Source organism: Molothrus ater, chromosome Z (assembly GCF_012460135.2).
Source record: "Molothrus ater isolate BHLD 08-10-18 breed brown headed cowbird chromosome Z, BPBGC_Mater_1.1, whole genome shotgun sequence".
Classification (NCBI taxonomy): Eukaryota; Metazoa; Chordata; class Aves; order Passeriformes; family Icteridae; genus Molothrus; species Molothrus ater.
The window spans coordinates 2,614,957-2,898,145 of NC_050511.2; the positions used below are offsets into that span (position 1 = coordinate 2,614,957).

The window sequence follows — 283,189 nt, forward strand, 5'->3', positions numbered from 1 at the left end:
CACACATATGGACATTTCCAGAGGGCACCACATCAAAAAACAGCAGGCACAGTAGGATGTTCCTTGGGGAGTTTGGGGAGCATCTGCATTCACCCAGCCAGGTCTCAAGCAGTGGGATCTGGGTGATGTTTTCTGCCATGTGAGCTTTTTTCCCCCCCAGGGCAGACTTTGCTCCCTGGTTGAATTCCTACAACTCTGCCAAGAGCCGAGATCTGTGGTTACAGCTGCCAGCGCAAAAGACCTTCCAGATAATGAATTCCGCAGCAAGGAAGCTGTGCTAACTATATAAAGCTGACTCAGGATAATCATACCCTACATGGCCTGAATATCAGCTCTGTTTCAGAGCAACTGCCATTCATTTCAATTTTTTTTTTTCCCTTTAATAAGGATTGCTGTTTTGTCTTTTTCTGTGGCTGAGAAGGGGTTTCCCGGAGGCAGTAAGGGCCAGTGTTCCTGTCAATGAGCCCTTCCCAGGCATTCACATCTCTACAGGTACCAACAAGAAAATCTGTTCATAAATCATTGCTTCTGGAGCCCTGTCTCTCTCTCTCGGGTGCAAAGCAGCAGGACACGTCCTTAGGAGGAAAAAGGGAGGTGTTTGAGCCATGAGGACCTTCCTCCTGGCCCAGCCTGGAGAGGACATTCCCTCTGCCATAAGCTGGTTTTAAACAAGAACTTTGCAAGAATAGGGATCAAAGGGGTCAAGAGTGGGCTCAACCCACCAAGCCCACCCATCCCACCAGTTCCTGGGTTGAGGATGATGCTTCTGCTTCTGCTGGGACCGTGCCTGGATGTGCCAGGCCACAAGGCAGGACTGTCCCACTGCTCAGTCCCTCACTGCTCATGGGCAAAGGAGGCCCAGCAAAGCCTGGTGATGCTGAGACAGGAGTCAGAAGCATCTTAGAAATGCTGTCTATTGCTCAGAGGTATTTGAAAGCTCCTAACCCACTAAAGCCCTTCCAGGGAAGTTCTGGATTTCTGTTTCCCACAGCAGGCACCACCAAAGAGACATGACCTTATATCACGGCTGTCTGTGAAAGCTCACAAATAATAGCCCAGACTAATTCATTTTAGAAATCTTTATGGTAACTGATGGTTCTGGAGCAGAGCAAGTTGCTTAAATGAGCCCAGTAATCAACCTCATCAGGGATCAGCTACTCACTGAGAGGAATAATAATAGCAGCCTTTGATGGCTGTGTTCTCTCTCCTCATGGCAGACTGGTGTGCCCAGCCCTTAGCAAGGAGCTGGGAGCTCACAGGAGGAGCAGAACAGGCCTTAGGAGGGCTGCAGGTGATTGCTAGGGTCTGATTGCATCCCTAGGACCCTGCTGGGATAGAGTTCAGATTCCCTGGATACACAGGGGGTCCCATGAGTGGAGTCTGGTGCATCTGGGTTTGCTGTTCTTGCGCAGTGTCATTGCAGTTCTCCAGTAGGTGTTTGAAGCAAAATAAGGGTCAGGCTTTTGATCTCCCTGCATTCCCTCCCACCCAAGTTTAACCAGCACTGCGGAAAAAAAAAAATCCTCTCCTGTCAAGAAGTTTGACCCCTTTTCAGACAAATGTGTGCTGCTGTGAAATAGGAGTTTGTCCCTGTCCAGTGCTGCAGTCCCAGCATTTCCAGCCGGCTCCAGTCACCCCCTACTTGGTACAGGGTGGGGGGAAAGATGGTTTTAGAGCATCAATTTAACCCCTGCCATCCCCTGGGCAAGCCCACTGTGCTGGTACTTGCTTCCATGGGCAGGTTGGACAGGGTTGGAAGCAAACCCTGTTCTAGTGGAAGGTGCCCCTGCCCATGGCAGGGAGTGGGAACAAAATCTTTGAAGTCCCTTCCAGCCCAAACCATTCAGCGTGCCCATGAGGATTCTATGGTTCCATGATTCTTCTACGATTCCAGCCCTGAGGAGCAGTGAGGCAGCTCCTGACCCACACACCATCCCTCCCTGGGGGAAGGAGGAAAGATAAATTCTTACCTTGCGTGTGAAATGTGCTCACATCTGGGGGGAATCACAGGTGGCAAGTGGCAAGAAACATGGGCTGAGGCACAGCTGAAGCAGGAATTAATATCTTCAGGGTGACCAAACCACTGTGCAGGTGGGAGATGGGTTTGTAGGTACCTGGGGTCATCAAGGCCTCCTGCCATCCCTGGACAGGCTTATTCAGCACCAAAGCTCCAGGCAAAGCTGCCAGGAGCTGAAAAGGGCCAAGGAGAGTTTGCTGATAGAGGGTCAGCACCCACACTGACTCCAGGAAGGCAACCTTGGCAAAGCATGAAAGAACTCTGCTTTTTTCCACTTCAAACAAGCCCCTCCTTAGTGCAAAGCTCAGCTCCACCCTGGCTCTGGGGAATCCCTCCGTTGCTACAACAGCTGCTGCAGAAGTAATAAGGCAAGAGTGGAGTTTTTCCAGAGGCTGGATTTGCGTTAAACTGCTAGATTCAACACTTTCTTGGACAAGTGGAGATCTAGGGAGGAGAAAAGCCAAAATTTTCCTAGTCCTGTGCCTTTTGCAGGGCTTAGTCAATCTTTTCCTGGAGGCCAAGCAGCCCAAGGCTGGTAAGTCGGGCAGATAAAAAGCTCCTGCTCTCACCAACAACCTCTACCTTCTTTTTTTCTCACTTTATTTCCTAACTGGTAGCATTTTAATGCACATTCCTTCATCCTAAAACAACAAGGTAAATAAGAAGCAAGAGCAAAGGACAAGATTGGTAGCACTCAGTGTGAGTCTTCCAAACCTGGCTGTCCCATTGTATTTGTGTTCTCCACCATTTTGGGACTCTGATGAAGTTCTGTGTTTGCCAAATTTAGGCTTACCAAAGCACTGGGGTGCTGCCAGTGAAAACAAGCATAAACAAGGAGTACTTAGCAGTGTTTCATGATGAAGGACTAGTTGCCTCTTGGTGCAGGACACAGAAAATTATTTGCAAATCTCTTTGAAATTGTTGCTAAGCATTTTTGGTATCATCCTATCCCTGCATGAGCCCTAGGCTCATGAAGGGGCAATGACTGAGAGATGTGAAGTATCTTATATTCTGTGTGTAGAAAATATCTTATAATCTTCCTTGCCCCTTCCTTATGTCTAGAGGCCAATTCTAAAGTAGAAAAGAGCTAAAATGAAAAAAAAAAGAAAAAAGAAAAAAAAGAAATTTATTAATGGGGTTGTACAGCTCTGAGTTGCAGCCTGTGGGCCAGCTGCAGATTTAGGCACCACAAAACATTGGATAACACTGGATAAGAGCTCAGTTTCTCAACCCTGGGCAGCTGCAGTGAGAGCAGATGCTGGCAGTGAATAAAGATGTTGCATTTTGGTCCGTGCTGCAGTGCAGTGGTGGGCAAAGCCCCTCTCTCTCCCCAGGCAGGCTCTGTGCTCAGCAGGGCTGTTATCAGATTGTGGCAGCTCCTTTGCTGCTCCAGCTCCAAAACAAACCCGATTGCCATCTGCAGCACCTCTCTCAGCGGCGTCACCCTTCTGAAGGACATCAGCAGGATCTCAGTGAGAAACTGAGATTTTCCCCAGCTGGACCAGCGGGTCACTTTTAACCTGTTTTCTGTTTTCTGAGCTTCTAAAAGCTTCCTGTAACAAGAGCTTCGTGTGGTGTGAACATGCTTCATCCCTTATGCAGCTTTTGATGGATGCTGGGGGAGCTGGCAATTCCCTTCAGCTACGGGAACCAAATCTCCGTGATCAGCAGCCACTTGTCTCCAAGGCTTATTAAAGTCTAATCACACAGTCCAAGCTGGGCACTGGCCTCAGCTTTTCAGGAGGAGCAGCTGAATCAAGAGTGGGCAGGAGCAGAGAGTGGCACCATTTGTTGCAGGAGGAAATAAGAGCACGGGAGGACCTACAGAACGGATTTTGCAGGATGCAAAATTGGCTGTATGACCCATTGGATTCTACAATGGGTAGCAAAAAGGATTGAAAACACCCTCAAATGTACCTGTATTAGTTTGAAGGGTTTGGGTGGGGTTTTTTTCCTTCCAGTCGGTTTCTCCTTCCTTAGTTATTAAACTGGAGACCCAGGCAGAAGGGAATCCTCCAACAAGAGAGAGGGTGGGACAATCTGTTGATACCTCTGCAGGACTTGCTAGAAATACCTTACAGGCACTGTGTGATGTGTTTCAAGGAGAAATCTCTCTTTAACAGGCAATTTCCTGAAATTCTAGAAAGCCTTTTGGTACCTGATGACCAAACTGGTGCCACAGGCCATCACACACAGCGATGTGCCCAGTGCGGAGAGCCTCACCTCACCTCTGCCATGGGGCCCAGCCACCAGCAGCCTCTGCAAACCAGACGGGCAGAGCATTCTGTACCCCAGCAGTGCTTCTCCTGCACACCAAAGACACAAGCAGCGGATGGAGAATTGATTCCAACCCAAAGAAACCAGAAATGAGCAATAAGTAAAGACCAAGCGACCGCCCTGGCAGGTGGCTTCTGTGTGGCACAGGTGTATAGTTAGCAATGCGGTTTGTTTTATTAGTTATAAATAAAGTACAAAAAGTCCACCAAAAGTGAATCTAAGCATTTACACAATTTCTAATGTCTTTCCATTTCTTCAATGCACTATTGCTTTAATATTAATAATAAATATTTTTCTAGCTTTCTTCTATAAAATAGTCTATGTAGCAAAATGTTGCACAGCACAACAGAACAGCAGTAGGAATACAAAAATGTGGGTGATCCTTTCACCTGCCTGGGTCATTAAAGGAGAGGGGGTTTTGTTTACTCGCTCCTTGTTTTGCTTATCCCTCTTACAGTGACTTTGGGGGGGAGGACAAACAACCCCCCAGTCCCCACACAGCTCAAAATCACAGCTCCAGGCTACAGGGGAGGAGTGTTACAGAGCAGCAAGGTAAAAAACACAGACAGGTTTAAAACCTGGGGTAAGGCAAAGTCAACAAAGCAGCGCAGCACCCTGAAGGGACAGAGAGAAAAGAATTAAGGTACTGTGATTTTGTGCCTTTCTAACCCAACTGAGAATTTCATCCAAAGCCTTTTTGTGGGGAGGATGGCTACTGACTGAGCACATGCATCAAACCCCACTTCTGCCTGTACACAGCTAAATGTCTGCACTAACCGAGCATGGTTATGGCTTAAAGCTTAAAATGTTATCAGAGGTTCTCTAACCTTCTGGCAAAGCTGGAACTCGTGATACTTCAGGAGCCTTTGGGGAAAGGGCAATGCATTGCAAGAGCAGCGCAGCCGCAGCAGGATGGGGATGCTTGGCCATGTCACTTTGGGGCTGACCCTCTCCTTGGGGGCAGGAGGGCTCTGGGGCAGGTCCCAGCTCTACACTGGATTAAAAAGCTCCAAATTGAGGCTCCCTCCTGTACAGGAGGGGTGAAGCAAACTGGTCAAGATCAGAGTTAAGTGCTTCTGCCCCATGCATGTGTCAGAGCTGGGTTACAGCCAGTGCCCATGGCAGGCACTGCAAGGAGATGGCGAATGGATCCCGTGTCCTCCCCAACCACTCTCAGCTAGACGTGGTGTCACAGGGTCACAGAATTGTTTGGGCTGGAAGGGACCCTGAAGCTCATCTCATTCCACTCCCTGCCATGGGCAGGGACAGCTTCCACTATCCCAGGTTGCTCCAAGTCCCATCCAACCTGGGCATGGACACATCCAGGTATGGGGCAGCCACAACTTCTCTGGGAAACCTGTGCCAGTGCATTCCTAGCCTCTGAGTAAAGAAGTCAACCCCTAAAAACTGCATTGAATCCCTCAGTTCTGTTGCCTCCAAGCTCAGGCTCACCCTATTGCCTCCTTCACCCCAGCTGGGTGCACACACAGAGGGTGAAAAGAGCCAAACCAAGCACTGATAGATGCCAAAAATTACAGAGCCACCAAACCTGGCCTTCCTTCCTGGGCTTTTGACACAATCTTGCACTAAAGGCATGCATTGCCCCTTGCAGTGGGGGCCTGCTGGGTGTTATTGCAGGGTCACACAAGCAGCAGCAGCAGCAGCAGCAGCAGCAGCATCACCAGAGGCATCAGGGACAGGGCAGTACCAAGAAACAACCAAAACGTTTTGGTTTATGCAGAGCGTCATTAACCGCCTTCAATGCGCAAGGACACAAGTGAAAGGATCACCAGAGTTTGATTATGAGTGCAAATAATATTCATATATATGTGCTAAACACAGTCACTATATTGCAGTTTTCCACTATGTCACAGCATACAGAATCAAAGGTTTGCATTTTTATGGAATGTATCCAAGGTAACAGCACCACAGTAATACAGTTTGTAATCACACACCCTGATTTTTTTCTCTTTTTTTTTTTTTTTACTGTTTTTGACAAGATAAGCATTACCCCCCACATCCCCCGTTTAATTTTATTTTAAGTACCGATGCATGCAAAGCATTCCATTCCCAGAAACAATGCAAAAATGAGGTAATAGGAGTAATAAAAAAAATTAGTAGTAATTTCTAAATAAATAAATTATAATTAAAAATGCAAAAAACAACTATAAAAATAATTAAATTAGAACCCACAATATCTACAAGTTAGTCATAAATTATGATTGTTAAATATAAGGCATTTAAACTCACAAAACCCTGTAAACTATTGATGTTTTGTTTCTAGATTTTTTTGTTATTGTTGACGTTTGTTTTGTTTTGTTTTGTTTTGTTTTTAAACTCACAATCCTAACTCGCAACCTACTTGTACAAATTATTTAAACGCAAAGGAACCTGACACACTGATACAACTCCAGACACTGTAAATTCGCACACACCTTGGGATCAGTCACTCACACGAGACCATGGGAGTTTGGTGCTTTTCTTCATCAAAGGTTTGCTTGTTTTTTTTGTTTGGTTGGTTTTGGTTTTTTTTTTTCAGTTTGATCAATTTTTTTTATTTTTTTTTAAAAACTGTGCTTGTTTATTAGGCAAATAGTTACACTTTCTCATAGGCTTTAAAATAAAACACAGGGTCCAGAAGTGTTCCTCATTCCCTCCCCACCCAGTGGGGGTATCAATCCCCCTGTTGCTCTCCCTGCTTCTCCCCCACAGGTCACACCTGGGCAGACCAAACCTGCGCAGAGTATTTTACCACCAAAACCTTGCTTTGCTTGTCATGGTATTAGTGTTATTAGTATTATTTGTAATGCTGCTTCAGTGCTGGTGGAGCAAGACCCATAGGTATCCATGGGCCACTCCTTGACCCATGGACATCAGGGCTGGGACCACCACATTCCTCAAGAAGCTGTCACTTGAGCTGGGTGGCAAATGTGCCATAAAGTCATGGAATGGCTTGGGTTGGGAGGGACCTCAAAGCTCATCTTGTTCCAAACCCCCTACCATGGGCAGGGACACCTTCCACTTGGCCAGGTCACTCCAGACACCATCCTGCCTGGCCTTTAGCACTTCCAGGGTTCTCTGGACAACCTGTGCCAGGGCCTCCCCACCCTCACAGCCAAGAACTTCTGCCTTATGTCTTCCCTATGTGTCACCATTTGTCCCCTTCCACTCCCTCCCACCTGCTTTGGCGCACAATGAGAGAGGCTCCTGCACCCTCACATGGGGCTTCCCTTCTTCTCTCTCCTCTCTCACTGAGGGAAAAAAAGAAATCTCTGTGGTCCTCTGAGGCTGGTGTTTTCCAGTTACAGCTCATGAGAATCTTGCAGCTTCTCAGATCAGAGTTTATGACTGAATATACTTGGGAGAGCATTTCTCTCCATTGAAACATATGCTCAGGGGAGACAGAAATCATTCCCACCACACCAGCGTTTTCAATAGATTATGTTTCTAATTCCCCTGCTGCCTCTCTGCAGCTCCTTTCTCCCTTAGTATGAAAGAAAAAAAAAAAAAAAAAAAAAAGAAAACAAGAAAACTACAGGTTTTGGTTATGAATGTCGGTTTTCCCGAGGGTTTTCCGCCCGATCCCTGCGGTTGGCGTACTGAGGTCTTTTTTTTATTTTTTTAGGGGGAGCATGGATCGCAACAGCTCACTCCTTTGGGTATTACCTCTTAATTCTGTTTTGAGTGTTAATGTGATTAAGTTTCATTTTAACAGCCACTGATTACTCCGTGTGGGTACGGCCTGAAACATGCACACAAGCCCGCCAGGGCGCGGGCGCGCGCGCGCTTTGGGGCGGGTCACGGCTCCCAAAAGTGGCAGCCCCACCTCCACCCTGCCTTCCCCTCCCACGACCTAGGGTACATGGTCTCAGCAGTGTCTTGTGATCATCGAGTTTTCTTCTGTCCCCTCATCAAGAGATGCTTTGGCAGTGGGAGGAGAGTCAACGTTTTGCGCCTCTCGGCGCCTCTCCGGCGTTGTCACGCCCCAAAGAACAGCGGAAGGCGCCGGCTCCCGTAACCATCACTTTGGAGCAGTGCTGGCAAAGCCAACACTCCACACAGCTCACAGAAGAAAGCATCACGGACAATTGCAATCATGTAGACAGAACTTCCTTGGATTTTGATATGACAAGCTACTTTGTTAAAATACAGAAAGCAAAGAAACAGCATCTACTCAAATACTGTGCCGCTACAGAAAGTGTCCAGCACCAGCAGACAAGCAGGAACGAAGCTTTTCCCTATTGCTTCGTTCATTTTATCCCCAATTTTTATTTTTATTAAGCTTCTCTAAATTTGCAACACACTGTAAATGCAAGGGAAAGAAGCACACGCGGCTGAGGCAAAGAGCACAAACCCTTCTGACTGTAAACAGGATTTTGCTTTTTCTCCTCTTTCCCCCACCCCAAGGACGGGGATGTTTGACCTCTTTATTCCCCCTCTGCAATGTATTAATCAGGCACCAAAATAAGGAATCTATGAAAAAATATTTGGTGCAAATTAGGTAACAGCAACATGTCCACCACAAGATGAGTAGGGCATCAAACACAACATTTCTTAAGCTAACATGCTCCAGCTGCCATCCATAGAAATAGCTAAAGGACCCCTAACATGTTTCTACATATTTGAGAGGTATATATACAATCCCCATGAAAAGCAGGATTGACAGGCCGGACTAACCACAACTAGTTCCTTCATATTCAACACTAAAATCTTCTGCAGCACGGGGTCTCTGAGCTCCGGGAATGCCAGCTCCCTTTCACTGGGCCTGTATCCTGCGTATATGTGCAACATCTCCTACTGCTAGATATTGTAACACCTCCTCCTTCTCCTCACTACCGTGCCTGCAGACTTCCCCTCTCAATCAAATGGCTCAGAAGGCAAAAAATTTCGCTGCAAGGGTTTATGGCCATATGACCTGGTAAGGAAAATGGTGTGTCCAGCCAGTCTTTTCAGCTGTCGGAGCCGAGCTGTGTTTCAATGTCCACCCTGCAGATCGGGCACTTCTTGCTGGTGGCCAGCCACTGGTCCACGCACACTTGGTGAAAGAGATGCATACAGGGCAACCGCCTGCAGAGAGAAAAACACCACTGGTTTTTAGGGGTTAGGATGGAGGAGGTCCAAGGAAGCAAAAAGAGATGAAAAACAGCGTCTGGGGCTGCTTGGAACATGGGAAACTCTGCTGTAGTGACACCATTGCCACCAAGGTCCTGCAGCCTTTCCCAGCCATGCCAGTTCACACAGGGCAGTGGGCTGGAGACAGTGTCCTCCTTGGCCTATTAGAAACCCCCACACCATCCTGAATTGAGTTGTTCCAGTTATTAATTGTGCAGGCTGCTAAATTTTAACTGTTCAGGAGCAAGGTTATCCTCCAAAGCCTCTTAGCTCTTCATGGTTGTGTCACATAAGCAGTCAGGTGGGCCCACACCGTTCCTGCATGGGTGTCCCCAGGGAACCTGGTCATGTTTCACCTACATCATCTCTGCCATCATCATGTGTCACCCTTGTGATACAGGGGAACCTCGAATCACAGGAACCAACAGCAGAAGGATCAGGGCTTTTCTTGTCAATTTAAGGATGAGAAGCAGACCTGGGTACTTCTCACTTGCAGTCCCTTCAGCCATGACAGTTCAGTCCCTTGCAATTTCTTGTCCCCATCCTCTGTCACAAGCAGAGATTTGACCCAGTGAGCAGCCTGGGATGTCTGTCAGAGACAACTGGAGTTCTGTTGGCTGGGGATGGTTCTCTGTGACCATGTGGGCAAAGTAATCCGACTTATTCTACAATAAAGCAGCTGCGTCTTGGACACAAGCCCAACTCTCCTGGACTTCACACCAACACTGCTTTTTATCTTACTTTGGTCATCTGTCAGGCTCAGGTGTTGATGACCCCAGGCTCCAGATGGTTGTCAGAGATCAGTTTAACCTACCCTTCTCTGACACTTTGCCACCTGGCCAGCTGGCACGGCCTGGAAGCAGATGATCCAAAACCAGAGAACACTATAAAAACCCTGCTGCTGCAGGGCTCTTCCTGTCTACAGGCCATACCAATGTCCTTCTACAAAGCATTGGGTTCCTGGACCCCACAACAGCCCAGGTGAGTTTCTCAGGACAAGAACAGAGACATTAATCCAAATAAACACAACTCAGATGGCACTGAGAAGCAGAGGAGGGGATGGAAGGCTCTCACCTGACATCCTCTCCATCTTCAAGCATGGACAGACAGATTGTGCATTTCTCGTCGGTATCTGACTCCTCGCCATCGTCTTGCTCAGCTTTGCCTTCCTGTGGTCTTCTCTGCAGCAAAATTAAAGACATTTGGTTAGGCCTTGCCCTTCTAATGCTCTCCCAAGCCTGGGCAGTTGCAGGAAGATAAATAATGAGATCTCCATCTATCAGCCAGATCCTCCAGCTCGGGGAAGCCATCCCAGCCAAAACAGCCAGCGAGATGAGTGTGCCACCAACATGCTGCAGGCTGGCATGTCTCCTCCTGAGGCTGGTGGCAGTGAGGAGCAGCCTGTCCTCTGCTGCCCTAATACAGCCCCCTACCACTTCCTTGCAGAGGGGATGGCCCCATGGTCTCCTCTGCTGGAGGCTTCTCCTTGGGGAGACCCCAAACCTCATGGTGCCACCACTGCCAGGAAGGGCAACCACTGTGCCGCACGCCAGCTTGGCCACTGGCCCAGTCCCATGCTGCACCACAGGGCCATGCTTATCCTGTCAGCTGCCCCTTTTGCTCTTCCCCCACACATCCATTCCTATTCATATCCTTTTCCTGAGCTCACTGGAGATGCGATGAGAGACAAGTGCAGCAGGAGTTACCTCACTTCCAACCTGGGCAATGCGACATCCCTACCCTCCAGCCAGGAGTGACTGACACCAGAAACCACTACCCAGACAAGCATTCTTCCCAATTTCTACTGAGCACAACCCAAAAATGTGCCCATTTCCTCATGGGTGGGGAGGTCAGCTCTGACAGAGGAGACACCCCTGGTGAAGCCAGGGGAGAAGAAGGCTCCCTGGGACACGGAGCCCTCATGGCGGGCGCGGGGCAGTGCCGCTGGCATGCAGAACGGGGCGGGTTTGCATGCACCAAGCCCCCTTGGTGGTGTGCACTTTCTTACCAGGTGCAGACAGGGGGGAAATTGCACCCGCTGGGTGGGAGAAGGTTGAGACCCTTTTGAAAATTTGGCCCGCAGCTTCCTAGCCTAGAAGTGAGAAACAGGCAGCTGAGCTACGCCACCGCTCCCACCCCCGGGAGCCCCGCGAGAAATTAAAGCACCCCTGCTGCAGTGGGATTGTGGCCCACCAAAGTCCTTCCTGCTGCCTGCTCCGTGCCCACAGCCCCTGGCTGAGTGAGAGGGGCTGGCAGCCGCGCTGTGTTCTGGAGCACTCACCTTCTTGTACTTGTGGGGGAAGGTGAATCTCTCAATGGTGTTCTGGACGGCGCCCCGGCTCACGCTGCCCAGCCTGTCCTCCAGCTGCAGCAGCTCCTGTGGCACAGGAACATCAGGAAAGTGCCATCCCCACTGCTCCCAAAGCACCAGGTGCCACCACACAGCCATACCTGCTGGCAACTGAGGCTCCCTCCTGTCCTCTCCTCAGTGGGAATGGCCATCAACCCCAGATCAGCCATGCTGTAATGATGGATCTGATCCCTGGCACTTGGGGTAATAACTAAGAGCTCGAGGCAAAGAGCTGGATATCCAAAATTTCACAAATTAGGATGGGATCTGAGCTTCATCTGACAGGCTGGGAAACAAAACCCCATAGATCTGGAGCATTTTGTTCACAAATGACAGGAGCCAGAGCCAACCCAAGCCAGACCCAGGCACCTTGGAGTAAACCATCTTTAACCAAACTTAACCCCATCACTTCCCAGCTATTACTAAAACTGATGAAAGACTCAACGCAACTGCCACACCACAAAGAACAGTCTTACAGCTTTATAGCAGAGCTTGCATAAATTCACAGCACTTTGAAAATGAATAATTCCAGTCCCCAGATACGTACTTCATAGCTCTCCCGCACAGCGGATGTGTGCCTGCTTGGGTTCAGTCCCTGAAGAGCAAGCAGCTGAAGCTGAGGGTAAGGGTAATTTCTGATTTCATGAACAACCTGAAAAAAGTGAGGGAGAAAAATAAAGCCACCTGTATACTTGCCTACAGAAAACCCTTGTGTGCCCTGATGTAAATCTAATGCTTTAAAAATTCAAATTGAAAGAGTAGATTGACATTTTCACCAATTTAAGCCTTTTGATAACAAAAAAAATGAGGTTTTATCAAAAACATTTCCTAGAAATGATACCTAAGAATGTGCACTCCTTCAAAGTAAACTAATAATTCCTGTATCATCCATAGAATTGTAGTTCCAAACCCCCAATATGGATTAGATTACAGTGAAATTTTGTTTCATTTAAGTGGGTGGATTTCTGTTCATCCAAGCTTTGATTGTTTTTTTTTTAAGGCTTGCTTTAGTACACAGGTGTCAGGGTCTGACACAGCACAAGGGAAAAGCACCCTCATGGTATTTCTGGGGATGTTTTAAGGATTAGCAGTGGGTGGCATGACTTAGCTCCAAATACAGCACCCTGCTAGGAGAAGGGGTGGAAAATTACCCCAGTCAGCCTGTCTTCTCATCAATCCCACCTCCACCTGTGCAAGAGGTCATGAAAACCTTTACAGGTGGCATCAAAGCTGACGTAGAGAGCAACGACTTGATGAGGGATGGCCCTGAGGGCTGACACCAGCAAAGGCAGTCACCCACTGCCAATCCTTCAGCACACAAAAAGTCCTGGGAGACCACAGTTCCTTCCAGTGTTAATTATATTACTAATATTAACTGCTGAGTCTCTCACATCATGCCCATGTTTTGCAGACCAGCTTGTGAACGTGATGCTGCAAGCAATGGACTGAATCCTTCCAGAACAGCTGAAGCTTTTCTTTTCTTTCCCTAATCCAGTGCAGTGATGCAACATTATCCTTTCAGACACTCCCTCCCACGGCCGGAGATAAGTGGGATTTGAAGGAGACAGGTGATAGAAAGATAGCAGCCTTTATTTTGACTGCTTTCTGGCAGACAATGCATAAAACATTTCTCAGTAAGAGCATTTCACTTACCACCTGGGTTGAGGATGTGCTTCTGGGGAAGTGGTGCACCCGAGGAGTGGCCAGGTAATGCTGATAGGGCTGGGGCACCGGCCGGACCTGGAACTGGGCGTGGGTCAGCCCCGCGTCCACGCTGAGGTCCCTGTGGGCACCAGGAGGGACACATGGCTCTGAGTGCCTGGCTGTGCTCAGGGACTGCAGCACCAGACCCCACTGACAGGGAAACCTCCCTGCTGAGCTCTGGGCTGCTCCTCAGCCTGGGGAGATGGTATGGCTTGGCTTGGCTTGGCTTTGTTTTGCTTGGCTTGGCTTGGCTTGGCAGGGAGCTTCCTCCGGTTTGGGGAATCACCCACCAGGTCACCATGAAGGAGTGAGGGGTTGTTTCTGTGCCCTCCCTGTGGGCACCAGGAGGGACACATGGCTCTGAGTGCCTGGCTGTGCTCAGGGACTGCAGCACCAGACCCCACTGACAGGGAAACCTCCCTGCTGAGCTCTGGGCTGCTCCTCAGCCTGGGGAGATGGTATGGCTTGGATTGGCAGGGATTCCTCTGCTTTGGGGAGTCACCCACCAGGCCACCATGAAGGAGTGAGGGGTTGCTCCTCTGCCAGGTAGCATTTGAGTTATTTGGGGTCAAGAGCTGTGCAGATGCACCCTGCTAATTTCAGAGCAAGAGCATTTTGGTGGCTCAAAAGGATACCCAGGCTCAGCAACTCAACCTGGTCAGACCAGGATCTTCCAGCGCTGCAAACTATTACAGTTTGCCTTGAATGTTTTGCAGGAATATAGTTAATTACTCAAGGGACTCAAAAAATGGTAGCTTTTAGAAGCTTCTGCTAGCTTTTAGAAGCTAGATGGACACTGTCTGTGGGCTTTTTTAATGTGCCTGTGCTCTCCTTAGAGGCTTCCCAGCCCAGATCATGGCAGGACTTGGGGAGTTAAAGGACACTAAGCCTTGCCTGAATCCAGCCTCAGGGTAGGGGGGCTTTAAGGTGTGAGGGTGGGCAGGCCCTGGCCTGGGGTGCCCAGAGCAGCTGTGGCTTCCCCTGGATCCCTGGAAGTGTCCAAGGCCAGGCTGGATGGGGCTTGGAGCAACCTGGGATAGTGGAAGGTGTCCCTGCCCATGGCAGGGGGTGGAACAAGATAATCTTTGAGGTCCTGTCCAACCCAAACCATTCTGGAATTCTATGATTCTATGAACTCCAGAACTGTGATTTTTGCAAAAAATATTTTAAGGTTTTAAGAAACGGAAATCAAAAGCCCCTGGATGAGGCAGCTGGAGGAAAGGATGAAACAAAACAAGAGGGCAAACACCAACGGAGCAAGACATCCCTGGTGGCCCTGCTTGCTGAACACAGCCTGGCCCAGGTGAGCAGAGGTGGAGCTCAGCTTGGTGAATCTGAGCACTGTTATCCTCCACAAAGCTAACCCAGCTCAATCCCTGGACTTGTCATAACCAAGATGCCATCAAACATCACAGCCCTGCTCAATCCAACACACAGAGACAAACTACAACCCCACCACTACCACACCATGTGGAGGGAGTGGGAGGGGGCCTATGCAGCATCTCCAGCTCTAATCCACTTAGCTGGTCCCCATTCTCTCCACCCTGAGAGTCACTTGTAAAATGAGTGCTTTGAACATCATTCACTTTATCATCATTACAAATCCCTTGCTCTAATAACAATTGTCTTCACATTTCCCAAAGAAAAGCTAATTAAAGGGTGGCTTCCTATTTCAGCCTCCAACTTACCCTCCCCTTCACAGAGGACAGCATCAGTGGGTACCACACCTTCTTGGGAGCACCCCAGATGTGTCCTCCAGCAGCTATGAAACTGCTTGCCCCCACCAGAAGATGGGGACCTGAAGGGACAGTAGATGCAGAAATCCTTCATCCAGAACCGCCTGTGCACCAGGCAGCAGCACCAGTGCTCTAGAACTCCCTAGCACCCCCACCAGGCTGGATGCAATGACCCTCATGGGTCCATTCCAACTCAGAATATTCTATAGTTCTATGATTCTAAGTTGAGGCTGGGAGAGGGACTACCTTTGCTGGTCCTGTGTTAGCCATGTGCTGGACAGGGAACACCTGGCAGAGGATGAAACACAGCAGGCAACTGGCAGGAACACAACCAGGGGAAGAATCCACAGGTCTTGGCACTTTCCAGCTCCTGTGTCCCAATTTTGGATATTTATCCAATTGCTTAAGGTTGTTCCCAGGTTGATGGAGGGCTCAATTGGAAATCAAGAGGCTTTGGATCCATTCTCAGCCCTGCCACCTTCTTGATGCATGACCTTGATCCACTTTCTCTCTGCCTTCCCATGTTCCCTGTTCCATGTTCTATGAAATAGATGTGGTAATTTATGGAGTGCTTTGAGATCAAGGACTGAAAACAACTCTCAAAGGTGAATGGTCATTATTAAATTGCACAAGTAACAGCAGTAACAGGACTGCTGAACTGTTTGTGCATCTAGAGACTTAAAACCAGATCTTGAGGTTCCTGAGGTGGTGCTTTGGGTCTACAGATGTGTCCAAATAAGAACAGAGCACAGAACAGTGTTTTCCCAGGGTTTGGGGCTGAAGAAGCAGAGCACACTTGCTGAAGGAGAATGGAGCTAACCATCACTTTCTAGCCCATGTTACAGGAACAAGTGTACAGCATCTTGGTGCTCAGGTGCAAGGTTCAAGAGCTGTGATGCTTGTGGTAAATGGGCTGCCAACAAACAGCCAAGGAGTGAAGGATAAAACACCAGATAAAACAGGTAGGATGGTCATCACTGCATGTGTGTGCAGAAGATGATTTAAGGAACCAAATGGGAGTTTGTTTATTCTTCACCAGAAGATTTCAGTTGGGGTTGGGCTGAGACAGCCTCAGATCTTACCTCCATCCCCACTTCCACATCCTGTGGCAGTGCCTACGACCTACAGCCTCTGAGAAAACCCTGCTGCTGCTGCTGCTCATCCAGGGGTAACACATTAGAGGGGAGCTTTTGTATTTGTCACTGGGCAAAACTCTTCATGTGCCCCAAGGGAAAGTGAGTCACCCAAACATATGCTCCCTGTGTATGGTTCCTGTCACCCTGACTCCTTGGGTTTTACAAGGCTATGGAGCAACAGAGGGGAGGAAAGGAGGCAGGGGGAAGGCACTTAGTGATGCTTTATCAGATACTTCTAATGATCATAATTAAGAACTCTGAGCTGAAAGAGAGGCAGAAAGAATTGCTCTATCCAGATGGTACATGAACTGCTTTGCAAACCAATCCAAAAAATGTCATCCTGACCACATTCAGCCCACAGGAGAGCCAATAATGGGAACTCCTGAGAAGAAAATTGCAGAAGGATGTGGTCATATTTTAGATTGTGTATTATGCACTGAAGGGGGGAAAAAAGCAACAACCTTGGGTTAAAAGGACTTTTCATTTGCAGAGTGGAGTGCTCAGATGTTAGGAAATGCCATCATTAAGACTTCCTATGCCATTTTATTCCAGTCCTCTTGTGCAAACACATTGCAATTGTCTTTAATTACAAGTTCACATGCTATTTTTTCCATTCAGTGCACAGAATGGACTTTGCTCAGCTTACAAGCAGCTACTCAGAAGGATGTTTTTATTTTCTCATTCTTTTGACCAGGTTACCATACTTTATTAACTGTTCAAGGGCTCTCAACCTGCTCTGAAAATGAAATGAAAATTCCTTGCAAAGGTTTTCCAGGGCATTAAACAGTACAGTTGGAGAATGATGAACAAATCTCCATTCATACCACGCTGCATGGCAGGGTAGCATGGTGTTCCCTAATTTGGACCACAGAAAATACGATGGCCACTGGGATATGAGTGCCTGAAGGACAGCAAAGGGTCTCGTTCAGGCTGACAGTGGTCTACAGGAAAGAAACACTCTCTGTGCCCTACAGCACAAAGAGCAAGTTGGAAGAATTAATGCTTGGCTTCACTATTAATCTGTAGGTGAAAAGTTATGAGCAACAACAATGGAGTGTGCCTAAAGGGTGGGCAATGGAGCTGGGGAAGGGAATGGAGCACAAGTCTGATGACGAGCAACTCAGGGAGCTGGGAAGGGGCTGAGCCTGGAGAAAAGGAGGCCCAGGGGGGGCCTTGTGGCTCTGCACAGCTCCTGACAGGAGGGGACAGCCAGGGGGGAACAGGATGTGCTCCCAGGGTACCAGGGACAAGAGGAGAGGGAACAGCCTCAGGTTCTGCCAGGGGAAGTTTAGATTGCCTACTAGAGAAAATTTCTTCATCCAAGGAGCTGTCCAGCCCTGGCAGAGTTGCCCAGGGCAATGCTGGAGTCCCCACTCCTGGAAGGATTTAAAAGCTGTGTTGATGTGGCACTTGAGGACATGGGTAACTGGTGGACTTGGCTGTGCTGGGGAATGATTGCTCTTCACAGCCTTAGAAAGCTTTTCCACCCTAAATGATCCAATGATTTTTTTATATAGGAGGCTTTCACACCCCCACAGACCTGTCAGAGAGGAGTTTTCCCATTGCACACTCCCCACACCATAACCACTGAGCTGGCTCATTAGCTTTCACCAACTCCGCGATCCCTGGTGGCATTCCCCAAAACCCACAGCCTTCCCAGGACTTTTTAAACACCTCACTGGATGCAGCAGTGAAATGGGGATCACTCACCAGTCCGTGCCCTCTGCCAGATACCTGGGCTGGGGGCCCATGGGTTGTGGAGTCTGCAGTTGGTGGCTGAAGTCGAAGCTGGGGTGTAGGCGGTGAGGCTGGACAGACATGCGCTCTTGGGCCCGCCTGCGGGGGGAGAGCAGCAACAGGCAGGGTCAGACACACCTGGGCACTGCAATTCCTGTCAGGAACCCACGGGCAGCCCCCAAAGGCTGGCCTTGTGGGCAGGTGTCCAAAGCCAAGCACTCCAGGCAGGTGTAAGTGGAAGGGGAACCGAGGGCTGTTGTTCCCTCACAGCCATCACGCAGCAATCCACTCTCAGGCCCTGTGGCACCCAGATATGCTCAGTTTGCAGGAGATGCTATTTGCTGGCAACGTGCAGAGAAGGAGGGGAAGCCAAACAGCTTCTCAGCAACTTTGTGCAGTTTGCACTATTTCCTTTTCTGCTGCAGTCAGCCCCATAAACAACACATAAAGTAAAACATGCCCCTGCTCCAGCTGTGATCCATCATCATAAAGAAGCTGCAGGTTGTCTCGTCTCCTGTGCAGTCCATAAACTCCTGGGGAACCTCATTCATAACTAGATTACTCACGAATGACTGAAAGCAGAATTTACTCTCACTGGCCTTTGCCAACATTTCTTTGGATGATGGACAGGCCAGGCTGGGTTCCAGGTCCTTCTCCCTCTGCTCTGCTGCCATTGCAGTCAGGGTAAAGAAAGTGCTAGAAAATACAGCAAGGTTTTTCTAGGGATTTGAGTCTCATGATTATTGCTTATTTGAACTGCTCAGGGGAAGTGCGTGTGCTGCTGGATCAGTGTCCACATTTGGCAAGAGACAAGGAGGATGCACAAGCAGGATTTGCATTACAGACAGGCTCCTACCCTTTACTTGCTGACCAGTGGAACCATCACAAAGAAAATCTTCAGGAAAAAACTAGGGCAAATGGAGCAGGGGACCGCCAGGTAAATAACTTTTAATGCAGGTTCAGTTCAGAGGCTTCACTCTCAAAGGCATAACCCAAATTCCCATTACTGGGACCTCCTGCCCCACACCTGTAAGGGTTCTGACATCCTGCTCCACTGCAGCTTTCAGAGACAAGCACTGGGACTGGGCAAGAGGTCCCTGCCTTCTTCCACACTACAGCCCACTTGCAAATACAACACTGACAGCATTTACCAAAGCAGGTTCTGCATGGAATTGTGCTCTGTGGTTTTATTTGAATTCAGCTTATGACTAAGAGATAAACACTTGTATCATCAGTTTCTCAGCCTGGAACATACTCACTACCCAATTATTAGCTAATCATTAAATCCACCTAAAATCCAGTTTATGCATAACAAAACAATGATGAGAAGAACACACAATTTTCAGACAGAAAGGACATGGAAAGAAAGGGATTTCAATCCATAGCATTCTTTCCAAATGAAGCATCATTGCAAAGTCTCATCCTCTGATTCTTGATCCATGGGTACAACCCACAAATAGCTCCCTTATGTTTCTAAAAAAAATCACTCGTCTCTCAAGAAACACAATCAAGACAAGGCCAGGCATCCATTTCCATCTCTGCTGAGTTACAGCAATTCTCTCTGCCTTTGTCAGCTCAGTGTAGAGTTAGGATGCTCTCTGTGACAGAGTGTGCTGCAGGTCAGTGGCATCATTCTCTCACAGAGACAGAAAGCCTATCCAACTCTGAGCAGCACGACCTCCATGTGTATGACCTGATGAGTCAGGTGGGCATGCATGTGTTTGAAACAGCAGCTGTGAGGATGCAGCTCACCCACGGAGAGACTGGAAAGGCCCCCGGCAACACCACCATGATTCTCCTAGATGTGACAATAATGGGACACACCAGATGGGCACAGCAGGGATCCCCACAGGAAGAGCACACCTTCAGGTGCAGCCTGCCCTTCAGGTGGATGCATTTTCAGTGCACACAGGTGAGCTGGAGACGAAAACCCAACCCCGCCAGCGCGGCTGCGGCTCTGCAGGCGACGCGCGCTCGGCGTGGCTTCTCCACATCCTCGGGGATGCCCTTACCTGGGATGGGGCATGAGCCGGCGGTGCTGCGCCTCGAGGAGCTGCTGCTGGAGGAGGTATTGCTGGTGAAGCGCCTGAGGTAGGAAGGAGGGCCCGGCCACGTCCTGGAAGGGCAGGGCGGGCACGGGCGGCAGGGGCTGGTGCAGGGCGCCGCTGTGCTGGTGCGCGGGGGCCATGTGGGGAGCCAGCCCCGGCTGCGGCTGCACCGCGTGAGGCAGGGCAAAGTCGGCCGAGAGCTGAGGCTGGGGACCCAGGTGGAAGTGCCGGCAGGAGGTAGCATGGGGATGCTGAGACCTTTGAAAGGGAGCACCTGGAAGAGAAGAGCACACGGCGGTCACTGATGTATTTTCGGAAAAAATCTCTTCGCCGGAATTTTTTCTCCTGAAAAGCTTCAGCTTTTTTCCTTCAGGAGCTTCTCCATGTTTTGCTCCTCTGGAATGTGATTTGGAGAATTGCTTGCCCAACGTGTGAATTGTTTTTAATTAATAGCCAATCACAGCTGTATCAGGCTCTCTGAGTCAGCCACAGGTTTTTTATTATCATTCTTTGCTAGCCTTCTGATGTCTCCTTTCTCTTTCTTTAGAATAGTTTTAGTATATCATTGTCTTTTAATGTAATATAATGTCATAAAATAATAAATCAACCTTCTGGGAACTTGTGAATCAATTCTCATGTCCCGCCTCATCCTGAGACCCACCACAACAACACCACAACAATTAAAAACCACACACAGTGGTCACGGGGGCCAGCGGTGGGCAGGGCAGAGCACCACCCAGGGAAAGGGTTGGGCAAACGGCTGTCACTCTCCACTTGCAAAAGGTTTGCAAAAAAATACAAGTAGAAGGGAACAAGTAAAAGCTGATTACAAGAAAAAGTGCTAGTTTTGACTAATGGTGTTTCTTATCCAAGAAAATGCTGGAGCCAAAACGTAGGTTTGGGTTCAAAGTCCTGTTTCAGCTCCAAGTTGAAGTGTATACTGATGAAAACTGCTTTGAGCTTGTTTTGTCTTCCCTGTCTTAAACAGAAAAAGAAAATAAGTCTTAATAGAGCCTTTGGAGATAGAACAGGGAGTGATGGTTTTAAACAAAAAGAGAGGAGATTCAGCCTAGACAGGAGGAAGACATTTTTTGTGCTGAAGGTGCTGAGGCCCTAGCACAGATTGCCCAAAAAAGACATGGATGCATCCTCCTTGGAAGTGTTTGAGGCCAGCTTGGATGAGGTTTGGAGCAACTTTGTCTGGTCAGAGGTGTCCCTGCCCATGGCAGTGGGGTTGGACTAGATGACATTTAAAGGTCCTTTCCAACACAAACCATTCTGTGATATAGACTCAGACACTCTAGAAAAGGAAATAAGCAATAAAATCTGTTTTCTAAAATATTTGGCTATTGTATATTATCTCACAGAAGTTTTGAATGTTTTCCCTGAATTGCAGACTTTTCCTGCACGTTATTTCTTTGCCTCTCTAAAACTGTCTCATAGGCAAGGAAATAATCTCTGCTCTAAAAAACTGCCTCACACTGACTTCAGGACATGAGTGAGACAACTTCCTCCTCCGAGAGCAGGGATGGAGGCCCTGTGTGTTTGCTGAGATCCTTCAACAACCCGTCCTCATGGGCTGCAGGCAGGGAGAGAGCAGCTGCTGGTAACACAACATGGAATGCTATGAGACCAGCCATGAAACTGATGGGAATGAGGAAGAAATGAGGTGTGAAAGATATCCATAGTGGAGGCGTTTTGCAAAACATCTGGCACTGGCTTGCACCTTGCTCAAGATCCTCACTTGGACAGGCCCTTGGCCCAGTCTGGCCTGTTAATTCCTACATTCCTGGAGCATTTACAGGCACTATGCAAAACTTTTGGCTCTTTAACTGGGGAAAGAGTCAATTCAGAAATGAAGGATGGGACTATTAGAGATGGTTTTTTGCTGAGGACCAGCCCCAGGATGGGACGCCTGCTTTTTTACAGTGTTTTGAGCACCCTATCTTCTTCTTTCTGTTTTAATCTTTGTGAATGGTACAAAACATCCCAGAACAACAGCATCAAGAGACACTATTTCATCCCAAAGCACAAGCATGTGCATCATGCCTTCTTCACCCAAATCCCTCCTGCTCACATCTCCCTGGCAGGCAGAGCCAGTCCATCACAGCAGCTCAGGGAGTCCTGAGCAAGCCAGATGCCACCAGGAGAAACAACAGGAGAGGGCCTATCAGAAATGGATAGGTTTGCAAAACTGTGCATAATTACACACAGCATCTCTTAAATGCAAACTAATCCTCCACAGTGCCCCTCTGAGAGAGCGCAGGTTACACAATATGTGCCACCCACAGCAGTGCTTCTTGAGGTGATAATTTCCCCTGCTGTCAGTAACAGCATGATTCGACCACGATATTAATTAAAACCAGAGGTGGTGGGATCAGACCTGCTGCTCCTCAATAACAGAGCTGCAAACCCAGGCCAAAGAGCCACTTGTATACCTGTTTCCCTGCAAGTTGTATTTGCTGCTGATGGCCTGGCCCAAATTCACGACACAGAGGTAAAAGCTGCATAATGAATGGGGATCCTGCTCTTCCCCGGCCCATTGCTGAAGGGAATTGTGAGGAGAAGCCTCCTGGCTGCTGTGAGGAACTCGTGGTGAATTGCTCGGTCTCTGATGGCCATGTGCTCTCCCAGGCTGCAGCAGGTCACAGGTGAGGCATTGTGCAGGCCTGGAGACAAGGTGTGAGAGCAGGTGAAAGTGTCAAACCTTCTGCACACACCAACACTCCAACCTGTGCCACCACGCTGAGGTTCAGCTGAATTCCAGACAAAAATGTCTTAGGGCCATACCAGACAGTGAAACCCAGGGAGACTCCCCCACATTTCCTGGGACACATTCTCTAGCACATAAGTGAAGCAGAGAAAGCCTGTCTCTCATCTGCTGTGACTCTCTTGTCTCGCAATGCCTGGTGTAACCTCAGCCAGCGATTCCCAGCTTTTACTGAGTTGTGGGAACCCTTAACTCAGTTAAATGTCTGGAGGGCCTTGGATGCCAGAGCCGTGGTGAACTAGAGAGCACCAGGTGGGCAGATGAGCTGGTCATGGTTTTAATTTGGATTTTGCTTCTCATACACAGACAGTCCTTGAGAGGAACTCAGTCATGCCCTTTCCCTAGGTCCAGAACACACAGACCTTATCTGTGGTATGTGTTCAGGAAGATACACAGAGCTAACCTGTCTAAAAGCAAAAGCCTAACTCATTTTGTTTTTGTAGAGAGTCAATTAGCCTTATCTTTAGGAACTAATTAATTAAATAAAGCATTTTTCAGTATTTTTTGCTAGTGCCTACTGGTGCAGTGATGCATTTCTCTTCATAGGAATAACACCATCAAGATGTGACTGAGACCATATGATTAAATAAAACCCATCAATTTGTCTTAACATAACACATTACCCTATGTAGTAATTGTTCATTCTCTTCAACTAATCCAATTTCTGATGAGGATTTTTACAGCAAAGCAAAGGCTTTGGGGAATACTTCAGCAATCCTATGCTTATTAGCAGTTATCCAATTACACTGCTGGCATAACCAAGCCAGTCTGCAAAACAAAGAGCCCGTCCTCACTAAGCAGGGTGCTGGTGAGCCCCAGTGAGCCCTGGCAAACAAATAACAGCTCAAAAGAGAAGATTGCATTTTAAAGTTAGTTATTTTTGAATTTACCTTCTCCTGTTCATTGCATCTAGATGCAAAGGGCCCTGGTGGGGGTTGCTTTCCCAGCCCACATTTTGGTCTGGTGTACACAAGGTAAATGCAGTGTCACCCTGCAAACATGAGCTGAGCATCCTTGTCCAGGTAACTCACCACAATCAACACCAAAAGCAGGCACTCACCCCTTTGAATTCCACAGAGGTTCACACATTAGCAGTGTCAGGGAATCACAGGATTGTTAAGGTTGGAAGACTTCTCTAAGATCAGCGAGTTAATTAACCCAGAGTAATCGTGAACCCACATTCACATGACTATTGAACACTTCCAGAAGTGGGGACTCCACCACTTCCCGAATGCCTCCTCCAGAGCCAGACCACACTTTCTGTGAAGAAACTTTTCCAATATTCAACCTACACCTCTCCTGGAACAGCCTGATGCCATTTCCTCTCATCCTATCCCTTGTTCCCTGGGGGCAGAGCCCGACCCCCACCTGGCTGCCTCCTGCTTTCAGGGAGTTGTGGAGACCCAGAAGCTCTATTAGTGATTACTTTGCTAGCACAAAGTCTTCTCCCTCTTTTCCAAGCCACAAGTGTTGTCCTAGATCACATTTGCATTGACACAAACAAACATCAACATTGTTCATAAGATACTTCAAGAAAATTGAATTCACAGATTTAATCTGCTTTTTTGCCTGGATAGCAACGTCTGCCGCAGCAGAGACTAATCCATGACTAAAACCGAGTCCTGATACCACATTCCAACTTTTGTTTTCACTCCCCACTGCAAGGGCAGAGCTGACACTTTCATTAGCCAAGCTTTGGGGACACATCCACAGCAAAGACAATGAGGATGCAAAGTGTGCCTATCATGCTCCAGAGCCACTCACTGCATCCTCCAGGATCCTAGCTCCCCATCACCTGCCCTGCGGTGCCCTCATGAAGGCAATGTTGCTCTGGGATCAGCAAGGCAGAGACTTTCAGCTTAATGAGCTCAAGTTTTAGTCGTCATACCATAGAAGGATTCTCCTCCTCCATTGGGATACTTTGATCTTGCAGGAAGAGAGATTACCCAGTTCTTGGATGTTTTTATGGTTTACCCTCCATGTCCAAACACCTGCCTTCTCCAGCCCAGGAGACAATCACAAAATCCCAGAATTAAGGTTGGAAGGACCACTGGAGATCATCTAGTCCAATCCTCCTGCTCAGGCAGGACTGAACACATTACTCAGGATTTTGTCCAGCTCTTTAATATCTCTAGGGAAGATTTTCAGGGAAGTCCACAGAGGCAAAATAAAGTCCTCACCAGCCCTAGAGAGACTTTTGACCCAAGGCCAGCTGGAAACACCTTTTTCTGTGCCCAGCCTGCTGGCTGGGATGAGAGAACCAGCCCCTTCCATGAGGCTCACTGGCGTGCTCCCGGTGCCGTGAGTAATTCCAGCTGCTCCTGTCTGGAGCTGTGGAGAACTGATTTACCTGGGATCACTGTCAGGCTGCCCACCAGCCAAAAACCATTTTGTTGTCCTGATGGTGCTTCCTTGCATTTAAATGCTGTTGCTGTAGCAGATGATGACAGCCCAGAGCAACATCAGATCAGCAGCTCTGAGATGAGCGATGCATCACATCTGTGTCAGCAAAGCAGGTGATTATTTGCTCCAGTCTTGGGCAGTTTTTCTTTCACAGGTTGAGCCCAAAGGTCCTCAAAATGCCCCCAGATGCCCACACACCCACCTAAGCTCCCAGCCTGGACAGGCCTTGTTGCCTTATGCTCAGCTAAGCCACAGAGATAGCTAATGCCTGAATCTAGATAGTCCAGCTCTAAAAGGTGCTTTGCAAGCCTCAAAATTTGTGATAATACATGGAGTGAGACAGGATCTGCTGGAGAAATTAATCATGTCATTGGCAAGCCAGGCTATCTGCGGGGTGGGAAAGAGAGCTAGGTGGTTCTCTGGCATAACTGGGGACAAGTCTGACCCAAAAGAGGCTGGGGCATTTTGTGATGGTGTAGGGCCATGTGGCCAGGGATGCCTTTGAGTGACCACCAACAACATCTCCCTGCCTTGTGTAATGCTCTGCTTGTTGCTGCTACCAGTCCCCCTGAGCTTCTTTGATCACATCCTAAAGCCAAGTTCAGCACCAGGGATCAACAGGACCAGTACTTGGGTGATTCCTGCCACTGACAGACCATGGGTGTGGGTCAGTGGCTGCCCCAGCTGGCCTGGCTCTCCCCTGCTGCTGTGAAGCTGCAGCTTCACACTGTGATGCTGAAAACCTGCTATGGAGCTGGGTCTGTGTGACACCCCACTGCTCAGGGCCTCTACAGCCTGCAGTGCACCCCACAGATACTCAGGTCTGCAATCGCACAATCACAGAATGGTTTGGGCTGGAAGAGGTCTTTGAAGGTCATCTAGTTCCAATCCCCTGCCATGGGCAGGGACATCTTCCACTATCCCAGGTTGTTCCAAGCCCTGTCCAATCTGGCCTTGGGCACTGCCAGGAATGGGGCCCCCACAGCTTCTCTGTGCAACCCATGCCAGGGCCTCACCACCCTCACAGGAAAGAATTTTTCCTAATATCTAATCTAAAACTACTTTCTTTCAAGCCATTCCCACTTTTTCTGTCATACCTGGCTCTTGCCCTATCTCTCCTGTAGGTTCCCTTCAGGAACTGGAAGGGAATGAGGTCATTCCAAAGCCTTCTCATTCCCAGGCTGAACAATGCCAATTCTCTCGGCCTTTACTCATAGCAGAGGTGGTCCATCTCTATCTGATAATCTTGGTGGCTTTCTCTGGACTGGCTTCAACAAGTCCCTGTCCTTCCTATGCTGGGCACCCCAGAGCTGGAGGCAACTCTCATCTGAGTGTGGTGGGGAGACACTATCACCTCCTTGATGCCACAGCCTCACAGAATAATTTAGCACCATAGAAAATAATAATAATAATACAATAAGTATTATTGTAATAAGTAATACAATAATAGAATCGTTTGGGTTGGAAAAGCCCTCTCAGATCATAAAGTCCAACCCAGCCGTGCCAATCCCCCTGCTAAACCACATCCCCCACCTGCACTGCGCAGACAATCCTCCACCAGCCCACGGGGAGGGCTGCTGAACAACAATCTACAAAGCACCCAAAACACTTAGCTGGAAGCATCACAGCCTTCAGCCTCAGACTGAGGAAGGTACAAATTAGATTTTAGAAAGCCAGCAGATGATGCAGGCCTGTGGACAGCTAAACCTGCTTGGCTGCTCGCTGCCATTCCCACCCTTTGCTCTCGCAGGCGTCGAGCACGGCGGAAACCCACAGGGAAACTCAGCACATCCTCCTCACCACCTCTTTCTCACTTCCACTGCTGCTGCTTAGGTTTTTTTTTCCTTTTCTCCCTCTGTTCTACAGTTATATTTATTGTTTCCATACATTATCCAAGGCAGCACAGACATTTTTTCATTAACAGGAACACTCCCTTTGCACCCCTGGGTGAACCCTGCGAATTATAAATTTTGGCAGGTTGGTAAGTGATGTTGAGTCACAGAAATGCACTGGTCTGGTCCTAGGTGATTCTGCCACTGGGGATTCTCCTTTAGCATCAGTCAGGGTTTGACTTTAGGCACATGCATATTTATCCACCCACCAGTATTTCAGCCCAAAAGGCTCAAGGGATCCGTGTGCTCAGTCCAATACTGACCCATCTCTGAGATGCAAAGCCTCTGGGTAATCCCTGCAGCCAGACAGGGGATGCTACAGGCTTTTAGAAAACAAAAACCCAGAAAGCAGAACTATTTATTTCCACCTCCCCTCCTCAGGCAATAGCACTCTTGATGCAATCAGGCTCCTGGTAAGGGCCACAGGAGCTGGGATAGGTGTCTTGAGCAGACAGCTGCAGCCCAGGGAGCCTGGCCACCTTCGAGGGAAAAAAAAAATCTGTCTCATGCTGTTAAGCTGCCTGCAAAGCACATGAATATCTCCCCTGGGTAAGGCAACCTGGGCTGCTCATTGAGGCCTCTGTGGTCTGCATGTGGGGGCTGGGGGTGTCAGGGAGACTGGGGCTGGTTCACATCCAGGTCCCATCGTGGCAGAGGGAGATGGCAGCTCCTGGAGAGCCCTGGCTTCACTCACTGACAGGTTTTACAGCTGAGGACGAGCTGCCTGTTGTAATCAGCCAAGCTGGGGGATGGACCCTGCTTGTCTCAGCCACTTTGTCCTGATTAGACCCCCTGCAACCCCTCCTCCTGCACTGGGCAGTAGATAAGCCCCCTCAACAGGAGGCCTTGTGGTGCCTCTCTGAGCACCAGAAGAGCCTGCCAGGCTTTTACCATCCCAGGAGGCTGCAGCTCACTTCCCTGGATGTGCATTAAAATTCCCCTCGGAGCCAGCAACGCGGTGGGAAGTTTGCATGGGCCCCGACAGCATGCAGTGAGTAAAGGCCAAAATCATGGGAGCAGCCCCAGCTCCACGTGGCACATGGAGAAGGACACCACAGGGGACTCACACTGTGCCTACAAACAAGCTCCTAATTGCCTGGTGTCATCACACACATGTTAATGCCTTCAAATTGTTTGTGAATATACCCTTATGAAATGAGTGAAAATTCACTTACTAATGGGAAACATTAGGTGTGACAATCACAGAACAACTGAATGGCTTGGGTTGGAAGGGATCCTAAAGATCACCTAGTTGCAACCCCCCTGCCATGGAAAATAAAACATGAAATAGATGATCCCCCCAGACCAAATTAAAGGTATTCAGCTGCATAAAGGTTGAGTGGTCTGGCAGAGTGAGATGCTGTGCTGTCTCACTGCTGTTACAGGACAGCTGACTGCAGGGTGAGGATGAAGGAAGAGGAAAGAATTTAAGTGAAATCTATCAGGAAGGGAGGAATCTGTCTCACTTTCAGCACCTTTGCCAACAGCTTTCTTATTTCATCTAGTGAAACTGAGAATCACAGAATCCAATGAAGGTTGAAAAAGACCATCAGGATCATTGGGTCCAGGCATTAACCCAGCACCACACATAACCATTCCAAATGCCACATCCAGACACCTCTCAGACACTTCCAGAGATGGTGATAGAACCACCTCCCTGAGCAACTTATTCCAATGCCTGACCACTCCAGCAACAACAAAGAAAAATTCTAATATCCTGTCTGAACCTCCTCTGGCACCTTTTTCCTTGTCCTGTCCCTGTCCCCTGGGAGCACAGCCCGACCCCCCCAGCTGTCCCCTCCTGTCAGGAGCTATGCAGAGCCACAAGGGCCCCCCTGAGCCTCCTTTGCTCCAGGCTCAGCCCCTTCCCAGCTCCCTCAGCTGCTCCTTATATTACTTGTTCTTAGACACTTGACCAGCTTTGCTGCTCTGCTGGGGCAAGATGCAAGAAGCCAAAAGCCATGCTAAAAATAATGGGCTGCCAGCTCCAGGGTACAGCCTGCCAACCCACATGTCTAGCGCCAGGGAAGTGGTAAAGGACCCCCAGATCTGTGGCAGGGAGATGCAATAAATGGATAAAGACAATTTACATTTGCCTTATTTACTTGTTGAGGTTGTGCTGTGCCAGCAAGGAGTCAGGATGAAGGGCTGGTCTGTGGTGGCTGGTGAAGCATATTTGTGTTCTGGGTGGCAGCTTGAGGTTCTGGAGGTTTATCATCTGCCCAGAGTCTTTCACACCTGATGGAAAAATGCTTAAAAGGCATTCGGGGGAAAGGGGCTCAGATGGGCTCCCCAGTGCTGATTAATTCTTTGGTTGTCACAGCAGCCCTCTTTGCCTCTGTGCAGGCACAGCACAGCTGAGCTCTTCCCAAAAATCCTCAAAACCACAGAACCTCAGAGCCTGCACAGTGCCCCTGCCTGCTTGTACAACCCCCAGTCAACATCCTCTCGCATTAATGAAGCCTCTCATTAATTGCTGAGCGACACGACCTGGTGTGGCTCAGGGTCCCTAACACAGAGCACAGCATCCCCTCTCCTGCACCCCACACAGGGGAACCACGTGCAGCATCAATACACCAAAAAAAAGATGATGTGGGACCCCTACCAGGGCCTAGGTTCAGCATTCAACAAAATCAAAACCCAGCAAGTGGTGTGATTCTTAGGGCTGCTCAGCACAGGGCTCAGAGCTGGACTCTGTGATCCCTATGGGTCCCTTCCAACTCAGGATAATCAGTGATTTTGTGATTTACAGCTGGCAGTGACCAGCATTAATCAGCATATTTACACAAAATCATAGATAGTTAAGGGTTGGAAGGGACTTAAAGATCGTCTAGTTCCAACCCCCCCACCTCTATTTACACCAAGACTGAAGAGGTGCTGAGTGCTGGGGATGGGAACCAGCAAGAATGAGGGATGGGATACAGCCAGGCAGCCTGGACCCATCACAGGAGGGAGACAGCTGTTTATACAGCACTGGATGAGAGTTTTTTTCCTGCAACTCTTTCCCACTAGCTTCAGGGGGGGAAAAAAAGTTTTGTTGAAGCTGATGTTTCACAGCAACGTGTTGAATCCAGCAATATTTTCCAAGGAGGAAGGAGAAACACTTCAGCAGCGTTGCTATACTTAAAGCTGTCTTTTGCTTTTATACTTCTCACTGTGTTTTAATTATAGCCTTATTCTCAGTGTTGAATTCGAGGGTGTATTTGAGATTTTTGGATCATCACATTAAAAGAAAAAAAAAAAAAGAAGCCAAATTGCACAGGGAGAAAATGTTTTCTGGGATTTAGTGGTCCCAGTTTCATTCCTCCTCTCTCAGGCTCTGGAATGTCTGGAGGGATGGAATGATGTTTCAACGGCCTGGCATGGTGTTTCTCACCCAGCCCAGCAATTTCTCCCCAGGTTGCCCTGTTTCTCCTGGGTTTAGGCTCAGCCCTGCACATCTGCCAAGAGCAGGCCCTGGAGGAAATTTGGCTTTGGAGGTGTTGAAAAGCCCCTCTGAGAATGGTGTTTTAAATAATGCTTCTCCTTTCTGCTTGGTCTGAAGGTGCTGGAGAAGGAACAGCTGACAGGAATCACTTGATCACAACTCCCATGCTAAAAGCAGGAGCCACCACACTGCGGGTCTCATAGGCTTTTTTGGGCTGCAGGGCTCATGGCCAAGCAAAATTCCAGCAATTCCAAGGGCAGAGAAGGTTTGGCTGGTACCTGGTAACTTTAAGGCAACTCCTGGGGCTTTGCCCATCAGCCCAATTCTATGTGCTCAGCCACCCTTTCTCCCTCACCACCATTCCATCCTGCGTGCAACCCAAGCCTGTTCTGCACTGCTCTACACTGGAAAATGCAAAAAAAGTTTGAGTATTCCCAATTTGTGGGAAGATATCTGGGCTCAAAGGCTCCTCTCCAGGTTCTGGCCAGTTATCTCAAATTAAAAAATAAAAATGTTGAAAAGGAAGTGGAAGGGGTCTGGGTCCCCTTTGGTCAAGGGAGCAAATAAAGCTCAACTTTTGTGGTTTTATATTGCTGGCAGGGTGATACATCCATGTGAATGAATCCCCAACCTGGAAATGTGATAATTAACCAGGGGAAGGAATTCATCTCCTATTTAAAAGTAAGAAATAAAAAATCCTGGCGTGACAGCAGCCTATTACTTGGCTCTCCCTGCAATGGGGAAGCACTTGGAGCAATCCCTATCTCTGCCCTTGGGAATGCAAAAACGTGCTGACTTGTGCCTTCAACTTTGACAGGCAGTGATAGGCTGCAGCCAGTTGTTTGGAAAAGGAAATTCAATACTGGTATTTCCAATGTTTCCTTGCTTTCACAGTGTCCAAAGCCGTCCCCAGGCATTTGGAAGTGCTCAACACCTGCCTTAAAAACACTCTTAACTGCTCCTAATGACTGGCCAGGGAGGTTTGCAGCAGCTCCCTCCTACCAGTAATGATATACAGGACATCCAGAAACAGGCAAAAAGCCAAAGCCATGGGGGTAAAAATATCCAGCCAGACATTGCAAGGGCCTGGCAGGGTCTTGGGGGCTGCACTGCATTGTTCATGGAGCCTCTTAATTCTGTGACAGCCCCACCTAAAACCTTCCACCCAAACACTGGCAAACCTTAGGGGTCTGAACTCCTCATGGGGCTTTAACCCAGAGAGGGAGTCAGTGGGAAGAGCCAAAGCCCTCAGCTGACTGTGATCCGTGTTTAAGCAAAAGGTTTTGTGATCACCCCTGGTCTCACCCCTGCAGGTGCTGAGCACCAGCCCAGCACACACAGCAGGGGCTTGGGCAGGAGTAGAGTCCTGTGGTATGGCCGTGCCCCATGGGCACTCGGGACCCAGGGATCATCCACAGCCCTGGAAGCCACAGCACCCCAACCCTGTGCCAGCCTCGACATCCCCTCCCTCCACAGCAGCTTTTGGGTGAGGACCTGTGTGGTGGTCTTGGCCCTCTCCTCTCCCACACACGTTGTATCCCCCCAAAGGGGTTTCCAGTGAAGGCTTTCCATCCTGTTCTCCCACTATCAGCAAAGAGGGGAAAGATGCCTTTTTTTGGAAGGCATTATTTGCCTGACCTGCTTTAAACCTCCCCTCTAGGGACAGATTGGAACAGACTTTGAAACCTACCCTGGAAACACAGAGGAGGCTGCTCTGGGTGGGTTATTCTGCATCAATCCCCATCCGCCTCTGTTTTGCACGCATTAATTCCCCACCCACACACCCCTTGTTTCAAATGGGACTGTAATAACCAGCTGGGTTTTCCTGAAGGATTTATTTATCTTCATCTTAAGGCCAGGGGTGGGAGATTCCCATCCATCATGTCCACAGAGTGCAGGGTGAGTGGCAGTGGTTTGTGGGGAGGGGGGCAGGTTTGGGAAACGAGTGGAATGTCTCAGCATTTCTAGGAACAGCACATCAGTTTGGATGGGAGATGTTTGGCAGCCCAGCCTTTCTTTTTTCCTGGCTCTCTGGCAAATCAGCCCCTAAGCCAGAACATTTTGGCAGGGAGTCAGGACATGGGACACCCCCTTGCAAAGGGATTGGTTGACGATGGCATGTTGCAGGTCACCCTCTGGGCTTTATCTTAAATCCTGTAATCCCATATCAGGTAGGGGATTTACCAGCCTGCATGAAACCCTCAGAGTTCCAGCACGGTAAGCACCTGACACTCAGGGAAGACAGTCTAATGTGTAGTCCCCCTTGAGTTTTTACAGATGGCTCAGAAGCCACACCACAAAATGTCCCTCCTTACCCCAGAAGGCAGTGAAAGCTCAGCAGCTGGTTCCTCTTTCAAGTGACATTGCACAGAATACAGGAGCATCTCACAACTGCTAAGGTACAAAAAAAATGAGGATTATCTCTTAAGAGAGAGCAGACTGCTCCCAGGAGGTGGGTGTGCTGGGTGCAGTGCCAGAACAACGCTAGCAAATCCCCTGTGAACCACTCTTGAGTCACCATCCTGAGCCCAAGAGCTCAGCCCCACATCCAAAGCAGAGTGGGGGAATGGTTGCACCTGTGGAGCTCCTGCAAGTTCCCTGTCCCCACTGGACCTATTCATTTAATCAGCCTAAAGGATTTTGGAGTTCAGACCATCAGTGTGCTCTGGTTTGAGGCACCTGCTTGCGCCCAGGCCAGCATCTGAGCTCAGGGTCCGAGGCTGGTGTGGAGCTGTGAGAGGTACAGTGGATGCTGGCACAAGTCAGGGCAGCTCAGCAGTTGTCTGCACTGAACTGTCTTGAACTCAGGTTTGGGAAAACCCCGGCTACTGTGAGTCCTGCCATGCTGTGTCCTGGCAATTCCCCTTTTACACTCCATGAATAAGAAGTCTGTGGCTAAAAATCAAAGATCCTGGAAGCCTGTTCCCTATTAAATTTAATACCCTGAACTTTATAGGTACATGTCACTCCAGGAGAGACAGAGCTGTGTTTAAAGTACAAGGGAAACGTCAGTTCCTTGATGTGGAAATAGCTCTTCCTTTACATTTCTGCATGAGGTCCTGGCATGAGTTAGTGCTGCTAAGCCCTGCTGTAATAACATATAAAGGAAAACTCTAACCAAACAGCAAAAAAATGTATTTTATACAGCTAAATGTAAAGTCATCCATCTAAAAGAACCCGTACAGGTGCTATTTGCAGGTGTCAGGCTATCCGAGGGAAAGTGAATTTTGGTAATCAGCAAACCATAAGCTCCCAGAGCCCCAGCAGCATCTGAAGGCACAAATGTTTGCTATATAAAAAGCAGGAGGTGGGGTTCCTTGGGAGCAATAAGCGCCTCAGATTGATGCCAAAGCTGGGAAGGAGGCTTGGAGAGGAGCCCAAGCATCCACCGTGGAGGGAGGCACTGCAGGAGACCTGTGATTCCACATCAGAACCAGCAAAGGTAGAACCATGGCTGAGCAGAGCATAAAATGCTGCCACACGTGAGCTGGGCAGGATGAGGTTTGTCCTCATCAGGCAGGCAATGAGCCTGACAAAACCCAGAGGCCAGGTCTGGCCTGCAGCAGGCACAGCCTGGAAACCACGTGCCCACAGCCAAAATCCCTTCCTCAGCACTAGGGCTGGTTGGTTTCCTAAAGGGCGTCCCCCCACTTGCACAGGAATTAATTTAGGGATGTGGGATGGAGAAGGTGACAACAGCTGTCCCTTCCAGCATGGAAATCCACCCCCTGTGGGTATTTTCCCCTCCCTCTGAAGCCAGAAGAGACTGACTGCAAGGGATTTTCCACCACAATGGGAAGAGGAATCACATTCCTGCTTATTCCATCATAGAATCACAGAGTACCCTGAGCTGGAAGGGACCCACCAGGATCACCCAGCCCAGCTCCTGCCCTGCACAAACCCCCAACAATCCCACCTTGGGCATCCCTGAGATCATTGTCCAAACCCTCCTGGAGCTGTGGCAGCCTGGGGGCTGTGCCCATTCCCTGGGGAGCCTGGGTAGTGCCAGCACCCTCTGGGGGAAGAGCCTTTCCCTGATACCCAGCCTAAACCTCCCCTGACACAGCTCCAGCTGTCCCCCCAGGTGTTATCACAAATTGGTTTCTATTTATTCCATCAAGAACATCCCACAGGGCTGCACACAACCCCACAGGATGCTGCAGATACAGCTCCATGTCAGGGCCAGCATCTCAATTCCCTACAGCCAGCTTTGGATCTGTCCTCCCTGAGATAGTTAGGACTAAGTCAATGTTTCCACCATCAACCTCACTTTTGAGGGGCTCATAACTCTCAGCATTTGTGCTCTCACAGTACCAAAACTTGGCTGAGAAACACATAGCCCAGATGCAGTTTTATTTGATAATAAATAGCTTAAATCTCATAAGCTATTTTTCATTTTAGCTTAAATGTGTAAAATGGGAAAAGAAAAATGTGTGGGATTTTTTTTTCCTACCTTCCAATAATTTTGGAAAAGTAGATTATACTGAGTAATGGCAGGCTTTTTTTTTTCAGATGCAGACAGCCAACAATGCCATTTCTCAAATCTTTTGCCTTTTTTACATCCACTTTTTAATAGGATTGATCGCAGTGCCATCATTGCAGCCCCAGTGTTCTGGGGGTGTTTTGGATTATTCTATTTTTGGCACATTAAGCCTGAAGTCCTGTGAGAGTTAAAACACAGCAAAATTCCCCGAGCCTTTTAACCAATAACAGTAATATTTTGAGGATGCATTGCTGTTTTAACCGTGCCTCTGTGACCGCACTTTTCTCTGGAGTTCAGCAATTATTGCATCCCAGCACTCTCTGCCCAGCCCTTGGGTGAGCACTGGTTTTCATCAGCAGCCCGCCAGGATTTCAGCACTTTGGGATTTACTCCAGACTCAGGCTGTGCTCTACCTACTCCAGCTACTTCCCAGTGGCCAAAAGCCAAGGAAACGCCCCAAACCCCCAGCCTGAGGACTTGGCTGCCCTTCAAAAGTCCGCCTCAGCTGGAGCAGAGAGAAATAGTGATTTTGTTCATATGGTCAGCTCCAGTCAGAGGAGGTTCCCCAGTGGGACACTGGGCCACTGTCCAGATGGTGCCACTGCTGAGTGATTTGTTATCTGTGGGGCTGGGATTTTTTCACAGAAGGCTGTGGGGGGATTCAGGGAATGAGAAGGTTGCACTGGTATGGGGAGCTGGGCTGATAATGGGTGCAACACAGTCCAAGGAGGATTCTGCAGATTTCATAGAAATCCCAGAATGGTTGGGTTGGAAGGGACATTTAAAGTGACATCCTGTTCCAGCCCCACTGCCATGGATACCTTCCACTATCCCAGGTTGCTCCAAGCCCTGTCCAACCTGGCCTTGGGCAGTCTCAGGGGATGGGGCAGCCACAGCTGCTCTGGGAAACTTCTGCCAGGGCCTTCCCACCCTCACAGGGAAGAATCTCTTCCTAATATTCAGTGTAAATCTCTCTCCTTTTAGTTTCCAACCTTTCCCCCTTACCCTGTCACTATCTGCCAATGTAAAAAATCCTTTTCTCTCTTTAATATCAGCACCCTTCTGGGCACTGAGAGGCTGCAATGAGGTGTCCCCAGAGCCTTTTCCTCTCCATGCTGGATAACCCTTTCCTATCACCCCCTCAGACCCACATCCCCTTTTCCTGGGAAGGAGGGCTGAAGGCAACACAGCACAATTGGAAAGATTCCCACCAAATTCTCCATCTCAATGCCCAGCCTGCAACCCAGCAGCATGGACAGAGCATCCCCATGCACTGATCCCATGGCTCAGCCTCCCCAGATCCCAGCAAATCCAGTGCAATGTTGCCTCCAAAAGAGGGAATTTTGTGTCTGGAAGCGAGGCAGGCACCACCCCTTGTCCCAGCAGGACCCAGGCTGCTGTCAGCCCTGCGTGCACGTGGTCTCCAGGAGGAGCAGGATGGCTCCCATATGGTATGGATTCACAGAGGAGCAGGCTGACTCACTGCATGGGGGAGTGGTGGATGGAAAGAAAAACCCCCCAGTACACAGGTACGTTTTGGGACATCTGTCCTCAGAAATGCCAGCCATGAGCCACCTTACAAAGCTCCTAGGAGAAGAGGTCACCCATGTGAAACGACTCTGCCAGGACACAGCAGCCACACCCAAGGAAGAAGCATCAGCCTGCTGCACTTTTTGGGGGAAGTTTTTGATGCACAAAATGCAGCCCTGCATCCTCACAGCAGCCTAGAGACCTTAGAGTGCTTTTTACCAGAGCCTAAAGTGGCTCCAGGAGAGCTGGAGAGGGACTTTGGACAAGGGATGGAGGGACAGGACAGGGGGGAATGGTTTAAGCTGGAAGAAGGCAGATGTAGGGTAGATACGAGGGAGAATTTGCTGGCTGGGAGGGTGGGCAGGCCCTGGCCCAGGGTGCCCAGAGCAGCTGTGGCTGCCCCTGGATCCCTGAGACTGCCCAAGGCCAGGTTGGAAGGGGCTTGGAGCAGCCTGGGACAGTGGAAGGTGTCCCTGCCCAGGGCAGGGGGTTGGAACTGGCTGAGCTTTAAGGTCCCTACCATTCTGTGATGAGGTGTCCCCAGGGCCTTTTCCTCTCCTCTCCATGATGGACAACACCTTCTTATCATCCTCTCAGACCCACATTCCCCTTTCCTGGGAAGGAGGGGGGAAACCCAAACCATCCTGTGACTCTGTGATCCAAAGCTACCTCCAGCCACAGTGAGGCCTCCCCACCCCTCATTCACAGGAGACATAACCCAGATCCCACAGCTGGGTCTTTAGAGGAAACACCAGGCATGCTCCACGGTTGGGAAGCGTTTGCTCAACATCAGGCTCATGCCAGGAATGTCTGTGCAAATCCATGCAAGCTGGCTTCAGTCTCCCTGCAGGAAAAACACAGCGGTGGGTCTGCACTCCCTGTGCTTGCCATCAATGAATGCCTTTTATTTTTTATTTTAAAATTAAAGTCAATCGAGTAATTGAACTCATCTGAGGAAGCAGACCCAGCCACCTCAAACAGAAAAGCTGTTGCAGAGCCAAAAGACCTATTCATGCACACATTAAAGACACAGGAACTACCAACAAATCCAGGATGAACCAAGCTGGGTGACAAGGGAGACCCACACAAAGCAAAGCAGCAACCCCTGGTTTCATGAGGAATGAGCAGGTGAGGAGGAAAGGGACCCTATCAGCTAAGTCTGCTCCCTCCTCTGAGCTAAACACGACTTCCAGCTCTCCGTAAAATCAGATCAGGTAGAGCCAAACTGAGCATCACTGGCTGGGAAACGGGTCTGGGTCCAACATCCTCGCCCTGCACCAACCCCACGGCTGGGCACCTCATGGGATGGGAGCACTGGGCAGCAGGGGAAGCTGCTCAGAGAAAAACATTCTTCTCACCAGAAGACAAGCCAAACCAGGTCATCGCAACTCACCTTGAGGCAGGGTTGCAAATACAATGGCAGATGAGTGTTCTCCCTTTACCATTTCCTTCCAAAGAGCTGCATCCTCCCGCTGTGTGCCCTTCCAGGACCTGAGCTGACCTCCCACTATGATTTTTAGCATTCCTGACAGTGGTTTAGCTGAGCCTGCTCAGACAGAAACATTTTTCCTCTCTCACGTGGATGTTGTTTTTATTACCTTGGAAACCTCCACGCTGCCACTCAGCATAACCAGAAAGCACAGCAGGTACAGGGGGGCTGCACAGCCCTCTGCCCTGCTGGACCAGCAAAACCCCCTTGCTATATTCCATTAACAGCACCAGGTTGCCACCATTATCTTGTTTTCCAAAGCCAGCCTTGCTGTTGAGAAATGAAATTGACATTTAGAAAGAATTTGACTCTCAGGGCTGCAGGCAGTGCTCTTAACAGAGACGACAAAATAAGAGGGTTTTTGTTAAAGGGTTAAGAATAACCTGCAAATTGTTGTTTAAGGGGCTGGTTAAGTGCCCCATAAATACAAAGAGTGGCAATGACTGGAGCCCATGGGCGGGGAGGAAGGTGGGATGCTGTGGCATTTCTGCACCCTGGGCACCAGCCACTTTTTATTTTAACTGATGCATCCATTCCACAAGTTTTCAGGACTAATCACTACCCACCACATATCAGAGGATATTACTCTAATACCAGTGGGTTATTTCATGTTAGCAGGGTTTCTCAAATGGGCTTTTAGTGGGTTTAGTAGGTGTGAGGCTCAGCTGCTCCTCAAACTCCAGGTCTTGGCTCTCTGGAGTTTGTGGGAGACCCAATATAAGGCAGCAGAAACTGGATGGTGATGGAATGAATGAAGTGAGACCATCCATCCCTGACAGAGCCAAGGGATTTGCCATTAAATTAGAGCAATGCTATAAGGAGAAGGTTGGTGGCCTTGGGGAGAAGCCTGCAGCCCTGCTGAGCTCTTTCCACGAAGGCTGGACGCCCGGTTAAACTCATGTTTGACACTGCTTTTCCCAGATGAAATTCCTGGCCGGCACAGCTCCTGTACTGACAACTCTGATGTCAGATGAAGCCTCCAAAAGACCTTCAAAAGATTCTCAAACAGATGCAGGAGGGGTTGATGTACCTAGCAGAGAGATGTCCCTTGCTGTCCCCAGAGCTGGGGCTGGAGGCTGGCAGAGGGACAGCGCTCCCTTTCACAGCTGCTGATTAAACTGCCATGACAATGCTCGGCACAGGGCCAGATTAATTAGCACTAGCCACATGATCTACAAGTTCCTTTTGGCTTCGAGGGAAAAAAAAAAAATATCTAAGGATTTTCCAAACTCACTTTCACACACCTCCCCAGCTTGATGCTCTCCCTTGAATTTTCTATCCCTGAAGTTGTGTCTCTCTTCCACAGGGGTGTGTGCCATTTTTAGATGCTGTGAGCCTGGACGTGTGGCAGGAGGAACTCAGAGCCTGTGTGGCTCTTGGCCTTTCAGAGAGGATGGACTAATCTCTGGCTGATATTTAGCAGAGGCTTGCAGCACCACACGCAACCTCCAGCTTGATACTGTTGTGACCTTTCAGCTTCATTTGCGAGACCATCTGAAATTTGTTTGATTTCGGTTCCTCTGCAGGCTTTTCGTGCCATGGCAAACCACAGCACACACAAATTAGCTGTTTCTCTGCTTAAATGGCACAGAGGGAGGGTGGCAAAGTGCAGTGAGAACCAGGGCTGGTGACTGCACCCTGTTTTACAGAGAGGATGGGGATGGGGCAGGGGGCAGAGCTGTCCTGGCCAGCAGAACCAGTGGGTGGGTGGTGGATCCAGGGTCAGATTCCCTCTCTGCATGTGTCCCATGGAAAAATGTTTGTACAAGGGCAGGCTGCTGCCATGCTGTTCCCTTCCCACTCCCTCTTGCTGATGCTTTGAGGATCAAAGCCACTTTTCCCCCTTTGACCAGCCAAGGCCTCCCACAGGCCTGCAGAGCATTTTCTGTTCATCCCCTCATATTCAAGGGCAGTTAGGATGAGACTTTGAGTAAACTGGCCTGGTGGAAGGTGTCCCTGCCTGTGGCAGGGGCTGGAACTAGATAAGCTTTAAGTTCCATTCCAAAACCATTCCATGATTCCATGATTTTCAGATATCACCCTCCCAGGGTGACAATATGTGACAATATGACAATAAGTGTGTTACCACTGCTGGTAAGGTGACCCAAACACAAACAGGGATGTGCTTCTACCAGGAGCAGCCTAAATATCCTATTTTTGGCTTACATGCACTCTTTTTTTCCCAGCAGCAGGCAATTTTCTGCCCTGCAAACCATGGACACACACGACCAGGAGTGGGAAGATGCATCTGGAGGGCACTGGGTCAGCCCCACAGAGGTGGGCAGCACATTTACAGACTGTAAGATAGCTCAGCTTTTAACAGCTCGGCTTTTATCAGCTCAGCTTTTATCCATGTATCTCACCCCTGCTTCTTATGGAGAGATTTCCTTCCCAAAGGACCTATTACAGTGTCATGGCCCTAGATTTCCTGAGGCATTTAGGAAATAGTAATCTGATCTTTTGTAGAGTCATGGAATTGTTTAGGTTGGAAAAGACCTCTGAGATCACTGAGTCCAACCATTCCCCCAGCACTGCCAAGCCCACCACTAGACCATGTCCCCAAGTGCCACAGTCCCCAAGTATCCTTTTTTTGGACACTTTCAGGGATAGTGACTCCACCACTTCCCTGAGCAACCTTAAAAGAGAAGAATTTTTTTCCTAACATCCAAATAGAATACCAGGAATATTTTATCTGGCCCTGTGCCAGCCCAGAGCTTCCTTCCTCCTGGCCCCAGAGAGACACCTTCATCTGCTCCAGACTGAGGAGCCAAACAGCTGGAATGGCTCATTCTCCAGCTTTATTTTCTTCTGGCAAGGACCTTATGCTGAGAACCCTGCCTGTCCTGCTGCTCCAAGGGGGAAAGGGAAGAGAGGGGAACAGGCAATAAACCTGTGGTCACTGCAGACCTACTCATACCTGTTATCTTTGGCACTTGCAGAGCAGAAACTTGTCAGTGCTGGGGCCCAGCTGAAGCCCAAAGACAAAGGCAGAGGTTTGTGTGTCTTGAAAATCCCACAGGAGGAGAAGAAAACCTTCTCCAGCCAGCCTAGCTTGTGACCCAGATGCACAGATGTTCCCAGCTGTGGACAGCCTCCCCAAGGATCCCAGAGCAGATCCAGGTGTGTCATACCCAATGCATCTGCCTGCAGGCCCCATGGAGCAAGGCCTGCAGCCAGGCACCGAGGATGAGGGGTGACCACATCCCAAATCCACTCTGGCAAACATGGATTTTTAGAGGCGACAGCCCCAAGGCCAGATGGGGACCACAGGGAGCCAAACTGCAGTGAGGAAGGCGCCATGAGGTACCATCAGGTGCTGTGAGGTGCCATGAGGGGCCATGAGGTGCCATGAATGAGGTGCCATGAGGTGCCACGAGGTGCCATGAGGGGCCATGAGGTGCCATGAGGGGCCATGAGGGGCCATGAGGTGCCATGAGGGGCCATGAGGTGCCATGAGGTGCCACAATGTGCCTTGAGGGGCCGTGAGGGGACATGAGGAGCCATGAGGGGCCATGAGGGACCATGAGGTGCCATGAATGAGGTGCCATGAGGTGCCACGAGGTGCCATGAGGGGCCATGAGGTGCCATGGGGGGCCATGAGGTGCCATGAGGTGCCACAATGTGCCATGAGGGGCCATGAGGGGACATGAGGAGCCATGAGGGGCCATGAGGGGCCATGAGGTGCCATGAATGAGGTGCCATGAGATGCCACGAGGTGCCATAAGGGGCCATGAGGTGATGGGTGCATCAGGAGAGGCCCCAGGGATGAGGGCCTCAGGGTGACAGACCCTGAGCACCTCAAAGAGACCAGGAGGGGGAAGGTGATGGTTGTGAGGCTAGAAACACAGAATCATTTAGGTTGGAAAAGCCCTCTAAGGTCACTGAGGCCAACCATTCCCCAGCACTGCTAAGGCCACCACTGTCCCATGTCCCCAAAGTGCCACATCCATGCAGCTTTTAAACCCTCCAGGACTCCACCACTGCCCTGAGCAGCTGTGCCAGGGTTGGGCAAGCCTTTCCATGGAGGGATTTTCTCTGATGTCCACCCTGAGCCTGCCCTGGCCCAGCCTGAGGCCGTTCCCTCTGCTCCTGTCCCTGTTCCCTGGAGCACAGCCCGATCCCCCCGGCTGTCCCCTCCTGTCAGGAGCTGTGCAGAGCCACAAGGGCCCCCCTGAGCCTCCTTTGCTCCAGGCTCAGCCCCTGCCCAGCTCCCTCAGCCTCTCCTGGGGCTCCAGCCCCTGCCCAGCTCCGTTCCCTGCCCTGGACACGCTCCAGCCCCTCAATCCCTTTCTCATTGTGAGGGGACCATCCGAGTGGGGCCGAGAGCATCCCAAAATTTCCCACCAGTCCAGGACAAACAATGTGCACCACACTCCTCCCTGCAGCACACAAGATCCTACCAGGAACCTGTCCAGCTGCCAAGTGGAAAGAAAAATGCACTTTTTTTTCTCTCCCACATGTGACCTCTAGGCCTCAAGGATTTTTTACTAACTACCAAATTTAATTTACTTTGCTGTCTTCTCAGTGCTAAGGCTTTGCATTGCTGGGCCTGTATTGTTTCTGATGCAGCCTGCTGTTGTCCACAGAAATTTCAAATTAAATATCAGGCACACATTAAGGTCAGGCAGCTCAATTCCATTAGCAGGCAGCCAGGCTCAGCCTCTCTGTAATGAATGCTGCTCTCGCCTCCTAATGATAGCAGCAGAGGAACTGGGCAGTGCCAGCTTGTGGTGATTGGCACCCCACTGACACTGGGGACCACTAAATTGATTTTAAAATTCCATTCATCTTCTGCAAATTGTGGCTTAAGTCTTCCTGACCTGTGACAAATCTTCATGAGCTGCAATTTGAAAGATAGAGCCAAGAGGAAAAGGAGGAAAAAAATGCACAAAAAACCCTACAAAAAAATTCCCCAGAGCAAGAAATATATTTCAGCTGGGTTGTTCTGCCTCAGCTTCGAGCTCTCTCCCCCAGGTATGATTCTGCACTCACTTTGTGAGAGAGGTTCAAGGTTTTTTAACCCACTGCCCACCACAAAGAGGACTCAGAGGATCCAAGGATGCTACAAAAGCCTCCCTGATGCTGGACTCTGGGCATTGGAGGACTCATGATCAGCAGAGGTGTCCTCCCCATCACCGTCCTGACACCTTCCTGGCCCACTGCAGCACAGCCAAAACCACAGCTCACAGCTCCCTGCTCGTGCAGCTGAATGGGCTGGCTGCTCTCACCCTTGGGCAAAGGAGACCTACAAAGTTATCAGAAAATGGTTTTTCCTGCACCCTTTAGCACAACAAACTCCAACCCAAGGGTGCAGCCAGCTCATGTCTATACCAGAGTTTTGCGCCAGAGTTTACACCAGAATAGTCCAGGCTGAAACTTCCTCTAGATCCACATCTCAGAGGGTGCTGAGGCCCTGGCACAGGGTGGCTAACTCATCCCTGGAAGTATCCAAGGCCAGGTTGGATGGGGCTTGGAGCAGCCTGGGAGAGTGGAAGGTGTGTGAGCAGCACCAGGGTTTCAGAGATACTTCAAAAATTCTCTTGGGGTGAAGAAAAGGACACGGGGAAGAGGGTGAAACAGGACTTGGAGGCACTACCACAGCACAAGGAGTCTGGGTTTCAGGCTGTGAGTTGTCACATTGTTATTGCTGAGGCATTTGGGAGGTTTGTAATAGCTCTTTTACTCTGTAGAATTCACCCTTCCTAAAGAAAAACATTTATTCCCCTCAAATACAAATAACAGCTAAACACAGGCTGATGAGTTTAATAGTGCAGTTGTGCCTATTAAAGCGACTGCAAAACCAACATCAAGGCATTTCACATTAATTCCCTCTCAGTGACTCCAGATCTGATTCACTTTGACAAATCCCCTGCTATGAAGAAGTGGCCACAAATCCCCACAGCCCTCTCTCAGGTGGCATTGAAAAAAACATTGCTGTTGGACTCGAAAATTTTGTCAAGGTCTGTCAGGGAAAGAAAACCTGTTGATCAGAGCAGCCAGATAAGGAAGCTGTACAGGTAGTGCCAGCAGATGGGTTTTCCCCCAGATCAGTATTTTTAAGCAGATTTCATTAGAGGAGAAGGGGTGTGAATGTCTCTTCCCACTGCTGTAGTGAGTGACCTTGGGAAAGTGCCTCCCCTTGGATTTTAACCAAATAATGTTAAAGCTATTATTTAAAAAGTAAGATGTATTCATGTCTTTGACATTAAGAAAGAATTGAGGTTTTCATTTTTCATTCAAAAGTCTCAGCTTTGTCAGTTTTCTGTTTAATTTCCAAATCTGTTTCCTGAAGAAAGCAGAGACATCTGATCAAGCTTTTATGGCTAAATACAATCCTCCAGACATCTCCTGTAACACTTTTCCTCAAGAGTGACCACAGAAAGGAGGATATGAGACAGAAATCTGCTTTTCTCACCCACATTTACATTTACCCCTGAATTTTACATGCAAAGGAACAGAATCACCTGCATTTCCCTGTTCCCTGAATTTTACACCCAGTGGCCTGCAAGACAGTCACTGGCATATTGTGCAGGTGGAGAAATGAAGGTAAGAGATCCAAAGCTCTTGCTCAGCCTTAGGAATCTCCATTCCCAGAGATTCTGATGGGGATCTGCAGAGCTGGGGGTCAGCATGCTGTGCCCACACCCACCTGAACCCACACGAGGATGTTTGGGAAACCAGGAGCACTTTGGGAAGAGCTGGGTTCTGCTCCAGGTGCCGGGCACAGATATTTGGCCCTGGACCACACCCATGGTGGTTTGGGTCACAGAATCCCAAAAGGGTTTGGTTTGGAAGGGACATTTAAAGCTCATCCAGCTCCACCCCCTGCCATGGGCAGGGACACCTTCCACTGTCCCAGGCTGCTCCAAGCCCCATCCAGCCTGGCCTTGGGCACTGCCAGGGATCCAGGGGCAGCCACAGCTGCTCTGGGCACCCTGGGCCAGGGCCTGCCCACCCCCCTCAGAATAAAAAAATTTTCTTCCTGAAAATGTTCTTCCTACTCAACTCTTTATGGGACAGCTGGGACAGATCAAAAACCGTAATGAAAATAATCCTAGATTTTCCACTTATACTGTCAGTTCACAATGTAACTGGACCTTTAGAGAGCAGAAAAAGATTACAAGGGTTTTTTTCCCCCCCAGTGCTAACTGCTGAACCCAGGAGAAGACTTCTGCCTGGGTGGAAATAAAAGAGCACAAATAACACTAACCCATGTAATATCCACTGGATGGGGGTTCTGGCAGTTATCAAGCAGAGGAGAGAGGAGCAGCAATTACAAAGCAGTATTTCAGATTAAACCCAGCTCTGAGGGGAAAAAAAGTAACATCTGTTTGAGACACAAAACCTGTTGACACCTCAGAACTCCCAGTTATATACAAAAAGGAATTAAATTTGGGATCTGAACTTCTCAGTGATGTTAATTAAAGGCTGGCACCTCTAGAACATCAGATGAGCCACACACTGAATTTCTAAAATCTTTCTGGTGCTTTTGAGAGCGATGGACTACAAAGCATCTAACCCTTCCCCTCCCTTCAGAAAAAGCATTTTGAGCAAGCAAATCAATCTGAACCCCCAGTTAGGAGCTCTGGGCTGGTTCAGAAGCTGCCCAACATTTGGCAGGTCTGCAAACATCAAGCCCTTGAAGAGGTGTCTGCTGGCTGTCCCCAAGCCCTGAATACCATCACCCAGGAAGCTGGTGGACAAAATCCTAATTCCTGACTTTTTTGTACATTCAGAATGGGAGCAAACAGCCTCAGGTTGTGACAGGGGAGGTTTAAATTGGATGTTAAGAAAATATTTCTTCACTGAAGGAAGAAATTTTCAGGTCAGACTTTAGAATGGGCTGCACAAAGGGCAGTGTTGGAGTCCCCATCCCTGGAGGGGTTTGAAAGCCCTGTGGATGTGGCACTTGGGGACATGGGTCAGTGGTGGCCTTGGCAGTGCTGGGGGAATTGTTGGACTCCATGATCCTAGAGGATTTTCCCCAACTTTAAGGATTCTATGATTCAATGGTTTTGAAGTGGGCTCACCCCTACTTTTTACAGCAACAACAAAAGCTGTGCGGAGGGCAAACTTCCTCTGGGACCCTGAGCTCAGACGTGCTCCTGAATGCCCCATTTTCTCAAAGACAAGGGGTGGCTCATTCAGAAAGGTGCCCAGCCCTGCAGAGCAGCTCAGCAGGCTGGACCAAGGTCTCCTTTCCTCTCAATTTTGCAGGAACCAGCCAACAACCTCCTCCACGCCAGCCTGGAGGTGGAGACCCACAGTGCTCCTGACCATCACCAAGCTTCCCCAGACCAGTGTGGGATTTCTCTCTGTGTTGCTGTTTTTCCCTGACATTCTGGTCCATCACCTGCTGCCCTAAGAACTTCCTGAGCTTCTCTCTGTGTGTTACCCTGCCTCCTCCCCTATCACCCAGCACTTCCACAACAGAGCTCAGCTAAAATCTCCCCCGCAGATGAAAACTTCCCAGGAATTTTAAGCCCTGCTCTTTGCAGAGAGATACCTTTCTCCCCCAGGCAGGTTGTGTGCCCTGACAGACAGAAAAAGCAACTCCTACAGCTGATGGGCTGCACCCCACCCAACCCCAACTCAGATGTGGGGAGCACACCACTCACCACGGGTGTTGATAACAACAAATCACTTTTCATTGGCTTTTTGGTGCCTGAACCTTGGCAAACACTTCACATTTCCACCATGCTGTTGTGCTCTGGGCTCTCATCTCTTTAATTTCTTTCTTTCTTTCTTTCTTTCCTTTTTTTTTTTTCTTTTAATCTCGAAGTCTCATTATATTTGTTGGCTTTCCCAAAGCTGCAGCTCCCTGGCGTGATGCAAAGTGTGCACGTCATGGCATCACTAGAAAAGGGCTCGTTCTCTTTTGGGGGTGAAAAAACCCCAACAGCAAACAGGATCTGGGGTTGTTATGGACTGGAGAGGGGCACTCTGGCTCAGGGGCAGGGTGCCCCTCTGCACACCCACCTGCTCCATTAAACTTACCTCCATCAGGCTGCATTCAAAAAGGGCTCCCAGGGCATCTGCAGAGGTGGCAGCTCCAAGCAGGGGTTGTTGGGTGCCCTGGTGCATCTCTCCTGCCCTGCACCACCCTGCTGCCAGGCCCTGGCACCTCTCTGATGCCCTCTGCCCCTCGTGCTGGCCTGGATGTCACCTCTACCTGCAGGGAATGCTGCCAGCCAGTCGGGTTTCTGCAGAGCATCTCCATCCCTGTTTCCCATTTAAATTGCAGGGCATTAGGAAGGACCCCTTGCTGCTGCCCCACTCCCATCATGGGGCCAGAAAGCTGTGACCAGTTGTGCCATTGCAGCAAAAAGAGGAGAGGCACCAGTGCTCCCTGTTCTGTGAAAGAGCACCAGCCCTTCAGCACAGGGACTTCCTGCACAGCATCCATCAAAACCACCACCCCCACCAAAAGCAGTGTTTTCTGGAAGTGAAACTGGAAGAGGGATGTGAGCCGAGAGCCCACTTGGCACCACACCACGATGTTCCTTTCTCCTGGCCAAATAATGAACGTGGCTGCTCTTTAAAGCCAGTTATGAGAGAGATCTGCCCAGCTCTGTGCTCCCAACACCACTTATTACACCATCCATCACAGCCCAGAGGACAGGGCTTGCTCTTCAGCCTCCTCATCCCTTCAGCCTCCTCATCCTTCAGCCCACACGGAGCTCTCAGGGAGCTCTGGACACATGGAGAGCAGTTCCTTACCCTCGCCTACACCAACACCAGGCCAGTGCTGAAGCATCTCAATGTTTTCAGCAGGTTTGGGTCCCAGAGCCAGCACTAGCCATGAGGGAGATGTTGGTGCTTGGAGGAGGAATGTGAGGAATGAGCAACTCCTTGCATCCACAAGGGAAAGCACAGCAGGTACACATGGTGGGAAATGAGACAGGTAAAGGTGGAGAAGTCTAGTGAAGGTAATGCCAAGAGTGGTGCTGGCTAGGAGGAGGGCTAGTTTGGGTATCAGGGAAAGGCTCTTCCCCAGAGGGTGCTGGCACTGCCCAGGCTCCCCAGGGAATGGGCACGGCCCCGAGGCTGCCAGAGCTCCAGGAGCCTTTGGACAGCACTGCCAGGGATGCACAGGGTGGGATTGCTGGGGGTCTGTGCAGGGCCAGGGTGTGGATTTGATGATCCCATTTGATTTGTGGGTCCCTTCCAGCTCAGATGGATTCTCAGGCTACTCATGCAGCACACAACCAGGCTCAGAAGACATTTGCTGAGGAGCAGCAGAAGTTGAGTCTGCAGAGAGACAGAGGATGGGCCTGAGTCTGACAGTGCCAAGGCCAGCCCAGGGAGAACAGATCTCCCTCATGGCTCAGTTTCTCACAGGAAAAGGTCCAGTGAGAGATGCTGGGCTGTGGATAAGGAATCCCAGGACAAGGACACGGGTCCCACAAGGTCTGCATGATGCTTGAGTGTGCTGGTTTGGGCTGGGGTAGAGTTAATTTCCTACACAGTAGCTGTTACAGGGCTGTGTTTTGGGTTTTTGCTGAACATAGCGTTGATATCACAGAGATGTTTTTGTTATTGCTGAGCCGGGCTTGCACAGAGCCAAGGCCTTTGCTGCTTTTTGTGTGGCCACAGTGGTGAAGATAATATAAAGTGAGGGGAAGAAGGAGGAAGGGAGGGATGTTTGGAGTGGTGGTGTTTGTGTTCCCAAGCCACTGTCATGTGGGAGGAAGCCCTGCTCTCTGGAGATGGCTGAACACCTGCCTGGCTGTGGGAAGCACTGAATTAATTCTTTGGTTTTGCTTTCCTCATGTGCACACTTTTTGCTGTGCCTATTAAACTGCCTTTATCTCAATTCCCTCAGAAGTTTTCCAGCTTTTACCATTCTGATTCTCTCCCTGATCCTGCTGGTGGGGGATTGAGTGAGGGGCTGTGAGGGGCTGGATGGGGTTAAACCACAATGAACCACTGCAACATACCCCAAAAACTGCCCTGAGCTTCCCAGATATTAAGGTTTGGCCTGGATTTTCCTAAAGGGGCTAAAAATCACTCGTTGCAGGAAGAACAGAGAGAACACCAAGCAAACATACCCAGCATCCCAAACCCTCTCAGGAGGAACCGCTTCCTGTCCAAGGGAACATGCCTTCCTTCCCCCTGACACACACTCTATTTTTCTTATCCTGTGACTACCTCCTGGCAATATTTTCCTTTCCCAGGACACCCCTGCACCATCCAGAAGGAGCACCTGGGAAGCACCACAGCCATCTGTGGACCTGGCAGTGCATGACTCTCCCTGAAGGTGACCCAGGGCAAGATGACACATCCTGGCCCCCAAGGTGCCTCTGTGGTCTCCTGTGGCAGAGCACCCAGGATTTCCACTGGCAAGTTTGTAATCACACCTGCCAGACAGCTTTTCCTGCCCACAGCAAACAAGGCCATGGAGAAGGTGCTGTTTGCACCTGCAGGATGGCAGAGAATCACAGAATATCCTGAGTGGGATGGGAACCCACAAGGGTCATGGTGTTCATGTCTCTGCACAGACCCCCAACAATCCCACCCTGTGCATCCCTGGCTGTGCTGTCCAAACCCTCCTGGAGCTCTGGCAGCCTTGGGAATGTGCCCATTCCCTGGGGAGCCTGGGCAGTGCCCAGCACATTCTTGGGGAAGAGCCTTTCCCTGATATCCAGACCTCAGCCCTAACACAGCTCCAGCCATTCCATGGGTCCTGTCCCTGTCACCAGAGAGGAAATATCAGTACCTGCCCCTCCTCTCCCCCTCACAAGGATGTTGAAGACAGCAATGAGGTCTCCCCTCAGTCTCCTCCAGCTGAGCAGACCCAGTGCCCTCAGCTGCTCCTCACTCAGCTTCCCCTCAAGGCCCATCACCTCCCTGTGGCTTTCTTTGGTTGCTCTCTAACAGTTCAATGTCTTTTTTTATGCTGTGGCACCCAAAAGTGCCCTCAGCACTTGAGGTGAGGCTGCCCCACCCCAGAGCAGAGCAGCAGAGACCGAGCTGGGTGAGACCAGTGAGGAGCAGAGCAGTGGTGACACATCCTGGTCAGGATTTCCACTCTCACTGTCATTTTGGAAATGACCTCTGGCCCTTCCCCAGCCTGGAAACTCATCCTTGATGCCAATGGAGGTGAGGAGGAGGGAGGAGCAGGGGCTGACATGGCCTTCCTCATTTTGTGACCTCCCACGCCTTTGCAAGACTCATCTCAGGCATTATTAAAGCATTTTCTGTTGATTAGATAAATTTGATGGTTTCACAGTGCAAGAAAACAAAGGCAGTCTATTCCTGACCATTACATGCTTCCCAAAACACCTAACCCACCTCTAAGATACTTTAAAAATTATGTCAAAGTCAAACATTTGTGTATGAAAAACCCAATTTAAAAATCATGATGAATTGGTTTTATTCCCTCCATCCAGCTGGTGCTGTTTCATTTTTTGTCATAATATAGAATTTCACTTCTGGGGCTGTGGCCTATTTCATCTCCCTTCAAATGAACCATTTAAAAGCCTCTCCCCACCCTCTCATTTTGTTGAAAAACTCAAGGACAATATAAACCCAGAAAAATAAATTTTCAGCCAGTGAACTGGAAAATAATCATCATCATCAAAACCAGATATTCTTGTTTTCTAGTCCCTGGCAACTCAGTTCAATAGAACTGCCACCAGCTGAGCTGCTGGCCCACCACCCACTGCTCACCCATGCACTCCCCTGGTGCTGTGGGGACTGGACATTCCTTGCCTTGGGGCCCAATATCCATGCCACACTCCAATTTTCAGCTCACAGTTTGAAGGAAAAGCCTTGGAGGCAAGAGTGTGGCCACCACTGGTCAATATACTGCAGGAGGGAGGCAGGCAGAGCTGAGCAGCAGATTAAGGATAGAGATAGGTTTTGCTGCTGCAATCATTTAGACTGAAAAGACCTCTAAGATCATGTCCAAACACTCCCCAGCACTGCCAAGGCCACCACTGACCCATGTCCCCAAGTGCCACATCCACACAGCTTCTAAATCCCACCAGGGATGGGGGCTCCATCACTGCCCTGGGCAGCCTGTTCCTAAGCTTAATGACCCTTTCCATGAAAAAAATTCCCCAATATCCAACCTGAGCCTGCCCTGTCCCAGCCTGAGGCCGTTCCCTCTGCTCCTGTTACTGTTCCCTGGAGCACAGCCCGACCCCCCCGGCTGTCCCCTCCTGTCAGGAGCTGTGCAGAGCCACAAGGGCCCCCCTGAGCCTCCTTTGCTCCAGGCTCAGCCCCTGCCCAGCTCCCTCAGCCTCTCCTGGGGCTCCAGCCCCTTCCCAGCTCCGTTCCCTGCCCTGGACACGCTCCAGCCCCTCAGGGTCTCTCTTGTCCTGAGGGCCCAGAGCTGTCCCCAGCACTGGAGGTGCCTCAGCAGGGCCGGCACAGGGGACAGGACATGACACTGCCCTGGGGCTGTGTCACAGCCTGGCTGGCTCCCAGAGACCATCTGCTACAAATATTGAATCCCTACTTCCCATGAAGTAGCCAGACATAACCTGGTGATGGGAAATAGAGTGTAACTCTTCTATTTTCCTTTGCTTTTTTAAAATTGACTTTATCTCAACAACTTCTTTTCCATTTCATTTTCTCCCCCTGTCCTCCTGATGGAGAAGCTGGGTGGGCATCTGGTGTCCAGTCAGGATCATCCCACTGCAGTTTCCACAGGAATTTCCCACTCAGACCAAGGAGGGCTGAGCAAAAACAGCTCCCCAAATGCTTTTGGTGCACACTGGATAACATTTTCTCTGTTCAGGCTCCTGGAGATCTGCCTGTAGCCCTTTGATCTCAAAGGAGGCTGTGCACAAAGGGGAGAGTTTGGGGCTGCCAATGGGTTTTGCAGGGAAGGGGGCATTTTTTACAGGGTTGCATGCAATGAGGCGTTCATTATAAAAAAAGAAACAACTTTGTAACAACCCCAAGCCCGCTATCTCTGTGCAGGAAGCCTCCTCATTCCTTATCTCAGCCCCAGGAGATTTGTGGGATATCACAAATAACAGCTGGTTAAGATAAGGTCTCTCTCCCAACACGCTGCTTGCTCCCAGCATCTGTAAAGCCTCATCCTGATGGACCTGAATGGACCAGTGCCTGGAGCTGCTACATCTCATCCCTTTTCAGTCCAACCCTGCTCTTTTCTAGACGTTTTGAGCAAATACTGTGAGGGCTCTTCCCTGCATTTCCATGCCTTAGGCACCCATCTCCAAACCCTCCCAAACACCCTCACCTACCATCAGGGGAGCTCAGCCACCAAAGGCGCTCAGTTTTGGCACGGCAAAACTTAATCCACTCCCTGCCCCTTCCAGCTCCTAGCACAGAGGGAATCCCTTAATTTCAATGAGGAAAACCCCGCCAAGGAGGAGGGGAGCTGTCAGGATCCCCCCCATGCTGACACGAAACCAGCAAACAAGGTGTTTATAGCCCAGTGATTCATAATACTGCAGTTTGCAGGAAACGTAGTGCCATTCATGGTTAAGAAATTCTCTTGTTTTCTGCTAAATATATAAAATAATCACTCATTCCCTGAGCAGCAGATGCAAATTACACCTAGCATTAGCCTCGTATGCCAACTGCTATAATTCTGGTGCAGCATGAAGCTGTTTCCCAAGGCTTTAGAAGTCCCTTAATCTGCCTTCTGACGTCAAATGACAAATTTCTTGCCTGGGATCATTAACGGGATGACTAATGAAAGCTGATAAGTGAATTTATAAATGAAATTAAAGATATTAATATTAAAGGCCAGGCTACAAGGGAGAGAAGTGTGGATTTAGCAAACCAAAACAAGCAGCGTGGTAATCTGCATGAGATTTACAGCTCCTATCCTGACAGGCAAACGAGTGGTATTTTCCGCCTGGAGGTTGTGGAAGCTGCCAGGCTTGATGGACACTTCTCCTGAAGCATCACCACCCCCATTACCTTCAGACGCTGACTGAGATTTAAAAAGCTCCTGCTCAAGTTTAACTGCAAATGCCAAAGCAGGGATTAGTGCACCCCAATAGTCTTTGCAAAGATAGCTTCACCACCAAACCCTCCTGCAAACAAAATACCTTTACTCTGCTGCCAACTTTTTTTTTTTCTCTCTCTCTCTCTCTTTTAAGATAAAAACACACCTCAGACTAGATTCTCATCTTATTCACCCCAGTATAAATGCCAAGCAACTCCTTTAAAAGCTGAGGAGTTTTGAGTTTTTTTGGGTTCATGCACGTACAAACAAGTTCAGGCCTTGCCAGATGGGAATCCAACCCCACGTCCAGGCAGCTTCACCATGAACCCACAGCTCCTTCCAGACTCCAGCTGCTCCTCACTGAGGCTTGGGGCCCTCAGGAGAGTCTGCTCAAGTACCAGCTCCCACCAGCTGGTGATGGTCAGCCATGAATGGACCACACAAACCTCCTGCATTGCCCCAGGGCATGCAGGCAAACACAGGCACCTCCTCTGATATAAAACAAAAAAAAAAAAAAAAAAGAGAGAAGAAAGCTTCCTTTTGTCTGCAGATGCCCCGTTTTCAGCAGAGGCAGCATCAAAACTGGCTAGCTAGTTGGGCAAGTGGTCATGAGGGGTGACTCCTCATGCACCCACAGCCTCCAAAAATCCCAAGATCCTGTGGGAAGTATCAGTGCCTCCATCTGGCAGCGAGATTGAAAGAAGAGTCAGATGCCACCAGGAGAATGAGGAATCCTAGAGACATAGAGGAAGCACAGCTGGGGAGGGCACATTTGTTACAGGGATGTTTCCCAATCCCTTCCTTCACTGGAGGAACCCAGGGTGGGGAGCAGCTGCAGCAAGACAGATGTCCCAGGAATGGTTTTATTGAATGCCTTTTAGAGACACGTTCCAGCCTGGAAAAAAGGACAAGAGAATGTTTCCACAGCCACTCTTAGCTCCAGAGCTGGACATATGGTTTGGTAGGCTGTCCAGTTCCATCAGTCCTGCTCAAAAAAGTCCCAGAAGGTGCCCATGCCTGGTGCTCTCCTTGTTTGGGGACACATTTGCTCTTTGGACCATTTGGGAAAGGACATGGAGGGGTGGAGCATGGCAACAGCTCCACAGCACCGCTCAGGCCTTCCAGAGGGAGGAAAAAAGAGGAAAACCAGCACCAGCCAGTGGCTCTGACTGAGCTGAGGGTCACCCACACTTCGGGGTGTCACTTCCACACAGGGCAGCCACTGGGAGCAGCTGGGACCCCAGGGATGTGATAAGAGACACACAGATACCTGGATCCTTCACCCAAGTACCAAAATCCTCACCCAAACATTTCCCTGCAGGTGTGCCCTCACTTCACAGGCTCCCAGCCCACAGGGCTGCCCCTTACTCTCTCTTTGTCCCCACAACCTGCACCTTTGCTGCTTCCAGCACTTCTTTGCTGCTGACCCCACTGGGTGCAGTCCCTCAAGCCAATGAAGAGATTCTGTTCATTAAAGAGCCACAAGCCACACACACAGAGCTCTCCTGCAGGCACATTTTGCAGCCTTTAAAGGGAGGGAGAGAAAACAACAGAGGTTAAGGACACTTACCAAGAGGGATCCACGACAGCATGGGCCAACCAGCCCAATCCAGCTGGGGCTGGGAAATGCAAAGGACCATCAGGCAGGAAAATGTGTGAGAAAAGGTCCTGGGAGACTGCAAAACTGAGCAGAGGAGGAGCAGAAAGGGTTAAGAAAAGGTGGAGAGGAGGCATGGAGCAGACAAGGGTTTGCTTTCCCTCCATCCTGGCTGCTGCTGAGCTCTCCAGCACAGGAGCCCAGTCCTTGCCACCACCAGGACCTGTTGCAAGAGGCTAAGGAGTGATTGCACCTTTTTTTTTTTTTTTTTTGGTGAGAATTTAACCTTTCTCAAAAGACAGAGTTTTCTCACTAAGAAGGTGAGTAAGACAAGACCACACAAGGATTTAACTTGTGGATCTCCCATGGGGTCCTGTGCAGAGTTGCTTGGGAAACCACTTTGCCAATCCCAACTGCAGACCAACCCACTCCATCTACCCAAAATCAACCAAAAAAGGGAGAAAATTACCATTTTCCCCACTGGGTGTTGTCCCCCCTCTCACTGCCTCCCTGCAGGTCCCCGCCCTGCAGCCCCACATTCCCCTTCTGCTTCTCAAACCCCCACATCAGCTGAAACACCTGCTGACTGCAGACTTGTGAGTTTTGAGGACCAAGTTGGCCATAAGCAGCACCTTGAAGCTCTACATTATGTGAAACCCCTTAAGATTAAAGCCTCGTGCTATCACCCAGCTCCAGGAGCTGCAGGGTTATGCAGGAACACCCAAATTCCATGAGATGCCTGAGAGTCACAGCATTTGGCAATGCCATCACACCTCTTCCAATTGCCAAACCAACTCTGCTCCTGGGGGTTACAGATATTGAAGACAATTTAATACAGGAGAAGTTGCAAATCTTCCCTTGGATTTCTCACTCATTAATTTAAAGCCTCCCAAAACGAGCACTCCCAGGTTAAGGGTGGGAAGGGCTTTTCTCTGCTGACCTGCTGCAGCACCTGTCCCTTTTTGAACACCTCTGGAGAGAAGAATCTTCCAGTTTAGACATGAGGTGCCCCAGTGCATGGTTCGGAGTTAAACCAGCACATAAAGGGGTGGGATGTCCATGTCCTTGCTACCCCCAAAAGAGCTGTATTCCCCTGTCCTTCCACCTCTGCACCCCCAGTGGTTGTCACCATCGTCCCTCTGGTCAGGGGAGACGCATGAGCCAGTCTTGGATGTCCCAAGTGCCCCCCGAGGTACCTGGGGGGGTTCCTCCTACATCTTTTGGGGCAGTGCCTGCCCCAGCCATGCTCCATCCTCCCCTTTCAGCTACCAAGGAGCTGCCCAGGTTATGAGCAGGGTTTGAAGCTACAACAGAAACGAAACTCAAGACTTACTCTAGGAAAGTCCTTCCAGAAAGGTCACAGAGGAGGAGTCGGGGCGGCTCTGCGAGGACACCCACACTCTGCCCAGGGCACCCCGAGCAGCCTGGGCTGTGTCCCCACCGTGTCCCCAGCACTCCGTGCCCCTGCACCAGAGCAGCTCCGGGGATTTGTGGCAGACACACCCCCTCGAGCACCCCCGAGCTTCACAGCTTCTGCTGCTGCCTCCCTCGCGCACCAACTCACCGGTTCTTAAATAACACACTTCCACGGGGCCAGATCCGCACGCAGCAAGGTAAATCCAGATCAGCTCTCTCTTTAGGCTCTGCTGATAATTCCCAGCATGAGCAAAACGTGAGCACTACTCGTTTCTGTTTCCTCTCAAAAAGGATGGAAGCTGTGCCACCAGCCCAGACCCCGTGTGAGACCCATCAGCCCAGCTCCCCTTTGCCATCATTAAGCGCGCACAGATGGGTGTGAGACCTTTACACAACCCTTACAGAAATGAACCTCAGAGCCCCTTTTGTCCGTGTTTGGGATTATCCTTCTCCCTGTTACTGAAAGGAGTTATTTAAGGGAGGCCAGAGATACAGGTTGGTGCTGGAGAGACGTCTAGGCTTTACAGAAATCACTGCATGTGCCTCCACACCCACAGCAGCACCACCAGCACGTGACCCACCTTGGATTTCCTCAGCCCACCGACGCTAAAACAAAAACAAAAACCAAAAAAAAAAGCCAAACAAAAAAAAAAAAAAAAACCAAACAAAAAAATCATTTTCTTTGTACCAGGTGACTTTTTCAGGACTCAAACGTGGCTTTTCCAGGGTGTCAAAGGAATTAAGTCATTAAAATGTGGATGAGTTTGATGGATTATGAGCTATGAAAGCCTGGTGGTTACTGACTAATAAGGCTGGGAGGTGGAGGAGGGGGGGATGCTTCCTCTTGTAAGGATGTGTTTCTAACAAGACAGGTCAAAAATATGATGCGGATGATAAATTGCTTTAAAAGTTGCCATTAACCCAGCAGTTTTGTGCATTATTAGATTACCAAGGCATCCTCGGAGTGGGCTGAGCACGCAGCCCTGCTCTGTAGCAGGGCTAATTTGCAGAGTGAGACCTGGGGGGGGTTGTCACGCTCGCTGCAGTGAATCCCCACTCCCAACAAAGGGGCAGCTGCCGGCAGGTGTCCGTGGAGGGGATGGGTTTATCCGTGTTGGGGTTTGGGCTGGGGGGAGAGGAGAAGGGGGATTTTTTTATTTTTTTCCCCCCCACGCCATAACCCGAATCTCATTGTCTCACGTGGCGTGGGGTTGGTGGGAGGGGGAAGGGGGGTTGAATTTAAAAAAAAAAAAAAAAAAAAAGGAAACGAAACAAAATCAAAAAAATAAAAAAAACGGGGGGTGGGGGGGAGGGTGGGAGAGGGGGGAGAAAATAATAAAAAAAAAAATCACATTGGAAAATGATCAGCCCCAACAGGCATGCATGTCTCCCTTCATTCATGCAAGCGAGAAGCACAGCCTCCCTCCTCGGGATGTGTATGGGGACGTGTCAGGCACGGAGGAGCTCAGCGCTGGCCCGGGGCGAGGATGGAGCGAGAACAAAGGGCCACGGCATACACTACATCCAGGGGGGAGCAGGGGGCACCCCACCGGTGCTCATACAGAGGGGGACAGGATGGCCAAACAGTCACCGAGGTACACGGAAAAGGAAATATGGAGAAGGAAATCATAAATAAATGTTTATAGAGAAAACCAACCAAACTCAGGATAGAGCTAGGAGAGAGGTGGAAAGGCACAGCCTTGCGAAATGATGCGTCTCTGGGAGGGATGCTGGGGTAAAGGCAGGGCGGGCTGCAGGAGCCACTGGCTTTTGTTTTGCTTGCCAGCGGCTCCTCGTGAAATTTTAGCGGGTGGGAACCACCGACCTGCTGAATTTGTCTTCCTCTCATTAAAGACCAATCACCAATGCTGCGTCTCCCCCCCCGCTTCTGTGGAAATGTAATTAAAGACAAGATGCTCCCCCCGCCTCCCCTCCCAGCCCCGTCTCCTGGCTTTGGGAGCCCTGACTTCCCTCAGCTCCTCGTGGCATCCAAGCCAAAACGGGGAGGTTTTACGGGACCCCTTTGCAGACCTGGGAGAGGAGGTCAGCTGCAGGCACAAGGAGAGGTGACCACTATCATTATCATCGCTTTGCAGCCGCAGCAAAGCTGCTCGCTGACCGCAATTCATCCATTCCTCCATGCTTCCAATATTTTAAGGCTCCCCGTGACTTTTTCTCCCAACCCCATAGTTTGCCTTCTTTTTTTTTTTTTTTTTTGACCAAATCGAGTTTTTATTCAGAAGATGGTGGGCCTGGAGGCTTCGAGCAGGAAAAATGTAGTTACAACATTAGCAGCTGGGACGTTTTTACGAGCCCTGCCTTGCAGGGGTCTAGTGGAGATATTTATAGCGTGCCAGTCGCCCCGGGACCGAGGCACGGCAACTCCTCGCCTGGCAGATGGTGGGCAGGGCACTCGCAGAGATGTATACGTTTAAAATATACAGCTTAAAGATCGGAGGGGTTTTTTTTAATTTTTTTTTTTTTTTTAATATACAGGTTGGTTTACCTCTTGTTAATCAGGACTTTAGAAAAATAAACAATTCCCCCCCCATCCATACAGAGGGATCAGTCTGGTAAGGAAGGTGTAATGTTGTAACTAGAATGAATAAGCAGCAGACCCTTCATCAATTTCTTTTTTTGATTAATAATGAGGGATTTGACTTTTTTTTTTTTTGGCTGTTCTGCGGTAAAACCAGAATTCTGCATCAGCACAACAGCAATAGGGACTGTGCGCTGGGAAGTATGTACACACAGACTAATGCTGAGGGTAGATATGGGATAGGAAGTGGGGGGGAAAAAAAATGTATTTAAAAGCCCCCATATCTGTTCTAAGAGGGAGAAAAAAATCCACTCACTCAAACCTCACGATGAGGGGAAAGCAAGGAAAAAATCTAAACAGCAGGATACGACAATAAATGGGAAAACAGCAATAGAAAAAGCACACTAGGTTAATATAGGAAAACTAGTTTCTTTATTGAGAGATCGTATATTAGTATTAGTGGAATCGTGTGTAACAATGTCATCATGCACACAATACAAAAAGGCAAGGCCCACCATGCTATGGAAGGGCAACAGAACAAAAGCAGCGTACACTGAGCAGATGTATAGGCTACAGCACATTACATTTCAGCAGGGTATGTCTCTACAGAGAGATTTACATCAGAAACTAGGTAATGTAAAAAAATACAGACCATGCTTTAGTTTTAGTACAAGAAAAAAGGTGGAGATACACAACCAAAGGATATTCGGTACAGAAAAAATTACCCACAAAATAAGAACAGGAAGTAATTTAGCACAGCAGAAAAAAATGTTATCCCTGTTTAATGGAAAACCATTTTGCCAGTCGTCTCTTTCGGCAGCCCGGTTTGTTTGGTTTTTTGGGTTTTTTTTGGGTTTTTTTTTTTTTTTTTTGGAGGGTGGGGGGTGTCGCTGGGCGGGTTGTCGGGGGTGTGCCGGCGGGACGGGACACTTGTGGCTGCAGGGAGGGCCGGGGCTGGGGGCGATGCCCGCGGGGACAGCGGTGTCACCGCGGGGACAGGGATGCTGCGCCCCCGGACCACACGCACCCCGCCGCCCGACTCCCCGCCAGCCCGATCCTGGGAACCGCGGCCAATCGCCGCGCTTCCCCTCCCCAAATTTAATGGGTTTTTGGAAGGTTTTTCAAGCAGGGAGGTGGGACCAGATGACCCCACCGTGGTGCCCTCCAAGCTCAGCCGCCCCGGGATTGTGGGTTTGGCCGCAATTCGGGGGCGTTTGGCCCCGCCGCACCCCAAAGAGACTCTGCGACGACGACCACAGCAAAACGAATCCACTTAACAGGAATTTACAGTGCAAATGTAACTCAGCTACTACACAGGATGGAGGTACAAAAATGGCTGTTATCGGCTACAGCTACGCTGGGATGGCCTGGTGGCTACGGTGAGGGGTGGGGGTGGGGGAGAGGGTAAATTAAAAAATAAAATAAAATCCGTAAAAGAAGAACGGGAGGGAAGGGGGGGAGGGTGGAACAGATCTACCGCAGTCGGGAGGTGCGGGCGGTAGGGGGGTCCCGAAGCGTGGCGTGTGTGGGGCGGCAGGCGCCCCAGAGAGGGGGACGCCGCCGGGCTGGGTGAGGTGCGCTGAGGGGAACGCTGAGGGGCAGCCCCCCCTTCCTGCCGCCGGGGACCCGGGACGCGCCGCCCCCCCTCGCCGCCGCCAGCGGCCCCGGGACGCGAACGCGCGTTGCCGGGAGCGGTACCTCTGTTGCGCACGGAGCCGAAGACGGGCAGCACCAGGTATCCGACGTGCACCAGGACCATGCTGCGGCCTTTGTGCCCCCCGGACGCGCCGGCGACTGGCGGCGGCCGCGCTCGGCCGGCACACAAAGGGGCGCGCGGCCAATAGCAGCGCGGGGGCCGCCGCCGGGACACGCCCCCCCGCCCGCCGCCGGCCAATGGGCGCCGAGGGCGGGGCGACCCGCGCGCGAGGGAGGCGCGCACGCGCGCGCGGCAGCGGCAGCGAGGTCGCGTGCGCGCGCACCCGCGCCCGCCGGTCCGGCCGTGCTTCCATCCGTCCGTCTGTCCGTCCGTCCGTCCGTCCGTCCATCCATCCTTCCGTCTATCTGTCTGCCCGTCCGTCCGTCCGTCCGTCCGTCTGTCTGTCCTTCCGTCTGTCCGTCCAGCCATCCATCCTTCCGTCTGTGTCTCCGTCCGTCCGTCCGTCCGTCCGTCCAGCCCTCCTTCCATCTGTCTGTCCGTCTGTCCTTCTGTCTGTCTGTCCAGCCATCCTTCCTTCCGTCCGTCCGTCCGTCCATCCATCCATCCATCCGTCTGTCTGTTTGTCCATCCATCCATCCATCCATCCATCCATCCATCCATCCATCCATCCATCCACACAACCACACCCCTGTCACCTGCACACCCAGACACACACCACAGACACCCTCAGAGCCCCCACAGACACCCTCAGACGGGGACACGGACACGGCCACACCCTCCCACGGGGACACGGACACGGCCACACCCTCCCACGGGGACACGGACACGGCCACACTCCCGTGCTCCTGCTGTCCCCTGCTCACAGCCCCGAGCTCTCCCACCCCACACACGCGTGGGTCACAGTCTGGGGTGCACATCCCTCATCCTGGTACTCGGGAAACCCTCAGGAGCAGGGCCACCGAGGGCTTGTGGCTGTCCCCACCCCAGTGCCACCGTCCCCACGCCCATCCGTGTCCCATCCCTGCTCCCCGCGGTGACACAGTGGCCCATTGTGTTGACGCCCCAGTTGCTGACAGAATTTATCCGCTGGGGCATCCCTGACCTAAAACGGCTCTGGCCGAGCCCGGAGGGGCGCGGAGAGCGCTGGAAACCCCTGGGAGCACGGAGCCTCCCCCCTGCTGCTGCCCTTCAGCCCCCAAAAACCCCAAACAGCACACATCATCTCCATTCCAAACTGTTTTAATGGACTCGGAGCCCCCGTTGCGCAGGAGGGATTTCTGGCAAAGCGCAGCATCCAGGGAATATCATTTCACCCCGCTGCAAAGCGACTTTTCCATGGCTTTCCCACCCTGCCCAGGCTGGTTTTATATTTTATTTCATTCGCCCCCATTCCCCCCGCCCGCTGCGGCCGCCGTCCCGCCGTGGGGAGCCCCCTTAATCCCGGTTTAGCCTTATCCGTGCCGTGCATCTGGCAGGTTTAAGCGCCCGGCAGCCTCTGGACGCGGATGTGCCATGGATTTGTCCGCCCGGATTATGGAATCGGGTCTGTCGCTGGGCTCCGCTTGTGGGTTTGTTGTTTGTAGGGGGGAGGAGGGGAGGGTTGGTTTGGTTTTTTGGTGGGTTTTTTTTTTTTTTTTCTCCTCCCGATCTGAATAAAAACGTGAGCTTGGTAACCTGGATCTGCGTAACCCCTTCCTTGCCCGTCCCACAGCCCCAGGGCAGATGCTGGGAAGGATTAACTTGATCCGCAGGGAGAGCTGCGAGCTCTCCCTGGAGCCTTCTCCAGAGCTGCAGCCTCCAGCCCAGAGGGCCCTTTTGGGCACATTCGCACAGCTGCTGCTCTGAGCTGCCCAAAACCGGCAGCAGGACAAGTTCCAGGTGCCCGCTGCCTCCCGGTGCCCATCCCATCGCATCCCAGCTCGGATTTGCCCTCCTGCCTTTCCCCCCAGTGCCCTCGGGAGGCTGCTCTGGCTCATGGGGGCTCTTGGCAGGGAAGGGCTGGATTTTGTCCCCTCCGTCACCGTGCTGCTGTGGGCATTGCCCACCCCAGGGCTCTGCCAGCCCTGCCAGGCAGCAAATCGTGATGTCCCAACAGCGTTAATATTTCCAAGAAAAGAGCAAAATTTGCTGTTTCATTTTTTTCTGCCTAGAATCCCAGAATGGTTTGGGCTCGAAGACAAATCAAAGCTTGACTAAAACCATGAGCAGGGACACCTTCCACTGTCCCAGGTTTCTCCAAGCCCCATCCAAACTGGTCTTGGACACTTCCAGGAGCAGCCACAGCCTCTCTGGGCACCCTGTGCCAGGGCATCCCCACCTTCACCACAAAAAACTCCTTCCTTACATCCAATCCAATCTAATTTCCCATGTTTATACCGTAATGAAACCCTTCCTGAGCCCCGTCTGCGTGGCAGCATGGAAACACACCCACTCCCCACGCATCTCTGTCAGCAGCAATGGGCCACCCCTGGCCCCTGGCGCGATGCCGAGCTGGCTGTGTCACACACACCCGGCAAAGGGACATCTCTTTAATCGCTAAAAACCCCGCAGGGCGCCCCGCAGCCCAACCCACGCGTGGATCCCACAGGGAGGGACGCCCACCGTGCTTCCCTGGCCCGTCCCCACCCTGGGGGTTTATGGAACGCGCTGCCATCCCCTCCGCGGTGCCCTGGGACGCTGCTGGCCCCGGGCCGGGCTGCAGCCCCTCCAGCAGCCCCAGTTGCCTCGGGCAGCTGCTCCCGTGGTCCCCGCAGTTGTCCCGGGCATTTCACGGGGCTCAGCCCCCGCCGCTGTCGCTTTGCATCTTCCCCGCCCTTCCCGGACACCCGATCCTCCGCAGATGCCGAAGGCACAGGTTGATGTTAAAATTAGCCCCTGGATCCCTCCTGCCCATCCCCAGAGCAGATTTTGGGGTGCAGCACCCCCCGTTTGGGGCATCCTCCTGCCTTTGCCGCGGGCTCAAAATCCCGCTCCTCCTGGATGCTCCCTGGCCTGCGGGTGTCCGTGAGACACGGGTGTCCCCGCGGGTGGCTCTTCTGGGCATGCTGCAGGCACAGGGGGATGTCTCACCCCTCGGTACCATAGGGAAGGAGTCTCCCCTTACCCGGGAGGATATCCAGGAGTTAAAAGGTGATCCAGGGCCACACGTGGCGCATCAGCACCATCCTGGGGCAGGTCTGGGGGTGACCTTCACTCCCAGAGCTGCCAGATCTGCCCCCCACCCTCTGCCTGTTGCAGACGTCCTTCACGAAAAATCCTTTCTTTAGGATTTTTCCTCCTAAGAAGCTGAGAAGCCTCAAAAACAAAATATGAACGTTGATTATCTGCTGCTGCAGAATGCAACAAGTGAATCTTTGATTGGCCCATGTTAGTTGTTTCTAGTTAATGGCCAATCACAGCCCAGCTGGCTCGGGCAGAGAGTCCGAGCCACAAACCTTTGTTATCATTCTTTCTTATTCTATTCTTAGCCAGCCTTCTGAGGAAATCCTTTCTTCTATTCTTTTAGTATAGTTTTAATGTAATATATATCATAAAATAATAAATCAAACCTTCTAAAACATAAAGTCAAATCCTCATCTCTTCCCTCAACCTGAGACCCCTGTGAACACGGTCACACTCTGCCCACCCTAAAGCCCTCTGCAATTTCACCCTGATATGGAATATTTCACCAACATTTCACTGCAAAACCAGGCTGGGTGAAACCCTTTGGGGGTGTCAGGATGGTCTCAACTGGCTCAAAAAACAATGAGTCCGTTTTCTTCAAATTTAGGGGATTTTTTTGGCTGGCCTCAGGCAGGACAGTGGAACAGCCCCCAGGGAAGGGCTTTATGCAGCAGTTTTGAGGCCCGTGGTTTGCTCCAGAGGGACAACTCACGCCGCCCTGAGGCCTTTTTATGGAATCCCAGAATGGTTTGGGCTGGGGGCCCCGAGGGTCTCAAGCCCCAGGCTGGGGAGGCACAAAGCCTGTGGGGCTTGGGGGAACAGCACTGGAGAACCTCCAGGGAAACTGGGGCTGAGAACACCTGCAGTTAAGGTAACATGGATAGAGAAAGGGCAAAAAAGGAGGGGAAATCTCTACAGCAAATAGCATTGCTCCATGCCTGGGAGCAGCAGCAACCCAAACACAAGTGGGGACTCAGAAACTGGAAGGGCTTTATTTGAGAATTTTTACACTGACATTTTATCTCAGGTTATTTTGCTGCTTTATTTTCTTTCTCCCTGGATTTTTTCCTCTTCTGCTTCTTGCCTTGTTTCTTTAGCAAAAAAAAAAAAAAAAAAAAAAGAGAGAGAGAGGCAATCTAGAGGAAATCATTACGCATTTGATTAAAGTGTAATATCTCAGCATTTCAATTTTCCAATTTTATAAAGTAAGAGATAAAATAAGAAGATGGGTGAAAACCTCAGCTCCAAAGAGCAGCCATTTGGGAGCAGAGAAAGGGAGAGAAAGAAAAGACTTTGCAATTATTTTGCTGTAGCCTGTTTCAGATGCGTGGCCCAGGAGGTGCTTTTTCCCTTTTCCCTGAAATAAGGATTTTTGGGAGCTCACAGCACTCGAAGGAACCCAGCACACATCCAGAGCCCTCCCCAGCTCATTTCAGGAGGGAGCACAATTTATGGTGGCAGAGGGGACGAGTCCAGGGCAGGGAACGGTGCTGGGAAGGGGCTGGAGCCCCAGGAGAGGCTGAGGGAGCTGGGCAGGGGCTGAGCCTGGAGCAAAGGAGGCTCAGGGGGGCCCTTGTGGCTCTGCACAGCTCCTGACAGGAGGGGACAGCCGGGGGGGCCGGGCTGTGCTCCCAGGGAACAGGGACAGGAGCAGAGGGAACGGCCTCAGGCTGGGCCAGGGGAGGCTCAGGTTGGATATTGGGGAATTTTTTTCATGGAAAGGGTCATTAAGCTTGGGAACAGGCTGCACAAAGGGCAGCGTTGGAGCCCCCATCCCTGGTGGGGTTTAAAAGCCACATGGATGTGGCCCATGGGGACATGGGTCAGTGGTGGCCTTGGCTGTGCTGGGGGAATGGTTGGACTCAATGGTCTTAAAGGGCTTTTCCAACTAAAGCCATTCAATGAGTCTATGATGCCCCATTTGTATCTTAACATTTTCCTTAATTATTTTTCTTTGGGGAATTTCATTCTCCATCTGTATGGGGGTGGCAGATGGCAAAACAGAGCTGGGGATTTTCTGACTGGTGGTGGTTGTTGCAGAATGGGAGCTGGTGGAGGTTCACTGCATTGAGTCCAAAGTGGGACACTGGGGCTGATTGAACCCTTCCTTTCAATCAGAGTTTTAAGCTCACAATACTCATTACTCCCTGTGTGCCTCCATAAGGTGAGGGCAGTTTTGGGCTTTAGGATGTGTCACACCCCCCTGTTTCAAGCAGAATGGCCCCAAATTCACCCTTTCTCCTCCATGCTGCCCTTATTTTTGGGGAGCAGAGGTTTTGGTGTGTTTTCCCCCCAGTGTTCTCCCCATCCCAGTATCCCAGCAGCTTCCTGCAGCAGCAGCTTTGGGATGCAACCAGGAACTGAGAAGAAAGGAAGGCCCTCTCCTGGAAACATGCTCTGCTGCAAAATCCCACAAATTCTGCCACTAATCAAGGACATTGAACTATTTTATTTATGAGATCTGGTCCTTGGTTTCCAATACCCAAAAATAAGGCAAGGTCAGCAACCCCTGTCCACATTCCCAGATCCTGGGCTTAATATCTGGAGAAAAGACTCACTAGTGGTTAATTACTTCAAAATCACAGCTGGATAATTTAATTTCAGTATTCCATCCAGATGATTTTATTTCTTTTGCTCTTCCCAGGGCCCTTTTCCCTGCCTTGGGATGGATGCTGGCTGCATGGACAGGGTCTCACCAAGGTGACTGGGGCCAGCACCGTTAGGAAAATTTAAAAAAAAAAAAAAATTGTTTTTTTCACATCCAGAAGCCCTTTTGCCTGTTTTTGAGGGCACTTTCCCTGTTCTGGGGGATGCAGGGGAGGGTGAGCCAGCAGCCAGATCCCGTATCCTCTGGCTCTGGTGCCATCTAGTGCCTTGCCAGGGGCTGCTTCCAGCCAGGGCTTCCTGAGAGAAAATATCAGCGGCCAAACTGCGGTAAAAATCATTGTTATTGCAAAAAGGGTGCTGCTGAGAGCCCTCATCGCCACCCACCCACCCCTCCCCAGCCTTCCTGTGGGGTTGGGAGCAGGCTGAGCCCAGCCTGGAGCCCCAGGAATTAAAGGGATTTCTCCCTGAGGCACAGGGAAGGAGAGGATGCAGGGGTAAAGCTAATTTTGGAGCATTTTGGATAATTTTAAGGGCATTTTAGAGTTTTTCTACACCCTTGGACAAGCTGGGAATTCTGGTCCAGGGCAAGACCTGACACTGGCCATCAAAGGATGAGGGAATGCTGCATCACCCCTCCAAAAATTTGGCTGTAGTATGCAATCCTGCCGCTTGCTGGGAAAATAAAGCACTAAACAAGAATTTTTTTTGAGTGTCAGGGAGCTCAGCCCCTCACAGAAAGCTCACTCCCTGCATTGTGCCATGCCCAGGTGGGACTGCTTTAATTAAAAGCCCTAATTCCTCCTTTTGACAAGCAGATGGAGGAAAGAGGGATTGTCCAAGGAGTTAAGGATTCCTCAGCTGCAAGTGGGATGGGGTTTTTAATGGCCTCAGGCTTTGTTTACACAGCTTCCCAACCACAGAAAATGCTTGGGAACTGTGGAGGTCTCCTAGGTGGGCACCGGGGGCTCATTCTCCTTTTGCTGGAGGGGGGTTGAACTAAACAACATTTTAAACTTGCCAGGCCTCTTCTGAGACATGTTGTGAGGTTGTTTTTGAAATTATCCCCTTTTATTAGGATTTGCTCAATACAGCCCCTCTGTATTCTGGTCTTGGTGTGTTACCTAGAGAAGAGAATATTCCAGGGACACCTCAGAGCCCCTGCCAGGGCCTCCAGGGGCTCCAGCAGAGCTGCCCAGGGACTGGGGACAAGGCCTGCAGGGACAGCACCCAGGCAATGGCTTTAAATGGAGAGAAGGCAGGGTTGGATGGGATACTGGGGAGGAATTATTCCTTCTGAGGGTGGGCAGGCCCTGGCCCAGGGTGCCCAGAGCAGCTGTGGCTGCCCCTGGATCCCTGGCAGTGCCCAAGGCCAGGCTGGATGGGGCTTGGAGCACCCTGGGATAGCGGAAGATGTCCCTGCACATGGCAGGGAATTGGATTTAGATGGTCTTTAAGTTCCCATCCAACCCAAATAATTCTGTGATTCTGTGACACTGGGGCTCACTGGCACACAGCAATTCCAAGTTTGAAGCAGACACACAAGGATGTGGAAGAAACACAGCGGGAAAGGTTTGGGTGTTGCTGACCATGGGCCAGCCGGGGACAAAGCAGAAGCACAACTCAGCTGCAGATGGCATTTCATCAGAGGCACCAGTCAGGCTCCAGGAGCTGTGTTCAATTCACAGCACCTACAGCAATGGAAAATGAATTTGACAGAGCACTCTTGTTTGTTTTCCCAGCTCTGATGTGGCTGCCCTGGATTCACCCGAAGCTGCTGATGCAGCGAGTAAGTGTAGAAAATTATCTGAAATTAAACTTCCAGACAGCTTTCCCCCTGCCCACTCCAGCTTTGCCCCGAGACTGTCTGAAAGATGTTGCCTTCCCAGTGGCTGGCACTCAATTCTAATTTTAAACTGAATTGCAAACCCAGATGACTAACCAGATCCATGAGAAAACTTCCAAGGGGCATTTGTGAATCAGCAGTCGTCAGGACTCTCAGGATTGAATTTACTTTCCAAAAACTCAAGATATAGACTGTGGGGATCCATGGGCTGGATCCTTGTCTGCCCTTTAGCATCAGTAACAAGAGGATTTCACCTTATTTGCACCAAAGTTGTCAGTAAGTGCGGGGTTCGTGCATCCCAAGTTTGCATTTTGCAGGCACTCTGCTCCTTCCCTGTGCAGACAGAAGGGAAACTGCATCCCTGGGGTGCTCTGGAGAGAAAGCCACAGCAGCTGACATTCAGAGATGACAGCCCCAAAAAGGAGAGGCAAAACTGGCAGTGTTTCAGGCAAGGGAAGTGATGCCTTCAGCAAGGAGCACCATTTGCAGATTCTCCAGGGAACTGGGGGAGATTTTATTTTGTGTTTAGATTTTATTTTGTGTTTATCAGCATCTTGTTCAAAGCCACTTAGCACAACCCATTCAGTCTTCATTTCAAGGCGGGCAAACCAAACTTTCAGCCACAGAATTAGTCTGCATTGCAACTAATTCACTGGGGGAAACACAATACAAAAGCTAACCTGGTTCTGGGTAGTTTTCATCAGTTTTTGTGTTGCCCAAAAATAGCAATTCCCACAAAGTCAAGTGGCTCCTGTATAAGGAAATGCCAAGGGCCACAGGAGGAATTTCAAGCTTTCCATCCAGTGTACCCTGAAGCCTACACACTCTGGGCATCTCTTGGTGGTAGAGAAGAAAAAATTCAGCAGATATTTTATCTGTCCTCTTCCCACATCTGCACCAAACTCCAGGGCTCTGTTCTCCCTCAGCTGCTGATAAACACAAAATAAAATCTGAGATTGGTGCCCACCAGGCACCAATGACCACCAGGCCCAGATTTTGTATTTTCAGGCTCCACAAATGCCAAGAACTCAGTAAGGCTGAAAACCATTCTACCTTCATTATCCATATTGGTACTTAAAATACATGGATAAGTGGCCTTATTGATTTGCACTGGGAGCTTTCTCATGTGATAAATACACATAAAACACAGCAGAGGTACTGAATTATAATCATTATTATTTTTATTCCTATTCCCATTTCCATTTTGCCTGTGAGGGGGCAGGCAAGGCAGCAGGACTCCACGTTCAGCACAGTGCAGTTGTCCTTTACCATCCTCCTCTTTCCTTGTGGCTCCAAATTCCCCCATACAATTTTGTGGTTCTCTGAACACCTGGCCCCACCCCCCTGGCCAGAGAGGAGCTGCCCTGGAGCATCGGCCTCTGAGCCAGGCAGGGCCACTGAGCAGCAGAAGGTGTCTGGGGGGATGGCACAGGGGATGCAGTCAGAGGAATAATGGTGGGAAGGTTGCTCAGACACCTGAAGGACTCAGGCGTGTGGGGAGGTGGAGGCTGTGCTGAAATTGCATCCCTGGAGGGGATTCTGCAGGGCACAGTGAGCCCCACAACAGGGAGGGCAGGGAGCTGCTGCAGCCAGTGCAGAGGAGGCCACGGAGCTGCTGCCAGGGCTGGAGCCCCTCTGCTCTGGAGCCAGCCTGGCACAGCTGGGGCTGTTGAGCTGCACAAGAGAAGCTCCAGGGACACCTCAGAGCCCCTGCCAGGGCCTCCAGGGGCTCCAGCAGAGCTGCCCAGGGACTGGGGACAAGGCCTGCAGGGACAGCACCCAGGCAATGGCTCCCACTGCCAGAGGGCAGGCACAGATTTTGGGCTCTTGGCAATTAGGAATTGCTGGCTGGGAGGGTGGGCAGGCCCTGGCCCAGGGTGCCCAGAGCAGCTGTGGCTGCCCCTGGATCCCTGGCAGTGCCCAGGGCCAGGCTGGATGGGGCTTGGAGCACCCTGGGATAGCAGAAGATGTCCCTGCCCATGGCATAGGGGGTGCAATTGAAAGATCTTTAAGGTCCAACTTCCAACCTGAACCAAACTGTGCTGGGAATCTGTGATGGGCAGCAGCCACTTGTCACTGGTACCTGCACATCCCCTGGCACCAAGGCTACAGGGAGAAGTGTCAGTCCTGCCCTGGTCTGAGATAAAAGGAAGGTTTTGCAGCCAGGAAATCACTTCAACATTCTGGAAGTGCAAAATTAAATGTGTTACAGCAAGAAACAGTGCTGAATTTCAGCAACTGTAACCCAGAATTTACAAGTTTAATTTGTAGATGTGACAAACAGCAGCATATTTGATGGAAGTGGAAGGAAAAAAAACCCCAACAAATCAATATTGTTTAAATAATACACTCTATTTTATTTTGTCTTAAAATAGTTTAACCTTTATGCTACAGACTTGTTTCAAAAAACAGAAGGTCTCATCTTGCACCAAAAATATATATATTTATATATATATATATATAACACTCTGTTTTATTATTATTTCTCTCCGAAGACCATTAAATAGTAGATGGAAAATGAGAACTAAATAGTGAGTGTTGAGAAGAATCGAATTTTATTTTTAACTAGAGCCGCACATTTTAAACATTTATATTCTGAGCAGTGATTTGTCTTCACTACAGAAGATTCCAAGTTCACACTCCAGCAATTCAGGAAAACTGCTAAACCCTGAAGGGCTCGAGCCAATGCACACTGAGGTCGATGGGCAGCCCCACACCGACCCCAGTGGGTTCTGGTCCAGGCCCCAAGTGCATTGGTTCACAGCCATACAATGGCTAACTTTTCTCTTTCCCGCTGAGAAGAGCAAAAACCACCCAGGCACGTTTTTGCTCTTTAAAAAAAAAAAACAAAAAAAAAACAAAAAAACCAGAAGTTAAAAAAAAAAATAAAAAAAAAAAAAGGAAATAAAACCAAACTATTTCCTACCTATATCCAGTGATTGCTTTTTTCAGATCACTAGCCTTGAAATTTGTTAAGAGAAAATACATAGTGTTTTAAATAAAAGAAAACCTGCATCGGACTACCATACATGAGCTGTTTAAACAAACACAGTGCACAGTTGGAGGAAGTTTGGTTAGGAGGCAGTTGTTTTTATGTACACGTGGAAGTCACATCATATACAAACTGAAAAACAAGGAGAGACAGTTTGCATTTTTTCACGGAAGGGCTGCAGACGGGGTCCCTGCAGCTTTCTTCACAGCCACTCTTCAGGAGACTCTGTGAAACGGGAAGAAGCAGCCACAGGAGGCGGCTGTTCCAAAGTTACCTTTACAGCAGGAGTGTGAGCCCACAGCTGACGGAAAGACCAGAGAAAGGACGGGCAGAGCAGCACGGAGCCTCTCCCTGCTGCGGGGCCAACAGGATCCATCCATGCTCCCCTCCCTCCCTCCCTCCCTCCCTCAGGAAGGAAGGAATTGGTCACTAAAAAACACCACAGGTTTTTCTCGGGCCATGCAAGACACTTATGTTCAATGTTCTAGAAAGCTGGAAATGGGAATATCAATCCTTACCTAGCTGTTCTGTAAAGTGCAGCATGAGCTGTTCTGCTTATGGAAGAAACAGATGTTTGTTACTAAAGATACCCCCCTGCTGGGCTGTTTTGCCTTTATGTGACAACACAGGTAACTCTATTTTAATTTTTTATTTTGCCCACAGATAAAATTAGGGGAAACCAAATAAATTTTGAAAACCAGCCGACACAAAAGAAAAGCAGAACATCCCATGTCCTGACCACCCTTGTTCAGCTTTAAATAGTGAAAAATCTAATGGCAGAGCTGTACAAAATTCCCAAGAGAAACTTCTGGAATATGAAGGAATGTTTCAATTGCACAGTAGACATTTAAAATGAATAATATCATCTTGTTAAAGTCAAATCTTTGGTTTTTGCCTTGGGAAAGACTCAAAATGACAGATGAGGGACAGGAATTTCCATGTACACCACAGAAACTGCAGCCCGCTAAAGTGAGTTGTTCCACTGATTTTGGTAAATATTCTGGTAGAAAGTGTTTCCTGAATCTTGGAATTCCCAAATCTAGCAGGAGAGGCATGATTGAAAGCCAGGGAAATGGTGCAGATTACTAATTTAAAAAAAAAAAAGTTAAAAACCATAACCTTAGTTTCTGACCCTGATCCTGCAACATCTTTCAGGACAGAGTTTTAAGCACTTGAGTGGCCCCACAAATTCCAGGAACAGGTCCCAGCTGACCACCCTTTTGCCAGACTGGAGCTTTGGAATTTGCTTGGGATTTGTTTTTTGTTTTCTGAGATGGTGAATGACACAAACAAGCAGCAGTAGAGATGGGGACTGTGAGCAAAACGTTTAATTCCTCTTCTTCATCTACTCCAGGCAAAACTCAGATAGAGGTAATGATAATAAGCTATAATTAAAGAGGAGAGGGATGCTGGGTCTTTTTATTACTTTTTCCTGTGCTTTTGCAATGTTCAGCTGTTCCTAAGTCACTACTATTACTATTTTAGCCATTCCAAGCTGTGGGAATTGACCAGCGAAACACAGTAGTCAAGTGGACAGAAGACTCAGCACTGAAGAGTATAAACTATAAATTACATTGAAAATAAAAAAATGTTTTAATTAAATGTTCAGTGCATTTTTTATGGGCCATTTGCATTAAAGACAATCCCTCCTGCTGGTAACATAACCAAATCAGTCTGGGTAAAAATACTCCTGGCCCAAATTTTGGAAGTGTTGAATACCCCCCAGTTCCACTGAAATCAGTGAGGACACAGCATTTCTCAAAATCACTGATGCTCACACAGCAACACACTAACTTCTACTAACAAACTCAAGATACTGATAAATTAAAAAAGTCCTGGAGTCGGGAGGTGAGGAGCGTGGGAGGACGTAAGTTTGCACGCAGTTATTTCGTTAGGTATACACGCACACGTTAGTAACTGCAGATGTGTTTTAAATTTGGTGCTGTTAATTCTGGGCAGGAATCCTCCTCGGAGAAGGCAGAACCCTCTGAAGTGATACTGAAATCAGACTACATTCCTGTGTGGAGGCGGAGAAACGCCGTGGGTTTGGGTTTCTTGGTGCCAAGGACGGGGCCTCTGGAGGTGATGGTTTCACCGCTCTGTGCCAGGGAGGGCAGGAGGGGAGGGGGCAGAGCACAGTGACAACGGCCTTACAGGAGGTATTTGCGCCTGGTGTCCTCGTCCAGAGTCAGATCCACCACTTCTGGGGGCGAGGACCAGTTCTGCTGGGGAGCCACTGCTGTCCATGGCTGCGCGGGCTGGGCGCTGCCGAAGGGCGAGCCGCGCTTCCAGGAGGCCACGCTCTGGATCACCCCTCCCCTGGGATGCACACACCTGCAGCCAGGAGAGGGACACACACACACACACACACAGCGTCAGGGACACTGCTCAGCTCAGACACCACACCCCCTCCTCCAGTGTTCCATCGTCAGCTGGTGAGCGCTTCCCTCTCCAAACTGGATTCTCCGCTTTGTAGAGCCCGTGGCATCCCAAACACCCAGTGAAATTTAAATTTGGGGATTAAATTATTCCAAAGGAATGCTAGTGAGTGTAACGTGATCCTCCTTAAAAAACATGTGCATGGATCCCAAGGATCTTGAGGAAGCCTGCCCCACCATGTGTAGTACCATGCACAGTTTCCTGATGCAGCTTTACCCATTGGACTTTCTAAAAAGAGAAAAATCTGCAGCGAGGCTGCCGAAGAGAAAATTAAAAGCTATACTGCAATATTAAATCAAAGCCATATTAAAACAAGGAGGTAATGATACTTTCATTACAATAATTGCAAGAGAGATCTTGCTAATTATGTTATTACAGTCGTTATGCCTGACTTTTTTTTCCTTTTGGTCTTTTTAACTGAAAATTACAAACATGCTGGGAAATGCTCACTGACAACAGTTCAGCCCCACTTCAGCAAAACATTTCAGCTTTAAGTGACTGCAGCCAATGAGACTAAAAGGTGTATCTGAAGATAAGGCTCCAGTGCCCTGCTGAAGCATGATACACAGGTACCTTTCACATAGCATTTTTACCTATTATATCTATAATAGATACATGACAAATGAAGCTCAGGTTAAGAGCAATTAGAAAAAAATAAATGCACAGCGAAAGGTAGAATAATTTTGTGTATGATGAAGTGATGACAGGAATTTATTAGAGGCTTTAGGATGATCACTCAATTTCCAGCTGTAAATCCTGCACAGGCACTAATAAAACTTGATACCTAGGGCTCCAAAAATTGTTTTGCTCTTGTAAGCACTGGTAGTGGCTGCAGCTCCTCCTGGCTGCATGGATAAACACGAGGTGCTCTGGCTGCTGGGGCAGCCTTTTCCCATTTCTTTGTGAAGGCACGTGTATTTCAGGAACTCCAATTTCCTGCACTGATCAAATATCCCTGACATTTACGTTTTATTTATTCCAATTTAAGTCTGTGCTATTTATTCTCTCCAAAACTACTTAGGTTATGCTCAGCTCTCTTGGTTCTGGTTGGAGTTTTGTGAAATAGAATGAAAAATCTCATTCTCTGAGCTGTAACTTCTCTGAATATAAATGTCTCATTGCCTTCTCAGATACGCTGCTTAGGTTTAGATGTGATGTTCAGAATGGCTCTTTTATTACTTCTTCTGTCATAAAAACACATACTTAAAGTATGTATCTACAAGGAATCAGCAGTAAGACCCTGGAAAATGTATGGGATTTCTTTCTTTTAAAGCTTTCTTTTAAAGAGAAGTATTTTTAAGCTTAACTGGCAAGAAAAGCTTGTAGGCAGAGCAAATTAAATATGATGTTTGGTCTTAGGGACTGTGATGCACCATTCTGAGAACAGTCCTCAAGTGTTTAGGCAAAGCTAAGACTAACTTTTCTTCCTGAAGATTATGAAAACAAGCCATAAATTACCTCACAAAAAAAAAGATACCTCTGAAAAATAAAACTGTTTATCCTCAAACTAGTCACACAAGCAGCCAACAGCAAAACATTGAGTCAAACATGAGCCCAGAACACGCTTCCAATCTACAGCTAAGGGAAGATACCAAGTATAGGCAATAAAAAACCCAAAAAAGCTCCTAGGAAAAACTAGAGGAAAACTGGTTTGTATGCATGTATGATTTAAAAAAATTCTACTGGTGAAAAATTAAACAAAACTGAAAAATATGACTTGGTGTCCTAAGCAGATGCCAAGGAATATCCCAATGATGAGAAACAGCACCAATTCACTCAGAATCTGAAGAACTACAAACAATGGACAAACTCCAGGGTGTCACAACTCACACCAGACATGCAATTGAGAGCATGATAAAAACCAGGATCCAAACACCACACTAACTAAGCATGCAGAAATTACTGATCAAAAACCTAACTCTTGTCCAAACAACAAGCCCTGCCAGAGGCCCATCAATACTTCATAACTGCAAGCCTAGACCTGCAAGAGAAATAAAACTCTAAATAGGATTCAAACAACTGAAATGTGTGAGGGAGTATTCCAGGGAGGCAGTAAACACAGGTCTGCAGGAGATGGGTACAGGAACAAAGGAAAGCACAGGAGAGTGCTTTTAGGCTGATTTGCTGAAATCATTTCAGTTCTTATCTACTAAAACTCATTTTAAACAGCAACTCTGCATTTAGCTCATGCTTCCATTCCCACAGAGAGTGAGTATTATTGAGGCAGCAGCACGGAAAGCTTTCAAAGAGGGGGCAGAAGCACAAGGGTCCTGTGTGCAGTGCTGCACAGATTTACAGCAGCCAGTGCTGGAGGGTGGATCCACACCCCTCACCATCAGCACAAACACCCTCCCAGCCCTGGGTTCTGCTGCATAAACAGCCAGGAGAGCTGCTGCCTAAGGAATTACCATCCTCCAAAAGAGTTGGCCATGCAAGGACTAGGACTTTTTCCACTGTTCTAAAAGCTAAGACTAAATCCCCTTTCTGGACCTGAAAATTCCCTTTTTTTCACATCCAACAGCACTGGGCTGCACTCACATTATCCATGAAGTTTCCTGCCTGGGAAATTGGGTCCTGAACTTTTTCTTTCTTCCTTCCTCAAGAAATATGCAGTGAAAGGACAAGGAACTCTCTTCCATGTTCCTCACACCCTTTTCTGCCTCCAAGCACCCATGAGGCAGCAGAAAATTTTAGAAGCAGTTTGCCTGTGTACTGTTTTAACTTGGTTTTATTCCACCAAATTCACACTCCATACTATTAGAAAATGTCAGTTTTGCTTAACTGCTTCATAATATTTTAAGCCAAGGAAAGACCACAGACTAAAAATGATGAGTAACATAAAAAAATACCTACCAGGAAGAACAGCTGCACAGGTTTCTGACTGAGAGAGAACCTCTGGCACCCCTACCCCCATCTACCTTGACCTCTCTTGAATCTTGAAATAAACCTAAGATTCAAAATGATCTGATTTTTAACCTAAAAGGGATATCTTATGACATCAGCCATTGAAAAAATGATAGTATTTTTACCCCTAATAACTAATTAAATAAAGTGGAAGCTGTTAAAAAAACTTAATATTTTGAAAGGAAATAAGAACCCACATAAGATTTTCCCTTAATTATTTGCATATTTTTGTATCCTTAAAATCTGAATTTCTGATGTATGATGTATTAGTATCTCAATATTTGGTATTTTTATACTACGTATCTTTTAGCCAGTTATATCTTTTAGCAAGTTAATGTTTGATATTGAAACACAACTTTTTCTGAATAACTATCGAGTTGGTCACTTTTAAAGAAAAACACGTTCCAAAATCACCATGACCAGCAAAACAGAAAAGTGCAACATTTGCTGCCTTTTGGGCATCACTCATGGATGGGTAACTAGAGAAGTGAAGGTCAGTAGTTCTTTCTTTATTGATTTTGGTATCCCAGACATTCTGATAAAATTAAATCAATATTAGAGCAAGAAACAATAATTCATACCTGGCATGTTCCTGAACTCCAACAATCTCCACTTCGCTATCAGAAGAGGCAATGTTAATTTCTTCATTGGCCTGGGCATTTCCACAAGAGATTTTGTCACCTGGAAGGAAGCCTGGATCCAAACGATCTAGAGATGGGAAAAATGGGAATACAGACAGTGTTTAACAGCTTACATGACCCAGAAATCAGCTGGAAAAGGAGATTCCCAACCTAACAAAAAACCCAAGTTTTTAGATCAAATTTTTCAACTTACAATTCATCACCTGACACAGGAAAACTACTGGATTTAGCCAGTGTCAGCAGCTCTGGTGATGGTGCTGTCACACAAATGTGAACAAAGCCTGACTGTTGCAGGAAGAACAACCAGAATTTCCCAGCTGAAATGTTATGGCAATCAGAAAGACTCTTATGATAAGAGTCAGACTGTCCCTAAACCTTCTTGACATTGAGAAACAAAACAATCTAAGCAAACATAATGATCCTATAGCAAAAAAAAGCCAATAGGCTGGACGGAAACATCCACGCATCAAGGAGAATTGATTTAATTTCTTTAAATAAAAAACTAGGGGAAACTGGTCAGCAAAAAAACACAGCAAAGCCATCCATTTCTGGCAGTGCTGCTTCACACATCTGCTCTAACATTATTAAAAATACTTGAAAAGTGGTTTATTTATGTCCCATATGCAGCAGGGCTGTTTTTGCATTACAGTTCCTCAATGGCATCCAGTTTGTCAGTCAATCAAACCACAAACCCCCTCTAAATACAGCAAGTGTGGCACATTTTTGCTTTTTCTGCCAAGTGCTGCTAAGAAGGTTCTTCACCCCAATTAGAGAATGTGTTGAGTCATACAGGATACTACTTACATGGGAAACACAAAGCAGCCGAAATTATTATTTCTCCCACAGAAAATAGATTCCTTAAAAAATCAGTTAATTAAAAGATATGACTTCTACTCTTTTTTTTTTTTTCCCTCAGGAAAAAGAGAAAATTATTAATTCCACTGTCTCTCTTTATCATTAGCCTGAGGGATGCTGGGCAGCCTTGAAGTAGCTGATACTGCCTACTTCTAAAAAACCACTTGGTCAGCTGTACTACACAGAGAAAGAGTCATTTGTTGAGCAGGAAATTTGAGAGTACGTGAATATTTTATGTGTGTCTAGTTTGAGTGGACACCTCCTCAAAGATGAGAAGAGGAGGAGAAGCAATAATGAACCACAGGATTTCAAAGGTGTGTGAACAAGCAGAACTGATTATATCCCCAGGGACATTAAAAGGAAACAGAAGAAATTAAACTTGAAACAAGCGCCAGGGAAACTTTCTAATGACTGCTTTAAGCACGTGGGAAAGATGCAAGGAAATAGAATCACAGAATGGTTTGAGCTGAAAGGGGCCTTAAAGCTCACCCAGTGCCACCCCCCCTTGCCATGTGCAGGGACACCTCCCACTGTCCCAGGCTGCTCCAAGCCCCATCCAGCCTGGCCTGGGACACTGCCAGGGATCCAGGGGCAGCCACAGCTGCTCTGGGCACCCTGGGCCAGGGCCTGCCCACCCTCCCAGCCAGCAATTCCTAATTGCCAAGAGCCCAAAATCTGTGCCTGCCCTCTGGCAGTGGGAGCCATTGCCTGGGTGCTGTCCCTGCAGGCCTTGTCCCCAGTCCCTGTGCAGCTCTTGTGCAGGAGCAGAGACCATGCTGCATGTGCCATTTCTGGAAAGCCAAGACCCTTGGTCACTGGATCAGGGTTAGCAAGGGAAGGGAACACATGTCCTGCAGGTACCTGAAGGAGGAATTTCCACCTCACAGGACAAAAACATATTGGTCAGCTGAACTTAAAACAAATTAATAGCCCACAGATAGTCTCTTCCCAGCATTGCAGTTGAGCTGAACATTTATTGGCAAACATCACTGACTGCCAGAAAGCCCAAAAATGGGTCATGGGTACTTCTTTAAGTGGATGGGCAGACTGTGAAACATGAAATGAAAGTGCTCAGAGGCTTTAATTCACTTCCCAGGGGCTTCACATTGCCTGAGGGCAGGGTTGGATTGGACACTGGGGAGAAATTCTTCCCCATGAGGGTGGGCAGGCCCTGGCCCAGGTTTCCCAGATCAGCTGTGGCTGCCCCTGGATCTCTGGAAGCGTCCAAGGCCAGGCTGGATGGTGCTTGGAGCAGCCTGGGACAGTGGAATGTGTCCCAGCCTGTGGCAGGGGGTGGAATGGGATGGCCATGATATTCTATAATATAATAAAATAGCTATTAATATAATATCTATCATTTTACTGCCTTCATTATCTTGTCAGGGTAATGTGTGGCAAAGGAGCAAAGCAGACCAGCTCCTAAACAGCCCCAAAAAGTATCCCCAAAGGTATAAATTTGAGTCCTAAAAGAGCTTCCACATATTACCACAGCTTTAAGTTCAGACAACAAAAAGACAATTAGCAGTAGCAAAACCATGATTAGCAGAGTAAATACTGCAAGAGTAGCTGAGTATTAATCAGGATTATAGCACAGACAGACAGATTTACAGCCTCTGGCCATACAAATTTCATGCCCACACTGTTAATTTCTTTGCACAAACATTAGGATGACGCCCAAAGTGATGTTTTGTTTGCCCTACACCACCAGGGCTTGCAAAAGAGCCCCAAATATTTGCCCATGCACAAAGATGTGATAGTGTAATAAGATTTTTCACTTTGATAGAGCTGCTGATGTTGCTATTTTCCCATGGGAACACATTCTTTTAAGTCTGCTAAACAAGATGCTGGCTGAAGATTACACTTGTGAACCACATGCAAGATTTGAAAATTCTGCTTTCCCAATGTGCAACCCTAGACCTGGTAGGAAAAGGGCAGCACTGGCAAAGGTGCAGTCAGATGTGTACTGAGGCTGCAGGGTAAGGTGTATGCATGAGCAAACAGAGATTCATCCTTTCAGCTGCTGACATAGCCATAGAACCAGGACCAAATATATATCAACATTCCCAGGGATGAAGAAGTCTCTTGATGTTTCCAGTTTTCTTTTACCTGCAAGTCCCCTTGGATATACATGGAGGAAGGAAAAAAATTCCTACCTGCACTGCAGCATTTTAAGAGAAAAGTGGAAGAAAGCTTGGTAAGAAACATTACCTTTTATTTCCTTATATTCATTTGGTGTACTTATCCATTAGTGCTATGTAATACAGGTGATTTCAGCTGGTCTAATTGTTTAACAAATCCCTTAATAAAGAACTGGGATTTCAAGAGGTCAAATAGCTATCAGTCAGCTGCTGTCCTGCAAAAAATAGCAGTGAGCTTGGAAAACAAAGGCAAGCTTCAAAAAGGCCTGGAACAACATCCAGCCATGGACCACAGAGAAAATAATGCAGAGAGATTCTCATACTCAAATTGTGCACTTGGAGACTCCATAGTAATGGAGCATCTCTTTACCAAGCACCACCTAACTGTGTTTCTTTAAGCCTTAGAGACAGTGAAAAGCAGCTCAGAGCCTCCACAACACTCCCCATGTGGGTGCCCTGTAGCAGGAGACCTTAGGGAAACAGCACGAAACACAAACCTGCTGTGCTCCACCAGGCAAGACTTATGTGTCTAATGCAGCCTGAAATCCTAACATGGGAGTTAAGAAAAGGAGTGGAAGGGAAGTAAAACGTTGGTATAAAAAGCTGTGGGATGAAGCTGATAGAGAATGATCCCTGCGAACATCCAGAACACTGTCCAGTTTTCTAAGGGGTATTGGAAATGCAGATGGAATATGGGAAGAATTAACAATTGTATTTTAGAGATACAAAGAGACAAACAAACAAACAAAAAAAAATTAAAATAACCCCCATACACAGGCAATCCCAATCCTAAAAATGAGATTAGGACCAGTTGACTAGCTGGTGGCATGGGTTGTCATAATCAATCATTCAAGATTAGGTCACTTTCATTAAAAAAAAACTCCACCACTAAAATCCCAGATCTAAGCTCCCTGTATTAATTAGAAGGAAAAGAAGAAGAAGAAAAGTAGTTAAGAAAATTAATGTCAAAAATATATTGCAGGAATATTTGTCAATTTTTATTATTTGTATTTTGGAGTAAGTGTCAGACCTTTTTAATAAGCACCTGTCCTATTCTCTCACAAAATCCACACAGAGAGCTTTTACAGCTGTATAAACTATAAAAACATTGAAAGCAAGAAAGGGAGGCCCACCAACTGCAATGCAGGCAAAAATGTCAGAGAATTTAAACAAACCTGTATCAGCACTCATTTCATTCAGCAGCCCTCTGGTTCTCCAGGCAGATCCTGAGTCTTGATTTCCTAAAGAATTATTGTGCTCTTGAACTACTGCAGCCGCCAACAGATTGTCCACATTTACCACTTCTGGGTCTGAGTTTGTGTCTGATATATCATAGTGAGCCACCACAGGGGGTCCATCTGCAGGGGAGAAAAGCAACATGGGTTAGAAACCAGCACAGACTGAAAGACACCCCAAAAAGTACAAATAATTTTGTTTAAGGATTAATGCAACATTCTACATGAAGCTCTTGAAGTTACATAGTGGTAAATTATATGAATTATTAAACTTCAGTTAATGAACATAGCCTGAGATTACAGAGACATTTTGACCTTTGCATACACAGAAAACACAAGTGTCAGAAACACACGTTTATCAGAGTATCAGTTATTTGTGTACTGTCTTTTACATTAACACATAAACATCTCCATATCTGACAATGTTACATTTACAATCTTTAAAGGATAAAACCTCCAGTTTAAAAAAAAAAAAATCAATCACAGGACATTAAATTGGGCAGACAAGATATTTATCTAGAGAATTTTACAGAAGTCAAATGACAGCTTACATTATTATAGGGTTGATTGAATAAAACTAACTTTTTCATAAAACTGATCCAGTGACAATGAATTTAACATTAGGCAACTTTCTTTTCATAACATTCACCTGTCAAGAACAGGGAAATTTTTAAAAATTGCAATGTTTTTTGGTGGTGTTTGTCGGGGTTTTTTGTAAGATCAAGAATAACAAGAAACAAAATTATATTGTACAGTGATAAATATGCTTTTCATTCAACATGATTGTCATATGAATTTTTGGCACCATAATGAAGGAGAAAGAGGGAGATAAAACTGCTTACATGATTCTGTCCTTGAGGAATAACAAAAAGCTATTTTTGATCTATTTTGTTAGGACCAACTAAATTCTTTGTGATGCTTGAAAGTAACTTTTAACTGGAAAGCATGCTAGAAACAGAAGAGGCTCAGGAAAAAACCAGGCAAATTCAAGACAAAGATTGATGTGGAAGAAGAGAGAATGGGTAAATAATGCAATTCTGAGAGGGTGCGAGTGTTTTAGCTCAAACGCCTTGCCCCATCTGCAGCTCACTGACTCAACATGGATGAAGGTGGTTGGAGCTCCCCCTCCCCAGATGAGAGGATCAAAACTTTCTTTGGACCAAGGCTTCATCCACACAAATGAGCAAAATGGGCCAAAAGCACAAATGGGACAAAGCTCAGCATCTTTGCAGTTCTTTAACTCCAAGGAGGTTCTTGGAGTTCTGCAGCTGAGCATCTGCAGGACCTTTTGTTATGGGTGTGATACATGGAGGGTACAACTTGTATGGGATAATATAAAATAATCATAAACTCAGAATGTGTTCAGGAAGACAGGACTTTCAGAGTTACAAAATGACTAATGAAATATTTTGAAGTGATAAAGAATAAAATGAAAAGCCTTAGGAAAAACTGGTTTCTTTTCCGAGTTTTGAGTGGCTGTTGAAGACAGAAAGAACATGATGAATTAGAAGTTTCAAATTTACTTCTCTGAAAAGCTGTTCTTCTGAGGTTTTAGAGCAGATTTTGGTTTTAGGGTTTTTTTTGGAGGGGGGTGTTTTTTAGAAACTTACTGCCTGAAATAAAACTCAACTGACTATTTTCAGAAACCCCTACTTTGTGATTAGCAACACAGTTCATCAGAGAGTGACATTTTGCTTAAGTCGTACTAAAGATCAGTTTTGCAACAAGGTATGAAGAAATTCACAAAATATTTCAGACCTGCCTCCAAAACAACAATTCCATGAAACAATGTTACATTACAAACTTAAAACAGACCCAACAAAAATAAATGAGTAGTTAAATGCCAATGTATTAAAGACCAAACTGTTCGCAACATGAAACACTGATGATTATGACTGGAACAGAATTCCTGATAATTAACTGGAAGGCAATCTTTGTCTTTTTAAAAGGCAATTACAAAATAATGGAATACCGAGTTCAGAATTAAGCTGGCTGATGTTCAGTTAATTATTTGTGACAGCTGATGATTAAATTACATGCAGAAGTTAGGGCTGGACTGAATCATGGGAGGCATGTTTTCTTTCAGTCTTATCATCAGAGTTCAGCGTGAACATATATAATGTGAGCTGTAAAAATAAACAGTCGAGTGCAGAAGATACGAGGGTCAAGTACAATATTGACTATTTGACCATTTTTTCAACAGGTTATCTAAGATTTCAGGAGCTTGGGACTGTTCCTTCAGGCCTTTGTTTCTCTCGCTTCTGACTCAGACCTCCAAAAGCAGAAGCGAAATTTGATTTTTAGATAGACGTGTCCACACGAGTAAAATTGTATTTGGACAAAAGGCACCAATAGTCTCAAGTCAAAATTGTACCACTCCTACATGTATAATCATGCAAAAATGTATAATAAATGTATATACATGCAGAGTGATATTCTCATCACCTACCCATAGAAATAACTTGTGTGAAAGTCTTCATCAGTAGGAAATACAAGCATAAACTTGTTATCTGTAGCTCCACTCTTGTATCTTCCACACTTCCAAAGAGCACACCTTATAACTTAGCTTAAATTCAGTATACATCAAACAGACAAAAATATTTTCAGTATAATTTACACACTGTAATTATATTTGTCAGGGTAATAGCCACCAATTTAACAATCTGGAAAAAAGAACCCCAAACAAGGTGCCTATTTACAAAGCAAGCACAGCAGAGATCTATTTTTGCAGTTCTCAGCCTTGCCTTTCAGGATCAGATCTGGAAATTTGGAAAGGCCCCCAACACCAGGTTTATCCATACCTATCATCAGTAAATGACTAACAAAGCCAAGATAATGGCCACCAAACTGCAACAAATCCTCAGATTCCCCATATTTACAAAAAAATAAATAAGCATAAATGCTCACATGTGTTTAAAAAAAAAAAAATCAACAAAAACCAAACAAAACCAAACAATAAAGAAGTTGCAGGCAACAACAACTAGATGGAAGTTGCAGCAAAGGCATATTTAAAAAAAAAATCTTAAAAAAATCCTCTGTTCCCAAAAGCTGTTTCCTTTTCAGGGCTGCATGGAAGGGACAGGAGTGGTTAAATTTGGAAATAAATAATACTTCCCTAGCCAAGTATGTGATCATCCAGTGATGTGATGCAAAGTGAATGAATGGTACCAAGAAATAATGACAATTGACTTCAGCTAGGAAATAAAGTGAAAAAATGCTTTTAGGTTGAAAAGGTAAAAAGGATTAACTACAACCACAGGTAAAATTCACCATCTTTTCTTTATAATAGAGACACTACACATAATTACTGACCCTAACAGAATTTCAAAAGATTAAAAAACAGACATCAAGACAAAGCATGCCAGAATCAAAACTTAATGTAGAACAGTCAGGAGGTTCCCTGGTCAATAATTTAAAGTATCTGCTTTAGAAAAATTACATCTTTTGAGAACCCAAGGTAGCTGGAAGAAGTACATTTCCCTGGTGACAAGCACTAATTCATTTCTAAAGCAATAAATGCTTGAAAAAGGAAAGGCTGAAAGTTAATAAGTACCAGCAGCAAAATACAGCTGTTGACATTTAATGCTATAAGGGGGGAGGGAAAGCCTGCTTTCTTTTTCTCTTCCCCAAAGAATTCAGAGGCAGAGGTCATCACGGGGACAGCATTTCCAAGTGTCCAACTCTCCCTTAATTTACACAGCTCATCACAACTAATTCCACTCTGAACAACTGAATCAGAACTCCCATACACAAAAATCCAGGTCTACACAAACCAATTCTCATTTTAAACTTGCAACACAGAAAATTAAATCACTTCTCATCTGCTACCTGCTCCCTTGCTTTTCTTAGAGCCACATCTCAACACTGAGCAGCCTAACCCATGCTGTAAGGTCCACACTCCTATTATCCCTTACTTCATTATAATGGCAGCACAAGCAAAAAAAGGGGAACTCAAGCGTAAAATTTCAGCTGTAGGTTAAAGGCAGCCATTCCATAAGAAGCACTGTCCCTTTGCACTGCACGGGCTACTTGTCATTGCAAAGGAAACACAAGATATTAGCTGGCAGAACCTGAGTGGGGAATTAAGTCCTTGAAATTTGTGGAGACAGGCTGAGAGCTGCAGGTGTTTGGACTCCAGGGACACCTCAGAGCCCCTGCCAGGGCCTCCAGGGGCTCCAGCAGAGCTGCACAGGGACTGGGGACAAGGCCTGCAGGGACAGCACCCAGGCAATGGCTCCCACTGCCAGAGGGCAGGCACAGATTTTGGGCTCTTGGCAATTAGGAATTGCTGGCTGGGAGGGTGGGCAGGCCCTGGCCCAGGGTGCCCAGAGCAGCTGTGGCTGCCCCTGGATCCCTGGCAGTGTCCAAGAACAGGGCTTGGAGCCACCTGGGACAGGAAGGTCTCCCTGCCCATGGCAGGGGATGGAGTGGGATGAGCCTTAAGGTCTCTTTCCACCCAAATCATTCTATGATTACAAGTCATTATTTCTCTTCACCTTTCTTATATTTAGGCATGCTGAGCAGAGCTCATCACCTAACCTCCTTCCCACTGCAGCCAGAGAGAGAAAGTTCAGAGTCAGATAAGCTCAGCCTGGAAACTGCAGCTTGGAGCATCAAGAGCACAATCTCCCCTCATTTCCCAGCAAACAGAAAAAGCTTAGACACCACCTCAGCCCAAGCACCTCAATTTTACAGTGCTCAAGTTCCACAAGATGAATTCCAGCCTCGGGGATGGGACTTAAAATTTGCAATGCTTCCTCTATAAGTAGAGGAAAAACCACTGAATTCTCCAGAGGACCATCTCGATTAAAATAAATCCAAAATTAAACCCCGAATTTTGGTGGTCTGAGCTGCTCATTAGTGTCCCTGCAAGGAAGAGACACGGAGCCATATTTAGGTATGAATATCACCCCAAGTTTTAAGACACACAGACCAGTACAGTAATAAAAGCAACAATAATTACAGCACTTTGTTCTTACAAAAAGCTCTCCATTGGTGTATCCTGGAGAACTCCGAGGTGGTTATTAACCTCCTTTGTCCACGAGGGAAACTGAGGCAGGCAGCAGCCTGCAGCTTGCTCAAGGCTAAGGAGCAGAGGAGCTCAGCGTGGCTGAAAACGACATTCCCCTCCAATTACTGGGCTATTTTTAACTGCTGAATGTTTGAGGAGTTTAGAAGCAGTGCTTAGGAATGCTTTTGGGAAAGGTGCAAATGCTAAAAGGGCTGCACACAGAGCCCTGGGAGACACAGCCTCTGCCAGCCTCACCTCCACCTCCTGGCTGTGAGCACGGGCACTGATGGTCGCAGCCTCACTACTCTAACTGAATTCATTTCTGTGGAACAAATGAGAATACTGAGATGTTTTAAAGTAAATAAAGACCTAAGAATGCCCTCATTTACACTGGATGCTTAAATTTAACAGATAACTCCCATTTGCTTTCAGATTACACAAAACATAAAATGGACTTTATAACCTACATAATTTTTAAGGGCAGATGACCACAATCAAAATAATATACTGATACAAAAACTGCAGGGTGAAGTGACAGCCTTTTTGTTTCAGATAAGCAATACAAACCTGGTATTAATTAAAACATGATCCAAACCTGCCATTTCAAAAGTATGTGCAGCTCAAATGGCACAAACTACCTGAACCCTCAAACAATTCCCAAAGGGGAGTGGGAGCTGGAGATTTGTGCTTTCTTTTGTTGTTTAGCAACATGAAAGACTTCATTGCTATTTAGGTTTATTTATTTATTCCAGGTTACAGTAGTTACATGTCAAAATTTACAGGGTTAAGCAAATAATACATTGTAAGTACAATAAAAAACAATAGCAGTGTAACAACATTCTCTCTAAAATCATAAAGTGAACTTTATCAGTGAATCCACTTTCCTGACATTTCCTTTGTTTTACATAGTAAAGCTTTTCTGTTTGGTGTTTCTTTTAACCATAATAATAAAATAAAATCAAAACAACACGATCAAATTATTATCAGTTTTCAGACTGGATACTTTTTAATATATCACAAGAAAAGAAATCCCAAAAATTCAAGTCTTGCTAAATAACATTCATACTTTCAGGCTTTTTGATGACTGGATGGAAAATATCTTGGATTTAATTTAGCAAATTATGAATGAAGATAACAAAGTATTTTTCACTGTGCGTTAAGCAAAGGCACATGGAATATGGCTATGGACTGAGAATACCGGGAAGTGGAATTCACTTTGTATCTCACTACAGGAGTTGTCTTCTGTGATGCTGCCTAACAATGCAATAATTATGGTAGCAGGTATATCAACCAGATCTCTTCCCCAGTTTTACTTGGAGAAGTGTCTCAGGAGGGTTTTGGAAATCGTTAGTCACATCCTTACATAGCCATTGGTAGTTAAAGAAAGTAAACAATTCCCTGTGTTAACACAACTTCCATTAGGAAAAGGCAGATAACATGCACCCCTGCAGAATATATCATATTTTCCCCAGCACAAACTGCACCTTTCCATGGAAGGACTGGCACAGCCTCTGATGGTCCAGACTAATCCCCTGCTCCATCGCTCTGCGCTTGAAACCCCTGCTAACTTAACAAGCCTATTTTCCCATGTGCCTTCATTTTGCTGACCTAACACCAAGAGACTAATGAAATTTGTGAGAAATACCAACTTCTGGCTTCGTCTCTCGCAAGGTACTGTCCATCTCTATCAATCAGCCTGATTATTTTGGCTTCTACAGTACAAATCACACAGTGCATTTGTTCTAACACGTGTAACTGCAGTGGTCACAGTGCAGACCCTCATTATTTCAAAAACATCTACTCAACTGGCCTGAATTACACACCCCCATCAGGCAAAGGCTCCCCTCAAGGTCAGCTGGAGGATTCTCTGGACAAAAAAAAATGCAGAATGAGTTCAATTTTTAATGAGATTAAATGCCAGCCCCATTAAAACCAGTAGAAATTTTCTACTACAATCAATGGGGCTAAAGTTTAATTTCTTAATGCCCCTAAAATATTATTTATAAATTTATCCACATACAGTATGTGGATACAGAAAGAGACAAAATACATTAAAAGAGAAAACATTGATAATAAATATGTTCCAATTTGTAACGTAACTGTCAAATATAATCCCCTTTCATTGAAGTTAAAATTGGTTTTTCAGTCCTTACCCCAGCAGCTCAGATAAAATAACCCAACAATCCTGCACAAACACTAAAAGACATTGAGCTTAAAAAAATAAATGTGTATTTCTGCCTGAATTGTTTTGTCCTAGTACTGTTAAAAATGACAATGAAAGTTTTAGATTTTGACTCTTTTTTCCCTGCACTGTTATATTTGCAATAGAAAATCTGAAAAAAAGTTTCATTGCCTTGAGTTTGTTTAATGTTGTATGTAAATTTTTTACCTAAATAAAACCTGACCATTTAGATATTTATCCTTACAGACCTTCTTCACCCCACTGAAAGGAGCATGAATGCCTTGGGAAGAATCTGCAGGCAAGCCTGCAAAAACACTGCACACTGAAGCCCCTGGACTTCCAGGAACTCCTAAAAAGGGACTGATCCTAGAAGGAAGTCCTTTTACTGCAATGTCATTTTGACATTTAGTGAAATTTAAACTGAGCCTTTATATAAAGGCTTACTTCTTGTGCACTTGCACAAAAAACATAAAACCAAAACCACTGTGTTTCACCTGCTGCTAAACTCCAACTCTGGGGTTGTAAAGGTGCTCCATTGCGCCCAGGCTGGAACAGCTGCCACATTAAAAACACATAATTCAATATTTTAAGTGGTAATATAGCAGCTGAACCAGAGCAGCTGTGGCTGCCCCACCCCTGTCAGTGTCCAGTGCCAGGTTGGACAGGGCTTGGAGCAGCCTGGGATAGAGGAAGGTGTCCCTGCCCATGGCAGGAGGTGGGGGTGGATGAGCTTTGAGGTCCCTTCCAACCCAAACCATTCCATGATTCGGTGAACAGGCCAGTTGGGTTTAAACTGGCACAACCATCCCTGGAATTACACCAGTCTACACCAGCTCACCTGACTCGATGCATCTGACCTTTCCAAACCATAAGTAAAATTCCTTAAAGGAACTAAAATGTTTCTTCACACCATTCTGAAGTACAAATCCTGGGGCAATTAGAGAAACTCTAAATTATCTGTGGTTCTCCATGTCTGTGCAAAACTCCTACTGATTTCTACTAGTTAAATGTGGTGGTTTTGAAGTAGTTTGATGAGATGTGAGCATAAACACACATTCAAAGTGTAACTCAGGGTTGAAAAGTGGATGAGCTTTCTTCCAATAGTCCTAAAGTAGTCTTAGATAAGTCAGACTGTTTCCATGAGATACAGAATGGGTAAGATAAAAATTTATGTTAAAATTTCATCTGAAGAAATTTTAACTCCCTGAGGGTTTCTAGTCGAAGCCCTTTGAAAATAAGAGCTTATAATGGAAATTGTGACAAACTCAACTGCAGCCATGTCATAAAAATATAGAGAAAATATTCCCAGGAGGCAAAAAATATAAAATCTGAAACTATGTGTTGGGAACCTGTTTTCTCAAAGAGATGCCAAAGACTGTCACACACAGGTAAAACACAGATTTATCACTAGTATTGGTATCTGGAGGTTGGTTCCTCCTGGATTCGGAATACAGAGCAAGAAGAGAATTGCTCCTGTTTATGGGCAAATCCTTCACCAGGCAGGTTATGCTACACCTGAACTACAGAAAGGTGGGGTTCCTCTCTCAGCTTCAGGGCAAACACACTTCCCCACGTGGAAAACCAGCTCATGGAGCAGTGGAAAACCAGCTCATGGAGCAGTACCCAGCTGTGCACACTTTTCAAAGGAGAGGGTTTGTGATAAAGCTGAAGATTTGGGTCTGGTCGTGAGCCAAGTGGAAAGAGTGAGGAAAGGAAATATTATTTATCATTTACAAAACAATTTACAGCCACTGATCTTGCAGAAGTGTTTTTAGCCTTCAAATAGGTAGCTTTTGTGGGGAAATGAAGTTGAAGTTTTATCTAATAGGAACTATTCCCCCAGTCTTCTGGAAGCCTTGAGATAATTTTATCCTAGAAAGAGTACAGCTTTAAAGTTTGTATGTTCAACTTCTGTCATCCTCTGCTTGTTCTTTTATGTTCACAGCTGTTTGCATTGAAAATAACAGTTAGCAGTGATGGAAAAAAGAAAATGTTTAAATTTTTGCCTCCAGTAACCAAACACAAATTTTTGTCTATTCATACACTGAATTATTTCAATTTTTTTTCTTTTTTTTTTTCTTTTTTAAGAACAACCTGACTAAAACATTGAAAATTTGCAGAAATTTCACTGGCTACATATGTAATTAAGTTATTATCCATTTATGAGATACATATGTAAAGGTGTTTCAGTCTGAGACATAAATAAGTTCAACTGAACTCCTTACACAATTTGTTCTGAAATACCTAATTGTTCCATTTATACTATTTTACAAAAAATACTATGGGCATGCTTACAGACATACACATTAAAATAAACCAGTCACTGCAAAAAGCTGCTTCTGCATGCACGGGAAGATTTGTAAAGTTGTCATGCTTTAGAATATTCTGCTCTTATTATCATCATAAAGAGATTTTTTTATATATATATATATAATTATATATTATATATATATATATCATCTATGAACACCAGATGGATCTACTTTGGTGAGGGCTGTTTTATCAGCAAACACTCTTCCCTGAAGAATCTTTTTAAACAGATGAGGATAAGCTTTTAAATTGCAATCAAACACAGAACAACTTGTTTAACTTTCACCTGAAATGCACACAATTTCAGACAAGGGAGTTTTCTAACAAGTTCATATCAAAATCTTTGTATCAAAATTATGCATGAAGGTGATCTGAAAAGACTTTATCCCAGTACTTAAAAATTATCTCCTGCATAGTCTTTCAAACAGATACTCTGAAAATAACACAGGTCTCTAACCTAATTTTTTTAATGAAAGCATCATATACTTTTAAAAAAAAGTCAATCTAGGGCAAGAAAAATGTTAAAATACCAGCGTAGATATTATACTGATAACAAAAAGTATTTCTTGAGTTCCTGTTACAGGCTTGATTCAAACTGTCACATAAATTGATGGAAAAACTCCCATTGACTTCAGGGAGGGTAAAAAAAGCCTGACCTACAGAAGATACTGTGGTTACTCCCAACAGGAGGAAAAGAAAGTAAACTAAAATAATTAGGGAAAAAGTGACTGTGGTTTAAAAAGCAGAGTAACTGAGCTAAAGGACACCTAAGCGTTTTCTTTACTTAAACTGTGGGCTTTCATTTTCCATTGTAAAAATTTTTATTTCATTTTCATTAGAAACTTCTATCAAGTTCTACCTGATTAAAAATATAAATTTTTTTGTAGCTACAGAGAAGTTACTTCACATGAAGGAAGGCCTTATTGGAGAGGTGACCCAAAAATCCCTGTGTGTGTAGCAATAATAGTAAGAATTAAATATTTCTAATACATAGTTTAAATTAATCCTACTTTAAACATCAGTTTCAAGCCTGGATAACTATTAGTACAAAAAAAAGAACCCACAAAACAGTAAATTCTTGCCTCACTTAAATGAACCTGATGCTGTGGCATTCCCCATCACAAGTAAAGAAGATTTCAGTGGTGTTCACGCGTGGTCCTCCAGTGTGACCCAGGCCAGCAGCTATCAGACCACCACGGTGTTTGCTTATCAAGCCTTCCTTTAAATTCCTGTGCCAAGGCTCAACCCATCCCCTGATGGCTGCTTATCTGAGGGCAGACAGGATTGTTTTTATTCCAGTGTGAAGGATGTGGCTGGGCTGCATTCACAGGAGGAAGCGGCAGCTGCTCTGTGTGCACAGGTTGGGGTGACTCATCTCACCCCAAGTTATCTCTTAGGGACCGCTGATAAGCCAGGTTAGGGACAACTCATGGGAGAGAAAGACACTGCCTGGAGGCACCCTCGGTGAGCCTTATCTCTTCCCACTGAGACCCAGGGAAGAGCAGAGCAGGCACCTGGAATTGGTGCAGATGACCTGCACACAGAGCCGTGTGTGCAATGTGCCTGTGCGTGCACACAGGTTAAGACAGGCACCTCCATAAATACACCATGTGCAACACAGCAGTGACACTGATGAAAACCCTGGACAGAGACTGAGCTGCTGAATGGGAGACAAAAAGGAATTCAATCTGCTGTGCACGCTTGTTATGGACAGCCAAATTTTTAGGGTACGGTTATTTATTAGTTCTGCCTAAAAATCAATAAGCTAACGTGTGGCACGGTCAAGCTGCAAATCTTGAGAGTAAACAGAGAGTTAAGGAACTGTCATGGGCCTGGATCTCTAGGGTGCTTTATCTCTTTAAATATAAAACTTATTTCCTTATACAAATGTTTTAACATGCAAAAAGGGCATCTGGATGAATACCCTGAATGCTCCTATTGTAGCAAATACAGCCCTACTGCTTTTGGGATATCTAGACATGGATTCTAAGTTATATTGTCCCAAGTTTGGTGATGAAAGCTTAGGGTGGCTCCCCCCACACACCTTTAAAGGTGTTTGTTTATATGTGTGTACTGGCACATGCAGGTGGGTATACTGTGATTTTTTTTAAACTACGTATATTCGCTATAAATTAAGAAAAACAAACAATATCATGGCAATAAAACCCAAAAGAGAAAACAAAACAAACACATACAAAGAGAAAAGCAAACCTCGCTTTTAGCAGAATCCAAAATAACATCAAGATTGCAAAATCAGATTTATTTTTCTTTTTAATTTTTTTTTTTTTTTTAAGTTTATGATTTATTCGGATTAGGCTCTGCCATATTCCCATTCTCTGGAAAGACTGGTGTAAAATTGTTATTGAAAGTCACTGGAAACTCCAGCGCGGCATCGGCATTTTGATAGCCCGTGTACGAATTAAAGGGCTGCTGAGGAAGCACTTGGCTATCAGGCATCTGCACGAAAGCCCCTGACTGGGTGGTAGGGGGGATTCTTTGGCCAGCTAGTTGGATTTTAGGTTCCCTGGGCTCCAGTTGCTGCTTGCTTTCTTCGTCCGTGTCAAGGTGGGTTAGCTTTTCTATCCACATGCGGAATTTCTCCTCTGTCTGCCTCTGCATCTCGGCAAAGCAGTTCATGGCCTCTTCCAGGACATTGCCTATGCAGTTCCTATCCCACACGGTGCCCCTGTCAAGCAATCCTGGAATTTCCCTGGTCGCTCCTCCAGATCCCCCAGCACGACTGAAGCCAGCTTTAAAGACATTGAGGCCATTTGATAAGACATCATTAAGTAAGAACATAATATTGTTCATTAAGGCATGTTAACTGAGGAAAACAACTTTTCTAATTCTGCCCCTTGGATACAACAACAGGAGAGGAATTAGCATATATTAACCAACAGTATTACTCTTATAATAAAATTTTACACCCACTGAGGTTATAATAGAAATTTTGGCATCATTCTCAGTCTCAGACAATTCTGTCACAAAGGTCTCTTTTTTACCAATTACTCCAGTTCCCTTGCAATTTGTTTTGAATTCAAATGAAGGTGTCAAAAACATTATACAGTAACATGTTTAGTTCTATTAAGCTGCAATCCAAAATGCTATTTTTTAACAGACAAACCTGAATAATTATGTGCACTTTGCTTTCACATTTGGACCCTTTTATAAATGGGCTGTTAAACACAGGTGGAATTGGCCCAAAGCTCTTGGCCTGATTTTGGGAAGCACAGAGAATGAGGAGAACACAGGACACAAAACACAAGAACACGGGGGGTTATGTGAGTGCTATGCTGACACAGGAGGGGAGAGCATCCTCTGCCAGGAGTGATGGACACAGCTCCATCACAGCACAACCTGCACACCACGGAGCCCTGACCAGCCTCACACCAGCCAGGACCCTGCCCTGAGCCACCATTCCTACAGCCAGTCCCAGGCAAGGCAGAAAACAGGGAATGGTTGGAAGGAAACTGTTCTGCTTCCAGCTATCCATCAAAAGGACGGTGGAAGTGACTGGCTTTGGGACTATCAGGAAGAACTGCAACAGCCAGAAGAGAAGGCCAATCCTCATGGCCTTATTCTACAGATCAATAACAAAAGGCAGTGGAAATTATATTTTAAAGTCTAGAGTTCACTCAGGAATCATCTAGGAAGCAATAAACCCCAAAGAAAATGAGGCTATGTACCCGCTTGAGGAATAATAAACAGTATGTGCCTGCCATCCAAACACACAAATGTCACCTAAGGTAATACCAAAACAAGACAAGCATCACATTAAACTCCACGAAGGTACAGAAGATGGTAATTTAATATCTAAATGTGAAACTTGTGGCACTCTCTAGCCTAAGAATAATACAAAATACCCTAAGAATGAGAGAAATCATTGCTTGACCTAAGTAAATATTTACTAATAAAAACCTAAGGCACTAAATCTTTATTGGGATTTCACTGAGTACACAAAATTACAGTATCACTTAAATACCACATTCTTTTTAGGAACTGTTTAAATGAGGTATACACAGATCCTACAGGAACAGATAAACAAAGCCCTGGATTATTCCCCCATTTCTGAAGAGTAGTTTTTAAGTCTTTCTTGCCCATCTGTTTACCCATCAGACATGCTGGAAATTCAGCATTCAGGTCCTCTGCTAAAAATATTTACTTTATACTAATTTACATCCCTCCAACTGCATTTTAACCAAAACGAATTAAGTAAAATGGTACTTTTTTTTTCCAAAACATGGCTCCTTTTGTATGTTCAATAACTTTTTTCCTCCCTAAAAGAAGTATTTCTTCTGTTCATTTACTTCTAATACTGAACATCCAATATGATTCTGTGTATTTGTCTTTAGCCCAGATCTTAACTTAAATTCAAGGAACTAACTTATAATCTTTCTGATTTCCATAGACATACAAGTAAGTAATGTTAATTTTTAATTGCAATTTAAATAAAAACTATTGATGTTGATAAGTGAGACAATCTTTTCAAGTTTTTGAAATTAAGAATGAACTAGAATGGTCAAAGTTGACAAAACTGTTTTGTAAACTGAATAAAGTATGTATTGAAATATATATAGCCCTGCAATACAAATTTTAAAAGGCATCATAAAGTACGATGGAGTATCTCAAATTTACAGCAGCAGCAAAACAATGTTTTAAATGCTTCCTGTACAGTTACTACAACAAGTTGTATTCAATCTTTTCTTTAAAAAAAATCCCCAAGCCTAAAAATGCATTTTTACATATTAAAAATGCCAGTATTTATTTAATTGGTCCCTCTTCTGCCTATAAACTTTAAACTATAGTTTTCTAATTATGCTAAGTTTAAAGGAGAAGAAATTTAAGGTCACTAAGGGGTGAGAATCAAAGATTCCTCTCTCATTTTCAAGACGACACCTCCTGCAAAACAGCACCCAAGAAATGTCCCAATGTTGTCATTTTATGGGATCTCTTAAGTACAATCTAGGTAATAACCAAATCCAAAGTAATTTAATTTAGTAAGTCTGGCAACTTAACAATGTAAGATATGCTTCATCTTCATTCTAACTAGCAATGGTTGGTTCCTCTGTGTTATTCTGCTGCAGACACTTCCAAATTAGTATCTTACAGCAAATCATTCTTAACAGACTAATTATCTTTCCTATCTATTAACTATAATTGTCATTCTGAATTCATCCTTTGCAGATGCTTTATCCAAGATCTATGCACAGCTCTTAGGAGGAAGGAGCCTGTGCCCATCTCTTTGGGTTTAATGCATATTTAAAAAGACTTGTCTTTTTTTTTTTTAACAAAGTGAGATGTGGCTTTTTCAACATTAAGACTCAAACTTTTTGACAGATTTTTGTGATAGCCTAAAATATAAGTCATCCCCATTTCAATCCAGATTTTTCTGAGTTGTAGAAACCACAATGGTAGTAAAATGCAAAATATTTTTGTATATTATTTGAATTTTTAAAAATCCCTTGCTTCTTCCAAAAAAGAAGTGTTTACATAGCAATAAATATTGATTCCCAGACTTGTTCTCATGCCAATTTCATTCAGAGTTAATATGCAACATCACATGGAAATTGTTTAAAGGAAAAACTTCCTACTACAGCAGGAAGCCTAGCAGAATCTATTTCAGGACTCCTATGCCATGTTTACGTGGTGTTGAAGAATGGCAAAATTTTAGATGCCAACAGAGAGGCTCAGTCATGAAAAGGTAAAAAGTTGCTCCTCATCTGCAATAATCCAAAAATCACAGCATTCCCTGAAACAAAGAGCCAAAGATTATGACTGCTTACGCCAGTGAAAAGGCTCTCAGGAGCATCCCTGAAGTTTAGACTGAACCTGTATTTTCAGGTGTAAATTAACACCACAGGATGCAGTCAGAATTCCGTAACTTGCACTGTGCTGAGCTCCTGTGCAGCACACAGTACTTGTATTGAAATATCACCAGTAAAATCTCAACTCTTCAGTCTTCCTTGAGGAGAAAAACAAGCCTGGCACTAATTTAATCCACAGTACCTTTAAGCTCAGCAGAGAGACCTGACTGTCTATTGAACAGCTGCTCTGTTTGTAACTTAATGGCGTCATCATCATCATCATCATCACGTATTTCACTGAACATTTTCTTTACCTTACAAATTTAGCCAAACCTATTTCAGAGCCAGTGATGTGGATGATTTTAAAAAAAGGTTTATTTAAACTATTTAAACTGAATAGTTCTAGTGACACAACATGAAAGGTTACTGTATTCTCAAATGTGGCAACTTAATTTTTCAGACCACACACAAGCAAACTGCCTGCTGTTAACACTACCTGTGTTGACAGCTTAAGAGTCTGTGTAATTTCTGTAATGAGGGCCAAATTACATGTCACTAAATTTTTTTAAAGCATCTCTGTTGGCAAAGCTGCTTTTTGGGCAACAGAAGGCTAAAAATGAAAACTATATGAAAATAAGTGATTAAGTAAGTAACCAAGACTGCAGCTGAATGTCCAGACACAGACTAAGGGGAACACAAGCTGCCTGTAAAAAACTCTTCTGCATCAATGTGTAGAGATAACTCTTTTAAAAGTAAAGGCAAAAGTTTCCATTCCTATGTCCTGACACTGAAGTCAAACCGTTCAACTCTCCAGAACACTGGCAGACTGAAATTCTAATAACGCTTTTTGACACCCTGCATTGTTTTCTATCTACACTCAATTCGCTCCCTCAATTCTGAGGCTATTCGCAGAGTTTTGCTAAGTGCCCTAAAATGGCTTTCTAGCCAGAGAAAGGAGCTGAGTCCTTTGCCAGCTCCGGGCAGAGGGATGGCAGATGGCCTGGGAAGCCACCGCAGCGACGGAGCGCTGGGAGTCCGACCGGACTCGCAGCTCCACCGCAGCTCTGACAACCACAGCGTCTCCCTCACCCAAGAGCAGCACAGGATGCGTTTTTTGGACAAACCACATCCTTATCTCTACAGAGGGTATTTTTCCCTCGCACTTGGGAGGCGTTTCCCACAAAGCAAAGCCATTTCTATTTAAAGGAAAACCGCAATGTGGCAGGTACACGTTGCACCCCCGTTGCTCCAAGGGGCAGCTCAAACCTCTTAATGTTTTAAACAGAACTCAGCACCGAGCAGATGCTGTGAAATCAGAATAAATGTTACTGTCCCTCCCTCAGGATGGTTTGGCCACTCTTGCACTGCAGGTAAAGCTGGGCCTTGGTGTAACCATCACTAATAGTCAAGCTCTTCATGTGATGGGACCCTTCCACCAAAAGCATCTCATGTGTGGTCAGGACTGGGAGTCAAATAGAGAGGCACCCAGGGATACACAAAATATCCTGGAATGGGCCCATCAGGTCCCCACAATGGCCCTCAGAAACCTGAAAATACCATGTGGTGCCATTCTGGGTCACAAGGTACTTTTATGACTTAAAAAAAGAATGTGACCTGAGGGATTTATTCTGTGTGTTTTGGGGTTTTTTGAGAGGTGGGGAACAACCTGTCCCAAAAATCAGTGAAATAGTTATTCTTCAACAGGCTTTAAATTAGGATTGAATTGCCCAAAGTGTTAAATAAAAAAGCAAAAACTCTGAAAAATACACTACTAACTACTAAATTGGTAAAAATAATTTTAATTTCTATTAAAAGCTTACTACACAATAATTATAGGAGGATATTATGCCTTTTCTAGACATTCTAATAATAAACATTTACTTCCTTTGTACAACCTGCTTCCTAGCAGGTGTGGGAAAAATGCCAGTTTTCATGGTGACAACATCATCCACCATAATCAACACAGTTAAGTCAGTTATTTGTAAAATCTGCTGCAGTATTTTAAATAATTCATCTAGAAAGCATTAGTTCAGCAACTCAATATTGCAGTTTTCCTTTAAATGTTCTTGCCCTATGTAAGATGTTATTTTTCTCAAAAAGAAAAAACTTCTAGCACAACAGGCAAAAAGGCATGTAACCCAGTAAAAATTGGCAAGCAAAAAAAGTTTATTTTTATGTATTTTTATTTTTATGGATTTTTGATTGCCATATGATGATGGTTCTATGGTATAATATGCTGCAAGAATAATTCACACAAAATCCTGTCCACAGCACTTGGACTAATAAAATAACAAAGACTCGGCAGACAAAAACCTTGAAGAATTCAACTTTCTTTTGCTAATAAAATGACACTAATAAAATGACAAGAAGGCCCCTATAATTTGCTGCCTTCCATCTTAACACAGATGTGTCAGAAAGTTTAAGGTGTAGAAATTATTGATCCTAACGACATAGGAAAATGGTAACAACTTTGTCTAAAATATTGAAAATTTAGATGTGAATATAGCTTGGGCACCTGTGTAATCATATCTGTTATCCTAAAATAGGTGACCAGCTGCAATCTGAAAGAACTTAGAATAAGGCTAAGCAGGTTTGTCATGCACTGACATGTTGAGCTGAAAGCACAGAATAAGTGCAATAATGGCCAGGGCCTTACTGTTACACAGGCAAGAGGTGTGCCGTGCCATTTCTAACACAGCTGCCAAGCTGTGGGCTTTTTATATTACAGCAAAGCTGGCCACTTATCTTAAGAATAAGATTATCATCATCTAAGGGGATTTGACAGCACTGACATGAGTTCATATAGGCTTACAAAGATCTGAAAAATCCAGAATTCAAAGGTAGTCCTTCCTCCCATTTACCATATCTACGCTTTGCTGGTGTGCAAAAGTGCACAGGAACCTCACAGAAGAGATTTTTTTAAATTTGCCCACGTCTTGTTATTACACTGCAGTCTTCAAATTTACACAGAGCTGCAGTTCTCCTGGGTTTTTCTCAAGTGTCACTCATCTAACTTAGCATGACAGCTGAGAAACGATGTCAGGCGCGTTACAGTTCAGTTTAAAAAACATCCTCTACCTGGTATCTCTGCAGTGATTGTCTTGCTGCTCCCTGAAACCTCCTCGTCGTCTGACGAGCTCGTGCTGGAGTCACAGGTCAGGTCACTGTCGCTGGTACTGCTGTCCTGCAGCAGGTTGTACTTCTTGCGAGCAGCCGCCTCCCGCTTCTGCCTCAGCAGCCGGATCCTCTCCTTGTGCTTTTGGCTCCGGTGACCCTTCACCTTGGGAACTCGGCCGTTCTGCTTATCGCTAGACTGTCGGTTTTTCTTGGCAGCCATTGTTGAAGTCTCACTTTCGGATCTGGATCTCCTGGATTTCCTCCCGACCGCAGCTCCGGACACCGCAGAAGGGTCTCCCTCCGTGGCGGCTTCAGCTTGGCAGGGCTCGTTCTCCTCTGCGGAAGACAACGTGTCTGAGTCGGCCAAATGCCCGCTGGAGGAAGGGGAAAGCATGCAGTGGTTAGAAGAGTCACTCTCATAAACTCGGCCACCCGCTGGCTTGTCGCTCTCTGTAGATGCCAGCTGAGACTCCGAGGAGTCCCGCCTCAGCTCCATCAGCAAGCAAGGCATGGAAGAGAGCACTGCAGAGTCTGCTGCAGTGGGCACGCTGTCCTTCTGAGGTTGTGTCTCCAGTTCTATAGGCCTGTCTTCATCAGGAGCAGTCTCTTGCTTTTCAGAAGTCTTTGGTGGAATTTCTGAATCAACAAGTTCTTCTGCTTTTCCTACTGCCTCCATCTTCATTGCAGAGCAAGGTCCTTCCAGTCTCAAAGCATTGAGCACGTTGTCTAGGAGGCTGGGTGAGCTAGACGTGGTCTCCAGCAATGCAGCAGCCTACACAGGAACAGAACAGTAGGAAAGAATTAGACAAGTAGCTCAGCCTGCTCTCCACAGTGTTACCTTAAACAACTCACTGCTTTTGGTTGCAGACAGAATGGGTTTACAGAGCCCCAGAGTGGTTCAGGTTGGAAGGGACCTTTAACCTCACCCAGTGCCACCCCCCCGCCATGGGCAGGGACACCTTCCACTGTCCCAGGCTGCTCCAAGCCCCATCCAGCCTGGCCTGGGACACTGCCAGGGATCCAGGGGCAGCCACAGCTGCTCTGGGCACCCTGGGCCAGGGCCTGCCCACCCTCCCAGCCAGCAATTCCTAATTGCCAAGAGCCCAAAATCTGTGCCTGCCCTCTGGCAGTGGGAGCCATTGCCTGGGTGCTGTCCCTGCAGGCCTTGTCCCCAGTCCCTGTGCAGCTCTGCTGGAGCCCCTGGAGGCCCTGGCAGGGGCTCTGAGGTGTCCCTGGAGCTTCTCTTGTGCAGCTCAACAGCCCCAGCTGTGCCAGGCTGGCTCTACAGAAGAGCATCTTACTGCTCAGCATCATGTTGGCTTTCTTAATTTACCTTTTCCTAGTGAACTCATCCTGTTACACCAAATTATTCTTTCATTTACACACTCATGAAAAATGGTACTGGAGTCACACTGAATGAGGCTGCCAGCAGAACCATTCTGCATGGGAACCTTATATATCAAAGACTTATTAAATAAAGAAGTGCTACTGAATTGTCAGAGGCACAGCTACAGGCTCTGGCTCCAGAGGTGTCACACAGATTGCTCTCACCAGAGCACCACCATGCTGGTGAGTCACACAGAGATGTTTTAGGAATATCTAATACACCATTCAGGAAGTCCTTGATTGTCTCCCATGCAAGCCCTGTTTATATGAGAACCTCAAGGCTGATTTAGTTTCTCTCAAATCTGCCAGGAAAGAAGTATTAAATACTAGGGGCTGCAAGCAAAAAACATCATCTATCCACACCAGTATCCTACATTTTACTTCAAGTTATAATTTAATAAATTGCATTGCTTCAGTGCAAATAAAAAGACCAAGCTATTTATCTGATTGATAACTTGTACATTATCTACCCAAAACTACCTGAAGCAACTTCAAAGAAATTTTCTTGGAGAGATCAATAGTTACCATTTTGTCTTCATTATTCACACTTTGCCTTTCACCTGAATTTTCTCTTGGAATACAACACAGAATAAAGATCCTTCAAATACCACATTCACTTACAGATGAATGGCATGGAACAAATCCTTTACAGCTTCAGAAGTACAGTAAATTATAAATTTATGGCACTTCAAAAAACAAAGTGTAGGCAAGAAAATGCAGCAGTGAGATCTTATCTGAAAAACTACATTTCTGCAGAGGCGGCCAACCAGCACTTGAGCACCCTGAGGAAGCACGGATGGTTCAGAGAGATTTTTCTGTACCCTGAGAATCCTTCTTTGTTTTCTGATCCATCCCAAGCTGCCTGCAAGCATGTTAGTGTATACATACATGTATGCAATACATAATATAAGGGTACTTCCCTGCTTCTAAAGGCACTGTGCCAAGCTCAGCACTGTCCTGTGTGCCCTAACCCACTCTGAAACTTCATTTTTAGAGAATACTAAAATAGAGTTCATGCTTCCTTCAGGCTAATGAATTAATTGCTGTATGGTGCAAGGAAATGACGAAAACACTCATGGGAGTGAAACACCAGCTAAGGAAAGAAGGTTTGGTTAATATCAGACATCACAAGAAAGATGGAGATGGGCAAGACCAAACCTGCTACATATGAGGAAAAAAACCCACAAACCTGAAATCCTGAACAATAAACTCAGCATATCCCTTCCAAAAAAACAGACTAAAATGTTTTTTAAACTAAATATGTTCCTGATATACATGTTCCTCCTTTCCACAATATTTTTAGTCTAAAAATATTTAGACCAAAAATATTGTGGAAAAGATACTTTCTGCATACTTTCGCTGAGTAACCCTCTCTTGAAAGCAGCTTCAAAGAAGACTTTCTGGAGACAGTAATTTCATGTAAGCAGTAAACATCATGTAGGAACAATTTATTTCCAAGGCTACTGCAGAGCAGCAACAAACCTAAAAGATGAATACACACATTCTGAGACATAAATGCATGTCAGTAAAATCAATATTTCTATGTAATTCACTCACAAACATGTATTATCAAATAATTCTCCTATTATACAGGTAAGTAAAACACAGATTTGATGATGGAATAAGTGGAATTTGTTTTGTACCTGCTAGTGCAGCTCCCAGCTTTCCTCTGGCCATGAACTTTAAATTGAAAAATATCTTCTCTGAGAGTTTTGAAATGTACACACAGGGAAAATATTGGTTGCTCAGACACAAACCAAAGGAGTATTAGCTTGGCCAAATGAAAACATACTTAAACATTCATACTAATAACTGTAGAAAAATTTCTGCACTGTTCAACCTTTTAGCCTGGGGAGCACAAAGAACAGCTTGACATGAAGCTAAAGGGCAGCCAAAGTCAGCTGTAGACTTTTTTCCACAAATGTCCTATTTGGAAACATCATTTACCTCACAGCTCCCAAAGGGGCTATAGCAACACCTGCACTTGCCTTTCCATCTCTCTGGTCTATCAGCCAGAAAAAAATATGTTTCATCTGCACACTGCCACCTTGCCAACAGCTCCATTAAAATTATTTTATTGGAGTTTTTTAATATTAAGTGGGATGTTTAACTACTCCAACCACACTGGTTTGATCCCTCACACAGTGACTTTCAGTGAGTTGGCAGTAGAGGAGGGAATAGCAATTTCATGATACTGATGTGTTTCTGTGTATATAGAAAAACCCCACATGTTCTGGTAAGGTTTTTACTCTACAGGTCCATTGAACTGGCTCTTTAGACATCATCGATTCCTTTATTAATATATATATATATATACCAGAGCTTTGCCTTTCTCTCAGTGGGAAAAAAATAACCGTACCATGACTCAAACAGACTTTGCTTCACAGAAGAATACAGTCCGTTTGGCAAAAAATATCTATGCCAAGGAAATCCTTGTCTCAAAGAAAAAAAAAAAATGTCTGTATTTAGCTCCCTCTGAAAAATGTACAGAACAGCAAGAAGAGACTTTATTGAAAAACTCCCACTCCTTTCTTGCCATTCACCTTTCTAGTAACAGTACTAGAAGAGGGAATCTCAAGGTGGTGCAAGCAAAAGACCATTTTTCTACTGAAATGAGAACACAGCACTGAAAATAAGTTGTGATGCTTACAGACACAGATGGATACTTAATTAGATGTTGATCAGACATGGCATTCTCCTTTTATTGGTGAACAGATATTGCAACAAAAATTTTAAAAGGCAATTTTGTAAAAACTTCTGTGCTTAATTTTTCCAACAGAAAATGTTATTTTCCAAGTCACACATACAACACCAGTGTGAGGAAGCCATTAAATTATCCTGGGAAATATTTTCAAATCATGGACTCATTTGTAAAGGCACACAATTTGTACACTAGGGAATCTGCACTTCAGGGAAGAAATCCAGAAGGATTTTGAAGGTCAGATTTGCAGAGACAGCCCAGCCTCTCTGGGTTTTGTCCCCATTCTTTCCCCACCTAACTGTGACTGCACCACCATATTCCCTCCTGTGCACAGAACTGGCCCACTCTTTTGCGTGTAGATTCCTTTCAATAAGCCAGCAGAAGTCAAAATGAGAAAGCAAGTGACATTTTCTGCCAGAGCTTGCAGGAAGGAGGGAAGGGAGAGCAAGCACAAATCATCCCTGTTAAAAAAAAACCAGATCTGATTTAAAGCTGCTTGCTGTTTTGTATCATCACACCTTGAACTCACAGGTTATGCCTAGAGACAGCAGAAGGTCCTGAGCATTCCTTCTCGGTGCCCTTTGCTCTGGGAAGAGATTTTTGTAAATTTAAAAAAAAAATTAAGAGCAAAAAGCCTCAGAGGTGATAGTAGCTTCCTAAAGAACAATTTTCATGTAATATGTACTACAGCACAAAGACTTATATTAAAGACAGCAGGTTTCCAGAGCAGAGTTTCAGGCATCAGATTATAAAAGTAAATAATTTAACAGAGTGTTAGAGCAGCAGATAAGCTGTGTGTCTCTGGAGAGGGACCCAGAACAAAGAAATCCCCAGGGAATTACAGAATTTAGGCACCTGCCCCTCACCCATCTTGCCTGCACCTCTCAGTTCACTGCTGATTTTTGGGGCTTTACAGCACCTTATTGGGTCCTTCTCCATGTCCAGGCAGGCCACCCAACCCATGTGGAACTGCAGCTGCTGCTGGTGGCTGTTGCCTGCTGATCTCTGGTTTGAGCTCCTGGTGCCTCTGCTCCGTGGCAGAGCACAGGGAACTACAAAAGCCCTCACCTAGGTAAGCAGTCCTCAGCAGCAATTAAAATATCCATTTGTTAGCCATGTCCTTCCCACAACACAGATAAAACAGAGCTCTGTATCAGCTATTAGGAAGATTAGCTGAATTACACAGCTTAAGGCTGAAGCGTTCATCAAATCCAGCTACTCAGGCCAAGCAATCAACATAGTAAATCATGTGTCATATATTAACAGCTAGAATGTTACTCATTCTATTTACAACTTACTTACTTCAGCTGAACAAGGAGTACCTCTCAAACAGCCTGTAATACTTAATAAACCCCATGACACCCTAACCTTAATTGGACATTGTCATTTTAGGTGTTATTGAGCTGACTAATGATAAAGAATGCCTAGCTTGTATGCAGCAAACCAGCTCTTCTTTTTCTGAACCTATGGACAGGACAGATTCTTCTTTTGCAGGTACTAGTGTTATCACAGCAGCTTGCTGGAAAACTCATTTTAGCTTATTACTGACACATTTCCTCTTAATCACAGTCCAACAGACCACTTCTTTTCCCTTTCTAACCTTCTTATGCCAATTCTAGCAATTGTTGTAATGAAAAAGAATTATCTAGCAGAACACCGCCTTTTAATGCCCTTTTAGTTAGTGCTGAAAGAAAACAATTTGAACAACCCACCTCCTCTCACCACTTACCATTCAACTGGAAGATACAGGTTTTTTTAAATGAGAAACTGTACTTATATTATTGAAGCAAATAACATCTTGTACATTCTTTAGGCTTTTGTGACTACATAAATGAAAAGTTAAAGCTGCATATAAGTTATTTGTTCAGAGTACAGAGTTAACTAGAGATCCTTCCAAATTCTTCCAACCTCACAGCTCCAGTGCCACAGATGTCAGTTATTTTCATCTAAATATGAATGTTTTGATATTTATAAGGAACTAAACGCTATAATGGCTCATTTCTAAACAATTATTTCCATCTCCACTGGGTTACATTATCTCACATTTACCCAACAGAGATGGAATAAATCAGAGGTGTGAGAGAGGTAACGACAAGCGCATAAAACAGAGGCTAATAAAATTATGTAAAACAGCTGACTATTTTTAAAAACGTAAACACACAGACAAGCTCATTAAGAACTCTGACTCGAACACTTGATAGACTGTGTGTCTGAGGAGGGTGGGCTGGGAAAGGAGAGAAGCTGCAAACAGCCCAGGTACGGAAGAGTTGACAGTAATGCATGTATGCTTCAGAATACAGGATAAATTGTTGGAAAAAAGCAAAGTTAGGCCCTCTTCTGACAGAAGGATGTGTAACTCTGAAGATGTGAAGTGCTAATGAACCTGTCCACTTCTGAAGCTTCACCAAAACCCTCTGCCACTGTAGGGGTCTCAATCATGTTTTCTTTCTTCTCAAATCACCTTCCTTCCCATCGAAAATGAACAGTTAATCCAGTGAACTCACCAGAGACATTTTAGTACAAAAAACACATAGAGATATCAGAGAATTACAGAATGGTTTGGGTTGGAAGGGACCTGAAAAGATGATCCAGTTCCAATCCCCTGCCAAGGGCAAGGACACCATCCACTGGATCAGGCTGTTCCAAGCCCCATCCACCCTTCCCTTGGACACTTCCTGGGACAGAGCATCCTGTGCCAGGGCCTTGCCACCATCACAGCCAAGAACTTCTTCCTAATACCTCATCTAAACCTACTCGCTGTCAGTTTAAAGCCATTACCTTGCACCAGAGAGCAGAATGCTTGATTAACTAAAAATGAGTAAATTCAAAAAATCAGACATCTATCAGGAAAGACCGATCTGCACCCAGACAAATGTAGAAATACCAACACTTTCTGGCTTCCCTCCCGAAGATACCACACATTCCTTTTCATCTTCTTTTAAGTCTTACACAAACCAGCGCACTTAAAACAACAGAAGTGAGACCAGCACTCAGTCAATTTAAGTCAAGACAGTTGACTCAGCTCTGTGTGGATGTGTGTGCACGATGCTCCACGGCAGGTTTTTCATAACACCGAGCCGCCCCCACAGGGATACTGTGTAATTTATATAGCGTTCCTTTGAAAATGCTGCCCTAAAGCTGACTCACTGGCATGCGATTCTACCTAAGGCACATTTCTGGGAGTGGAGCTGGATCTTTATCAGATGATTCACAAATCAGGCCTGGTAGCAACCCCAAAGAATAGGACCCTTCGGAACAGGCAGGGTAAGAGAATTGCAGTACAAAGCAAAAGAAGAAAGGATTAAACTAATTCTGTGTTTCAACTGGTTTTGCATAAATAAATGAAGGTTAAAAACAGGCTGCTCCTACTCAGTGCTCAACAGGCTGCATATACAAATTACCAAGGCCTGAATACAAATTACAAGTGTATGTGTTAATACAAAGCTTTGCAGAGCATCCTTTGCCATCTTGAAAGGCAACATTTTTTTATCCTACATAAGAAGTAAGACTGCACATTTAAATACAGGTTTTTGCATTGTAATGCTTTATGCACATATTCTGCCTCCTTCAAAGGACACGCAAGTACCAGCTAAGGTTTATTTCACAACTCCGCACACAGGCTTCCATAAACATTCACCAGCTGCACTTGGAACCCCACAATAAAAAAATCACAGTCCTTGCACACAGATAAAAGCACGAAGGGTTGGCTCCACTTAGCCTTCTAAGAATCTCCTTTCTTCCTCATAATGAAACCATTTTTCTCAAGGGCACAGCAATTTAAAGTCTACAAAGCTCTCTACTCTAAAAATTAGAGTGGGCATATCTTTATTACTACCTGGTTCTAAAACTTTAAATGACCCACTTTCACATTTTTTCTTTCAGTAAAACAAGTGGCAGAAATCAACACAACAAAAGTTCCCTTTTCCCTCTGGTATACATCAGTTTGCAGGAGATCACCCTAAAGAGGATCATCACAGGGATGGACCACCTTTTTCTAAGATACCGAGTTGAACAGGTTTTCCCACTTTACCTATCCATTTCTGTTTCTTGAATGAAATGGGCTCTGTGCTTCCCCACCACATACAAACAGATGTCCTAAAGAAACGCTGGTCTGTTGTTCTACCACGATAAATGTAATGCTCACGTAAAAGCCACATTTTGAATTGCCTGAACACCACGTAACAAATTAATCCTAATTTTCAGAGCAGAAGTTAGGAACATTTGAAAGTAATCAACATTGTGTCATTTGCCAACAGCTCCAACTGGTAGATCAGGACAACTGCAATGTAACTTCAAAGTAGTAAATACATCTCAGCAGTGCCATATTCAGAGAATCGTAAAGGTAAGAAAATACCTCTAAAATCATCAAGTCCAACCTTCAACTCAGCACCACCACCATGTTCACCACTAAACCATGTCCTCAAGTTCACCACTAAACCATGTCCTCAAGTGCCACATTCCACAGCAATTTTCCAGCATCTCCACATCTCCCCAAAAGCTCATGGCACTGAACTAGACTTGCTGTGGGTTTAGGACAGCCCTTTAACAAAGACAACTTATGAGATACTAAGTAACTCTACAGTTTGTAAATATTTTATGGTCAGATGTTTTTGCACATCTTTGCCATGGTAAACAAACAAAACCAACTCTCAGGTATTTTAAAGTTTCAAAGGCTTTAATTCAACACCAATGAATGTTTTTGCCATAAGGTATAGGGCAGTAAGATCCCCATTTTATGGTCTGACCATCAGGTGACACATCCAAATTCTACAGAAGGGCTGAAAAGGAGCTGCAAGCCCCACAAGCCCTGATCTCAAACAAGTTTCTTATCCACATAGCTACTCATGGTATTCACTTGCTTCTTTAATTTCTGAGCTAGCAGTATCAAATCTAAATACTGCAATAGATATTTACAGGAGGTATACCACAGAAAAATAAATGGTATCAGTACACTAAAGCAAAGTCATGTGGCATTCAAATGATGAAATTTAACAGCTGGTGGGATGCTCTTGACACCAAGAGGTGCCAGTTGATTTCAGCATCCACCAGCCTGCTAACAATCACAGCGCAGTCTTTACGTGTCCAAAGTGCTCCTAAAAGAGCAAAGGATTCACATCCCAGGTCTCAGTACGAAGCAAACACAGGTTGGCTCTACAAATGAACAAAAACTACTTTGGGCATGTAAAAAAGAAGAATGGACTGGGTCAAAAGCCAGTCACGTGTGTGATAACCAAAAATGCCTCTAGCATGGGCTTTACTATCTTTCTACAGTATTTACTTCCAGTTGGCAGAGGAGAAGAAATTTGAGCTCTACTTCAAGAGAGCAGACAGACCAGAACACAGACGTTTCTTTCCCACAAGACACAAAAGACTTTGCATGTATTTGACTGCAGAAATTAAATAACAGTATGTAAGAAGATACCAAGTTACCAGCTACATAAAAAGAAAAAGAAAATTAAAAGGTAGTTTTCAGCAGAACCCTGCAAGCAAGTACTGTCAAGATTAAAAAAAAATTAAAAAACCAAACATTAATCCCCTCTTTCCCCCCCTTCCCCAAAAAACTGCAAACCAAACAATCCTTAAAACGTATCTTTTACCCTAAAACGACTTCTTACATTATTATTCCTGTTTAGGAAAAAGTGGCTCAGCTGGCAGAACTAATGGTTAGCAACAGGAGACAAACTATATAAACAGCTTTCCCAGTAAAAGGGGAGATGGAAGAACAAAACCAAAAGAGCATGGAGCCTGGATTATCAATTCAACCTCTTTCCATTAATTCAACACAGCCTTATTGCTGCTGGAGCTTGGAGAGCTCCATTCAGACAAACAATGATATCCACTACAGGTGTTAAACAGTAAAAAAAATATTTTGATCTTGTAAAACAAACAAGGGAAATCAGGTGTCTGTTATCAAACTCACTTTAGGTTGAGGTGAGGTTTATAAGTAATTATTGAGAGCTTATGAATCCTGGCAAGATATTCAATTAACTTCCTTAGCTCAGTTTTATTCAACAATTCCTCGATTTTCTTTATTACAGTGAGTGGATCCAAAGTCTGTATTTTGCATGTAAGATGACTTGCTGACAACAGTAAGTGGAACCATGAAAAATAGAACTTCACCATGCAGGCTTTCAAACCACAATACTCAAAGAAATACGTGGGTTTTTTGTAACTCCTCACAGATTCTGCACAGTGCTACCAAAAGGTGTTACCTCCTCTGGACGAACCTTAGTTATTGGCAACAGAAATTGCACTTACGGGCTCACGGGCACTACTATCCAAAAGACCATTCTTTCCTACAAGGGCAACTTCATTTCCAAAAAACTTCTCACCAAACACGACGAGGACCGCACAAGCATTTCATCCAACTTCCTTCATTAGGAGGCAGCCTTTAAATCACTGCATTTCCAACCACAAATAGACAGAATTAGTGGACAACTTTCCTGATCTATTCTTTACCAAGATTTTTTCCCGAAATTGCCAGATTACTTAGAAATGTCTTTCTGGCAAGACCTGGCATTCCAAGAGAGCACGAACCAGGAGAGTGAGCTGAGGAGCCAGGAGAATTACCAGCTGATGAGAAATCCAAAGTACAAGAGAAGGGCACTGGTGCAGCCCCACCTTGCTATCAGGACAACCTGATTTTTTTTTTTCTTCAAGTGTTTGAGCACCAGCCTCACACTGGAACCACCAAAATTAAATAGTCCCAGTGAAAAACAAATTACTGAAATTGTTTCATCGTGCAGACAACTGATATTATAAAGTCTGGCTCTTAGTTATTCCCAGCTCTGTTACTGTGAGTCACTTGGCCTCTACCCATGTTGGATGAATGGAACTGAAATCTGCCTTCTCTAAAATAAGTTGTGAAATGATAACCATCAAGCATCATGAAACAAGACACTAGAGCAAAGAGGTAGCAAGAGGAACAATCAAAGTCTGGGTCTCCCTGCTCATTTTCAGGAAATTTTGAAGCATCACACAGAAGAGTGTCTTGCAGGACACTGCAGAATCCTCACTATAATGTCAAATCCATGATCCACACACACTGAAACAAGAAGGTGTGCTTGAAGGAGTTTTCAAAAACTTGCATTTATTTAAAAAGTGACCGCCTGTTCCACTTATGACTCAAAAGTTGTCAGATTGAGTATTAACAGCTTTCAAGCTGTTTTCTTGGAGACCAAATATCACAAGGCACGGTAAGGCTGAAGCCTGTACACTATTCTGCTACTTAGATCATTTATAAGTATTGGAGAGACAGACTGTGTGGTGAAATTGATACAAAACCCCTGAACACCTTCTTAAATAATGAGGTGAATCATTCTGAACGTAAAGCTGACACACCTCAGGACCTCCTGGAGCAGTCAGTAATGCATCTGACACAGAGTCACTGCAACACCTGCGCTGCTGAGCTGCATCTCATTTCCAGCCCTGCGTGAGTGACCCGTGTGTGCCCAGCTGCAGGAGCCAGTCACATCCAGGAGAAACTGCTACAGGCTGCATTCACGCTGATCAGACACCGGGAGAGGCAGCACTACTGGGTGGGAATGGGCAAGCACAGATTAAATTTGAATCCTTAAACAGTAAAACAGAGTAAGTGATGAGGTATCAGTCACAGCTTAGCTCAGAGACAGACTGCGTCCATCAGAGGAGGCAACAGCACAGGCTAATGTTTAGACCATATGCACATTTTGATTTACAGTCCCTTTCATCCAGTTCTCTTTTTGCTCAAAATTGCACATTTGTGGACATTGTGTTCTAAAGCTCGGGTAGCAGACTCAGAACTGCAATATGCATTAAAAACCTGGAACAAAGATGTGACAGAAAGTACTATTTCTGTGATTTGTGTTGTCCAAGTTCCCTGCAATTAACATCTGCTGCCACAGATTCCCGTATCATAAGTTTGGCTGTTCCTGAGTTAGAGTGATAAAGGCTGAACTCCCATTCATGCACTGAACATTTATTTTGGTTCTGGAAAACCAAAAGTTGTTTCCTTTCCACATAAGGTCATCCAGAGCAGCAACACACACTGTACCACACTTTATCTCAGAGCTCTTTCCCAGCACTATGCCTATCCCCCTCTCCCAGTGCTGCTTCATTTTCAGCTCCCATCACCACCAATAATGTTCAAGCCAGCAAAAATATTCAAGTTCTAGTAATTCTTTTCCAGAGTACAAGTTACATGCTGGCAATTATGATATTTAAATCTTTTACTTTGATCTAGTAAATGTGTTATTAAATCTGCTGCTCAGTTTCTGTCAATGCTTGCAGTTTTCTAAGCCATTCTGCCAACTGCAGATAAAAACACAGAAGCTCAGATTGACCACAGACCCAATTCTGTCAAAAAAGTACCATGAACAAAACAAGTTTGAAATGTTATACACAAGTACGTGTAGGTTGCTTGAAACAATTCAGTCATTTGAAAAACTTTCCAAAGCTTTCATATCGCTAGATAATTGGTGGTATTTTGGTCAGAGGTAACCAGGGAGTTGGATAACTCAGCATGCAGCCCCTTCCCCGTGTGGTGCATGCAGACCCCCCATCTCATCCACAGATGTTTCAGTGAGATGTTGATGTACAGGCAGGTCAAAGATGGCACATACATCCTTGGTGATGCAGGGAGTTGATTTGATAATATACAAGGGAAAGGGAAGAAAGTGAACAGGATCCAGGCAAAGAATCCTGCATTTTAAAGGTAAATATACAGCGAGGAGAAGGAGGTCAGGACAGCCAAGGCAATTATTTCTTGTTGCTCTCATTGAGTTACACCAACTTATCTCCCTAATGTTTGATGTTCAAAGCCCCTCACGATAATCCATATTTACTCTTTGTTCACTCAACCTTAACTTACCCGATTAATCCCACCCCCTCCACACTGCCCATTTGTCAAAGGCACCCAAACATCCTTCCTACCTCCTTCTTTATCAGCTTAGAGCAGGGCAACATTTTCTGTGTGCTGTGGCTGTTCTCAACTGCCTTGTGGGTGGCTTCAGGTTCCTTCCCGTTTCCCCTCCCTCCACAGCACCCGCTCCTGGTTTGTGCTCTGTGATTCCCTCCAAGCAGGCAGAGCTGCGCTGCCACACACCTCACACGTCTGGATGTGCAAGGCCGCAGCCCTTCCTCCTGCCTGCACCTCTTCGCCACGCCAACCAGCAACTGGGCTGGGGAGCAAACAGAAAATAGCTGACACAGTGTAGTTAAAAAATTCGAGTGCTTCAAAATGAGTCAGAACTGTTGCCCTCATGTACTCGAGCAGAAACACCAGCTGCCCAGACTCACACACTGCCTTCCATCACCTGCTGCCTCCCTGCCCTTGGTTCCCCAGACAGAGCACCAGTGTCCCTGGAAAGCCAGAACCACAGAAAACTGCTTTTATTGGCTTTCAGTAGCCACATAACCACCCCCTTTGGAGCTTGTCTGGACAGCACCAGCCTCCTCTAGATCACTGGAGGTGAGAAATACTCAGAAAATTACTCTTAAGAACAACTGCTGCTGGACAGATGAGCTCCCCACACTTCCTCTCACTGCCTTCCTACCGTGTATCTATTTATATTTATCTATCTATACATATGTGTATATATACTGGGGGGATGTCTGGGTTTAGCAAACGCATGGCGAGCACCTCACTGCTCCCCTGGGCGTTTGCTACAGACCTGTTTGCTCCACAGGGGCCAGGTTTCCCTCCTCCAGGGCAGCAGGGAAAGCTGTGCTGCCCTGGCAGCCTGGCTCCCAGCACTGGAACCACAGGAGCAGCAAGTGCAGGTGGCACTGGGGCAGGAGAGCCGCACACTGGGGAGCTCAAAGGAGCACCACGCTCAGTTTCCACCTCAAGGTCAAACACTATGTTTTTAATAGATTTAAGCAACTTAGCATGCTTTAAGAGAAACATTTTAAGTGTAGCATTTGTTTCCTGTTCCAAGGGGAGAGGCATTACTGTTTGTACTTAAATTTTTAGCTTGAAGAGTGGAAATAGTACAGCCCTTCAAGCTGTAAGTGAAATTATTATTTGATGCTTGGCAAGTACCAGAGAAGATCTAAAACCTAATAAAATCCCTGGGAGGGGGAATGAAAATAAATTTTACATTTTTAAAGGGATGCTCAAGAGTTCAAAGATTTACTTACTCATTCACTTTTAAAAGCTAGAATTACTTGTCAGGGGAAAAAAAAAATGTCAAACAGGACTGACTTCTGCCATCTCGACACACAAGTTTTTTTTTCAGCTTTTGAAGTGCTGTTAGGTACTTTGTGCTGGTTTAAAGTGCACAACTAGTTACAACCACGACCTTGCTTAACTAAGTTATTACAGTTATAGATTCACCAAGGGATCCACAAACTTTGAGGCAAGCTGCCTTGTTACACGGCTAACAAACTAAGACATAAATACACTTCGATGTACACTTAAAAAAGGTGGAAGCAATGTAAACCTAAAAATAAATTTTAATTTTTTTAAAAACCGGGCAAACAAAACCAAAACAACAAGTCTTTCGGAAAGTGGCCTTTGTCGTCCAATAACCTCCAGGCAAATAAAGTTACAGTACTGGAACTGCGGAAATAGTTAAAATATTACAAGTCCGCTCAGCCCACCTTGTTTCGCTTTTAAAAAGGAACCAGTAGCACAGTTAAGTTTTATATTCCCCTCGGATGGCTGTGCGGCTCGGAGCCACATCTGCAACCCATTAGATGTCAGGAGCCCAAGGGGAACCCGGGCTGGATACGCAACGAGCGACTCGAGCGTCCTTCCCATAGAAAACACATTTTCCCACCAGAGGAACACACCATCCAAGGTAAGCGAAGACGCAAAGAAACCCCTGGAGAAGCACAGAAAGGACCCCTTGGAGAAACAAGGGCTACTCTCCAACCCTCCAACAGCTCGCACGACTTCAAAAGTCGTTGCAGGAAGAGCAAAAAAGAAAAAAAAAAAAAAAAAAAAAGAGGCACGTTACAAAAGTCCCGGGAAAGACAAAGCGGCCCCCGAGCTGCTCCAGGGATCTGTGGGGAGTTTCGCCCCCGCGGGGTCAGGGCACAGGAGGGCGGAGGGGCCAGGGCTGGAGCAGCAGCAGCAGCGGCGGCGGCGGCGAGACCACCCTGAGGGGCGCAGCCCCCGCCCGCGCCCGGGGCGGCCGGGCCGGTACCGCCCCTCCCCGCGGCCCCCCGCCCGCACGGCAGCGCGCTCACCTGTGCGAGGCTGGGCCCCTCGCGGCCTGCCCGGCGGGGGCAGCGGCCGGGGCATGGGCAGCGGCCGGAGGAGCCGGAGCCGCGGGAGCAGCCGGAGCGGCCGCCGGGAAGCGCCGGGAATGTCACCGCGGCCGCCGCGCCGTCACTTCCGCCCGCCGCGCCGCGAGCGCCCGCGCGGGCCGCCCGCGCCCCGCAGCGACCCCGCGCGGCCGGAGAGGGAATGGCGGGAGCGGCGCCGGGGGCGCGTGTGCGGCTGAGCGCGTGTCCGTGTGTCTGTCTCTGTCTGTGTGTGTGTGTGTGTGTGTGTGTGTGTGTGTGTGTGTGTGTGTGTGTGTCTGTCTGTCTCTGTGTGTGTGTGTGTGTGTGTGTGTGTGTGTGTGTCTGTCTGTCTGTCTCTGTGTGTGTGTGTGTGTCCGTGTGTCTGTCTGTGTGTGTGTCCGTGTGTCCGTCTGTCTGTGTGTGTGTCCGTGTGTCTGTCCGTGTGTCTGTCCGTGTGTCTGTGTGTGTGTGTCTGTGTGTCTGTGTGTGTGTGTCCATGTGTCTGTCTCTGTGTGTGTCTGTCTGTGTCTGTGTGTGTGTGTGTGTCCGTGTGTCTGTCTGTGTGCGTGTCCGTGTGTCCGTCTGTGTGTCTGTGTGTCTGTGTGTCTGTGTGTCTGTGTGTCTGTCCGTGTGTCTGTGTGTGTGTGTGTGTGTGTGTGTCTGTGTGTGTGTCTGTCTGTGTGTGTCTGTCTGTGTGTGTCCGTGTGTCTGTCTGTGTGTGTGTGTCTGTGTGTCCGTGTGTCTGTGTGTCTGTGTCCCTGCGTCATTGTGTCAGTGTGTGTCCGTGTGTCACTGTGTCCGTGTATCTGTGTGTCTGTGTGCCTGTGTGTCCCTGTGTGTCTGTGTGTGTGTGTGTCTGTGTGTCCGTGTGTCCATGTCCCTGTGTGCCTGTGTCTCTGTGTGCCTGTGTCACTGTGACTCTCTGTCCCTGTATCCCTGTCCCCATGTCCCTGTCCCCATGTCCCTGTGTCCCCGTGCCCCTGCCGCCATGTCCGTGTCCATGTCCCTCTGTCCCTGTGTCCCTGTGTCCCTGTGTGTCTGTGTCCCTGTGTCTCTATGTCCCTGTATCCCTGTCCCCATGTCCCCATCCCCATGTGCCTGTATCCCTCTGTCCCCATGTGCCTGTGTCCCTGTGTCCCTCTGTCCCTGTCCCTGTGTTCCTGTCCCCGTGTCCCTGTGTCTCTCTGTCCCTGTATGCCTGTCCCCATGTCCCCATCCCTGTGTCCCTGTGTGCCTGATCCCCTTGCTACCATGTCTCTATGTCCCTGTCTCTCTCTCTGTGTCCATGTGTGTCCGTGTCCCTGTCCCTGTCATTGTGTCCCTGTCATGGTGCCACTCTCACTGTGTCACTGTGCCCCTGTTTGCCCGTGTCCCCGTGTCACTGGGCCACTATCACCATCCCTGGTCACTGGGTCACTGTCACTGTGTGCCTGTGTCCCTGCCCCTGTGTCAGTGTCTCTGTGTCCCTGTGTCCCTGTCCCTGTGTCCCTGTCCCTGTGTCCCTGTGTCCCTGGTCACTGTCCCTGTGTCCCTGTGTCCCTGTCCCTGTGTCAGTGTCCCTGTGTCCCTGTCCACCTGTGTCCCTGAGTCCCTGGTCACTGTCCCTATATCCCTGTGTCCGTGTCCTTGTGTCCCTGTCCCTGTGTCCCTGTGCCCCTGTGTCCCTGAGTCCCTAATCACTGTCCCTGTGTCCCTGTGTCAACCAGCCCTGTGTCACTGCCCCTGTCCCTGTCACTCTGTCCCTGTCCCTGTGTCCCTGTCCCTATCGCTGTCCCTTATCACTGTCCCTGTCACACACATCCCCCAGCACCCCTCACACACTCCGAGCACGTTCTCCCTTCCACACCGATCCTGGCGATCCTGCGCTCCCTGAGACCGCAGAATCCCGGGACCTTTGGGTTTGGGAGGCACCTCTGGAGACCCGAACCCTGGGGGCTGCATGGGGGGGAAGCGTGCGGTGCAATCAGAGCGACATTGTATTGCCCTCTTTAAACATGGTAATGCACATTTTAATCATTGTAACGCACATTTTAATCACTGTAATGCACATTTTAACATTGTAATGCCCTCGTTAAAAACCGTCCAGGTGTTTCTGCACCCCGCCAGCTGTCCTGCACAGCTGCAGGTGTTTCCTGAGACTCGGAAAGGTGGAAGGAAATAATTTCAGCACAGTCTGAGTGAGTCCTGATCAGGGTTAGGAGCACCGGGGAAATTCAGGATTTAAGCATTCACCGTAGAGCTGCTCGTGGCAGGACTCAGTGCCAGGGCTGGAAATGTGTGGGAAATCCACCTGCACTACCACCCAAATCGTGGGCATGGACTTGGGAAAAACAGGCATCATGCCACCCCAGAAGCATTTATCATACCAGGAGAGATGGAGAGATGCAGCTGGAAGCAGAACCGTGCATTCAGGCTTCCACAATTATTTTTTAAACCGGTACTTTGAGAGGTACTTCTCACCAATATGTAAAAAAAAATTGTCTTGTCAAGGAAGGTGAGTGAATCATTTGTGGTGTCAGCACCAAGGAAAGCACTAAGGGGTGAATAACACCCAGAACCTGCATTTCCAGGAGGGAAAAAACATCCAGAACCTGCATTTCCAGGGGGGAATAAAATCCAGAACCTGCATTTCCAGGGGGATTTAACATTCAGAACCTGTATTTCCATGGGGAAATGACATCCAGAACCTGCATTTTCATGGGGAATAACATCCAGGGCCTGCATTTCCATGGGGGAAAGTATCCAGAACCTACATTTACAGAAGGGGGAGTAATATCCGGAACCTAGATCTCCAGGGGGGAAACATCCAGAACCTGCATTTCCGGGGAGGGGGACAAAACATCCAGAACCTGCATTTCCAAGGAGGAAGGGAGGAATAACATCCAGAACCTGTGTTTCCATGGGGAAATTACATCCAGAACCTGCATTTCCGAGGGGGGGAATAACATCCAGAACCTGCATTTCCAAGGGGGGAATAATATCCAGAACCTGCATCTCAGGGGGGAATAACATCCAGAACCTGCATTCCCAAGGGGGGAATAACATCCAGAACTTGCATTCCCAAGGGGGGAATAACATCCAGAACCTGCATTTCCAGGGGTGGAATAACATCCAGAACCTGTATTTTCAGGGAGGGAAATAACATCCAGAACCTGTATTTCCCAGAGGGAAAACATCCAGAACCTGCATTTCCAGAAGGGGGAATAATATCCAGAACCTGCATCTCCAGGGGGGGAATAGCATCCAGAACCTGCATTTCCATGGGGAAATGACATCCAGAACCTGCATTTTTGGGGAACCATGTGCTTTGCCTCCTGAAAGACACCTGGAGGACACCACGCAGCTCACAAGCAGTCGCGAAGAGTTTTGGATGGAGTACAGGAAAGTACAAGGACGCGGGTGGGGAGCATCTGCCTTGGATTTGCAGGAAGAGTGATACACGGGAAGGAGCTCTAAGACTCCGCGGCTGAAGGAATCGGCGGCAGGCTTTACAAAAAGAGAGGAAAAGGAATTCCGACTGCCTTAAGTACCGCGGAATTAGTGAACTGAGCAGGGAGACAGCAGCCATGTGTAAATGTCTGGATGAAGCAAGTGGCATCAAGGGAGAAGGCTGGGGATACATTAATTATTTTAATGGGGTGAAATTACAGAAGGGCATATCTAAGCTGGGAATCTGTGTGGAAAGCTTTTGAATGGAGAAGCACAGGCTGGAAAAATCGTCTCCCTAAGGGAAGTGGTGAAAGCTTTATTGCCTGAGATTTTAAATGACAGATTAGGGGAAATACCAAGGGACTCATTCTGAAACATCAGGGAGATTGCACTGAAAGATTGGAAGGGAAGAGGAAAGGCTGGAGGAGGTGCTGGCTCCAGGAATTTTGGGAGTACAGCCCAGCACATCTTCGAGGCTCCTCTGGCTCCACGTTATCATTCTTTGACTGTGTCTGCCAAGAGTGCAATGATTTCAGCGTTAGTTACCCCACAAGGACGTGATAAGAACTCCCCCGCCAGGAAGAAACGCGTTTGAGCAAAGAGAATCTCGGCGCCTCCCCAAGCACAATGGGAGGAAATCAGCTCACTGCTGGAGCACAACCTTGAGCCACATTCTCTCGTCAAAGTAAAAGTTTGGTTGTGAGAGCATTTTGGCTCACTAGGGCTCCCAGGCTGGCTTCTCTCAGCCAGCTCCTGGCAGCGGGACACTCAATCCCTCTGTCCCTGCTCCCCTCTCTTTCCCAGCCCCAGGCCAAATGCTTCCCTCCAGCTCCAGCCTGAAGAATGACTTTTCAAGGGCTCATCTCGGAGGCATCCATAGGCACATTACCAAGCATCCTCTGCAAAGGAAGCTTCACCTTCTAAGCCACATTTTAACAACATCCATTTTCCAAGTCTCTGAAATCATAAATGTGCCGCTGAGATCCAGCCAAGCCATCCCCCTGCTGCTCTTGAGGACACCCAGGCTCTCCTGCAGCCACAGCAGTGTCCAAACAGGGACCATGGAAAAGGTATCCAGAACACCACAGTGTTCATCCACCCCCAAGGTACAGCCAGAGTCCCTTTGGGAAGGAAAAGAAATAAAACATTTCCTTGCTGCTAGGTTTTATCAGCCAACATAATCTAATTAACCAGCACAGCTGCTTCGTTAGCATTAGAGGCATATTTATCAAGGGGCTACAGGAAGCATTTATTAGATTAGCTTGTATTTTTGCAGCTGCTGGATGGTTTTTTACTAGAGTTTACACAGTTCAGGACCGTGAAATGCTGAAGGACTTCAAGGCAGAGGGAGGCAGCTCCTCCCATGTAGGTGGTACCTGGCAAAGACAGAAGGACTCACAAGTCTCACTTTAAACACACTCTCATTGGTAAAAGCCTCTGTGGTGCACATGTGGTGTTGTTCTGTGGGAGAAATATTTGTGAATTGGAGAAGCACAAACACAGCCCAGTGCTGAAATTCTTTAGAGAAGTGAGCATTTAACAAAATAAGAAATGTTTTCAAAATTGCTTGAAGTTACTAACAGTGACTGCCTGCTTGCAGGCAAAGTGAAGGATTTCCTGCAAGGTCACAGAGACCAGGATCACTATTGTTTCACTGCTGACCCTGTACTTTAAAAATTCAAAGAATAGCTTAGAAATACAAAACATTTCCCAGACCTCCAAGACCCATTCAGTTCTAAATGTAATTTGAAAGAGCTTTTACACACTTGCCATTTGACACATAAAATTTTGCTCATAAGTACCCAAAACAGCATTGAGTATCAAGCTATTTGGAGTGTTTTACTGGAGGTGGTACCAAATGCAACCAACTTACTTTTAAAATAAATCTTGAAACTTTTAACATTTTTAGTTACTTTTAATTAAAGTCCCATGTTAATATCCTACATCTACCAAAAGATTTATATAAATGAAAGGAGATTTCTGAATACTTTCAGTCAAAGGAAGATTGGAAAGGAATCACAATGAAATGTTTGCAACAGATGGAGTATTTCTATAGCACTAGCCAAAAGATACAGCCAAAAGAGATTCCAGCCCCACCTTTTGATTCAATGCATTTTAAGTAAAAAGATACATTTTTCAGCTTAGAAGCCCTAAATTTGCCTGATGGATTCTGCATTTCTCTAGCATTTTACTTTAGTTATTCTGGGTTTAGTATCTGAATGTTTTCTTTTAAATAGATTCACAATACTATGCTAGTCTGCAGATGATTTTTTTTTTCCTAAAGGAGTTATTATTTTCCATATTGGCCTGATAAGAACAGTGTGTCAATTTGTGGTAAAATGTGTATGAGTTTTTGCTTGAGGCTCATCCCCATTTTTCACATTGAATTCACAATTTTAATTACTCCTTTTTTGTGTGTGTGTGTTTGGTGAGTTTTTTTGGTGGCTTTTTTTTTTTTTAATTTTGTTTTATGGTGGAATCCCTCGTGCTTTCCAGGAGGAGAAATGAAGCGCACAGCAATAAAACACAAACACCTCTTGCACATTGTTGGGAAAATGGAATGTCTGCAGCTCAGCCTGGCCCTGCACCTGCTCTCATCTTGCAGGTGTTAACACAGGTGTCTCCAAAGCTCAGTCTGGGAGCTCAGAGGGGAGCAGCTGATGTGCCCTGCGGGGACAGTGAAGCAGTGGAGGCTCCCCAGCCTCACGTCTCCCTCTCACTTGGGTGATTGTTCCTTACCATCCAACAGCCGAGGGTCCAGCTGGCACCCACCCACTGTGACTCCCATGAAAACACCCAACAGCTGCCAGGGCAGAGGGGGGAAGCCCAGAATCAGGGGTTTTCTCGGCCAGCATGGTGTGCTCCTGTCTCAGCAGGACTTCAGCGAGCTGTTCTTCCTCCAGCATCCCATCCCTACATGGGAAAAGCCGGTCTGTTCCAAAACACCAAAGGAAAGGGCTCCCTTAAGGCACTCTGACCAAAGAGAGCTGAGAAACCTTCCCAAAGGGCTCCACAAATCTTGTTTATTTGACTTTTCCCGATTCCCAACCAAGAGCTGAGCAGTCAGACCTGACAGCTGCTTGCTGATTTATGCTGCGTGCGCCGAGGATGGCTCAGCTGTGACACATGGCTCGGATGCAGCTGCTGGGGATTTTTTTTTTTTATTTTCCTCCTTGAGTTTCCAGTGGTAGGAAGCAACACGTGGCTGTGTTTGAGCAGCTCTCCAGACAGTCTGGCCCTGCTGCTCTCTGGATTCAGGCTCTTCACGTGCTGTGAAACAGCAGCAGCCGGGGAGAGGTGCAGCTGCTCCGTGGGCGTGGGGAGGGGAGAACAGCCCCAGGCTTCACAACCAGTGCAGCATTTCATGATGAGGTGGAGCTATGGAAGTGCCACAGTCCCCAGGAAATCCTCCCAAGCCTGGAGTCATGGTTACACGTGTGAGATAAAAAGTCTTCCCTTAATCTTAGCCAAGTAAGTCTTGAGGCACTCATTAAAAAGCAGGGCTGGCAGCACCCTCAAGCCCTCATCTATCCCATCTTTGTATCCCAAAGAGTGATTAACACTCCCTCACATTTTAAACACTCGAGCAAATCATTCCTAATTTGCTTTTAAGAGGTTCCAGTGATTAAGATTCCCTAATTGCCAGGCTATGACCTCCAGTGCCTTACATTGGCTTTCTTGTTAGATCATTCTTTGATGTCTACCCAGCCAAGTTCTGATGTCTTCCAAGACTACAACTTCTTTCCCCTACACAACAGGAAAATCAGATTATATTCTTGTTCTTTCCACGTTCAAACACCATTCCCATGGCTTTTGTGTGGGTTTTACTTGTAAGCAGTAGCTGTACCTGTAATCATCCCTGCACTATACTGCCTGCTCCAAATTTCACATCAGTGACCCCTGAGGTAATTTCTCTTCAGCCAGTTTAGCCCATGAATTTTCCACTTGCTTTTGCCCTCATTTCCTACCCCAGAAGGAGTGAAGATAAATAGCCCCAAAACTAAGGCAACTCACCCTTTCCTCACAGCTTGATTTAAACACCTGGAACTAAACAGCAACTCCTGCTGTATGAAAGAGGTTGGAGATTCCTATGGGCAGTAGCTCTCTGGGCATCCCTCTGTTCTTCCCCATCACAGAAAAAAAGGAGAGGACAGAGGTCACACTTGTGGGTTTTATTGACAGCAGTGTAATTTTGAACCTCTCATCTTGCAGATCAGTGGAAAATCAACTTTTGCAATGAAGCAACAGCTCTCATGGCCGTATTCTCTTGCAATTCCAATTGCAAACAGATTGTCACTGAGACCACCACTATTTGCCTGGATGCTTCCCACAACAAACAGGCCCATCCATGCTCAATGTCCTCAGGTGCTACCACTCTTTCTAGGTTTTGCTTTCTCCCTCTCCACAGGAGATTTTCTGATTTTTGGCTTTGGAATCAAACGGTTTCTAAAAGCTGGCATATGCAAAACACTCCTGAAAGTGTGGAATGCTGGTGTGGTGATGGCATAGAAATAACAGAGCTCAGGGAACCCTCGTGGAAGATGACATTTGAGGTGGAATTGTTAAGGGCAATTGGACTTCAAAATCGTCATGTCCCACAGGGGTTCTTCAAAAATACTGTTTTTAGACCTAGAAAGGTCTTACTGTGTGGGGCTTTTTTGTTTTGTTAGAAAACTATGCCTGCCTGCACTATCTATAGAGCTGCTTTACAGGTGCGTATCACAGAGGGAAAAATAACTCATGAAGACAACAGCAAGTTTGGATGCTATTTAATGAAAAATAGGTGAAGCTTATAAACACAAGGCTGACAGAGAGAAGAACACAGCAGGAAGCTGCCAAGGTACAGGTAAGAGCTCTGAAGTGCATTGCTAGTGCAAGTAGGTAGGCAACAGAAGGAAGATCGTGTTCCAGGCAGGCCCATTCAGGTGAGCTGGGGTTTGCTGGGCTATGTCAGCTCAAAAGGCAGAGCCTCAATCTCCCTTGTGAGCTCTTCATCCAAGGCTTTCTACCAGGAGAGAAAACCAAGAGGAATCAGGGACCATGAGACAGCTTCCACATGCTGCTGGCAAACAAACATATATCTGCAGTGGTCAAACCCTGGGAGGCTGTCAGCAGTGATGGAATAACCCTGGTGTTGAGCTGGATGGACTTGCCCTCCAAACAGAAGGCTGGACAAGCTCAGCTGCCTTTACTTTGTGCCCCAATGTGATTTTGGACATGTCCCAGCTCACTGGTCCCCCCCAGAGGTGAGCATTCTGACCTCAGAACAGCCTCAGGCTGGTAAGGGGAGCTTCTACTCCCTGAATCAAAAACAAGTGGTGAACCAACCCAGGCAGTCTCACCCAAAAATGTGCAAAATGCTCTTACCTATCTTAATGTGATTACCCTACTTATTGTGATTTTTGATCACAGGTTTAAGGCTTACCACTCGTGCTTATGAGCAAGCAGGCAGTAGCCCAAAGGAACAAAAACATGTTTTATGGGGCTCAAACGTGGCTCAGCTCACTCAGAAAAGCTACATATGAACTTCCCAAACAGATTTATGGTGTTTGGCTCAACAGCCACACCTGAAGATTACTCAAGCCTGGAGGAAATGGGCACTGTGTTTTACAGGGGAACATCCCCATTGCAGTCTACAAGGCAGATGTTGACTAAAATAAGCCTGGAGCCCTCTGAGAGTTCAGGAGGAGCAAGGAAGCTTCTGAGACCTACAGTGAGTGGATAAAGATTCCAATAGACAAAATTCCTGGGGATATAGCTACCTAATCTGCACTGATGTCACTGCGCCAGACTGCCTTTGCAGCTCAGACATCAGTCCACCAGTTCCCCTGATCAGTATCTACAACTTCTGCCTCACCAAATCTCCCCATGAGAACATTAAGACTACAGTCTAAGGTGGGTAAATCTGTAATCAATTAATATATGTAGCTCCTGGAAAGATAAAAAAACTCTTACAAGTTCTTTTCTCGCTTCTTCAACCTTCACTTGCGCCAGGGGAATGCTCTAATGAGAGAAAATGGCATAAAAATCAGCATTTCATCAAGAAACAAGAGTCCCTGCACCTTTACAAGAATCTAATGATGAGCCTCAGGTAAATTAATGGACAATTAATGAAGTTTTGTGTAGGTACTCCACATGCAGAAGGTATTCCCATTAAAAGTCTAGTATTGGCTTGGTTTGGGCAATCGTGTATTTTTCAAAAGTCTGGTATGGCCTAAAGTCTAAAAAAACCCCTTCATTTTAAGCAATTTTCCAAACCTACCAATCAAGGGACTTGATTTCAACAATATTTTTGCAAGACTTTTCCAAAGCACACTAAGTTTGCAAGGATAAACCTCCCTCCCCTCCTCCTGCCTGCACCAGGGGCTCTCCCTGTCTCCACTGACAGCAAGGCTGGAGGAGGGAACTGGAGAACCTAATCCCATTTGAATGTCCTGTTCCACTTGAGAGAAGGAGAACGCTGCCTCTTGGAGGAAGATGGATTAAACAGAGCAGCAGTCCCACTTTTCCAGCCACAGGCTTTTTTTTTTCTAGTAGCAAGACATCAGTGTTTGTATGAGGGAGAAAAGAAACATGCATTTTCATAGAGCTGAGTACCCAGCACCCTCAAGAGAAATCAAAAATGATGGAGCAGCCAGTTTACAGGACAAAACCTACATTTGGCTATTTCTTCAGGATCCTTAAAATCCTGTTCAGAGCTCCAACTCTGCACCATGTGCTGTGTCCACTAATATGGCCCAACGAGCATTACAGCTAAAATACTGGTAAATCTCAAAAAGTTGGTTATACTAGGGGATTCCTTTTCTTCCATATTTCTTTGTCAAATTTCTAGCTAATTCACCTGAATACTAATTTACCCAGCAAATCTGTCTACTCTGTTAGAACAAAGTTTGCCTGACAAGGAAGCTTAACTTCTTGGCTTTGATTAATAAACAGAGATCAAGTCTTTGGTCTGCATCATTACCAGACCTGTAGGACATCTACCTGTCCACCAAAGGCATCACAAGGATATCCCTTACATTTTGAAGGCCACTAAAATTAACCTGATGGCAAATACAACATAAGAGTGGAACAAATAGTTACAGGAGGTAAATCAAGATAGGATGCCAGTTCCGTCTTCAATGGCTCCATTTCTTTACGCAGTGCAGCCAGTTCCTGCAGAGAGAGAAAGGCAGATCATATTCTAGGGAATTATTTGCAGAATTGATGGAAATGAGTGAGATAGTTACCTACAACATTTCAGAATTTGAGAGATTTCATCCTCTATAAAACACATGGAAAATCAAAGTTTTGCACACACAGTAGCAAAAAGACTCCCCCTTATGCTTATCAAGTGGGAGTAATTTCTTTTTGGGGCTGCAAACTGAGCACCTTCCACAGTCCTGAACTCTTTTCAAATAATCAAAGTTATATAAAAAAGATAAAGCCATTTGTGCTGCCCATTTCACTGATGTCCTGGCAAAGCAGTTCTATAAATGTCAAGGAGTCAAACTGTACATTATGCTTGGGATCTAGAAGATGACAAGCCTAGAAAATTTGCCTGTGGCTTTCTGGATGCAATATTCCAATAAAAATTAGTTCTGGTCTCATGTAACATTGGGCAATGTGAGCACTGCCACCCAGTGCTGGTTGGTGAGAAGCACAACAGAGAAACCAGGAAACCTATTTTCACTGCTCCACTCGAAAACATAAAGGAAAAGATAGCAAAAGTAGTAAGGAGAAAGACTGAGTTCCCACTACAATAACAGCAAAAAACATGAAGATGTGTTGAGTGCACAGGACGTAAAATCTGTAGTTACAAACTCAATAAATGTGCTTTTCTTGAAGATGTTCCACTAGGCTTACGATGAAGCTGAAAAATGTTATGTTTAAAGACACAGCAAAAAAAAAAAAAATAGCACACAGTGAATCTGAATTTGGGTTAATTTGACCTTATCTCCCATTTTTAAAGTGGAAGAAATTTGCTTCACACAAAGTAGCAAGGATCACATGGGTCATTCTATCAAGAAACTGCAATACACAGGTAGCCATGTAATGGGATATAGTCCACAGAATATCCACTCTGTTTATAACACAGATCAGAAATAAAGGAGGCAGATCTGTTTTCAGTGGCAGGGAATTTATTCTGTGGAAATTCTCCAGTAGATGCCTCTAAGAGAGACAAACCCACCCAAAAGAGCCCAGTTCATGGGAATCCACCTACAGGATTTTTATTTGTGTTTCCTTTGACCATTAAGATTTGTTCAGGCAGCCAAAGAGCAAACTACAATTCCTGAAAGCACCCAACAAGCAAGCCTGGCCTGTCCCACTGTAGCAACATCCCTCTTGTATCCAAAAACCTACCTCAGATGATTTCACCAGTGCCTCATGTGTCAGGGATTGGTCCAACCCCCTGGCAACAAGCTTAGCCTGCAAACAGGAGAGAGCACAAAATGCAACAAGGAGAAAGATTTCACCATTTCCTTCTGTTTAAATCTAAACAGGCAGGGAAGAACACAGGTTGTCCACGGCAGAAATGTGTGCTATTGGAGCCACAGCTATAGCTGGCGTACAAAATGAGGTGCTGCTAAAATTTGTATTAAGAATAACAAGTCTTTCCAGAAAAGCAGTGGGAGAAGTGCACACGGCAAGGCTAAAGAAAGGCTTCTCAGGAAAATGTCAGCTGTAATACAACACTTTCCATCCTGTGCTTGTCAAGGTATCAGGTATGGCTTGACTTTAGCCATAAAGTAACCTGCCAGAGTTTCTCAGGGAATGAGGAGACAGCACTGTACTGATCACAGGATGCACTGAGGAGAGATCAGCAGGGACAACTGAACTATATTCACATGCTGTCCTGTTAGCTCAAGAGTCCCCAGTACTGGAGTTCAGGAAGCTTATGGAATGTCTCTGTAACTACAAATTTGGGCTCAACCAACCACGGCTGTGTCATCCCATCACAGTGTCGTGTAAGAAAACTCCTTCCACCTACCTCAGCATCACAAATCCTTATCTTCAGATCCTTAGATTTATCTTCCAGGAACTTCAAATTCTTGGATTGAGTCTCAGCTTTGGCCTGTTGTATTCCCTGAGATTTCTTCAGTTCTTCAACATCCCTTAAAAAATAACACAGAAGGAAAAAGCTGTTACATTCAAAGATGTATCAGTATACAAATACTGTTACTTACCTACGCTCAAGCTAAACTCTGCAATACAACAAACACAAGAAAGAAGAAAACTGAGAAAACCCTGTATTTCCCTGTGAGATTTTCCAATGGAAATATATACAGCTGTTACCTCCAGAACCCCACAGACCAGGGAAAATAGAGGCAAAGAAGAAAGCCATATGCCTAAAAGCAAAAGGTAATAATCTTGTGCATAATTCTCTAACTCACTTAGAGACCTGTTACACTAAAGCTAAACCTCAGATCAAGGGGAGGTAAACCTGCAGAAAGCACACGGGAATCTCGTTTACAAGGCAAATTACCACTTTAAATGACAAAAAAACCCCATTCTAGAAATAATTAGACTGGAAGGGAGAACATCTGGGCCAGCCCCCACTCAAGGCTGGGGTTGATTGTGCTGTGCTTGGCAAAGCCCTTCAGATTACATCCTCCAGGGAATGACTTGACACTGATTTTTTTTTGAGTTATCACTATTAATATGTCTTCTACACACTGGTTAAGGGAACTTCTTACCTGAGAATGGTTTTTGTTTTGCCTCCCTTAGTCTGACTACAGAGGCCATGCTAAATGTGCTAAGAAAATCAGATTTGTCTTCAGCCTCAGACAAAAGTAACTGGTGGAAGATGGAAACTTGTATCTGAAAACAGGTTGGAGATCACTTTTGCTTTAAAATAATTGGTTTGATGCTTTCCCAGATCTCTTTAGACTACTGAAAGTACCCATAACACATGGATTTTGATAGATGCTTCCAAATACTTTGAATTGGAGATGTGTCAAACCCCTAAAAATTCAGTTTTCCTTGTTAGTTACCATAACCAACATTGCCCAAGACAGAAATCACCAGTATTACTTTAAACTTTCCCTCTTCTTCATCCATTACTCACTTCTCTAACTGCTTTTCCACCATCAGTGCTGAAGTTAGTTTTTTCGTGAGGATCCTCAATTTCTGTTCCATTTCTTTGTTTTTTGATTTTGTTTTATACAGTTCCAAGGTCATGTCATTGATGGCACTGTAGAAGCTGGTGAAGAGAGAATCAGTGGGAATGCTTAGGAATCAGCTCTTCTCAAAGTCAGAGTTGTTGTTATTCTTTTGTCCACACTTTAAATTAATGACTTAGTTTCCTCTTGATGTTATGGCAGGGGTAAAGTTAAATAAGATATACTACGGGAATTTGCTTTCCATAACTAACACAGACTTCCACATGGAAGGGAAAACAGTCCAGCAACCTGAGTAAGTGAGCAAGTGAACAACACAATTGGCACTCTGGTGAATAAAACCACCACGTGCTCCACTCCTGGCTTGCCTCACTGTCATTGAGGGAAACTGTATTCAGTCCCTGAAAAGGCATGGTCACAAGATGTGCCCGGCAGCATCTGAGTACCCTCCTCTTCCCAAGTGGCCCAAAGCTCTTCCCCCTCCAGCTCAGGAAGAGAGATGTAAGTGCCAAGACCCTAAATATCACATAAAAATTGGGTTCCAAGGCAGACTCTGCCTCTTCTTTGCTGCAAGTGTTGCAGTGCCACGGGCCAAAGCCATGCTAGGGAGAGAGGCCCAAGGAGACCAGACTAGCAGATGCCATTTCCCCATGGCAGAGGGAATCTCCTCGCATGAACTGAGGCCAGATGAGACAGACAAGGATGAGGAGCTGAGGCTGGAAGACCAGTCACAGTTCCCCAGTCCTTGCCTAAGCAGTGTGAACACCACTGTAGCCTGGGATACCTGGCACAACAGTCCAACTGGCAGCAGCCTGCAGCCACTGACCACAAAAGCAGGAGAAAAAGGAGGGATTTAACTCCATCCCAGGCCCTTCTCAGGCTTCAGAGCCTTCCTGTGCCAGGATAACCTAGAGCTAGCATTTTTTGCTCAGTTCCCATGCACTCTAAAGCTGCCCAAGGGGTGAAAAATGAGCCTGACAAAGAAGATTCCTAGTGCAAAGTTTGGACCTGAAGATGTGGAAAAACAGAGGAAAACAGCAGAGACCCTCACCACGAATGCAGAGTGTGAAGAATTACCTGGTAAGAGAAGTGTCCTCCACGTCAAGTTCTATTGCACTTTGTACCAGGTCAGTGAGGTCATCGTTGGCCTCTTTGGACATACTGCCTTCCAAAAAACTCAGGCTTTCTCCAAGAATATCATGCCAGTAGTCAGCTGGAAAATATACAAACCAAAGCAGTGATTTTTTAAATATTACTGCTCTTCTATTGAACTCTTCAAAGCTAGAACCCAATCCCACACTGGAAACTTGGCTACCTGCCTGTTGTTGGGGGAAAAAAGACACTTTTAAAAAAGGCTTAAACATGCCAAAGTGCTGCCACGTCTCTATTTGTCAAACAGATTCAGTGTATAAAGGGAGAAAGCACTGCTCCATTCCCTCCCTGACCAGTCTGTCTGACATCAGACAAACAAGAGCTCACCCCTGTGCTACAGCAATGAGCACATCCAGGTCACCTTCCCACAAAGCCCACAAGGCTGAGCCTTGTTTGTGGCAGACCCAGGAAGTCTGTCTCCATCATTTTTTGTTTGGTGCCAAGGCACTTGGAAGGAACAAAAACATCTTCATGTGTACCATGCCAGCCTTTGCACAGAAAAGTAAAATTCCTTCCTGAGAAAAGCCTATGAAGTGACAGTCCTTTATTATGTGTTTTAAAAACACACTATGGTCCCCTGAACCACTCACTTGCTCAAAAAAAACCCCAAACAAATTAAAAAATAGTCACTCTAGGCAGCTTCAGCATGACATAATCATCTCAATGTTGTTTCAGGCTCCCCCAGGGCTTTCCTTAACAGTGGCTTAGCACCAGCTCAGACTCTTGAATGAGCTGCAGGGACATTTCCCTCTCTATCCAGGCAATATTTCCATGCTGTGCTATCCAGCCCAGCAGACTAGGAGGTTTTAGCAATTAACCTGCTTGTCCACATTTATGGCCTGCTCAAGATGGCTTAAAAAACTGTCCTTGAGCAATCTTACGTCACTGTAAATTGTAATAAAAAACGCATTAAAAAAAAATCTGAGTCTGTTTCAAATACATATATTTATATATATTCCAAAGTTTTCAACAAATACAATCAATCCACTCAGAACAGCCTGACTCAGGTGGAACTGAGAAATGGAGTTTCAAACTCACCTTCTGCTTCATATTTACTTGTCCTGTCCTTCATGTCCTCTATCAGCAACATAACATCCTTGTCTCTCTCTTCATTGTTCTCCATAATTTCATGCAAAATATCCACTGTCCTTTCATTCACCTCATATTCTGGAATAGGCACACCCCCATATAATTTCTTTAGCCATAAAGTAACCTGCCAGAGAAGGGAGACAAAAGAGCAAGCAATCATGTGAAATGACAGAAAATAGCTGCTAGACGTGAAGAATGTAAACCACTGCAAACTCTGCACTCCTGAAGAGCAACTCCTACATCAGTCCAGGAGGCATGGGTGGGAAAAGGGGAGAAAAATTCCTTTCTCTCTTCTTTAAATACCCACCCTCTGTGGTCTAGAAGAAGACTATATGATATCCTTTTTTATCTCCCTCATTTCTTGGAATACCTGCTTATCTCCATGTGATAAAATGTTACCTTTTTATTCACGTGACCTGTTGGCTACAGACACAGTAACAACCCAATAGATGTTAAATAGGCGTTTGGAAAAATGGTGAACACCGTGTTAAAGTGTGTGGAATAAAAGTGCCCGAGCCATCACTGGGAGCAGTCTCTCTGCAGGATAACAGGAGAGAGTCACCACAACGTGAAGCCAAAAGCCCTGCAAAGCAGTTGTACCATCAGAAACAAGGTCAGAAATAAGAGACCAACACAGTGCTCTCAGGTAGGTAGGGCTGTGATCGTGGAACCATGGAATTGTTTGGGCTGGAAAAGCCCTCCAGGATCATCGAGTCCAAGCATTCCCCCAGCACTGTCCAGCCCAACACTGACCCACGGCCCCAAGTGCCACATCCACACGGCTTTTAAATCCCTACAGGAATGGGGACTCCACCACTGCCCTGGGCAGCTGTGCCAGGCCTGGACAACCTTTTGAGCAAAGGAACTTTCCCTAATATCCAACCTAATTAGATTAGAAAGGTTAGATTAAGACCAGTAATAACTGAAGAACATGGAAGTTCGACAGCATGTAACGAACATAAACACTTGCATAAGCCTGACTAATTAACCTGACGGAGAATGGACTCAGCCGTATAACTTTAAGTGTATTTTTTCTCCTCCCTCATCCTGCTGCCGTACGCGTACACAGGCAGCGATGGAGAAAACCACCGCACCATAAGGCGCAAAAAGCACGAACGATGTGTCTGTGTGTGTGTGTGTGCGTGCGGAAAACTGTGAAGAAAAGAGAAAGCGAGCCCTGCCGGCCCCCGTTACCCGTGTAAGCTTCTCCTGGAACGAATCTCCGCCCGCTGTTCCCGCCGCCGCCATCCTGCCCGGAGCCTGTCGGGAGTGGGCGGCTGAGGGGCGGCACCGCCGCCGCTTACGCCGGAGCGGGGGGGAAATAGCGGTGGAAACGTGTTTAACAGTTACTCGGAGAGTTAAACGCCGTCTGTCCGTTAAGGGAAGATGTTAAAAAAACCGCCAAACGAACCCCAGCAACAGAAAAAGGAAACAGAAGAGATGCAGGAGGAAGGCATCAATAAGTACAGCAGAAAGATGTCTGGGGGTGCGGCTGGACATGAGCCCAGGGTGCCCATGTAGGTAATGGTCCCTGCGCTGTCCCAGCCAGGGTGTGACACAGCCCCAGTGTTAAAAATAGGTTAGAAACTGTTGCAAAATAGTTGATAGAGTGTTAAGCGAGTACTGTTAGTTTGGTTATTGTAAAAGGGGTTAAAAGGGTAGTTATAGGAAATACGGTACTCAGCGTACCATATTACACCTAAGTAAAGTGCACCAGCCCCCAAGGGAAACGAGCCAGCCTGGACAGAACTGTAATGGACCAATCGAGAGCCTTAAACCTTCATGCAAATGAAGGATCCAAACAGAAACCAATATAAAGGGGCAAAAAAAGAAAAAAACAACAGGATAAAAAGGGGCTTCTGACCCACTGAACCTGTGCCGCTCCAGCTGGGGCATCGGGGATATCGCTGCTGAGCAGCCCCAGCGCCGGCGCTGCAGCACCCCCGACGGGAGCGCTCCTGCTCGGCCCGCCGGCCCCTGCTTTAGGCCTTTCTTTTTCTTATAATAAGTGCTGAAATCACTCTAGCACCGGGAGCTTGCTCTCCTTTTCAACACCAGGGCAGGGCCTGTCCCTGTGCTGGCACTGCTGAGGCACCTCCATTGCTGGGGACAGCTCTGGGCCCTCAGGACAAGAGAGACCCTGAGGGGCTGGAGCGTGTCCAGGGCAGGGAACGGAGCTGGGAAGGGGCTGGAGCCCCAGGAGAGGCTGAGGGAGCTGGGAAGGGGCTGAGCCTGGAGCAAAGGAGGCTCAGGGGGGCCCTTGTGGCTCTGCACAGCTCCTGACAGGAGGGGACAGCCGGGGGGGTCGGGCTGTGCTCCAGGGAACAGGGACAGGAGCAGAGGGAACGGCCTCAGGCTGGGCCAGGGGAGGTTTAGATCGGATATTCAGAAAATTGTCTTCACAAAAAAGGGTCTGAAGTCCTGGCCCGGGGGGAGTGGTGGTGTTAGTTCTTAACATCCGTGTGAGTTTTATTTTTTTCCCCCTCAGGCACTTTTACAGAAATGTAAGTGATTTCCGAAATAAGCAGCATGGAAAGAATTGGTGAAGAATCACTTTTAGTACAACACATGCTAAAGTAGCTGAAGATTTTTCACTCAACCTTTTCAATTCCTAGAAGGGGAATCCACTGGAATCTGTGGCTTTACCAACCTCTCTGGATTACCAGAGGGACCGATCACACTGTGCCTGAGTTTCAGCACTTTCTCACTGCAGACCAAATCCTGTCTCACATGTGAGACATAAAATCATCCCCAACTGCAGACTGAGGGGCGCTGCAGGTGGGGGGATTCTGCCCCTGGGCTCAGGTGAGAGCCCACCTGCAGAGCTGCCCCAGCCCTGGCTCCAGCAGCACAAGGAGCTGGAGCTGCTGCAGCCAGTGCAGAGGAGGCCACGGAGCTGCTGCCAGGGCTGGAGCCCCTCTGCTCTGGAGCCAGCCTGGCACAGCTGGGGCTGTTGAGCTGCACAAGAGAAGCTCCAGGGACACCTCAGAGCCCCTGCCAGGGCCTCCAGGAGAGCTGCACAAGGACTGGGGATATTGGGCAGGGATAGATGGGATATTGGGAAGGAATTCCTGTGTGGGTGGGGAGGCCCTGGCACAGGGTGTCCAGAGGAGCTGTGGATGCCCCAGCCTTGGAAGTGTTCTGTCCCTAAGTTGGATGGGGCTTGGTGTGGTGACCAACCCTTTAGGGGAATGGAGCATCCAAGATTCAATGGTGGGGGCACCTTTAACAGATGACCTTCCCTGCCCTGGAGTTTACTTTCTCACTTTCTATGCAAATTTATAATCTGCAGTTCATTCTTCATTTCTTTCTGAAAATGAGTTGGTGGGCTTCGAGGGTCTCTGGTGGTCTTGATTCCCTGTACAGTCCTAGACTGCTTCTTGGCTTCATTGCTGTTCTGTGCTGTGTTTGTCTCCAGGAACTAGAACAAGGATGTTTGTCCCAGAAAATGCTGCCCAACCTCTGAATGGCCCCTTTTCCAGCCACATCCTGTTCTTCCTCACAGCTGTGTTTTTACCAACAAACCTTGATTCTTGTTATCAACAATCTGTGGTTGGCTATACAATTATCCAGCTATTGGTGTTTGAGGCACACAACCTCTAATCTTCTGGGCTTCTATACTCAGGTTAATCAACCAGATTTAATCCATGAAACAGATAGCAGCTAACAAGCAAGCTCTGAGTAATGTCCATGCGTTAGAGAAAACAAATTACTTCTTGGTGGAATTGCCTTGTCAAGCTTGATATGCTTCAATGATGTCAGACCTAGGGGCAGGTTAACAAAGCTTGGGAAGAAAGGATGTACCACTGATAGCGGGCACAGAGAATGCAGAGTTTACAAGCAACAAGGACATCTGCTTTAACTTCCAAGATGAGAAAGAAACTAATAAAGTGAACCCAGCATCTGTGTGAAATCAGCTCGGACTGGGTAAACAATAATTCTGGCAGGGGGAATCTGTGACAACTGACCCAAGAAACCCACCGACCCAAAAGAAGAGAAAGACTAGGCATGAGAAACAGTAGAATCATTAACCAATACTAATTAATAAGAGAATTATGTAACATAGCCGCTGAACACTAGTTCCTTTGTATGCTAAAATGTATAAATCGTTAAGCATTTTGATTGTTCTAGAATACCACTGAGCACCCAGTCTTGCACAACCCTGCAATAAATAATCCATGTCTCTCTAGTGTGTCTAATTATTGGCTTATTGCACAACAGGTAAGGAATCAGATTTTTGCAGACAGCATTGTCACTGCCCTATCCCTTTTCCTGCCCCTGATACTGAGCCCCACCAGCTTTGCACCCCTCAAGATTTTATCAGTAGCTGTAGCAGGACAGCTATGACTAAGCAGCTGCATATTGTGAGCTTGGCTTTTTAAAGGAAATCAAGACGATTCCAAGAGGAATGGCTGTTTGGATGAGAGCCACGAGGATTGAAGTCAGCAGGACTGAGCAGTCAGTACCTGGGAGAAGAGTAATTCTGGCAGTGGGAGAGTGTGGCCAGCATCTCATTGACCAACAACTCAAAACAGACTAACTAAAATGAAAAGTGAGAGATTTAACTAGGAAAGAAGGGTCTGAGTGGTAATTAATTGAAGTGGTAGTTAATAGAATGGTACTAACTAACAGAGAAGTTATGAAATTTGTTAGCAATGAATGCTGACGCCTTTGGTTGCTGAAATGTATAAACAGAGTAACGTTTTGATGATGGATAACCTAGACACCCAACTACCTGCTTTGTGCTAACTAGAAAAAGAGACAGAAATACCTTGCCTCGGTGTGTGAAATGGTGCTGCACACCGGGGAACGAGCCCGCGGGGTAACCCTTCTGTCCCTGATTCTGTCACTGTCCCTGTCTCTGCTCCTATCCTTATCCCCGTTCTCTTCCGTGCCCTTGTCCCTACCCTTGTCTATGTCCCTTTCCGTGCTCCTGCCCTTGTCACTACCCGTGTCCCCGGCCCTTGTCCCCGGCCCTGCCTCAGTTCCTGTCCGTTTTCCTTCCCGTGTTCCTGCCCTTATCCCTATTCCTTCCCGTGTCTCTGCCCTTGTCCCATCTCCGGTCGCCCCTCGCTCCCCGCCCCTTCCGCCCGCTCAGGGCCATTTCAAGGACACATCCCGCAGCGGGCTTTTTTTTCTAAAAGCCTCATTTAGTGTTTTATTTTGCTTTTAAAAATTATTTCTATTATTTTTATTGCCCATTCTACATATTCCTGTGTAGACGGACAGACAGGTAAATACACACACACGCATCCAAATCAGGGGCACGGGAAGCAGTTCCCTGGCGCTCCCCGCCCCCTGGGCGCGGCCTCGGCGCCAAAAGGGGCGTGAGGCGCCGCCGCCATTTTGTGTGCAGAGCGCGCGGCCGGCAGTCCTCAGCGTCCGCCAGCCTCAGCCTCCCCCGGGACCCGCCGCCGCCGCCGCGATGCTCTCCGCCCGCGTGGCCGCCGCCCTCGCCCGCTCCCTGCCGCGGCAGGCCGGCCTGGTGAGCGCCATGCCCGCCCCGGAGCCGGCGGGGCTGGGGGGACGCGGCGCCGCCGCCATCTTGGGGGCCGCCGTGACATTGAGGGTGTGAGGGGGTGACTTCGGAGTGTGGGGAGGGAAGCACGGGGTGTGCTGTCAGCGCTGTGGGACAGACCCCGCAGAGGAACGGGGTGTCCTTGAGCGAGCTCGGGGTAGTGGTTTAAAGCTGTCAGGGCAAGGTCAAGGTTGTGGGTGTGAGGGGCTGAGGGGTTTATCCCTCTCACACCCCCTCAATGTTTGTGAGGAAACGGAGGGTGGGAAGAGCCGTGAGGAACCAGTATTTCCAATGAATATGAACGGGGGAGAGGCCTTCTCGGGGTGCAGGATGCTGCCTTGGAAGCCTTGCTTAAAGTGCAAAAGCATGATCTTGTAATGCATTCATTATCACAGATTTTTTTCTTCTTTAGTGTTCAGAGTTGGCCATGAGAAGAGTTTCTTCTCAGGAAGGGTGATTAGGCATTGCAAGGGGATGACCAGGGAGGTGGTGGAGTTACCAGGCTCAGAGGTGTTTAAGGATATAATGCACTTGGTGCCATGTTCTAGTTGGCAAGGTGGTGCTTGGTCATAGGTTGACCTCAGAGCTCCTTTCCAAAGTAATTGCGATTCTGAGGTGTTTTTGGTATAGTGCTTTGTGTTTTTTTTTTTTTTCTATGTGTTTAAACAATACCAATATCACTGCAGTTAGATTTGTGTTAGAAGACACAACCTTCTCTTTCTGCAGAGCACTGATTGGTGCAGTGATTTCTTTGTGCCCCAAGGTTCTCATGTTCAGCACAGAAATGACAGATGTGAGGAGGTTTCTCTTTGGGAGCTGCTGCAGCGATTGATGGTGACATCAGCGCACTGCAGAAAAATGCAGTGAAGGATTTGGAGCAATCTCCTTCATTATTTGTCCTTTCTTAATGGTGCTGGACTTGGTTCTATAGCTGTGAATGGGGTGCTGTGAAGCTTAGCTCAAGATCAAAGATGTGTTAATCTCTCAGCAATTTTTTTGCGTGATTAAAGAACTCTTACTGAAACAATGGCTTATTTTAGGTTTCCAGAAACACCCTCGGTGCAGCATTTGTTGCTACAAGAAACCTCCATGCCTCCAAAGCATGCTTTCAGAAAACTGGTGAGTCTGAGGAAGGTCTTGAGTGTGGTTTAAGAATTTGGTCTGTCAGACAAAAAAGGAATTTGAATACGATGAGTGTTAGTTGACAGGACTTCAGGACATTTATGTTCTGAGCATATTTAGGTGAACTGTTACCTGTTCACATGCAGCAAACTGCACTTTAATACCTTGACAATGCCCCCAGAGCAGGGAGTGGCTGTGTGTCAGCTGGCTTACACAGAGTACCTGCTTCGATAGCATTCCAGTCACCTGCAGCATTATTTGAAAAAAAATAGCCCCAGATTGGAGTCGCCTGCAGCAGAATGAAGGACTGGATGACTTCCCCAGGCCTGCCTGGGTTTGACCTTGTGTCCTTGAGCACAACTTTATTTTGCTGCCAGCACTCTGGTGTTTAGAGAAGACAGCTGCACTGTGTGGCATGTGTTTGGCAGTGCTTTATGCAAGTTGTTTTAAGGCGATAAAGGACATTACTAATAAGTAAGGTTTACAATGTTACTTACTGTTTCTTAACTGAGGAGATAACAAGATGTTGGAAATCAAACTGCAGTATGGAGAATATGTTTTTATATCTTAGATCAAACTACTTGCTCCTGAAACATAACCAAATTCATTTACATATGTGTGGGTCTTGGATCACAGATCGTTTGGCAGGGTGTTCTGATATCCAAGGCTAAGTAGCTGCTCTGCCAGCAGGCCTGTTCTGCCTGGGCTTGGGCTGGTTAATTAATCTAATTGCTTTCTAGGGAGCAAGAGCATAGGATGTAATCAGGAAAGTGGATAACTACCAGGCCTGTTTTTGTTGAAGCTGCCTGGTGATGATGAGTTGAAGCTGCTTTTATTTGCTGGCAATACAGAGGCTGGTATTTATCTTACCCAAAGTAAAGGTGTTGCTAGCTAGACTGTGGAGCACAGCTGAGAAAAGGCACCTTGTGAATTTGAGGCAAGATTGCCGATTGCTCATTGTACCCTAAGATGCTAATCTGATTTGCACCGTCTCCCCAGGTACTGCCGAGGTATCCTCCATCCTGGAGGAGCGCATCCTGGGAGCCGACACCTCGGCCGAGCTGGAGGAGACGGGCCGCGTGCTCTCCATCGGGGACGGCATTGCCCGCGTGTACGGCCTGAGGAATGTGCAGGCAGAGGAGATGGTTGAGTTCTCTTCCGGGCTGAAGGTAAGCTGATGCCACTTAGCACAGTCTCTCTTTAGCACAGAGATATTAAAAAGACAGTTCTTTAAGGAGAACCTGAGACTATGCTTGGAGGCACCACTATGAGCATTGCATTGCAGCTTCATTGCAACTTTAGTACATAGTAATACATTTATTTTTTTTTAACTTACGACACTGCTTTCAGTATCAGCATCTGATTCTCAGCCAGCATTTGAACATTTGAGCTGTCCTTGTCTTCATTTAGAAAGTAAAAGGACTAACCCGGCACTGGATTTTTTTCTTTGGTTTCAGGTTGTCTTTTCTGTTTGCTGTTTAGTAATGACGTCTCTGCTTCAATACATTATGCAGCTTGCTGGTTTGTTGTAGTCCTATCAGTGGGTTAAAACCTGTTCCAAGAGTACTGTAACAGCTCTTTGAGCATTTTTAATGACCCATTTCACCTTGAGCAGAGAAGAAGCCAGTCCTTTTCTCTTGTCCAGCTTCTAGGCAAGGGAGTAACATACTTGAACCTTGCTTACCTTTTCTGTTCTTTTTAGAGAAACAATTGACTTGAGTGCTAGGCTGCTGGGGTATAACTAGCTTGTAAGTTGAAAACTTAGGCAACGTGGCTAGAGACACTTGTACATAAAAGCAGAAAATTGTCACAAGGTTGAGGTAGATCATGTAGGATTTTGTCCACAGTAAAATGATCATGTCAATATGAAAGTTTTAGTGCTTGTCAGTATGGGTTTTCTCAGAGTGATGTGATCTCTGTCCCAGGGCATGTCCTTGAATTTGGAGCCTGACAACGTTGGTGTTGTCGTGTTTGGTAACGACAGACTGATCAAGGAGGGGGACGTTGTGAAGCGGACTGGTGCCATTGTGGATGTTCCCGTCGGGGAGGAGCTGCTGGGCCGTGTCGTGGATGCCCTGGGCAATCCAATTGATGGGAAGGTAGGTGTAGCTGGGTGCCAAGTACCTCTGCTGTTACCTGTGTGATACAGACCTCAGCAGTTTTTTCTCTCTTTTAGGGTGCTATTGCATCTAAGACACGTAGGAGAGTTGGCTTGAAGGCGCCTGGGATCATTCCCAGGATCTCTGTGCGTGAGCCCATGCAGACTGGGATTAAGGCTGTGGACAGCTTGGTGCCCATTGGCCGTGGCCAGCGTGAGCTGATCATTGGTGACAGACAGACCGGGTAAGTTAAGTGCTCAAGCCTAAAATGTTCCTTAAACAGAGACTCAGGTGCAGTGGAGCTGGACATAGGATTGAGTAAGGGCTGGGAGAACCTTGGGCAGCTTAACTCACCAGCCTCTCTGTTCCACAGGAAAACTTCAATTGCAATTGACACCATAATCAACCAGAAACGATTCAACGATGGCACGGACGAGAAGAAGAAGCTGTACTGTATCTATGTTGCAATTGGCCAGAAGAGATCCACTGTTGCTCAGCTGGTAAAGAGGCTCACTGATGCAGGTATGAATTTTGGAGATGGTTGAGCCTGGCACCTGATGACATCCTTTTCTCATTGTAATGCTGTAACCTCTCCTGGATGCAAGTGTAGACAGAATTCATATTACATGACTAAATTACTTGACTTTATGAACAGGAAATCTCTATACCTTTCTAGGGGAAAAAAACCCTCATTTTTGCTGTATTGCAGTTAGGAAGACTATTTTTAGGCTCCCAAACTGCTGAATTGCTTCTGGAAAAGTTGCCCTGTGATTTTAGGGTTTTTTTCAGCAGAGTTGGAAGCTTCATCTTGGCAGTCAGGCAGGCTTGGTGACAAGCTATGGCCTTCAAGTTGCCATTGACTTGGCATTTGTCCCATGTGCCAGTCAGTGTGAATGGCAGCTGGAAATGCAGTGAAGAGTTTTCACTGCCCAAACATAAGGCTTTAAATAATAGCATATCTTCAGAATCCGTGATTTCCATGACCAAGGCTCCACATTTAACAGACCTCGCAGGAGATCAGGCACTTTGACCTCATGCCTGGTGGTCCTGGCAGCTGTCATGGAAGAACCCACATGTTAAAGATGGTAATTTGTTTGACACTCAGGGAGGGTTGTACTGTCTTACAGCAGCCAGGAAACCATGGACTTTCAGTATGAGTTTTTTTAAGAAGAAAAATTTGTCTTCATCTTAAGCTTTGTTTTGAATGGGAAAGAAGTCTGCAAGTGTTAGATGTTAGCTGCCACAAAGTTGCCCTTGAGACTTCCTGAGTCACTTTTGCTAGCAGGTGTGTTTAGCTACAGCTGGTGTGCTGGGCTTTCCTGTAGCAACAGTGACACTGCCTGGATGTGCTTCAGCACTGGTCCTTCACACGCTCGTTGTGTTTGCTGATTTTGGGCATGATGACACAAGGCACTCAGAGGTGTTTCCAATCCTTTCCAGATGCCATGAAGTACACTATTGTGGTGTCTGCCACAGCGTCCGATGCGGCCCCCCTGCAGTACCTGGCTCCCTATTCAGGCTGCTCCATGGGGGAGTACTTCAGAGACAACGGGAAGCACGCACTCATCATCTATGATGACTTGTCCAAACAGGTCAGCAAACTTTGGTTTTAGGCCTCGTGGTGTCGCATTGGTGTTTGTAGCTGTAAGAACACTCAGGTTTAGAGCTGTGAAACGTTCAGTGGGGTGCAGAGCTCTGAAGGCTGTCTCTGCTCCACGCAGGCTGTTGCCTACCGTCAGATGTCTCTGCTGCTGCGCCGCCCCCCTGGCCGCGAGGCCTACCCGGGCGATGTGTTCTACCTGCACTCTCGGCTGCTGGAGAGGGCAGCCAAAATGAACGACTCCTTCGGGGGCGGCTCCCTCACCGCCTTGCCTGTCATCGAGACTCAGGCTGGGGACGTGTCTGCTTACATTCCAACCAATGTCATCTCCATCACTGATGGACAGGTATGGCTTCCTCGCAGCCCAGCATCTCTGTGGAGCTTAGTGGCTGGTCTCTGAGGAGACCTCCAGGCTTCTGAACAAGATAATGATACAATTCTATCCTGCAGATCTTCTTGGAAACTGAGTTGTTCTACAAAGGTATCCGTCCAGCCATCAACGTTGGTCTGTCTGTGTCCCGTGTGGGTTCTGCTGCTCAGACCAGGGCTATGAAGCAGGTAATTGGGAAATTGCTGTTACTCCTCGTGCTAGAGATGAGTGGTGTGTAGGTGTGAGCAGAGAGGGATTAAAGCTTTGCATCTCTCAGTATTACAAAATTATAAAAGAGCAAACTTTAGAGATCTCTTTAATGCTTCCATTGCCTGCTGAGAAAGACATGGGAGAAAGGGAAGTAGTGTCTCCATAAAGATGCAGGATTCAATTTTGATGTGTTGAACTGGGTACTGATCACTTACAAAATAGAGAATGCTCTCTTAACTGCAGGCTTTTAGTCCAGACTAAATTATCTAGAATTAGACTAAATCTAGAATTAGAGAGATGTATATCAACAGTTGCTGTTTCCGCAGAGAAATAGTGTGGTTATGGTAGTGTGGGATTTTTGTAATGTTCGTAATCATCGGTTAGTTTTTAAATTTGACTTGTATGGAGTGCAAGGCAGAGCTGACTTGTAACACCAGTCAGCTGCTAGCTAACCTTCAAACTCCCGGGCACAGTTAGAGGTGGTGTCAGTGGCTGTGGCTGTGCCCTGCAGGTGGCCGGTACCATGAAGCTGGAGCTGGCTCAGTACCGGGAGGTCGCTGCCTTCGCCCAGTTCGGCTCTGACCTGGACGCAGCCACGCAGCAGCTGCTGAACCGCGGCGTGCGCCTGACAGAGCTGCTCAAGCAGGGCCAGTACGGTGAGTGCGTGCCCCGGGCTTGGCAGGGCTGCCTGCCACTGGTGCCCTGTGCTAACGAGGTTGGGCTTGGTTAGCATTAGTGGCTGTTCTGTGCACGTGGTACATGCAAATTGGCTTGCACTGAGCTGTCCATGCGCGCTTGGACAGCTGTCCGTTCCAAGGACTCTGTAGTCTGTTATGTCCTGAGGGAAGAGTTCCAGTGGTGTGAGTGCTGTCTTTTCCTGCAGTTCCCATGGCTATTGAGGAGCAGGTGGCAGTCATCTATGCTGGTGTAAGAGGTCATTTGGACAAGCTAGAGCCCAGCAAGATCACCAAATTTGAGAGTGCTTTCCTGGCTCATGTACTGAGCCAGCACCAGGACCTCCTCTCCACAATCAGGTATGGTGGTTTACCTTGCTTTATCCCAAGGGTATTGATGTCTGGAGTGCAGATAATGGTCACTGAACTGTTAGTGTAGTGTGTCCTAGAACATCAGGCATTCAGCTGGCTGTATCAAAACTGGGGGTTAAATCAGCCTTCCTACCATCTGCCATCCTCAGCTTCAGCTCTTAAGGAAAAGCAGCTGATGCTTAAAGTGAACCTTCTTGCAATGTGTCTCCTCTAACCTGTTCCTGAAATCTTGATTGATTCAGTTCCCGTATTGTGGACAGCTTTGAGCTGTTGGAGTGCTGTGGGTTAAGTGCTGCTGAGTGAACTGTTGGGGATTATTTCCATAGTCCTGTCCTGGAAACTGGTCCTGGCTTTTTTTGTCATGAAGACAATCATACGCCTTCTGTCTCTGGGGACCAGCTCTGTAGGTTGGGCCTTGTTGGAATTCAGATAGCTGTTCTGAATTAAACAGGACTGGCTCTTTCAGGAGAAGGGATATTCTGTCAGTGGGATGGCTTCATGCACCAAACAAGTGTGTTCGTTTATCTCCTGAATTTGTTAGGAATGGGGAGGTTTGTTGTAAAGCTTCTGTGTTTGTCTTGGGGTTGATGCTGTTTTGATTGTTGTGTCAGAATTTAACTGAACTCTTCCCACAGGACCGAAGGGAAGATCTCTGACCAGACAGAAGCAAAGTTGAAGGAAATAGTCACAAAATTCCTGTCTACTTTTGAAGCATAAACTCTTAAAACTAACAGACCAGACCAGGCTGGTTCTAGCAGACCAGACCAGGCTGTTGTGATCCAGTGTTCCAGCTCCGTCAAAGACGACAAAAGCATGTGCGACTTGAATGTACAGATCTCGGTGAGAATAAAGGTTCCCATGTAAAAAGGCTCTGTTCTGAATGTAAAAATACTGTGTTCTGAGTGATTTCTTTTTGCCTATACTTCTGGCTCACTCTTGCGCCTGTAGAATCACAGATCTGAACTCCCCTGGACACAGCCCTGCTGGAGGAACTCTGGAAATCAGGGGTATCCTTAATAGCTGAGTGGGCAAACTCCCCTTACACAAGCCAGGAGAGTGATAGAGCTGAGGGACCTTCTCAGTGTTTATCGTTTGTGCCAGGCAGCATATCCTGCAGAGAGGGACGTTGCAGCTGGGGGTCACAGGGATCACCCACTGGGCTTCACAGGAATCCCTTAACTGTGACACTGACAGAGCATTTCTTGGAATTGTTGTCTAACCCATCCTGGTGCCTGGCCTTTGGACTACTGGTCTTTGTGTCTCGGGACTATTGCAGGTGTAGCTGTCAACAGCAGTAATACCTGGAGATTTAAATCTGAGAATCCCAGAATGGTTTTGGAGAAGACCTTGAAGATTGTCTTGCTCCACCCTTCTGCCATGGGCAGGGACACCTTCCACTATCCCAGGTCACTCCAAGCCTTGTTCAGCCTGGCTGTGAGCACTTCCAGGGATCCAGGGGCAGCCACAGCTGATCTGAGCAACCTGTGCCAGGGCCTCACCAACCTCACAGCCAAGAACTTTCCAATATCCCATCTAACCTTGGCCTCTGTCACTATTAAGCCATTGCTCCTTGTCACTCCAGGCCCATGTAAATAATCTCTTCATCTTTCTTGTCAGCTCTCTTCAGGTACTGGAAGGCTGCAATTGGGTCACCTCAAAGCTGCCTCTTCTGCAGGTTGAACAGTCCCAATTCTCTCAGAAGAGCTGCTCCATCCCTCTGATCAAGTTGGTGCCTCTGGATTCCCTTCAGGAGCTCCAGCTCCTTGTGCTGCTGGAGCCAGGGCTGGGGCAGCTCTGCAGGTGGGCTCTCACCTGAGCCCAGGGGCACAGGGGCAGGATCCCCCCTGCCCTGCTGCCCACGCTGGGGCTCAGCCCAGGGCAGGGGGGTTCAGGCTGGGGCAGGACTGCTCTTGATACGTGCACAGTCCCAGGTTAACTTCCTGTACAGGAGTGTCCTGCATCCCAATCCAGCTGTGGAGTTACAGGCAGCTAGAAACATTCTCACACAGTTCAGGCTAACAAGCTTCTCTTGTTAATGGCCTGAGTTCTTTGAGAGAGTGGGCTCTGCAGTACCGGCCAAAAATATTCACACACTTGAAATCCAGAGATGGCAGATACCTTTTTCGGAACAGTTGGTGCTGTGCTCTGGGAGGAGGATCCTGTGCTCCTTCACCATCTTGTTTCTTTTGTCCCAGGGCCCCAAAAGAGGTGGCTGAGGGGCCTTACAGGTGTGAGGGAATACTGCTGTGGAACATTTCCACTCTGATCTGCCCAACATCACGTTCATTCTAGGACAGCTTTTACAGCTTGTGACTCTCTTTCTGCCCAGTGACTAACCCCTTGTTACTACTTCATGTTGCTGTGCCATGTTTCATGTGCTGCTGTAGTTGGAAAGTCCTGAACTCAAAAGTATCTCAGTCCAAAACAAAGATGTATTGTTTTCTAGTAACATAAGATAAATGTTTCTGAGTGGTGCCAGGGGCTGGGGCTGGGAAGCTGGGAAATGGTGAGTGGATCACAAAATCACAGTGGTTTGGTTTGAAAAGGACCTTAAAGATCTGTGTCCACCTGCTGCTGTGTGCAGGGCACCTCATCCCAGGCTGCTCCAAGCCCCATCCAGCCTGGCCTTGGACACTGCCAGGGGTGAGGAGCCACAGCTGCTCTGGGAAACCTGTGCCCTAGCCCTACCATCCTCTCTGGGAAGTCTCTTCCCAACATCCCATCTATCCCTGCCCTCTCTCAGTGGAAAGACAATTCTCCCTTGCTCTGTTACTCTCTGCCCAAAGTCCCTCTCCAGCTCTCTTAGAGCACATTTAGGTGGCATGGATTCATGCTGATGGTTTGTGCTCTCTTGTGTCAGGAGGCTGCGCACAGGGTTAGTATGCCTAAATCAGCCTCAGGTTACAATTGAACAGACTTATTTCAGTGAGTTGAAAATGCCTTTTTTTTTTACACTACTGGAGTGTTTTAGCTGCCCCTGTGTTCAAGCAAAAACAGCAGTTGAGTGTGGTGGGTGTGATTGAGGCATTTCAGTACACAGTGTCCGATCTTTGCTTTCATATTTTCCAGGCATTGCTCAGAGCTCCCTCATGGAGTGCCTTGTGTCAGGCAATAGCCCCTAATAAAACTGTGTGACATGGGATGTGTGTGGTGAAGGAGGCTTGTGCGTGTTCAGGAGTGGCTGGGCAGGGGCTGAGCCTGGAGCAAAGGGGGCTCAGGGGGGACCTTGTGGCTCTGCACAGCTCCTGGCAGGAGGGGACAGCTGGGGGGGTCGGGCTGTGCTCCCAGGAACAGGGACAGGAAGGAGAGGGAACGGCCTGCAGCTGTGCTAGGATAGGTTTAGATTGGATATTACAAAAGTTTCTTGACGTGCGGAGTTTTCCTGCCCTAGCACAGGCTTCCCAGGGCAGTGGTGAACTCATGCTTGGATTAAAAAGTCCTGTGGATGTGGATGTGTGGGACATGGACGGGCTTGGTAGCGCTGGGCGAATGGTTGGACTCGATGACCTTGAAGGGCTTTTGCAACCTAAGCAATTCTATGATTCCATGAAACCTTCCCAAAGTATTCCTGGAGCTCCGAGGCGGGCGGGCAGGGCGCTGCAGGTGGCCTGGGCAGGGCTGTGCAGCCGCCGGCCGAGCTGCTCCGGCTCCGCTCCCTCTGTCCTTGGGGCGCCGCTTCGGCCCGCACGGGTGGGTTTGTCCCGCAGTGCCGAGCCTGCCTTCCCCGCCGGTCCCGCCCGCCTGCCGCGGCACGTCCCGCTCCTCCACCCGCGGGCATCCCGGGGCGGGAGCACCGTGCGTGGGAGGAGACTCGGCGGGGCGGGCCGGGCCGGGCCGGGCCGGGCAGGGAGCGGCGGAGCGCGGCGGCGGCAGCAGCAGGATGCGGGAGGCGCGGTTCAGGGACAACTTCTGGGTGAGCGGGAGCACGGCGGGACCGGGACAGCGGGGACAGAGCCAGCCGGGGCCGGGGGGCGCAGCTGGAGGTGGAGGGGTCACTGCTCTCTGGTCGGAGTTGGCTCCAAAGCCAACGATCGCGGTCGTGGGGTGACTTTGCTGGATGCTCTCGGTCGATAAGCACTGGCAGAGGGTACCCAGAGAAGCTGTGGCTGCCCCTGGATCCCTGGAAATGTCTAAGGCCAGGCTGGATGGGGCTTTGGGCACCCTGGGATTGTGGAAGGTGTTCCTGCCCGTGGCAGGGGATGGAATGAAATGTGCTTTAAGGTTCCTTCCAACCCAAAACATTCTGGGATTCTGTGATCCCCAGCGAGCACTGCCCACCATGCATGTCTTGAGAGTTGTGGCTTTACAGCCTGCCCCATGCAGCTCCAAAAGAATCCCAGCAGTGGCTGCTGCCTTGCTGGAGGAAGTGAGTGCCAGGCTGAAGGGTTTGATACCATTAATTTGCCATCAGTGAACTACTTCAAGACAGCTTGGTGAAAAATGTTCTCCTCTTGTGAGCTAATCCTGGATGGGAGCAAGTCACTTGGTATGATGCTGCTGCCAGCAGTTGAGCCATGGAGGAAAACCCACAGTTCAGGGAAAACCACAATTTATTCTTTTCAGTCTGAATTATGCTTTTATAAAAGGAGAAGGGCAGGAAACCCACATATCTGCTGCAAAGCTAAAACTCTGTGGCTACTCAGTTCCTCTTGTGGTGGATCTTCATTCTAGGTATTGGTGACCAGGAAGTAAATTACCAAATTTGGTCTTTTGGGGCTGAAAATCTTCATCTGTGAACGGTGCTGCTTGGGGTTTCCCAGATGTTGCTTGGAAGCATGTCCCATCTTGTAGGACATGGGAGAGAAGCACAGGCCCCAGGAAGAGCTGGCACCAGGTTTGGGGCTCCTGAGTGTTGAGGAATAAGTGCAGAGCCTCACCCGGCATCATTAACGAGTTAACTGGCATAGCGTTGTCAAACACGTAAATCCCACACAGGTGTCAAACCTGTTGTGGAGAGTAAAGGCCAACTCTGCATCTGGCAGCTGCTTCCCAGCTATTTGTTACACAGAAGTTTTCCACAGTGCTCCCTTTGCTTCGCAGACGTGCAGAGGGGAGGTTCTGAGGGTGCTGGAGGAACCACTGTGATGGCAGAAAGGCTGAGCAGGCAGGTGACACATGGGATTGAAGAAGAGCTCCTCACCGCAGGGCTGACTTTGGCTGTTTCTGCCCGCTTTGTTCCTCTCCTGCAGTGGTGTGGTGGTTTTTGAAGGAGGATCTTGGAGGAGGGGGCTCAGTGGGAGAAAACAACAGGACAGGAGCAGCCTCCAGCTCCCAAGACAAGGAGGATCTGGGGTATTGCGTGGGGCGCTCACCCCTGCTTGACCACTTCCGAATAATCCCTGGTTCTTGCTGAGCCCCAAACCGCTGGTGCTGCCAGGGATTTTTCCAGGGTTTTGTCCTTTCTGAAGCCCGTGTGCTCCAAGCCCCCTGACTGGGGTTGGATGGGAGCGTGATGGATGTGACTCAGTGGAGAGTCTGAGGCCCTTCTGCGGTTGTTGGGCCCATGGAAAAGGCAGGTACCACTCCAAAGCAGCTGCCACACCACGTACTGGTGACTGTGCATCAGTTGGGAGGGCTGGGGAGGAGGGGTGAATAAGGATAGGAAGGGAAAAAAACAAATCAAGATGAAGTGTGGAGGGCTGCACATGCAGCTTCCACCTGCTGCTGAGTGCTGTGAGTGGGCAAGCACTTCCTCCTGCAATTTTCCTCTTAGATTGCTTTGCGTAAGGTAAAAAATAGAAGGAGAAGTCTTTGCTGAGGCAAGTGATTTCCTAGAATCATAGAAGCATTGAGCAGTTTGGGTTGGGAAAGACCTTACACACCATCTAGTCCACCACCCTGCTATGGTCAGGGACACCTTCCACGAGACCAAGTTGCTCTATGCCCTGTCCAGCCTGGCCTGGAATGCTTCCAGGGATGGTGTACCCACAGCTTGTGTGGGTAACCTCTGCCAGTGTTTTAATACCCTTACTCATAAACAATCCAAGCAATTCCTTCCCTGTATTTAATATGAATCTCCCATCTTTTTGTTTAAAACTGTAATTCCTTGTCTTATCATTACAAAGAGCTTGGTGAAGCAGTTTTTGTCTTCTGTAGGTTCTTCACTTGTCAGACAAGGTGAGACCCAGAGGGCCATTGCTGCACGATCATGGGCAGGTGGCAGATGCTGCCACACACCCACACGCTGTTCTTTAGTGGTGATGATGGCTCAGCTTCAGATCTGCTGATCTGCTGGTCCAACAAAATGTACATGTCTTCCCCCCCCCCGCCACCCCCCAAATGAACTCATCATTCCATTCTACCTGCAGAATCCCTAAATGCTGGGAAAAATGTATGTTACTCTTGTGGGAGCAAATTTGGTTAGGACAGCCTGATGAGAAGGAGGAGACTACTCCAGGGGAAGTATGCTCCAACCGATGGGACAAAGTCTAAAAAAAGTGCAAACTCTCAAAACCTAGGCCAGTTTTGGTATTGGATCTTCCAGCTTTAAAATGTGACTGGTTGTGAGTGATGACCTCCAAATTTCTTTGTGGGGATAGGAGGGTAAGGGTGAGGGTGGGCAGGCCCTGGCCCAGGGTGCCCAGAGCAGCTGTGGCTGCCCCTGGATCCCTGGAAGTGTCCCAGGCCAGGCTGGATGGGGCTTGGAGCAGTCTGGGACAGTGGAAGGTGTCCCTGCCCATGGCAGGGGCTGGAATGGGATGAGGTTTAAGGTCCCTTTCAACCTTAACCATTCTTGGATTCTGTGATTGTAGGCTAAGCTGCAGCCCACCCTTTGCTCTGTTGGAATAGCAGGGCTGTGCTTCCAGCCTCACCTGGGGATTGATTAAGTTTTAAACCCCAGCAGCTGTGGTTCCTTCAGTGGGTGCTGTGTCTGCTTCTGCACTGGCTCCTGTTCCCGGCTGGAGCTGATGGTGTGATATTCCTGATGTGCTCTGGTGGGAAAGCACTGGCCCATTGGCTCTCTGCCCTGAAGTTTGCTCATGCGCCTAGGTCTCAATACAAGATGATGAATTTTCTTGAATAAAGATATTTGCTCCCTGGCACCCCACTGCAGCTCCTGCTTGCTCAGGGACTGAAGTCCAGACATGCCTGAAGCTGAACATTTTTTGTCCTGCATGCTCTGACTCCCATGTCACTCACTCCCACAGGCCTGTGAGTGAGCTGTGCAAGACCAAAAATACCCCAGAGCTTGTGTCTGTTTGCCTTTGTCCTGCCTGTAGTGATTGCCACGAGTTGGGCAAGCCTGACATTTTGTTTTCATTTGTTTTTGCCATCTGCTCTTCTTCTTTCACTATGTGAGGTCTTTTCTTTCACTTTTTTTCACTTTCTTAGTACATGCCTTTTTTTCCACAAGCCTGTTCTCACACACATTTTGGGCAACCCAACAGCCTTGGGTCTCATCAGTGCACTTTGGTGTGGTAAAACCATATGGTAAAAATATAAAGTACATCAATGCTAAGAACCACTCTAATTCTGATCTGTGGGCTAAACAGGTTGCAGCTTGGGGAATAAAATTTTGGTAATTTTGCCTTCGACGAGGCAGTGCTCTGCTCCCTGCGGTGTTTTTAGCAATGTTGCTAAAACAACCCATGGCTGGGGGGATGCAGCCCTGGGTTCCTGGGTTTATTCCCTGGCTGCTGTCTGATGGTGGCTGTTTCACTTCCCCTTCCCCCTGCCTGTCCTTCTCTAAATGGGCACTGGCTTGGTGGAACTCGGCAGCAGCATTGTGAAATCCCCAGGTCATTGTTTCAAAGGAACAACGTGGGATTTGTGGGAAGAAGAAATTGCATCGAGGCGGAACAGTCCATGTCTTTTGGTGTCTCTGGGATGAGCGGGGATGGTGCTGGCGCAGGGGAAGGAAACTTCAAATGGAAAATTACTAATAAAAAAGCTGCCTTTTGCAGGATGCTGGTCCCAGGTGGGTGGATTTGCAGCAAGGCCTTTTCCTCCCTGCAGTGAGTTTGTCTGTCCTGTTATACCCTCCTGGTTGTGGGGACGAGCTGCAGCCTTGTGCAGCCTCTCCTCGCCCTGCTCCCTGCGGGCACCAGCATGAAGCACTTCTCTTTGTCTCAGTGGCTTCTGCAGGCACTGACTGAGCAAGGACAGCACAGCCAGCTACACTTGCACAGTGTTTCCAACTGCTTAAATAGTCACCAGCTTCTGGTGAGTTTCTCTAAACACACAAGGCTGAGGAAACATACTGGGAGCTTGGAACATAGATCCTTCAGGAGATGGTCCATGAACAAGCGCAGAGCCCCAAACCTTTTGGTTTGGGAAGATTGGGACAGACAGATGGAGGGCAGGAAGGCTCTGCAGAGGGCCCTGGACAGGCTGGATCCATGGGCTGAGGCCAATGGTGCGAGGGGCAACAAGAACAAGTGCCAGATCTTGCACTTGGGTCACCCAACCCCTGCAGCTCCAGGCTGGGCAGAGGGGCTGGAAAGGGCCCTTTGGGAAAGGCCCTGGGGGTGCTGGTGCCAGGGGCTGGACACGAGCCCAGGGTGCCCAGGGAGGCAGGAGGCCAATGGCCCCTGGGCTGTCCCAGCCAGGCTGTGACACAGCCCCAGGGCAGGGCCTGTCCCTGTGCCGGCCCTGCTGAGGCACCTCCAGTGCTGGGGACAGCTCTGGGCCCTCAGGACAAGAGAGACCCTGAGGGGCTGGAGCGTGTCCAGGGCAGGGAACGGAGCTGGGAAGGGGCTGGAGCCCCAGGAGAGGCTGAGGGAGCTGGGAAGGGGCTGAGCCTGGAGCAAAGGAGGCTCAGGGGGGCCCTTGTGGCTCTGCACAGCTCCTGCCAGGAGGGGACAGCCGGGGGGGCCGGGCTGTGCTCCAGGGAACAGGGACAGGAGCAGAGGGAACGGCCTCAGGTTGTGTAAAGTGATGTTTGGATTGGATATTAGGGAAAATTTCTTCATGGCAAGGGTTACTAATCCTAGAAAAAGGCTGCCCAGGGCAGTGGGGGAGTCCCTGTCCCCAGAGGGATTTACAAGCCATGTGGATGTGGCACTTGGGGAGATGGGTTAATGGTGAGGTGGGCAATGCTGGGGTTGGACTTAATGGTCTTAGAGGATTTCGTAATTGAAACATTTCTCCACTGTCATTTTCTTCACAGGGTGTGTCTGCAGGGGTTTTCCGTGTAAATTGGGGGTAGGAGATGGAAGTGTCAGGCTCAGCAGCTTGCTGTGACTCAGACAGGATCATGACGTGCTTTCCCATCCCCAGCAGAGCATTTTAGCCCTCCTTTTGGCTGAAAATGTAACCAAGCCCCAAAACATCACAAGCAGCACAGAAATTCCTTCTCATTATTGATTCCACTGGGCGCAAATCCAGGCAGCAGATCAGGAAGGCGGGGGGGGGGGGGGGGGTTCATGTCCTGTGAGCTTGGGAAACATCAGGTGCTGCTTTGTCACCTTGAAATCATCTGTTTGCAGTTTCCATGGGCTGTGCTCTGAATAGCACGTAGGCTCAGAGCTGTGCCCAGCAGGGAGGACCAAGACAGATGTGTGCAGGAGAATGGCAGGAGGGATCCTCATGCTCTGTTTGGGCAGGGCTTGGTGCAGCTCCCCATCTTTCATACTTGCCTTTGGGTTAGCTTATTATGGTTTTAAATCATCTTCTCTGTGCCCATGGCTCTGTGCTTGCCGTGCTGTACTTCCTCTTCCCTTGCTGTTGCCAGCCCTGCCTTTGCAGCCACAGAATCCCAGAATGGTTTGGGTTAAAAGGGACCCTCAAGACCATCTCATTCCATCCCCTGCCATGGGCAGGGACACCTTCCACTGTCCCAGGTGGCTCCAAGCCCCATCCAGCCTGGCCTGGGACACTCCCAGGGATCCAGGGGCAGCCACAGCTGCTCTGGGCACCCTGTGCCAGGACCTCACCATTTTCATAGCCAGTAATTCCGTCCCAATATCCCATCTGTCCCTGCCCTCTGGCAGTGGAAGCCATTCCCTGTGTCCTGGGAAGCCTTTCCCTGTGTCCCTGTGTCCCCCCAGACTTTGTCCCCAGTCCCTGTGCAGCTCTCCTGGAGCCCCTGTGGGCACTGGACAGGGCTCTGAGGTGTCCCTGGAGCCTTCTCCAGGCTGAGCACCCCCAGTCATGCTGGTCCTTTTGAGTCTTTCTGTGCCAAACCTGCCCAGAAGGTTTCTGCAAAGGCTGGTTTGAGACCATAAAACCCTGCCCAGCTCCATCTGGGCTGGGAGTTCCTTCCATGGAAAACTCACCTGGAGGAATTAAAAAGCCATATAAATGTGGCACTTGGGTACATGGGTAGGTGAATGGTTTGGCAGTGCTGGGGAACGTTTAGACTCTGTGATCTCGAGGGTTTTTCCAACTTAAACAATTGTGTGATTCTGTGTTTCATATAACACCTTGCACCCTGAGGTCTGGTCCTGCCTTGCGTGCTTAGGAAACACGTGCTGGAATTAAATCCTTCTAGTGTAGGAGGAAGAGTGGTAAAACAAGGAGCTTAGTGCACATTACTGATGGGTACTCCCAGTTTTCCCCTTGACCCTTCTGCCTGGCACAGGCAGCCCAAGAGTGCCTGGCAGCAGAGCAGGATGCAAGAGCCTCTGGGTGCCCCTGGGCGTGCAGTGATCAGTGGTGGGGCTCTGAGCCTCCTCTGGGCGTGCAGTGATCAGTGATGGGCTCTGAGCCTCCCCTGGGCGTGCAGTGATCAGTGATGGGCTCTGAGCCTCCCCTGGACATTCAGTGATGGGCTCTGAGCCTCCCCTGGGCGTGCAGTGATCAGTGATGGGCTCTGAGCTTCCCCTGGGTGTGCAATGATCAGTGATGGGCTCTGAGCCTCCCCTGGACATTCAGTGATGGGCTCTGAGCCTCCCCTGGGCGTGCAGTGATCAGTGATGGGGCTCTGAGCTTCCCCTGGGTGTGCAATGATCAGTGATGGGCTCTGAGCCTCCCCTGGACATTCAGTGATGGGCTCTGAGCCTCCCCTGGGCGTGCAGTGATCAGTGATGGGGCTCTGAGCCTCCCCTGGGTGTGCAGTGATCAGTGATGGGGCTCTGAGCTTCCCTCCTGCCTGGGCTTGCAGCTGTGCTTTGCATCCATTCTGTTTCCTTTGAAAGTGGGGACAGGAATTCAAGTGAGTGAGTTCCTGATCCTGTGTTTTGCAAATGTGATGAAGCCTGACCCCAGTACAGTGTTTCCTTTTCACAGACCCGGTTAGTGAAGATGTGAACCTGAGAGGTGGTTGTGGGTTTATCAGTACCTACCTCATTTTAGAGGGGCATTTGTACTTTGTAAAGGAAATTTGGTTTCTGCTTAGGTCCTGCTCCACAGTCCTGTCTTCCCATGCAAAGCTGATCTGGGATTCCTGTGGATTTTCTGCCGGTCCCACTCCATCACATCTCCCCTTCACTTCTTGCTTTCTGGTCACTGACAGTCAAGTACTTGAATAGGGAATTCCACTTAATTAAACTGTTCCTTTATCACAGATACCAGCCTTGTTCCTTCTCCTTTATTGCACCAGGAATAAATTCTTGAGAAATGCCATCTTCTGCTGCCCACACTGTTGTGCCAGATCTCTGCATACTCTTGCCCTGGCTTTGAACCATTTCCTGAATCCCTCCATCCTGCCACAATCCTATTCAGGCTTCTTGGTAACCTTTCGTGGCTTTTGTTTCCTGTTGCTGAGTTTCATACCTGCTCCTACTATTGCTCCCTTTTCTGCAGCCATGCATAGGAATGGGGAAAGAACAGGGTAGACTAAGTCAGCCTACATCCTTGCTGCTTTTTCCTTTTTCTTTTTCTTTTTCTTTTTCTTTTTCTTTTTCTTTTTCTTTTTCTTTTTCTTTTTCTTTTTCTTTTTCTTTTTCTTTTTCTTTTTCTTTTTCTTTTTCTTTTTCTTTTTCTTTTTCTTTTTCTTTTTCTTTTTCTTTTTCTTTTTTTCTTCTTACTTCTTTCTTCCTTTTTCCTTTTCCTTTTCCTTTTCCTTTTCCTTTTCCTTTTCCTTTTCCTTTTCCTTTTCCTTTTCCTTTTCCTTTTCCTTTTCCTTTTCCTTTTCCTTTTCCTTTTCCTTTTCCTTTTCCTTTTCCTTTTCCTTTTCCTTTTTTTCTACATGCATACATGCAATATATGTTTTTAAGGAATAATTTGGAAGAAGATGACCCTTCAGAATCTATGGCAAGTGTGAGTGGCATAGATGTACCTTGTCTCAAATTGCCACCACTGTTCTCATTCTGAAGCCTCTCCCACCCCTAAAATAACATATTTTATTTCATAAAGAGGCACTTAGACGCTTGCTCCCCCTGATCCGTGGCCTGTGCAAATGCCTCTGGAGGTGGCAGGGGCCATGGATTGCACTGGCAGGGACATGACTCCTGCTCCTGTGTTTTCAGAGCACAGACCTGACCAGCACAGTTGGCTACGACAGCATCATTCAGCACCTGAACGATGGCAGGAAGAACTGCAAAGAGTTTGAAGACTTTCTGAAGGAAAGGTAGGGAGCTGCCTCTGGAGCAGGCTGGGTGGAGCCTGGGAGCGGTGCTGTGGCACTGCTCCGTCTCCTGGTGTTCCCAGTTTGATTTCTGCCACATTTAACTGATGCTAAAAGGCTGTCCCATGACGTTCACCTTGCTGTTTGCCTTGCAGAAGATCAGGTTAGAAGATCTTGACCCAGGAGAGCCATGGCTTTGTCCTGTCTTTGTCTCTGTGCATTATGAACACCCCACAGATTCAGTGTTAAAAAGTGGTAGGGTTAGGTACTGCCATTAAGAGGAGATGACATAAGCAGAGGTTGTGTGGCTGGTGATGACCTGGCCATGTATTTTATCTTTGGGGTTAACCTGATTAGCAGTGGCTAAATATGAAGAGCATTGTAGAACACTCTACATTGAATTAATGTCATTTTGGTAACGACAGCTGGGGAAAACCAACCTCTGACTGCACAACTTGGTACAGAGCATCCTGGAACAAACAAAATGTGTATGAACAGGAGGAGAGCTGCACTTTAAAGTGTCTGATGCACCTACATCTGTTCAGGCTGTAATCCCACGTTCCAGGAAAATTTGGACCTTCCACATGAGGAAGTGGACCCTGAGAACCAAGTCTCGCTCATCAGTGACAATGCAGAGTGCCAAAAGCCTCCTCTACACCCTGTGCCCTCTTTGGCCTTGAAGGAGGTGTGGGTTGCCACTGAAGTGTCTGGCCAGGAGGAGATCAGAGGCTGGGCCTGGATTTTCCACTCTCTGGACTTGGCCCAGTTGTCCAGCAGAGTTCCAGCTATGGAAAATATGCCTGCTGGATGTTTTGTCTCAAACAAAGTTCATAGGAATGTTGCTAGGTATATAAAAAAAAATCAATCTATAATACATTTTTTTTTTTCAATTTCCCTATTAGCTTCTGGAGTTTTTAGAGTTAAGGTAGGTGAATTTCATTGCCAGACTCCAGAAATCAACCACACAGAGGTCTCCATGTGTGTTGGTAGTTAAGGCATTTTAGAAAGTTGTTTGTTTTATCCAGTGGATGTTTTAATGGCAGCCTCTAGCAATACTTGTTCCTTTCTGCTGGCCACATGGAGAGAACTACATTTGACCAAGCAATTCCAGCCCTGGTTGTCTGTAGTGATTTAAAAAAAACAAAGAACTGGTTATTCTTACACTGCAGCACAGGAGCTCTCTTTTCCTCCTTCCTTTCTTCCAAGAGGGGGAGATAATATGGTCTCTCAGAGATGTTATTTATGTCACCTTACGAGGTTGGTCACTTTTTCAGATGCTTTCCCTAAGGATTATTGCCAGGTGCAGAGAGTACTTACTGCCACACATAGATGGGATGTAGGGAAGGAATTCCTGGCTGTGAGGGTGGTGGGACCCTCTCTGGCACAGTTTGTCCAGAGCAGCTGTGGCTGCCCCATCCTGGCAGTGTCCAAGGCAGGTTGGACAGGGCTTGGAGCACCCTGAGGTAGTGGAAAATGTCCTTGCCCATGGCAGAGGGTAGAACAGGATGAACTTTCAGGTCCCTTCCATCCCAAACCAATTGATGATTTCTCTCTTTGATGTCTCTCTTTCCTCAACAGAGCAATTATAGAAGAAAAATATGGCAAGGAGCTCATTAACTTGTCGAAGAAGAAGCCCTGTGGGCAGACAGAGCTGAAGTAAGTTCACAGTTGCTTTTATGGGTGTCCCTGAAGGAGGAAGAGAAGGAAGGAAGCTGTGAGACAAAACAGAATTGAAACGGGACTCAGACATTCAGAAGACGAGCCGAAATCATTCTCATGAATGAGCAGTGCTCAGTTGGGTTCTAATTGGCTTTGAGCTGGAGCCCACCAAGTTCCCCTTAGCCACAAATTAACCAAAGCACTGTTAGATGCTCAGGGGGATGTGGGCTGGTGGGTCAGCAGAAGGCTGGGGATCATGAGACCTTGGGTTACCTCCGGACAGGTTTTGTAGCCAGAGGGAAGTACAGGTACTTCCCTGACTCAAACCATGCACATCTTTAGAGCCCAGAATGCTGTGGCCACCACGGCTTGCTCCATTTCCCAAGTGATCCTCAGTGCCTTCTGCTTTCTCCTTTATTTCTGCACTTTATACACGCCCTGGTCATTTACTTACAGTTTCATACTGAGGTGTCACTTAAAATGTTTCTGCCATCTTTACTGTGCAATATTAACAGGAAGGAAAGCTCCCTATTTTTCCAACCACTGGCAACCACACCATGTTGAAATTATCCCAAATGATGGTTTTAGGAGGTTGCCAAAAGCATTTGTGAAACTTTGAATTTTTAATAGCATCCAGTGTACAGAAAGGTGTAAAACCAAGTGAACTATGTTGTACCTGCTGAGAGGGGAAAAAGCTGGAGGTACTAAGAGGAATAAATAAATGTGCTTTGAATTCTTTGGCCATTGTTGAGAGAGCTCTGTTTTGGAAGAGGTGCTATGCTGTGCCTGTGCCTGACTCTGCTTCTCCACTCTTTCTAATGCCCTGCTTGTGTTTTTCAGCACGCTGAAGAGATCCCTTGATGTTTTCAAGCAACGTAAGTAATTATTTGTGTTTGCCAGGACAGTAAAGCCTGAAGGCAGCTGCTTGGGAAGAAAACAGCAGAGAAATCTCTAAAGCTGTGCAGTGCTGAGGCCAGGCAAAGGCTGTACTGCTGGCCTGGTTCATCCCAGTGTGTGGGGCTTGGGACAGAGTGAGCCAGCACATGTGTGGGAGAGGAGACCCACAGGGCATCATTTTGGGATCTCTTGGGCTTTCAGATCTGGCTGCAGCTCAGAGATCATGTTTATGTTATGGATAGGAAGCTGTGCACAGGAAACTCATCTAGAGTTTGTTGGACAGGCTTGTCCTCTTCACAAACACACCGTAACTCACATCTTGAACCTGGGACAGCTCTGGGCCCTCAGGACAAGAGAGACCCTGAGGGGCTGGAGCGTGTCCAGGGCAGGGAACGGAGCTGGGAAGGGGCTGGAGCCCCAGGAGAGGCTGAGGGAGCTGGGAAGGGGCTGAGCCTGGAGCAAAGGAGGCTCAGGGGGCCCTTGTGGCTCTGCACAGCTCCTGACAGGAGGGGACAGCCGGGGGGATTGGGCTGTGCTCCAGGGAACAGGGACAGGAGCAGAGGGAACGGCTTCAGTCTGGGCATGGGGAAGTTTAGATTGAATATTAGGGAAATTTTCTCATGGAAAAAGTTGTCCAGGCCTGGCACAGCTGCCCAGGGCAGTGGGGGAGTCCCTGTCCCCAGAGGGATTTAAAAATGGTATACATGTGGCACTTGGGGACGTGGGTCCGTGGTGGCCTTGGCAGTGCTGGGGGAATGGTTGAACTTGGGGATCTTAAGATGGCTTTTCCAGCCTAAATGATTGTGTGATTCTAAGTGGAGCATCTAAAAGATGGTGCTTTGCCCACTGTACATTGTCACGGTCACATCCTGCCGTGGTACCGTCAGACAGCCCCTGGAGGATGAGCACTCTGCTGTCCTGTGCCCAGTCCATCCCCTGCCTGATCCAGGTTTCTTTGCTGCCCCTGTGGGCCTCCCTAACAGGGCTCTGCCCTCACCACTGCTGACAGTTCACAGCTGTGGATTTGGAGCAGCTTTGGGGGCTGAATCAGGAGCTGCCATTTGGCTCTGCTCCCTTGGTGGATCCTGAGGGTGTTTCACAGTGTGGCCACCTTGCCTTCAGCCAGAGGAGCCTGAGGTTATTTTAGCCTTCATTTTTCTGTGCTCCAAGCTGCTGCCTGCTGGGCCTGGGGCAGAGCAATGTGTTGAAACATGCCCAGATTTACCTGTGTGAGGGGGAGAGTTTTCTCAAACTGAGGAGCAGGTCCCAGCAGGACTGATCCTTGCATTGGTGAGCGCTGCTTGGAGGCTGCTTCAAACAAGCTGGAGCTTTTTCACATTTCTGAAAGGGGACGTGTGGTGTGCTCTAAGTTGACTTGAGAAACAGTCTCTTTAGGAATATATATATATATATATATTAGTAATGAATTTGTTTTCTCTTTGCAGAGATAGACAATGTGGGACAAGGTCACATCCAGCTGGCACAAACCCTTCGGGAGGAAGCAAAGAAGATGGAGGATTTCAGGGAAAAGCAAAAGCTGCATCGGAAGAAGGTCAGGCATGGTGGGAAGATGTGCCTTCCTGCAGGGTGTTGATCCTGCCCCAGCCAGGGGCTGATCCCGGTGCTGTCTCATGCCGTGTCCCAGCCCCTGCCACACCCCCAGTGCCTGTGCTGCTGGGAAGTGCTCAGCTCCTTCCTATGTGTTGTAACTGTGTTGAACTGTGTAGTAACCTCCAACTTCCTTCTTCTCACTTCCACATCTTCATCGTGTGTGTTTTGGGGCCAGCCACAGCACTGGAATGTTTTTAAAACATTTGTTTATAGGGCTGTATGATCTCCATAGGGGCTGCTAAAATGGCCAAGACTTTTAACTTCTTCTGGCTTGAGATGGCTTTGTCTAGAAAACCAGGGAAAACTGCTAGAACCAGGGACTGGTTTGGACCTAGCAGAGAGGAGTGGGCTTCCCAGTTTTGCCAGAGTCTGTGAAGATGGTACAGTGCTATATATTGCTAGGATTTAGTTTGTAGAGCTCCTTTGCATACACAAAAGCTACAGTTGCCTGCAGTTCAAGGCTCAGGCAGAAGCACAAAAGATGTGTTTTGTGAAGATGATTCGGGTGGATGAAGGCCTTTAAACACATCTCAGTGTGGTGTGTGGCTCTTCCTCTTGTAAGCCACGCAGTATGTGACTTCCATCAAAGTCCTGGAGCTTTGATGGTCAGTGATGTGCTGACCGCAGGTCTGTTGTCTTCACAGATAGAGCTGATAATGGAGGCCATTCACAAAAACAGGAATCTTCAGTACAAGAAGACCATGGAGGTAAGGCAAATGTGCTGCTGTTTCTTGCCATGTGAGTTAATGCTGCTCCACACACAGACACAGAGCACTGGGACAGGCTTAAATGAGAGGGGTTTCCTCCTCTGCTATGACTCTGTGACTCTGCTGTGTCTGTATGAGTGGTGTGCACGGTGTGCTCAGAAACAGTGAAGAGCACACCAAGGACAAGGCCAGTGGTAGCCTTGCAGGGTTGGATACAAATGGTTTAGAATCAGAGAATTATTTAGGTTGTAAAGCCTCTAAGATGCTTGAGTCCAACCATTTTCCCAGCACTGCCAAGCCCACCACTAACCTGTCTCCCCAAGGGCCACATCCACACCTTTTTTGAGCACTTCCATGGATGGTGACTGCACCACTGCCCTGGGCAGCCTGTTCCAGGGCATGAAAACCCTTTCTGTGAAGAAGTTTCTCTGAATATCTACTCAAAACCTCCTCTGATGCAACTTGAGGCCACTTCCTCTCCTCTTGTCTCTTGTTCCCTGGGAGCACAGCCCAACCCCCATCTGGCTGTCCCCTCCTGTCAGGAGCTGTGCAGAGCCACAAGGGCCCCCCTGAGCCTCCTTTGCTCCAGGCTCAGCCCCTGCCCAGCTCCTTCAGCTGCTTCTCATCACACTCATGCTCCTGCCTGTTCCCCAGCCCTTCCCTGAACATGCCCTTGATTGCCAGAAGCTTTTCACCCCAGCCCAAGAGCAGCCTGCCTTGCAAGGCTTTTCCCAAGCTGCAGGGCACCTTTTGTGCCGTTCCCTGCTCTGCAGGCAGGCTGTTCCCTTGCAGGCTGAGCTTTTTGCCCCGGAGGTGTGTCTGCATCAAACATCTGTGTGTGTGGTGTCTGTCCCAGGCCAAGCGTCTGTACGAGCAGCGCTGCCGCGACAAGGACGAGGCGGAGCAGGCCGTGCACCGCAACGCCAACCTGGTCACGCAGAAGCAGCAGGAGAAGGTATGGGCAGGCATTCAGCCCTGCAAGAGCCTGAATGAGGGGTGCAGGACTCCAGGCAGCTCTCCAAAATGCAGTTTATTCCATCCAAGAGGTTACAGCAGTCCAGGGTCGTGGGTGACAGAGCTGTGCCCACAGCTGTCAGCTCCAGCTGCAGGCAGGCCTGGAGCCCTTTGGTTTAGGTTACAGTGCATTATAGACTTTTCTTTACTGAGCATCTTAATGCAGTAGAACCAATCTATACCTTAACTATTATCTATAGCCTATCATAACTACTATAATTATCATATTCATGTTACTATTCTCCAATCACTACAAGTCAGTACATTACAATTTAAGCTAGAAGATGTTTTTCAGTTTTCTTGCAGTGGAAAATTCTGAGACCTTTTTTCTACTTGAAACATTTGCTGACTTGTTTGCCTGTGCTATCTTTCTGCTTGGTAAAAAACATTTTCTTATTTGAAGTGGGTTTGTCCTTTGCTGTAAGCCATAAAACCCCCTTCTAACTAACATACCCTTTGCCTCCTTGGTTAGCCAGTAAGACTGGCTCAGCAATTCTTTTCTTCTATATCAAAACTTGCTTCCATCTCTACTCCTTCTTCAGATTCTACATTTAAAAATTCTTCTGCTAAGCACTCATATCTGTGAGACTTTCTTGTCAAACTTTCATCCTTCCCAGCAGGCCGTGGCGTGGGGGGGGAAAGGGATGTGTTTTATTGCAGCTTGCATGCCCCAGCTCTTGTTCCAGTTCTGGGTTTGGGGTGAGATGGGGAGGCTGGTGATGCACACAGCCTCTTCTTCACCTTCCTTTTCTCTCCCGGTTTTGGCAGCTGTTCCTGAAGCTGGCTCAGACGAAATCAGCACTGGAGGACACTGGTGAGTGTGGAAATGCCATGTTGGGAGGGCGAGGGGCAGGGGGTTGTGAAGCTGTGGCACAGCTCGTGGATGAGCTCCAGCTCTTGGGTCAGGCATGACTCCTTGGGAACACATTCCCAAGATAGCAGCAGTGGGCAATGTCCCTGGAGAAACCTGCATGATCCCACTAAAGCCATGTCCTTCTGCTTTATCCCTGATCTCCCACCCTTTTCAGCCTTTTCCCCAGCCCTAGAATTACCTTCTAGCAAAGGGATTTTTTTAATGAATGTTAATCACGGAATCACAGAATCATAAAATTATTTGGTTTGGAAGGGACCTTAAAGGTCATCTCATTCCAACCCCACTGAAGGGCAGAGGCACCTTCAGCCAAAATATGATTTGTCTCACAGACAGGAGTTACCAGCAGAGTGTGACCACAATGGAGAAGATCCGGGACGAGTGGCAGAACGAGCACATCAAAGCTTGTGAGGTAAATGCCCCTAAACACCTCCACGTGGCAGCATGGTCCTCTGGGTTTGCAATCCTGGCTGCAGGGCTCAGGGACAGTGCAGATTTCCTGGTTTTCCCCTGGCAGTGAAGCAGCAGGATGTATTGCAGCTAACCATGTGTGTGTGTGTCAAGCATGGCTTCTGGATTCAAGGCCCCATTGCTCCAAGGTTTCTGCTCTCATTTTATTATTTTTATTTTTTCCACCATCTTCTAAAATTGACAGAGTCAAGGTAGTGACATTTTTGCCCACTACCTGCTTGCATGGGTGGCATGGCTGTCATCTTGGAGAGCTGTGGTCACCTCTGCATACTCAGTAACCCCAGGCCATATGTCCTGGAGCCTCAACAACACCTTTGTTGCTCAGAAGACTGAGCAACTGTCTGAAACTCTAGAAGACTTTACATGACTTTTCAGCAGAGGCTGGTGGTGGCTGGGGATGCAGGTGAAGCCATCTCCACATGCACACTGTGCCAAGAGCTCTTCACCTGGTGTCTCACAGACCATGCAGTAGTGTGGGAACCTCTCTGACAGGGTATATCAGCTGAAGCAGACAGCCTCACAGGGAAGTGGTCCAGCAGGGATTTCCAGCACACGCTGGGGAATTCCAGACTGGTTACAAGAGGGCTGAACAGCTGCTCTGCTGCTGGCCTGTGATCTGTGACCAAGGGGTGGACAGAGACTGCAAAGACAGATTTTATCTCAGATCTGCTTCAGGCTTGCAACCAGCTTTCCCATGCCCAGCTGTGCTGATCCCTTCCAAGTTACCTCTCTTCAGGCTGCTATTCCAATTTTCCCTTTTGAACTGAATTTTCTGTCTGTTCTGTGTGGTGTGCGTGGGTGTCTCTGTGCTGGTGTGCTTTTGGTGTCTTCTCTGGAAGCCTCTAGGATGGGGACACAGTTTAGTGGTGGCTTGGCAGTGCTGGGTTAGTGTTTGGACTCAATGCTCTTAGACAGCTTTTCCAACCCTAATGGTTCTGTGGTGGGGAGTGGAAAGCAGCAGTTTCACTTTTGCAGATGGATGATGTGGAAGTTTTCCCCTCCATGTGTTGCAAAGGTCATAAGTGGTAACAAGTGTGGATGTTCATGGGAATGTGTAAAAACATGTGAAATTGATTGAGGTGTACCAGACAGCAGATTTCAAAAGGAAAAGGGACTGCTTGGAAAAGGGCTAGGCAGGAAAGAAACAGAAACACCTCTGTTTTCATACATCCTCTTTGTTTTTTAATTGCTCCATATCTGGAACATGGAAATGTTAAAAAAAACCAAACATGTACATGTGACACCTGGGAGAATGTGTTAGTGATGGCCTTGGCAGTGCAGGAGTAATGGTGAGATTTGATGATCTTAGAGGGCTTTTCCAATCTAAATTATTCTGGGATTTAAGGGTACCCTTGGTAAGGGAAGTGGGCTGGGACCACAGGGGCACAGGATACTTTGGGAACCTGTACTGCCTTTAGGAAGCTGGCTTGGTCTCCCCAGAGATAGAAGTGTGCTGGGTGGTCCCCTCCACATTAGTCTTGCAGATTTTCCAAGCCTGGTACATCACCTGGATGCATAGAGGGATTATTTCTGCTCTGGACAAGCTGGAGGACTCACACCTTCCTTGCTTCCTGCAGAAGACCTACACCAACTGCTCCTGGCAGTTAGCTTTGTTGTGGCACGTGGGGGTGGGAAGCAATCAGGACAGAAGAGATTTGCCCTCATTTTGAAGATGTTATGGACAGTTTTGTCTGTGCTGTTTCAGTTCTTTGAGACTCAGGAGTGCGAGCGGATCAACTATTTCCGTAATGCCCTCTGGCTCCACGTCAACCAGCTCTCCCTGGGCTGTGTCCAGAATGATGAGGTACCTCAACTCAAAACCTTCATTTTTCTGTGTAGAAAGCAAAGCCCAGTTTGTTTCCCTGTGCACCAGGGTGGGTTACATCTGAGTTGGCCCTTGATTGACCACAGACACCAGCGTGAGTGGGGAAAAGCAGAAGGATTGGCCAAAACTCTTGCAAATGAAGTTTTCTCCGGGATTTCCACACTTTTTGAGGGTGGGCAGGCCCTGGCACGGGTTGCCCAGAGAAACTGTGGTTGCCCCTGGATCCCTGGAAATGTCCAAGGCCAGGCTGGACAGGGCTTGGAGCAACCTGGGATAGTGGAAGGTATCCCTGCCTGTGTTGGGGTGGAATGGGATGGGCTTCAAATTTCCTTTCCAATCAAACTATTCTGGGATTCTGTGATTCCCCTGATGCTGGAGTGAGTACTGGGCTTTCACCCTATGTGTGGTAAGCAAAGGGAAAAACCTTGTTTTTTGACCTGATGTATACAAATGCACTTTATTTCCCTTTTGCAGAAATACGAGGAAATCCGCAAGAGTTTAGAAATGTGCAGCATTGAGAAGGATGTTGATTTTTTTGTAAATTTACGCAAAACTGGAAGTTTGGCTCCAGGTAAGAGCTTAGTAGAATCTCAGAAAGTAGTGCTGACTGCTCTGTACTCCTCATGGAGCTGGCTGCTCTGGTCAGCATCATTTTGTGTGCAGAAAACACTCATTTTGCATTTCATTCACTGCCTTGCAACACTAGTCTCTGCCACTTTTGACAGCCCCTGGAGATCATAGTCTCAAATTTTTTTAGTTTCCTATCAGGCATTTTCTCAGAGAGGGGAAAGACTTAGCAGCTGAATGTTGGTAAAGTATTTTATGTCTGTGAGAGGCTTATATTTTACTACTGTCAACTTTTCCTAGCTCCTGTTGTTTATGAAAACTACTATAATGCCCAGAGAAATGTGACTCCTGCGAGAAGTTCAGCTCCTGTGCCTATATCAAGGTGAGGTACAACTGCAATTGTTATTGCAGATGATTCTCACTCTCCCAAAACAGGCATAATTTGTTCCTTTCAGTCTATTGGAAACTGGACTTAAAGGTATTAGAGGACAATATTTGCTTGCATGGCTCATGATGTGACATGTCACCAAGACAGATCACAGGAGGAGATCTGAGGAGAATTAAAAGCATTTGTGGGTGGAGGGAGAAACTTCAGAGCTGGATTCACTCTCGTGGGACAGAAGCTGGGCAGGGAGGACATGGTGAAGGGTTTTTCTGTCAGGGGCAAGATGATGACTGGGGCCAAGACTCATACTAAGGATGAATTGGCACTTTGGCTGCCCCACTGAGAGAGGAGTCATGTCCAATTACGGCTTCCTGATGTCTCACTCTGAGCAAAGTCACGTTAAAAGACATGCCCTGAGGCTCACTTGCCAATTTTTCCCTGAGTCAGTGCTTTCTGGTTATTTTTTCCTCTTCCCCACTGTGTCAGGTTCAATTCCTGTGTTTTCCAAGTGGGCTGTGGGTGGTGAGCCCACCATGACTTGCCTTGTCAGGTCTCCATAAAGCCCAAGCTGGACAAACCTCCTTCCCTCCCACCAGCTCTGGGGGGACAGCTGGAGGGTGCAGAACCAGGGCAAAGGGAGTCCCTTAGCCATGCAAATCCTCAGCTCTGTGTTTGTTTCCTTCTGTGCAGGAGGGGACCTCTGCCCACCCCGACCAATGCACCAGGTGAGTTACTGCTTCATGGGCTTTCTGAACATGGGAGCTTTCACTTCAGCCCTTGCCCAAAATCCCTTTCCAGCTCCCTTAAACCCCCTTTAGGCACTGGAAGGAACTCTCAGGTCTCCTTGGAGCCTTCCCTTCTCCAAGTGAACACTCCCAGCTCTCCCAGCCTTGCTTGAACCTCATTCACTCATTCACTTTAACATGGATGGCCAGTGTGTGGTGCTTCTGCTCTGTTTAAAGTCACATAATGAGCACTTCTCATAGGAAACCTGAGGGGATTTTTTGTGCTCTGTGTTTCAGGGGAGCCTGATTATGCCACAGTTGATGGCTACAGCTTGGTACATTTCTAACAGTCACAGTGAGTACCCACTTTTGATGAAATGAGGCTTAAAAGAAAGAGGGAAAGGAATTTTTTACCTGGGCAGATAGTAATATGACAGGGGAGAATGATTTATACTAAAAGAGGGTAGATTTAGGTCAGCTAGAAGGGAGAAATTCTTCCCTGAGAGGGTGGGGAGGCCCTGGCAGAGGCTACCTGGACAAGCTGTGACTGCCCCATCCCTGGAAGTGTCCAAGGCCAGGTTGGACAGGGCTTGGAATAATCTGGGCTAGTGGAAGGTGTCCCTGCCCATGGAATTAGATGGTCCTGATGGTCCATTCCAACCCAAACCATTCTGGCATTCTGTAAGAAAGGATTTACTATGAGATGAAGCTACACAGAGGAGGGATTAGAGAAAAAAGGCCATTGGTTAAGGACTGACATTTTGAGGTGACTAATTAGAAGTGACACTCCTGTCAGCCCTCCCATCATTTGTCTGAGCTGTAGCTGTGGTTTAGACACTGCTGATCCTGTTCTCTAGGTTTTCCAGAAGGCAGAAGACACTGTTGGTCTGACCAGCGTGGCAGAGATGGTGTTTTCAGTTATTCCCAGACACACAGAGCTGAAGTGCTTCTGCTTTTCAAGAGAATATTTGAGGACTACGATAATTATTTGTACATTCAGAAAGCGCTTACTAAAAACCTGTGCCTTTGATCAGCAAACTCCTTGGATGGATCTGCACACTCAGAGGAGGAAAAGGACCAGACACAGGGGTCACCTGTGTCGGAAGAAGGTTTTGATTGGAAGTTCTTCTAAAGTGTAGCCATCTAGAAAGTCTGGGGCCTCCCACTCTCTGTATAACTAAGAGGTTGTCTGTGCTGAGAGGAGTCCTGCACGATGCTTTGGGCACGCTGGCTTGTGTCCAGGGTATGTGCATCCCTCTCAGATCTCAGGTTTTGCCTGTTCCTAAAGGCTCTTGCCTGTACCTAAGGTCTTTCATTAGTGGGGATTAAACTTTAGGTGAAATTTAGGTAAAATTTTAGGTCATTTAGGTGAAATTTTACTCATATCTCTCAGAAATCTTACTTAGAGGGGCACCAGCAGTTGCACCATGTATCTGGCTTAGGTGTAGCTGTGCTCCAGGCTTAAGTGGAAGCTGCTTTGCATCTACCCAGGGAGGGGCTGTGTCACATCCAACCTGCTGGGAGGTCCCAGGAAGGTTCTAAGGAATTTATTCAACTCTTCCAGCCACCTCTCTGATGAGGGTCTTGTGGGCTTTTAGGTTTATCAGGTTGCTCCTGGTAAGCTCTGGAGACCAGGCTGGATGGGGCTTGGAGCCACCTGGTCTAGTGGAATGTGTCCCTGCCCATAAGAGGGAGTTGGAACTGATGCCTTTTTGGGACTACCTAAAAACAGAGTCCAGACAAAATTAAGGGAATAAAAAGTTATATTTATTGAAGGGCCTTCAGGAACATTTTGGGCAGACAAAGCCCCCCAGAAAATGGACAGTGGGTCATGGGTTTTCACATTTTTGTAAGTTCGGTCTGTTTGCATATTGGGGGTTAATCTTCCAATTACAGCTTCAGGTAATTAAATCATTTACCCCAAGTTTGCTGCCTCTCAACTCACTTTTGTTTATGTTTCTCAGGGCCTGAGACAGTAAGGAGTCCTTGAGAGGCCTAGAGAGGAATTGTTTTGTCTGACCAAAATGGAAAAGCAGTAGCTAACACTCCATATGGAGTTTAGGGTTATACACTAAAGAATTGCAGGATTACAAATATTTGCAAAATATAAAAGGTAAAATCCTAAGGCATCAGAACTAGGTGGTCTTTAAGGTCCCTTCCAACCCAAACCATCCTGGGATTCTCTGATTCTATGATTTAGTTAACTTCTGTGATTCTCTAAACTCTGAACTTGTTCTGACTATGCACCACTGGAAACAAACCTATCTACTACCAGAGCCATGAAACCTGTTTTTCTGACCACTTCTCCTGAAAGTTCCTGCCCTTGTTGTTACCACAGATATAGATATGATTATGGCTTTGATTCAGAAGCTTACATGCCTCGGGGCTGCTGGTCTCTCTGATGTCCCTGTGTGCAGTGCTGCTCCACTGCTCCTTGCTGCCTTATTTGACTGGATACAGGGACAGGACATGGGGATAAACACACAGTTTACCTGTCTAAACCTGGTGCCAGGTCACTAACCTGGAGCAACGGGATTTGCTGTTTTTATGATGTCTTTCAAGTTGAATCTGCATGGCTTCAGCATGTGCCTTAGCCCACCAGTCCTTGGGGTTTTCACTGGATTTATTTGTGTGGGGAAGATGACAATGAGCTCCAACATCTGCCCTGCTGCCTCACAGTCAGCTGTGCACAGTGCACATGGCAAGGAATCAGCTCTCCTATTTATTTCTGAAAGACCAAGGATAAAAATACTCTTCTGAAGGAGCCTGCTGTAGTCTTAGTTCTATAAATACGTATTTTAAAAAATAAGTTCTGAGTCTTGTGTTCTGGATATCGTTCTTTTTTAAAGTTGTTGTGTTCACTTTCTGTTGGGGATGGGTTTGGGATCCATGCAAAGCATCCTAGTCTCTGCTGGATGTAAACCTACAAGATCACATCCTTTATTTCAGTCCTTGCTCAATACCAACACAGCAGTGGGAGAAAAAACTCTAAAAGAGAATGGCATGAGAAGTGCTTATCATTAGCCATGAACTGCAGACCATGCAGGGCTGTTTGCCCTGGAGGAGTGTTTGCTCTGCAAAAACTTGCATGGCTTCTCTTCTGGGATTTTTCCACTGATTGAGCACAATAGATGCTGTTTGGCTTTTCTGGATGTAGAGGTGCCCAGTGAGGCTAAAACTTGGCTTGCACATTTACTAAAAGCACAGAAGTAATCCCAAAATTGGGGTGCTGGGGCAGGTTTCACCCTACACCCACGTCCAATTTACCTTTCCCATAGGTACTACAAATTCCAGGTTACACTAGTAACACAAAGACTTCTCAAGCCCTAGGTACAAGGTCCCAGGGAGAGAACAGTGCCTGTTCAAGGCCAATAACAGGACTGTGATGTGCCACTGAGCTCTGGGTGGGCTCATCCTCCTGGGCATCGGGAGAAGTCCCTCCTGCTCCAGCTGTGGCTCCCTGGGGATGGCCGGGTGCCAGGACAGGGCTCTGGGGGACAGCAGTTCCTGCTGTGGGGCTGAGCCAGCATTCCTGCTGTGCTGGAGGTGTCTCACGCCCTGGGGCACACAGAAGTGACCTCACACTCCCCATCCTGCTAGTGGGGGTTTGGCTTCTCATCCCACATTCCCTGTGGCAGAAGCTTGGGGTGGCCCTATGGATGGTCTTTGAGTCCCTATAGCAGTCTCTGCTTCGCTGTGGACTCTCTGTGAGTCCCTCTGGGCAGTGTGTCCCTGTGGAAGGTCTGTTTGTCCCTATGTCAGTCCCTATGGATGGCCTGTATGTCCCTGTGGATGATCTCTGGGTCCCTGTAGTGGGCCCTGGTCATCCATGCAGTGTCTGTCAGTCCCCATGGACAGTCTGTGTGTCCCTACGGCTGGTTTCTGCAGATCCCTACAGCAGATCCCTCTCGCCTGGGGCTGGTCTGTGGGGTCCCCACAGATGCTCTGTGTGCCCATGGACACTTTGTGAGTCCCTGTGGATGCTCTGTGTGTCCCCATGGATGGTCTATCAGTTCCCATGGCTGCTCTGTCAGTCCCTATGGATACTCTGTGTCCCCTTGGATGCTCTTGTGGGTCCCCATGGATGGCCTGTGGGTACCTATGGATGCTTTCTGTGTCCCCATGCATGCTTTGTGTGACCCCATGGATGGTCTACGTGTCCCTATGGAGTTTCTATGGCTCATTATGGATGGTCTAAGTGTCCACACAAACATTCTGTGTGTCCCCATGGATGGCCTGTCTGTCCCCATGGAGTGTCTGTGTGTCCCCACAGAGTTCCTGTGTGTCCCCACAGAGTGTCTGTCTATCCCCATGGAGTGTCTGTGTCCCCATGAGTGTCTGTGTGTCCCTACAGTGTTTGTGTGTCCCTATGAAGTGTCTGTGTGTCCCCACAGAGTGTCTGTCTATCCCCATGGAGTGTCTGTGTGTCCCCATGAGTGTCTGTGTGTCCCCATGGAGTGTCTGTCTGTCCCCATGGAGTGACTGTCTGTCCCAACAGAGTGTCTGTCTGTCCCCATGAAATGCCTGTATGTCCCTATGAGCGTCTGTTGGTCCCCACAGAGTGCCAGTATGTCTCCATGGAATGTCTGTGTGTTCCCTACGGAGTGTCTGTCTGTACCCATGGAGTGTCTGTCTGTCCCATGAGTGTCTGTGTGTCCCCACAGAGTGCCTATGTGTCCCCACGGAGTGTCTGTGTGTCCCCACAGAGTGCCTATGTGTCCCCACGGAGTGTCTGTGTGTCCCCACAGAGTGCCTGTGTGTCCCCATGAATGTCTGTCTATCCCCATAGAGTGTCTGTGTGTCCCCACGGAGTGTCTGTGTGTCCCCACAGAGTGCCTGTGTGTCCCCATGAATGTCTGTCTGTCCCCATAGAGTGTCTGTGTGTCCCTATGGAGTGTCTGTATGTCCCTATGAGTGTCTGTGTGTCCCCATGGAATGTCTGTCTGCCCCCATAGAGTGTCTGTGTATCCTCAAGGAGTGTCTGTCTGTCCCCACAAGTGTCTGTCCCCGTAGAGTGTCTGTCTGTCCCTATGAGTGTCTGTGTGTCCCCATGAATGTCTGTGTGTCCCCATAGAGTGTCTGTCTGTCCCCATGGAGTGTCTGTGTGTCCCCATGAGTGTCTGTGTGTCCCCATGGAGTGTCTGTCTGTCCCCATGGAGTGACTGTCTGTCCCAACAGAGTGTCTGTCTGTCCCCATGAAATGCCTGTATGTCCCTATGAGCGTCTGTCGGTCCCCACAGAGTGCCAGTATGTCTCCATGGAATGTCTGTGTGTTCCCTACGGAGTGTCTGTCTGTACCCATGGAGTGTCTGTCTGTCCCATGAGTGTCTGTCTGTCCCAAGAAGTGTCTCTGTGTCCTCATGAGTCTCTGTCCGACCCCAGGGAGTGTCTGTCCGCCCACACGGAGTGTCTGTCTGTCCCCAGGAAGTGTCTGTATGTCCTTATGAGTGTCTGTATGTCCCTCTGAGTGCCTGTGTGTCCCCACAGAGTGTCTAAGTGTCCCCATGGAGTGTCTGTCTGTCCCCACCCACGCTCTCTGGCTCCCCCGTCCCCCCGCTCCCTCAGCCCCTAGCCCCGCCCCGTCCCACCCTCACGGCCGCGGCCCCGCCCCATCTCGGCCTCGCCCTGTGATTGGTCCGCGCGGCGGGGGCGTGTCCCACCGCCCATCGCTGTGTGTGATTGGGCGGTGCGGCGGGGGCGTGTCCCGCCGCCCGTCCCTGCGCGGCCCGGTGCCGCCCGAGCGCGGGGAGCGGGGCCATGGCCGAAGCCGTGCGACCCCCGCGCCGCGCCCGCTCCCGCCCCAAGGTAATGGAACCGGCACCGGCACCAGGGGGGCTCGGGGCGTGCTCCGCCGCCGCGGGGCCGAGGGAGCGACCCGCGTGTAGGGGTGGCCGCGCCAGGCCGTGTTTACATCCGTGTTTGTGCGGCCTCTAATGGTGGAGGGTGGAGAGTGGGGGAGCGTGTCTGGGTGATGTTGTTGTGGGTTGTTTTTTTTTTTTTTTTGTTCCGTAAAAAGATTCCTGCTGTTCTGCACTCCGTATCTGTGGGTTTGTAGTGTTTACCAGGCGCGTGAGGGTGGTGACAGGCCTTGTGCTGTAGCAGGGTGTAAACAAGGTTTTTATTACGTTGTCCTGCGGCCTCCTCGGGGGTCCCGTGTCCTGTGGGAGAGCCGGGGCAATGGAGCTCGCCCGCATTTACAGTGTTCTACTGTAGTGTGGGCAGACAGTCCTGCAGACAGAGCTGGGGCTGTTGAGCTGCACAAGAGAAGCTCCAGGGACACCTCAGAGCCCCTGCCAGGGCCTCCAGGGGCTCCAGCAGAGCTGCCCAGGGACTGGGGACAAGGCCTGCAGGGACAGCACCCAGGCAATGGCTCCCACTGCCAGAGGGCAGGCACAGATTTTGGGCTCTTGGCAATTAGGAATTGCTGGCTGGGAGGGTGGGCAGGCCCTGGCCCAGGGTGCCCAGAGCAGCTGTGGCTGCCCCTGGATCCCTGGCAGTGTCCCGGGCCAGGCTGGATGGGGCTTGGAGCAGCCTGGGACAGTGGAGGGTGTCCCTGCCCATGGCAGGGGGTGGAATGAGATGGTCTTTAAGTTCCCTTCTAACCCAGATCGTTCAGTGAATCTGTGATACTCCATCTTGTCTGCGTTTGGCTTTGAAATGCTGAGAACATGATGCTGTGTGTAACACATGATAGTGCTGCTTCTTCATGACTTGGTGCTGCAGTTTTTAAGTATCACTCTTCCTAGGTTTTTATTCTGAGTGTGTTTTTTATTCATTATATTAGTACTGGCAGTTTTCTGAAGGCTTTATTTTCTTTACAGAGAATATTTATGGGAATGATTTGAACTACCTTACAAAGTGGAAATGTTTTCCTTGGTTTCTTGACCTCTTTCTTGTTGTCCCTATGGATGCCCATATAGAGCAAGGACACTGAAGTCATGACTGTCAAAGCTCTTTGAAAACACTGAATTAATCGACCAGTGTTCTGTAAAACCAGGGTTAAATCTAAGTGTCAGGTGTGGGTGTGCTTCCTGAAGGGAAGGCAAGCAAAGATTGCAGGGAAAAGCAATCCCAGAAGAATTACTGTGTCTTTGTTTTGGTTTTGATTCAGCCCCCTGTGTGCAAGGCAGTCAGACCTTCAAACTGCTGCCTAAGAGAATTGGTTCCCTGCAGGAAGGTGGTGAGTCATGGATGACACTGCTGTTTCATTAAGGACATGTGTGTGGTGACTCCAGTCTTTAGCCATCCCTTCCAGGTGAAATTCACTGTGAAACAATTCACTGGAGGTGTCACATGTGAGAACCCTGAATTCTCCAGTGCTGCACATGGCCCATTTCTGGTATTTCTGTTGCTATTACTCTGCTCACCTCTGTTAATACCTGGGCGTGCCTGAGGATGCAGTTTGCAGGTCAGTCACATTAAGGACTTTTCCATTCCCATGCCACAGGAAAAGCTCTAATGCAATCCTTTGAAAAGCTGGAATTCTTGTGAGCTGAGAGAAAGGCTGGCTCAGCTGCAGAGCTGCCAAGTGGTGGAATGGAGCCCAGGGCTTTCTGACAATAGTAGCCCCAAAGTTAAACTTGTGCAGCACCAGCAGCATTGGGCATGGGGCAAGGCTAATGAGCAGCTGCCATTTTCCCATCCCTGGGAGTGTTCCAGGCCAGGCTGGACAGTGCTTGGAGTGACCTGGTCTAGTGGAAGTGTCCCTGCCTATGGAAAGGGTTGGAATGAGATGGTCTTTGAGGTCCCTTCCAACCCAGACCATTCTGGGGTTCTTTCATATGTGGCTTAAGTAGCATTTTCCTCTGTGTTAGTTCAGAACTTGATTTCTTTCATTCTTTCTCAGATGAAACCTCTTTTAATGATTGTGCCATTTATTTTGCCTAGGAGAGTGAGAACTGAAAGGCACATCACAAATTTTAAAAAACAGCTGGGTCTGGGAGGGATGCAGATACTGAGAGATAAAGGGAGTTTATTCTGTACGAAGAGTGCAAGAGGAAACGTTGAGATTGTAGAGAGGAGAGGACCAGCATGTGTTTGTGAAGTATGTGGATCAATACACTGTATAAATATGATTTAGTGATACAGTATCCTATGGACGTTATTGACTTCGCGGTAATTGTCAGGAGATGCTTATTATGACAAGTCCTGGCTTAAAGAATTGCACTGATGTATTTTTAGCCTCTCACCTGCAGCTTTAGGTAGTGAGTCAGAGCTGTTTTGTGATCAGAAGTGTTTACAGGTTTTAATACACCAGAAAACAGTATGAAACCCAAGCCAGAGTAATTCCTGTTTTTTTGTAAAGGACCTACGACCATATGTTCAGAGTAAAATTAGCCTTGAGATTGAGGTGTTCTTGATCAATAGTGCCTTGATTTGGGCTGTTTTCATTTATGCTTTCTCTTAAGGCAAAACCATTCAAATATTTAGTAAAATTATATGAGATACTGCAAGCAAGTTTCCAGAACTGTCGTCTTTTTCCCATTATTATTTCCCCAAATTAAAAGCTTGTACTCATTTCACCTGTGTTCATTGTTACATTATCTGGGTTATCCAAAACTGGAGCACTGTGACCTAACTCCTCAGTTTTGCTCCTAATAAAGTGCTAGATCTACACAATTTACAGATTGGCTAATTCGCTGTGCCAATTTTTTGTTTTACGAGTTGGCAAATGATTTACAGATTTTCAGAATCTTAGTTCATTTCCTATGCTGTGTTTTTGGAAAGGAAGCTAATCTACAGTTTAGATTAGATTTATGGAATTATTGAGCCTTAAACTAATGGTAATTTTAAATTGATTTACAGTTTTAATGGCACTGTTAAGTTTTTTTATGTCTCCAGTGTGTATTGCCTGCTGAAAATAGGTACTTCAGTAATTGTTCAGATGTTACCATGGTTTTAGAATGTAGCTAAGGGTTACATTCCAGATTGCTTTCTGAAATTACTGTTCTGAAATTACTGTTTTGAAAATATTTCCCCAGTCACTAAAATATTCCGTAAAACTTAAGATGGATCTGGATCACAGAGTAACTTTTTTTTTTTTTCCTGTCGACAGGTGAAATTGAGTAACTCTTCTTAGGTGTCAGGGACCTGTTATGTTGATTGTTTTCTGTGTTGATGAAACAGTCTGTCCTGTGATATTTATAGATTTTTGCTTAGAAATGTTGAAGCTTTGTGCAAGAGCACAAAACGACACACTGGTAGACAGTCTTCATAGGGCAGCTGAAGAACAGAGATTTGTTTGGTATATTTGTTTTTATCTTCAATATTATGAAAATTAATATGTTTAAAAGGGCTTTTGGAGTCATAATGCTGACAAATACTACTTTTGGTGTTGGTGGGATTTGGGATGCAAGACGAAGAGATTCACTTGGCAGTGACACTGTTAATTTTTTGTTTTCTTAGGAAAAAAAGAAAAGAAGTAATGAGGAGCCCCAGGTACAAGAGCCTGATGATGTTTTCCTGCCTCCTGTGGCAGAAGGGTCTTCTCAAGCCAGGAGAGTGCAAGTGGAACATCCTGGAGAATTCACAGAAATTCAGCTCAGAGATGAAGAAGAAAATAGGAGAACTATAAATGATGTGTCTGACACCCCCCAAAATCATTTATCTTCAGCAAATGAAGGGGCTCTGGCAGCGGCTCTGGAGCCTCCCAAAGATGCAGAAGAGGTCAAAGCTGATCCTTCCCAGGAGGAATGTGTGGGGGATGTTGAGAAGAGCAAGTTGGACAAACCTCAGAGCCCTGTGGAGGCAGCTGCTAGTGGATCTAGAAATCCCGGCTTACTGAGTAGTACCTTTCAGTCCAGTACTGCTCCCCCTCTGTCAGTGATGGGCTTTGTACAGGGCAGAAGAGCTGAAAACCGACAAGACTTGAGGGATCCTCTCTCCTGCTCTTCAGAGAAGCTTCCTCCCAGCACCTCCCAGCGCCCTGAGCAGTCCAAGGCGCGCGTTCCGCGGCCGGTTTATCCAGACCTGTCCTTGGAGCTGTCCTACGAGAAGCCCACCATCATGGCAGTGAAGCCCCTGCTGCACCACGAGAGGCTGTACCCAGAGCTGCCCTCCGAGCCAGAGCTGGTGCCTTTCACCAGGGAGCAGCTGAAGATCTTCGAGCCCTGCTCCTGGCTGGAGAACGTCGACTCCTATGCCGAGGAATTCGAGAGTGTGGCTCACCAGGACAGGCACGAGTTCTACGAGCTGCTCCTGAACTACATGCGCTGCAGGAAGCAGCTGCTCTTGGCTGAGGCAGAGCTGCAGGCCATGACAACAGACTGCCAAAATGTGAAGGGGAGATTATGGACTTTCAAGGAGCAGCAGAAGACTGTGCAGGTGCTGTTGCTGAAGCTGCTTTTGAACCCAGACTATTAGGAAATTAACTTTATTTGCCAGGTTTATCATAGTTAAGGTGTTTTGTTGTAAAAGAATCACAGAATGTTAAGGGCTGGAGGGGACTTTAAAAATCATCTAATCCCAACCCTGCTTTCTATGGGCAGGGACACCTCCCACTAGGCCAGGTTGTTCAAGGCCTTATCCAACCTGGCTCTGAGCACTGCCAGGATTGGGGCATCCTTCCTGGGCTGCCTGTGCTAGTGTCTCACCACACCCACAGTAAAGATTTTTTTTCCTAATATGTAGCCTAAATTACCCCTTGTTTCAGTTACTCCCTTTAGTCCTTGTCCTGTTATTACAGTTCCTGATGAAGAATCCCTGTCCAGCTTCCCTGTAGGCCCCTTCCAGATACTGGAAGGTGCTGTGAGGTCTCTACACTCCTCTAGGCTGAACAGCCCCACCTTTCTCAGCCTGTCTTCCTAGGGAAGGTGCTCCAGTCCTCTTACTGACTTCTGTGCTTCCTCTGGACTTCCTCTAGCTCTAACAGTTCCATGTCCAGAGATTATTGCCTTTGCTTTCTGTCTCTCCACTGACCCCCAGTACTTCAGAATATCATCCTCTTGAGACTTAAGACAGTTTTTTTGTTTGATTTTTAACCTCTGACGTGTGCAGGGCAGTGGGATATATGTTGGTGATTTCCTTTTGGGTCAGAAAGGATGAGCTGTGTACACCCAGTTATGTCCGTGGTGTCAGGTGAAGTTTCCCAGCACTCCAGGCAGAGTGGGGGACAGTGGTGGAGTGACTGTAGCAGTGATGTCCCATCTGGCCTGCTGCCAAGTGTAGGGGCAGTTTCCATTGATGTCATTCCTGCTGCAGGGAGCTCGGGTTGTGCTCAGGAGCAGCCCTGTAGCTCAGAGGGAGCATTAGGGCCATCCACTTGCACTAACTTGTTCCCTAAGTGTAGCTGTGGTTTTTCTTACCTCCAGAATGGGCGTGGTACTCTGTAACATTTTTGCCTGCAAACCAGGGAGGTTGATGGAGCTCTTTGTGGCGCGCATCAGAAAAGCTTTCCCCCAGACTCCTTCTGTGACACTTGCCTTGGGAGCTCAGCATCAGTGGGAGTGAATGAAATTGTTCTGATACTGTTTATAGCCCACACATCATCAAAATTGTCCAAAGATGCTGAACACCCATGCGTAGGGTAGGTTTTACTGTTTCTGTGAGTGCAGTTCACCAGAGTTGAGGAACTGAACATGTCTGGATACTTTCCTTTTTCTTGGGGAATAACACTGAGCCTCACTGGATTCTAAGGTTTGCAGTGATCATTTTCTGTACCAAAAGCAATTTTGGCTTCACTCTTGCATCTTCTAAGGCCATCATAGAGATGTGTAAGATGGCTACTTGCTTTATTTCATCCCAATTCACTATATATTTATTGTGTGTACAGAATATTTGTTGTCTTTATACCAATTTAAAATTCTTACTCTACTAATTTAGGAAACACAGGGATGCTTTCACGTCAAGCTTTCACAGTGCTGGTTCTTAAGAATGTTTCCTGATTGCGCAGAAGATTACCAGGAATGTTATTTATTGTAGGAATAGCAAGAATATTATTTATTGTATTTTTCTTGTGCTGAAGAAGTAGAGATGAGGCAGAGGAAAACATTTTGAACATGCAGTAGGAAATTGCTGCAAATTATTAGTCTTGGGAGTTTGGGAAATATTTATCTTGTTCCAGTGAATGTTTTAGCTTTAAAATAGCAGGTCCAAATATATATAGAGATCTGTAAAATAAGAAGCAGGTGCTCTCGCTGGGAGTGAGGCACCTGGTTTTGTTCACATTCTCTCAGTGCTGCAGGCAAGTAAGTTCTGGCTGTTTCCAAACATGAGTTACTGAGGGTTCATGAAATATTTTTTTCTTCAGAAATCAAGGATATGAACCTCCAGTGGTTGGTACCTCTCAAAAGCGCATAGGACATTGCCAAATATTTGTCTTTTCCATTTATGAAATGTCCCCTTTTATGAAAGCCTTGAAATCTGTTTAAGAGAGGGTTATATCGTGACCGATTTCAGTTAGGCTGATCCAGCAAAATGTCAGAGCTACTGACATGGAATATTTGTTCTCTTTTCAGGGTGTGTGTGCAGATCAGTGCAAGGTGACAGGCCACCACCGCTACCAGACGGTGGAGCTGAACGAGAGCGTGCTGGGGGAGCTGAAGAAGCTCTTTGAGGCCAAAGCAGAGCACGTGCACCAGACCCTGGCACTGCACTCCTACACCTCGGTGCTGTCCCGCTTGCAGGTGGAGTCTTATGTTTACAGGCTGCTCAGCAGCTCGTCCCTGCTGAGATCCGTGGCCCTGCAGCAGCAGGAACAAGGTGTGTTTGCTGGTCTGGGCTGCTCCCAGTCCTGGTCAGGGTGCCAGCACCTTGTGTGGCTGGAGTTTTGGGCTCTTGTGGTGAAATTTGTGTACTGGAGTGTTTCTCCTCTGTTAGAAAAAACTGTTGGTCTTCTGTAGGGAATCAGTGAAACTTTTTTCTCAGAGGAAAATGTCCAATTGTCTTGACTTTATCACGTGGGCAGTAAAAGCTCAATGTAGAAGTGACTTCTGCTGTCCATGCTGCAGACTGACACCGATTACTGCACTGAAACACTGTGTGGATGGACACCTAAATTCCCAATATTTTGTTGTCCAAGGCAATATCTGATACAGTTCTTTTTCCCAATTCTAAAATGAGCTGGATATTTTTCCTTCTTTACTTCCTCTTGGAAGGTCTTTTGAAATCTTAAATTCTTAATATTTAGAATTATCTTTTTGGTTTTCATCCTGAGTGTTTTGTTTGAGCTTGTGCCAATATAATCTTTTAGCTAAAGTATTTCTCCTCCTCCTGCCTGAGATACTTTTCTTTCTTATTGCTCCTCCCTTTGCACTCCACCTCTCAGATAGTTTATGTGCATGGTAAATGGTGGTTCTTAAAAAGCTGATGTTGAGGGAAGGCCTTTTGTGAGAGTAACCACAGTATATTCTTCTTATAATTAGTGTCCAGAGCTTAATTACAAGATTAAACAAAGTGCTCTTAAGTATTCTCTTCTGACAGATTTAGTGTTGAAATGTCTTGCTGTCTGCTCTCATACAGAGAGCAGTTTTATGTCAAGCCCCAAACCCATTTTTCATGCTGCTACTTCTTGTCAAAGCTTCATTAATTCTGTTTTTAATTTACAGTTTCAAAGCAGTCAGAAAATCTCTCTTCAGACTTGAGCCACTTGAAGGAATGTATCAGTGTCCTTTTCAGCTTCACTCGCAGGGTTATTGAAGATCCTCAGTTTCACAGTGACCTTCTCATGTGGCTGCAGAGACTGGTGAGGGAGTAGACATGGATATATCTGATCCAGCACACAGGATGAATTCAGGAATAATTTCTGGAAGTGTTACTGTTTTGCTTCCTGTCTCATGGGCAATGTTTTTTTTTGGTGGGGTTTGTTCTATTTGTGGAACAGAATCTCTTAGCAGATCTTTAGAATTGATTCCCTTGTCTGAAAAAATCAAGTATCATTAGTGAGGATTGGCACCTGAGCAGCCAATACTACTCACAGTGAACTTAATAATACTCATTGTGCTTTTAATTATTTTGAAATTAGAGCTGTTCCGACTTGCCATGTTGGAGAAACCTTGGTTCTTGCCAATTTCTAAATAAATTAGATTTTAATGTAGTTGTAGAAAAAACAGTTACTTTATGCCAAAAAAATTGGTTTGTGGCAAGGCAAGGCAATAAGGCAAGCAAACAGATTTTAAATTTTGTTCTCCTGTAACATGCTCTGAAAATTCAGGTTTGTTAGAAAGGGTGAGAAGTGAACAGTATTTCTCTAGTTAGCAGGACTGTAGGGAAATGAACTTCAGAGTTATTTAGTTGATTTCAATACACTTCCCTCTAGGTGTCTGTGCTGCAGAGAATTGGCTGTCCAGGTGACCATCTCTTCCTCTTCAACCACATCCTTCGGTGTCCAGCTGGCATCAGCGAGTGGGCTTGTCCGTTCATCCAGGTGTGAATGTTTAATTCTTTACTGCCAGCAGGTTGGAGTGGGAGTGGCCTGGGTAGGGGAGGAGAGTGTCTTGTGCCTGCTTAATCCCTCATGACTGCCTTTCCAGATGTGTGGGATCATGGTGGCAGTGAGGGGTTTGTCAGGGAATACGTTAGGCCAACCATGTGCAGGTTGACAGGGGAACACACTTAACTCTTGACTGGAGAGATTCCATGGAAGGGAGTCAAGGCCTTTTGCACCAGGTTTTGGGAGTGTTCTCCAAAAAGTGGAAGGCATATTTAGACTTGAAGCAGCAGCTGTATAGAAAAAGTGAGATTGGAGTCAGCTCTGTGCTGTGTAAGGGATCAGGAGGAACAGATATTTTAATATCCTATATGTTGAAGTGGGACTGGTTTCCCTGGAAAGTTCAGGGACAAAGGGTTCACTTTGTCTTGTCAGATGGATTGTGGATATCCAAAGGCACCAGGGTGTTTTTCAAAGAACATATTTGCTCTTCTAAGAGGAGAAAAACATTGGAAATCTAATCACAGGAAAATTACACTAACAGGAAAGGAAAACAATGCAATAGAAGTATAGAATAGAAAAGATTAGCTTGGGAAAGACCCTTAATATCATTAAATCAAATTAACCTAATGTGGTAGGATTTTATCTTCCCTTGTGCTCAGTGTCTGAATTACCCCTGGTGCCCAGACCTCCATGTGGCACAAGAGAGAGGTTGTCTTTTTTTTGTGCAGTTTTTGATCTGGGTTTTTCCTCTCCCACCCCTCCTTTAGTTTTTTTAAGTAATTCTTTTGGACAAGTCACAATATTTTGCCATGTCAATACTTTGTCTAGGGTGTGGGTGCTGTCTTTTATGGATTATTCTAAGGCTTAACAAAAAGCTAATGAGAAATGTGAATTTCTCTGCTGAGAATAATTTCCCCTTTGCTTATTTACATTTACTTAGATTTTTGCATTTAATTTCAGATCAAAGTCTTGGGTAACCCGTCGGGTGTCTTTCACTTCATGCAATCTCTTGCCTTGCTTATGTCTCCTGTCAAGTAAGTATGAACATGATTTTATAAATATGTTCTGATTATTTAAGAATAGAAAACACAACATACAATCTACTTGTAAAACCCTGAAAGTTCATTGCAGGCAAAGTCATAAAAGTGGGCACAAATAGATTCACAGTTTAATTCAAGCTCTTTTTACTCATTCATCTTAAAATTCAGCCTTGGCAGCACCTCCTTGTGCTGTACGCAGTATGATGCAGCTTTCTTTCAGCTGTGAAATAGCTTGTGGAGACTGACAAACCCACACATTTTGTTACTATGGCTTCTGAAATCTCTCTTGCTTTGCACCATGGCCTGTTTTCTATACTGTCTCTGCAACAGAATCCGCCGAGTAAAGGTGTTGAGATGGTGTACACACTGATTGGATGTCTTGATATATTTTTCATCCTTTAAAAAAAAAAGTAAAAAAAAATCTAGTAGGAATGTGGTGCTTGGAGAAGGTAGTTAATGAAATCAGTCACGAGCGAAAGCAGTTATGTTCTCCAGATAAAATACATCACTTGCCTCTCCCTCTGCCCAAATCTTGAGGTCAAAGAGTCAAACTGCTGGTATTTAGGGTTGTCACTGTGATCTTGATAGCTTGGGTTTGAGTTAAGTGGGAGCCTTGTTATTGAAAACTGTTATTTTAAAGGGTATCATTTTTACATTTAATTTCTAGAACTGCCTGGGAAAACCAGTGTATCCTGAGGGAATGTGTGTTGCCAGTGCCTTTTGGTACTTGTGTTTGGAGCAAGGGCCAACTTAATGTGTCTGGGGTACTGCTCTAAATGCTGATACCAGAACTCAGAGCCTCCACAGGGTCTGCTCTTAATGGTAAAAGAGCTGAGGCTTATCAGTTACAGCTCCTGCATGTCAGGAACCAGATTATCCCAGAGTCATTTACAATCACAGGATTGTTTAGGCTGGAAAACACCTTTAAGGTTGTTGAGTCCAAACCTTAACCCAGAGCCACTGTGTCCACTGCTGAACCATGTGTCCTCTGGTGCCACATCCACAGGCCTTCTGAACACTTCCAGAGATGTTGACTCCTCCACTGCCCTAAACAGTCTGTTGCAGTGCCTGACCAAGTTTCCATGAGAAGATTTTTCCCTAATATCTAATCCAAACCTCCTTTAGTGCCACTTGAGGCTCTTTATGGTCCTGTCATTTGTAACTGGGGAGCAGAGTTTGATCTCCCCACAGCTGTCCCCAGGGGAGCACTGCACTCCTGTCAGGAGCTGTGCAGAGCCACAAGGGCCCCCCTGAGCCTCCTTTGCTCCAGGCTCAGCCCCTGCCCAGCTCCCTCAGCCTCTCCTGGGGCTCCAGCCCCTTCCCAGCTCCGTTCCCTGCCCTGGACACGCTCCAGCCCCTCAGGGTCTCTCTTGTCCTGAGGGCCCAGAGCTGTCCCCGGCACTGGAGGTGCCTCAGCAGGGCCGGCACAGGGACAGGCCCTGCCCTGGGGCTGTGTCACAGCCTGGCTGGGACAGCCCAGGGGCCATTGGCCTCCTGCCCCCCTGGGCACCCTGGGCTCGTGTCCAGCCCCTGGCACCAGCACCCCCAGGGCCTTCTCTGCCAGGCATCTTTCTGCTTTGCTTATTAATTTCTTCCTCTTGCATCTGGATTTTTTAATATCTTCCCTAAACTGAAAGATTATTAAATTCAGAATTTTTACTTTTCTAATTTTTTACACTTGATTTTTCACTTTAAACCAGAAATCGCGTGGACTTCATGTGCCATATGAAACCAAGTGAAAGGAAAAGTTCTTCTTCTTCTGGGAAGGAATCTGGGAACTGGACTCTGGTAGATGAAGGAGGAGAAGAGGTACAGCAGATTACTTCTTTTGTTTCTCTTTGTTTTGTCCTTTATGCTTTCGTTCAAGCTCATTGATCTTTGTGAAATGGGTGAAGAAAATCTGACTTGTTAAGTTAAAAAGCATGATTTGAATTTGCTTCTATTTTAGTCTCATTTTATCTCTGTGGTATAACTGTAGAGTGGAGCTTCCAGTAGTGAGTATTAGCAGAGAGAATTCAAATATTTCAGTTAGTCCTAACAAAACTGTACTTAGTACAATAGTGAATCCCTTTACTACTGGTTTTACTGTAGAGACACTGAAAATACCTGTATTTATCTATAGGATGAGGATCCTGAAACAAGCTGGATTCTGCTCTTGGAAGATGACTTGATTGCTCTGTTGTCACAGTTCCCATTTCACGAGCTCTTTCAGCAGTTCCTTGGGTTTACCTCTGAAGGTAAATCAGTTGCTAGATGGTTATTCTTCATTCTGTTTATGCTAATTATATTAATGACTGCCACTGCCAAGAATGCTACTGTACTGTGAAACTCTCTGAGAAAAATAATAATGAACCCGTGCAGCAGCTTGCAGGCTAAAGGGATGAGCTGGAAGTATATGCCATGTGTACGGGATAAATAAAAACCTCATAGCAACATGCAAAACGTTAGAGTCTTTTCCCTTAGTTTGGGTTTGGCTGTCAGTTACTTTCCAAAAGTGCTTTCAGAGCTCTTTTTTCCCCTCACCTTTTAGTTGTAATTGCTTTCCAGAGATCTTACTACCTGCATGGTTTATGTGCACTTTTGTACTTAGCAGGTATTTATTGTTCATTTCATAAACAAAGCATACATTCCAGTTCAAAATATTGTGAATTGTTGCTTTGAGTGCTTGTTAAGTTGCTTAAAAATCCAGAATTCACACTCTTTTTTTTTGACACTTATTTTTGTGTCTCTGTCTTAGGTGCTTATTTTCCTGAAAAAACATCTCCCCAGAAGATGATGAAGATTTTTGCCTTTGCAAACTCCTTAGTGGAACTTCTGTCTGTGGGATTAGAAACATTTAACAGAGCACGGTACCGACAGTTTGTGAAGAGAATTGGTCAGCTCATCAAGTAAGAGATTTTTTTTTTCTCTGTGGTGTGATTGAATCTATTTTATACATACATTAGATATTCAGAGCTGCTAAAAAATCCAGAACTGACCATCAAACAACCAAAAAAATCCAAACCCCACCCAAACGATTCTCAGGTGGGTTTTGCTCTGACATTTGGTCAGTTCAGTGTTAGCCAGTCTGGGAATCTGAAATGGGGAATTGCAAAATCTAAATGCTGTGGGCACAGAGGAGCCAGGTGAGCTGTGGGACATCAGGCTGACTTCCATTAGTGATGTTGTTAAGCTTGTCTTGGGGAGTCACTGAAACCTAACTAACAGGAATTCCTTGAATTTCCCCTCCCTATAACCAATGTTACTGCTTTATTTCTGTTGTTACCTAGAATTGTTTTGGGGTTTTTAGTTTGCTCCCTGCAAATTGTCCTATTGTTGCAGTAAGTAAATGTATTTGAAGCCTAAATGCTGCTCTTTATTTTTAAATCTCTGGCATTTACTCTACATGGCTTCTGTGAGTGTATTCTCAAGGGGGAATACAGTCAATTCAGAAACAAAATCCATCTTTTTCTTTGTGTTATGGAGGCAGTAGCTTTCTCAGTGTAATTATTCCCCTATGAGCTTTCTGCCATTTCATCCTGTACAGTTACCTTCAGGCTCCAAAGGTCACACACAAACTAATTTGTTGTAACAGAATATTGTGCCTTTTGAGCTTGCAAAACCAAGGAAAGAGAACACAGAAATTTGACTGATACAATTTATATAGAAACCTCTGGAACAGAGAATGCAAAATGTTGGACATGTCTCTCGTGGCTAGACTCTAATCTGGTTGCCCTTGTCTGTGTTTTCCTGTGATGGTGACATACTTAATGATCCTTCTTTGGCTTGTTTGCTCTGCTGTGTAGGATGACACTGTGTCATGTGAGTGACCACTGGGCCCAGTATGTTAGTGGCAATAAACAGTATGGATCTGTAGAACACCCCTACTCTGTGGAAAAATTGCAGCTGGAGTTTGATGAGCTGTTTTTTAGAGCTGTTCTACACGTTCTGAAGGCAAAAAGGTGGGTAATCTCTTCACTGGCTTAGTTTTGGAGGAGTTGAATGCTTGAAACTGTGATTTGGAGTAACTTTAAATATTTAATGGTTTAAACAAGACTGAAATAAGTAGGATTTTTCAGTGCATTGATAGCATCAAGGTGGGGAGGAATTAGGCCATGAATTGTAGCAACTGACAGAAGCTCTGAAATCTTGGTAAGTTCACAGTGAGGTTGGCTCAGAATCTGAGGTGCTAATACATATCCTCACATTCCTAATTGTGTTACATAGCAGAGGTGTGGGCCAGAGATGTCTCCTTTCCAAATGCTGGGATTTATCAGGGTGGAGCTGTTCCTAAGTGCCTCTTCAAATCCAACAGGTTGGGAGTCTGGCTGTTCATGTCTGAGATGCCTTATGGAACCTTGTCCAGCAGCATGCTTTGGAGGCTCTTCTTTGTCATGCACTGTGCTGAGAACGAGCACCTGGAGCAGCTCTGCTCTACTCTTCAACCTGCTGACTACAAGCAGAGACTCAAAGGTAAAATTCCCCCACACAGAACCAATTCTAATCCATTCAGCTGCTGCTGCATCAGCTGCGGGTTTAACTCTCTGCAGGTTGCTTTGTTAAATGCACCCTTGGCAGCATGACTGGTCCATTGGCTGCTGAAATGTCTTGCACAGGTTTTCCAGTACCTGTTTGCCCAAATTGTCATTTAACAGCAACTGATAGATTTCCTGTCCTGGTTTTCTCTGTGGCTGCCTCAGAGCTGCAAGAGTGACATGCAGGAGGTACCTCTTGTGTATTTTTATATGACTTCCCGTCTTGACCTTCAACAGTATTTGGAGAGTGAGGCTCAAATCCTAAAGTACAGACTTCTGTATCAGTTAGGGTTGGTGTGGCAAATTTTTGAATTTGTTTTTTGGTTTTTTTTTTTGGTTTTTGGTGACTGATTGACTGTTGAGCTGCTGGTAGTTTTAGAGTCCTCCTTTTTTGCTAATTTTGGCTTTAGTAACTCATATTGTGGGAGACTGATTATCATCCCCACCTATGTTTCCTTTATCTCAAGCCTTCTTTTCATGCATTTCTTGTCCTCAGTGGCACTTTATTTTTATTTCCTCTTGACTTTTGTCCCATGTTGATCTCCACAGTGAACGTGGTGTCTTCAGCATTAGCAGAACTATTTAGAGGCCAGCTGGAATGCTAGTTTCCCTCTGCTGCTGCATTCATGGATAATATTTCAGGACTTGATTGACAGGGGGCCAGGTAAACAAACAGTTTACTGCTCCCTACTTTACAGCTTCTTTGCTGTCTTCAGGGAGAGCAGATCTCATTTTTGTCAGTTTTACTTCTCAGCTGGCTGGTATCCCAGGTAGCTGTTACCCCATCCCATGTACCCAGTCTTGGTGGAGAAGCAGGAGAAAATGGTGATTCTGAGAGGTTACTGAGTATCTTGACTCTGTGCAATCTCAGGTAGCATTTAAGGCGATTTACACAGAAAGGGAGAGAGATACCAAGATTGTAGTTGTGTAGCACTTGATGAGGTGCTCATCTGATAAACACTTGCCAGCCAAAATAACTGTTACACTGTGTCAGTAGAACATCTTTATTTTTGGTTTTGCTAGAAATTTTTTACTGCATCTGTTATGGGTTGCAGTAACAAACACAGATTTAAAAAAAAAATATCTTTTTCAGGCATTGTTTTGCTTCTAGCTAACTTTTATGTTTCAAAGTCACTGGCATGCTGATTCAGGATTTCTTTATCCTCTTCATCCTCCTCAGTGAGTTCTGTCAGCATAATACTGTTTTCCACCAGTGTCTAGACCTAGACAGGGAATATCAGCAGTTCTTCCAGTGAAATCCATCTAATCTTCTGAAATATTTTATTTCAACGGACACTTAACAAGTTAATGCTTAATTTCCTCTTAATTTGTACCCTGGAAGATCATGACATTAACATATTTTTGGGAGATAACCTTTCTTAGTGATTTCCTCTCCCAAATTAAGCATGAGAAAAGGTTGGTGAACCTACAGATGGAAGCAAGCCTTGGTAATTGACGGAAGCTTTAGGCATCAAGTCCATAGGAGTGGGAGTAATGCGTTTTTGGGATTACCTAAAAACAGAGGCCAGATAAAATTAAGGCAATAAAAAGCAGTTATATTTATTGAAGGGTCTTCAGGTACATTTTGGGCAATCAGAGCCCCCCTCCAAGGGCTGCACCCATTATATGGACAATGAGTCATGGGTTTTCATACTTTTATAAGTTTGGTCTATTTGCATATTGGGGGTTAATCTTCCAATTGCAGCTTCAGGTAATGAAGGCATTTACCACAAGTTTGCTCTCCCCCAACTCACTTTTGTTTACATTTCTCAGGGTCTGAGGTAGTAAGGTTGATTCCCATAATCCCTTGATTCCCAGGCCTAGAGAGGAATTGTTTTGTCTGATGAAAATGGGAAAGCAGTAGTTAACTATATATGGAGTTTAGGGTTATACACTAAAGAATTGCAGGATTACAAATATATGAAAAATATAAAAGCTAAAATCCTAAGGCATCGGGAGCATGGTTGCTATTCTAGTGAGTAGCATCCCTGCCCATGGCAGGGATTTTAATCTAGGTTATATTTAATATCCCTTTAATCCAAGGATACTATGATTTTATTTGTGGTCACAGTTTCCTTGCTGCCAGTAACAAGGTTTGAGAAGTTTGGTTTTTAGGGCGTCCTGAACTTGAGTTATAGTGTGATTAGAGGAAAGGAATAGGGTCAAGTACCAAGTTGGTGGTGAAGATGTTACTTCTCCACTATGAGAAGACAGGATTTAGGGGGAGTCTCTCTGCTTCCCTTAGACCTTGTCCCCATCTTCAGTCCCAGACTATGGCTTGGTGTGGGTTTGAGGTCAGTGTGGAGCCCACAGCTCAGCCCTTCTCCTTCCTCACTGTCACCCTGCTGTGCCTTTAGATACAATAATGATGTGGTCATTTTTAATGTCCTTCTGCATCATGTTAAAAAAAACCCAAACCCTGCAGGGGAAACAGAGTTGTCTGTAACTTCTGCATTAAGGATAAAGAATAGCATTAGGAAATGGAGGTGAGTAGATGAGGCCCCCCCTGTTTGCCTGCTGTATCTATCAGCAGTGTGGTTTCTCCTGCTGTTTGGAAGAAGCTGTTTTCTTGAAATTGCACAATGCTCTAGCATGCTGTTCCATGAGCTGTTTTGCCTGTACAGGCCTGACCTTCTCAGCTTGGAGTACAGTTGCAAAATTCTTGAAAGCCCTTAAAATAGAATGTAACCTAAGTGCACGTGTTTGATCACAAGCACGCTGAGCACATGCGTGTCCAGGTTAGGTAGCTGAGTGCACAATGGATGCTTTTTCTGTATATTCAGCTTCTATGATAAAATCACTGTAAACAGTGTTTGTTGACATGTTGTGGTTCACAGAAGGCAGGCAGTTCACTCTACAAAACTTTTTACAGCTCAAATGATGTTTCCAGTGCTTGTTTTGCTGCACAGACTCTGTTTAAGGTTGTTTGGAAGAAATAAAAAAAAAACAAAAAACACTTTAAAGCACTGTACAGATATCTTTGTATCATTACCTTCCTGTTGTCCCACACCCTGAGAAATGGAATGTTTATTTGCTTTTAGCAATATCTCTTTTGGTTTTAAAGAGGAAACTTGCCTTGAATTTCAGTGAAAGAGTATTTTAGCCTTCCTGCTTGTGCAGATTCAGTTCTCTGTTTTTAGAGATAGATTCCAAACAAGTGCATCCAGTGTTTTTTCTTGTATTGTATTTGGGAAGCTCAGACTGGCCTTTCTTTGTAGCTCTTGGGTGTAATCAAGACCTGGGACTAGATACTTGCAGAATTTTATTTGTAATTGGCATGGAATGGTCTCCACAGATCACTTCTCTGGGATTTTCAGTGAATAACTGTATAAATGCTGCTGATGTGTGTCCTATTGCACTTATATCATGTTTCTTTCACTTGACTTTTTTTTCCCTAGATCCAGAGCACCTTGCACAGTTTGAAAAGTATCTCCAGTCAATGAACTGCTCAGAAGAAATTTGTCTGCTCACCACATTTGCTCAGATGGCACAAACCAAACGGGCTGACGTTGATGAGGATTTCATCAAAATTGTTGTTTTGGAGATATATGAGGTGAGTAATGTTACTGGTCCATTCAGGAAAAGAATGAAAATGCTCTTTTTATTTGTAACAGTGGAAGGTGTGAAGCTCTCATGGCTTCTGTAATTTGTTCTTCCATGGAATTAAAAAAGTGCTACTAGTTCAAAAAGCAGTGAATGAAAATTGCCTGAAGTACTTGTTTTTTCTGGGAACAAGAATGGCTTTTCTGTAAGTGAAGCCAGAATGAAACAAATAAATAAAAAATACATTTATTTTGTTTCATTTTTCTCTTGCAGGCCTAACTTGTAGCTCTGGAATTCCTTATGTGGTGTTTTTTTCCATTGTTTTTGCTGGGATTTTTTTTTTTTTTAGTGCCTGTGGCTGTTGTTCCTGTGTTTAGTTTTGGACATTATTTTGGCAGTGTGACACAGAACTTTCCTGGTCTTTTAGGGCAATCAGTTTCACTTTCCATATGGGCATTTATCAGCTTCGTCTGCGATGCCCAAGAGCAATTTATTTTCCAAAAGACATTTTATTTCCATGTTAGTGGAGGTCAGCCAGAGGCAATAACTTCTCCCTGCTCATCTTCTCAGGTGTCCTATGTTAGTCTTTCCACAAGGGAGACGTTTTCCAAGGTTGGTCGGGAGCTCTTGGGAGCCATTGCCAGCATCCACACACAGATTATTTCTGTACTGCTGGATCGGATTAGAGAGACCATTGAGAAGGTGGGGATGGTAAGTGCTGATATCTATAATTTAAATAATTTAAGTCAGACATGCAGTTAAACCTAGAGGCCATACCAGGTTGTTATGACTGGATGTGTTAAAGAGCTCTCTGTGGGGTTTTTTGGTCATACCCCCCTTTCAGATAGCAGGGCACAGTGCTGATTATTGTTGTGTGCTGAGTAGTGATTTGCACTTTTTGCTCTCTTTCCTCAAAGGTTTCTTTATATCTGTTCAAAGAACTGCCCCTGTACCTGTGGAAGCCTTCTTCATCTGAGATAGCCCTGATCCGTGACTGGTTGTTAAATTACAGCCTGACAGCAGTGGAGAATAAACTGGCTTGCATTATCTTGGAAGGGCTGAACTGGGGACTTGGTGAGCATGTAGGTATTGAGAACAGGAGCCTTGAACCTTCTCACCTTTTCAAAACAAAAGTTTAACTCAGCTTGGGAGTAGAGCAGAATTTGAAAACAGTTAATTGCATGCTTTTTATATTATGGCTGTACACCTAATGGCACAAAATGGGAATGTTATAATAATTTTACAACACTGCCTGCTGACAGGACAATTTTTTATGAATCACATGATTAAAATGCTTTTAGCATTTTAAAAAGCAATGCTTTTTAAAAGCAAATGCTTTTAGCAGAAATAGATGTTGAGGAATCAAAAATGTTGAGGAAACTGGTGTGACTGTAGTTCACATGTTGGTATCTAGGTATGTTTTTCACTGTGCAAGAAAAGTAATGATTGAAATGAGACATTTCAAAACACTGAGCATCGTCTAAATGATGGGGAATTATTCCATAATATTGGGTTGCTCCAGGAGCTCCATGAGTTCAGGATATAATTGAGAGTGAATGCTATTTCAGAGAAAAACAGAAATAGATTGGGGCAATAATGTTGCCTGTGTTCAGTGATTTAGTTCAGCATTGCATTCTGTGCATTTGGTAATGCTGAACTCTTCTCTTTGCCATGCTGATGGTTGTACATCGCTGTTGACTCACTTTTTTCTCCCTCTTTCTTGTAGACATGTAAATAAAAATGAATGTTAGGGAAAATTAACAGAATTCTTTGCTGTGCAATAGCAGTGCCAATTTCTGTACCCTTTGATGTGGGGAAAAATGGTTCTTTAGTGTGGCAAATTGATAGAGGAATTGCTGTGTTTTCATACAAAAAACATGGTGATGGGATTTGGTTTTGTTTGTGCAAGAGTTCAACTGTTTGTATTATCTAATTTAAAATGGCATCTGTGGATTTTTTGATTAATTATCATATGTTCATAAAATGCACATGGAAAGTCAATATTATGATGCCTTTTAAAAAACTAATCTAGTTCTTGGGCTTTGTATTGCCCAGTATGAGCCTGGTACTCTTAATATTGAGCTGAAATTTTTCACTGGGGAAGATTTTTGCCTTGATATTGCAATAATTAATTTGAACAGCCAGAAAACTTATTTCTCTGTGATGCAGCTGTACAGTTGTAGAGACCTCTTAAATGACTCAAGGTTTTGTGTTCTGACACTGTTTTTAGCAGAATACTCTTCACCTGGATCCAGCTGTCCATTCTGAAGTTGCATTGATGGTTCTGGAAGCGTATCAGAAATATCTCTCCCAAAAACCATATGCTGGGCTGCTTTCTGAAAGCATAAAACAGGTATCCCTTCTTCGTATTTAAATGCAATACTTAAATGCAATAACTTATGGATGGCTATAAATGGGAAAAGCTTCAGGGCAAGACCTTGTTTTCACTTTTTTTTCCCTTCTTTTTAAAGCTGTTCTTTGTCCAACTACAATTTCGTTACGTACCAACACTCAGTGTTGTCTGCACCCACAGAACTATTTGAAAATTCTGTAAGGTTTCTGTTGAGCCTCTGTGTGAGAATCACAGATTGATAGAATGGTTTGGATAGAAGGGACCTTAAAGATCATCCAGTCCCACCGCCTGTCATGGGCAGGGGCACCTTCCACTGTCCCAGGTTACTCCAAGCCATGTCCAGCCTGGCCTTGGACACTTGCAGGGATCCAAGGGCAGCCACAGCTGCTCTGGGCACCCTGTGCCAGGGCCTGCCCACCCTCACAGGAAAGAATTTCTTCCTAGTATCTGATCTAAATCTACTCTCTCTCAGTTTGAAGCCATTCCCTCTTGTCCTGTCACTCCATGCTCTTAACAATCTCTCTCCGTCTTTCTTGAAACACATTTTAATTTTGACCCACTTGCAGGTTGGTGAATAGTCACGAACTGCTCCTCCTTTACTCGTGCAGAGGTAGACAGTACTTGCTGTAAAACAGAAAGGCTATTTTTCATTACTGGTGAGCATAAGAGAACTCACTCCAGCTCTTATCTTATTTGAAGACTCAAGTGTTAATCCCTTTTGGAGCTTTTCAGCAGTGGGCAGTGTTATGTGACCTGAACACACCACAGACATCTATTAAATTGATTTTATAGCACACTGGATTCAGGAGGGGATAGCTCCAAGTTACAGAATGCAAATGAAAGGATAGAAAGATCAAAGTTAAAAAATCCCTGTGTTGGATATTTAGTCCAAGAGGTTTTGGGATGGGCTTTGTCTTCTCAGTATTTTTTGTACCGTGTTTTCTCCTCCTCTGTATTTTTCTCCTCAGCTTTTTCTTCCCACACTCTGAATGTTCTTTGTTGTCTCTGCTCTGTTCTGACTTGCTCCTTTGCACTTACCCATGGGTTGTTGTCTTGTGCCAACCAGATGAGTTTTCTTTTTTAAGCCAGTGTCAGCCCTAGTTGCCACTTTTGCTGGTGAATCTGTCCTGACTTGCTTGAGCCTATAACTAGAATTTGAGAGAAAATAGTACTTAGGTTCTTGTACCCCTATCCAGAGAGGATGAAATATCTGCATTGCCCTCCAGCTCTGCAATTTACACTGTTCTGTCAGAACATGTACATATATTTTTCTCCAGAGATTTATAATTCCTTGTGATCTAGACATGGTCTCTGTGACAGTGGGCTCATGCACATGTGATTCTGGCTGTCCATATACAGGTTTTTTTCTGAGGAGAGCCTGCCACGTTTTAGGCCTTTTGTTGACAGATAATACTTTTGTATAGATTTTTCTGTTTCCTTTCACTAGCAGTCTTAAATGTTTTAAACATTATTGAAGGTTGTGACTGGATTTTTTTTTCCCAGTATTAAAATTAAAATTTAATTCAAGGTCAGCATATAGCTTGGAAAAATTTAAGCAGACAGTGTAAGCTGATAGCCTTTACTTAAAGGGATGGGGGAAGGAGAGGGAAGTAGAAATTGAGGCCATAGGAAGGGAGTGGTTAGATAAACTACATGGTATGTCTAAAAAATAATTGTTGTTGGTCTAATGCTAGGGGGTTTGGGTTGGAAGGGACCCCAAAGATCAGCCAGTTCCCCTTCCATGGACCAAGTCCCATTCCACTGCCACGCGTGCTGTGTCATGGCTGTGCTTCCTCTCATTCCTGCTGCTCTGTTCCAGGTCTCCTACCTGGCCAGCATCGTTCGCTACGGGGAAACCCCGGAGACCTCCTTCAATCAGTGGGCCTGGAGTTTGGTTCTGAGGCTGAAGCTGCACAGGAATGACCGTGGGGTGCAGCAGAGTGGGCTGGCTGTCCCCGTGTGCGACAGCGCGCTGGACACGGCCGAGTCGGTCACGCTGCACCCCCTGCTCAAGGCTGTCAAGGCAAACGTCCCCATCGGCTGCTACCTGGCACTGGCAATGACCACCCTGGGACACAGGTGAGGTTTTTTGGGTGTTTGCCTCGGGTGGGTGGCCCCAAGGACTGAGCAGCCTCCCTGATGCTGAGCTGAGGGTTGCTAACGGCTTTCTGCCTGTTTAAAAAGGAAAGGGCTTGTGATGCACGGCATTGAGCAGCTTGTCATCTCTCTTAGGAGGAGCTGAGCCTGGGCAGTCTGGAGAAGACCAGAAGGGGGGATCTCATTAATACTGATAAACATCTCAAAGGCAGGTGTCCAGAGAATGGTGCTGGACTCTTTTCAGCAAGGAATGGGCACAACTAAAACACAAGCAGTTTCACCTCAGCATGGGGAAGAACGTATGTATGCTGAGGATAGCAGAGCCCTGGAACAGCTGCCCAGGGAGGTCATGGATTCTCCCTCTCTGGAGACATTCCAAACCCACTTGGACTTGTTCCTTTGTCTGCTCTGGGTGACCCTGCCTTGGAGGGGTTTGGACTGGATAATCTTGAGGTGTTTTCCAACCCCATCTTCCTGTGATTCTGTGATTGTAGTTTCACAGAATCCCAGAATCGTTTAGGTTGGGAAAGACCTCCAAGGTCATCGAGTCCAACCTTTGACCAATCCCCACCTTGTCACCCAACCCAGAACACTGAGTGCCACGTCATTCCTTGGACACCTTCAGGGCTGGGGAGTCCAACAGCTCCCTGGACAGTGCTTAATAATCCTTTTTTTGTGAAGAAATTATTCTTGAATTCTTTCAAACAACCTGCTATTTCCTTTATTTTGCTAATAGCACTTTTTTTGCCTTCTGCACTTTTGGGTTCAGTCATAAGAAATAATACTGAAACTGGGGCTTAGCAGTAATTTCTCTGAACCACACTTACTGAAAGGGTTGCTCTAGAGGTAATTTCTTTTATTGGGGCAGAACTGCATTCAGAAAATAGTGAGGAGAAAAAACCCACTCACTCTGGGAATGGTGAATAAAAAGCATTATAAGAGCATTGAGCCTCTTAGCCCTGACTGTGTTCCAGCACAGTCTTTTCCAGTGCTTCTAGCTGGTTTGTAAGCTGGTAAGGCTTTTGGATGTAATCAAGTGTTCTTGTTTGACATACAGTGCCACACAAAATCTTATCAGTTCTCTGATACTCTAATACACCAGAACTCTTCCCTGAGTCTGTGATCCCTTTGGTTATGTGCTGTGCTATTCAAGATTTCCACTAACTTGTTTTCAATATATAATATTATGTTACTCTTTTAAGGAAAAATTACCTGGCCTTTTTTCTCCTTCCCCAAGGGAGGAGAAGAATCATTGCTTCATAATCTTATCATTGTTTCACAATAAGATTATGCCATAGATACTCCAAAGCACTGGGATAGTTTGAGATTGATATTAAGGTTATTTTGGGTTGAGAGTGGAAATTTTTCCAGAACTCTGAGCATGAAATAAAAAACCAAAGAACCTCTTTAGTCTGTTCCCCTGCACCTTCTCTGTTTGGCCTTTGGCTCTTTTCCCTGGAGAGGGAGGTGAATTGTCCAAGTTGGGCAAGAAGAGTGAGTTTAAAGCGATAGAAACTTGCATCTCTAGTGATTTCTGGAAGATGGGACACTGATCCCCAGAAAGGGATTTGTGAAGGAAGGAGATACTTAGTAAATATTTGAGAGGGAAATATTTGGCAAATCAGTCAGCTATTGAATGACTCTTATAGCTGATGAAAAGACCTCTATATTTAGCTATTTAGATTTTCAAAGATAAAGTGTAAAGTTATGAATGTATTTGCATCTCAGTTAGTAAAAACTAAATCAACACCTTGTTTCCCTTTCTGCTGATAGTGAAGGTGTTTTTCTTAATTTTTTTTGTTTTGTTTTCTGACAGCATCGAGAAATTCTGTGCTGAAGGGATCCCTCTTTTGGGCGTGCTAGTCCAGTCTAGACATCTGAGAACAGTAGTCCATGTGCTGGATAAAATTTTACCCTTGTTTTACTCTTGCCAGTATTACCTCCTGAAGAATGAACAGTAAGCATTATATGTTCATAATATGTTAATTTTAAAATTCTATACATTTGTTTACCTAGTTTATTCATAGTTGCAGTAAAATAATCTTCTGGTTTAGACACCTGACAGTCTCCCAGACAAATCCTGAGTAAGATTTGGGTGTTGATGTAGATCAAGAGCTGGTATTTATTTCTGATGAGCTGCCTTGAATTACAGGCTAGTGTGAAATGTTCATACTGTGCCCAGTGTATGGCTGAACTGGGGCAGTTAAATCTGCATTGTGGTTGTGAATCAAAACCTTTCTGTACATGTCTCACTGGTGCTGTTGAGCTGATTTTAAATTCTCTAGAAGCAGGCTTTCTATTTAATATGGAGTAAAAGGTATTTTAATTTCATTTGTTGACATCCCTAGGTTTTTATCTTATGTGGAACTGTTCCTTCATCTGGACAGTGGAGTCCCTCAAGGGGTGACCCAGCAGGTTACCCATAAAGTGACACAGCACTTGACAGGAGTGAACTATGGAGAAAATGTTAAGCTGCTCAGTAGTATGATACAGGTAAGAAGATTATTTAAAAAAGAAAGGGGTGAGAGAGTGTTTAAAACCAAGCTTATTTGACTGAGTTAGTGTTAAAGGTTAGAAAGGATGCTGAACCTAGCAGCTCAGTCACAGAGTACCCTATGTCAGGCATTGGTAGTTGGGTTTGGTTTCTTGAAATGCTCCTGCTTAAACTTGCCTAAATCTGGCAATGCATGTGACACTAACAGCAATATTTACCTTTCAGACTTCTTGGAAAATTCATTTTCCCACACCAGGTCAAAACTGTTTAAAAAAGGAAATGTAAAATGCAGCACTCCTTTCTTGTCTGTGTTATTTGAGGAATGCAGCAGAGATATTAATGTCTGCAAGTTCAGCTTTTTACCATTAATTTAGGCCTCTGGAATGGAAAAATTTTCTTGAGTTAGGGAGCAGTAGTGTTTTTTTTAAATACAGAGTGGTCGAAACCCAGGGCCCTCTAACATTAGAGAGGGATAATGGAAACAGACTTACTCTGGGAAGGCCTTTTGCAGGAGCAGCAGCCTGAACTTTGGGAATAGGTGCTGTTTATGCCTGCAGGTGTCCTGCTTAAGGCTTCTGTGTCTGTTTTTGCTGAATGCACAAGATTCTCTGCTCTCCAGAATCTTCAGAATCTGCAGAAGTTTGGAGGGTGAAGGTGACAAAGCTGTCCTTACTTGGGTATAGAGAGTGTTGTTGTAAATGATTTAACTTAAGGATAGCCCCACAGCCTCAAGCAAGTCAAACAGTCCTCCAGTAAATTCTAAAGCTCAAAGCCGCGATCCGTTGACCGATTTTACCCTTTAATTTGTCAGACTCACATTTTCCTAAGTGACCATCCGAATGGAGTGGGGCCAGCTGCAGTCCTGGAGTTCTGGGTGCAGGTCCTCACCAGCCAGCAGCTGTGGCACAGGGACCGGGCCACGCTCTGCCTGCTGGATGACTTGTGCAAAGCTGCTTTCCAGTACAGCCAGGAGGACTGCGTGCAAAAGCTGCTTTACCAGCAGCACAAGGTAAATAGACAGCTGTGGTGTTTCGGTGTGGCTCTTGGGTAAATGGTCAGCTCATCTGTTGCACAGTCGGATTTTGATGGGAATGAATTTTCCTGAAGTGCAGCAAGAGCGACTGTGAAGTCCTAGGGTGGTTTGGGTTGGGAGGGACCTTTACAGCCCATCAAGTTCCACTCCTGCCTTGGGCAGGGGCACCTTCCACTATCCCAGATTGCTCCAAGCCCTGTCCAAACTGTTCTTAGAACTTCCAGGGATGAGGCAGCCACAGCTTCTCTGAGCAGCCAGTGATGATGATGAGTGATGAAGGGAGTTATCTGATTTTTTTCTGAGTTGCTCAAGAAATTTTTTTTCTGAGTGGGTCAAGATTAATGAAATGTCAGATATTTTAATAATAATGATAATAATTACTACTAAAACCAGTTTGGAACAGAGTTTTTGTTTCATATGAGTTCTGTTGTTGTTTGTCTTCTTTGCATTTCAAATCTTTGATGGAATGTTTATGACTAAAATGGAGCTCCCTCTCCTGAAAAAGCCAGACACAGTTACTGCAACAGAATTTTTTCACTGAAATAGAAAGTCCAAGCAGGCATTTCAGTGGTGCCTGGCTGAGCTGAGGTTAGAAAGTAGCAACAGGAGGTGGAAAGGAACCTGGATAAAAATTGAGCAATCCACCTGTAGCTTCTAAATCACCTGGTCATGAAAAAAACCCAAATGTTTTCTGTTTCTGTGCAGAATGCTTTGGGCTATCACTGTGACAAGGGAATGCTGTCTTCACTGGTCAGCTGGATCGTGGCAGGCAATGTCACACCATCCTTTGTGGAGGGCAGTGCCAACTCCTCTCAGGTGAGTGCCATGATGGTGCTTTGTGGTGGGAAAAGTAGCAGACTGGTCTAGGGTGTTGTTTTTTTTCTATCTCTGTTTTTTGCTTTTTGAGGGTTTTTTTGTGGGTGGTTTTTTTTTTCCCTTTTTGGTTTTTTTTTGTTTTTTTTTTTTCCCCCTGTTTTTTCTCTTGGTCACTTTTTCTTCCTGCCCTAGAGTTTTCTTGTGATAAAATCCCAGTTTAGCCTAAGAGAGTGCTGTGGGTTTATTGCACTAAAAGGAAAATGGATATTTTGCTCAGGGAGAGTTGGTTTAATCTGCGTCCAAGAATTCATATAATAGGACTTATTAGTTAAATTTTCTAGTAACCTACTGTCGTTCTTGATCTGTTTAACAAGACAAAATCTGTAAAGCCTGACTTTTCTTTCAGATCAGTCTTTATCTGATAAATATTTTGAATTTGAGTTACTTTCTCTCTGCTTAAGTGATCTCCTTATTCAAGCAAAAAGGAAAAAAAAAACCAAACCTCACAGTACCCCAGACAGAGATGTGTAGTGCAGGTGGAAGAGGGGAGATCTTATTTTACTGAGTTTGAGAAGGTTGTTTCCTCCAGAGTTCCCTGGGTGATTCTGTCAGTTTTGTCTACCTTTCTCCTTCTTTCCCAAAATTGTACAAAGGGGAAGTTTGAATTTAAGGATAAAGAAGTTTTGTTGTTGAGATGTGATAGTGCCTTTTGCAGCTCTGCAATGAGAATCCATCAAACATTTACTCCTCTTAAGAAATCATCAAGCTTCCTGATCCTGCCCCCTGCCATTTTGTTAACAATATTTCTGTCATTTCTGTGTTGTGCAGGTCTGGTTTGCATGGACAGTGTTAAATATGGAATCAATATTTGAAGAAGATTCACAGCTTCGCAGAGTTGTGGAGGGGGAGCTGGTTATCAATGCTTTAACTCCTGATCAAGCTTTGAAGGTGAGAGAACTGGTCATCTCTTTTCATTAAAATTAGAGAAAACTGCTGGAGAAAAGCGTTCCCTTGTATAATTTAGTTTTTCTCTTATGTACTGCTTCCTTAACAGGATAAATGTATAAATAATGCTTTACTTGGCTGTGCAGGAGAAAATATACTGCAGGGAAATTTTCATTGACATTTTGAGTGTATTTGAGTTCTTTTGCATTTAAAAGCTTCAATGAAAATACCTGATTTTACTATATTGATATTTACAGAAAACTAATTTGTGCTTTTGCATAATTTTCTGGATCACTTAATGCCTCACAACCTTCAGTGGATTTATTCTATACCCCTGATATGGGGAGTGCTTATTTTTCAGGTGGGAAAATGTGTCTGTATTTCAAACAGATGATTTCTCAGATGACCTGAATTGGTGCAGAAGACTGGCCTTTATTTTTCTCTGCTTTCTGAATTATTTTCCAAGGCTTTCAAAACTATTTAGGTCTCTCCTTTAACAAGGCACTCAATGAGCTGCACTTCAGGCTACATTGCAGCCTTTTCCAGCTTCTTTGCCCAAATTCAGTTAGAAATTCTGGAGAGAAGCAAGTGGAAACCAAAGTTGTCCATTCTCAAAGTGTAACTTTTGGCCCACCCTTCATCTCAACAGTTTCAGTGAGTTTCAGTAAAGGAAGTGGCCCTGTAAAAACAGGTTTGCTTGGCCTGTGACAAGTACCTGTCTTGCATCCTTGGAGCTGCTCTGGAGAGCATTTGTTCTTTGGCTTGCGTGTCTTGATTTAGCTGGAAAACGAAAAGATTGTGGGCAGTGTGTGGAAAAGAGGTTTGGTGTAGGGGATGAGGAAATGCCAGGCTCTGCTCCCAGTCTTGGGAACTCAGAAAAGCCTCCCATTCAGGCACAGTCCAGAGGAGCTTGGAGTGAGACTGTTTAATGATTTAGTGTTTCTTTGGTGTTGCTAAGATGGTATGCTGCTACTCATAGTTTGCTTTGTTTTTGTTCTGCTTTTGCTTCTGTGTTCCTTCTTCATATTAGTTATACTGTGAATTTTGAATTTTCACTAGAGCTGTATTAAATGTAATCTGGAAAAAGCTAAAACTAGCATGCTGGAGATCTAAACCAGGGACATCTACTTCTGTGAGGAAGAACAGTAATTAACTGTAATTAACACCAGGGCCCATATGTTTTCCTTGTGTCAGAGCCATCACACTGGGGTTTTGTAAGCATCAGAGGTGTAGGTCTGCTCTCCAGCATAACTGTGAGATGGGCAGCTCATCCTTCGAGGCCTGTAACAAATTGTGACTGCTTCCAGAGTTTTCTCCTCTGTAATTACCAAGTGTTCACACTGTGTTAATCTGCTCAGTTAACCTGTTACAGCACTTTACAGCACCACACTTGTGTGGAAATGTTGTTTCTGCAGAAAGCCCAGACCCAGCTGAAGCTGCCCATCGTCCCTTCCCTCCAGAGGCTCATGATTTACCGCTGGGCTCACCAGGCCCTTGCTACCCCTGCAGATCACCCTCTCATGCCACTGGTCTGGCAGAAATTCTTCCTCCTGTACCTTCACCGACCAGGACCACAGTATGGGTGAGTCTGACCTGCTCCAGCAGATTATCAAGCACTAATTAAGTGCACAGCAAGCAAGAGTCAGTGCATTACACTGACTGCTCCCGAAAGTAGTGGGTACCAGCAGCTTCTCTGGTGAGCCAATTTATCTGCAGAGATGCTGATTTGACATTTGCAACAAGACTTAGTAATGCTTTTTTGTTCATTTTTAGATTACCTGTAGATGGCTGTATTGGAAGACGCTTTTTTCAGAGTGCAGCTCATGTTAACTTGCTAAATGAGATGAAGCAGCGGCTGACAGAGGTGGCAGACTTCCACCATGCTGCCAGTAAAGCACTGAGAGTGGAGAGTCCTGAGGGCAGTGACAGGTCACCAGAGAAGGCCAGCTGCTCACCTGATTACCTGACTTCACCTGAGCTGCATAAGGAACTTGTCAGGTAAAAAAAAAAAACCAAACAAAAAACCTGCCAAAGTTTCATGTTAATCAGTGCAACTGCCTGAGTAACTGCCATAACACAGCTGTGGTTGTGGCTGTGTGAGGAATGAAGGGATGTGACCTTAGATGTAATGCAGGCACTTACTAAAAGCATAAAATCATAGAACATTCAGATTTGAAAAAGCCTTTCAAGGTCATCAAGTCCAGCACTTAACCCAGGCCTGCCAAGGCCACCACTAACCCATGTCCCCAAGTTGGGCTCAAATCCATTCCTCTGTTTGCATAACTTGTTTAGTTTGAGAGGGGGATGGTTTTACTACTAAAAATCAAACATTGTTGATAGGTTTGTCACTCCCTTTAGGGGAATAGCTTTGCTTTTTAATGAATGGTAGCCCCATGCTGGCAAAATATTTATTGTTTAGGCATATCTGCTACTCATATGTACATTACCAGCTATAAATGTAAAATGCTAGTTGGTGTGTAAATATGTCTGTGACATACATACACCGTGACAGACCAGAGCCTGAATTTATGTCTGAGTAAGATAACTTCATCAGTGTTTTCATAATTTACTGTCGTCTTAAGCACATAGTTCAAGCAGTTTGCTTGGTTAGTGACCTAAAGGTTAGCTCTGCCAAGTGTGTTCTGTGTCACCCGAAAAGTGGTAAATCTGCTCACCAAAACCTCACCACAGGACTCACTTTTTGTCTTGGAGTAGGCTAAGAAGGGAGACACAGCCACTCAGTGCTACTCAGCTGGTGAATTCCCACTTTTCTGAGGGATAGTAGCTCCTAAGAGATATCTATACCACATGTACTCTAAACCTGAGAAAGTATGTGAATATTGCTAGGAAATGGTTGAAAGGATTATTTGAAATAATTGAAAAGAGTTCCTTGTTCAAGGGCCCTGGATGTGTGGAATCAGAGCTTCTGCTCAGTGCTCCCCTCAGCAGTCAGTAGGTACTGTGCAAACAAACGAGGGAGATCATAAATCCCACTTGATTGTCTGTGAAAAATAATCCAGAGATGGTCGCAGGGTGAACTTGATTAATATTTGCAGTCTTTGATTTCAAATAAGTTTCCTGCTCCAGCAGAAAACCAGAGTACTCTACGCCCAAATAAATCTTATACTCAGGAAGTTTAATGACCTGTCTGGTTTCCTAGACAGGAGGGAAATTATTGGTAGGGTTTATAGTGGCTGATTCTTGGAGCTGGCCTACTTCCATTTTTTCACCAGTGACACTGATGAAGGAAGCAAGAGTTTGCTAGTGATATTTAATACCACAGTGTGAAGATTTAATGGCATTCTAGTGCTTCCTTGTCAGGAAGGCTTGGGTAGTGTGACTGTGAAAATGGTAGCAGTTGGTGGAATGATGTCAGCTGAAAAAATGTGTATTTATGTTAAAGTTTTAACAAAGGAGGAAATGAGAATGAGCTAGTCATTAATTTCTGAAAAGAAATTAAAAGATGTGACTTAACTCAGGCATGACTTTTTGGATCAGGCACTGCAGAGAGGTTCTGGGGTGAGGAACCAAACTGGCTCATTTGTACTCCGTTTATTTCCTTGGTCTTCCGACTGGGATTGTGGTGATACTTTCTGACCTAAGAGGTTATTCCAGTCCTGGGTCTTATGCTAGTTTGCATAAATGTTTTCCTTTTCAGAATTTGTCCTCTTACTCTTTGTTACTGTCCTTCATATTTTTCTAAGTACCTCCTTTCCACTGTGGGTCTTTAACTTGGCAGTAAATGAGTGAAAATGCACCTGAAATATCTTTTTTTGACTATGACACCTTGCAGTATTATTTGTTGCCCTAATTCCAACTGCAATCAAATTCACGCTGATATTTTTTCCTTTTTTTCTTTTTTTTCCCTCAGGCTTTGTAATGTTTTAATTTTGTGGTTGGAAGAAGAGAGTTTCCAGAAAGGAGATACATACATTCCCTCTTTACCAAAACAGTATGATGCACATAGACTTGCTAAAGTCATGCAGAATCAACAGGTGGGTTGCCAATAACACTGAAAATCTGATATCTAAAGTCCACTTGCTAAAATGAGTCTTTGAAATCAGTGAGAGAGTTCTGTTACTGGTCTTTAATGCACATACAGCATGTATGATACCTTCATAGCTCTAACCTTTTGTTCTAAAATCCTATGCTATCCCAAACTGCCTTCCTTTATGTTTGAAAGAGGACTCAGATGTAGATTCCTTGCATATCTGTCATTTCTTGCAATAAAATCCTTTTTCTGTACTGCTCTGTAATTCTTTTTATGTTCTGTATTAGTGTTAGAGGATTATTTAAGTTGCAGCTTTAAATAATTAAATACTGGAAGCCAAAACCTGCTTGTGTTGGTAGTCTGTAAAATGTCAGGTTCAACTATAAGTTAGTGAGTGTGAATTATTCTATTCTTCAATTATTCTATTAATTCTATATAATATTATTCTATTCTTCAAGCCTAAAGACTTATTTTGGAAGGGGATTTCCTTATACTTGCTTTGTTTTCACTCCTCCAGTGTATGTGACTACTGGAAACGCAGCCTGCTTTAGCCTGGCTGCAGTTAATCATGCCATGATGTTTTAGACTATCTTGGTCTCTTGTATTCCCTTTTTAGGAGCAGATTTTTAATAATCTGTCTTTCCCTTTGTCTCTTATGTGTTAGAAATGATGCCATGTGTCAAGTTTAATCTCTAAATGTCACAAATGCTTTTCAGGAGATCTCTATGTATGTAATAAAAATAGTTCAGTGTTTTTCTTCAGTTTAGTTTTTTTTGCCCTTAATAATAAATTTCCTGTGATTTAAAACTGCAGGGTATATATTTTATGTAGTTACTTTAGTTTCACAGCTACTAGAATGGGTGGACAGCACATGGTGCTGACCAAAACAGAGATGATAATTTAATTCTTTTGTGCTCCAGGATCTGTGGATGGAATATGTCAATGTGGAGCTCATACACCATGAGTTTCAGGAAGCTCTGAACCTTTGGCTGCAGGTTCAGCTGGAATCACATCCAACCTGTGCTTCTACAGGGGAAACAGATTTCACCAACCCTTTGTCAGGTAAGAGATAAAAATACTGGTAAGGAAACTGTGCCTTAAAGAATTACTGGGATGTCAAAGCCCTGGTTTCTTTAGGAGCTTGATGATGCCTGTCAGTAAAGATATTAATATGGTTTGTTTTCTGTGGGTGCACTATTTTCCATGAAGTTGTCATGGTTTTCTCACTCAGATTTTCATGATGACATGAAAATGATGACATTGATGCTTTTTGGCTTCAAGTTTGCTATGTCGCACAGCAGAGCTTGGGCATCATGGGTGAGCTCCCCAAAAGTTCCTCTGCACAGAGTGTGCTCCAGACATTTTCCCAAAATTTAGAGAGAGACAAGTGAAAGCAAAAGTAAAACCAACTGTACTTGAAAACATTCTCTGGGGTTCTTTTAATTTAGTTTAGTTAGTTTGTTTGTTTTTTGTGTTGTTTTTTCCCCTGTGTGTTTTCTTTGGAATTTTGGCATAGTGAAAGGGTTGTTCTAGCACAGAAGGGGTGATAGTCACAGCTGATACATTTAGGATGTAGAGAGATTGGATCTGGAGCTGATCCAAAGAAGAAGGAGTGAGGGAAGAGAAGGGAACTGGAATAGTTTCGTAACTGTTTGGACAAGGAAACTGAATGGAAATCAGCAGGAGGAGAGGGCTGACCCAGAGAGAGGCTGTGCTCTGAGAAGGAATTGACACTGACAAGACTACTGGTGAGGATCAGTTTAGGGAAAGGAAGATGAATTTTGCTTAGAATTTTGCCTGGGTGCATGTGTCAGATGAGTAAAATAAATGGAGTGACAGGAAAACTGGAAGTTAGGAGTGTTTGGGGAAAACACAGAAACGAGTGGGTCTTTTGATCCTAATCTTTGTGTGATGGAAGAGCTGGTCATGAAAATTAGCTGTGTGAAATAAAGTTTGACAAACATGAGAATATTATTTGAGTGATTTTGTTTAAAAGGGGGAAACCTGAGAAATATTTGCCTGCAGTTAAAAATGCTTCATGCAAGAAAAGGAATGTTTTTGTTCAGTTTCTCCTAAACTTCTCTTACTGACCAAACTTGCTTCTGCTTTTTTTTTAAAACCTTTTTGTAGCCAAAGTGAGGATCATGAATAATTTGAAGAAGCTTGATACTCCCAAGCCCCCTCTGCCTCTGCAGACGATGAAAGCTCCTGTGCCAGTGATTTCCTCTGCCACCCTGGTGAGCCAGAAAGACGCGATCCAGCTCATGCGCAGGGACCTGAACATCTTGCAGCAGCACGCCAAGTGAGTCATGTCTGTGCTCCTTGTGCCTCTCCAGTGGGTCCAGCACTGCCTTAAAATTATTGTGGAGTCACAGAATTGGGTTGGGAGGCACCTTAGAGCTCAGCCCATCTTACCCCTGCCATGGGCAGGGACACCTTCCACTGTCCCAGGCTGCTCCGAGCTCATCCAGCCTGGCCTGGGACACTGCCAGGGATTCAGGGGCAGCCACAGCTGCTCTGGGCACCCTGGGCCAGGGCTTCCCCACATTCACAGGGAGCAATTTCTTCCTAAAGATGGCCTTCACAGCAGCCTCATTTATGGTGTTAGCACAAGACTGTCAGTACTTCTGCTTCTTGTCCCATTTGTTTCCTCTCTGCTGATCTATCAGGTTATTATTCTACTTCTTCAACTGACATAAGAGTGCACAAGTCTTATGTAATGACTGAGATTACATCAGATGGCATCTAATTTACTTTCTCATTTGGCATATTTCCTGATCTAAAGCCTCCTTTTGGGCTAGATTTGTTGACAATGACTTATTTAACCCTTTTGCACTAAGGTAGTAGTTGCAATATGAAGCACCCAGGAGAGAAATCTGATTTCTGGTTCTGGTAGCTTTGTTAATGAAAGAGACTTTCTGTTTTTAATATTCCAACTCAGATAATCCAGCTGAATTGTTTCCAGTCACAATTGATCAATCTATAGCTGTTCTTACCTAATGTAGTAGTTTAATAACAATATTTTGAACCAGAGCAAAAGCTACTAAGCCCATGAGAGGCTGTGTCTAAACAACTCCACTATCAATTCTAGGTGGGTTCTCTTTTTTCTGTTTTCTGGTTTGTTTTGTTTTTGTTTTGGTCTGGTGGAAAATTGCATTTCCTGTAGAGATTATTCTGTTCAGTTTCCTTCCAGGTTGTCATATCAAGTAATTCAAAAGAACTCACATATACTTGAGCAGTTTTGTTCTTATGAACCTGGTTTATTTTTACTTTGAAGTGCTATTACTTTGAAGTTTTAGCTCAGTTTTATTTAATAACCTTTTATGTTTTCCATGGAAATGTCATGAGTCTTTGTACAGCACATTAAATTGAAGTCTCCTATCTTATAAATTCTCAGCATTGCTTTTTTCAGGAAAGATTTTGGTAATTTTATTAATAAATGCCTTTCAGAACTGCAGCTCTCTGGGAGTCTCAGCATGTTGCTCTGAACAGTGAGATCCTGGACACAGTGCCTAAGCTGTATGTCAACAGGGAGGAGCAGATCACTCTCCACCTGGAGTGCCGGGGAACTTCAAATAAAAGCTGCCAGGGAGCAGCTCAGCTCACCATCCAGGTCAGAGGCACGGCACCACCTCTGTTTTGGGGCTGGTGAACATAGAGGATTAGTATTATAAAAGTGGTGGCATTTGACTGAATAATCCACACACGTATTAGTGATCTGAAATACCTCATGTAATGGTCAAAAGGAGAAGCAGATCAAGAGTTGAAGAATAAGTTGTTGCATGATTTGCTTTGCTCGTGGCATCCATTCTAAACTGCTTCCCAGTGTATGGATGTGGGAATTTGCTTGCTGATAGGAATAGAAGCATGAAAATGTTTATGGAAATACTCCCATGTTGCTTAGTAAATTAATTTTTTGATCCCCTCTAAGTTTCAGTCCCTGTGGATTAAAAGCCTTAGATAAAAGACATGAATTCTATTAGCGTGTGTGATAATTAATTAGGAACATGACCAAGGATGTGTGCTTGGGCACGATGTACTAAATCTGATGAAAGCTCTCAGGGGGAAAGCCATCCAAATTCAGAGTTCTCTGACTGGACTCTGCTTAGTTTTTGGAAATAGCTGCAACATGGAAGTGTTCTAGCAAAACCGTGTTAATTCTTCAATGAATGTGTGTCTTTTTGTCATTTAGTTTGAAGGGAAGCACAAAAATGAAGCAGTGAGCCAGCAGCTTCATGCTTTGCGTAAAGAAGTGAGACAGCTGCAGGCAGAAGCCATGAAGCCACCTTCCCTGGGTGTTGTGGAAGCAGCTGTGCACGTGGAGAATTTCATAACGTAGGTTGCCCAGATGCTGGTCTGGGTAATGGTGTTTGTGATTCCATTTTGGTGTGTTAGAGTTTAAAATGTGGAACCTGTTAGTGTGTTTTCCCTCGTGCTCATCAGCTTGGGCCAACAACAGAGCTGGGATCCTGAGACCTGTGTGTTTGTGACACGGTAATTCCTATTATCACGGGGTCACTCAGGCTCAGCAGGGCACACAGCATTGCACTTCTGTTTATTGTTTTCTACTTCTTTTGATTGTTCTGTGCATTATAATAGCCCTCCTGATGCTGTAAGAGGACACTGAGTGATGACAAGGATGCTGTGCTAAACTTTAGGAAGTGGCAAACTTGTACCACAGCTGTCTCAGCCATAGGCTAAATTACATGGTGTGAATATGACTCTCTATGGGTTTTTCTTCATTATAGCTCAGGACATAAATCTTTAATAGAGTGCTAAAATTTTAAGTAGTTTTTCCATAGGTGAAACAAAATGGTGCAGTGGAAGCTGGCTAGATAATAGCACTTTTTTTGGGGTTGGGTGTGAATAAAATGGGGTCGTCCAAGGCTCTCTTCCTCACTTTTACAGTTTATCCCAGAAGTCCACTTTAGCAACTTTATCCTCAATCTTCCAGATTTCTGCTGGGATTCTCTTAGTGTAGCTGGTTTATTATAGAGTGTAATGATTGTACAAGTAAAAGGATTTGTGTACTACTTCTGCTTGTTCATTCTTGATCACTAACCTGAAAAATTCTGTGGATGAACTAGTTCTTGGGATTTACATCTATGGAATTGCATCTTCTTCACCTGATTTAATTTAGATTTAATGAAGACAGGGGTTTGGTCTCAATGAAATGTTTACTTGGCAGTGCACAAGAAAAGACTGATTCTGTTTTAATTCTTTTCTTGTTGAGCCTGTGAAATAAAACGGGGTAGGTTCTCTTGCAATACAAGGCAGTTGAGATGCCATCAGAATATGAGGAGTACATGATTAAAGGAAGAAATAATCCATTGGAATGATGCTTTAGATGTTTTTCAGTGTTCACTTGCTGACTGATTATGGAGACTTTCTAAGGTTTGGAAGTATCCATTTCAGGCAGCAGAAGTACATGAGCTAAATCCGTGACTTTTCAGTCTGGATATGAGAAGGAGGGATACTCAGGGAATATCACAAATACTCATCTCAAGGCTGTATATTGGCAAGAAACCTTTCTTTATTGTCACAGGTTATTCTCTGTATGTAAAATTAATTTGCCTTGTTAACTTATTTTTTTTAGGGCCCTGATAAATATCTACAAGGTGCAGCCTATGCCTGCAATCAAGAAAGTTGGAATTGGTTTGTTTTTTACATTGGTAGAATATGTGTGTGATGAAACTCAACGTAATCCTCCCACAAGGCAGTTCTTCACATCCTGCATTGAGATTCTGGGCCAAGTGAGTTTATTTCTTGAATCTGAAAATATTTTCTAAATTTTTAAAATTTGATTTTTGGTGTTTATTCTTTCCAATTTCACTGTTGTTAGTGGGGGGGAGGTGGTCCCAAATGTGTTCAGAAGCTTTAAACTTAATTTCTGAGCTTCTATCCCATTTTGTTTTCAGCTAATTGTGTAATGTGCACAATCTTTAGGAGAGGTGAAGTTTATATTTAAGCAAAATAAAAACTTGCTCTGTGGTGTCTCTGCTTAGTGTTAACAAATTGTCATTGTGTTAGTTAATTTAAATGCTGGAGTTTTGGGCAGGTAACTAAGGTTTGGATACTTTCAGTTCATAAAAATGTACTTCAGCATAGACTTTGCTTTTACCTGTCACTTTCTGGTTGATGCACACCTTATCAACCTCTGTATTTAGACTAAACCTTTCTAGTTATATCAGAAGTTTGCTGGCAGAGAAGACAAGTGCTTGGTGCTGGTGCTGGTAATGTGTGCTGTGCTTGTGCTCTGAGAAAAATCATTAGCTCTGCTTTGGGTCCAGATACTTACTTTTATCTTAAATACAGCTTATTTCAATGTGCAGCTGTCCTTGAGCACCTCTAACAGCTGAAGTACTGAGAAGTTCTTCACAGCTGTAATTCTGTTAAATTTTTCCTTTTATCAAGCAGGGCTGGTGAAATCAGGATTCATTTTCTTATGCTATTCCATCAGAAAAAAATAGTATTTCTGGGTATTTTAGACAACATATGTTATCACAAATGCTAGTCTAAAGTGAGCTAGGAAGACATCTTTGTTTTGTGTTATATCTTGTGGAGTAGCAGCATTTAGATGATGTTAATCTTATAATCTCAGCCTCTTGTTTTTGAGAAAAACTTCCCTTTTTATAAAAGGACCAAAACTGTGGGTGTCTCAACAACAAGCCTAAGAGGTTTATTTTCCAGTTGGCTGGTATTTGGCTGTTATTTTTTCCACCATTCCCACTTCTCTCAGGTGTTCATCAGTGGGACCAAATCAGAGTGCAAGCATCTGCTCCAGACCATCCTACAGAACCGGAGGCTCTGTACTCTTCTCTCCCCTTACTTCACTCCTGTAGCCTCTCCCAGTGAATTTGTGACTTTGTACGAAAAAGTCGTGGCCTTTCTGAGTGAGGATAACAGCGATGTTGTCTTCATGCTGCTGACAAAGGTGGGTGTTCTTTGCCTAAAGACCATGTCCTTAAGCTAAAGAGGAAAGAGGTGCAAATCTGGTACATTAAAATAGCATTGACAGGTTCTATAGAGCTGTGTTGGTCATACTGAGTGGTAAGTGTTACATTTAAGCTCAAGAGGGGCTGGAGTCAAAAGCAAATAGCTTAAGTAGCCTTTTCTAGCCTAGATAGTATCAGTTTGTGCTTCCCAGGCTTACTGCTGAAATTAAAACCATCTCTTGATGACTTCTTCTGCCTGGTATCTCTGCAAAGACATTCATTCAATAGCCAGTGAATGCCAGGTGTCTAACAATCAAAACAAAATTTGGGACAGTGTCTGCATTTTCCAGCTCTTCTTGGCATCCATGTCCTTTCTGCCTGTCCTAAAACGGACAGAATAGGTAATAGAGCAAGATGTGATTTGCACATCTCATGATACTGCCAGTGGAGAAATCAGTGTAACACTTGGCCTTTGATAATGCTCTGATTTTCCTCTTCCTTACAGGGAGCAGCAGGCAGTCTGTCCTGGGCAGGGCTCTGGGCTGTCCACGGTGGCACTACTGGCCCTGCTGACCAAGGTCTGAGCAGGTGCTCAAGGGCTACAAAAGCTTTGCTCCTCTTCCTGAAAATGTATGGGCTGTGGGCATCAGTCCAGTTTAATGCTTGTGTGGAAACTCAGACTCATTTTTATGAATCTGAGCCTCTCGGCCAAGGGCTGTTCCTTACATCTAGAGACTTCTGCAGTACGCTAAATCATTGCCTTTGAGAGTGAGGTTGGGAGTTCGGGCTAACAACATGCAAGTTCATGTGGTTTTTCTTAGATACATAGAAATATCATTATTTAATTTCCCTGGTGACTTCTCCCTCCTCCCAAAGGTGTGGTGTCTGCTGAATGTCCTGCTCACAGACGCTGCCTGTGCTCTGTTGCAGTTCGACCTGACGCAGTGGTTGAGCGTGGCCAAGCCGCCTCTCGCGGAGCGCACCCAGCTCCTGGAGTCCATTCACCTGGCTCTCAATGCATGTGGCCTGGAACCTGAAGAAGATATTTTGATGCCATTTAATATCTTCTGCAAGCACTGGACTAACCTTCTCCAATATCAGTTCCCTGACCACTACAGTGATTTCTTAAGGTTGTTTGTGCAAAGTGAGTATCTGAGGTGATGCATCCTAAGCCTTTGTGCAGAACCTTTCTGGCTTAAAAATATGAACCCTGTGCAGTAGAGTTAAACTGCAGAATGATTTACACTTCCTTAGGTTTCTACCTTGGGTGTTTTTATGTGCCTTGCTATGTAATGTAGTTTTTTTTAGACATATTGTAGCTCTTCTGTGGGTCAAGGCATACACATCAGTGACAACAGATTTTCATCCCATGTAGCAACAGAAGGATGGAGGAGAGTCTTCTGTTAATGGACTATTAGTCCATGTTTAGCACCAATTAGGCCAATATTAGCACCTATTAATGATGGTTGTGCCATAGTCTGAAATGCAGAACCCTTGTTTTTGATTACCCTTCAATGTCAGGTGGAGAGCTGGAATTATGATAATGTGTAACTGATGCTGAAATCTGCTGAAAATGTCAGCAATGGCTGACATTTGATGCCACCCATATTCTTATGTGCCCCTCAAATGAGAACAAAAGTGCTTCTCTTTGTCAAACCATACCTGCTGAGGGAGTAGCTGTCTCGTAGTGGGTATTTGCAGCCAGGGATTTACCAAGTGCTTGGGAAGTTGTCTAAGAAGAGAAACATGTAGGTGCCAGAAGGAAATGTTGAGTTGATTACATTTGCAAAGTAGAGATGATCTCTCACTCTTAAACTTGGGGCTTTCAAACCCTCACTTTACTTAATTTTTCAAGAAGCAGGGAGCTCTAATTTCAACCTTGTCTGACTTGTTTGGAGAAAGGGACTAACATCTTTCTGGTTTTCACAAATGCATTCCCTTCTTTCTCCTAAGGCTCATCAGAGCAGCTTCTAAGCCCTGACTGTTGGAAGGCATCACTTCAGGCTTTGGGGTGTGATTCAGCAGTGGCTGAGCAGGGCAGTTTCAAGAAAAGTGATTCTGCTGAAGGTCCTGTGGTGAGGGATGCTGCAAAATCTCTGCTCTCCACAGAACAGGTGGGTGCCTCTTGGGTTGATTTATGTTTTTCAGGTGATACAGATGCCCTCCAGTGACAGATAACATTGCTGTGCAGCCTTTCTGCAGCTGATTCATAGCTTCCTTCTTTTTACAGGTCAGAGAGACAATAGAATGGCTTTCTACATCCTTCTGCAAACTCCGACTGGCCTCGGTGGACTTCAGGACTTTTGGCCTGTTTTCAAAATGGACTCCTTATGTGGCTGCAGTGAACACATTCCTGGAGTATCTCATTAAACGACTGATTGACAATGAAGTTGCTAATTTAGCCCAAGAGCCTGTTGGCAGTAGCAGAATTTTAGCAGGTAATGTGTCTTAAAATCAAATTACTTAAGAACAGACACCTGATTTCTCCAATTCCCTCTGTTAAGGGCCATTTAAATATACAGCAAAATCTTCTTACTTTGCATTTGTGCAATAGTGATAATATTAAAATACAGATGGGAAATGTTGCTGCTACTTCATGGCCATGTAGGGCTTTATGCTTTATAATCTGAGAGGAAGCTTTTTTAATATTTGAGCTTCCTTCAAGATTATTTTATGAGGCGATTGTACTTTCTTAAGAAAAATAGAGTCTTTTGCACTGAGCAGAGGTTTGGAAGGAGACACTATTGAATTTCATCATGCATGATTTAAATCTGGAAAAAGTCAGCCTTTACTTTTTTAAAAATTAATTTTAATTTAAATATTAATTAACACATTTTAATATGTGCGGGTTTAAAGCAAGAATGGTTATTGCCCCCACAATCTCTGGTGTGTTATTAAAAGTGTATTAATAAAACATCTTAACAATGCAAAATGCTTATGATGGTTGTTAAAACAGCCCTATTGTTAACTTAAGCTATTATTAAGCATATTGTATTTTAAATTTTTATTTGACCAGAAAGAACTGATTGAATGGTTGGACTCAATGATCTTAGAGATCTTTTCCAGTCTTGATTATTCTATAATTCTGTGAATGTTAGAATGAGAAACGGATATTATATCCACATTTAGAAAAGTGTAATATTTTCACTGGTTTTAATTTGAAGGAAAAAAAGCAACTTTGTTTTGTTTCTTTATAGCATTGCAGTCCTTGTACTCAGTCATTGCTGGACTCTTTAAACCATGGATACTGGTCCTGGAGAAAGAAGATGCAAGGTATATATTGCATTTTAAAATTAAATGAATTTTTGCTAAAGTAGAGGCTTTAGTCCTGTAAGAATGGCTTTCATTATTACCTGGTTTTCAATAATTTGTGACTGTCTTGCCTTCCATTTAAATAGCTCTCACTTTGTCATTTCCTTAATAATTACAGAACTATTTCATGACCTACATAAATTTTTCCAAGATTTAGATAAAATAATTATTTTAGATATGAGAAAGATCTTGTAATAATACAAGCAAGGCTTGATTATTTGAAGGGTTTCACTCAGTTTAAAAAACACTGAAACTTGAATTTCGGATTCAAGTTTTTTAACTTCCATAATATCTATAATACATGTTTAAAAGAAAACAAAAAAGCCAAACAAATACAACCCCAAATTCCAGTAGTATATAAAGAAATTTTAGGCTAAATGAATGCTGTGATGAATCTATTGCCCTGTGTACTTCTGTCTTCACATGAAAAGTTATTATGCTACGATACATTCAAATTTTGCTTTCTTTCAAAATTTAAAGCTTTTGGAGTTGTGAGTGTACCCTTCAGCACTGAAGGTAGAAGGTTGTTTGCAGTTGGTGAATAATTTTATTGAGAAACTCTGTTGTTTCAACTCTGTTATGAAATATCAAACAAGTAATTTATGCTTACTCAGTGGATCTTCAGTGGGATGGTGAACTATGCAGCTCTTCTAAGGAAGAAGAGAAGAGTCCCAAAAAGCTGAAACTGGAAGGACTGCTGATACCTATCCTTCACTGCTTTAGAGTATCTAAATTGCAAATATTTATGCTCAGGTAACTGAACACTGAAATTTGTGTTGTGCTTCTTTTCAGTAGCCAGCCCTGCTACCCTTGGCTGGAGAGTGACACTCCTGTAGCCTCCACTGTGGTCAGCCTGTTTGCAGATTGCATCAAGCTTTTGCATGAGAGCTTCAAAGGTGAGCATGAAATCCTAAGCCTCCCCACTTGTTGAGTTGGAGGAAAAAACCACTAAAGTTTAGTGTGCATTTTTCTCTTTGAGTGTGTTTTAGTGTAACTTACAAGTTTTTAATCTTCAAAAATAGACTTTTTGCTGCAATCAAGTTATATCTGAATTTTTTTCTGTTGTTAATTCAGCCATTTTCTTTGATTCTAGAAAAGCTGTTGCCAAGCCACCATGGGGCTCTCTGGTTACACCTAATGCATTACTGTGAGTGTTGCACAGCCCCCAAAATGCCAGAGTTTATTCTCTACGCTTTCCACACTGAGTTCAGAAGGCTTCCATGGAAGGAAATGCATCCAGACCAGATGCTTATGGAAGAGTTCTTTAAAGTGAGTTCGTGGCATCTGTTGAATTAAGTTCATAGTCAGTGCTGCCCTTGAAAATAGCTGGAGATTAGCAAGTAGGCTTTTAAAGTAAAGTTTGTTTTTAGCATTCATAGCTGCTCAATTTGTGGTGGATTTTTGTGAAGGAGTGCTTTTAAGTCTTAGACAAAGTTGTGGGGGCTGTACAGCTCCCTCTTTGTTGATCTGCTGAGTATCTCATTTATTGCATATGTATTTAATGTTTTTAGTTAGATTTAATATATTTTGCTATTGCCGTGTTGTTCTCACTTCAAGTCGTCTGAGACAAGGTAAAGCTGCAAGAGGGAGAAGGAAATGATGGAGAAAAGACATTTGTCTGCTCCTCTGCTGACCTAAAGTGCTGCTGTAGATTTACAGCTGGCTAAGGAACTGAAAAATATTAAAGGACTTAGTCTGACATTGTTTTATGCACATGTCTTTTTCCTTTTCTCCTTCCTAGATCGAAAGAGGCAGCCCCAAGAGTTGTTTCTTGTTCTTGGGTTATGTTTTATGTGAAGTAAACTGGGTCAGTGTGCTCTCTGATGCCTGGAATCCCAACCCTCACCCTCAGACTCACAGCATGATTGTCTGTTTGCTGTACATGATGGTCCTGCTGGCCAAGGAGGAACAGCTTATAGGTGAAGAGGTAATTTTTGTGACGGTTCATACCCATCTCTTAAAAGAAAAATAATCCTTTACTAGAAAGGACACGAGATCTTAGGAGTAAATCCACTTCATTGTTTCTGGAGGACTCTTCAGAGGGTCTTGATCATCCTAAAAAGTCCCATTTCACATCTGTCAGCTTTCTTCCACTTGCAGAATCTTCTGCTCTCCATTTCCTCTGAGGCATTACAAGATGCTGCACCAAGATGTCACTGGCTGCCTTTGACCATCGTTGTATTTCAGTTAGGAAAGTTACCAGCATTCTGTGCTTTGACCTGAATGTGTTTGCTTATCAGAAGCTTCTCAAGCTTCAGAAGATAGCTGTTTGCACACAGTGTGAGTCAGCCTCAGGAATTCCCTCCTTCCCTCCAGCAGTGTGTTAAACTGACCCACTGTCAGGAGGATTTTTGCCTCCCAGAGCACTCCTGTGACACCTTGATCTAAATCTCAGACTTTCTCAACCCTGTGTTCCAGGGCATGAGCAACCTGAGGAGTACTTGTTGTACCAGCGTCACATTCCTGTAGAAGTAGTATAATTTGGGTTGGTTCTGGATTGTCCCCACAATTTCAGCATTTGTTCATTCTAAAACCTGTAGAAACATAGAATAGGATATAGAATATCCTTAGCTGGAAGTAATCATTGAGTTCAACTCCTACCCCTGCACAGACCCCCAGCAATCCCACCCTGAGCATCCCTGGCAGTGCTGTCCAAAGGCTCCTGGAGCTCTGGCAGCCTCGGGGCTGTGCCCATTCCCTGGGGAGCCTGGGCAGTGCCAGCACCCTATGGGGAAGAGCCTTTTCCTGATACTCAGTCTAAACTTCTAACAAAGCTCTGTACCAGTTGGTGTTTCTCTGTGTCCAGGGGGCTCTTTTTCACTGCAGATGTTTAAGAATAGATGGGAGCTGCTCATAGACAGAGAGGCTTTTACATCTGCTGACTGGCACTGCCTGTGTGAGCTGTGGGGCTGCTGTGTTGTTCAGGGTGGTATTTATGAGAATAACAACATGAGGAGTTCCTAGGTTGGTGGATGACTCACTAAATGGAAAATGAGGGACACAGTTTCTCCTGTGAACTTGCATTAATGTATTTTCAAAAATAATATTTTAATGCCTCTTTTAAACATGTACTGAAGTGACTTTAACTTGAAGGGTCTCCATATATTTCTGGCTGTCTTTACATGTTTACATGTCAAATCCTAACATTTTTCACAGACTTTTGTTAGAGCTGCTGCAATAGTCTGAATACAGTTCTGCAAGTGCTGGAGATGAAGTACATGTGTTAGCTTACTGCTTGAATAAGGAATTGCTTTTCAGACAGACTCCTTAAGGTTATCTATTTCTGTGGGTTTTCAGCTCCATCTCCTTCAAATTCACTGAAGCCAGAACTGCCTTCCAATATTGAGTACTGTGAGTATGAATTGAAAACTGCAAGGAAGGTGAAGCTTAAACTGATGTCTTTAAATCTGCAGGAATCTCCACTCATAAATCTTCTTGGACAGACCAGCTCCCTTCCTTGGCAGCTTGTGGGCATTTCATCCTATGAAAGCATCATCAGCTACTGCAACAGTCACTACCCTCCCTCTGTTATCCTTGCTAAGGATGCTGGAGCTGAACTGATCGTGAAGCTCCTGAAAATCTCAGCAGGCTTTGGGGCATCTTCAGATAGTCACATCCACCTGGTGAGTTGAACTAGTTTTGAAGCATCTCCTTGCTATTCTTGGCTTTTGTAAAGTTATGTTTGTGTATATTACAGAATATTGAAAGAGTTCTAGGTGTGGTTTTTCTCTTTTTCAAAATTTTTTTGTCCCTAATTGATTTTAATTTTGCTTGACAGGATGCAACACTGAAGTGCCGAGTGTACATTCGCCAGGTGGTTCAGTTCCTCAGCACCTTAGAACAAAGTGGAAAGATAACCCTTGCAGTTTTGGAACAAGAAATGGCCAAGTTGCTAGATGATGTGGTCATCTTTAATCCCCCAGGTCTGTGTTGAGGAAATGGCAAACTACTTTAAGCTGTCAAAATCCTTTATTCCACGGAGTGGATTGATTAACGTGTTTGATGGTTTAATTATTTGCATTACTGTCACATCTCCCTTATGGGCAGCAGGGCATGGTACTTTGGTAACGTGTACATAGGTGGTATATTAGCACAAAGCAAAAATATCAATCTTGCCCTACAGAGCTGTCAGGACTGATAGAACCAACATTAAAAACAGGGGTTAAGTTTTGGAGTAAAACTGTCTGACATACAGGAGCTTGAACGATTCATTTCTTTGTCATCTGGCGGTTTGGGGTTTTTTCTAATTTTTATTTTACTTGTCATTTACCTCTTTTTTAAAGGGAAGAAGGGCACAAATCCATTCTCTTGGTCCTGAGGGATTAGGAGCAATGGGTACAAACTGAAATTGGGAAGATTATGTTAGGTATTAGGAAGAAATTCTTACTGTGAGGGTGGTGATACATTGGCACAGGCTGCCCAGGGAAGCTGGGGGTGCCCCAACCCTGGCAGTGCTTCAGGCCACACTGGGAAAGGCCTTGAGCAACCTGATCTAGTGGAAGTGTCCGTGCCTATGGCAGGGAACCTACATGGTATTTGAGGTCCCTTCCAACCCTTAATTTTCTGTGATTCTGTGACTCAAGAAATGGTTCCAAATTGTAAAACCAGGAAAACTTGACAGTGTTGAAGTAGAAGCAGTATACTGATGTACCACAGTGGTATAACATGTCCAGACATCCAGGATTGCGTGGTGAGATCATCTAGATCTCATTTTTAATACTAGTACCATCTTGGGGTTTCTCTGTCAATCTCTGCGTTCAGGTGAAATCCGTGTCTCACTGTACTCCCCAGAAATGGTTGTGAGGGGTCCTGTCTCTCCCTGCCCACGGGTGTGTAACGAGGAAGAGGCTTTTCCCAGTGGTAATTAACCCCAGTGGGTTCCGGTGTCTGTCACTGAAAGGGTTCTGTGGTTTCTGCCTGGCAGACATGGATCTGCAGACGCGCCACCTGGCCCTCAGCAGCCTGTTCACGGAGACGCTGATGATGCTGAACAACTCCAGCATCACCACGGCCGAGTCCTTGCGGGGGAGCCTGCGCCGCTGGATCGAGGGCAGGGTGCAGGGGCTGCTGGCCATGCCCCTCCTCACAGCTGCCTGCCACAGCCTGGCCTCCGTGCGCCACATGGCCGAGACCACCGAGGCCTGCATCACCTCCTACTTCAGCCACGGTAGGAGCCTGTCTCTGCCTCTGGGCGCTCTGGGATTGTGGGAAATGGAGCTGTGGAGAGTTCTCAGGGCCTGCTTCTGGCTGTGAGGGTGGTGATGCACTGGCACGGGTTGCCCAGGGAAGCTGGGGGTGCCTCAGTCCTGGCAGTGCTCCAGGGCACACTGGGTAAGGCCTTGAGCAGCCTGATCTAGTGGAAGTGTCCCTGCCTATGGCAGGGGGGGTGGAACCTAGATGGTATTTAAGGTCCCTTCCAACCCTGAATATTCTATGATTCTGTGACTCAGAAATGGCTCCAAATTGTAAAACCATTCTACTTCTTGAAGCAGAAGAGGTATACTGATGTACCACAGAAGGCCCACACAGTGTGCATCTGTATGCAAACCTTGAGATAAGATATGCTGACTTAGAAATGCCTTGGAATAGGACAGACATTGTTGAGAGAGAAATGGAGCTAGAAACAAGTTTCAAAGGATGGCCTTGCAAATAAGACTAGGTACTTGAAATGGAACTATGAAAGATGCATTGTAGTGGGACCCACAAGGGGTAGTTTTAGATGATTGGCTTTAAGGCATCTACAGTACGATATGGCAAAAGCTGAGAGGCCAAGAAACACTTACAGTGCATTGTAATTAGGAAATAGTTGGCTTCTGATTGTGATGGCATGAATTATAATAGCTGTACTGTCTCACCCTTCACATGAGACTGAAAATGGAATAAAAGTTTTTAAAATGCCTCTCAGTTGCCCCATCTCTGGGTCAGAAAAGGGCTTAATCTGACAGGGTATGCCACTGAGTACAAATTGTCTTGAACTGTGGACTGGTTTGGCTTGGAAGTGTCATTAAAGATCACCTGGTTCCAGCCCTTCTGCTTTGAAGAAATGGCTTCACACTGGGTAGATGGGGTATCATAGAGAAATTCTTCCCTTTCAGGGTGGGAAGGCTTTGGAACAGGTTTCCCAGAGCAGCTGTAGCTGTCCCTGGATCCCTGGAAGTGTCCAAGGCCAGGTTGGATGGGGCTTGTAGCAATCTGGGATAGTGGAAAGTGTCCCTTCCCATGGCAGGGGATGGTATAAGATGGTCTTCTATGTCCCTTCCAACCCAAACCATTCTGGGATTCTGTGACTGTGGTTTGGGTCTTACAGCTGCCCTAATTGTGTGTTTTATTAATATCCATACCCATCTCTGTGAAAACTGATTTGCTCTGTGTAGTGTTGCCATTTTTCCAGATAAAGTGGTTTTACAAAAAAATCACCCCAAGAGAACTGAAGACATTTTTCCTTCCTCATTTTCCCTTCTCTAGTGTTCTGTAAGCTAATTTAAGAAAAAAACCACTCTGGCTTGGTAAAAAAAGTGTAGGGTGCATGATTTTTTTTTTTTTTTCTTTCTTTCTTCTTTCTGTTTACATAATCCTTGTAGAACTACATTTTTATTTCTTTCACTGTGTGGAAGATTTCAGTACACCTGAGGGAAATACTTCTAATTCCATTGCTAAAATGTTCAAATTTTAGTCCTGGCTGAATGCTGGGAAAATATCTCACCTTGACCTCAAGGAGGTGCCCTATGATAGTGGAATCTTCTGTTCTCTCCATCAGAGTTGCATGGCATGCTGATTACCTTAAAAACAGCTTAACCAGCCCAGATTCTCTTAACTAGGAGTTCTGGTTTTTAGGTTTTACCAAGTGCTGCTTTCTCACATGCTTTCTGTTCTTTCCTTCTTCTTTCTTCAAAGATTCCCCTCACCACCAGGAGTTAGGCTGGGGCCCTATACTTGCTTCCCTCCAAGTTCCTGAGCTAACCATGGAAGAATTCCTGCAGGAGTGCCTGTCTTTAGGAAGTTACCTGACCCTCTACGTCTACCTGCTGCAATGCCTGAACACTGACCAAACCCTTACCAATGAAATGAAGATCCTGCTGACCATCAGCAAATGGCTGGAGCAAGTGTACCCCAGGTGTGAAACTTGGAGCTTCTGAATGGGCCTGGACTTTTGGATGATGATATTAATATTAATATTTATTATTAATAATGTTTATTATTATTATTATTAATGTTTATTATTATTATTATTATTATTATTATTATTATTATTATTATTATCATCATCATCATCATCATCATCATCATCATCATCATCATCATCATTATTATTATTTAGAGTAAAGTTTATTTAGGGCTGTAAAGCTTGTATTATTAGGTAGCCCTGGTTAATTAAGTTAATTGCAACAGAGTGCTGGATGAAATTGCCTGTCCTGCTCTATCTACTAATACAGGGTCTGTCTATCTGCAGTGGTTAAATGGAAGAAGGAATTTAATCCGCTAGAAAATTAGTGAGTTTCAGTCATTTTTCAGTCAGATTAGCTTGGTTTCAATGACGGCCTGGATTTGTGTTCTGTTAAAATGACTCAAAACAAACCCTGAATGACTGTGGGTTACACTTCCCAGTGTGTCCACAAGGTGGGATGAGTTATGTGCTGAATATTCAGTCTGGCACTATGAGAGACCTTGTGTTGAAAGCTGCTGGTTGGGGACTGAGCAGCAGCTCTGAACCAAACCTGGAGCATCTGATGGGATGCCCAGGGTTAGCAGCCTGTGCTGCTGCAAAACATCTTAGATAACTTTAATTTAGATTGTTACTGTTATTGGGTTCTGAGGGGAAAGGATGCATTGCTTTGGGGTCAAAATAAAAATATTTAATGCATGTAGCAATGGTAGTTAGAGTTGCTCCTGGTATTGCCAGGATTTAGTAAACCTGATTATTATTTTTCCATGTTAATGTTGATAATGTTCATATTTTCTTAAAAGAACAATTTGGAAAAATGTATGTTCCCACTGTTCTCTTCAAATTCAAAAAATACTTTCACTCTGGTAGGTGTTGTAGTAATTTCATTGCCAAGGTATGAAGGAGACAGCAAAGCCACCATGTAAAGCAGATTAAACCTTGCTCTAAACATCAGATCTGAGATTGCCTGTGATGGGAAACGACTGGGAGGAGGAATGTGAGGATAGTCTGATGCAGGAAACTCGTGATGGTGCTTTAGGTGGAAAATCTGAGCTTGTTAACTTAAACTGCCAACTGTTTGGGGAAAGATTAAAAATAGCATGGGGGAACTTCACTTTGGGCTTTACTCAACAAAAAGCTTCAATGTTTCCTTTTCTCAAGGATCATATTAAACATCTAAGTTGTTGTGGTAACAACATCCCGTGCTTCCTAAAGTGTTTTATTGGTAAGTAAAGAAAAGAACAAACGAGTGGAGATACATCTTCATTCCTTTTGTGCCAAGTCTTAGGCAAGTTTAAATCCACTTATGACTGCAGTATCATTTATTTTCAGTTGTAGGGCTTAAAAGGAAGCACTGTTCTTTGTCCAGTTACAGGCCCTTAAAACCTGCTAGCTGGTGGATCAAATCCATAACAGTAGCAGTCACAGCAGTGCAATAACTGGTGGGATAGTACAGTTATGCTATCCTCATGTGATAAAATTAGCTGCTGTTAATTAACAAGCTTCACAGACCTAATGGGGAGGGGAATAAACTTCTTGACCTATGCGCTGACTCTTAAATTTTTATTTTCTCTTATTTTTTTTTCTTTAAATTTTACCTAAAGCTCAGCAAAGGAAGAGGCAAAGCTGTTTCTCTGGTGGCACAAAGCCATGCAGTTATCCTTGGTGCAGCTGGAGCAGGATGACCCCGTTCTGATTGAATCTGTCGTCCGGATCCTGCTGTCCATCCAGGCCCGGCAGAGCCAGCTGGCTGAAGAGAGACTCACTTCTGGAATACTTGGTGCTATTGGGCTGGGCAGGAGGTCTCCTTTGTCACCCAGGTGAGGGCTGGAGCTGTGGGGAATTAATTGGTTTGAGTGATGGTATTTAAAAACCTGGGTGCAGCATGCCCAGTCTGGGTCCAGCGCAGTGTTAAAAGGTGATCAGAACCCACATTGCCCCCAGATCTGTAATGTTCTTTGGGCCTGTCACAGAAATAGCACAGTGGGTGTGTTAATCAGCTTAAGAAGCAAGTATGAACCTCTGCAAAGGTTCTGGTGGAAAAGGAAAGAAAATGCAGTTCTGAATCTGACTTAATGTCCCCCTTAAGCAAAGTTTGTAGGCACTGTTGGTCAGAGGAAGGTACTTCCACCTGGTCTTTAGAAAACTATTTCACTTGACTTCCCAAAATGTTGTATAAAAACAGACACATTAGAATTTCTGTCCTAATCTAGAGGTATTGGAAATGTTAAGTGATGCACAAAGGAGCATTGTGATTCACTCTACCTTCTAAACAGAGACACCAAGTTTGGTTGTTAGGTGTCAAAATCAAGTTCACTCGGGAAAGAATACTGAGGAAAAACCCCATAAATGTTTGTAGAACAGCAACTCAACTCTGCACCTAAACATAACTTCATGTTTTTAAAGACCTTCTGGGATGCATTGCTGTTCAAATTGCCCTGAATTCTTGGTGTCATTCAACTCATCCCTTGATTTATTTGGGTGATAGTAATGTTTTACATTCTGTCACCTGAGGAGTATTTCAGCTAGGCTTGAAACAGATGCAGGATTTCCTATAGAGGTATTACATTATCTTCTAGTATGTGTTGTGTCCTATTGTGTGTATACCCAGAGAATACCTAGTATCCCCTTCCACCCCTGGAAGTGTCCCAGGCCACATTGGATGGGGCTTGGAGCAGCCTGGTCTTGTGGAAGGTGTCCCTGCCATGGCAGGGGGTGGAACAAGGTGAGCTTTAAGGTCCTTTCCGACCCAAACCATTCTGGGGTTCTTTGACACTGAAGCGGTTTCTGATGCGTTGGAATAGATCCTCTCAAGCCTTTACTTTGTTCCTCATACGAGAGATGCCTCGTGGGTAGCTCTTACCATGTGCCTGCTGTTGAGACTTGCAGATCTGGTGTCACCCTGCCCCTCGGTCTCTCCGTGCAGGTTCCGCGTGGTTGCCCGCAGTTTGTCCGCCTTCCTCCTGGCGCAGATCCCTGCGGAGAGCCAGGTGCGCCTCAAGGCCGGCTCGGAGCCCAGGCTGTCCCAGAAGGCTCAGCAGGTGAGGTGTGCCCATCTCTGGCTGCTTGGCATGCCCTGTCTGCATGCTCGTTTAGCTTTTGGGGTGAGCTTTGTAAGAGTCACAAGTATTTGTGACTCTTACCCAAGAGTCGCAGTATTTCTAAGTATTTCTTCAAGGTAAATCCTGCTCTCACTTTGCTGCTAAACTTTGGCAGCAGGACTGTGTGTTTGACTCTGTCCTAAAGGTGATCCTGGTAAAACTTTATACAGTGTTCTGTGTTAATATGAAGAATTCATTCTTTTTCAAAAATTCATTTTTGAATCTTACACGTTTAAAAGGGGCAGATGAACTCACGTCTGTAAAGCCCGACTCAGAAAGTTTGGAGTGTAGCAGGTAGAAGGAATTTAAAACAAACAGGAAAAAACAGTGCTGCTAGTGATTTGCACTGCTTTTCAGTGATAAAGCAGGGCTACACTCATGCTGACATTTGTTTATGTGAGGTCAGGGCTTAAAAGGCCTGTGACAAATAAACATTCCCCCTTTAGCATGTGCACTGACCATGGTGTTCTTTCAGTAAGCACTTGAGAAGAGGAAGGAGGAGTTGGTTAGAAACCAAAGTAAAGTAGCTTGGTACAGCTTGTTTCTCTAAGAAAAGAACAAAACTTGGTCAGAAATATTTTCTACAGCTGCCCTTGCTAGTCCTGCCAACATACGATTTTTAATGTGACAGTTAATATTTAACTTTAATACTATAAATAGGAGCAAAACAATACTTCCATGAAAGTCAGTATATTCGTAAGAACAACCTAAAGTGAAGATTTAAGTGTGTTGCAGCATGTAGTTTGACATAATTTCTGTGAAACCGTTCTTGAGTTCATGAAATAGATATTTGACAATATTTGGGTTACAGAATCCTAGGAAGCAATAATAGGGCAGTTTTTGTGTTGAACGTGGGGAGAGAACAGCTTGAAAAATGAAAGTTGACATGAAACACTGTTAGGAGATGACAGTTTGCAACTGTTTTGTTCTGAGTACTCTATGTTCTGTAGTAGGTGAGGATCCTTTAGGGGAATTGTGCACACGGTGTTGTGTTATGGACCAAAATACACAAAACTAACAGAATTTTCCCTTTTCCCTGTAGGCACTGAGTGCTCTAGAAGCCATGTCATCCAACAAACAATACATGGATTACCAGGAGCAGCTCTCCCAGGCCTCTGTGTTCATCAAGCACCCTGAGCACTGCCTTCAGGATGGCAATAACCTCCTGTCCCTCCTGGTGAACACGCTGTACCCAGAAGTGCATTTTTTGGACAGCATTCGGTAGCAGCGCTGGGTGGGCAGTGGCTCTGGTTTACAGTGTCCTTATTGCACAAATGATTTTTACCTTCAGAGTTCCACTTTAATTAAGTCAGACCTGCGAATAAGAACAACTACACAATGACAATTTTCTCCACTTCAAGGTTTTCTTGCTTTCTGTTTGAGTTTTAGGCCTGTGGAATTGCTTAATGGTTTGCATTTTGGCGGGGGGGCTTTGGTTTTATTTTTATTTTTTTTGACTGAAAGCACTTGAATATCTTCTGTGTGTGGTGCCCTCTGGAGAGAAGGGTGCCTGGGGATAGGTGTACAAATCACTAGTCAGCACAGCTCACTGTAGTGTCTGAAGTTTTTGCTTGGTGCCTTTTTTTATTTTCCAGTGTGTCATCATTCAGGCCAGTTCAAATGTGAGTGGAGGGTTGTGTGTAAAAGAGGTTTGACTTTCTTAACCAGGATCCCTCTGAGTCTTACCTGATGTGTCTAGCGATTTTTGTGAAATCCCTGTATTTGAAAGGATGGTATTTTAAGTCTTGACTTTTTTGCTATCCCACAGAAATCTGTAGTTTAGAGGCATGCCTACAATCTTTACCCACTCCTGTAAATATCAGCACAAATGGGAACTAAGAACATTGTTTTTTCCTGTTTTCTAAACATTGTGTGTCTGCATCTGTATTGATTGATTAAATGCAAGTAACTTCTAGCCAAGTTCAAGGGGATTTAAATCCAGAGACATATTTTCTGGATCTCCAGTGTCTGAGAGGGGAACAGTCAGTTACGATCATGTTAAATAGGATTCCTTAATTCCTTAGTCTGGTTGTTTAGGAAATGTTCAACCACCACCACCACTTAAGCTTATTTTCTTCTGCCTGGCTGGACATGACATAACGGGATTTTAGATGACACTGTGAATAGGCATTTTTGTTGTATTAAATTTGGTGATCACTTGTTAAAATTCTGTTGCCAAAGCATGAACCATGAGCCTGTAAATCTGTTGTTTCAGCTGAATGATCACTGGTTTTGTTGCCTTGTCTGATCACAGGATGCACTTTTGTTTAGGAAAAGCAGAAGGCAAATTTTTCCTGGTGCTTGTTTGATGTCCCTTTAATCACTGGTGTGTTTGAGCTGGCCCAAGGTCCTGCAGTCCCAGTCCCTACAGCTCTGTGAAGGAACTGATCACTTTTTCTCCTCCATTAATTGTGCCTTTGTGTTTTTGACATGGTTGCACGTTAAAACATGAGTTCTGGTCAATAGGGGATAGAAATGTGCTACCTACTGGTCAATGATGCTTTGAGCTGTTGCTCTTAAACCGTGGTTCTGGTGCTAGAGGACAGATCACCTTTTCCTTCTTGGCAGGTTCTGCTAATTATGCCAGCTGGGTCCTTAGATCACCATCATTTTAATGTGGTCTTAGAGTTCTTTGCTCTATCTGCGAGCCTATAAATAAATATATATATGTACATCCCTCTGTATAGTAACCAGATACCAATGCAGCATGGTTTTTAACAGACTCTTTTGGAAAATTCATGTCTGGAGGAATACATTCTGCTGCTTTCCCCCCCAAAGACTTAAAAGCACTGGGTTTATTAGGTTAAATGTTATTGATCAGTTGCCTATAAATGTGAAGAAGTCAGAAGTACGTGTTTGACATGCACTTTCAAAATGAGGAATTGTCTCAGCTGTTGAGTTTTTACAAATGTTGTATTTATAACATGCTCTGTCTGCAAAGACCATGCAAAATAAAAATGGAAAATCAAGCAGTTGGTGGCAGACACTGTGATGTTTTCAGCCTGGTAGAAGGATCCACATCAGACACCACATCGTTGCTGTATGTGCCCCCTGCAGACCAATCTTCTGGCAGTGGCTGAAGCCTGAACCTGTATTGCACTTCTCTGTGCACATGTGAACTCCACAGCGTGGGGCCTTATTTTCCAAGTGGTGCACAGCAGATGGAGTTTTTATTCCTTCTAGTTTTACTGGAAGGGCTTTGGCATTCCCTGCATTTCCCAGATGAGTTCAATACCAGAAGCATCCTGGTGGGTGCACTGCTGTGTTTTGTGCCTCCAGTTCATACGGGTTTGAGTGGGTGTTTGATTCTCCCATGAGGACCAGGGGGAACCAGTTGGTTTTGGGACACGAGGTCTGATGCTTCTATTTGGACCCAAACTACTTGAGTTAAAGAAGTAATTTTTTGGAGAAAAATTCAGAAAGCCAAGCCTAAATCCCATGCACAAGGAGAAGTGAGTTCTCATTACTACATGTCTGTAAATCATAAGGGCTCAGAAATCCAATTCAGTTTGTTCAACTGATATCTCTGAGGTATCTTTCCTCTGTGACACCTGTGAATCTGAGCTTACAGGTCTGTGACTACACTGTCTGCTGTAACTTCCCTTCTCTTTGCATCTCTTCTTATTTTTTATTAAATCTGGTTTTGTCACTGCTGGAATTTTAAGCAGGGATTTAAAAGATCAGGTTCAAATATATCCTCCCATTTATTTTTTCTTTCCCCCTTATCATTCTGGCCAAGTAATTTAAAATTCTGCTTTGCTTTCCCGGTGCAGATCTTATGAAGAGGTGAACTTTAAAATAATGGTTCCCAGCCTGGGGTCGAGTTTGCAAGCTTGATGGTATTTCAGTAGCAGTTTGGTGGTTGTTACCAGGAGCAGGATTGTCTGGGGAACAGTGTTGGAGCTGCTGCACTGGGATGGTTGCACAGAGCATCAAATCCAGCAGTGTAAATGTGAAAGTGAGTTCAAGCCACCTGCTCTTTCTTAATTCTTTCTCCTCCTCCTCATCTAAGCCAGCCTGTTGCTGTCTCCAGCCCTGTCCTGGGCCTCTGCCTGCCTCTCCAGGACTCCAGGTTGACCCATGTTGCCCTATACCATAAGCTGGATCTGTTCACCTGATTTTGGAGGAGGTTCACAGTTGGGTAAGAGATTTGTCTGTGGTTGGCCTTTGTGACTTCGTGGCCTTTGGGACTTTGCAGCAGTGACTTAATCTCAGAAGAGAGGGATTTAAGAAATGAGTAGTCAGACCGTAAAGAAACTCCTTTGTGTAACACAGGGATGGAAATGGTTTTGAAACATTTTTTTAGCTATTAAGAAAGAAACAACAGCCCAACAATTTTGTGTATTGTAACATTTATCACAAAGCTCTGAGTTTCAGGAGCTGAAGCAGAGTTAGAACACAGACTAGTTTAGACTTCTCATATCCTGCTTTCAGCTCTACCAGTTTTTGGAAAACATCTTTTTGCTTGGAGTCCTCTTTAAAGTTAAAGTTTCCTTTTAAACTCTAAAATAAACTCTTCTGGGCATTTAGGAATAATAGTAACAATAATTTTTTTAAAAAAGGAACAAGCCCCATCAGAAATTCCAGTAGTGTTTTGCCACAGCAAGGATTTCCATCATGTCAGTAGCCCACTTGGATGTGGTTGGAGAAGTGGAGTGGTGAAAATGCTTTTCAGAGCAATGTTTGGAAAATACCAAAGCAAAAAGCTCTGAGGCAATTTTATACTATTGTATACTATTGCCTGCTTGCTTAAATATTTGATAGGGGCTAAAAACACAGCTAAGTTACAATTGATCACTTTGTGCCCTTCCAGCTCCATCACTCTTCTCTTTTCCCCATAAAGGCTGCCGTCACTTGTGAGGAGAAGCAGGGCTGGAGCTCACGGCATGGTGGAAGGGACCTTAGAGATGATGGAGTTCCATCCTCCCCGAGGCTGGTGTGATCCCCTGTGCCTCAGCCAAGGCTGGCTCTGTGCTCCCTGGGGCAGGGCATCCGTGGCTGCCTCAGCTGCGCCGGGGCCGGCTCTGGCTGTGCCTGTGCTCGCAGTTCTCGTAGGTGCACTCCGGCTGCTGGGGCCTGGCAGGGGGACAGGTGGGAAAGGTGAGGGCGTTCCAGGCTGCTCTGGGATTTGCCAGTGGCTCCAGTGGAAGCGTCTGTGACACTCCGAGACAGAGCCTCTTCCACTTGACAGTAGTCTCAGCTGCAACTGCTGTTTTACACCTTAAAGCTTTTACATCTTAAAGCATGCAGAGCAATCTCCTGCACCTTTAGCATCCACTGTCTGGGCCACTGTCCTGCCCAGAACCTCGTGAGGTTGTGACAAACCAACCTGCACCAAGGGAAATATTAGGAAAAGGTTTTTACAGAAAGAATATGATAAAGTTCTGGAATGGTCTGCCCGGGGCAGTGGTGGAGTCACCATCCCTGGATGTGTTTAAAAACGGACTGGATGGGACACTTGGTACGCTGGTTTAGTTGAGGTGTTAGGGCATGGGTTGGACTGGATGATCTTTAAGGTCTCTTCCAACCCAGTGATTCTGTGATTCTGTGAACTCTGGGAAACCTCTCCTGAGCAGGATCTTCTCATGTAAGTGTTTGGCTTTAAGCCTTCCTATCTGTGTAGGTTTCTATCCAAATATAACCAAGGGTACGATGTGGTTTAGACCTTGATAAATCAGCAAAACTGATTTTTAGTAAGAAATTAGAGATTTGAATGTAGGATTAAATTCCTTGTTTCTTTAGCTGTGCCCTGTACATTTGACTGTCCCCCATCCCTTTCCCTTGGGTGGATAATCCATTGTTGGTTTAATGTGGCATCACAGAACCATGGAAGGGTTTGGGTTGGGAGGAATCTTAAAGCTCATCCAGTGCCACCCCCTGCCATGGGGTAGAATGCCACCTTCCACTGTCCCAGGCTGCTCCAAGCCCCATCCAGCCTGGCCTGGGACACTGCCAGGGATCCAGGGGCAGCCACAGCTGCTCTGGGCACCCTGGGCCAGGGCTTGCCCACCCTCCCAGCCAGCAATTCCTAATTGCCAAGAGCCCAAAATCTGTGCCTGCCCTCTGGCAGTGGGAGCCATTGCCTGGGTGCTGTCCCTGCAGGCCTTGTCCCCAGTCCCTGGGCAGCTCTGCTGGAGCCCCTGGAGGCCCTGGCAGGGGCTCTGAGGTGTCCCTGGAGCTTCTCTTGTGCAGGTGATCATCCCCAGCCCTGCTGTCTGCAGCCTTCCAGCCGTGCTCTGGGCCTATGGCATATCTAAACTTCTGTCAGCCCTTTGCTGGTGCAGCAGCCTCGTGCTCTGGTCTCTCAAATTGCTGCCCAGTCCCTTCTCCTCGCTCCACCAGGGTTTCCTCTCAGCTGTGCCCAAGCCAGAACTCCTGGGGGCAGTGTCCAGCCCTTGCTCCCTCACCCTGGCTCACCTGGCCATCAGCTCAACCCTCTCCTTGCCCCAGCAGCCTGCTCTGAGGCCAGGAAATTGCTACCAAGACTAAGGACACACTGCATTTCTCACCTGGGCCATCCTCACTCTCCTGCAGGATAACACGAGTAGAAGGCAAGACATCCTTACCTGGCCAGGCTGGGTGGAGCAGAGGGGGGACCTGTGAAGTGGAAATGATGATGTGGGTTAGCCATGAGGTCAGAGTGGGCTGGGGGAGCCAGGAGTGCCCTAGAGCTGCTGGGAAGCTGCACTGGAGGGTGGTTGTGACACTACAGTGAATGGGAAGAAGCCCTGATGTTTGGCATGTGGTCCTCTCCATGTGCTTGGGAATTAGGCACCGGAATGTAAGGAGCAAAGCATTTTTGGTTGGTCTGACAACTTCTACTGTTCAAGACAAGTGGTGGCTTCCATGAATGTCAGACTCTCCCTACCATGAGTCACAGTGATGTGACATCTCATTCTTCTCAGTCCCCTTCTGTGCATGCCACCACTCAGCAGCACTGGAGGGCTGGGGACCAGCTGGGGACCTCCTGGCTGCTTGGGATGTGGTATCCCTCAGCCCATGGGTTTTCCCAAAACCCTCTAATTCCCATCTCCTGTGAGCTGGGCACTCCCTGCTCGCACAGCCTGGAAGGTGGGGTTTTACAAATGCTGGAGAAGTACTGGCTGCTGAGGCCCTTGGGGACTGACAGGGGCGGTCTCTAAAATGAGGATGTCCATCCCAGAAGATTAAACATGTGTGGGATGCAGCAAAGGTAAATCCTGGCTGTGGGCTACAGGGGAAGAGATAGTAATTAGCCTGCTTCAAGGGAAAAAAAAAATAAAAAATCAGGTTATGTAGGCAGTGGTCTCTCCACTGATTTCCCCTCAGCTGGTTTATTAACATTTCTTCTTGGGCACTAAGGGAAATTCCTGCTCCCTCTGAATTTCCAAAGGAAATTTCCAAATTTCCTCTCTCAGCAGGCCGTGACCAGCCAGCCAAGAGCTCTTGGCTCTTCTTGGTTTTCCTGCTAGAACCGTCCTTCTCCTAGGGCAGAAAATCATGAAATCATTAACACTCCCTCCCCTCAAAAAACCCCAGTCCTTGTTTATCGACAGTTCTGCTGTCTCTAAAGCCTGCCTTTTGTAGCTTTCCCAAAACCCTCCAATTTTACAAATCCCCACACCTCCTGCCTGGTTTGTCTGCGCATCCCTCCCTGGGATGGAGGCGCGTCAGGACACTGACCTTCTCTGGAGAAAGCAGCGAAGCTCAGGATCACCAGCAGAATGACCACCTTGATTGCCAGCGGGACGAAGATGAGGATGAGGAAGGAGGAGCTGTCGGAGGCCCTGAATTTGTAGAAGTAGACGGCCCCCTCTGCCCGGCCGTGGCTGTTGACGGCGGTGCAGGTGTATTTCCCGTCGTGCGTCAGGGAGCGCAGCTCCTTGGTGACGCGGTGGCTGGAGCTGCTGCTGGAGCTCAGGTTGCTGTAGGGGGGTCCTGTCCAGGTCAGGGCAGGCGCTGGCTCCCCCTCGGCCGTGCAGCGAGCCTGGAAGGTGTGATCCCTGCTGGAGCTGACCGTGATGTTAATGATCCTGGGGGCGGCTGTGGGAATGGCAATGGGGGAGGGAATGTGAGTCAGGCTGCAAAGGCAGATCTGGTGTAAAACAGCTGCAATCAAGATTTGGTCTTGGTGGAGCCTCAGCGTTGTTCGGTCAGGGTAAAGATGGGTAATGGTGGGTGAGAGCTGGACCTGCCCCAGCCTGAACCCCCCTGCCCTGGGCTGAGCCCCCAGCGTGGGCAGCAGGGCAGGGGGGATCCTGCCCCTGTGCCCCTGGGCTCAGGTGAGAGCCCACCTGCAGAGCTGCCCCAGCCCTGGCTCCAGCAGCACAAGGAGCTGGAGCTGCTGCAGCCAGTGCAGAGGAGGCCACGGAGCTGCTGCCAGGGCTGGAGCCCCTCTGCTCTGGAGCCAGACTGGCACAGCTGGGGCTGTTGAGCAGCACAAGAGAAGGCTCCAGGGACACCTCAGAGCCCCTGCCAGGGCCTCCAGGGGATCCAAGCAAAATGGGGATAAATTTTTTAGCAGGACTTTTTGTGACAGGACAAAGGTTGTTTTGAAGCTAAAAGAGTAGAGATTTAGATTTGATGAAAGGAGGAATTTTTTTGAAAAGAGGGTTGCCCAGAGCAGCTGTGGCTGTCCCTGGATCCCTGGAAGTCTCCAAGGCCAGGCTGGACAGGCTTTGGAGCAGCATCATCTAGTGAAAGGGGAGTTGGACAAGATGAGCTTTAAAGGTTCTCTTCAACAGAAACTATGTAATGACTCTCTGGATGTTGGGATCAGCCCTCTCCTTCCTTGTTTTTCTTGGCACTATCTTCTAGATTTCCTCACCCAGCCTGTGTTGGATAGAGGGGCAAAAGGGTTCCCCCAGCAAAGCCTGGATGCAAGGATGTGTGCTCTGTTTGTTCTATCCCAGCAATGGCTCACACATTTTCCTGAACTTTGCCCAAATTCAGCTGCTGTGCCCTTCCTTGTTGGCAGAAGGCAGAGAAGTGCCACTCACCATTGTAGGCACAGGTGCAGCTGGTGACATTTCTGCACTTGGCTGCACCTCCACGAGGTCCAGGACATGTCACGCACAGTGTTCAGCACAAGCATTTTGTGGCTGTTCCTTTGATCTCTGACCTCCAGAGTGCACGTGAGGCCTTTGCTCAGTGCCTGAGACTTGCCAGATTTGGCAGGTTAGTTATAGGGGAAATATCTGCTTCTGGTCACAACCTATTTTTGATTACCTTTGTTTCAGCCCCAGAGTTACCAGGTCACTTTCAGGTAGGACATTAGGAGAAATTTCTTCACAGAAAGGGTGACTAGATATTGGAAGGGGCTGCCCAGGGAAATGGTGGAGCCCTTATCCTTGGAAGTGTTCAAAAAGGTGTTATGGAAAGCAAAGGGCACTAAATAAATGTCCTCACAGAGAAAGAGCAGAAATTATTTTTTTTTTGACTAGACAACAAAAACAGAGTTTGCAACCACCTACTACAAGTTGTCCTCTTTGTGCACATAAGTGCAAGAGTAATCTGAGTCTGTGTGTCATGGTTCTGTGTGTTTTGGTGTTTAAATTAACCTTTCAAGCACTAATTAACCCCTCCCAATCGCAGTGTCAGGGCCCATTCCCAAGCAGGGTACTGTATCTCTGTGTGTTATCATTCCTCTGGTGTTAAAATCCAGGCAGCCCCTGAGAGACAGGTCTTGCTGCCATCCTGCCCTGGTCCTGCTGTGTGTGGGTGTCAGGAGCTGGTGCAACTGAAGGAGAGGCTCAGCTGTGCAGAACTTCTCGGGAAACAGCCAAGCTCATCCTCAGGTCCCATCTGGACACCCACACTGCACAGCAGGCATAAGCAGTTTCCCTCTCAAAACCAAAATCATCCAACCTCAATGGCCTGGGTAAGATCTGAGTCTGCTTCTGAGGCCTCCTGTGTCTCCTAGCTCCCCCTTGATCTGTGAGCTTGCCCTGGAAAGTGGGATTAGCATTTGACATTTGTTGCTCTGAGCTGGTTTTCCAGGAAAAAAAAAACGTTTCCAGGTTTGTGTTTCGTGCTCCAGAGGATTTTGGATTTATTGGCACCTGGGCACCAGGTATCTTGTCTTTCCAATCCCTGTTACCACCTGGGCCCTGTAGTGCTAACACCTGTGAACTTGTGCTCAGCACCTGGGCTGTCCAGTTCAGGGTCTGATGGAGTTTTAACAAGATGTCTTTAACCCCAGTTTAGCTAACCCCAGTTTGCCTCTGCTGCCTGCCCTGATCCTGTGCTGCAGGGATAAGGTGGGATGCACAACTTTTGGTGGGCTCTCACCCCAGCTGCCTGAGCCTCAACATTTCCTTACCAGTTTTGTTCCTATTCCCTTCCCTGCATTTTGCTCACTGTCTTGTGTTGGAAGACTGAGGAGGACAATGAATTTTCCCTGTTATAATGGAGAAAGAAAACTCAACCCTTTAGAAAACCAAAACTGAGGAGGACAATGAATTTTCCCTCTTGTAACGGAGAAAGAAAATTCAGCCCTTTGGAAAACCAAGACTGAGGACAATGAATTTGGCCTGTTGTAACAGAGAAAGAAAATTCAGCCCTTTGGAAAACCAAGACTGAGGACAATGAATTTGGCCTGTTGTAACAGAGAAAGAAAATTCAGCCCTTTGGAAAACCAAAACTAAGGAGGACAATGAAATTGGCTTGTTACAATGGAGAAAGAAAACCCATCCCTTTGGAAAACCAAGACTGAGGAGGACAATGAATTTTCCCTGTTATAATGGAGAAAGAAAACCCATCCCTTTGGAAAACCAAGACTGAGGAGGACAATGAATTTTCCCTGCTATAATGGAGAAAAAAAACCTCAACCCTTTGGAAAACCAAAACTGAGGAGGACAATGAATTTTCCCCCCCTGCAATGGAGAAAGAAAACCCAATGCTTTGGCAAACCAAGGCTGAGGAGGACAATGAATTTTCCCTGTTATAATGGAGAAAGAAAACCCAGCCTTTGGAAAACCACCTCAGGTAAACTTGTGCTGCCATTTGTCATTTCCCACACCCTGTGGCTCTTCCCTCGACGGTGTCTTTGCCTCCTGTGCCTCTCAGGCCCTCTTACCAATCACGTGCAGCCTGATGCCATTCCTGCTCTCGTACTTGTCCTGGCTGTCTCCAGCCAGCTCCACCCGGCAGAAGTACCTCTCGCTGTCGCTCCAGGTCAGGTTGTCCACCCTGATGGACAGGTCCTTGTGCCGGGGGTTGCCCAGCAGCTTGTACTTGTTCTTGTGGCTGATGGCAGTCCTGCAGAGCTCGCTGCTGCTCTGGCTCACACACTTGAAGATCACCGTGCCGTTGTAAGGCTCCTTGATCCTCCAGATGGCCGTGAGCGCCCGGTCAAATGTTTTGTAGGGGTGTGTGAAGGTGCAGGGCAGGATAACCATCTTCCCAAGCTCTCCAGTGACGTCAGATGGGACATGGACAGACCAGCCATTGCACTGCACACCTGGAGGGATCATGGAATTGCACAATGGTTGGCTGGAAGGGGCCTTAAAATTCATTTCATTCCACCACCAGGGACAATTTCCACTAGCTCAGGTTGCTCCAGGCCCCATCCAGCCTGGCCTTGGACACTTCCAAGGATCCAGAGGCAGTCACAGCTTCTTTGGGCAACCTGTGCCTGGGCCTTACCACCCTCACAGCCAAGAATGTCTTCCTAATATCTAATCTAAATCTCCCCTCTTTCAGTTTAATATATAGACATGTCTGCCTACCCACTGTTCCGCTGCTATTAACAGCTGTAGCAGCAGACTGTGGCTTCAGAAACACATCTGTGCCTCCTGTCTCATGAAACTCCATTAGATCAGGGGCTCTCAGTAGCTGAGAATACCTGTAAAATGTAAATGTAAGTATTTCCACCCATCCCTGGTCTCGTTGGCTTCACCATATGGGCATTCAGCTGTTGGATTACTCCTGTAGACTCAAAGATCAGATTTGGTTTTTGTTCCTCTATCTGTGGCCCATAACACTTGACAAACACCTGCGTGGCAGTGCAGCTTGTATTCACCTATTGTGTGTTACACAATGGACAAAGGCCATCCCAGAGCCAGTTCCCTGCTCAGATATTTACACAGAGTCAGCTCCAAGCCAGTATTTTGATTACTGAGATCTGGAGTCGTGCTGCCCTGTCATACACAACAATGGTATGAGCACCTTTTCCAGCCCAGGTAATCTAATAAACAATGCTGCAGCACTGCAGGAGCTTCATGAAGCTCATGGGGTTTGAGCACAAAGATCTGGCACTGAAAACAGTAATTGCTATTGCTTTCTAGCTTATTTGCTCTTGTTTTAGTTATTTTGCAGCATGTCACTGTAACCTTTACTTTAGGAGAACTGTAGATTGTGTGCTTTTGAGTATGACTTGCTTCTCTCCGCTACCCCTTTGATTAGCTTTTTTTTTTGTTTTCAATCTTAAGCAAAGAACACTTTTTTTTTTCCTAGCACATAATCCTCCCTTGCCTTCCAGATGAAAAATAATGTTAAAAATAAGTGCTTTTAATGTTAGCATCTCCGCCCATTTCCATGGAAACACAGTTTGCCTAGTTATGAGTGGAGGGAGCTGTCAACTTTCCCTGTATAATTTACCCTTGACTCTAAAACCTCAGCGTGGCAGGTCTTTCACATTCCTTTTGTTAATATCCAGCCTCCATTTGCTAATGGAACTGAAGCTCTCACAAGGAAGAGAGAGGCAAACAGCTTGCACACCTTGCAGAAAGTAGCTTCCAAAAGGAGTTGTCAGGTCAGTGTTGCTGCTGGTGGTCAGTGGGAAAGGTCATGAGGACAGCAGCAAGAGCTGGGGACCAGCTCACAGCTACCCTTGCCCTGGCCAAATGCTGTTTGGCAGTGAAGCTAAGCAAATCCTATGGAGTTTAATGGAATTTAAGCACATATTTGAAGTAATGCGATCAACGGAACTTAAGTGCTCAGTGGAACTAGAAAACATTGTGTCTGTTGCATAATAACTTCTAAGGAATATGAAGCGGGGATGAAAATGCTGCATCCACCTGACAAAGATGGGGAAAAGTCAGACGGACTTCCTGCTCATGTTAGGAAAACAGAAAAATGCAAAAAAAACCCCACAAACTGAGGGCCCCTCTGAACTGCTAAGCCTGAGTCTTCACACTGTTGTCACATGCACTTGGAATGTCAGGATAATTTTAAGCAACATGATGGAGAGTGCAGTTTCTGTAGAGTTTGCTGTAGCAGGCAAACTTGGGCTGGGGTGAGAGGAGGAGCTGTGAGCAGACAGGGGCTGGGAGCAGGCTCAGGACTCACCCTTCCTGGAGATGCGGAGGAGGCACAGGAGAACCAAGCTGAGCTCTCTCATGCTGCTCGATGTCCTCCCCTGAGGGGCATCAGCACAGCAGAGCCATCTCCTCACATCTGAGCTGCTGGCCCTGCAGTGACAAAAGGTTTTTCCAGGGGGTTGGAGAAGTTGTGGTTTTCTTCTCCCCGGAGGGAATGAGTTGTTTAGCTGAACCAGCTCTGGGCTCAGGTATTAATAGTTCTGCGGTCAGTCATATGAAAATTACACCAGAAGGAATCACACTGTTAACCACTTTCCAGCTAAAGGGAGGGAATTGCAGACTGGAATTGCAAACATCCATGTGTGTGATGGGGCAAGAGGGGATGGCTTTTGCTACCCACTTACCAGCCTAGAGGAAATCCTTGCAATCAGCCTGAGGTTGTGACAAGCAAGGCTCTTACTGTCTTGTCTTCCTTCTCCTGTACCTGGAGCCTTCAAACCAACTGTGCTTTACCCCTTGTCATCCCTAGGTATAGGAAAAAACCCCAAACCACTCTTCTTTTGAAGAAGAAGTGTGTCTATTCCGAGGTTCACTGGTGGATGAGTGGTTTGGTGTCCCCTGGCACCCTGCTCTGTCCACTCTCACATGACCCCGATGAGTGATGACTCATTCCCTCCTCAGAAATAAGATGAATTTCAGTTTTTTGCCCAGCACCTTTGTGCAAATGCTTGCTGCTTTCCTTCTGATTTAGTTTTAGCAAATTAACTGTGCAGTTTGCTCATCTGCAGAGCCTGTGGGGAGCTGATCGTCTTTTCCCCTTGCCATCTCCCTTATGGCAATCTTGTGCTAAGTTTAACAACCCTGGGGTGTGAATTCCCTGTCTGGGTTCACCTTGAGGTTTGCTGCCTTTGCTTCAGGCCACAGGTGTGTGCCTGAACGATCTCACCTTGTCCAGGGTGCTGCTCTAGGATGGTGACAGGGACAGAGCACCCGCAGGACTCACTTGGGCAGGGCTTGCAGCATCCTGGTCCAGCCGAAGGTGTCCCTGACCATGGAGGGATGGGATGATGTTCCAGGCGCCTCCCATCCAAATCATCCCGTGATTCCCGCTGCAGCAGCCGCTGGAGGGCTCCCAGAGCCAGGATAAGATGCTGCTGGGTCGCTGCTGCCGCTGTCCCTGAGCCCGGAGCCAGCGCCCACCCGCAGGAGCCACGGCAGGGCTCCCCTTGGCCCTTCATCCCTGCTCCTGCGCCTCTGCTCCCTTCTGAGTGACAGGAATAGCGGGATTGTCTTTACAAACCTGGTAGATAAAACCAGCACTGGGATATAAAAGAAACAATGGGAAGGAAGGATTCCACTGATTCATGGAATGGAAAAAGATGTTTGCTTTTGCAAATAAACTTTAGGTTTGTTGATAAATGAAATTAGACGTTGAAAGATGAAAGAAACAATGGGGAAGAAAAACCTCTAAATTCCATAAGAATTAAAAATTAAATGGGAGGGGTATACATTAGAGGGAAATCTCTGGTATCAGGTGTTTTGGGAAGTCTGTACCTCTCAAGTACTTCAGCCAATGGGGAGAGAGAGAAGGGAAATGCAGCTGGGAAACTGGGATAAAAGGGAGGCTGTGTCCTCCAAAAATTTGAGAGACACCAGGGGAATGCTCCATGGCCTCTCCCTTTATTTGAATAAAGCAAAAAGGACTCCTCTGTCTCCTTTTTGGACATAAACCTCTGATGTTTGTGGATTAATTTTCCTAACATGAGCTTGAGGAAAATCTCCTAGGAGAGGGCCCTGAGGTGTGGTAATGTGCAGTGTGTTCACTGCTTCCTGATCCCTTGCTTCCTCCTGTTTACAGTGTTTGTGAAGGGAGAGATTTCTGTCTTCCCCAGGCTTTTCAGGGGAGGCTCTGAGAGTACCCAGCTCTTATTTAGGGTTGTTTGCACCTGTTGCCACACAGCCAAGGGTGTTAATTTTTCAAATACCCGCTTAGATCCCTGCCCTGTCCCCTCTGCATGTCATCCTTGAGCAGGAGCATCAGGACCAGTGATCTGGTTACTTTGCAAACTGCCCTTAGTAGCTGTTAAACATAATTCATGCCACCAGCAGCTGAGAAACCTGAGGGTGAAGGTGGTAGAAGCAGCAAGTAGAAGACCTGTAATCCCTATCACATCTGTGATATGTGCCTTTTCTGTGTACCTCCCCCTTCCTCCCCTATGTGCAGTTTGATTTCATCTATTTGAGATGTAAAGTTTGTGGTGGTGTGACTCTTTTTAAGCCTTTCACCACTCATGGCACAGTGGGACTCAGTGGGCTGAAGTAAAAGATTAAAGTGAAATCCATGTTAAAAACATCTTGTTACAGATGCATAAATGATTCATGTAAAGAATAGCTGCAGTTAACATCAGTATGATCCTCTTCCTCTTTAATGTTTTACTGCAGCATCTCCTAGAAAAATATCTGGTAAATCAGAGCAGAACTACAAATCCTTTGAGTTTTATCTGTGGACTGATTTTCTTCTTGGACCATGGTTGTTGGAACGAAGCATTTTGGTGTTTAAAATACAGAGTTGGTAATGTATAGCTGAAAAGATTTGCAGTTATTTGAATCAGCCAAAAAATTTTGTAAACAAAATCCTCCATGGCTATGATGATCCACAGACTCTGTGACCTTTTTTCCCTGGTCTGTGAATAAATAGTGTGTAAGATTTCAGCATGGAAGCCTGCTTCTGGTCCAAAACCAAAACCAGGATGCTGTCCATATTTATGAAATAATGGTTTTGGTACTAGTAAATTTAAAGGCCGCGAATAATCACATTTCTCCTGCCTCCCAAAGAAATTCCTGCAGTGTTTTGTGATGAACTGGATGGTTTCAGAGGGCTTTTCAACCTAAATGGTTCCATGGGTCTGTGGTTGGGTGGTAATGATCTGCACCCAAATTGAAACGTGTGGCTGGAGATGAGCACGGCAGAGCTCATCCCTCCTGGTCCCAGGTGCATCACTGAGGACCAAAGCAAAGAGTTATTTGTGTAGCTGTACCTGTGCTGGCAATTCACCCACTTACTCAGGGGCCAGAGTGAGGGCAGGTGTTCCCCCTCCCTCCCTCCCTTTAGGTCTTAGTTTCAGCTCCAAGGTTTTACACTTCAATTATTTCAGCATCATGTGTGTTCCTAGTCCTCTGAGAGTGCCAGCCTGCACACATTCAAAGCAAATTGTCGTGTTTTGTCACATCTGGCTCTCCTCCCTGAAGGGACTGGCTCTGTGAAGTACTGGGGTATGGAGCTGGGAGGACAGAGGGGTTTTCCCTCTGTCTCGTCCCTGTCAGCAGCAGAAAGTGGAGCCATGCTCCCCTTTTTGTGAAGCTGCTGTAGGCTCCCCATCTTCCCTCTGTGTCCACTTCATCCTCAAAAAGCAAGAGGCAGAAAAAAAAAATATATTATGGGTGAACCTACAGAGCAGGAAAAGTAGAAAGGGATGGAGGGTGTAAAATGCAGGCACCATTATTGCTGGTGACTGATCCTGTTTCCTGGCTTTGAATGTTGCTGCAGAACACTGTCACCACTGCTTCAAGCTCCTGCTGATCTGGTTTCAAAGTCTGCAGGTTCAGTCTCTTGCCTGTGGTGTCTGCTCAGCCCCCCACCAATGCTCCTGACCCGGGGAGCTCTCCTGCCTGCCATCCCATTGCTCCAAGTCTGGGGCTGCTCCAGCACCAAAGCTGGGTTGGCAGGCCGAGGGAGCTGGAACACCAGTGCTGGTGCACCCTTCTTGCCTCTGGTGAGGATCAGCCAATGTAGCATTGTGTGTTTAAAGATATTTATACAGGTTTTGTTGTAAAGTTGGTTATTTTTTATAAATTGAGATTATGGTTTGATCCTCGGTTCCCCCCATGTTCCTCCCTCACAATGGTTTGTCCCGGAGTTGTTTGTGCCTTGTTTTCCCGCCAGTGGCCTGTCCGTCAAGGTGACCGATCCCCTAGTCCTTCCCTTTATGTCCTTATAAGTTTATCTCCTCCCTCCTGGTGCTGCCCAGTTTCCCTGTCCATCACTGTAACCAACACCCTTTGTTTCGAGAACCTTCTATGTCAGTTATCCCTTACTTAAGATATGATGCCAAAGCAAATTAAGTGTATAATTGGGTAATTTGCACCTAGTGGGCAATTACTGCATGAAAACCAGCTCGTGTTGTGGGCAGTGCATGGCAGTGGAAAAAAGCAAAGGAAGTGTCTCTCTCCAAGCTGTCTGTGGATGTAGCTGGATGTTGTAACATCCGTGGAGGTGGATGAGCTGCTCTGATCTCCCAAACTTCTGCTTTTCTGCCCCTGCTGCTGCCTGTGCTCATCCTGTGCCCTGCTCTGAGCGTGGCACACCTGCAGACAGGCAGAGCCGTGCTGCTCCCTGCTCTGCCCACACCAAGGCAGGGCAAAGCCATCAAGGGATGATCCAATTCCAACTTTAACAGAAAGAGAAAAGAAACCAAGAACCAACACTCATCCTTGTTCAAGGGATGATCCAGTTCCAACTTTCATCCAAGTCCAGTTCCAACTTTTCATCCTCGTTCAAGGGATGATCCAATTCCAACACTCATCCTTGTTCAAGGGATGATCCAATTCCAACTTTAACAGAAAGAGAAAAACCAAGAACCAACACTCATCCTAGTTTCTTCTTTCATTCAGAGGTGTGAGCAACAGGCAAGATTTCAGTGATTTAGTTTGAGTCTGCTGTAAAACAACAGATATTTCCTCTTACCTACTCCTAAGTTAGTACCAGCTCAGGGTCACTGAAGCTGGAAAAAAGCTCCACTGAGGACTGTGGTCCCAATGGTAAATAGACATCATGAAGTTCCACACTCATCTCCTGGTTTCCACAACAGGGCTGCTGCTCCCTCCTGCAGACTGCTCCTGCTGCCCAGGAGCAGTCAGAGCCAACAACCAGAGCTCTGTGCTGATGTGGCCACTCGCTGCAGGAGCCCCAAGAGACCTCTGACTCACAGGGCTTCTGCAGTGACTTGCTAAATGGCAGCTGTGGAATGTTTTAGGACTGCCAGCCCTCCTCAGACCCATGTCAGCTCTCCAGGGCTGAGTGGCCCCTCCTGGCCTGGCCATTCTGCCACCCAAAAAAGCACAGAGGGTCTGGCTTGGTCTCTGTGTGATGCTGGGATTAGTCTAAGCCAGCTGGCAGGGCAGAGGCACCACACATTCCTGTAGACTAATCCAAATTATATGTCTGATCAAAGGCATTTGAAATGCCACCAGAACAGAGGTCCCTGCCTACCCTTCCTACTGAAAGTGAGCCTTTGGGGATTTATTTATGTGCTCGGTCTCTCCCTGCTGAATGGGCACAGCTGGTGATTTAAGAGATTTATGCTCCTCTAGTTGTACATTTCATAGCCCTTCTCTGGGGTGAGAGCTGCTCTCCTTTGGGAAGCAGTGTGGGCTGTTCATTCCCACCAGGCCACACAATATCTGAAGCACATCCTGAACTTTCCCTTGACAGAACACTCTTGGCCAGTGAAGGGGCCATGATCCATGACCTGAGCTTTGCTGCCTCGCTTCACAGGCTCCAAACAGATTCAAAATCACTCAGAGTGAGGTCTGTGGTATTGAATGTGGCACCTCTCTAGGATGTGCCTCTGGAGAATAACTCTGCACCTCTTGTTGTCACTCACCCACCCACATCCTGCCTTGCCTGAGATCCTGTGCCCTTTGGAGTGGTGTGGCATCTTCTCTGAGAAATGTTCCATCCTCTTGTCCTTTGTCCTTCCTAAGCTCTGATAGCTCTGTCGTGTTTTCACTGATTTAAATGCAAACTTTAACCAGAATACTGTCATGGTTTTTGTTTGTTTGTGGTTTTTTTTTTGTTTGTTTGTGGGATTTTTGTTTGGCTTGGGGTTTTTTTTTGTTTGTTTGTTTGGTGTTTTTTTGTTTTTGTTTTTGTTTTTTTTTTTTTTTTTGTAACTGTGGTGGTTAAACCTGGACCATTTAGCCATTTCCCCTGGTTGGTGAACTTCAGCTGAATTTCTCCACTTGGCATTGCCTGTTGCTGTGTGGCTCCAGAGGTGCTTTGACTGCTCCTCAGCATCTGTCAGCATCATCCACAGGTTTCTCACCTTTCAAGGGCACCCCAGTATCCCCTCTACTCTTAAATATGGCCCAGCATGAGTCTGAAACTAATAAAGGCCAGAGGATACCACTGTGTTGGCAAATCTGTTCTGCTATGTAATTTCTAGTGTGGCACAGAGGGTTTTCATCCATTTTCTCCTGATCTGAATTCCAAACCTTGGGTTTGAGCTGGGTGCTGAGTTACTACAGCTCCCAGAGCCCCTGCACTGGGCCAGTGTGGGGGCAGAGCTGCAGCTCTGTTGAGATAATAAATGAGGCAGGGCTGAGTGATCACTCTTGCCCACCAGCTGTGTCCAGAGGCAATATTCACTGACAGCCTTGACCTGATTGTCCCAGGATTGTCTGTGCTGCAGTTAAATCTGCAGCTGAGTTATAGGCAGAGGCAAGAGTGTTTTAATGGCATTGTAGATACTTGTGCCTTTAAGGAGACGACAACAAATAATTTCTGTAGGTAGCACATGACCTGGGTGAGGAGCAAGCAGTTCTGAACTGCTGTTGGAACAGGAGACCTTGACTTGAATTCTTGGCAGAGCCTTTCAGTGCAAGATCAGCTCCTTTCTAGCTGGGACAGGAATTATATGAGAGAGATGAAGGCAGCAACTTCCCTTGCCCTGAGGGAGGGATCTGCCTCTGGCAGAGACAAGAGCAGGAGTAATTTTTGCCCTGTGACAGGGGTTCCCCAGAAAGCAGTTTGGTGGTGGGCTTTTCCTGCAGTTTAACTTTCACTGGGTCTGTTCTTAGAGTTTGGTTTTCTCAGTAGGTGTGGTTTTCTGACTGATGCAGGCAGCAGCGCTTACAGAGGACTTACTAAATCAAAATCACAGAAATGCAGAATCACAGAGTCAGGGCTACGGCCCGTGTGTTTGCTCTTTACCTTAACCTCCACAGAAAACATTTCTGGTATAGAATGGAACATTTAGTGGCAATAGGTGGCAAAATACGTGTAAGTGTCCAAAACCTGCTGTTTCTGTGCTGTTGGTCTGCTGGATCAGAAAGTACCAAATATGGAAGTAATATGTGAATTGTAGCATGTAAAGGAATGTGTAGAATCCTAGAATGGGTTGGGTTTGAAGGGCCCTAAAGATCACCTATTTTCAACCTCCCTGCCATGGACAGGGACACCTTCCACTATCCCAGGTTGTTCCAAGCCCTGTCCAGCCTGGCCTTGGACACTTCCAGGGATGAGGCAGCCGCAGCTGCTCTGGGCACCCTGTGTCAGTCAGTACCTCACCACCCTCACAGGGAAGAATTTTTTCCCAATATCTAACCTAAACCTACTCTCTTTCAGTTTGAAGACAACTTTCCTTTTTTACTTTTGCTTCCTCCGATCTCTGACAGCACAGAAGTGTTCCCAAAAAAGCCGGTGCTAACCCTTTCAGGCCAGCATAACCTTTACTTAATTGCAAGAGTGACATAACCTCATGTGGCTCTGGAGATGCAGAGTGAGATAAGGCCCCTGCCTAGGGGAGCTCGCTCTCATTAACAGTGATTGATGGTGGCATTGACTCCTGGGATTAAGATCAGGGGCTGATAAGGTGGAGGAGAGGTGCTATGGGGAGTGCATTGTTCATATCACCTCTCCCTCATGCGGGTTGGAGCACACAATCGATAATTTACATTCCTCGGTGCTCCCCGCCCACAGCCCCGTGTGCACGTTGCTGCTGCTGGCAGGGCCTTGCTGGGAGCCCAGCGTTCCTGTCCAGGCAGGATTGGAAAGGGAAGCTTCCCCAGAGGAGGGAAGATGTTTGACACGGGGCTGGCAGGGTGAGGGAAGCTGAGGAATTGTGGTGGGAAGGGGCGATGGAGGAGAGGGGCAGCCTGGGGCTGGGCAGAGGTGATGCTGCAGTGTCAGAGGACAGCAGAGCCACGGAGCTGAGGGCAGGAGGAACCCTTGCATGAGGATATTTCATGGAATATCCTGTGCTGGGAGGGACCCCAGGATGATGGAGCTCACAGCCCTGCACAGACACCCCAACAATCCCACCCACAATGAGAGCAGTGTCCAAGCACTCCTGGAGCTCTGGCAGCCGTGGAGCTGTGCTCATTCCCTGGGGAGCCTGGGCAGTGCCAGCACCCTCTGGGGAAGAGCCTTTCCCTGATATCCAAACTAAAACCTCCCCTGGCACAGCTCCAGCCATTCCCTGAGTGCTGTCCCAGCAGAGATTGCTGCCTGCCATTTCCATACAGTCATTCCTCTTCTCTCCAGCCCTGAGCCCCCTTTATGGATTGTGACCTTTGTGGAGAGGCTGCCTTAAAGCACAGAGGGATGGGATGGAGCCAGGGCATCAGCACGATGGCATTTGGTCAGGCTGCAGGGCAGATAAAACACTGGGGGACTGAAGCTGGGATCAGGCAGAGCAGGTGGTGAAGGGACTGTGCTGGTTGGGAGTGGACATGATGGATGGAGAGAGCATTAATGGCACTTCTTGGCAGCCAGGGCAGGCAGGCTTTGCTCTCACAAAGCTCTGCTTCTCATGTGACATCCTCAGAGACCTGGGGCAGCTAACTGAGAGGCCCTGGAGGCAAGCTCTTCCTGGGCTTTTCACAATCCACAGGGCTGGGCTGACCTTGGGGTGTTTGAAATTCACTCTGCCGTGTTTGTAGCATGTCCTTAAGCATGCAAAGGGTTAAAAACACGTGGCCCTGGATTGCCCATGTTGTAGTTCCCAGCATGTAAGGTGGAAAGGAGGTTTCTCTTTCTGTTGGGGTGAATAAGGCCATCCACAGGCAGGCTTGGAAGGAGCGGAATGCAGGTCATAGCATCATAAAATACTTTGGGTTAGAAAGGACCTTTAAAGCTCATCCCATTTCACCCCCTGCCATGGGCAGGGACACCTTCCACTATCCCAGGTGGCTCCAAGCCCTGTCCAGCCTGGCCTTGAACACTCCCAGGGATCCAGGGGCAGCCACAGCTGCTCTGAGCACCCTGGGCCAGTATTGTCATAGAGAGAATTTCTGATTAAGCCCATGTTGATGAAACAGAGCCAATTTCTTGTAGACAAAGAGCATTGTTTTGTTGCAGATATTTACACTGTGGAAAGATTAGCCCATGATTTAGCAATGAGAGGAAGAGCAGACATGCACATCCTCTGAGGTACAATCACTCATTTGTCTGTCAGGTTCAGTTATTTTGAATAGTCAGGGTTTTGCCCCTTTTCTCTGAGTATATAAACAATTCCGAGTTATCTTCTGAATGCTTTTGGATAAGTTCCCAGGAGAACTTAAGTCTTGTAACATGCCTGTAGGCAGCTGTCTTCTCCAGCCCTGGTTTGTGGTTAGCCCTCCTGTGACCAGTGGAAAATCTGGTTATTGTGTACATGAGGAGCAGCCCCTCGTGTCCAAGCCAGGCTGTTTGGGTGCTTTCCTTCTCTTGCTTTCTCACAGCTTCATCTGAAATCACATACTTCTGCAAGTCTTACAAACAGCCATCATTCTTTGGAAGGAAAATTGAACAAAGGAATGTGCAAAAATTGCTGGCGTGATTATCAGTCACATCACAAATGGGGCTTCTGTTGCCTCCTTAGATTTATTACCTAAACCTGCAGCACACAAGCTAGCAGGCTCCTCTGGGAGAGGCATTGTATTCCTGTGGACATTCCTCCTCAGCTGTTTGGGCTCCCAAATCCCCTGGCCTGCCACGTGCTCCAGCTTGAAGGGTGGCACTGGTTTTGCCTGGATGGAGTGTGCAAGCCTGGTGGGTTCCTTGCAGAATTCCCACCCTGGGAGGCAGTGATGTGCTTACAGCTGAGATTTCCAGCACTGGGAAGGACCTGATGGATGGTTTGATTTGCTGTGAAGGACCATCCCACAAAGTCTCAGCAGAGTTTAGGCTGGAGCTGTGCAGATTGCATCCCTTGTGTGCAATTCCTCTTTTGCTGAGGATAAGGGACAAGTTCTGCTTTCAGCAGGCACGAGTCAGGGGGGAAAATATTCTTCTGGAATTTCCATTGAAGGCAAAATATGAAAAAATAAATGAACTCTTCTGTGATAATGAAAAAAGCCTTTGATATTCAGTGGGTGAAGCCTGGATGTCCCAGTCTCACTCACCCTGTGTCTGGAGCAGGACATTGGATGTTAGATGTCACTAATTTCTGTGACACCCCTTCACTGCCTCTCAGCACATCTGCAAACCCCTCAGGGATAAGCACACATCTCCTTTTCTTATTCCCCAGCAGGACTTGCAGCTCACAACATAAAATCATAGGCTCATTAAGGTTGGAAAAGAACTCTGAGATCATGGAGTTCAGCCCTTAACCTGAATTAGCGCTGAATTCAGCACTCAGCCATGTCCCCAGGTGCCACATGCCTTTTGAACACTTCCAGGGATGCAGATTCCACCACCATTCCTGAGCAGCCTCTTCCAGTGCCTGACCATCTTTTCTGTGAAGAGAAATTTCACAATATCCAGGCTAAACCTCCCCTGGCACAATTTGAGGCCATGTCAAACATCTCGCATTTTGTTTTTTAGGGGAATTTGCCCTTTCAAAACTTTTATATCTCCTCTCTCTGCCTTGAATAAGCATTCGCCTTTGTCTTAGTAAAATAAAAAACTATATCATGGCAAATTAATCCCAAAGCTGTATCACTCATGTTTGTAATCTTGTGCTCTCTTATTTAAAACCTCATTGTGTTTTGGTCTTTTGTTGCACTGCTGTGTGCATCCTTTCTTTCTTGAATCTGTTTTTTGTTTTTGTATTTTCCAGTTAATTTTTTTTTGTATTTTCCAGTGATTTTTTTTTTTGTTTTTTTTTTTAGTTAAATGTAATCTAAAAGTGTCGTCTCTGTCATGAGATTGAAAGGTGGTCAAATTGCACATAATCTGCCCTTTCTGAATGCCTCAGTGATGGTTTTGTTGATTTCCCAGATCTTTGGTGTTGATCCTGCACCTGGATGGAGTAAGTTGCTGGAGCTGTGGAGCCTTTTGTCAGGTTATATGTTTATTATATTATTATACCTATTTATACAATATAACAACAACAACAAACAACAACAACAACAGCAGCAACAACAACAATAATAATAATTTATACAATACATATTTATTATTTTCCATCCCATAGAAATGGAATTCTGTGTCTTTGGGGTCTTTTTTTCAGGAGAGAAATGGATGGTATATACTTTCCATGAAGCTGTTGAGGGCAGCTGGGCTGAGGTGAGCTCCAGTGAGGGTCCTGCTCATGGATGACTGCAGATGGACAGTGAAGGAACAGGGGTGCAAGGACACACTGAATGAGCTCTGGTAGAAACTGGAGGTGCTGTGGATAAAGAATGTCAAGGATTAGTGGATTTGTGATGTTTAGAGGTGTGGAGAAGTCAGAATTCTTTCCCAGAGGTGTTGGTGACCCTGTGCACCACCACCAGTGCACTATGAGCAAACAGGACTGGGGAAATGGAAAAGGGAGTGATGGCTCAAAGAGCTCAAAGAGCCATTCACGATGGGACAGCCAAAACCAGGAGGTGTATCTTGGGGCAAAGAACAGAAATTCAGTGTTCCTCAGGGGATTTGTTTGTTCCATGGACAAAGCTGTTTAGTTTGTGTAGGAAGGTTGCTCACTGCTCATGGCTCCTGGCAGAAAAGCTGCACACAGCTGCCTCTGGTTGCTGAGCCACCACCACAGGACGTCTGCTGTTGAGCAGTATTTCTCTCTCTGGGGAGGGAGAGTTTGTGTTTTAAGGTATTTTGTGTGTGGGCTGGGCTGAGTCACCCACACAGTTTAGATAAGGGTGAGTTGGAGATAAGTGAAGTGTTGGGTTATGCTGGAGTGAATCCAGTGGGAGAGACCATCCTGGATCCTCAGGCTGGGGCATCCACAGCTGCTCTGGGCACCCTGGGCCAGAGCCTGCCCACCCTCCCAGCCAGCAATTCCTAATTGCCAAGAGCCCAAAATCTGTGCCTGCCCTCTGGCAGTGGGAGCCATTGCCTGGGTGCTGTCCCTGCAGGCCTTGTCCCCAGTCCCTGGGCAGCTCTGCTGGAGCCCCTGGAGGCCCTGGCAGGGGCTCTGAGGTGTCCCTGGAGCTTCTCTTGTGCAGCTCAACAGCCCCAGCTGTGCCAGGCTGGCTCCAGAGCAGAGGGGCTCCAGCCCTGGCAGCAGCTCCGTGGCCTCCTCTGGACTTGCACTTTCCTACAGTGTCACACTCTCCCCCACCAAAACTACACCGTGCAATGAATTTTGTAGCTGCTTTGTGACTGAGGCACCAGGACTGTTTGCTGGAAAATTCCACTTGAAAAAATTCTTTCTTTTCCTTCTCAGTGCACCATTCCAGGGGCACGCTTTTCCAAGAATTATTTCTCTAAGTGTTCTCGTTAGCAAATCTGATCCTTAACCTCCCACTGATCCCAGCCTTATCCGATTAAACTGATGACCAATCCAAGAATGTTTAATCTAAAATGAAGGGATTTGTAGTTAGTCAGTTTCCTAAGACCATGGCTTCTATCCATTTTCTTCTAATCTATATATTTTCATTAGCAGTAAAAGGAAAAAAAATACACTTTCTAAAAAACTGTTTGCGTTTGAACTTCCATTTTTGCAACTGCACATATGTAGTTTTATTTTACTCAAAAAATTACTGTTAATGACATCACTGGTCCTAAAAATAAAAGCAATTGCTCCAGCGTTCCAAGTGCAACTGGTCTGTATTTTCCCTCAAAGGTGCTTCTGTTTGTTCATAGGATTGATTTTGTTGCTCCCTTCTAAGAGTTTGAATTTGTTGTGGGAAATCCTCATGGCAGTGATCTTAGAGGTATATTCCAACCTAAATGGTGAAGATTATGAGGTTTTTTTTTTTTAATTTTGCTTTGAGGAAACAGCCTCAAGATGTACCAGGGGATGTTTAGGTTGAATATTAAAGAAAAAATTCTTCACTGAAAGGGTTGTCCAGCCCTGGGTGGTCCTGCAATGGTGGAGCCCCCATCTCTGGAGGGATTTAAAAGCTGTGTGGATGTGGAATTTGGAGACATGGGCCAGTGGTGGCCTTGGCAGTGCTGGGGGGAACTTTGTGATGATATTTTCCAACCTTAACTATTCTGTGATTCTATTCTATGATTCTGCTATGCACTAGAGTGTAATAGCAAGTCAGGGGGCCTCAGCCTCAAGGTAAGTAATTTAACCTTCACAGCCCCTTTGCAAGTAAAGCACCTTTGGGGTCCTAAAATGGTCCTTCTGACCCACATCCCTGAAATATTAAGGCCTCCAACTCCTGTTTAAACAGTTTCTGTTTCAATATATGTGAAACTAATTGCCATGGTCTGTCTGTGCCTCTGAGAACATGAAGAGTGAGGGCCCTATGTCATGGAGGTGTATTTGCTTTGAGAGTTGTTCAGTTTCCTCATCTCATTCCAAATCTGGGAAAAGCTCAGCTGCTGGTGACAAAATACCTTACAAGACTGCCTTACTACCTGAAGGCAGTTTTCCATGGCAAGACAAAGAGAAACTTCGGAGAGGTGTTAATTTGTGCCTAACAATTCACCTGTCGTGCAGTGAATGAGGGAGAGGGAAACAATCAAGCAATAATCAAGAGTAATCTTTTCAATGCATAGTCCTGCTTCCTCGTGGGTAGCATCTTTCTTAGCAGGTGAATTATGCCCAGCTAAGGCCAAATTCTATGTCAATCCCTTCTCACTTAGTGTCAAGATTCAAAAGATTAGATAATTATCAACACCAGCATTCTTCATACTGTTTATATTTCATGTGCAGCCCAGTAAAACCAAACAGAACCTGCAGCAGTCCTGGAGGATCAGATAAAGGACATTGCATTGTTGCATTTCCCCAGATTTGAGCGCTTGACATCAAACTGGTAGTCTTGGGGGAGATTTATGCACATCAGACATCATCAATGAGAGCAGCTTAGGAAGTGGCAGTCAGGCACTTGAGTCAGACTTTTGGATAAAATGTGACTCCCAGCAGATGTGTCCCAGTAGTCAGGGTTTTTTAAAACTTTATTTATTTATTTATTTATTTATTTATTTTAAAATTTATTTATTTTTAGGGTTTTATTTATTTATAGCTTATTTATTTGTAAGTTATTTATATAAACGTTACTTATTTATTTATTTTAGTTTTTGTGGTTTTTAAAAAAAAATGTTTTTATTGATTTCTCCCCCACAAATTACTTTCAATAGCATTTACTTATTTTACTTATATATGTATTTCTTTTCAGAACTGTAAACACAATGGCATCTCTTTGCTGGCACTGGGAGGGAGGTAGTCCAGGAAAATACTCCAAAATTTCTGCCTAGTGTGTTTCTTATGTGTCTGGCATCACCTGTGTATCAGAAACAACACTGAAAAAAGAATGCTTGGAAAAGAGGGGTGATCTGAATAGTATTTATTTGATGTAAAGACAAAAAACAAACAAACAAACAAAAACACACAAAAAAAAAAGAAGACCAAACAGCCAAAAAACCCAGTTTCAGTAATAAGATAAATTAGTCCTGTTAGCAAAGACAGTGTTTTGAACGATAATGGGAAAAAGCATAATATAATATGCATGTTCTGACTGACTTACATGTCAAATTTCCAAATAGCTGTTATTTCCTGAGAGGTGATGGGAAGAATAAATTTGCTGGATAGTGTAAAATGTAGAATTAATTCTGAATGATGTGCAAAATCTTTCTAAATGGCTGGGACATAGCCTTCATCTTTTGTTGTTTTTCGGTTCTGTGTGTATGATTTCTTTATGGTAGTGCCAAAATGTCCCTGTTGCTCAGCAACAGCAGGCTGGAATAGCACCAGTCAGAGGAAATCTACTGATTTACACTGGACATAAACTGTGTTCTCTTGCTCAAGTGCATATTTTGACAGAAGGGTGAAAGCAGCCTCTGTTGGTTTGCCTCTCTGGGGCACTCGTGGTCCTGGGTGGGGAGATCTCAGTTCAGGCATTAAAATAACCTTTTACACTACAATTTGATAAATCACAGAACCAGGGAATGGTTTGGGTTGTGTTGGACACCTGAATTTCATCAGCCCAGCCCCCTGCAATGGGCAGGGACATCTTCCACTGCACCAAGTGGCTCAGAGACCTGCCCAACTGGACCTTGACTTTTTCCAGGGATGGGGCATCTACCATACCTCTGGACAGTGGGCCAGTGCCTCACCGCCCTACCCACGAAAAATTCCTTCTTTTTATCTGGTCAGAATCAATCCTCTTTTACCTTAAAACCATCAACCCTCTTCCCATCGTCGCGGGCCCTGATAGAAAGTTTGTCCACATTTTTCTTAAAGAGATCTTCAAGTGCTGAGAGGCCACAAAAAGATCTCCCCAGAGCCTTCTCTTCTTCAGGTGAGCACCTCCAGCTCTCCCAGCCTGGCTCCAAAGCAGAGGAGCTCCAAGCCCCAGAGCATCTCCATGGCCCTCTGTGCCTGCTCCAGGAATATTCTGGAAAAACCTGACCTCATCTGGCCCCAGTCTGGGGCCTGGTCAGCATCTCCCCTAGGAATGAATCCCTGCCTGGTCTGGAGGAGGTTTCTGTAGCTCTGTTGACCCAGTGCTGTCCCTTGAGCTGATTGTGCCTCCTGTACAGAACCAGGCTTTGCACTTGCAGGTTTAAGGAGGTTTGATGCCAAAGGACTGCAAAATGCCAAAGGACTGAGAGAGCTGGGGCTGTTCATCCTGAAAAAGGCTCTGAGGAGGACTTAGAGCTCCTTTGAGTGCCTGAACTGGCTCCAGGAGAGCTGGAGGAGGATTTTGGCTGTCTTGGGTAGCAGGACAGGGGGAATGGGTTTACACTGCCAGAGGGTAGGGATGGGATAGGTGGGATATTGGGAAGGAATTCTTAGCTGTGAGGCCCTGGCATCAATTTCCCAGAGCAGCTGTGGCTGCCCCTGGATCCCTGGAAGTGTCCAAGGCCAGGCTGGATGGGGCCTGAGCAACCTGAGATAGTGGAAGGTCCCTTCCCTTGGCATAGGGGATGGAACAAAGACCCTTTAACCCAAACAACTTTGTGATTCTGTGATTTTGTGATTCTGTGATAAGCACAAAGAGCAGAATTTAAAAATCTCCCATGTATCCCACACACACTGATTTAAAAATTTTATTTTCCATTGTCTTCTATGCTACTTGTTTAAGAAGTAACCTATCTTTGGAAGAGCTTAATGATAATAAAGAGAGAGGAACTTAAAGCAAACTCAAAAAAGCATGAATGTTTGTTTTAGAAATTGACTCTGCAGAACATTATGTAGATATTTATTAAGTAAATCATGGAAATGCTACATTTTACAAGTGAGTGTCAATCATACAGAAATACTGTTGAACATCTGAAATCCTAGAACTTCACCAGAAGACACTGCCAACCGTTCATCACAAATATTTTACACTCAGGCCTTTGTGATGTTTGCAAAAATACTTGGTTTGGTTTTTTTTTTCCCCCTCCCAAACTCAGAAATCATGCTAGATTGTATTTCATTTGCTACAAGGAAAACAGCTTTTGGTTTGCTTTTCCTGGTGTGACACTAATCCATGCAGGCTCCTGTCAGCTGAAGGACCTGAGCACATGGAATATTTTTGGTGAAGATATGAGCTTCAACAGGAGACAGAGTATGTCAGTGAGCCAGGCAGAAAGGTTGATGCCTGTTCGGGTGATCCACACTGCTGGGTGCAAGGACAGCCCCCCTCTTCCCTCCCTGCACACCCTGGGAGCCTGGGCACAGGTGGCACCTGGCTGGTGCCCTGCAGAGCTCTGCTGGACTGACCTCAAATGTCCCCTTCCCACTGTGGGGCAGAGAGGAAGGCAGAACAGCATCTTCACAGAACCACAGAGCTGCTGCCAAGGCCACCCCTGACCCTGTCCCCAAGTGCCACCCCCACAAGGCCTTAAAACCCTCCCAGGATGGGGACACCACTGCTGCCCCAAACAGCCTCTTCCTAGGCTTGATAACTATTTCTACAAAGATATTATCCCCAATAATCCAATCCAATATTATCCCAAATAATCCAATCCAATTTAAACCTCCCCTGGCACAACTTGAGGCCATCCCCTTTCCTCCTGTCCCTGTTCCCTTGGAGTTGTCCCTGGCTGTCCCCTCCTGTCAGGGAGCTCTTCAGAGCCTCAAGGTCCCCACGAGCCTCCTGAGCTTCAGCAGCAGGCTGGGACAGTGCCACATTTTGCTGTTTGATATTCCTGGGCTGAGTGGGACAGTGTAGGGAGAGGAGTTCAGAAGTTCAGCTCAAATGAGTTCTATTTGTGCACTGACTGAACAGAGCCCTTTTATTGCATAGGAAAGGGACAGCAATGAGTTTCTTGCTGCCCCCTACTTTGCTAACCCATCACCAAGTTCAAGTATTAGAAGAAATCATGAGATTAACACAAAAATCACAAAAATCATGTCTATTTTATGTTTGTTGATTGCTAATGAACATCTCCCTCCATGGGGTTTGAGAGGTTCTCCAGGTAGAATTCTTCACAACCTATTTTCTACTTGGCAAGGAGTGCTCTTTATTTCATTTCTCTGCTACAATGAAACTCTCTAGCATGCCTCCTATTGCTGTCATAAGATATTTAGCCATTAATTTGAAGTCCCCTCATATGCTGAAAGATGCTCTTTATTTCTTTACATTTGATTTCGGCGTCTTCAATTTCACAGAGAGATTTTTCTTTTCAGCTTGTAAGTAATTTTCCCATTGCTTATAATTCAAGTGTCTTTTCAGACATGTGTGCTTTGAAATCATAACAGGTTGATACTGGGAAATGGTCATTCCAGCACAGCCCAGTCCTACCTAATAGAAATCACCTGAATAGAACAAACAGATGTGGTGGGAAAAGTTTCTCCACGCAGAAGTAGTGTTGGACATTGTAGCAGACAAATCACATTCTGTTGGGCAAATACCTCGTGTTCTTGCCTTGAAATGAGCTGAGTTTCTCTCTTCTTGGGTCTCTATGCCTCACAGCAAGACTTCTCATGTTTCTTCATCATCAGGTAATAAGCTCTGTTGGCTTCTGGGTAGGTGACTTTGGAGAGTGGCAGCCTGCAGATCCCAGAGTGGTTCGTGGTCATTAGCAGGAAGGTCAGGGCAGACAAGCAAAAGGGCCAGGTTCCAGATGGCACCCCAAACTGCAAAGAAAAACAACAAACCACCCATTTGCTTCGTGTCTTTCTTTTATTAGACTAACACCCACAGCCAGACACCTTGGAACAAGGTTTCTGGAAGAAGTCTAGACTCGGTTTTGCTTTGAGTCTTTCCTTAGGGAGGCTGGGTTTCTTTATGATGTCTTGACATTGTGCATCAGCCTGAGACATCTACCAGCTCTGGTGAGAGGGCTGCCCCATCTGCCGTGGGGAAGGTTTCTTGGGTGCATGAGGTAGGAGAGGGTGACAATGAGAGAGGAGAGCAGATACCAGAAACATTCAGCTCTTCCCTGGGCTGTGGTACCTACTGACTTTTGGCAACTGAGAAAAGAAGTTAACCCAAATTTAATGTTTCTTTAGCATGTGCAGGGCCCTTTTTCCAATTGCTTCTGGCATGAAGTAAATACCTGAAAGAGGGGAGATATTCTAGCAGCCTGCCAGCGCCTAAAGCAGGTCCAGGAGAGCTGGAGAGGCACTTTGGGGAAGGGCCTAGACAGGATAAGGGGGAATGGCTTTCCACTGACAGAGGGCACGGTTAGATTGGGTATGAGGAAGGAATTCTTCCCTGTGAGAGTGGTGAGGCCCTGGCACAGGGTGCCCAGAGAAGCTGTGGCTGCCCCATTCCTGGAAGTGTTCAAGGACAGATGGGGCTTGGAGCACTCTGGGACAGTGGAAGGTGTCCCTGCCCATGGCATAGGGGTTGGAACTTGATGAGTTTTAAGGTGCCTTCCAACCCAAACCATTCCGTGATTCTGTGATCTCACAAGTGTCTGGAGCTGAGCTGTGGAAGTTCATGCAAACTCTGAGGATGGAAAGTGGCAAGTGATAATTCCAAGTCACCTTTTCCAGTGGGAATCACACCAACCCCCCTGGGCAGATAGTAACCCCTCTCCCAGACCATTTCTGCCTTTGGCTGAGTTTTTCTCCACATCTTGGTGTTTTGTCTGACAAGCCAGGGAAATCAGCCCTTAGCTGATACACTACTTACCACAGACAACATGTGGGTCACTGCTGCTCCCAGGTAGGCACTGAAGAGTGCTGTGGAGGAGAAAGGCAGTTCCTGGTGAGTTCAGCTGCTCATGGAGTACAACAGCAATGACAAACATCTCTCCTTCTGCCTTGGGGAGCTCAACCAGTGATTATGACCCTGTCTGGGCACAACCCTGCTAAACCCCTCCCTGTGTCCCCTCCAACCTGGAGCATATGGGAGGGGCAAAACAAACAAACAAACAAACAAACAAACAAACAAACAAACAAAACTGGACTGATGAAAAATGTGCATAATGGGCTTTTGAAAAATGCACTGACGTGGAAAGTATGTAGCTTGATGGATGGGGTTACATAGGAAAATAACCCACTCTCATCTGTCCTGCCTCCAGGGCTTGAAGGTGGGTCAATGACATTCAGAGCTAAATCTCTCTTATATGAGCACTGAATGAGCAATAGTTTCACTCCCAGCTCGCTCTGATATTGAAATTTCATATGGAATTGCCTTATAAATAATTCTTCAACCCTGCTGTGTTGCCCAGCTCATGCCTTTGATCCATTTCAAGAGAATGGGGAGTGTGTACTGTCTAACTAGAGCAGAGCCCCACTCTTCTCAAAGATTAGCATGTCCTTCTTCAAAGAAGGAATTTGAGCCGGTATCTATGGCTGGAAAAAAACCACCCGTGATTCATCCAGCAACGAGCGAACAAACACAACTAATGACTCAAAACAAAGCTGATTTGATTTCAAAGACCTCAGTTAACACGTGCCCACCGATCACAGCTCTTTCTTTAAACACAGCTCTTGGCCAAAAATGAAAGCACAGAGTGCATGAAAGCCGTGGCTCCAACACGCAGCCCCACCACTCGTCAGCCTCGCCTACATCCATCTGCCTGCCTGGGGTGCCCATCTGGCTCCAGCCCCCCTCTGCTGTGAGGAGAGGTCTCTTCTCATCCTGTCTCACTTCAAGGGGAGGTGAAAACCTGCTGTGTACCTACCACAGGCCATGGCCAGGAGGTGTGTCTGCCAGGTGAGAGCCAGGAACATGCCCCCGATGGCAGCGCAGGACAGGGCGCTGTTGTAGCCCCACAGCCCCAAGTAGATTTGGTTAAACGGTGTTGCTAAGCTTAGCCCTGGAAAATAAAGCCAGAGAAATGTGTCATTCCTTGGCCAAAGGGATGAAAGCGGTGGAGAAGTGGCATGAATCCAGATTTTCAAAGGTTCTGGCCAGCACTTGTACATGGGGCTGTTTGTAATCCTGTTGCTAGGGTCTAAAAGGGAATCATGGCAGAATTTTCCTGTTGCTGCTGAGCTGGCTTTAGTGATTTCATTTCAGCAGAACACACATGAGTGGATGAGCCTACATGTGAACCTTAAATGAATCCCTGAGGCCTGCACGTTCAGGCTGATGGCTATGACTTTCATTGATCTGCCCCTAAACCCACCAGGATACACCCAGAAATTAAGTACTTTGTGGTAAAAATTAATCTCAGCACAACAGACACTTTTTTCTTCTGAAGGTTTCCACCCTCATAAAACAAGGTAAGAGAATGGGGAAGTGAATCAAAAGAATTCTTAAAGCAGAAGTTTGAGCACATTTTGTTTCCAATTAGCCATTCTCCGCTGGGTTAAACACTTGTGACTTTAATTGCTCCACTTATTGTAGTTCCTGTTTTACTCTCCATGCTTTTATACAAATCTGGATAAAACCATTACCTGCCAGCATCCCCGCTGCTGAGCCGATCACTGTGTGGACACAAATGAGTGGAGAGGAGATAAATAAACCAATCAGGAAAACTCCCCCAGTCCAGGGGTTGTCACAACCATAAACCTGGCCCACGCCGACTGGGATGGATTGCAGGAGCTGTAGAAATTAACAAACCAAACAAGACAATTTGTTATCAGCTTTGTAATTTTTTTTTTAAACCTATTTTTCTTGGCCAGGCTTACATTTGGCATTTATTGGATACAGTCTTTCTTTTTAATTGGAATATTTGGACAGGTCTCAGGAGACAGCAGGGCATTTCCACAAGGTTTCCCTTCAATGAAAATGAGTCATAGCTTGCTCCCTTGCCCTGAGCTCCTCTGCCAGGTTTTTGCTCTAAGATAAAAGGTAAAGAGTTTGTGAAAGGGTTTAATCATCCTCTTTGCATGTGCTGATTTTTGCATATCCATAGGGACCATGAGAGTGAACTTAGGGGATGGTTGAGATCCACTAGGAATATGAGCAAGAGTTGCTGGGCTGGTGGGACAGAGCCCAGCTTGGTCACAGCTTAGAGATGGTTTTGAGGCACTTTTTGTATACAGTCGCCATAAAACTATGTGCCATGGTAAATGTTCTTTGAGAAATGTCACTTGTGGGTTTCTATTTAGTGTCAATTAACTTCCTTTTCTTAATCACTCCCTAGGAAACCCTTAAAATAGTCAGCTGAGCCTTAGAAGAAAATAGTTACTCTGGTATCTGTATTGTTTATGGTGTAATCCAGGAGAATAAAATGTTCCTTTGGAAAGGTCCCACTTGAATATAAATTAAAAATGTGTGAATGTGCACCTGCGCCCAAGTTTTTAACCATTCCAACACAGTTATATCTGCTTGCTCATGTCTAATCAGAAAGATGCAATTTTATAAACAGCCTGTATCTGGAAAATTAAAATTACCCAGTGAGCTAACTGGAATTCTCAGCACAACCTTAGCTATGGGGAGATGATCAGTATATGCATAGAAATAGAAATGGGTAATTAGATTCAAGAGAGTATTTGAAGATTATAATCTATACAATTGGATCCAACTGCACATGAAAAGATTCTCCTTTTCAAGCTATCCAAAATGTAAATTCCTAGAGTAGAAAAAGTATTATATTTTGGATAATAGTTCTCTTATAAATCAAATTTTGTACTGCCAGGCCATAAAGCAGCAAAAAAGGAGGTGGACCCACTGGAGCCAGCGCAGAGGAGGCCACGGAGCTGCTGCCAGGGCTGGAGCCCCTCTGCTCTGGAGCCAGCCTGGCACAGCTGGGGCTGTTGAGCTGCACAAGAGAAGCTCCAGGGACACCTCAGAGCCCCTGCCAGGGCCTCCAGGGGCTCCAGCAGAGCTGCCCAGGGACTGGGGACAAGGCCTGCAGGGACAGCACCCAGGCAATGGCTCCCACTGCCAGAGGGCAGGCACAGATTTTGGGCTCTTGGCAATTAGGAATTGCTGGCTGGGAGGGTGGGCAGGCCCTGGCCCAGGGTGCCCAGAGCAGCTGTGGCTGCCCCTGGATCCCTGGCAGTGTCCCAGGCCAGGCTGGATGGGGCTTGGAGCAGCCTGGGACAGTGGAAGATGTCCCTGCCCATGACAGGGGGGGTGGCACTGGATGGTCATTTAAGGCCCCATCCAACCCATTCCATAGGAATTTATAAAGGAAGAGAATTCATTTCGGTAGTGTTTTTAACTGTAAATGAAGGGGACTGTGACCCTTAAGACATCCTACCATGGTGATTTCAGCATCTGCCCAGGTGATGTTCGGTGTTCCCATTGCAGGACGAATCACAGTCGTGGGGAAGAAGAGGTTGTGTGGTCCTGAAGCAGCCAGGTAGAGGGTCAAGGCCAAGTTGAAAGGCAGGGTGAGAACAGGCAGGTCCCACTTAGAGAAAACTGCACTTAAAGCACTGGTGAAAATAGGGCTGAAAGAAGAGCAAAATGAAGCTTGTCAGAGGGGCAAACTATAAACCCAGCTGCAGAAAATTTGGTCTATTTAAAACAAACAAAAAAACCCAAACCAAACCAAACCAAAAAAACCCTTCTCCTCCTTCTATCTGTTTAATTTCTTCAATCTTTCTGATCAAATCAGAGACAGAAAGGGTCACTCCATAAATTTGCTACCCCGCCAAAGGCAATTAACAATGTACAGATTCCTGTCGTGTTATGTTAGTATGTAGGGTGAATTTGCTAAACGTGAAGGAGACAGGATCCAGTGCTTTAATGGAGTTATTCCCCAGCTCAATCTCAGAGTTTATCTTTTATTTTTAGCACCTGAAGTGGAGTGAGACTGTGGTACCCATGCTGGGTCTGAGTGAACTGTGAATGAGGCTGTGTGCCCTTGCTCAAGCTTGTGCATCAGCAGTAAAAGCTGACATCAAAGTGACTGTAACACCACATGAAATTCAGGCAGACAAATTACAGGTGTGGTTTTAGCAATCTGCAGCTAGACATTTTGGGGTCAAAGACCAGGCTTCAAAATTTTTTGCTGGCCAAATACCTAGTGGATTATGGTGTCATATATACGAGTAAAAAATATTAGTAGTTGTTTGTTTTGATTAGTGTCAACCATCATGTCTTGGGACCACTGAACAGCTTCTGTGCTTGGAGAAGTAAATTTTCATGACATTTTTATATGGTGACTTAAATAGATGAAACACTTGTGGTTGATGATGGTAGGAAATAGTGAAAATAATGTTCCTCTTGAAACAGAAATGAATTGATGCATCACAGCAATATGACTCACGTTCAGAACATTGAATTACACATGATCAGCCACTGATTTTTGTTTTCCCCACTGGGATTATTTGTGATTATGTGTGTATTTTTATTTGTTTCTGGATTACATCTGAGTTTAAAAGTGTAAATAACAGCACAGGTTTAACAGTACATATGTGTTAGTTGTGTTGCCTTTCCACTGCTGGCTGTATACAAATGCAGCAGCTCAGACTCATGTGTGGGGGCTCTGGGGCTGGAAGGAGGAGCAGAGGAACCATCTGTCTTACCAGGTCATGGACACCAGTGCCACAGGCAGGAGGAGCCACCAGTTGTAGTCTTCATCAGCAGAGAAGACAGCCATCAGCAATCCCACCAGGACCCCGTTGTATCCGTACAGGCCTGCTGCTATGGCTGATCTGTGGGGAGGGAACAGCTGTCCTGAAGCCCTCTCCCCTGAGGATGCTTTGCTGACATCAGCCTTCCCTCCCCACCCAGCTGTGGCTCTGTTTGGGGATGACCTGCTGGAACTCAACCACTGAAATTCGATTTTTCACACCTGGCTCAGCACCTCCCCCCCGCTTCTGCAGGTTTGTCCAGTTTGTCCCCCTGCACCAGGTGCAGCTGCTGGGACATCTCTTTGGCCCTAGCAGACCAGATTCATGCCCAGTCAAGGCTGGATCACACAATCATAGAAGGTTTGGGTTGGAAAGAACCTTAGAGACCACCTTGTTCCAACCCTATGCCATGGGCAGGGACCCCTCCCACTAAATTCAGGCTCCTCATCCACACCAAACATCTAACACATAAATCAGCACTGAAGTGGCCGCCTGAGGGGGAAAAGCATGGACTTACCTGTCCTGACCCAGAATAAGTGCTGTTAAAGTTGAGACAAGTGTTCCCACACATCCTGTGAGTGTCCACCATGGGTTCTGCATCAGGAGCCCAGTCAGAATGACCAGCCCAGAGAGGGGGTTGTTGACAAACATCACCTGGGATATCCCACGCAGCACCCAGTCAAGGAGCTGGATCACGAGGGGTTTGTCTGGAAAAGATCAAATCCAGCAATAAAACAAGCCCCCTAAAGTCTGCAGATGGTACTGATTTGGGATGTATTTTTGAAACTCAGGAAAAGTTTTGGCAGTGGGACTTGGCACCACGGCTGAAGCAATGAATCAACAAGACTGTAAAACCTGACAGGGATTTATTATGGTCCACAGTGAAGGCTTACAGCTGGAAAACTGAGATGAGCAGTGAGGTTGCCAGAACCCTGTGTTATAAAGTACCCTGGACCAGATTCATATGAACCAGCTAATTTATGATGTCTGTGGCTCAGATGGCAAATCGTGTGTGTATCCCACTGCTGATTTATCACAGGGACCAAACACACCTACCTATGTGTAATTTAACTTCACAGTGGCATTAGGCTTGACAGAAACTGCTCAGCTGAAAGGACGTGGAGTGTTAAGAAGAATGGCAGAGTACAGAATAACCATCCAGGGCTATATTCTGTGGGACTAAATTCACTTTGTACATGGCATGCTGGGAGGTAAATGTCATCTCAGACATCCCCAAGATTTAAGCACTATGTGGATCTCTGCACAAAGCTGATTTTTTCCCCTACAAAACGGACATAAATCAGGGTAGAGGTAGTTTCTCTACTACTCTAACTTGAATCACATCACTAAGAAGTTAGTTATTACTCCTTTGATATACTTTTTTTTTTTTTTTGGAATCCGCTGTCATTAGTCATGATGAAGTAGGTTTACCTTTCAGCCAGGTTCCAAAATCCTTCATGTCTCCAGTGAGGTAACCCACAGCTCTGCAGAAACTCTTCCCACCAGTGCTCAGTGGATTCTGCTTTGTTGGCATTCTTTCCCCCATGGTTTCTATCTTGACATCAACACAGTTTTCCATGTTGATGTTCTGAACCTTTGGTAAAATTCAAGGGAAAAGAAAAAACAAGAGTTCATTACAATGTCTCTTTCTGATCCCTGCTTATTCTCCTTGCCACATTACTGCTCACCACATGGTACTTTGGAACCAGAAAGAGGAAAATCCTTACTCTGAGCACCTGATTCTTTTGTGTCCATGAGCACATTCCCTCTTCACATTCCCTGTCCTCCCAGACTTCCATGCAGTTATAAGAATATGTCTCATTTATTAAGCTTCTCTGCTGCTTAACCCATACTTCCAGTTTGAATTCATCCATCAGCCATCAATAATAGGTACCTAAATTCAGTTTTATAATCATCTATTGGGATCATTTCACCCTTCTTGTGAGCACAGGCTTAGCCTGGGGTTGTCCATGGTGCCTTATTCCATAACTCACTTGCATTCATACATTCCTTTTTCTCATTTGAACTGCACTTTAGGCTGACCAAACTTTAGAAGTACCCAGCATTGACTCAAGAGTTTGATGCCAGAATTCACCGTTCTTGCTTTCCACTCTGCCTTAGTCATGTTGCTTTTTTCTCTGCTGAGACAGTTTTGGGGACTGCATGTTGGAAGCTGTAGTAAGAAACCCTCAGAGACGAATGAAAATACACTCATTAAATTTACCTAGTGCTATAAAAAGTTTAAATAAGGTAGGGTACTGTTACAGCCCCAGCAAAGGTGTTTAGGCCTAAATAAGGTGTTTGGGATGCAGGACTGGGAGATGGGGTCCCCTTTGGGACATACACCCTTTGCATAAGGGGTTGCTGGAATAACCTTTGGCACCTCATACAGCCTAGACAGCATTATTCAGGCACATGGATCAGAGGCTTACACCTAACATTAAAAATCAGTGCCTATAGCCAATTCATTGTTTGTCCGAGAGCCAATTCTAAATATGAAGTCACCAAATAAATAAAAACTCCTGTGCCTGGAGCATAGCTTGTTTCCTGAACTAATTCTTGGTGATTATCAAGCAAACACCAAAGTGTGTTGCTGTGTGAATACAGAACCAGTGGTGCTTCAGGTCTCACTGGTGAGTGAGCTTGTGCCAGCTTGTGCAAGAAGTAATGAATTTATATTAGGAGCTGATAGTCTAAATAGGGTGATATGGACACATCGGTCTTGTGTTAGTTCTTGACTCTCTCAAAACTTCATTAAAGGCCTTGTAAACATGTGGGGAGAGAACCCATAGCTCAGAAACACAGGTGCTGAGTATTTAAGGTGCTTCACCCCTGGGCATTGCACTGCCAGACCCTCCAGTGTGGTTAAGCAGCTCTGAGTCTGTGTAGGGGAAAGCCTGGTCAATGCACCATCTGTTAATCCTGGCCATTTTCTTGTTCTTGTGGTACAAGAGGGATGGCGGTGACATTTCAGGAAGGAATAAATATTTGCACAAATGAAAAAATGGGCATTTTCTGCCTTCTGGAAGAGCTCAGCTAATAAAAGGATAGGTTCTAGATGAGATGCTGATTACAGGACCAGTAAATACAGAAGAGTATTGAGTTTGGCTTTGTGTAGGACATGAAGGTAAGGACCTGGAATAAAAAGGCTAAGAAAGAAAAGAAGAGGAGGAAAGAGTGGTGCTAGGAATGGTGTCCTGATAACGGGACACTATTCATTAACCATCGCTTTTTTCATACTTTATTCTGGAATAAGTGAATGGAATATACTTTCAGTTAAATCAGAATTTCCACCCAAGATAAACTCTCTCCATTTGGTGAAAGTGCAGATCCTTTCCTGAAAGTGAAAGATCCTTTCTTTTCAAAGGATCTCCCTCTTTATCAGCTTGGGCTTTCCCTGTTGCTAACCTGTAAAATGAGGTGCTGCTGCAGTGCAGAGCAGTGCTGTGAGACCCTGGGTGTTCCCCTGCACGCTGAGTGAGGAGCTGTTTGCACTCAGGGATCTGCAGAATGGGATGCAATGTGCATGTGAAGTGTTGCAGTCACTGTCCACTCCACTTGTACAGTGGAGATAAAAAAATGGAAGAGGCTGAGGGCCTGAATTCACCGAAAAATGGACGTATTGCTTTGCCATGTAAAGGCAAGAGTGAGCTGGCAGTGCTCCTCTGCCCTTTCCAGGGGCAGAAATGAAGCCAGCTCAGTGCAGCTGGCACGGCAATCAGACCAGGTGACCTGGTGAGTCACTTGCACTAACTAACCTGTTTCCAACTTCACACCCAGTGAATGCCCAGCGAGTCCCAGAGCATTCAGAGTCACAGAGGCTGCAGGGTGATCCTGGTTACCTTCTGTCCTGCAGGGCTGCTCAACCCGTGTTCATTATGTCACAGAATCATGGAATACTTTGTGCTGGAAAGGACCTTTAAGGCTCACCTATTCCAACCCCTCAGGCACTCCCATTTGAGCTAGACATGGTCTCTCTCTAGAGGGACCAAAGGAATTTCATCTGTTCAGTAGAGCTTGTGGTGAGTGACAGGACAAGGGGCAGTGGCTTCAAACTGAGAGAGGGCAGGGTTCGATTAAACATCAGGAAGAAATTGTTCCATGTCAGATTCCCTGTCAGAGATTGCCCAGAGAAGCTGTGGTTGCCTCTGGATCCCTGGAAGTGTTCAAGACCAGGATAGACAGGTCTTGGAGCAAACTGGGATAGTGGAAGGTGTCCCTGACCATGGCAGGGAGGGGGACTAGATGAGCTTTAAAACCCCTTCCAACCCCAACCTTTCTGTGATTTTTTGTGCTAAGAGAGAATGAAACCATTATTGAACAGCCTCCTCACCTGCAGAGCAGCCAGGTGGGAAGTGGGTGTAGGCCAAGAAAACCTTTGGTTTGGGATGGGGTCCTCATGACACAGTGAAGACCCAGATCCAGCCCCACTGGTTTCATGACTTCCCTGAATCCCATGCCAGGCACTGTGTGGGGGCTGCATCCTGTCTGAGTGAGTTTTGTTGTCACCACAGCCCTGAGACTTGTCCTGTCTATTCAGAAACACAAAGTATGAAGGATTTGCACTACTTCTACTGAGTTTTCCAATAGGAGCATAAAGAGGTAGTGAAACACTTGGAAACTGGCACCAGCAGACATTTTTTAGGCATTTTTAGCGATTTTACAAAGCAGTACCCACCATATATATGCATAGATTAATGATTTGTTAACACATTGTGTTGCTCCAGGGAGTAGGTGATAGCAGGTATTTAGGAAAGGAGAGAATACAGAAGGTGTCTTATCTCAGAACTGTGGATATGCTCAGAGAATTTTAGCACAGTGATATCTGAATAATAATGCAGACCAAAGTGTACATGTTCTGATGGGGATTTCATGTGTGCTGGTCTGCAGCAGGTCTTTTGAAGACCTGCAGCTGAAGTTATGCAAACACATGGTTTTCACTGAAAGCGTTATTTTTTCTTAGTGCACAAAGGAAGGAAATGGAGATAATTGCAAAAGGAGTGTTCTGCTGGAACAGACTGCTGGGCTTCTGCAGGGAGGTAGGTTTGGTAATTTTTTTATTCTTGATTTCTATTCTAGTCCAGGGGAAAAAAAAAAATTAAAGGCTAAGTTCTGTTTTCAGGCAGCTTGGAGCACACTGCCTCGTCTCACATAAACTCTTGAGAGGTGTTCCATCCCTGCAGTACAAACTCCCAGTACTGGTGTGTGACTGGTGAGATACAGGAGCAGCAGCAGAACCCAGGCAGAGCCAGTCTGAACACACTTTTCATCTCAGTGCTGCAAGTGCAAGTGGTTTGTAGTGTGCTGTAAGTGCAGAGAAACTACTGAAACCATTTTCATGGGAAGTGAGAGCTTCCCATGAAACAAGGCAGAAAACATAGAAGATGTTTCTCTTTTATGAAGATGAAATCATCACAGGGCCGAGATGTTAATCTACCGTGCTTTTTAATCATCCTTTCAGAGTTAATAAATGTCCTGTAGCAAAGTGCTGACGTTATGCAACCCCGTGTCTCCCTAAATCAATTTTCCTTCCACTGGTGTGCACTTCCTCCCTGTCAGGCCGTACCCACAGCATCCCAGTCATGCCTTCTAAAGCTGGGGCTGCCCTCCTGCAGCACCTGGCCCTGCAAACACTCCTTTATCCACCTGCTGAGGACGAGACAAGCCTGGCCACAGGTTGGTTTTGTGTTGTGCATGCTAAGAGCAGTGTTGTGCTTGCAGCTGGGAGAGGGACAGAGTTTTTAGTTTGGCTGATTAATATTCCAGGTAATGGGTGCTTCCAAGCTTGGACAGGGAGCTTTTACCTGTGGAAATGCAGCAAAGCTATCTAGCACTTTCTCTTCTTTCTGGAATTTTCCTCTCTCCCTGCCAAAATCCAGGTTTCTCTGAGGGTTTAATTTATGGTGAGGTGTTTGTTTGTGCAAGGACCTGCTACCGCACAATCGCAGCCATTGTATCTTGCATTCTCTGAATTGTTGCTGTGAAGTCTGCGGGCAGCCAAGCTCTGTGAGCAGCCTGTTTTTAGAGGAATTCCTGCATCCAAGCACAATAGGAGGAAAGGGCCAGACTCTCTGCAGCTCTAATTCCAGCAGAGCCCGTGTGATGTTACCAGGGGTGTAGTAAAGCTGGATTAATATTGTGTTAGGCATAGGAACACACGCAAGCACAAGCACAATCCTTGAAACAGGTTATAATGCACTTGACCCTCACTGGAAGAAAATAGCTCAGGTTCTCCCATAGAAGATATATTTCAAAGTATTAGATCAAAAGAAAGCTTACACCTCAGATTCAAATATTCATTAAGCTCACATGCAATTCAGTTTTCAGAGACCTCTCTCTCAGGGACAGAGAAATACAGAGACACTATCTCATCAGCTGTGTATTATTACTATGTGGGCGTTTTCATTTGGCAGAATGGAAAGGCAGTAAAAGGAAATGCTAAAGAGTTCTGGTTATTTCTTTTAAAAATTTATTTCTTTTCTCTATTTCCTCCAAGGCTCTGCCACCTGGCTATGCAGTACTAATAAATCCTCACCCTGCTAGAAACTGCTTGATAACTCGTATTCTTGTGCTCCTCCTGAGCCTCAGCTGCTCTCCTTCAGCAGGGCTGCTCAAATGCTGCTTGCCAGGTGTTTTGAGGGAGAGGAAAGACCCAGGTAAGTCAGTAACAGGGTGCATTAAAAGGAAAGAACAGAGTGCTCTTACCTCTCAGACGAGCTTGGGAGGAGCTGTAGGTTTGCTGGTTAGGCCAGAAGGAAAGTAGGGAAAAAGAAAATGTCCCACCAGCTTATATAGGCTAGCATGGCTCCTGTCCTGATATTACTGATTTGTTTCTCCTCCCACTTAGTGAGCTCCAAGTGAATGTTAAGAAAGTTCCCCTTTGAATTCTCCACCTTTCCTCTTGCTCTGTCCTGGGTCTCTTGCCAACAATCTATCCAAATGTCCTCTTTCCTGCTGGATTTTTTAATTTTTTTTTTTTTTTGGTTTAGTTTTTTAAATGATTTTATTTTTACTTTTTCCTTTTTTTTTAAAACAAATTAATTCTCCTTTAACTTTGTCCTTTCTCCTTCTCTACCACTTAAAATAAAAGAAGATTTTGAAATGGACTCTCAGTATACCTGAGTTGACCTCAAGCTCATCCTCAGCATTATCTTCCTTATCCAATGCAACTTAGCATCCTTCCCTATCAAAATTCTGACCTGGGAATGTGCAACACAGCATTTTGTGTTCGGCAGCCTATCAAGTTTTCCTGTTTCTGGGTACCTTTCAGAAGCACTGTTCTGTTAATGAAATGCAGTGGAAGACCGGGTGACCTTCCAATGTTTAATTGCTTTTATATATTATTTGAGAAATTCAAGGGGTATTTTTCTTTCTTTTTCTTTCTTTTCCTGTTTTTTTTTTTTAAACCTATCCTCCCCATCTCACTGGAGGAATCTGAAATATCAGAAGTGTTGCATATTTGAGAGGTTTATAGGGCTGTGAAAGTGCTGCAAGTGACAGAGAAGAGGCTGGAGAGGGAAGTCTTGAATAGTAATGCAGGAGAAAGGGCAGAGAAGAAGATGGTGAACTTAAGGGACCTTATAGGCTAATTTAATCCATTGTAGAATTCTCTTTAGGACTCTTTCACAGTGATGGCTGAGAGAAGCAACCTTGCAAATTGAGCTGCGTGCTGGAGAGAATGGTTTATTGTTAAAGCAGAACCCATCGAGCTTTGTGACTTTGCTTCCCCCAGCCCTGTGGAAACAGCCTCGGCGAGCACATGAGCTGGAGGGGTGTTATTGTCCCTGCACTCATTCCCAGGGTGCATCTCTTTTGATGGAGGTGTTTTTAACAGCAGACTGGATTTTTTTCCCCCCTCAGAGGAGGGCATCTGATATAAGCTGTCAGCTTAACATTGCTGCAAGAGCTAGCCTTCCTCTGATCAAACAGGCAGCAGCCCCTGTGAGTGAGCCAGACACTGCCATCCTACGCCTTTGCACCCAGCAGAACATGAAATTTTGCAGGGGAAGCTGCCTCACTCTAGTGCAGTTAACATATTTTCCCTTTTCCATTAATTTCTCCTCGGGCTGCCTTTGCTTTCTGACTGGTGAAATGAATCCTTGCATATCCAAAGAAGGGATATGCATTGGGTGATTTGGATGGCAGACCCTCACACACAAGGAGTGTGTTCAGACTGAATTTTGATCTTCACACCTCTCACATTCCAGGGATGTCCAGGCCTGGCTTCAAATTATTTCGAGCAACATCTCTTCAGCTCTCCCTCCAAGGCGTGCAGCACATGGGGCAGGCAGGGCTCACTCCTGGGTTGAGCTGTAGGGTATTTATTCCCTCCAGGGAATCACGGATTCCCAGAATATTCTGAGTTGGAGGGGACCCACAAGAATCATCGAATCCAGCTCTGAAGTAAAAGGCCCATAGAGGGAATGAACCCACAGCCTTGTCCAAATTAGCAGCATGCTCTGGCCAACCGAGCTTTTCCCATTCCAGGGTGAGGAGATGGGAAATGAGGAATTCCAGGTGAGTTATTGGGAATGGGAGTGGGAAACAAGAGGATGTTACTGGGAATGGGAGTGAGAAACACGGGAATCTGAAGGAGTTACTGGGAATGGAGAGGGAGAAATGAGGATTTAACTGGGAATGGGAATGGGAAATGTGGAATTCCGGGTGACTTCCTGGGAATGGAAAACGTGGAATTCTGGAAACTGGGAGTAGGGGAGGGAAATAGGAAATTCTGGGTGAGTTCCTGGGAACGGGAAATGAGGATTTGGGTTGGTTACAGAATCCCAGAATGTTTTGGGTTGGAAGAGACTTTAAAGCCCATCTCATTCCACCCCCTGCCTTGAGCAGGGACACCTTCCACTATCCCAGGTTGCTGCAATCCCTGCCCAGCCCAGCCTGGAACACTTCCAGGGATGGGGCAGCCACAGGCAGGGACTGTGCCAGAGCCTCCCCACCCTCACAGGGAACAATCTCTTCCTAATACCTGATCTCGACTGCTCTCTGTCAGCACGAAGCCACTCCCACCTGTGCTGTCACCACCCGTACAAAGGAGCCAGATTCAGGACTGCTCTGTCTGATTCTGGTGCCTTAATGAGCTGCTTGACAGGTTGGAGCGACACACAAAGAAGCCAGTGGCTGGCGGGTCAGTGATGGATATCTTGGAGTGGAGCATTGTTCGGATTATCAGAGCTGGTTAATCAGTAACAGGATCACAGCCTGCTGATGGGAGTGAGGCCCCTGGCAGAGCCTGCTCTGGGATGGAGAGCAGGGAAAGCCTCCAGTGCCATGTGACGGGGATCTCTGGATCCCAGGTGCAGCCAGCTGCTGGAGAGGTGGATGCAGGAATGCCTCCCTGCAGCTGTGTGCCCCAGGAAAACCTTCCTGGTTGCCCGAGGACTGAGATTCCCCCTGTATAGGACTGGTGTAGAAAGGTGGGAAATGATAGAAAACCCAGGTGTGACTCGGTGCCAGTCTGGTGCCCAGCACTAACCTCCAGTGCTGTAAGTGATGTAGGTATCCTTTGGGGTTCAACGTGGGAAAACTGAACTTGCAATGGCCATTCCTAGGCAAAAGGATTGAGATGTGCACGTTTGTCATGTAGCTGTCACTTACCACCTGCCTGGGAGTGGGCCACCAGCTCTGGGAGATGAGGTAAATGTGTGCAAATTGATCATGCAGGTGACACAGGGGACTAGAGAGTTTCCTATTGATTTTAGGCATGTGTGAAGACCACTTGGTGCTGAGGACAAAGCAGCTGGTGTTGGTGTCTGACAGCTAAGCTCTGTGTGATTTAGGAGGTCTAAATCTGTGACTTATCTCACCAGCTCTCTGCTGGAGAAGATGCTTGATGTTCTTGTGTGCTCTCTGGGAAGGTGTCTCTGAGAAGAGACACCTTGGACCAAGCCCAATGCTGGACGTGGTGAGAACCATGTCACCACTGGATCTCAACCAGACACAGCACCAGAAAAAAGCTGAATGATCCCTGACTGGTTTAGCTCGCCCGGCAGGAGCTGCCTGGCTGCATCAGCTGGGTACAAAGCTTGAACTGGTCAGCTGTGCCAGGAAAGATTCTAATGGCCCTAATTCAGCTTCACACACTTTGGCTTCACTCCTTTCTCAAGCCTAAGTGGCCTTGAAGTGGTGCATTAAAACCACTTGGTAGCAGATTGGCTTTTACTGCTGTTTTTGGCTGCACTCCTTGACTCGGCTTTTACCGATGGGAATAGGCCTGCTCAGGGAGCTGCATCAGCTCCTGGACTCCAACAAGTGCTTTAAAACGGTGTAAATCCATTTATAGAGCTTTGCAGGTGGCTAAACCCCAAGTCTTGGTCTGCTTTTGCCAGGCTGGGGGTTGGATATGTGATACATGACCAGTCTTTGGGAGGGAAAGGGAGGGATCCCTTCCCTGGAAACGCTGACAGAATTCCTCCTAATGCAGCCCACAGAGAGATTGGCTTTCTTGCTGCAAGGACACCTTGCTGCACTGTGGTCACCTTGGTGACCACCAGGACCCTCCAGGCCTCTTCTTTTGCTGCTTTCCAGCTGGAGGGCCACCAGCATGTATGGATGGAATTGTTCCTCCCCAGATGTGGGACTCCACACTTCTTCGGGAACTTGAAGGGGTTCTTGTCAACCCATTTTTCCCAGCCTGTTGATGACCTCTGGATGCCAACACAGCCCTCTGGTATACCCAACTCTACTTCCAGTTTTGTGCCTTCCCCAAATTTGCTGAGGGTGCTCCAACATACTGATCTTTAATTAAGAAGTAAACTTATTATGCCTGGCTTGCACCACTAATGACTGGGCTCTACATGTAATTTGTGCCACTAATTATAACACTTTGAGCCCAATTTTCAATCCAACTTTCTTCACATTTATTTAGCCCATACTCCTTTAACTTGTCTGTGAGGATGTTATGGGACAGGGTGTCAAAATAAGGTGATGCTCCAAATTTGCTACAGGGAGGTAAGGGACTTTTGCAGCTCACCTGGGCTGGCAAACCTAATGTTTCGCTTCCAGAAGTGCTGCCAGTCTGTGGTTCTTCTGAGGTGTGTGGAGAGCTGGCAGTGGTAATGGAAGTGTGGCAGGAGTGAGAGAGAGCCCATGTCCTGGCTGAGGACACAGCTGCTCTGGCCAGCTATGATCTGTCCTGTCCCACAGGCTTGAGGAGCAGGTCAGCCCCCACCAACATCTGTGGCCACTTTGCTTTTCATCATCTTGTTTTTAGGAGTGAGTAAAGAGTGGAAAAATCCGTTTCAGCACAGAGCACCACAGGGTCTGTCACAATCTTGGACTTGTTTGCTAAGAGCAATAGTTTTGGGTTGATACAAAGCCAACAGCCAAATGGGAATGGGAAGCTTCTATCCCTGCATTTTGGCCTGTAAAACTCTCTAGAGAAAGCTGCTGTTTGACATTCCCCTGCGGGCAGTGGGATGGGGCTGGGTACAGACCGTGCTCTGCTCCAGTGTCCGTCTCCCTCTCGTGGTGTGACTCCAGCACAGCCACATGTGCAGCTGTGGGAATCGCAGCAAATATTCACATCTCCAGTTTCAGAGGACTCACAAACAGCAGTTCCCTTGCCCTGGCACAGTCCAAACTCTGTGTGCTCTATCTGCTGCTCTGTGCACTGCTCTTAATGATGAATGGTCCCAAAATTTTCAGTTCTCCTAATGCATCTTAATGATGCACTTATCTCCTCTTCCTTCATGCTCTGGAGACCCACTGTCCTTTCTGTCCACCTGGACATGCTCTCATGGCTCACCTTCTCAGTCCATGCAGCTCCAAGGGTGCATAAATGATACCTGGAAACCAGCTTATTGATTAGGAGTGGCAGTCTCCGTATCCTGGGAAAGGAGTGGGGCAGGAATCTGTGAAGAGCAGGTTGTAGCTGTCCCATAGCTACAGCAGTGTGTAAAAAAGCTCTGCTCTGCCATGGCAAAATAAGTGGCAACTTCAGACAGAGGTGCAGACTCTCCTCTTGCAGGCTGGTGCTCTGAGTCCTGGGCTACAAAACAACTCCTCTGTTTCAGCTGCAAGTTTTTCAAGGTATTTATTCAAAATGTTGCTGCTAGTGGGAGGGGGGAATGGTTTGGAAAGGCACCAAGGCCTTTCCAAGGCCACCACATGCCAAAGACTGCAGTGGTGGTCCAGCAGGTTGGTGATGAGGAGCTGCCCCCTGGCACCATCCCATTCACCAGTGCCAAGATTCCCATGGTGTCCAGCTCAGGAAATGTGTCTGAGGCTCCAGGAAGGACCAGACAGTCATGTGTGTAATGAAACCCAGTGAAATACAGGTCAAAGAAAAGTCCAGTGCGTTGTTCTGGCTGGTTCCCCTTGTTTGGCTTTGTGTCCCTTTCCCTTTTCCAGTCAGCTGGATAATTTTTCCTGGAGCAATGGACATTTCTCCAGTCTTGTCTGGCTGTCTGTGGTGATGAGATTGAGTAGCAAGTCCTGGGACTCAGGAGCTGAGAGGGAGAAAAGCTCTCTGGTTCATGCCTGAGTCTGAACCTCCAAGGCTGTTTTTCTGGTCATCTCTAGCATGGCAGACTGGATCATCCACTTTAGAATCACAGCATTATAGAACAGTTGTTCAGAGAAGAGCTTTGAGATGATTGAATCCAACCATTATATTGAATCAGTCTGAAATACTGGAGGGGTTTGAAGGCCTGAGGTTGACTGTATTGCTGTATTTCAGAAAAGATGGGACACTGAAACTGAAATAATTCTAAGTTTCAGCTTCAAACCTTTCTCCTGCTCTCCTGGCTCCAAGGAAAAGCCCAAATTCAAAAAGGCTCTTTTTCTAACCCTACCTCAAGACAGCAGGATCCTGTTAGAACTAACAGAGCTGGCCAGACTTACCTCTTTTTATGACACAAGACGAAATGTTTTTCTGCTTCTTCATTTACTATTGCAATTAGAGAGTCAATTCACTTCCCTGCATCCACTCTCAGCTTAATAAACTTCCCTGCCCTTTCTGCTTCCCTTGCCCTGATGGTGGGGCAGTGAGGCTCACCCAGGGTATGGCTGCTTCCAAGGAAATAATCCCTTCTCACAAAGCTGTGTGTTGTAGGAATATATGTGTTAGGCCTTAACATAGAGCAGAATGCAATAATTTTTCCAGCAAGAAACTCTTCCAGCCTATAAATCCCAGTGATTACTACTTTCCTGCCAAGTAGTTCTTACTAAAAGTGGAAGATGCTGTACACAGCATGGGTTGCTGATCAACAAGAGAAAGAGGACTGGTAGCATCCAGAAATGAAGCATCAGACAGTAGGAACAAGTGAAAATTAATAGTCAGTGCAATGGATAGAGGGAGAGTTACTCTGGCTGTGGGTGGTTACGGGATTTTGCAAGCAGTGCTACAAAGTGACATTTTCATGCACAAGCACAAACAGGTAAAAATCTGTTTGCAAAAGATTTCACATTTTGGGGTAGGAAAAGAAAAAAAAAGTCATATCTATTCGGTAACTCAGTTTCTGTGAAGGTAAATGTCCTAAATGTGATTTAATTTGCACAAGTGAATTGAGCTCACTTGGCAACAGCAAGAAAGCATTGCTGGCTGACAGTTTGTCATCACCTCTGATTTTTTTGTTTTCTCCAAAGACAGGAAGTCTATACCTGATTTCTGGCTGAGTGGTTCTGCAGAGTAGAGATTTTTGGAAGACAGAGCAATGGACCTGTCAGCACTTGGCTGAAATGAAGGAAGTGTGGAAAAGCAGTGCCAGGTACAGGACAAGGTGTGCCGGGGGAAAAATACTCCAGACCATCCTGGGCACAGGTCAAGGATGCTCTTTGCAATTCAGCGCACAGCACACCTTAATTTGCAGGGGCTGGGATGTGCTAAACAGCCCCAACAACTGTGCATTTTGCGTGGTGGTGTAGCTGGATGCTTTTGGAAGGGCTTCTGCACACACTTGGTGCTTCAACCCTGCTGTGCTGTGTGAAGATGCACATTTTGGGAGCAGGGATTTGTGTCTGCCTCAGCTGTCTATGCAAAAAGCTGCCCCTGGAGGTGGAAGTGAGGATGCAGCTCCATGAGACTTTAAGCTCTTGAGTGCACAGAGGTTACTGAGTGCACTCAGGAGCTGCTGAATGACAAGTCAGAGATACCCAAGCTCATTGCTGGGCAAAATGTGGTGGGAGAAACCTTTGCTTCCCACGCAGCCTTCCCATGTCTTATCCCACCACTGGGATGTGTGAATTCCAGCTGTGGCAACAGCTGTAGGAATCTGTAAAAGCCCCCTGAGAACTGTAAAATCAGCTGCAATCAAGGGCTTGTTTCCTGTTTGAACTGCTTCCATCTCCCAAATTAAAACTGATGTAGAGGAAGAGAGAGTGAGGGAAAGCATTCAGCAAACAGGTTTCCCCCTCAGAGTGGGGATATTTCTGCAACCCTGGCAAATGTGATCTACAGAAAACCTAAATAATTCTGCAGTGTTGGACAAGATGTCTGTCTTTGCAGACTGGAGATGTCTGGCATGGACAGAGCACACAGCAACTCCCCAGCAGCTGGATATTTTTAGGAATTATCTTATTCTGATAAGTTTTGAAGTTTTGGGTTTTTCAGCTTATAGGAAGGCCCCATGTTGCTTGACTGCCCCTCTGGAATACAGAGCCCTTCCTGGTATATTCTGCTGCCTGCTGGGATGCAGGCTGGCTCCCTGTGCCAGCAACCTAGGTGCTGGGGAGAAATGCACCCTCTCCTGTATCTGATGATTTCAGGCTCCTGAATCAGTGCAGGTCTGCACTGATTGCTTGCAGGTATGGGAAGAAAAGGTGTCACATTGCAGAAAGGCTGAAGAAAAGGAAAATATTTATTTTAAGTTCACAGCAATGTTGAGTGGAGCAAGGGGTAGGGCCCAGGCTCATCAAAGCCGCTCTGGTTGCTTGAGAGTAGAGTCCAACAGGGAAATCTGTTCATCAGACTTTAACCCACTGTGCTTTGCTGGCCTGTGAGTGCCAAGCAGTGATGCAGCCACTTCTCCCCATCACTGTTTGGAAGCACAGCACTGGGTTTTCCAGGTCTGCACCTCCCTGGTGCCACCACCTCCTGTTGTGGTCTCCTTCTGTGCTGCTCTTCCCATCAGCTCTTCACCCCTGACTTTTTTGTTTTCTCCAAAGACAGGAAGTCTCTACCTGATTTCTGGCTGAGTGGTTCTGCAGAGCAGAGATTTTTGGAAGACAGATTAGGTCTCAAAGAAGATCAGATGATGGAAACCAGTTTTAGAGTGGAGATCAGGAAAAAATTCATTATGGAAAGGGCTGTCAAACACTGGCACAGCTGCCCAAGGCAGTGATGGAGCCCCCATCCCTGGAAGGATTTAAATGCTTTGTGGATGTGGCATTTGGGGAACATGAGCTACTCGCAAGTTTAGCAGTGCTGGGGGAATGGTTGGAGTTGAGGATCTTAGAGGGCTTCTCCAGCCTGAAGGATTCTGTCCTTCTGTGAATCAGGAGGGAAACTTTGTGCTCCAGCAATGAGGATGCTGCAGTGCAGGTGGCAGCGTGGCTCTGACCTCTGCTGCAAATGTCCACGGGGAAAGCAAATCCCTTCCCTCCACCTTCCCTCCGTGCAGCTTTGCTAATTATTCATGAGGGGTCATTACCAGGTCAGTCATCCTGGAGCCACCAATGCTCAAGCCAAGACATCTAAATGGCTTGCCCCAGCTTTTTCTCTGAGTTCTCTGACTGGTCTTACTAACAGAAGAACATATGTCTATGGGAGAAGAGTTGAGAACTTCCTCTCACAGAGCAAAGTTTCCTTTTTTTTTTTTTCCTTTTAGGGGGTATGAAGCAAATGCAAGAGTTTGAAAAATGATATTTGAAGGAATAAAGTAAGCATTTTTCTTGGAACTGCATAGTGTATTTACTATTTTTTACATTGAGCTCCACTTAGAACTGTCTTAATTCACTGGGAAGTTCTCTTGTAATTCCTTCACTTTGCTAAGTCTATTCTGCTTTTTAATTTTTTAAGGCAAATTTTTAGGAGGTTGGTTTTTTCATGTGCTATGGCTAGGCCAGGTGTTGGTTTGTATAGGAACATTTATTTAATGCTGTTTAAGGTGGAGGTGAGCTGGGTGGAATGATGACTCTAACTGCAGAAGAAACTTTTTTTCTCCTTTAATGGTCGTATTTGTTTTATGTTAGACCTCTGGGAGCTGTCGCAAAATTATTTGTCCCACTGAACACTGTACATCTTTTCTCTCTTAATGAAAATTTTTATAGAACTCTCTAGATATCAGACTGCTGGGCTACCACTGATAGCTTCAGTTAGTGCTTTTATTGTCTGCTGTTCCCTTGCAGGAGACACTTGATTTGTCTTGCCTGTTTTCAAGAATTATTAGTACTGGCTATAGTTACTCAAATCTTTTGATTAGCTAGAGACTTAAAAAAGCTGTTTATACTCTATTTTTTATGGAAGGCTTCAGCTCTAGAAATTGCTTTACTAATTGATTTTAGGATGGATTTTCTTGTGGCTGAGGAATTAATGCCTGCAGTGGCACTTAGATGACAAATCCTTTCCAATAGCCATATTGTGCCTGGGCTTCACTGTTATTTTTAGGAAAACAAACAATATGTTTGGCATAACTAACTGCAATTGTGGTTTTTCTTCACATGTATGGTGAAGAAAAGCATTATTTTGCAGTAATTTTCCCAGTAACCTTGCATTTCTAGTATTCAAATATTTCTCTAACGCTGTGCATGAGCTAAATTAAACTGTTCATGAATAAGCTCTCCTAGTTTCTGTGTGCTTCATATTTCATTGACTGCTGTAGAGAGAAGGTCTTCAGACAGTTGTGTGTCACCTCTTGTGTTATTCTGCCTCTCTTTGTCTCTCTCTACAGCAGCAGCAACAGGGGGATGTCCCCGATCTTGCAGTTTGCAGTGATCTCAGGAGACTGCTTTGGTGCTAGCATTAGTTTGCTGATATCATGGCTCAAAGGATGTCTTGGAAAAGAAGGGAGGAAGTAGGACCTAAATATTACCAGAATTCCTGGAATGGCCTCCCTTGTTTAAAAAAACCCAAACATCTGAACATAAACCAAAAATGTTTTTTTGTCTTCCAGGATGAATTCATTCTTGGATGCTGTTCTGTGGGACATTCAGAGGTGTGGCAGATGCTGGTGCTGCTGGATTTAGGTGATTAAGGCACAAATAATCCCATGAGCACTACCCAGGCTCACCTTTTTAAAAAGTGGTTTTTGGAGGTGGGATCCCACCTGTTCAGAAATACTCGCACGGATCTGCAAAGCAGTCCCTCATCGTGAGGCAGAGAGGACATCTTCTGGTCTGCGTGTTTGTGGTTGCATAATCCCTTTGGATTTTAAATCTTCACGTCCCTTGGGTCTGTGATTTTAAACTGACCTGGTAAAACAACTTTAGAGTGTGGAAGCCTTTCTGTCAGGCCTTCTTCACAGAGGTTTTGGCAAAGGTTCCTGAGAAAATCCTCCTTAGGGCTGCTGGAGCTTCCCTGCTGTAAGGATTTTGAGGAGGCATAAAGTGGCAGTGGTAACCTTTGACTTGTTAATTTCTCATGGTCTAATGGAAAGGATTTGCTCCTCTATGAAAGGGAGAGAAAGAACTGCGACCAGCAGTAAATGTTTATCCCATTCTTTATATGGAGTTTTTTATTTCCCAGTGGATGTGTGTAGGGATTCAGACTTGCCATCCTGCAATCAGCAGGAGAGAGAGATCTTCAATTTGCAAGACAGAAAATTATTCAAGGAAAAGAAGAATGTTTGATCACTGCTAGCTAGTCGCTCTTCTAGACTGATTAAAGCATATATATTCATTGCCTTGGCACTTAATGAGGAGGCAGGAGATGGCAACAGAAGTGCTACAGGATGTGCTCTGTAAGAATATTTACCTGTGTGTGTTGTAGCTGTTAAGAGGTATTAAATGGGTTAGACATTGATGGCACACAAGAAAGGAAGAGAACAGTCTGTTTATTTCACTTTCAAATATACATGCTCTTAATTTGAAGTGTAGCTCTTGACTTAGTTCTTACATTATTTATTATTATTAGACACCAATGCCTTCTCAGCATATTTATTTTGTTAAATTACACCTCTGAAATTAAATGCAGCCTCTTGTCAGCTTTAATGTTCTTCTGCCTATTCTTATAATTATTATTGATAAGAGGTGACTTTCAAGTTAACAGCCAGTGGATGGATAAGGCAGCTGTTATTATGTTACCTGAGTGCTTTTCGGAAAGCTTAGCTCAAGGGCAAACCGTGATTTCTCCAGTGTGGAATGCTGAATCCCCAGCCTGCATACTGCTGGCTAAAGTGGTGTTTGTGGCTGTGCTGTGCCTGGGTGATGTCTGAGAAGCTGCCCCCAGTCAGCCCCCAGGCTGCAGAGCGGTGGGTACCTGCAATCAGTGAGCGTGGCGGCTCTTGGGGATGCACAGGGGGGTGCCCCCACTGTTAATTCCTGAGCCGTCAGAGGGTTTCTGCTCCCTTCGCTTCTGCTCTTCCCTCCTGCTCTCTGAGGCCCTCCTCCTCATCCTCAGGTAGTAGATCCGGTTGGCTTCTGGGTGGGTGACTTGGCAGAGGGGCATTTTGTAGATGGCCGGGTTCTGGGAGGTGATCAGCAGGAAGAGGAGCGCCGAGAGGCAGAAGGGCCAGGTGCACACTGGCAGCCCGAGCTGGCAGGGGGACACAACACACGCAAACACCACTTTGGTACCATTTTTGGTCTCTGTGCTTATGCCTGCCTGTGGCTAAACTCTTCCATGTGGGAAACTGGGAGGGCCTTGGATTCCCTGAAGACACAGTGGGCACCAAATGCCAATTCAGCTGGCCACACAAAGGTCTGCTTTTCAGCTGGAGGGCTGGGGCTGCACAAAGCACCTGACACTGCAGACCTCAGTCCTGTCAGAGATGCAGCTTCAATACCAGTGCTGGATGGAACCTGGCACCAGCATTGAAACAACTGAATCAGGCTCCAGAGATCTGATCACTTCAATGAAAGCCAGGACACCCAGCTCACACATGGACACTTGAATTCTCTAACAGAAGAGCTAAATTCTACCCTCTCTGTTCCGTAAAATATGTATGGAGAGTACTATTCACGCATATTTCCTCTCCCCAATGACAATATGATGCTGGCATCACATCCAACCCTCAGCCCTCTCTGTTCTCCCACCTCTGGACCTGAATTGAGGTCTTCCAAAAGCAAGACCATGGGGACAAAACGTGGATGTCCTTTTTCCTGATGCCTCCCAAAAGCAGGTGTGCTTAAAGCAGCCCATATGTGGGGACCTACATAGTACTGAGAGGGTGCCAGATGAAAATGTTCAGTGCATGAAGCTGCTAGTTCTAATATTTTTTTTCTTTTAAGTTAGTAAATCAATTTAATTAAAATATGGTTTTGCTTTAATCTCTTAGATCTTAAAGAAGAAGCAGAGTCTGGCATTTCTGTCTTCACTCCTTTCTTGATTTGTCCAAATATAATAACTTTGTACTTAAGAGACCAGTCTCCCCCTCATTTTAGTTCTCATACCCAGTTCAAACATCAATAGTATCTGTGGGCAGTGTTGGAGAAAGACCTTGAATGAAGAAAATGAAAATTTAGATCATTTGGAATTGCTGAAAGATAATGTTCAACTAAGTATTTAATCTCAAACCATATGCTGTTGCTGTAATTCACATATACATGCACAGCCCTGTTGAGCCCTGTTGTGGATAACATGCTCCAAAGGTCTTTGAAATCTTATTATCAGATATAAAGTCTTCAGGGGCACAATTCAGCTGACACAGGGTTTGTACAAGACCTGCCAGCTGGCTGCAGCATTCTCATTTCAGTGTTGTCAAAGCTGACATGGAGAATTTTGAGGCATTTCCTTAATGTTATATTTGAACAAATCAAGATGCAGTTAAAAAAAAAGAAAAAAACCTCAGGTAAAACAGAAAACCCCACACTTACCACAGAGAGTGCATTAGCAAGAGCTGCTCCGGAGTAGGCACAAAATAATGCTGAGAAGAGAAAACCAAAGAGAGCTCAGGATGAGGAAAACATTGTTCAATTCTCAATTCTCAAAAAAAAAAAACCCAACAAAACAAAACAAAACAAAAAAAAAAAAAAAAAAACAAAAAAACAAACAAAAAAACCCAAAAACCAAACCACCAAAAAAAAAAAAAAAAAAAAAACCCAAAGGAAAAAAAAAACAACCAAACAACCAAACAACGTCCAAAAGCACAGCAAAATATCCTTCCTGGTACCTAATGTGAGGATCATTGCTGGAGTTCAGCAATCAGTTGAAATGTCCCAAGAGAAAATGGCCTAAAGTCTCACCAAGGAAGATCTAGGTTGAATATTAGGGAAAAATTTCTTCACAGAAAGGGTTGTCCAGCCCTGGCACAGCTGCCCAGGGCAGTGGTGGAGTTCCCATCCCTGGAGGGATTAGCAGCTGTGTAGATGTGGCACTTGGGGACATTGGCTAGTGGTGGCCTTGGCAGTGCTGGGAACACAGGTGGACTTGATGTTCTTGGAGGTATTTTCCAACACAAATGATTCTGTGACTGCATTTTGTCCTATCTTCTCTGTAGAGATGGATGGTGAATGAAGAACACGGTTTTGTCAAGATGAAGCAATCGTATATTTCTTTTATCTTTAATTTCTTTTTATCTGGCAATACCCGACCCACATGCAGTGGGAATTGCTGAAATTCTCCAGCAGGGCTGGACTTCAGAAATTCTCTGCCCCGTGGCTTCATACCACAACCAGTTACCAAAGGGTCTCTTTGCACCAGGATGACAGAACAGGAGGCAAGGTCAGGCACCCAAGTGTTAAATTAAGGAAGGAAAAGCTACTGAGAAATCCAGAAACTGTGCTCAGGACACTGAGATAAAGATAATTGTAGCCTGGGCATATCTTCACAGGAATGTCTTAACTGGGAAATTTCTCCGACTGTTCCCATAGTGCCTGGTTTTGGCTGCTGTTGGATGTGGGGTCTTTGGGCGGATGGGTTTTAAACTGACCTGGTGCAACAGCTCCCTTCTTATGACACATTTCCCCCAGTGATACATATATAATCAGGAAAAGGCTGCTTCTATGAATCTGTTGAGTTGCTAACTGGTTAAACATGCTCATGGATTAACTTGAGCTCATGCCACAAACAGTACTTCCACCCTTTCTAGATGTTTCCATATTATCAGGGTCTAACACTTTTCCCTCTGTATTCATACAATCAAGCCCAATGCTGATGCTACCAGAGAAACGGGTCTTGCACAGTACCTATTTTTGGGACAGACAGAGTGATTTGGGACAGACAGAGTGATGACTGGCTCTAAACCTGTGCTCCTGTCTTAGGCTGGAAATGCAAGATGTGGCTGGGGGTGTGTATTCTATCACCAGCTGTTAGAGGTGGGGCAATTAATTGGGCCACCTGTCAAAACCAGGTGGGGCAGGTTTTTTTTAATCTCTTCCACAACCAATCCTGCATCCTGAAAATATCTTCTGTTAATGGGCCAATGAGTGTCCCTGCATAGCTGATAAAATTCCATCATCCCATGGGGAGATGCTCTGCCCAGGGGGAGGAGCCAAGCATTCCTACCTGGATATAATCTGAGGTTTGGAGCACCACAGCAGCCTCTGCCCACTGCATTCCCAGAGGAAGACCAGGCCCACCTACAGCACCCTGGAGCTTCAGAGGAAAACTCCCCCCTTGTGCAGGATCCCTGCTCCAGCAGAACCACAGCTGGCACTGCAGGAGGGCTGAGCCACCATGGAATGCGGCTGTGCCACCCCCCTGACACACAGGGGGGCAGGTCCTATTCTGACTTTGTCAGTGTTGTTTTGTATTACTGCATTTTATTTTTTCTTTTAATTTTTATTTTTTTCCTAATAAAGAACTGTTACTCCTACTCCCATATCTTTGCCTGAGAGCCCCTTAATTTCAAAATTATAATAATTTGGAGGGAGAGAGTTTGCATTTTCCACTTCCAGGGAGGCTCCTGCCTTCCTTAGAGGACACCTGTCTTTTCAAACCAAGACAGCTCCTCATAAGCTGCCCAAATTTTTGCCTTCCCTTTATGTAAAAGATACTCACCACAGGCAAGTGAGAGCAAATGTGTCTGCCAGGTCAGGGCGTAGAACATACCCCCGATAGCAATGCAGGCCAGGGCACAGTTGTAGTTGTGTAAGCCAAGGTAGATGCTGTCAAAGGGGGATGCAATGCTCAGAGCTGCAGGACAAAGGCAAGGCTGTGAGCTCAGGTATGAGAGGAACATGCAGGAGGGATCTGTCACCTCTTCCTCATAACATCAAGGTGGGTTTGTCTGTTCTCACACATGCACACGCAGGAAAAGGAGGGTGTCAAAGGAGGCTCGTTATTTTGGAGCTCTGATAATGTCCCTGCAGTGGAATTTGGCCCAGTCTCAAAGGTTTATTTCAGACAAAACTTCCTGTGTATTCGCTGAGTGTGTTGTATCCACACACACAGGCAGAGGATCCAGCCAGAGTGTGGGAAAACCTTCTCACCTGGGTGTTCTCCTGGCAGGAAGCTGTGCTCACACACACACTGTTTACAGCTCATATTTACCCTAATTTTGAATATCAGAGGCACAACTGCATGTCTTTT

General features: G+C 46.1%; 9 protein-coding genes across 14 annotated transcripts in view; 3 read left to right on the top strand and 6 right to left on the bottom strand.

The window, feature by feature from the left end:
- Positions 1–7,835: 7,835 nt before the first annotated feature.
- On the bottom strand, positions 7,836–60,388 carry ARK2C (arkadia (RNF111) C-terminal like ring finger ubiquitin ligase 2C). Of its 2 annotated transcripts, XM_036403579.2 has the most exons (9): positions 60,294–60,388; positions 20,082–20,391; positions 18,043–18,168; positions 13,410–13,539; positions 12,304–12,408; positions 11,688–11,783; positions 11,415–11,498; positions 10,481–10,587; positions 7,836–9,361 (listed from the first exon to the last, which is right to left on the bottom strand). In XM_036403579.2, the coding sequence occupies exons 1-9, from the start codon at positions 60,352–60,354 to the stop codon at positions 9,244–9,246; spliced, it is 1,137 nt and encodes a 378-aa protein (XP_036259472.1). In that variant the 5' UTR covers positions 60,355–60,388; the 3' UTR covers positions 7,836–9,243. The 2 variants fall into 2 exon arrangements, with proteins under 2 accessions (XP_036259472.1, XP_036259474.1); XM_036403581.2 differs by lacking the exon at positions 11,415–11,498.
- Positions 60,389–71,276: 10,888 nt separating this feature from the next.
- On the bottom strand, positions 71,277–114,865 carry ARK2N (arkadia (RNF111) N-terminal like PKA signaling regulator 2N). 2 transcript variants are annotated; one of them, XM_036403018.2, is made up of 5 exons: positions 114,752–114,865; positions 99,454–100,264; positions 81,009–81,191; positions 76,781–76,907; positions 71,277–73,190 (listed from the first exon to the last, which is right to left on the bottom strand). In XM_036403018.2, exons 2-5 carry the CDS (start codon positions 100,172–100,174, stop codon positions 73,007–73,009), a joined length of 1,215 nt encoding a protein of 404 aa, XP_036258911.1. In that variant the 5' UTR covers positions 100,175–100,264; positions 114,752–114,865; the 3' UTR covers positions 71,277–73,006. The 2 variants fall into 2 exon arrangements, with proteins under 2 accessions (XP_036258911.1, XP_036258910.1); XM_036403017.2 differs by lacking the exons at positions 71,277–73,190; positions 76,781–76,907; positions 81,009–81,191; positions 114,752–114,865 and adding an exon at positions 86,802–93,321 and having other exon boundaries at positions 99,454–100,255.
- Positions 114,866–122,971: 8,106 nt separating this feature from the next.
- Positions 122,972–131,826, bottom strand: HAUS1 (HAUS augmin like complex subunit 1). Its single transcript, XM_036403196.1, has 9 exons — positions 131,755–131,826; positions 130,510–130,684; positions 129,397–129,532; positions 128,268–128,402; positions 127,191–127,314; positions 126,563–126,628; positions 125,303–125,374; positions 124,175–124,222; positions 122,972–123,224 (listed from the first exon to the last, which is right to left on the bottom strand). Exons 1-9 carry the CDS (start codon positions 131,806–131,808, stop codon positions 123,165–123,167), a joined length of 870 nt encoding a protein of 289 aa, XP_036259089.1. The 5' UTR covers positions 131,809–131,826; the 3' UTR covers positions 122,972–123,164.
- A 4,085-nt stretch (positions 131,827–135,911) lies between these two features.
- Positions 135,912–143,414, top strand: ATP5F1A (ATP synthase F1 subunit alpha). Its single transcript, XM_036403469.2, has 12 exons — positions 135,912–136,045; positions 137,119–137,197; positions 138,200–138,369; positions 139,126–139,299; positions 139,377–139,543; positions 139,673–139,821; positions 140,740–140,891; positions 141,021–141,245; positions 141,350–141,457; positions 141,991–142,135; positions 142,363–142,513; positions 143,161–143,414. The coding sequence occupies exons 1-12, from the start codon at positions 135,986–135,988 to the stop codon at positions 143,240–143,242; spliced, it is 1,662 nt and encodes a 553-aa protein (XP_036259362.1). The 5' UTR covers positions 135,912–135,985; the 3' UTR covers positions 143,243–143,414.
- Positions 143,415–146,405: 2,991 nt separating this feature from the next.
- On the top strand, positions 146,406–166,925 carry PSTPIP2 (proline-serine-threonine phosphatase interacting protein 2). The gene is made up of 15 exons (XM_036403724.1): positions 146,406–146,438; positions 154,876–154,976; positions 156,552–156,629; positions 157,473–157,507; positions 158,975–159,081; positions 159,785–159,847; positions 160,704–160,802; positions 161,630–161,675; positions 162,065–162,144; positions 163,909–164,007; positions 164,503–164,599; positions 164,896–164,977; positions 165,671–165,705; positions 166,003–166,060; positions 166,563–166,925. Exons 1-14 carry the CDS (start codon positions 146,406–146,408, stop codon positions 166,050–166,052), a joined length of 1,005 nt encoding a protein of 334 aa, XP_036259617.1. The 3' UTR covers positions 166,053–166,060; positions 166,563–166,925.
- A 4,515-nt stretch (positions 166,926–171,440) lies between these two features.
- EPG5 (ectopic P-granules 5 autophagy tethering factor) lies at positions 171,441–226,381 on the top strand. 4 transcript variants are annotated; one of them, XM_036403168.2, is made up of 44 exons: positions 171,441–171,510; positions 175,111–176,028; positions 178,161–178,404; positions 179,250–179,386; positions 179,960–180,067; positions 181,034–181,107; positions 182,814–182,922; positions 183,236–183,350; positions 183,851–184,001; positions 184,899–185,054; positions 185,408–185,565; positions 189,026–189,180; positions 189,741–189,881; positions 190,088–190,252; positions 191,401–191,523; positions 193,343–193,602; positions 195,437–195,577; positions 195,969–196,113; positions 196,926–197,123; positions 197,853–197,963; positions 198,792–198,911; positions 200,324–200,490; positions 200,682–200,906; positions 202,780–202,903; positions 203,820–203,961; positions 205,030–205,201; positions 206,350–206,512; positions 207,092–207,234; positions 208,496–208,652; positions 209,639–209,833; positions 210,765–210,978; positions 211,788–211,948; positions 212,065–212,272; positions 213,032–213,107; positions 213,939–214,042; positions 214,240–214,415; positions 214,888–215,073; positions 216,560–216,769; positions 216,925–217,069; positions 218,071–218,313; positions 220,041–220,260; positions 221,913–222,128; positions 223,235–223,349; positions 224,452–226,381. In XM_036403168.2, exons 1-44 carry the CDS (start codon positions 171,463–171,465, stop codon positions 224,632–224,634), a joined length of 7,722 nt encoding a protein of 2,573 aa, XP_036259061.1. In that variant the 5' UTR covers positions 171,441–171,462; the 3' UTR covers positions 224,635–226,381. The 4 variants fall into 4 exon arrangements, with proteins under 4 accessions (XP_036259061.1, XP_036259063.1, XP_036259062.1 ...); XM_036403170.2 differs by having other exon boundaries at positions 213,942–214,042; XM_036403169.2 differs by having other exon boundaries at positions 191,404–191,523.
- A 2,031-nt stretch (positions 226,382–228,412) lies between these two features.
- On the bottom strand, positions 228,413–236,730 carry SIGLEC15 (sialic acid binding Ig like lectin 15). Its single transcript, XM_036403723.1, has 5 exons — positions 236,679–236,730; positions 234,466–234,849; positions 231,072–231,431; positions 229,976–230,006; positions 228,413–228,485 (listed from the first exon to the last, which is right to left on the bottom strand). Exons 1-5 carry the CDS (start codon positions 236,728–236,730, stop codon positions 228,413–228,415), a joined length of 900 nt encoding a protein of 299 aa, XP_036259616.1.
- A 15,973-nt stretch (positions 236,731–252,703) lies between these two features.
- On the bottom strand, positions 252,704–267,396 carry SLC14A1 (solute carrier family 14 member 1 (Kidd blood group)). Its single transcript, XM_036403949.2, has 9 exons — positions 267,313–267,396; positions 262,039–262,201; positions 261,125–261,314; positions 260,560–260,688; positions 259,287–259,479; positions 257,533–257,680; positions 256,815–256,949; positions 255,818–255,867; positions 252,704–254,814 (listed from the first exon to the last, which is right to left on the bottom strand). The coding sequence occupies exons 2-9, from the start codon at positions 262,184–262,186 to the stop codon at positions 254,638–254,640; spliced, it is 1,170 nt and encodes a 389-aa protein (XP_036259842.1). The 5' UTR covers positions 262,187–262,201; positions 267,313–267,396; the 3' UTR covers positions 252,704–254,637.
- Positions 267,397–278,983: 11,587 nt separating this feature from the next.
- LOC118699778 (urea transporter 2-like) overlaps positions 278,984–283,189 on the bottom strand; it is a 12,472-nt gene continuing 8,266 nt past the window's right edge. The window contains exons 6-8 of the mRNA XM_036403950.1: positions 282,659–282,793; positions 280,534–280,583; positions 278,984–279,253 (exon numbers count right to left, since the gene is read on the bottom strand). Of these exons, the coding sequence (XP_036259843.1) occupies positions 278,984–279,253; positions 280,534–280,583; positions 282,659–282,793 (455 nt within the window). The remainder of the gene's footprint in view (positions 279,254–280,533; positions 280,584–282,658; positions 282,794–283,189) is intronic.

Coding starts and splice junctions, on each gene's coding strand:
- PSTPIP2 (XM_036403724.1), top strand. CDS start 146,406: ATGCGGGAGGCGCGGTTCAGGGACAACTTCTGG. Junction 159,082..159,784: donor AAAAGCTGCATCGGAAGAAG/GTCAGGCATGGT, acceptor TTGTCTTCACAG/ATAGAGCTGATAATGGAGGC. Junction 159,848..160,703: donor AGTACAAGAAGACCATGGAG/GTAAGGCAAATG, acceptor TGTCTGTCCCAG/GCCAAGCGTCTGTACGAGCA.
- ATP5F1A (XM_036403469.2), top strand. CDS start 135,986: ATGCTCTCCGCCCGCGTGGCCGCCGCCCTCGCCCGCTCCCTGCCGCGG. Junction 136,046..137,118: donor TGCCGCGGCAGGCCGGCCTG/GTGAGCGCCATG, acceptor GGCTTATTTTAG/GTTTCCAGAAACACCCTCGG. Junction 137,198..138,199: donor AGCATGCTTTCAGAAAACTG/GTGAGTCTGAGG, acceptor CCGTCTCCCCAG/GTACTGCCGAGGTATCCTCC.
- EPG5 (XM_036403168.2), top strand. CDS start 171,463: ATGGCCGAAGCCGTGCGACCCCCGCGCCGCGCCCGCTCCCGCCCCAAG. Junction 205,202..206,349: donor ATCTTGCAGCAGCACGCCAA/GTGAGTCATGTC, acceptor AATGCCTTTCAG/AACTGCAGCTCTCTGGGAGT. Junction 209,834..210,764: donor TCTTCATGCTGCTGACAAAG/GTGGGTGTTCTT, acceptor GCTCTGTTGCAG/TTCGACCTGACGCAGTGGTT.
- ARK2C (XM_036403579.2), bottom strand. CDS start 60,354: ATGGTCCTGGTGCACGTCGGATACCTGGTGCTGCCCGTCTTCGGCTCC. Junction 13,540..18,042: donor CTGGCAGAGGGCACGGACTG/GTGAGTGATCCC, acceptor TGGTGCCCACAG/GGACCTCAGCGTGGACGCGG. Junction 12,409..13,409: donor GCACATCCTCAACCCAGGTG/GTAAGTGAAATG, acceptor CACTTTTTTCAG/GTTGTTCATGAAATCAGAAA.
- SIGLEC15 (XM_036403723.1), bottom strand. CDS start 236,730: ATGAGAGAGCTCAGCTTGGTTCTCCTGTGCCTCCTCCGCATCTCCAGG. Junction 234,850..236,678: donor CCTCCGCATCTCCAGGAAGG/GTGAGTCCTGAG, acceptor TGATCCCTCCAG/GTGTGCAGTGCAATGGCTGG. Junction 231,432..234,465: donor CATCAGGCTGCACGTGATTG/GTAAGAGGGCCT, acceptor CCATTCCCACAG/CCGCCCCCAGGATCATTAAC.
- ARK2N (XM_036403018.2), bottom strand. CDS start 100,174: ATGAAGATGGAGGCAGTAGGAAAAGCAGAAGAACTTGTTGATTCAGAA. Junction 81,192..99,453: donor AATCACTGCAGAGATACCAG/GTAGAGGATGTT, acceptor TCTCCCCTGCAG/ATGGACCCCCTGTGGTGGCT. Junction 76,908..81,008: donor TGAAATGAGTGCTGATACAG/GTTTGTTTAAAT, acceptor TCCCATCTCTAG/ATCGTTTGGATCCAGGCTTC.
- HAUS1 (XM_036403196.1), bottom strand. CDS start 131,808: ATGGCGGCGGCGGGAACAGCGGGCGGAGATTCGTTCCAGGAGAAGCTT. Junction 127,315..128,267: donor GTGGAAAAGCAGTTAGAGAA/GTGAGTAATGGA, acceptor TTATTTTTTAAG/GGATGTTGAAGAACTGAAGA. Junction 126,629..127,190: donor TAAGGATTTGTGATGCTGAG/GTAGGTGGAAGG, acceptor TCCTGTTTGCAG/GCTAAGCTTGTTGCCAGGGG.
- SLC14A1 (XM_036403949.2), bottom strand. CDS start 262,186: ATGGAAAACTGTGTTGATGTCAAGATAGAAACCATGGGGGAAAGAATG. Junction 260,689..261,124: donor CTTATTCTGGGTCAGGACAG/GTAAGTCCATGC, acceptor CCCTCCCCACAG/ATCAGCCATAGCAGCAGGCC. Junction 256,950..257,532: donor AGCAGCGGGGATGCTGGCAG/GTAATGGTTTTA, acceptor TTTATTTTCCAG/GGCTAAGCTTAGCAACACCG.